The following is a 243,793-nucleotide window of genomic DNA, read 5'->3' as shown; positions in this document are numbered from 1 at the left end:
CAGGAGACAATCATTTGGGTGTGTGCAGCCAGACAAAACCATGAATTTTCTGCTCTGTGACATAAGCTCTGTCAGTGATTGATTGCACCCATAATTCCCCCCGTCCCTATTCTTGCCTGTCTGTAAATACACTGTATAGGATGAGCTTCTGGTCGGGCCTACCTACGCTTTCATTAGCCATCCAAACCTCAGCATGTCAGCTATAATTTCAACTCTTCCCTGTACACATATAGAAATATTCCCCAGTAGAAGGCTAATGCAAACATAAAGCACCCCCCAGGTTATTTAGGCTTTTGATGTCCAGTGGAGGGAAAATATTCATGGAGGCTCTAAAGACTACAGTGTTTTAAAGTATTCAAGCCTAATAACAAGCCTGATGACTCACATGCGTTTAACACCGGAACATAAGGTATGGCGGAGCAATATGTGACTCAGTTGAAATCGGCGCGTCTTGTCGAGATATTTTTACCCTTATTTCTATTCCATGAATTTCTTCCCTGTCTGGCTGTTGGTACTGGCTGCAGATGTGATGAAATAAGATGTAATAGGATTCTGCTGATCACACAGCACAGCTTAGATTGGGCTGGATGTAGGGACATGATGGGAAATAACAACAAAAATAACATCATCATACCATACCAATATCGTACCATATCATATTGCACAGGATGCATTGGTCCCTATGTATTATGGTCCCTATGTATATATACCAACTTGCTCCAACAGCTGGAACTAAAAGCCTACTAACATTTGCTAAATTCATTTGCTAAACACGACTCCTCAGTGGCCAGCTGCTTGAAGCATGGTATTGTAGCTGTATTTGGCTGAAATAAACCATCCAAATATGAAATGTGCTCTTTTCTTAGTATTTTTCATGTATTCACTTGTGTAGTGGCAGGCAAACATCTCCCTTCATATTTATTGCTATATGGTAAAAAATGACTAAATAAAAAGCTAAAAATTATATGACAGATAAAGCAACTAATGAGCATAAGAGCAACATGCTGTATATGCTAGACTTTGGTGAAATAAAACTTTTATTTTCATTGTGAAATAGGTTGTATACTCCAACAGACAGGTGCCACAATTACTGACACGCTTTATTGCTTTATTGTGCTATTCACTGCATCCACAGTTATTGGCACCATTTGTTGCCTGTTCTCTGAGCAATAGCAAATGAGAGATAGGATGTAATTTTCTACATTTTCATGATGGTTTATGACTTCATGTACTCAGCAAGACCCCTTCTGTTGTTTGTCTTTGACTTGGGATATTTTTATATACGCTCCCACTTCATATACACACTCGGGCCATAGGTGATGGCTCCAGGGTCACAGCAATCTGAACCTTAATTTTCACATTGAATGGATGGCGGTCTTAGAATGGGGAAAAGTAATAGAATGGAGGACGAAGAGGTATAGAGTCCCAGTGGATTCAAAGATAGACATGATGGTAATGAAAGTGTGTGTGTGTGTGTGTGTGTGTGTGTGTGTGTGCAAATGAGAGAAAGAAGGGTAAAGTGGTGGAAGTGGAGATGGAGAGAGGGCAGAAGGTTGCAAAATCTGATGCTCCAGTGATGAAGAGAGAAACAGAGACAGAGAGAAGTGGGGTGGGGAGAGAGAGAGGAGAGAGCAGAGAGAGAGAGAGAGAGAGAGAGAGAGGTGGGGTGAAGAGAAAGTCTTTGTGGCTCTCAGCTCTCCAGCGCACAAAGACGGGAAGTCGGAGCAGCTCTCATGCACTCAAGCACTAAAGATCAAGTGGCAGATAAACAAACTACAGGATGGAGGGAAACACGACGGACACAGATCTTCTCACTTCTCCTCTCTCGTTCGTCTTCTGAGGAAGAAGAGGAGAACCTCAAACTGAAGGTGCGTTTTCACTTACAGAGGTGAACTTATCCTAATAACTCTTTTGCATGTCGGATGGATAAATGAACCAGTTTAGGTTTTCAGCATAAACATCACATCACTGCTAATTGTTATAAGTGAGTGCTAAGTAAAGGCTGCCTGGCAACGATGGTCAGAAGAGAGATTTGCATTTATACTGATATGAATAATGTGTGTGAAGTGATCGATGAGTGTATAGTAGGTTGCCACTGGACAAAGGTACAGTATGTCATGTCTATTTTTTTTTTTTTTTGGGGGGATATGTTCTTTGAAAATAGAGTAGGGAAGGCATTAAAAAGTGGGCTGTTTTTACCTCTAGAAATATACAACTAACAGTTGTACAATTCATTTTCTGACTTAGTTAGAAGTCACAGTAGTGAATAGTCATTGCTTTTTCCCCCTTTATGTGAAAACAGCACATTTTAGATCCAACAGACCAGATGATTTGGTGTTTGAAGAAACAGAATTAACAGTGTTGAGAAAAAAGCAAGAGGTGTGCTAAAGTATTGTTGAAGTTTTCGAGGATGAATACTTTCAGCATTCTTTTTTTTCCTTTAAATTAGATTAAAGTGTTTCATTTGATAGCCAACAGCCGCCAATCTGATTGTATTTTAACAGTTATGGCCCCATTACTGAGTCTACCTCTGACTCTCTTTCTCAATCACTTTCTCCAGATCCTCCTATAAACAAGGTAAGCAGCTGCTGTTTGTTCAGTGGGCCACAGCATCATTATTTGTCACTTTCTTATTGTAAAATTCACCTCTCATTCTCCTCTCTGTTCGCCCCATTAGGCTCGGTAGCCCCTGTCCTTCTTGCCGACAGCCACGATGGCTGTGCTGAACTGCTCCTTCGTGGCTCTTTCCGCCTCCCTTGCCACCGCTTTGCAGGATGACCTGGGCTGCCCCGAGGCCGCTGTGGCGTGCGGGATGAATATCTCCTGGGCGTTGGCCGACGCCACGGCACGGGACCTGGATGATATGTGCCTGAGTGAGGAGGAGTACCTGGCCAAGTACCTGGGCCCACTGAGGTCCCCCGCGTTCCTTCCGGTGTGCCTCACCTTCCTCGCCATCTTCCTGGTGGGCGCCGTGGGTAACGCCCTGACCTGCGCCGTCATCGTGCGCTACAGGGTGATGCAGACGCCCACCAACTACTACCTGCTGAGCCTGGCGGCATCCGACCTGCTGGTGCTGCTGCTGGGCATGCCGCTGGAGCTGTACGAGATGTGGCAGAACTACCCCTTCCTGCTGGGCGAGGGCGGCTGCTACTTCAAGACCTTCCTGTTCGAGACCGTCTGCTTCGCCTCCATCCTCAACGTCACGGCGCTCAGCGTGGAGCGCTACGTGGCCGTGGTGCACCCGCTCAAGGTCAGGCGCGTGACCACCCGCGCCCACGCCAAGCGGGTCATCGGCACACTGTGGGTGCTGTCCATGCTGTGCGCCGTGCCCAACACCAGTCTGCACGGGGTCATGGTGCTGCCTCCCAGGTTCGGACGGGAGTTCCCCCAGTCTGCCATGTGTGGTAAGTACAGAGCCAGAGCCGGTTCTCCCTAGAGGCTCAGGGCCTCACGCATCCTTTAATGTATTTTTTATACTTTCAAACAAAAAAATGTGTTACTGTTCTTATTGGAAACATTACATGCCAGTGATCATAAAACCAATCAAAAGGCCTCCTTGAAAGTCTTCATTTTAAGCTCATGTCCCCACAAGTGGAGAGAGCCACATTCACCTTTGATTTTTTTGATGTGCTTTTATTTTGATGTGCTGTATCATATAACAGGTAACAAACATACAATGCTTTAAACACTACATTTTTACTCTTTATTGCTTGATGGTGGGTAGGATTTGTCTTAAATGGGGGCCTCCACAGAAAATTTTGCCCAGGGCCTCCAGAAGTTTAGAGCCGGCCCTGATGGGAACACACATGTATGGAGCTACATAATACCCATGATAGATCTGGGATCAACCATAGCCTATCTACAGCTCTGTTTCAATACAGTCAATAAAAAGCATAAAAATTATGCATAAAACCCACATTGTTACAGTGAATATTATGTTTTGCTGAACAGTAATTACATCCTCCGCTGATCTCCATCCTCAGGTCTGGTCAAGCCCACCTGGATGTACAACCTGATCATCCTCATCACCACGCTGTTCTTCTTCCTGCTGCCCATGCTGATAATCAGCGTTCTGTACCTGCTCATCGGCTTGCGGCTGCACAGGGAGAGGGTAATGAGGGTGGTGGAGGCCAGGTCAAGCTTTGGGCCAGAGTGCCTTTCCGACTCCAACAAGCAGAAGCAGCGGATGCGCCACCGGCAAGTCACCAAAATGCTGTGTAAGGTGTCATTTAAACAAAATTTCACCCCAAGTTGCTAATGAGCAGCGAGGTGAATTTAAATCGACCGTGCATGTAAATGTGTGGATGAGCGTGTGCATGTGCATCTATGTGTGTGTGTGTGTGTGTACGAGCATGTATATACTGTGCCCATATGCCTTGTCTTTGTTCCTTTTTTCATCACACTGCAAAAAAAGTCCATCTTAACAAGTCATTTAGTCTCATATTCAACCTTCAAATCCTTCATATCCTTCATATTTGGTTTCAGTTTTCTAGAAATGAGTGTCAATATCTTGAAACAAGTTGATTTGCATTGGAAACAAATTAAATTACCTAACCCCATTGGCAGATTTTTTTTACTTATGTTAAGGAAAATTATGATTTTAGGACTCAATAATAGACTAAATGACTTGTTAAGATGCAGTGCAACCTATCTGTCCGTTTTCCCATCATTCATCTGTTCTGTGTCCTGGCTGCCAGGTGTGCTGGTGGTTGTGTTCGGCCTGTGCTGGGCTCCCTTCCATGTGGACCGCCTGATGTGGAGCTACATCGACACCTGGTCCGCGCAGCACCTCAAGATCTTCGAGCACGTGCACATCATCTCCGGGGTGTGCTTCTACCTCAGCTCCGCCATCAACCCCATCCTGTACAACCTCATGTCCACCCGCTTCAGAGAGATGTTCAGGCACGTCACGTGTCACTCCGCCACCTGTGGAGCACCGGCCCTCCGGAGGTTGCAGATGACCCCGCGCAGCACCGTGTGTGAGAAAACACACAACGACGGAAGCCCCATCTAACACTGAGATGGGCTGAGGCTAATCCTAGACCCAAAACAAGATGAGACCTCTCAGAAAAAGCCTTGGTGAACAATGAAATTACCACAGAAATAATGTGACAACAACATTTTTATGCATGGGGAATGTAACTCTAAAGGAAACAATTACCATTTTGTGAATTAAGTGAATGTATTCATTGCATGTCTAATATAAAGCTTCATATTTCCAGCCATTCTTATTTACTGCTGTACAGCTCAGAGTGCAAATACCAGCCAGACATGTTTTCACAGCAGAGAATGGATGCACAGAGGCTCCAGCATAAAACCAAGGGCAGGAACATAGCTGACGTCCTCCAGTCTGAAAAGACTGGGAATGAATAGGTTTCATCAGGAGCTGACAATGGCAACGGTCTTGACTGAAGAATCAACATGAGATCATGAATGTCTGGGCCTACAGTCTTTATCACTTGTGAGAAAGTTAAATAATCATGTGCCTTCCAAGTATTTCAAATATGTTCTGAAAATACCTTAGGCATAATGTATTTAAAAGCCAATGCATAATACATGAGTCATAATATAGTCCCTTGCATATCGCTTGGATAATTGTGTTGTGCAATGCTATTATTTATGAATGCGGCAGGCTACAATAATAGGGATGTATCTATAAATAAGAATTCTATGAATTGATTTGAAACCTAATCAACAAAATGTACATAATAACGTCCGGACCACATAAGTAAGTATTTGCCTAAGTTATTGCTCTCCTGACAGGAACAGATTGTACAGGTTGATTATTGTTGTCATTGTGGCTGTTTTATGTAAATGTCTTACATTGTAAATGGTTTTGTAGACAGTTCTATAGAACACACCAGTATTTATCAGCAACACTTTTGCTAATGTACAGGATCTGATGTAGTTATACTTTCTGTTATTTAAAATAAGCATGTATGTGTATCTCAGTGTGTACCCTTGAAAATATTACATATGATTATACGGTTACTGTATTCCATGGCAGTCCTTTTGTGCCATGCAGACCCAATGCTCCTGGTATTATTTTAGCCCTGAAACATACATACCTCTCTGCCGCTGCACTCCTCCAGTGTTCACGCTGCCCAGGCTCATACAGAGCGGCCAGCTGCGGGGCAGAGAGATGCTTCCCTGACGGTGCGTTAGCTGCTGCCTGCAATGCAAGTCATTTATGATTAGTGAGACGAAGAAAGTATTCCATCCCAAAAGCCGAAGCTTTCTAGTGTGCCGTCTGATCACGACTTTGGGTGACAGGAGAAAACAGATTTCTGTATTTGGTGATGATGCTGAGGGGGAGGAGAGGGAGGGAAGAGGGGGAGAAGAAGGAGAAGTCACCAGGTCAAGATGCAATCAGGCTACACTTATGAAACAGAATGTTTTTTTTTTTTATTTGGATAAATGAAGGTAAAGAATGAATGAGGAGAAGAAGCAGGAGGACAGACTGACGGAGAGACAGAGATGAGCAAATTGACTGATACTGACAGACGAGTGTTATCAGTGTGCCACATCAGCGCTAATGAAAAGCAATCTGCTCACAACTTCCATTACCATGACAGAATACAACATTTAGTTTGCGCCCAGCGGATCCACAAATAGAGATTACATTATGATATTACCCACGTAATGGTTTTCAGTCATGAGCATGGTTCTGAGTACCACCCCTGACACAATAGAAAACAATCAGACAGTATCATTAAACTTCAAAGAATTATATGAGCAGGACGTGGGCTCTGCAAAACAAAAATAAAAATCAACCCAAATGAGAAATATGGTTTGTTTTATATCTAACATTCACTCACAAAAATGAGAAGAAGAGAAATTTAGAAGCTGATATTGATTTTCAACATGTTCTGTTTTGGACAAAAATTCACGTTTCAGGATTCACCCAGGATTCACTTTGTCCCCTTCTTTTGGAAACAATACAAAGTAGATGTGAATCTCAATATGAATTATAAGCTTGCCAAGATTTTGGTCACACATCACAGCAAACCCAGCCAACACAGAAGTTCATGTAAATGATTTATATGCACCGCAATGACATGTTTTGACTCAGAAGATACCTTAACTGATGCTCCTGTTCAATTAGTGCAACAGTAAATTAAGCCTCAAATTATAAATTACCAACATTACAAGCAACGCATAGTAAGGAATGTGAAGCTCAGAGCCAAAAATCTCAGAGCCAAAAAATATTGCGACCCAAGAATCATCATGTAAGACAAGTGCTAGGAAAGAAAAGACAGAAATGACAGCAAATGAGCAGTAGACAGGATTTTTTTTTTTACTTCAAGATAAAAGCATATTAGACAGAGTAGAGGAAGATTATATGGGAGAGGGGATGTGAAACAGATGAGTTTCAGCCTACGGTAAGAATGGAGACTGCTGGTCTGACTGGAGTTGGAAAGTTGGTTTACAATTCAATACAAACAGCCAGATACCCAAAACCCTATAATACCCTAACCCAGCAGTGGAGTGGAGCATAAGAAATGCTGAACTTGTGATAATTTACTTCGTCATAACATTTGATTGCATGCGTACCTCCAGATAATCACAAAAACAGTGAAAACACTGATATTTGCAGCCCCAAATACCTATAGTCACCACCAATCTGTAAAAAAACATTCTTCCAACACTATGGTGATATGAGCCCCAGGTACTACTGAGAGCTTTTTGGGCCTAGAATTGTACCTTTCAAAACATATTTTTTTATCTTGAAGAGTCTCTGAAATCGAGGTTGAACACGAAGAAAATGAAAAATGATTCTGAAAAAAGCCTCAACACCAATGGGGACAACAGATTCCAAAGGCGGGCGAAAGCTGGACGTCGAGGAATGAATTTTCTTCTAAGATAACCTTGCCAGTGACTGAAAATGTTTTAAGAGAGTAAAACATTTGTTGAAGCTATTTTCTCCCCTTCAAATACTGGAGTGTCAAGGTTACCAACATCCAGCAGAGCACCAAGTACAGTGAGCTCACATGTAGAGAAATGTACTTAAGACACTGCTGAATGTCAATGCAGGCAATGATTCAGCTAAAACCTAATTCAGAGGGTAAACTCTGGTAGATATGAGGGATTGGCAGAGAGGGATATCAACAGCACAGTGATTGAATTCTGCCACTGCTTCGTCGTTTTCATTTTCTCCCTGTCATATCAGTCTTGGCGGGCGAGATTAGCTGTCTGCCCAATTCATACGCAAGCTATTGCACAAAAGACAGGTAAATCCCAGGACACATGCTTTGTGCTGTGACTGCACTCTCATGTCTATAGTCCTGTGCTCTTGCACTAATATGACTCATACTACTGCACAGGCAGGAGGCAGACTGTCCCCTGGAGAGTGGGGAAGTCATGGGTTTTTTTTTTTGGTTGTTTTTTTTGACATTTACCTGAGGTAGTTCCAGTGCTAGCAGACTGGTAATGTGGGCACCAAACAAAGTTCACTGAGACAGTCTTTATATTCTCTCAGTGAGAAAGGGCTCCAGTCCAAGCTGTATGATCGGTGTGCTGGCTGAAGTGCGGAGACACCATGTTAACATTAGCTGAGCTATTTTCAGCAATGGGTGGCTGAATAGATTAATTCCTAAAACTTAGCGACTGCCCATCAGAGCCAGCCAGTTCCCTCTGGCAGATTCCACATCTCCTCAACTGCAGCTGGTTAAACACTAAGCATGTCAGACGCCCTGCTGGCTCAGTGGGCTGAAGACCCTCAGTATGTCTGAGCAACACTGTGGGTTTGAATGTTCCTGTCACTCTCTGCTGCAAACTAATAAAGCAGAAATGCCACCATCAAAAAGAAAAAAACATTAAAAAAAAACAGCTGAGCTTGAAGATTTCCAGCAACATCTTATTTGAGTGTGTATTCAGTGTTTAGTGAAATACTGAGTGTCTGCACCTGTATGAAATAACTCTTTATATAAAACATGGCACATGTGTTTACAGTTGCACTGGAGGAAGAACATCTATATATGGGCATCCTTTCAGCTCGTACTCCCACGCTGGACTTCATCAGGAAGATAATGAAGCTATTGTTGGACTGGTTTGGTTGGAAGAACCCATTCAAATAAGCCATGCTGTATTGGAGATAGACCAGAGACCACTACCAACTGGACTCATGCTGTTAAGGAATTTTTACTTTTATTCTTTTATGTGACAAGTTTGTAAGAATATAATTGGTTTTCCACTGTGCAATATAGGACCAAGGGAGGCAATTAAAACATGGATGCTTTTATCTTTTACATACAGGGATTTTTGGGTTTAGGCAACAAAATCATAGTAATTGTCTAAGAAACGTAGTTGAAAGTTGTAATTAGATGTTCTATGTTGGCATGAACAGTCAGGTTTGCTGTTTGGTAAAGGCACACATGAGCTTGTCAATGATAAAAAGAGCAAAAGAATAAAAATGTATCTTAATTTAATACTAGAGCAGTGGTGCTCAGTCCTGGTCCTGGGGACAGAGAGCCCTGCTGGTATACAGCCATCTAATAGAGTCTGATTTAGACCTGGGAAGCCAGGCGGATGCAATTAACTACCTGGTGGAAAAGGAAACCAACAGCAGGTCCTGGGAACCAGGAAACCACTGTACTGAAGGGTAATACAGTACATCACACTCTGATAATGCCATCCCCTGTAACTCCACCACAGGACTGCTTTGGCTAATTAGCACCAAAAAAGTACTATCTTGGGAGACATATTATCTCCTTCCTCTGGAATGAACTAACTTAACTAAAAAGCCTGGAACACAAAGTTTCATACTGTAATTTGTGAGATTTTGTAAAGCACATTGTCACCTGAAGGGATTGCTTTCATCCACTTATACCGAGGGTGCAGTTAATTATGTAAGTTAGAAACGGCCCGTGTTTCTCTGTGTAATTACTGCGCTCAATAAAACCACATTTGCAACTGTGACATAATTTTCGCCTTGCAAAATAAGGGCAGAAACATACTAACATACTGTACATACATTGGGTCTCCTTCTTTGGATTAGAGGCTATATGGGTATATGGAAAAAACTAGGATTCATTGCATAGGATCAGTCTAATCCAAATTATATTTTGTCACCCTTTTGTTGATGGCATTATACAGGTATGGTGCAGAAATATGTTTTAAAACCAATACAGTTCAATAGAGTCTGTTCACTGAAGCAAAGGAAACACATTAAATGGTTCTGAATGCCACAGGTCTCACACAGTAGCTTGCACATGTCAAACGTAACTTTAAAAAAAATAATAAATTCTGAATAAAATTAAGTCTAATGAAGTCTAAATGACTGAATGAGTATATTCTTTTGAGAAAATACTGATAACTACTCAAATGGAACAGTCTACTCTGTTAAAAGCAAAATTCTTTTAAGCTATAAATAAAATACAGTGTAGTAGCAACATCTGGCATAAGTAAACAGTGAGAGGTCATTGCTGAGAACAGTTAAGTGGTATGAAAGGAGGACATAGTTTAGGAGTCTGAAAGCACAGCAAGTATTTTAAGACAGGACAAAACTAGAACGGCATGCTATTATTGCTTGTTCGTAAGTCGGATCCGGATCTGCTCCAAAATTGAATGGGCTCTTCCTTGGCCCATGCTACACCCTTCCACGAGGTTTCATGAAAATCGGGCCAGCAGTTTTTCCGTAATCCTGCTACCAGACAAACAAACAAACGGCACCGAAAACATAACCTCCTTGGCGGAGGTGATTACAAAGTCTAGTTATCATACTATAAAGCAAGGAATCTCTGTCTGTATGTGAGTCCTTCGCATATCTCAAGAACCGTTTTTCCGATCTACTTCACACTTGGCGGGTGTATTGCTGGGGACCCAAGGACGTGCAGTGTCGGATTGGACACTTGTCACGTTCAATATTAATAAACTTTGAATAAACAAGCGAACAGCGCTCTGTGCAGCAGCGGGGCTCAAAGCAAGCGACTGATAGCCTACGCCCGTGGTTCCCAAACCTGCTACAAAAAGGAAGTGCCGTAAAACTTCAATTAATAGCCCGGGCTTTTATTTGCTTCAAACGCTGAAATCAACCGGCCTATATTTGGGACAGGCGTCTATATGGGACAGGCCTTTCATTCCTTTCGCACAAAACTCTTGCTCAGCAAAGATGGGAAATACTATCAAATTGTTTATTTAAACCAGTATGAATATTACTTGTCAATGGCAACCAGCTTCTAATTGAGACCGGCCTGTATTTGTCAAAACGTGTAGCCACACCCAGCCAGTAAAAGGGACTCAGCGTTTAATTGGGACTCGGCTTTTAATTGAAGTTTTACGGTATAACAAACATAAAGTAGGCCTATATGAAGACATGACAGTGTTATTAACAATTTTGCTCTTTATTCAGCCTCGTAAAAAGCCCTCTCATATTTGGTTGGTTAGGTTTAGGCATGAGGAGCGAGATGGATCAGGGTCAGAGCCAATCAGAGGCAGAGTAGGGGCAGGTCTTCGCAGAATGCAGGTGGGGAAAAAAAACACTGCTAAAGATCATGCGACTGCCGACTGTTAATTACTGTGACTGAAGTGTTTTTTTTAAAGTGTGGGTTTATTTTTGACACAGAGAGGGTATTACAGATTTTTGTTTTTGGCGTACCCCCGGGGGTACGCGTACCCCACTTTGGGAATAGCCGGGCCTACGCCTGAACGGGTACTGCACTAGTAGTGTTCAATTTAAAAAAACATACAGTAATATAAAACGTATAAAAAGGTCTGTCTATCATCCAAACAATCTCAACAATGTCATGCTTACAACCGAGGCACCATATAGACGACTATTATCATCCAAAAGTTTAGCTGCCATACTACACTGTACAGTAAATTAACAGAAAACAATTTATGGTTTTGATAAACATAAACTTGTCCGAACATTCAGTAACAGCAATTGCCCCGGTCCCCCAGGCATTTATATACTCAATGCTTTTGTGAGAACAAGCAGCAAAAGAAAACAGAAGAAAATCCGCAGCTAGAAAGGCTGTAGAAAACGTTTCCTGTATGACATGCAGGGTGTCAGACTATTTTTTTTTCCATCCTTCAGAACCTCTTCATACTTCAAAGGTTTTTGGGACAGTACTTTCTTTCAAACCCAGCCACATCAAACTTGCGAAGGCAGCCTTTGTAGTTCATGTAGCGGATCTTTCCAAAAACGGGTCTCTCTGCCCAGCCCTGGTCATGGACGCCGCATATAGACCACATACAACCTGGAGGAGGGGAAAGCAGTGGAGAGAGGATGCATTTGTGAGAAAAGTTAAGGTAAATCAGTGCAACCCTTACACGAATGAGATAAGAACAATTCAGCCTGTGACTTACCGACAAAACCATTAGGGTCCTGCCCGTCCAGCTCATAGCGGTCATTCAGGTAGAGGGCGATCGATAGCGCCTCCTCCGGCGAAGACGTCCACTCCAGGATCTTTTTAGCCCAGTACATCCTCAAGAAACCATGCATCTTCCCCTCAGTGACCATCTGGTACTGATGGTGAGATAGTGGTAAGAAAAGCTTGTTAATACTACTTTCAAACAACGCATAACAAAGACTTCAGCTACTATGTGATAAATAACCAGGATGGATACGATGCTTTAAATAGGAAGAATACAGTGAGGTCTGTTGGGTGTTTTGGAGTAAATGTGGTACCTGAGCTGCATTCCAGAGCTTGTCATGAGTCTTAGCTTTCTCCAGCTGTTCCCGTGTGTAGACGTACGGCCTGGGGTCTTTAGCGTGATCTTTCAAGGTCTTCTGTGCCCACTCATAAGCACCTGGACACCACACAGATAAAGCAATGTTTTAAAATGGACTCAATCAAACAACAAAGCTGATTTTATGATGTGCATAATATCAAATGTACCCCAAAACTGTAAACTTGGATAAATTCATTTGGCTGGCAAGTTCATGTGAATGATGCCTTACAGAGGATACTCATCACAAACAGTAACCAATTTCATAAGATCTCAACTGACCCTCTATGCTGTCGTATTTCTTGTTGTAGAAGCAGAAGTTGTCAGTCAGCTCCCTGCGCACCACCAGCTCCTCGATGAAGGAGGAGGCGGACTCGCCTGCGTTCTTCCCACTGTGCCGAACCTGCAGCGTCACACGCTGCGCTGACAAGTGGCCTGATGGGAGACGGAGCCAGGGAGAGACAGTTAGAAGGAAAGACGGTTAAAGAAGGTAGTGAAGGAGGCAGAGAGGTGGACAGGATAAAGGATGGAGATAGAGAGATGGGAGAGAGGAGAAAGTGGAGTGGAAGGAAATAATAGAGCACAGATAGCGGTGGGAAGAGGGAGCAAGAGGTGGTAAAGGAGTAAGTTGAGAAAAATTCGAACAGGGTTCCTACACATTCTGGATGAACAGATGCTACGTTTTTTTTCCATGACTAACCAAGGTATTTCCAATTCATTAGGGATGGGACAATATGCTTATCTCACAATTCAATACAACCACGATATGATGTGATGAATAAAAGTTAAATGACAACAAAGTATGAATGTGCAGAATTGTGTTTATTTCTGAGCCACAAATCTTTCTAGCGATGGCATTGGCCTGCTAGTCATAAGTGCAAATAAGATAATTTCAATGGAAAGCTTGTGAAATTGTTTTGAGCAAGCCATCTCATTTGCAGTATAAAATTTAGCTAATATTGCGATTTTGATATATTGTCCCATCCCTACAATTCATGTATTTTCCTAGTTTTCCATGACTATGGGAATCCTGCTCACAGTAAGAAAACACTACTGACACTAGGGCATTAAGTTCATGCCCATTAAGTTGTTTTTTTTTTCTACTGACCGAAGCGGATCCAGGGGGACAGCTGGCTGAGGGCAGCAGAGTTTGGGTCATTGCGGTGGGTAGCAAAGTGTTTGAGGCGCATATCGATGAAGGACTCCAGCATGGCCATCCCTGACCTGCTCCCAGGCTCAGCCCACTCCACCTCTCCCACCGCTCTGTCCACCTGCAGCGACGTGAGAGCTCTGGCCCAATCCACCGGCTGTGAGGTGAAGACGAGAGAGAAGAGAAGAGAAAATCAGTCGGGGCTACAGTTGACAGTGATGAGCTGAAATACGCTCCGGTGTTACTAAGAAGTGCGTACATCAAAAGAAGTGAAGTGAAAGTCTGGGCTTTTCACCTTCAGCTCGTAGCTCATTAAGAGGCTAGTGACAGCTCAAACCTGTGGACGGCATATCAATCAAACCGCTGCAGTGGAACCTCACGCCCCTGAGGCTCCGATATGTAGTTTTGGGAAGAGAAATTTTACTTTCGAACAGTCAGAAGAGTCTATGGCATATCTTTAGCCATCAATAAATAATGTGCCAAGAGAGGAGAGGAGACCACTGTTTGAAGGTTTGAAGCAGCTGTTTTGTTGTAGGCTCGCTGACAGCTCACTTCTCTAAATGTTTTTTCTTGTGCTGATCTAAGAAAACTAAAAACTAAAAATAGCACAACTTAACCAGCGACTGGTGTTCATAGGAATCTCAGTGAGCCCATCCCGTGTTATTAGAGCACTTACTTTGGCAGTTCTTGATGCTGTGTAAGGGTGTTTGTCCACCAGAGGAAACTCAGTGAGGAACTCTGGCAGAAGCTTGGTAATCTTTCCCCTGATGGTCCTGGCAGCATACTCCAGTTTATTGGATGCTACCCAGCAGGGCACAACATTATGGGCATCCACCTATGGAAGGCAAAGCAGATGTTTCATTAATGGGACAGATAAGGTGGTAATTGATCGCTCACAAATAAAGACAGTGGACATACACAGAGGCATGTATGAGGTCAATGACATCCCCTGTCAGGCTTAAATGTAATTACTTCGGATTCAGAAAACACAAAGATGTGTAGAGATGTGATGAAGACAGCAAAAAAGACAGGGAAATGGGAGGCAGGAAGACTAAAACAAAAACCTCCCGTAGAAATTAATAGGAATGCCCCGCATCCCATCCCTGCCCAAAACAAAATCACCTTGCTGAGTGTGAGTCTTTACCTGTATGAGGGGGATGTCCTCTGGAAGCCCCTTTTTGACATCCTCCAGCCACTGCAGCGGCTCTCTGAGAGGGGAGAAGTCCGTCACCACGGCCCCCAGGCTGCGGTCTGACACAAAGCCGGGCAGCACCTGCCCCGCCGCCCCATGGAGCAAGTGGAACTGGATGTCTAGGGTTTTACACTCCTGTTGGGTCGGGGGAGAAGGGCAAAGCTAAGCCTCACAGACTACGGTTTGGATTCAATTGAGCCCATGTCTAGCTCATACATCAGTGAGATAATGGCAAAGAAAATGGCTGTCATGTAAATATTTTTAGCAATGGCACTGGCTTCCTAGAATGTAAACAACAATTTAAAAATGTCATTACAAAGTGCAAGAAATGGAATTTCGATGGAGAGCTTGTGATGGGCAATCTGTCTCATTTGTGATTACTACAGCAGGAAAAAATGTTGCTAATATCGCAATTCATTTTTGTATTGTGATATATTTATTTTGATATATCGTCCCATCCTTAGGTTTAAAGCCCAGTCATCTCCGATCTGTGAACCAGACTGAGTAAGGGAACATGGAGGAGGTGTGTGTCTCTCTCTCTACAATGGAAACTTTCTGTTCCTGAAAAAGCGTGAGGTCTGTACCTTTGCGACTTCCTCCAGACCCTTCAGCATGAAACTGTAATGTCGAAGAGTGGACAGCTCTGATTTGGGGACAACCAGGCAGACACAGATGTGCAGCGGCAGGTTCTCCGCCAAGGCAAGCTGCTGTGCACGGATCAGCGCCCAGTTATCTACAACACAGAGGAAAAACACACAGACACATGTTGCCAATGGAGAAAATGTAAGCCAAGAAATTTCTCTCTGTGCTGCTGGTCAGATTTTTACCTTGAATTCTATGGTCCCTTAACATCCAGTACAGGACTCCCTCCGAGCCCTGCTTTATCTTTTGGGTGTCTGATATAAAACGAAGGCGCTTTTTGTTGAATTTAATTTCCTTCTTCTCTGTCCTCTGCTGCACCACATGCTCCTGCAGCCAGCCATCTGCTCTCTCCTTCTTCTCCTCCTTCAGTGGAGCAAACTTCGGCTGCTTGGCACTTGGACCTTTGGCAGCAGTTGCCCTGCGTTTTCCTGCTGACATGGTGGTTTGGCTGAGGGATAACTCGGTCAGGGAGGTGAGTAGTAAGCCGGGCCTCTGTTTGTTCTGGGTAACAAGCTTCAATGCGTGCCTTGGTACAGAAGAAAAGATGAGCCTTAAACCATTTCTCCAATTATTGACAAAAACATGCAAACATAAGAAGGAATTGGGGAGAAACACCCTAACCCTAACCCTAACCTGCCCTACCGAGAAACACAAGATAGATACGAGAGAAAAGCAAGTTACAACAGGACGACAAGCTAAGTGAAGAACACGTGAACTCCTCATAGTAACTGGCATTCATCTGGCGGCGTTACATACCTCCTGAAAGTGCAATGCAGCATACAGCGAGAGTAAAAGTCGAGCTGCTTGAATGAGATTAGCAAGGAAACTAGAGAGCAGCGATATATCCAGCACACTGGTGATTTAGCAGTCCATCCAGAAACACAACACCCGCAGACCCTTACAGAACCAGTTACGTGTGCACTTGAGTCTTTGGGTTTTGTAACCCAGTGTTTATGTTGGATAACACCACATTTCCCACAATGCAAATGAACACGCTTTCACTGAGCGTGCGCGGCGCCGTTTGCGCTGCGGAGGGGGGAGGATCCTCTCCCTCTGGGCTGCTAGCGTAGCATGTAAAGAGACGGCTAGCAAGCTTGCTAACAGGTAGAAGCGAAGTGCAGTGTTGCGTCTCAGCTCTCTTTCTAAGCCGTGTTGTTTATTATATTTAAGATATGAGTAAAAGTGGGTTTACAGCAGGTCGGGGGAGAAAGCCAGTGGTGCCTGATAAGGTCGACATGTCACTAGGTAAGGCCCTCGATGCCTAACCAACCGGCTAACGTTACTACCACAGTGTAGCTAGCTACTAGTACTAACGGCATTAGTAAACTGGTTGGGAGATTATTTTAGCACCGATAGCCCACGGACATTCAGCTGCTAACTAGATCTCACTGGGATATTCCACCTGCCTGGTTTATTCTTAATGTTTTGCTCATGTGTCAACTTTAACAGATGACATCATTCGCTTGAACAAAAAAGAGCAACAGTCACGGAGGAGGCAGGACACTGGGAACCGTCCACCAGTAATGAGGAAAGGTCGTTTAGCCCAAGGAAAGGTAGTTAACGTCACATCGAGGACTGGAGGACCTGTCCAAAGAGGTGCGCCCAAAAGCTTCTTTGTCTGTTTGCTTTGTAACTTTTGTTAGACCCACGATAACATTTTATCTGTCAACACTGCCTACACATCTAATATAATGTCATATTTACCAGGGGGTGGTGTTTCCCGAGGAGGGGTAACTAAGCTGAGAAACAGAAGGGTCCCTCCCCCGGTGGGTCGACGACGGGGTCAAGGGGTCATCACGGGTCTGGCAGCCAGGCGGCCAGCTGCCCTGATGAAAGGCATCGGCTCTCTGAACAGAGCAGCAGTCAGCCAGGTACTGCAGGACATCCCACACACCAGGGCCTGTCACACTGATATATTATCAGCTCATATTGGCCAAAATCTTAGTAGTGACCTGTTACGCCCTGCCTAGGGGAGACGTGAAAGGAGTGATCTTCCATCCCCGGCTCTCACATGGCATGTTATTGGTGCTGGGAGAGCACAAGTATTCATTGTGCCGTTAAATGATATAGGAACAAATAGATTTTACCAAGATTTTGCTTCAAAAGTCAAACCTTAGAGTGTCACAAGGAAATGACATGCTATTGGAGATGGTCTATTTGCAAATATATCAGTAATTCTGCTTCATGCATTCTTGTATCTGATACGAGAGTGCTGTATTTGTAAAGACTTACTATTCACATGATTCATTCACTGGGTGTATTCTTTAACCCCTGGGCTTCCAGCAGGACTGGTGGAACTGGGTCAGCACTAGTAGTGTTCAAAGAACAATCATTTGGAGTAAAATATTAAAGCACATACACATATATTTAGTACTTTTTTTTTTTTTTTTACTATGCTCAAAATAATTGATGGAGAAGGAGCTTTTTGCCTCTTTAAAGAAATTGCTGCCCCTGTAAAACCTTGACAAGGAGACATTGCACATTTATATAGCAAAACAACTACCTAACAATACCAAAACAATAAAGGTAAAACAAACTAACTTGCGGGCATTTTCAGTACTTAAGGTGATGCAAACTAAAACGTCTTGTCAAGTCTGATTGACTCCAAAGAGTGGACACCATCACAGGTTTTTTGTTTGGTTTCCACAAGGAGAGACAAGTGAAACTGATATTGTAGTGTACACATGTATAGCTACTCCATTACATAAACATTAACTTGGACAGTCATTGCCTGCCAGCTCCTACGAAATTTGTGAGAGGCAAGCTGTCTCTCATAAAGGGATTATTCTCTATCCATTTCACCACACAGAACCATAAAATAGTCAGCGGATTACAGAGATACCTTGACTTGGAATCACAGTCTTCTCTCTGTTTATCTGTAGAAGCAGACAAGGGGAGAGAGCACACAAGAAATCATGCACAATCTTTCTGCCCTTTCTGCATTAAAGATCTTCCATTAAACATCCCTTTCCAGAAAGCAGGACAGAAAGCCAGGCCCTTCATCCAACGCAGTGAAGCCCAGTACAGGAAGCCAGAGGTGCAGAGGCGGCCGTACAGGCAGGCGGACCTGCAGAGGGGCCAGAACGCAGCGCCAGTCAGGAGACCCTTTCAGCTGCGGCGGCGGTGAGAACTGAAAGTGTGAATTTGGTCTCATTATGATTCTTCACAAATAGGAAAAAAAACAAAACAAGTACAGGTGTTGTTAAGTCCCACGGTGGACCATAGGTGGTCGCGACAACCTATAGTTCTTTCTGAATACACGAAGAGGATTGTGGGAGTGCTGTGAAAATTCATAGCTAAGGTGTGAAGATTCATGGTTACAGTTAAATTTTTGCAGTAATAGAATTGTTACTTCCTGGATATTACCCAATAAAGAACAGAAGTGATATAAATCATGATGAAGTTTGATGGACCTGAATTTGCTGCTTAATGCCTGCATGGTTGAAGTTCATCTTATGGCATTTGCACCCATAGTGCATTTTGATAGCTCTGCATTGATTACAAAGCTATATTCTCAGTACAACTCTACTGATTACAAAGCTATATTCTCAATGCAAATTTTTGTGTCCCATTCCTGCAGACCACTGCCACCTGTCCAACAGGCACAGAGGGAAGCCCGCCAGGCGACATTTCTCTTCCGTAGGGGACTCAAGGTACTTTATATTCATCAGAGGGCCTGTGTGACATCCTGGTGCCTGAGGGGGTTATTATGTGTTTCTAGAATAAGAAATTCTGCTTTGAATACTCCCGTGCACAAGTCTTGTCACCTGTCAGTTCCTCCATGTTCATATAATCTGTTTATCCGGGCTCTTTGTGACTTAACATATTTATAGAGCGAATCCTACTGTCAATATTCCCCTGTGTTTACTCTTCATTCCTCCGTGTTGCAGGTACACACCCAGGTGCAGAAGCCAAATCCGCGCCCCACCACTCCAGTCAGAACTCGCCAGTGAGTTTTCTTAAGACGCTGAACGGTCTGTTTTGCCGTTAGTTGTTAAAACACCTGATGACCTGTATCAGTATTGATATATCTGTATGAGGGAGATAATCATGTTGGGGAGGAGATCTATGTGAATGAGGATGTGATGTGTGTTTATATCCTATAATAATACATGTTATCTATTTATCCACCAGGTGGCGTACCTCAACAAACAGCAGTGGAATCTTGACTGTTTCAATTGACAATCCCACAGCCAGAACACAGCCTGAGTAAAAATTGTCATTTATGAAATAATCATTTGCATAAGCACACTGAGGGATTATTGTTGATTCATACTCTGACAGTATTGATTCATTCTCAGTAATATGTATGAGGAGTTTCACATGCTGTTGACCCTGCCCTTCACATCACACATCACATACAAGCCTCCAGACAAATTCAGATGAAATGATAAGTCTCTGTGTATTCTCCCTAGGCCTCCCACCGCCTGGTCTCTACATCCCCCGGCTGCCAGCTCCGCCCCCGTCAAGATGGAAGTAGTGGAGAAGAAAACACCAAAAGGAGTGCCTCTCCAGTTTGACATCAACAGTGTTGGGAAACCGGTGAGAGCATTGCTACTTTAGATTTCTATACGGGTGACTACATGAGCGTAGGAGCATCATAATTCAAGTACTCGCATCCCCGAATCCTCTCACTAATGGCTCTTTCTCAGATCTTTTTTTATTACCAAACGTCTAAACTTAATGCTCAAAGGTGAGTGAACAAAATGCGTAAACATGTCTCCGTCTTTTCTTTCTCCACAGCAGACGGCGATGACTTTGAATGAGCGATTCCGCATCCTGAAAGATCGGCGCACCGCCACGGCACAGAGCAGTAAAGGCAGCCGATTTGTCACCGTGGGTTAGCCAGTGACAACAGGAGGACAGTGATCGCCAGAAGCCCTTTTGCCCCACTCAGACCCACATACTGAACCCCCACCTTTCTGATGGATGGAGTAGTGCTGACTAGTCTTGCGCTGACCCGCTGATTGACTTTACTTATGGGAGGGAGGCCGGCCGTGGGAGGAGTACGAGTACAAAGTGCACAACTACTCAACTATGAGAACTCCAGGGTGCAAGTGTTAATGGAAGACAGTGTTTGTTTGTTTTTTATTTTAATTCATCATTATTGATATCATTGTACTCAGCTGTTTGTCTTGTATTGTGGAGATCCTGTGCTGGGAAGGAAAGTGCTCTTTATTCCCCCCTCTGGACTTGGAACTGTTGACACTATCATGACGACTGCTTGGATGAAGTTTTTCCTTTCCACAAAGAGGACTGCTGTGTAGTTGCTAGGGTAGCACGTATGTTCTCTCTACCTTTTTTGACATTTTTGAAAGTTGTTTTGTAATGTTTGTTCAAATAAACAAATGCCACACTGTTTTTCTCTTTCAACATGTAGCTTTAAGCCAGTCCGTAGATCATGGCTACTCTGGTGAGCATGCTTCAACATTTCTCTTGTTTTGTAATCACACAGTGCCATCTAGTGGTGAAACATGAGAACTGTGAGTGGGGGGACAGAGAAAGGAGGTGCATGCCCAGAAAATGTCCAAATTCAATCCTATGTCAAGGGCAGTTTGAGGTTCCAGAGGTTGAAGGCTATTAAGGCAGTTTCCCCCTCATGAAATATTCCCACTGAATAGTAAAAGGCTTGAAATATTGCACATGACAGTCCGAAATATCTCACATGATTTTATATTAATGCACTGCTTTCTGGAAATTTGTCACAAAAGAAAGATTCACAAACTTTGGAATCTGAATATTGCTTTTATTTAAATACATTAAAATTTGCAATGTAACAAAACTATTGGCATATGAAATTCAAACACCATTTAAATGAACAAAACATGGCTCACTTCATTTTCTGTGACTAGTGTCTGTAACACTAGGTTATTTTTCTCTCCACCAACTCCAACTCTTTGCTCCATGTCGTTTTTCCCCATTTACATTGTTCACAGACTACTACCTTACAATAAGAGTGCTGAATAAAAATGAGGTAAGAAAGTGGTTTGAAGATTACAGATCATGCAGAACATGCTGAACAGCAACAAAATATTTTGTTGTGAAGGAGGAAGTAACAAAAAAAATACATGAGTGTGCATTTAAAAATAATAATCAATTTACACAGCTTTGCATCTTTGGTTACAAAGTAGGTTGAATGATTTCACAGCTTTTTTCCCCCCGGCCCCCTTAGGAAAAACATTGAAAAAAAGAAACCCATGGAAATAGGGAGGGGGGTATGGCAATAATAATCCATTTTTAGATAAAGAAACTACCAACAGAACTGAAGTCTTCATCAAATGCCTACTGCAGGTTCATGTTAAGATTTGATGTCAGGAGGTGATAGTCACCTTGCAAGGCTCTTAATACTTTACACTATACAAAAAAAATGTACATTCATACTGGATCTTGACTTTAACTATGAATTGGCAATTCCAGAGTAAAATTTCAGTTAGTGTTACACATTTGTCAGAATTTCTTTAACATTGCCTACATTTTTAACTATTCAATGTAATGCATTGCCCCTGGGAAGTATGGCCAATCATTTGAAACACTGTAAAAGAAAAAAAAAGGAAAACAAGGAAAAAAAGGCTATTGTCGATTTTAAAACAGGTTTCATGACATTGTTCATTTATGAAAATAGCAGCCCTGTAATAAATAAAACATTAACAGTAGAAATCAAGACTGATGCAAGGGTTGGACTCGATGTAAAAGTAATGGCAGCGGTGGCGCTCCGAAAATAGACTCTCTCCCACTTCTTACTTTACAACATGAAACAGCAAGGCTAAAAATACACCCTTCACCCACTCAATTATCTCATTTAAAAAAATATCGCTCTCTTTGACAATCACTCCCATTCGTCCCTTATGGGGGGGTGCACCCCTCCCCCTCCGCGCCCGGCTGGGTTCAGGTCGGGTCACGGGCCGGTCTAGCTCAAGCCTCGTCCGAGGAGAGGCGTCCAGTCCATGAGCTCGGACCCAGCAACCGACCAGTCCAGGAGCCCAGCACAGCGGCCATGTCAGAAAAGCCCCAACCTTCCCCGATACACTCTCTCTCTCTCTCTGCTTTCTCTCTCTCCCGCTCACTCTCTCTCTCTTTCTCTCTCTCGATGATTGCATTAACACTGGAAAGGCCCACAGTACACATGCACACACACGTACATTCCAACACCAATTCAGTCACACGCTTGCTTGCTCACTCACCCTCACACAGGCACACACGCATACACACACACACACAAGCACTGTACTTTGTGGTCAAGCTGGTGGCTAAGAAGACAAAGTTTTTTTGTTTTTTTTTAAAATTTCACATATACTAATTGTAATAAGTTGTACAGAAGATGCTCTTCTTTTTTTCTGCCCTCTGGAAGCGGGGCGGATGCACTTCAAGCGGAGGTGACGCTGGGTTGCAGTTGTTGGCCGGGGTCAAGCTGAGGCTGAGTCTGGAGCTGCTGGGGCTTGGGGTGGTGCTGGAGCTGGGGAAGCGACTGAGCCTGGGACTGGACTTGGAGCTGGGGCTGGGTCTGCGTCGGAGCCGGGGTCTGCAGCTGCGACAGCGGCTGGGCCTGGCTGAGTCCTTGCTGGGGAGGCGCGCTGCCGGAGCCGCCGGACGACTGGGCGGAGAGCTGAGACAGCTGATCGCTGTTGGCCAGAGATTTCAACACGGCATTCTCCCTCTCCAACACCGAGTTCCTCTCGAACAGCTCCTTGATCTGCTCCTTTAAGACCTCCACCTCCTCGCGCACCGCGTACATCAGATGGCTTTTCACCAGATCCTGCAGGAGAGGGAGGATAGGGTGACATGAAATGTGCCATTATATCACTAACATGTAGGACATGACCAGAGGCAGCATAGTCATGCAAACATGGGCTGTTTATGATGTTCTAATATGCACCAGACAATGACATCAAGATGTTCCCAAAGAGGACAAAGTGAAGCTAAAGGCTAGTTGCTCATGTATTCATTCTAGCTGTGTACCCAGTAGACCAGTATGTTTACGCTTACAGGCAAAGACTCTGAAGGAAACAAAAAAGCCTTCTGGCTTTAAAAAGTCACAACCAGGCAAGTGGGGCAGGGGGCAGCAGAGTTGGATGTAGAAACTACCAATTCTTCAAAAATTACAAAGAACAAGAAAGGTCAACCCAAAGAACCCAGTTGATGACTTTAATTTGGCAAAATGTATATAAAGGGACCCGGGATCCTTGAGTATCACTGTATTTCCATTTAAACAATTATATAATCATTATCTAATCAAATGACAAGAGACAAAATGTTACAATCAGAGAAGTGTATGATCATTGGTAAATGGATTACTCACCATCGCCTGTTCAATTTTATTATCAATGGCAACAACATTGGTTCCAGAGGCACTGTAAAAAAAAAAATAAAAAAAAAAAGATGGATGAGGTCATGTTACAATAAATGCTATCATAATTTGAGTCTCCCAGGCAAGTTGGTGTTGGACAGAATGTTTACTGTGATTCAACATTCAAAACCTTTGGTAGAGAATCATTTTTTTCTTCCACTTTCCTCAATTATTTTCTGCTTTCCTGTCCTTTCCCGAACAGCAGACAGATGAGCAGAAAACATTGGAGAAAAATGCAACTAACAAGAATCTTCATTAAAAAGGACTTTTACCTTTTCTGAGAAAAAAAAACGAAAATCGTGAAAAAAGAAAAAGAAAAAGAGAAATACACATTATTGCCCAATTAATCAAAGCAGCTGTCACCAGCTCACCACAGGAATCTAGGACAGGGAATATAAAATGACCCCTCCACTCTCGGCGATGCCATGTACAGTAAGACAAATGTAGGTCAGGCCACGGAGTTTACAGGAGAAAGGAGAGGAGCTTGTTGCAGTGCTGGTCAACAATTACTCCAACTAATGCATAGTTGTGTGAAAGTGTAGAGCTGTCTGTCAATATTCAGTGCAGGTCTGCTAATGAATCCGGCGACAAATCCCCATCAATTCAGCGCGGAATGTGTAAAGCCAAAGTAGAAACGCACGCACACAGAATAGAGGCTTATTTGGATAATGGGATAAATAATCACATCAGCTCCATCCATCAAAATCCAAACCGCACTTAGTTAACCTTCCACAACATCTGAGTTTAACCTCATTCCCGGCGCACTTTGCAAACACAGCAACAGGTAGGCCTAGTGCAGGATTTGCATGCAGAGCGGCGCGGATCAACCGGGTCCGTTACCTGCGGCGTATCCGGTAGGAGAGCAGCGGCTCGGAGCCCGCGTGGCCGTGCGGGAGCCCGGGGCAGCACGGGAGTTTGTAGGAAAATGTGCACCTCATGGTTTGGTTTGGCAGGGCGAGCGAGAGAGAGAGAGAGCTGCTCTCCGGGAGGTAGCGGCGGAAAGAGGGACACCGGAGCGCACCGGAGGCGGTAAAGTAGGGCAAGCAGGACCACATTTAGAAAAATGAAACATGAGCCGATGGGTTGTAGAAGTCAGAGGGACTGGGCAGACGTCTCTGTAGTGATTTCTGGCCCCGCCCGCTTCATAACACTGACTATGAAAGGAAAGATGCTTCCTTATATCTCCTATATCAGCAATGTCGGGTGGTAACGAGTAAAGTACTAGCGTAATTGTTATCAAACAATAAAGTCGTTGCGTTAAATATCGAATTAAAGTTGAATTATTCATATATATCACCATGGTTTCTTCGTCATCGTCCTCCCACACTAAACTATCCTACAGTAGAAACGATAGAAAAGTTGACTTTCCCACACTAAAAACTAGGCTACTCAGACTGGTTTTCCGCTGGAAATGATGACAACACTGGACATCAACGCTGTTTGGTTGCGCTGGTCAATAACAGCATCCCACCTGCCAATTGTGGGGGTGTCACGGAAAAGTAACGTAACTGGCAGTGTAACGAATTGTCTTTGGCTTAAAAACATTAATTCACCACGTCGGTGCACGGATAACGTCACAGGACAGTGTTCTCTGCAGCTGCAGGATCACTAAACTTAAACTACTTGCTACAAATACAAAGACAGACATCATTGCGTGTTTGGTTACTTTAGTAAACTAATTAGTAAAGAATTACTTTCATGAGTGATGAGCTCAACAATGATCATCATTGAGTCGCAAATACTGTGTCGCCTTTGTGCGCAAGCAGGCGTCACTCAGCTCAAAAATCACATTGCAATTTTACAGACCTGGTTAATATTTAAGAGCAAACCACTCACCAAGACAAGGGAAGTCGCAAAAATGAAATGGATCCGCAAATTTCACCCATCATGTGACAAACTGTTAATGGTAGGCCTAGAACGGGCTTTAAGCAAACCAAGGCTTTTAGTGACAATTACTGCTCAACAGGCTACCCTCTAACAAAGGACTGAGGGTGAAAAGATCTTTTAACTACCTACACTCAAACCAAAATACCATATACAGTTAAGTATTCTAACAGACTAAAAACCATCACACAATTTCCCAAGAACACATTTGTAGCGACAATGATGCCTTCTGGGATGTGTCAAGTCTCAAGAAAGACTGATTTCATGCGAGGAAAAAAAGTGCATACTGCGACCACAAAACCTCACCAGCATCAAGAACCAAGTGGCTGCCATATACACAAGGTGCCCTATAATGGTGGTTCTCAACCTGAGGGTCAAAACACTTGTGAAATAAACACACGCAGCCTGTATAGGTTTCTTCCAATAATTAAATCACGTAAAAGTGCCTGAAAAGCACCAATAAAAATCATCACTCGGTGACAAAGTTCACCCATGCTGCACGTTTATGCCTGCAGCAGGGGGTCATGAGAAAGCATCACTAAGCCTCAAGGAGTTGGAACATCCATGCCCCCATGTGGCAGGGAGATGTGCGCACGTACACCGATTGACTACAGCCTCCTGAGCACAAGACATTCTGTTCCTCCACACCATCCAATTTATCTGTCTGAGGCCAGCGGAAGCGCTCAGTAGATTGCTATCAGCAGGCTCTGCCGGGGAAGGAATGTTCCCCATACCTCTGCTGCTGCGAAACACTGTCACTCACATCCTCTGCCATACAAATCTCTCCGCCTTTGATCTCCCTGTCGGATGGCGATGTAAAACGTCAGGCTAAATGCAAATATTACATGACGAGCACAAGAAAGCCAGGGTTAAATAAGACACAAAGGTGTCACTCAGTCTATACGGGCAGACACACACCCATCAGTTTAAGAAAGAAAATTTACAAAACACAAACCCATGCATATTTACACAGGCAGTGCCTAATCACTAGTATCTCAATCTCTCTCTCTCTCACACACACACACAGACACCACTTTATGGGCCCCCCGTTAACCTAGTGGTTACATAAGCAAGAAAAATGTTTGAGGGGGTAAAAAAAAAAAAAAAGGAAAAAAAAAAACGTGTGTAAACCTAAACTTCACCCTGTACGAAATGTGTCTTCAATTTAGCCGGGGCGTCACACACAAGCCCTCCTATAGTTTTCCTGCCTACTGGGAGTTTTCAATAGGCCTGTGCCCAGAGGAATCTCTCACTCCATAAAAGTATAGACCTTGAATGGGCTATCTGGGCTACACCCCTGCTCCTCCACCAGTGGCTTCAGACAGAACAAAAGACAAAAACATACGCCACCGTCAACAGAATCACACTGTAGACGCAGTTTTTGTGGGTTTGTTTCCACATTGGGCCCTGTTGTGTTTCCAGTTCTGGGCCCACTGCAAACTGTCGGCGCCTCTTTTACATTAAAGTGAATGGGGAGCTGCCACACGGCATTCTATACTATTAACGGAGTTAATAGTATAGAATAATTTGTAACATTTGAATTGTCTTGTAATAGATATTTCCCCCCCACATTTTCTACCAGTGATAGTTTTCTTGCTGTAGTGGCCCGCCACTGCTGAATAAACATCGAGGAAACATTGCGTGTGCACATTGTAAGTGACTGAATGAGGTAACAGCACATCTAGAATTAAAACCAGGATTTGACAGTGTGCAAGTTGAACAGATCGCCTGAGCACTTGGGCGTGAAGAGAGACAGTCCTCCCAATGTTCTCCATTCAGATGTTGGGGACATACAATGAGGAGTGTCTGTTTACATGATTTAATAAAAGATGGCTGGAAAGACAAACAGGGTGAACCGGGGGAGCGATGGGACCGATGGATTATAGGATAACATAAGAATGAGAACAGTGTAGTGGAGGTAGCTGTTCTGGAGACATCTATTGAATCACAGTCATTTCTGGCCAATGTTGAATGGAGGAAGAAGTAGGTGAATTGTTATCTGCACTGGAACTCAATGTGTTGTCATGGTTCCTTATGTCTTAACAACTCGCTGCATTTCCTCAATACCATTCAAGCAGAAGGTATGCAGGCCTTCCTCTTCAGGCAGGCAACTATGGGAGTGAGGGACTGAGGAGCCACAGAAACACTACTGAGACCCAACCGAGGACTAAAAAGAGAGAAAAACTGAACTGAAAACACCCCTTGTCATTGGGACATGTGATGGGCTAATGGTGGGTTTGTAACTATGGTGACGGGCAAACAGTAAAGCATTAATACTTTTCAAAGTATCTGTGTGAGATTTCCACAGTGCCTGGAGCCAAGACTTGGATGATAAACTGCAGTTTTATTTCTTGGAGTCACAATGGACAAGATGAGCAGAGGCTGATGTTGTTAAATCATGGTGGTTTGGGTGGTTACCCTTTACTTCAGCTGCAAATGTACAAGCTACACTGAAGGGAGAGGGAATAACAACCTAGTCGAAGCCAAGATGGCAGCTTGGAGTAGCCCATAATACAAAACCATCTGGTGCTTCAAGTAGATCTTCCAAGAACAACTGGCAGTGGGGGAAGATTTCGGAAACCACAGCGTGAGTGAGCGGTGTGTTTTGGAGCTCAGGTACAAGTTTGCTTGGTTACAACCCCACTCCTGACACACATGATCTTGTTTAAGCCTCTAGGTCTTGTGTCAAGGCCAAGAACTTGTTGTTTGAACCACTGACTTCAAAACGTGTGTTGAATGCAAGGTAAAGTCACCTCCTGCGTTTTACCGGTGGAAAAGGCAAACAGTGTATAACCACCAGTGCTAGTGCGCCAGAGGGCTAAGGGCTGGGCCGAGATGAAACAGAATGCTGCCGAGGGCTAGAGCTTATCATGCCACTGATTATGCAACAAACTCCTCTGTAAAGTTTACCTTGTGCAATAACAGGACTGACGTTTAGGTAGAGTTTGGTGTTCTCCATACAGTAGAAGCTATAAAAGGAAGAATGTTAGTAAAACGGTCCATTAGAGGCAGATGAGTTTACAGTCACAAAGAGCATGGGCAATCTGGAGCAGTGAGGGCAAAAAACAGAGGTGAACATCGAATAGTTGTCATGCTTTGCCTCTGGCAAAACTATTAGCATACTTAAATAGGTGTCCTTTGAGGTAACTTCTGCCACAGAATAAAAACACAGCAATGTTTCTTTAACTCAGCCTGGGACATGATAAAACAAGCTCAAAGCTCAAAAGGCGCGGCTTGACCACATGCCCAAGGACTGCAGGTGGACAAGGTGATTTTACCTTGACACTTTTGAAACCTTCACACCTGCTTTTCAGCAGTAACTCCGGACATTTACAATCTGGTCCCTATTTTCCCATCACACCTATCAACGCTGACCAAAATCTCCCATTGCTCACCGAGGCAAGAAATACATAAGCAGCTCTTTAGTGAAGCAATTGATGAGATTTTGGGCGGAATCAACTGGCGTGATGGGAAAATTGTTAAGTTAAAAATAGCCTAAGTTATGCTTTAATATGAACACTATTACACAATCAAAATCATGAGACTACAAGGCAAGCAACTTTCTATAATCTTATGTGACTGACTGAGAGTAGATTAATTTCATAACAAGAACGAAGCTCATAGAATGCTTAAAGATATTGACATTCATCTTTAATCAGAATTACACTGAAATTGATTCTGACGTCATTCTGTGCAAGCAGATTGTTCAAAAATGTAGATGGGTGACATTCAGGGTTCAAGCCCCGTGTTGGCAAGCATCCGTCCTGCTGAAGTGTCCTTTGGCAAGACACTGAATCCCAACCAGCTGCAGGGGTGCTATTATGTAGCTGACCATGTGATCTCACCCCTGTGGAGGGGGGTAAACAAAACAGAATTTCATTATGGGGATCAATAAAGTACAATGATACAAATTTTATGGAAATATCTTCTTCGCAGAAACCTTTAAGTCTCTTTTGGTGGAATTCCACTTTCACAACCCCCGCTACGGGATAGAAAATTACTACACTTGCCTGGTTAGTGCACAATCCCAAATAAGGCAGAATAATATAGACTGATAATGGGTCAGTACCAAGAGGGCATCACTGAAATCTACCAATGACTCACAAACAAAGCCCTGCTCATCTTTGCTGCCATGGAAACAAAAGCAGCCCTTGGCGGAACAGTGAACCCACAACAGCACCACTCAAAACAAGAAGTGAAGCATGGGGCTCGTAACAGGGCTGCTTGTGCCATCTTGCCACCCAGCCGCCGTCCGCTGTGGGTGGAAATCACCTCAAATCGGCAAATGAAGGCAGCAAAATGTTCAAAGTGGGTAAAAGCAGCATAGCACAACTTCAACATGTATCATGTGATCTTGGGGTCTCAAAGAAAGAACATCACACACAATGTTTCAGTTAACATCGCACTTTAGTGCAGTGTTGATTTACCTGTTTGCATCTCTTAACTAACGTAGTTAGGGCAGCGAATGGACTGAGGTATGAAATTACTGCATGTGTATGCGCAGTTCCTCAGTGGCTGGTGATGGTGTGTCAGCTGTACATTTCTCTAAAAACAGTTTCATTTCCTGTCACTCAGATATGGTTTCATGTGCTTCCCTTTTCATTTTTCAAAAGGCATCTCAAAAATGTTCCGTCTTTTCGAAGGCACTCTCTCATTCTAGCAACAGGAGGATGGTGAGACTTTGTATGTGTGTGAGCACAAGGGCAATAAATGTGGCCAAAACCCAAGTACTACAGTGTAATGCATTTTTTTTTGTTCATTCACTTAAAATACAACTGTGGCTAAAAGTGATTTGTCCTTTGTAGAGCTGATAGAAAACAGTCACTTGATGCGACATAAACTAGGCCTTACTCAGGTTGTTGTTGAAGCCCTATGTCTAGGAGTTACTGATAGCATGCATATATTTTTCAGCCTCTTTCATCCACTTGGAGTTGAAAGCAACAAGTCGAACGTGTTAAGTCACACACGAGACACTGTGTTGTTACAGAAAGAGAAAGTAGCGAGGAAAGAGAAAAAGAGAGAGCGGGAGAAAGAGGGGCTGCTGAGAAGTCTATTGGCCAATACTTCCCTTGCTGCCAGGCTTTGTTTCCAAATTCCATCCATGCACGTGGAAAAAGCAAAGCTCACTGCTACTGAACACTGCACACGCACACACATTGTTACACTCTCGCAGGCCTGTCCAGTCCAATCCAGTACAGTACTGTACCTATCACTGTGGGCCTTCGAGTCCCTTAATCTGCTGCCAGACTGGAAGGCCTGGTAGAAAGCCTTGGAGGGGTTCCTGTGCCAACCAGATTCAGAGAAAACAGGGAGGAGAAAGAAGAAGAAGAGAGTAAAGGGGAGTGGGTAGAGAAGAGTTGAAATAGTGAAGACAGGCATGTGAAAAGTGTTTCCTTGAACCCGTTCTTTCACTCATCTTGATGACAGTTAACATTGCGTGAAAAACGGCTGCTAGCGTTCAGTTAAAGACTTGGGGCATTCAACCACAGCAAAGCAAGAGAGAAGGGGAAAGGGAGCCTTGACCTAATCACAGGAATGCATGTTCAAAGGTAGGGACAGCTTCATAAACTTAAAGGGCCTGCCTGAGGCCATTCACGTATGTTGGCTATCAGTCATTCTGAGAAAGCAAACATTAATACTATTCGCAAATATTGGTACCCTTCCTGTACATTCAAAAGAACCAAACACACATAGTCTGAAAAAAGAAATCAGAGCATGTACTCATATAACCCCTGGTCTCCTGGAGGCCTACTCAGTTGTATAGTAGCTTGTTGAGGTCTGCCATCTTACAACCGTGTTGATGAAGGCCTGGCTGGCTCAGATGGTTAACATTACCTGCTGTACGCCTGGCTATGGGGCTTTTCAGGGCACAAGTACACTGTGTTCTATGCCAAGGGATGTATGTCGGGAAGGGGAGAGGAAATCCCCACCCCACACACATGCAAGGGCACACACACGCACGCACACACACATCAATTTCATCCGTTCCCAACTCATGTCTATCAAAAATAACTCATTTCTCTCACCAGTTCCCTTTCTCTCCAACAAAACACACACACACAAATACACACGGACATGAGCATATTCACGCATATGGAAGTACGCACACAGAGGAGCAAGCCAACACATGCGGAGTTCTACACACACACACAAATGCACGCACACAAACTGCACAGGGAAATGAGGAGTTGATTTACAGCATGTGTGTGAATATTATAACGGAGCCAAGGCTCTTTTCCTAGAAATCTCTGGCACAAACTCCCTTTGTCACATTACCTCATGACTAAACACTCTCACAAACCTCCTCCTATGCCTCTGCTTAATTTTACTTCATGGGCAACAGTGCAAAAAAGCCTCAACACACGCTCATGTGTGCATGCACACACCCCCATAGACAACCCCTCTCTGTCTCTCTCGTGGCTAAAACCAGAGCTCTGATGGAGGCAGCTTTTGGTTGAAGAAATCATTGAGCTCAGATGACTTGGAATCCGGCAACCTCTTCATGAATGAGGTCAGAACTGGAAGAGTCAACCTCCCCTGTTTTCAAGTAGCAAAGACTTGACTCTCAATGGCCTTCTTTGTAACGCTAAACTGTAACATGTCAATATCCATTTATGAAAGACCCTCTTTGTAAACTCAAACTAACTCAAACTTGTCAATGTGTTAAGCAGTGGAGGAAGTGCTGTCTCCCCCTTAAAACCTGGTATGGAGGGAGAGGAGGAAAGACAGAGAGAATATGAAGGAGTAACCTACCAGATATGTAAGCCAGCATACACACAATCCCTTTTCTTCTCTAACCCTCTCTTTCTACGCACTAACTCAACACAAGAGTGATGGTTGCACATGCTCAGGCCTAACCCCACACTGCCCCAAAGCAAAAGTGTGACCCCGGCAGCAGATGAAAATAACCTTTTGGTGCATTCTTGCTGGTTGATGTCATACATCTATCTGGAGCATGGCACATGGTTTTCCTTCAGCATGCCTGTGGCTGCGTCAGTGCTTTGGTTTCAGGGTGTTGAAACTCTTAATAACCTTGCTAACTCACTGAGCACGTGAAAAGCCAGAGCAGCTTTAATAGGGGAAGAAATGGGGGGGGGGGGGGGGGTCTAGTAGAGACGGTGGGGAGAAAGCAGAGTGTGAAAAATGAGCAGACATAAAAATGGGAGGGAGGGGGGAAGAGGTACAGGAAGGAGGTTGGGGGAAAGGTAACCAAGCGGGAGTGGCAGTGGATAGGTAAGTAGGCTACTTGGGAGGCAGGGGGTGCAGGGGGTGCAGGGGGTGCGGTTAAAGGAGGGTGTTGAAAGCTCTCTCTGCTGGTGCTCAGGAGGCCTCAGGTTCTCGGCCTCATCCATCCATCAGACCCACAGCAGAAGTAGGTCAAAACTATTTAGATTTCAGCTGTCCTGTGGGAGTTTCCTTCAACAGGGTTTTGGGTAGGAGACAGGGGAGATGGAGCACAGCGAGGGACCCAACACCGCTGTAACATTCCAACATGGCCGCTACAGGGGAATGGTAGCTTGTCATGTGCTAGTATGCTCGCTTGCCAGTGGCATAGACCAAATCCAGGGACCCAGAGGTAAAGCCGCATGTCTGAGAAAGTTGGAAGTTCTCAAATGTGGCCAAGAATCTAAATCTTCAAACTCATTTTTAAGTAACTGAATAAGAGAAAAGAGGTGACTAGCAGTGGCCTACCTATCCCCTCAGATCTTCCCAGATAAGAAAGTGGGGCAATGAAAAACAGATGTGGAAATCCCAGCAGTGCAAAATAGCTGCAAATTGAGTTTCGGTGAACCTTCAAGTCACTCAAAAGTCAAGTCACTTCAAGTACCACTTGCTCATGATAAGACGGTGGGAAACAAGCATGGCTAAGCTTATGTACACCATAGTACAGCACATCCCCAGTTAAAAGCACAGCTCAAACAAGCTATTAAAACCAGGGCTGTGCTTGTGACGTTCTTCGCCCCGTCAGAACAATAGAGGGCCTCCATACCTGGGGTGGAGATGATGACAGAGGGAAAACCTAAAGACATACAGACTAGCAGAGTCAGTCCAACCAGAACAATACACCTTTCTTTTAAAATAGCTTTAAAGGCTGAGAGGGGGGAGGGGGGTGACAAACATGCCACACACAAAGTTAGCAGTTAAAGAGTTCACGGCAGGGGCAGAAGATTACTAATTACACTATTGCTAATTACAATTACAGGTAATTGTTTGGCTCCTGCACAGATAGGGGTGGTCCTGTACAGCTCAAAGCGTAAAGCATGGCATTAACAGTGCCAGGTTAAGGGGCTCAATTCCCATTGGGGCCACCCATGCTCAATTAAAAAAACAAAACTATGCACTCATGCATAGCACTGTCAGGCACTTTGGATAAAAAGTCCTTTGCCCACCAAATGTCATATGATATGACTAGAGGGCCCAAGTGGGGAAGCGGGGAGCAAGCTAAAGAATATGAAATGAATAGAAGGTGGAGAGCCATGTGAGGGACTCTGATTGCCTGAGCATGTTTTTCATTTCATATGTCTCTGTCAAAACAGGATACAGCAGTAAACCAGGGGTCACAGAGGAGAGGGAAAGACCCATTCGTACACGCTGTCTCTTTATGTTCCCTCTCTCTTACACACACACACACCTCCACCGTGACATAAGATGATGAAATACATAAGCTGTATAAAAACAATATATCAAACCCTATACAATGTAACTTTCCTCAGCGAGTGGACCCCCACCCCCAACACACACACTCGTGTGCACATATACACAAGCACACACTCCGTAAACCCATCCCTTTTCTAGACACACCCCCTAGTCCACAGTCTCTCAATTCACAGCGTCAGTAACTGCATTCCTACATCGAAGACCCCCACTCCTCTCTCCTTCTCCCCCTCCCCTCCCCTCCCTCCTAAGGAGTCAGATTCACATGAGCTCACATTATGTGAGACAATATACCTCCCCCACATGAGGTGGATTACATACAGACTACAGCAACGATAATTTTATGCAAATGATGCAACAAAAATAAAAGCAACTCCTCTATGTCTGTCAATGCAACATAAAGACATCATGACAATTGTGCAAAATCACAAATTATTTAACATCAGCATTCAGTTCTTTTAGCCATCTGGGACACATTAGGCCGGGCGTATCATATTCTAGGTATGAGAACATCTCCATCTTCAATCTCTAAGTTATATCTCCACCGCTCTGCTTTAATTACTTGCAGGGATAACTAGCAGGTGGGGGCAGATCGGGACAAACATTAGGCCGTACCAAACGGGCCAAGAGTTTTTCCAGGTTGTGCAAGCTGTGGAAAGTGTAGTTCTTAAACCTGTAATCAATACTGTGTGTGTGGGTGCACACATAAACCTTGTTATGTGCTACAGACTATCAACTACTCAAGTAGTCCATCTATGGAGAAAAGTGACACATCTTCTGAAACCAAACATCAAAAGAAGCAGTCACCGGAATTGTATCACTGTTGCCTGTGCACATCCCTTTCACACTGACATATGAAGGAGTGCAAAAAGTGCAATATGTAACAAGTGGGCATCAAATCAGTAATGTATGTAACATGTAAAGAAACAGAGAGACAAACAAAAATAGACAGAAAGACGAGCGAGAGAGAGAGAGAAAGAAAGAGAGAGGGGGGAACAGTATCGAGCATAGCTGACATGCCTGCTCAAGTGAGGCACAACAGGTTTCACTCTGCTCTCCTACACATCTGAGCATAACTCACTCACCACTGCACACATGTCATTCAGCACTTTATCTGTACATGAACAACTGCTGTGCCTTGCCTGTCATTCAATCAGTGGGTACTAGGTACAAAGCACAGACCGCAATGATGCTGCAACAGTGGTGAAGGACTACGAAGCTGCTGCAGCCGCAGCAGCAACAGGTATTGCCAGGTGAGTAAGACTCAGGGTGATTTTGTTTCACATGCCCACAGCTCGATGCCTGATGAGTGTCTACTACATGTTGGGATGTGTGTTTCAACTAGCCTATACTATCAAAAGGCCCTAAAAAGAATATAAAGTAGTTTAATTTAAGCTAGCACGGTGGGAGTAGGGCCACAACGTGACAACAAGCACAGTTGGCTGACACACCCCCTTGACAGGTCCCTTATCTGCAGAATGGGGGCATGGTGGAAAGACTACTGTTCACTCTCTGATAGGGCCGCGCTGTCGTAAGAGAACCCTGCTCTTATCAGCCTAGGAGCTGGATCTTCTAACAACCAATACACAAGTGCTTCCAAAACACTGTCTGCAGTAACAGTGAGTAACATTGTCATCAAACCTTGAACTGCTTACGTGTTCCGCCTCTGTCAGAAATAAAATTAAGATTAAAATAAATAAATCAATAAATAACTGCTTACATTTTGTAATAGCATAATTGGCCTGACTATAACTATGAACCAAGATCACCTGTTGTATTAAAAATCAACTAAGAGGCCAAGTAAGTAAGTGAATGTGACTGGTCAGAAGTGTGGGTGTGTACACTCTGAATTGTGCTTCACGTAGGCAGTGCCTGAGGCAAGCTTGTTAGGTGAGGGGATTACAAGCAACTTACTAGACACAGGTTTGCATTTTTAAGTGTTAAAACTACATTCTTAAGTACTTATTACTTTTTCTGCTGGCCCAAAACCCTCCACCAACCCCTGCCAAAGCCCAGCATTATCAATTCTCCTATTTGGTTAAATGAGGAACACATGCAAAAACCTTGGTCATTACAATAGCTATATTAGATGCAAAAGACACTGAAATAATTCTGCCTTGAATCCATGAAACAAGCTTTAGCCTGCACAAAGCAACAAGAACTGTTCACATTTTTGCTTTGGCCTAGGCTAATATAAAACATTAACATAGGCCAACAAGACTAAAACATAAACATAGGCATCATTGAGAGCAGTTGTCAATTCATACTTCCCTAGTGACTTTTAATTTTCCTAAATCCTACTTGAAGAAAAACTTGAAGGTATATACTAGATATCTACAATATATATCAACTCTGTCAAATGATTGGCCAATCTAGAGGCCATTGATCTAATAATGTAGCATGATAATACATACATACAATTTTGATCATAGGTGGCTGATCAGTTAAAGCATCCCTAAAGTGCAGCACATACTGAATCACTGTTAATAAATGAACATAAAGCTATCCAGCCACATGAGAACAAAAAGCAGAGCTAATGTTCTGCATACTTAGTCTGGTCTACATTCTGGTATATCTATAAAGCCTGTAAGTGGAAACCACCAAGAGATTTGAGGCACTTTATCATTTCCGCTCACGCCTGCCAACCCCTACAAGTCAAGCACAGCGTGCAAACCCAGGAATTGAAAGAAATGTCACTTTTGAGAAGGAAGGAAATGCCATGACACCTATTAACTGAATTAGAAAAGTAGAAGGATAATACTATTTCTTGAGTCATGTGCAAACATACATATAGGCCACTAAGGTGAAGTGCCTGCCATATCTTGCCGTTTACAGACACACTGACAGAACAATCTGGCATATAAGGTAATTAACTGAATGATCCACCAGTCTTTAATTCCTTAAACATCCAATGATGTCGGCTGCTGTGGGTTATTTGACTGCACATTTACAGAATAGTTTGTGCAATCCAATGGATCGTTAAAGAGTAACAAGCAACATAATATCTACAGCATTAGACTAATCAACAGTTAATCCAGCCAATGCTCTAAAATCCCCTGTAAACGCTTTCCTGAGGGGAGCTTGATGGGGCTGTGAGTGGAAACCATGATATCATAAAATGTGGCAACAAACACTCCATCAGACTCCACCATGTTTGTATTAGAAAGTCTTTTCCGGAGCAGGAACTAAGCTAACTTATTAAAAGGTCAGGCACACGTTTACTAAGTGGCGAGGACTAGTGGAATGCTTGTGCACAGTCCATGCACAGTAGCAACTAGCAAAGCTAATAGATATTTGAAGTTTACAGCCAAGGCCATCACTGTAGAGACTGCCCAGGAGTGTGATAGCTTAAGGGAGGAAAAGGAGGAGGTTAGATAAACTCAGACCTGCATCCAGAGCCAAACTGTGTCAAAACAACACACAAATGCTTTCATACACACAGACACACACACAATGCAAATACACCCCCTTACACACAGAGATTCACACAGCATAACAGGAATTAATGTTATGTGTATGCTCAAACCAGTTGTTTCCTAAGCTGGGGAGGCCATGGGTGTTTTCCTGAAGTGGGCTACACTCCACCACTTCTTAAGCCCTAATGAGAAACACCAAACATTAAATTTCCTTCCTGTGTGCCCTGCTTACTCGCCTTCTCTCCCTCCCTCCCAGACCTGGCCAGCAAGGGGAAAGCCCTGTTTATCTGACAAGCAACCAAAACTAAAACACTTATAATGACATTTCATTGAGACCGCCAGGAAAAAGGAAAGCAATTCAATATCTGTCCTCTTTGCCCTGGCCGTCTTCATTTCACACACAAAGACCCACCTCCTTGTGATCACAGCAAATGGCCAAATGTGCCTGCCATAACAAGCTTCTCCACAATTGCAATGCAGCGTTTCCTCTGTATTCATTTAGCAGTGGTGCACCACCACAGCAAGGAAATTACCCCCAATGCTAGAGAAAATGTGAAATTAAAATGTATTATTTATTATGATTAAAATAATTTCTTAGCACTACAAGCTCGACATGAAACATAATGTAGACTCAAACAGCAACAGATATGGGACAAAACTAGAATTATCCCCCCTGAGCACCACAGCTGCATAAAATTACAGAGGAAACACTGCATTGTTTCCTGATCCTGAATAAGATGCCTATTGCATTATGTGACATTGCTGAGAAACTGCATCAAATACTGAAATAGCCATAGTTAACCCATATATGATTCTGTGAAGAATCTGTGTGTTATGGATTGGTATACTGGAAAAGAGCATGATGATGATATAAAACTGACCAGAGCCTAGTGTTTTTCCTAACACCAAGTGATCTGTGAAATCAAATATAACTTTAGCTCTGCACAGGGTGACATTAAGGGCAAAACTATTACCTGTCCTCATCCCCGTCGACAGGTATGGGGATTCCAAACAGGCTGTTGACAGTCGGTGTGGCAAGCTGCAGGCTCTCAGGGATGAGGGGCTTCACCAGGTCCTTCCCAGAGACAACAGGAGGCTGGGTATTGGCTAGACCCTCCAACTTCCTTCCACTGCCAGCCTCCACCTGTCCAAATCCAGCCACTGAGAGGCCCTGCGCCCCCAAGGTCCCTGTATTGCTGCGGGGCAACTGAGACTGCTGTCCTGGAGGCAAACTGGAGGTCGTCAGGTTTGGCATGGCTGCACTAGAGGCACTGGGCACAGCAGTGGGCACGGTGGTGGGCACACTGGAGCTCACTGCGACAGCAGGCACATTTTGTACGCCAGAGGGCGTGGGGTGGAGGCCATGGGGCTGGGGCTGTCCAGAGGCAGCGTACTGACCCACAGTCTGCTGCGGCTGCAAAGTGGACCCTCCAACCAACATAGACCCCCCAACACCTCCCATTCCTCCACCAGTTTGTTGTTGCAGAAGGCCTGGAGCTGTCTGGCCAGCAGGTACAGATCCTCCTCCTGCTCCGGCAAGCTCTCCGACCTGACTCGGCACAGAAGCCCCTCCAGAGGCTGGGGTCATGACTGACGAAGGACCTTGTCCCACAGGCTGTGTCCCTGCAGAGAGGCTGGACACTGGGAGGGACTGGCCAGTGGAAACCCCTGCCTGCATGGAAGCAGACTGTTGCTGTTGATAGTACTCTGTCTGGTTCTGTAGCAAACCAGAAGACTGGCTGGTCAGGTGGTGCCCCAAGGGAAGCTGCTGCAGCATCGGCTGCTGGGGAGGGTAAGCTATCTGCTGGGCTGCAGGGGGCATGATGGGGGACTTCTGTATATGGACACCACCTTGAGGCAGGCCGTTGTGTCCGACAGGCAGCAGGTTCTGGGGAGCAGAGGGTTGGTGACCTCCCACTGTTGGCTGTTGCTGAGCCGGACCAGCTGTGGGCTTGCTGCTGGAGAAAGCATTCTGTGTGGCCGTCCCACTAACACCCTGTTGCCCGGCACTGTAGTTTTGATGGTGGATTTGTTGCTGCTGTTGTTGCGGCAGTGTCTCCACCGAATGCATGCGAGAGGCAGAGAGTGAAGCATCCGCCATGGAGCCCAAGCCCTGACCTGAGTGTGTTGCCGGGGCAACCACAGATCCTCCTGTATGCCCGAGTCCACTGTCCCTGTCTGTGATGGGGTCCACTGTTGCACTGGCATGCCTAATGCTGTCTACAGTCCTACTAACAACAGAGCCCTCGGAGTCTTTCTCATAAAACTCTGTACATGTCCACCTGCCTCTTCGAAAGGGCTCTCCAGTACCATGATCAAGTTTAATGACCCTGAAGCGTGAACTGCAACTCACCGTGGAGGAGGTGGTAGAAGAAGGAGTTGAACAAGTCACTGGGGCTGGTTGGGAGGTGTTCACTGGCACGCTGGTGGGCCCACCACCCACTGCTAGAGCAGGCTGCTGTTGTATTGCCCCAAGCTGAGTGATAAGGGGCAAGCCAGTTGCAGCGCCAGTTCCCGGCGGTTGCTGACTACCTTGAGTTGAGCCTGACACTCCTACGTTTCGAAAGCCCCCGTTGGGATTGCTGGAAAACGACAACTGACCGACTTGAGGTATGTGTGGTGGTGCCATAACACTGGGTGCCTCTGGCTCTCCTACATTGTTTAGGGTTTCTTCAGATGAACTTCTGTCACACACTGGCTCGTAATCAGCCCGTGACACATCGAATATTTCCGACGAAACGTCTTCGGTCCGTGACTCGTCTGGGTCGTCCAGGCTCTCCGTGTCGTCGGTGGCACTGATAGCCGCCACCTGGGCCTGTGTCACACTTGTGATCTGAAAACAGCTCTTTTTCTTGGCCGGCATTTTCGACATATTGATAGCCTGTTTCCAACTCCCGTATGGCAATGGTTATCCTCCGTCAAAAAAAGAACGAGCTGGTTTCAGCTTCCACAAGGATAGATTATATCAAACAGCAGACTTCATCTATTTCACTTCGTCTAGCTAACTGTAATCATGATGAATCTGCGCCATCCTTCTTCCTCTCGGTCTCCTGTTGCATTTTATGAGCTCTTAACGCAATACCACACTTCGATTCGTCTAGTCCAGCAATGCGGCTTTTGACAACAATACCAGTAGCCTCTAAAATAAGTGATCCAAAGCTTTCGGTCAGTCCGGACCGGCCTGCTAATGTCCCGGTTCTGCAGTTGTCAGATGGCCGCTGTCGCAGAGTGTGTTGCCCAGCTGCGGGAGCTACTTTAGGCTGAGGCGGGCCCGCAGCCCTCCACTCACCGAGCTAGCTAGCAAGTCAAGCCAACTGGCTGCAACACTCCCCCTACGTCGGGACAAGTATGTAAGACATCTTTCCGAAAGCAGTCTTTTCTACCGACTCGGTTTACCAGCTCGAAGTTCTTCGGTAGCGACACTTGCTTAGAAGGTAAATGTGTTGAAGTCGAGAGGGGGGAATGGTCAAATTTCACACTTTAAGACAAGTGAGATTCTAAACAGCGCCTAATGTTACCTCCCTCACTCAGCCACTCTTGACAAGATGGCTATGTTGTATGCGACCGCGCTGCATCGTGGGTAGCGTGCGCAACAATATTGACGTACGAGTGGTTTGAGAATCTCCCGTCTCTCATGCTGCCTTTTGGTGCTGTCGGAACAAATACAATTACAGTGCGAGCGCAAATGAACGAGCCAATAAAGTGGTAAATACTACTGAGCAAATGATAATTTTATATGACAATGGGTTTCAATCACGTGCCATCATGATCCAAGAGAATGCAAGTGTTCATTTCAAGAAAACACTACATCATCTGATTTCAGTGATTATTTCCCCCCTCTCTGATTAAAGATGTGAAATCAACTAGCCTAGTGTTTAGCTGAAATGAAAACCTGCATACTCTTGGGTCACCATGGCACATGATGCTCTGCTCAACTGGTGTTCTTTATAACCCGAGATGCGACATCTAGAGGGTGAAAAATCTGATGGTAAAAGTAATAGATTTTATTGATGTATATTAGTCATACATGGCATTCTGTGTAGATGATTGCTATTTTTGGGATGTTTCTATTTTCTCATCCTTGATTTTCTTTTTTGTTTTTTGTTTTTTAATTAAATGTATTTATTTTTAATTAAAACCTCAATTACACACCTGACGTGTAGCCTATTTTTCTTCTTCATTTTGCTGCTGTAGCTAAAAGAAGGTCTGTGCCGCATGATTTCTAAAAGAAAGAAGAAAAAAAACAGCCACCAAAAAACTACACAAGGTACATTTCGTTGTTCTTTCCAAAAGCACTTGAATGCACGACAAGTCGAGTTTGGAATTCGGAATTAGGACTGTTTGAGGAGCATTTGAAGGCATCATCTCTCTTCACTCTCATTTCTCTCTCTCTCGCCCTCTCTATTTGTGTGTGTGTGTGTGTCTATTTAATAATATATATGAATATAATATTATTTCTTTAATATTCCAATGGGGACTTCCTATCGGTGTCTCAGTTTATAGAGACCTTTCGGTATTTTTATATTCTATGTTATCACTGTAACATTCTTATAAAATTCTTATATTATCGTAATATTCTTTTGCTGCGATAGTGGTACAGTATCCTCCTAAAATCTAATTTTAGGATCTTATTAGAGTGCTTTTGTTCTCCCCTCCACCTTGGAGAGGATTGAGGCATAGGCTACAACATTTAGGCCTTGCCTACACTGACAGATGAAAACTGATGAAACACCAAAGCAATGCAATATTAGTTATAGTTAATTTGTTTAGGGTGCAAGTAAACTAAACAGATTTTTAACCCTATTTAAGTCTTCTCACACATGCACAACATTGCAGTTAACAGCAGCCAGTCCATCAAAATATAGAAGTTGGTTGTAGTTCTCCTTGTCTCAGTCCTTTGTTGACAGATTGTCGATATAAAATTTCAATTTACCATAGCATATGCCAGTATAGTCTTATAGAAAATATCACCATTTGCTTGACTTTCAACCAGTGTCTGCCCAATGTTCCAAGCTCAATTTATTTTGATGCATATAGTTGCTCTGTGAAGTTTCTTTGCTCTGGGGCATGCCAGCAGCCGGCATATGCAGTAGTCTTATGACAGACCATGCTGTAGCCCCTCTGATCACCAGACTAGGTCATAGTGTTCACCAATTGGTCATGCTGAATAAAACCATTTTAAGCATGTGGTAAAGTAGAACGTGAACAGTTCTGAGGGACTGGAGTCGAATGATTTGAGCTATGGTTGAAGGAAAATGCATTGAGTCATTGTAGCATTTGAACCAGTGTCTTCTTCATATAATTAGGAGGATAGGGTTTTTGTTACAAAGGGGAAGTCATTGGAATAAAAAAAAAAAGGTTAGATTGTGACACAGCTGACCCAGTATGTGAGTAGGCTAGACCAATATTGTTTGGCTACATATTGACATAATATATAACTAGCAATCATACACTAATTTCAGTATCACCTTTTTATTTTCAATAGGTACTTTACAAACAGCCCCTAAAATCCTCCAAGGATCACATACAGGGGGGTTTAAGACAAGCTCCATACATTGAAGGCAACTATAGACCTGAGTCTATTATGAGTGTTCACAAACCATAGAAAACACTTCCCCTGGTGGCTAAGGTGTGTATTGTTCACATTGCAACCCTGAAACTCTCAAGCATCTAAACCTACACAATTAGAGCCTTTTAAACTGCTGTCTATATGCCTATATGTCAGCAGATTAACAGCAAAGGCAGACGTACAGTAGGTCTAACTATTGTATTGTTTATTTTAGTCACTGTTGAATTGTCGACATCACTATAAATGAAATGCTCAATCTGGCCATGCATGAGGTCTGGTTTGCAAACACCTTCACTGAGAGCCAATGCACAAGGACAGCTCTACTCCAATGGTAGATCCTATGGAATTCTTTGGTTAGGTCCCACAGCTGACAAGAGGAAGTGTGAAGTCTGTGCCAGTTTTGAGCTGGTGATTGGAGGTAGTGTCAGTCAGACACTGTCACATTGCCCTTGAGCAAGGCACTTAACTTCTCCTTCTCTGCCACCAGCAGCACTGCCACAGAGTGTAAGTGGATATGCAATAAAAGACAAATAAAGTTCTACTATACTCAATGCAGATACAATTATGGTCAGTCAGAATGGGTAACATTTTATGATTCTCAATAACTCATCAGTAATTCAATAACAATATGCAGTGTCAGAAAGAAGCCTACTAGTAGGTGCTATGCTGGAGCTATGCTGGAGCTGAACCAGGTTCCTGCCACTTCAAAATTAAATTTAGGCGGTAAAATAGTGGAAGTGAGTGGTGAATTTTGGAATACATCAACCACCAGGGCCGGTGGGCAAAAGTTACGTTTCCTGCACGCCCTGACTGTAATCACTATTCTCATTAGCTATACAATCTAAACTATCTGATCTGACAATCTTTATTATGCTATTTCAAAAGCTTGAAATACACCCTGAATTAATAAATGAACGAATGAATGAATGAATGAATGAATGCTTAACCATCTCTATGTACTTTGGCAAATTGGCATTCCCCCAGACAGACGACTCTTGGCTGTGCTCGACAAGTCCCTTTTTATTCCGCCGCCTCCTTGCCATAAAAGCGGCAGGGAGCTCATTGTGCGGAGTGATCTGATACGGACTACACCCAGGCGCTGCCTGATTGCATTGGCTTTCTTTGCTGCCCGAGCCTTGACGTTGGAGAACGTCGAAGTGTGGGTTAGATTGGAGACACTAAATTCATCTGTAGCCTATTCCAATTCGGCCGTCTCTGGCAACCTTATTTCTGAGGCTGTAGGGAGTTTTATATTTCATCAATTTCTTGAATATGTCTTGGCAAAGCTACGTGGATAACCTGATGGCCGATGGCAGCTGTCAGGATACCGCCATTGTTGGGTTTACGGACGCCAAATATGTTTGGGCAGCACACGCCGGTGGTACTTTTACCAACATAACGGTAAGATACTAAAAATAAGTGATTTTTGTGTGCAACTGTTCCGTTTGATAACTTGTTTGGTTGTATACCACACACGCAAACGCTAACAAGGCTGAATAGCGGTAAAACCATTACCTCGCGGGATCTAACTAACTAGCTAGCGTTAGCTAACTGTAGTGCCGTGCTAGCATAGCCGCCTAGCTAGCTTGTCGTTGGCCCGTCTCGGCTATTTCCTGGAAAGGAAACGTTCTTGGATTAGACCTCGTGCTGATCAGATAAGACGTTAGCTACTATGGCTTGCACACAGGAGCAAGACAAATCTACTGTTAACAAGTATTGGTTAAGAACTCAAAACCCCGCAAAAATTAGTGTCAGACACCCGTTTCAAACCAGCGAGTAGACGGTGTCTGGCTCGAGGGAGCGTGCATGCTTTTGTGTGCGGCGGCTTTGATTAGCTAAGCTGCTCGTGTACTGGCTAGGTACTGTTAAGAAGACTAACGATGGGTGAAGTTTGGTCAGCCAGTGATTAATTCGATTTTTTTTTTTCGCGAGGTATTTATCTTTTGAATGACAGTTTTTTTTTTTCCGAGGTATTTAGCTTTTGAATGACAGTGGTGGTGTGTCCCCCCCCCCTTCATTCAGATAGGTGGTATGAGAGCTAGTCCGCTACTTCCGCTATTCACTACAGGCAATGGTGGCAAGCTAACGGTAATAGTGGCAGTCAGATGCATAGTCTTTCACAAGTTTTATATCCTATGCTAACAATAACAACAATGTTGTTTTGCCGGTTGCTCATTACTATTGACAGTGTAACCTCACCCGAGCGGATTTCTCAATGTCAAGTTAGATTTGTTGCATTGCTGTCTCAAATTAGCAGTTCTCTATAATGGTGCTGGGACAACAGTTTACTTAATGGTTGAACTATGCATATCATGATACACGTGTGTCATACTCACACATTACATTGCACCCTTACATTTGGAGTGATGTTGCTGCTCATGTAAAAAAAAAAAGCTGGCAGCTTGTCCTGCTTATTTGTTATACCTGTCTGCAGATGTTACTACTTTGACTGCAAAAATGCCCTAATCCTGTGTTTTATTTCTGTGTATTTCAGTCTCAAGAAATTGATGTCATTGTTGGAAAAGACAGGGAGTCCTTCTTCACCAACGGTCTCACTCTGGGCTCAAAGAAGTGCTCAGTCATCAGAGACAGCCTCCACGTTGACTCTGACTGGACAATGGACATCAGGACAAAGAGCCAAGGAGGAGAGCCTACGTACAATGTCTCTGTGGGAAAGGCTGGCAAAGGTAATTTTTGTTATTTTTCAGGTATATTATTGCAACTAAGTCTGTCATAGAATGTTGTTGTTTTGTTTTTTTTAGATTGTAACAAACCCATGCTTTTTTCCTTTTTGAGAAAACATCACATGGGTATGAGAAGCTACCTCACATGACTTTTGTGGCTTGCAAAGGAAGCAAAATAAAATTGAGTCACAGCATCATATGATGCTTTCAGGCAAAGCTCATGGATGCAGGTTTCTCAAGTCCAACTATAAAGTAACTTGAGAGCCCCTGAAGGTTTGCATCAAAAACTTCATGTAAGCCAAGGTTTGCCTACTCCAGTCTGTCTGCCTTTGTGGTCCTCAGTGACTGATAATTGCGCTCAAAACCAAAGTCTGTTTTCCTATTCTTTTTTCCTACACTCCTCCCTTTTCTGTTCAGTACTTCCTTTTTGTCACTCTCCTTGCTCCCTAATAAGATGCATGTGAATTTTGAAAAACGATGGTCAAAAGAGCACAACATTGACAGTCCCCTAGGCTATTGCTTAATGCATATACCTCCTATATGCTATAACAAGTGCATTGAGAATGCTACAGTGTATATATAGATAGATGTATACATCTTACTCAGTGGCATGCGTTTCATTTTTTGTCACCTTGATTAAGTAAAGCGAGGCAATCCCTGCTTGAGTGCTGTAGCTTCTAACAACAAATTGTTTCTTTGCAGTATCCTCTGGCTTGTCATTGGCTTTCAGCTAACAGTGACCTACTGTTAAAAGCAGAGATTAGTACAGGGTGTCCTGACCAATCAAGCATGCTCATCTTCCCTGCAGCTTATAATTGTTACAATGACACAAAATTACAGCAGTTTGACTGTATACTTCCTGATGACGGAATTCCTTACTTTGAATGCGTTTCCTATACCTTTCACTCCTCTAAACTTTCCCTTTTCTATCTCTTCTCTTTCAGTTTTGGTTCTTGTAATGGGCAAAGAAGGGGTCCATGGAGGCGGATTGAATAAGAAGGCATACTCAATGGCAAAATACTTGAGGGATTCAGGGTTTTAATGTCGTCAAGCTCGCTTAGTTAAATTTGAGGGACAAAAAGAAGAGAAAAGAAATATTGCTGTTAAGATTTCTCCTGCAAGCAGTCAAAATGTCTTGGAAACCTTTAATAGCAATGAAGAGTGGTGGTGGTAAGATCCTATGTCACCTTTGTTCCCCCTTTCATAGTGTTGGGGGAGACTCTTCAATTTTGTTCATTTCTCTTTTTTTTCCTTGTGTGCTCCAGCATTGGTTGTAGTCATGGGAAAGGAGGGGGTCCATGGCGGACAGCTCAACAAGAAAGCATATACCATGGCTGATTACCTGAGGAAGTCTGGATATTAAGCAACCTCTCCACCCATCCATCTACTTAGCAGCTCACTCCCACTCACCCCATTGTGTTGACAGTACTTCCGGGATTAGATAGCATACAATGTTACTTCCTCCCCACAGTCCACTTTTTATATACAACCTTGTTTTGTTTTATTTTGTCCCCTCCCCCCCCCCCCCTTTTTTTTTTTTTTTTTTTTTTTTTTTGAAACCTTCCCCACTTTAACATTGTACTTAACACTCACTGTTTTTGGCACTACAGTAATGGCATGTTCATTGAAATGGTTTAAATGTATATTTACCAAAAGAGAAAATGTGCAAAAAAAAAATTGATCAAAGGTGTAATAAAAAATGTAAAACAAATTTGGACTCGCCTTGTATAAACAATCACTTAGCAACTGGCAAATGTTCAAAGGGGAAGTAATGGTGGAGGTAATTTTGCAGAGTGATGCTTTTTTTGAGCATTACTAAGAGATGCCGGGTTCACATTGTGTTCCTTTTCATCAGCATGTCGGCGTTAAAAGTTGCATGCATACCTTTTTCGCATACAGAGCTCAACCCTTTCCCTCCCCTGCCCAAGCGTAGATATTCCAGCCAAAATCATCTGTTCATCTGCCTCTGTCTTCAAGTCTTTTACAGCACCATTAAAGAAATGATGATTTCCTCTGACAAAGTCCTATGTGTGTACCACTTGGCCACCACTCTGAGCGCACCTCTTTATGTTGCTTACCTTCCATCACATGCTTTTGCTGTTGTACTTGAATGTGGTCTTAAAAGTTAATGTGGTGTTGGGATATTGTTTGAGTGTAGTGTAAGGTCAGCATTGCAGAGGTCTCAGATATTTCCATGATACTTCACATCCTGGAGTCTCCGTGGACTTTCCACCTCTGCGACAGCTCAGACATTTGTCAGCCAGCTCCTGCTATTTGTAATTTGGCTGCCTATTTTTGGCAGTATATCACTACACATCCATGTTGTGTGAAGTCATTTTTTCCCCCCTCCCCTTTGGACCAATTGTCAATTTAAGAGGATTTTCAGAATTGCTTCAGCTCATTGTGATGGATGATTGTTGGCATCACTTATTTGACTGTAAATCATTAAGACACTACTTCAGATGACTGTAAAACATTAAACTGCTTCTTTAGATAACTTTTCAACAGTAATTGGTTTTCCTGCTAATTCCAGTCCGTTAACTGATGAAACGGCAGCCTCATTTTCCAACATTATGAATGCATTTGACTGTAAACACAAGCTGTTGGGCTCCAACAGCTTGGAATTATTTGCCTTGTGCTTTAGTCATCAAAGGTGTATCAGAAACTGTCATAGCACGGTACTTAGAAGTATATTAAAAAGAAAAAATGATGCTGTGTACACTAAACTTATTGAAAATGGTGTTGGTTGGAATAAGAACATTTGTAAGTTGTCTTGTGAAAACTTTCTGAGAATAACTGTGTATTCTGTGCCATAAAATCGATCTGATCTGTTGCTACTGTGAGTTGGATTTTTAACTGCTGCCCCAGCAAGAAGTAACTTTTAATGGCACTTTCCTAAGGGATATTTTGGCATCAGTAATAATCTACAGGCTTTGTGGAATATGTACAGAATTAAAAGAGACAGAAAAATAATTTTGCACTATTTTGTCCTTTGTTTTGCATTGGAACTCGTTCTACTACAAAATCTGCATTTTCAAAAATGGGGAAAATGCCATGAATTGATGAGACAAAACCTTGTTAACAGACAGATCAAATAAAAGTTATTCCAACCAGAGGTAAAGGCCAGTATGTCCTGTCTGTTGCCTTTGAGTACAATGTTGTATGTGTGTGGACTGTTTATCCAAGAGTTGCAATGTAGGAGTGCAGACTGTGTCAGTTCTACAGTTTTTGGTTTGCTATTCAACCACTCTACTCTGAAGTAAGGTAAAAGTGTTTCCAAGGCCCAAGAGTATTCAAGTCTTTATTCCAACCAAACTCTAGAGTAACTGATTTGACTGATCAGCACACCTTCAGCCAGCAAGAAGGAACTAATCAGTGAAATTGGCTGGTATAGTGTTTGTTTGAAATGAAGACATGCTCTTGGGCCTCGATGGCACAAGGTTGAGAGCCACTGATAGGTCTCATCATTTATGGGCATTATGTGTATGTAGGATACAGGTGCTTTTGAGACAGAGTTAATTGCAATTTGGGGTGGAGGTGTGGGTCACCGCCCCTGTTCATCAGGGTCCTCAAATACTGTGGCTGACTCATAGAAATTAATTCCTCAACTCTTTATTGATTACATATTACTCTTGTGGGAGAAAAATGTCCTTTCCTTTTTACTGTTTAAGTCTAAGAATAATACAAAACGGGTGTAGTGTCACACAGGATAGCCTAGTTGATAAACTGTATGTATAAACCTACTCCTTGGTACTCACACCCTGTTGTAGGCCTAGTTTATGATAGTTTATGCCAAATGCTACAGAGGAAAATCTTCAACCCAACTTTATTTTTTGGGGGTTTTTTTTCATGATATGCCGTCATTGGTGGGAAATTGATTAGTTTGAAGGGGAACACCACTCATATGCTATTCCAGTGGTCTCGGATAGCTCAATCAATAAACTATTTGTGAACATGAACATCTTTCTCTCAAAGCCAGAAAACAGAATTAAGACTCAAACCTCTGTTGAGGTATTAAGTCTGGGGCTCCAAAGGAACGGGACGCTCAACTTCACAAACACACAATGTTCCAGTATTTGAGTGGTGGTCTTGATTTTATACCTATAATGTCAGTTCTGCAAGTCATTTCACAAAATGTTGCCAGGAAATACACCTTGGTGCTCCCCCAGTCACCTGCATCATCTTTCTGATTCCATCCGGTTCAATTCAAAGATGCTGCAAAAGTAGGCCACTGATTCTCAAGGCAAAAACCCCCCAAATATGAACAGATTGGGTTAGCAACCATAGCAATGTAACATTAACAGCAGGTCAAATATATGAAATGAATTTATTTATTAGGCTAATAATTTGCACTTCCAACATTTCTCCCATTGTTTTCTTTATTAATTTTGACATGGTAATACATATTTTGCCTTTTTTTATTCTTTTTTTTTTTTTTAATTAACTGTTTCTTCATTTGTAGTGATGGGCCAGCTACAGACCTGATAACCAGTGGCATCATGAGGGCGTTGTTTTCAAGTTGTTCGTAGGCTATGCCTATTCACAGTTAGGACATAGCCTATACTGATTTTACTGTCCTAGACCAACGAATAAAATCTAGGCATTCATAAATGACTGTTATTCCCTTTAAACAGACAAGAAAAGAAAAGAAAGGGGATTAGGGATTTAAAAAAATTCTGAGACAAGACCCACCCCACAGAAGTAGACAACAGAATTAACTGAAGAATGAAAACGTCAATATCAAGCACCATATTCTACTATCTGTTCGATTCATATAACTTATATCTAGGATTTGCGGATGAAGGTATCTGAGAGGATGCAGTGGCATCATGTCTATTTTTTCTTAGCGAAAAGTTGTGTATGCGTGACATAGACCTAAATGTTAAGGCTAAAGCAGAAATAGAAACATACAATACGAAGAATGCCAAATAATAACATAGAATAATAAACTTTTATCTTTGTTCTCTATCAACTTTTAAATTGTTGATATGTCTTTCATGTTAAATGCCACATCTATAATTGATATAAAGATATTTCCGACAGCCAGACAGGGTAGGTCAACACCTGTATTCATCTTTCTTGCTACATTGTTAGGTGTTTTGGGAATCTGAGTTGAGACAAATTAACGCCCCGCCCTTAATTGTATAGGTAACACCTGCGCCGTAAGTAATCAGGCCAACGCACATCTCCCACCTTTATAGTCATTTAGATAGAGCAGAGTTTAGCTTTTGCGGCACACTGCTGTGGCGATCAGGCGTGTGTGCACTGTTTTGTTTTTTAGGTTATTCCAATGGAGTGTAGAAAGAAAGGGGGCTGTAAGTTTTTGCTATGTTTAGGACTAATTGTGGTTGCTACTTCACTTTGCCATTGCACGGAACCGATAGGGATTCAGACATCGGACACACCCGTTGCTTGGACACTCAAATCAAGAGAAAACTCGACATTAATTCAAGGTAACGGTAAAGGAGGTGGTTCGGGTGATCCGCGCCATGGAAGGCTCTTAATTGGGAGTCAAGGTGCTAAACTCAAAGGAATCAAGTCCCTAAAGAAATTATTGGATGCTGATGCAGATTATCAATCAGACATGGGTATGTGAAATTGTTTGATTATAATCCTCCCCAAAATGCACATTTAAAATATACTGACAAATTTTACTAGACCTGTAGCATTTTGAAGGTATTGAGTCCAACATATATTGTATACCAGTTAATTTTTTATTTGCTGCTTTCCAATCTACTGGCTCCATCAACATTAAATCAATTAAATAAGGACTGTAGCTGTATGAGCATATTTGGCTTATTTGTAAAGGTTGGGAGGAGCCTAAGCACCATAAAGGGCAGGTTGATGGCTCTGTGAGGCAGGACAGTGCAGCAGTGGAGCGGCTACTGCAAATGGAGCCAAAGGTTGAATGTACAGGAGACTCCATGAAGCTGAAGGTCCAAGATGCTGATTCTACTCCCGGATCTCTATTGTTTGTGGACAGGGGCAAGTATTCATCCACCTGTGCATTCATGTATTTAACTGCTTACCATTCATGCATTATATACTTTATGAAGTAGGCTTATGCGGAGATCATAGTTAAGTGAGTTCCTTATTGCCATTGACACCCCTCTGTTATATTGGTTTAATTTCACAGGAAGTCACCTGTCTCCTCTGCCTCTGTCAAAGTTGCCATCAAGCTGTGGTTACACCATGAGGTCATCATGGAGGAATTTGGTCTTGGTTGCACCTTATGATGGTTGTTTTGTCACTCTTGAGGTGGGATACTTTTTAAAAAGTGTATAGGTAGATGGAATGATGGATAAGAGAGCACACTTAACTCATGCCATTCTTGACTCAAAGTAAAGTTTTTGTTGCTGGCCTTCAGGAGGATAGCTACGTTCTCCCATTGCGTTGGTGGGGTTTACCAGTGAGGATGTCATGCCCTGTCATGAGACAGTCTTCACCTAACCCTCCCATGGTCACCTGCCATGCTGAGGGCATGGTGGTGAAAACTGAATGGGCCATCTCTGTAAATAAAATTAAAGTAAATTGTAAGTACTCTCATTTTACACTTCTACCTTTGTTCTTTAAAAAAAAAAAAAAAAAATTCTACTTCATGGTATCTATGGCATTCTGCAGAGGTAAAATGATTTGTTTATCTTAAGGAACATGGGCTTGGCAGTAATGCAGCATTTTTCATCGTCTTGCAGTGACTGGTAATTGGGAGCCACTGATGACGGTTTCATCCAGATGTGGGTTCAGTGTGGTTGTTCATCCTGAAGGTGTGGTCATCTCTGCTCGCTATGCACCCTGTGTGGAAATAAAGGTATAGCAGTTTATGTTCTGTTTAAGTGAGTTTTCCCTCTTTAACTGCTTACTTTATTTAACCCTTTTGGGGCTTGTGTTCCAGGATGGAATGTTCACCATTGACCTGGCTGGAGATGGAGAAATTAAAGTTTCCTGTCCGTCAATGTCACCACTTCATCCTAAACCCACACAAAGCACTACAAAAAGTCCAAACCAGCAAACTACAATGCCAAACAAAGGGGTATACCCCTCTCACCCATGGAGCCCTCATCCTCTTCCTTCAACCCATGCTCCTCACCAAAACCCCAAGATTCCTCCACAGCCTGCCATTCCCCAGGTTCCAGTTTACCCTCAGTACCCTAAGATACCTAACCAGACCCCAACTCAGAGGCCGCGGGATATTGACCAACCTCCCAAACAATCCCAGTGGCCTTATTTCCCTTTTTACCCCAATCCTTTTCACCCTTATCCTATAAAACCAGACACTCCACCCAGGCCTACACCTGCTGTACAGCTGCCTCCTCATGTAACCCAGACAACGCCTCATGTAACCAAGATACCTGATGACCAGCAGTCCCAAAAAACTGTACCTCCTACAAAGTCGGCGAATACCCCTGAGGGACAGTTATATCAGCTATTGCATCCCTTTCCATTTTACCCCTGGCCAGCCCAACCTGAAAAACCTGCTGTACTGCCTCAAGCCACCCAACAACCTAAGGGCCAAGTTGAACAGCCTTTTTACCCATATCCATTTTATGTTTGGCCATCTACCCCTGACACCCATCCTGTTGTTCCTGCTCAGAAGCCTGAAGTACAACCTACACCTACTACACTTCCTCCATTTACTCAACCCCCTAATGGCCAAATGCAGCCTTTCTACCCTCATCCATTTTATCCTCAACCATCTAAGCATGAAACTCTTCCTACACAAAAACCAGCCGAACCACCTGGGACTTCTCAGAAACCTCCAGTAACCCAGTACCCATTTCCTTTCTACCCTCAGCCACCAGCTTCTGAAGTGCCTCAGGGTCAAGTGCAACAACCGCACTACCCACAGTATCCTGAGCCATCTAAACCTGAAAAACCTTCATCTGGCAAACTTCCATCTTCACCAGCCACTGAAGCACCATCTCCACCAGCCACTGAAGCACCATCTCCACCAGCTACCGAAGCACCTCAGGGTCAACTGCACCAGCCATTTTACCCATATCCATTTTACCCATATCCATTTTACCATCTTTCTAAACCTGAAGGTCCTTCTGAGAAGCCTGTGCCACCTACACAGCAAACCCCTAGCCAAATGGCAAAGGGCCAAGTACAACAACCTCTCAACCCACTGTATCCTGAGGCATCTAAACCTGAAGCCCCTGAAAATCCTTCACATGGCATCGTTCCTCCAGCTCCAGGTAGCCAACCTTTCTACCCTCAGCCACCAGCTTCTGAAGTGCCTCAGGGTCAAGTGCCACAGCCATTCTACCCATATCCATTTTACTATCCTTTTAAGCCTGAAGGTCCTTCTGAGAAGCCTGTGCCATCCACACAGCAAATGCCAAAGGGCCAAGAGCAACAACCTCTTGACCCACTGCATCCTGAGGCATCTAAACCTGAAGCCCCTGAAAATCCTTCACCTGGCAAAGTTCCTCTAGCACCAGGTAGCCAACCTTTCTACCCTCAGCCACCAAAGCCGCCAGCTTCTGAAGCACCTCAGGTTCCAGGTAGCCAACCTTTCTACCCATTCCCTGTCTACCCTCAGCCACCAACTTCTGAAGCGCCTCAGGGTCAAGTACTTAAACCTTTTTATCCCCAACAACCCCAGATACCAGGTGCTCAAACAAACCCTAATTCGCCTGCTACCAAAAAGCCAGTGCCAGATGCACAGCCTCCAGCTTCTAAAGGTCATCCTCAGAACCCCCAGCCTGTAACATTACCCCCTGGTCTCGCTCCTCAAAAATCACAACAGGTCACTCCAGCCAATAATGAAAAACCCCATGAGCCTGCCAATCCACAGCCTAGTAATTTTGGTTTACTCCCACATCCTCAGCCAGGCAATCCATACATTCCACTTGTACAATGCCCTCAGATTTGCCCATCTGGATTTTCCAACTGTTGCCCTCAAATCGCTTATCATGAACATCATCACCATATTGTTCCGGCTGGACTTGAGAGTAAGGGTGGCCCTCCAGTGTACCCAGGACTTCCATTCCTTCCTGCATTGGGCTATTCTAATTTTGGTTATGGCTTGGAGTCTGCTCCCCTTCCTCATAAACCAACTGAAGCAACAACAGTTGGCACAACTGTGACTTCTGCCCCAAATGTCCAAGCTGTTGGTGAGTACTGGAGCCAAATTGCACCTCAGTCAATTCCATTTGAAAGCCAGCCTGAACTGCAGCCATTTTTCCAACCACCAGATGGCAACCCTGCTGCACTACCTGGAAGTTATCCTGACAAACTTGCAAAGCCTGAACTACCAATGTACCCTTATGTTGTGCCTTATAATTCACAATATCTTGGAGGCCCCACCGATGTGGGACCTCTAAAATTCCCACAAAGTCTATCACCAACTCACTCTAATATGCCCTCTAAACCTCAGGATGCAGTTAGTGACCCAATGAATCAAATGTTGCAATATTATGAGTTGTATAATTTACAGCCCCCAAAGCAGCAGTACCACAAATTATCTTCTGGTGATATGAAGAATCCCTCAGAACCCGAACATCCCATGAAGCCTTATTTTATGTCCTACAATACACAATATCTACAACAGCCACATATTTCAAAGCAGCAAAATAAACAACTAACAGCCAAGGAACTGCAGCCACCTGGCAAAAGGTCTAGTGAATCTGAACCTCCAAAGCATCCTCAAGACGAAAGCAAATTATTTGATCCTCCACTGATCCCCTACTACATGCTTCAAGACGCTCAAGCACCTCCTTATAACAAGTCAACAAGTGAACCTAACAGCTCCTCAAAACCTCAACCACCTGTGAGTGACTCAAAGAAATCCTCAAAATCTGAACCTCACATGCACTCATATTTTGAACCAAATGGTTATGTATTGCTTCAACAAGGCCCACCAGGTAGGGTGCCCAGCAGTTCCCCTGAATCTCCACTGCCTTCCAGGGATCTGGTTCATGACACACATGAGTTCCTGGCACCCAAACATCAAAGGCATCGCAATGGTAAACCCCAACATCCCCAGAACTTAAAGCAACCACAGAGAACACACCCCAAACAGTTGGCAATGTATGGTCTTTTACCTGGGAATGCTGACTATATGCCAAGCCCCATGGGTGAAGAATCAACAGAAGGTTTGACATTGTATTACTCTGCTCCCAATGGCCCTCACCCTGCATCTTTGCCCCAGGAGCCCTCTTTCAATCCGGCACATTTAAAGCCTGAGTTATTCAAAGACGTCTGGAAGTTTGTCATTCCTATAGGCTCTAGCCATAGGATTCCACCCCATGATCCTGGACAGTCATCTCAAAGACTGGGCTCTGCAGCTAACCACCAACCAAATGGTATGTTATTGTTAATGTGATCAGAAATGTTTCACCGAATCACATGGACTAATGTGCTTGTCTCTTGCAGGATTTCTAAACCAAGCCATCGAGAGAGAAGGTGGTCATCAGAAGCAGAAACAATCTTAACCTTTTTACTGAGAATAAATAATGGAAACGGACTAACTGTTTTGTGCTTGTGCTTTCTGTCAGTTTGGGAGTGGGTTTCATGGTTGGTTAACATGTTTGGCAAAATGAGGGAAAACTTGTCTACAAAAGTTGGAAGGCGAAAAGGGTTGGATTACCATCTAATGTTAGATGCCTCGAAAGGGTTAACTTGCCTCTTGTGGCATGAGCAGACTAATGCCATGTGATTTCCTTTTTGTATAGTTTCAAAGTTAAAACACTGTTTGCTTTGTCAGTATTTTTTGTTGGCATTATATCCACCTTTTTGAATCAAACGTAGGTAAAAGTGCATTGCCCTTGTATTTGCCTTAGTTGCATGAACTTCAGAACTAGTGCTTCCTGAACATTGACCCGTTCATGCAAATAGACATTTGCTAACATTTACCCATTCATCAAAAATTACCAAATGTCAATGCAACCCAAAAATCTGTTTTGGGCTGCTTCCTTTAAAAATTGAATCTGTTCCACATTACTCCTGTAATTGGTAACATAATCCACTGTTGTACATTGTTTATGTTTTGAATATTTGGTCTTGAAGTCCATTAAAATTTTTGAAGTTAAACAATTGAATCCAGCTCATCGGCTGTATATTTAATGGTATTATTGATCATGTAAAATGCTTCTTCATCAAATTGATAATACCCTTTCCTCTTTGAACATGTTTTGAAAAATCAAATGATATCGTTTTGTTTCTTTTTACCAGTGACTAGCAGAATAGTTATGAGATTAACGCATCACATGTAATCTGTTACACTCTGACCTTCCTGGATCTCAGAGAATTCCTACTCTTTGTAAATTGTGAACATGTTTAATTAGATTTGTAATGTTTAAAATGTCTGAACCTTCCACTGAGCCCTTTAAGGTAGACTTTGAGTAGAAATTCTTATTTGTGTGAGTGGCTGCTGTTTTGGTGGCAATGTCTGTGGGTCCACAGGGATGTCATGGGCATGAGTCAACACAATCGGCAAACTGTGGCACTCGTCCAGCTCGGAGCCCTGTGTTTTGCAATCACCCTGGAAGATGTGGCTTAAATGATTTAACGCATTGTGGTACTTGTGTGTTCATTCAAAGTTCTGTGTAGAGAGGTTGTCATTGTAAATGGCCTCATGTAACCTGAAAAAAAACTTTCACCTCCACTGACTGCTGATTTCTTAAATATATTTAACACATCAACTAATTATTTGTAGGAAACAAAATAAGACATTTTCAATAACCTATAAATGCTACTACTTGTTTGCATATTTTACAATGCATGTTAATACCCAAAACACATAAAAGGCTTCAACCTGAGAGATTTTACAGCAGTATTGAACGCAAATCTTTATTATCCATTTTAAAACAGATTTTAAACAGAATTGTGTTATGCAATACACAATATGTTCCATGTATGTGGCCCTTGTTAGTCCAGCAATTATTGGCACATCTCTCCCTATAGTAGACTAAATGTATTGGTGTTTTGTCCACCTATCTACCTACCACATGACACTTTCCTTTATCTAATATGGACCATCATCAAGTTACATCACAACCACTGTTGCTGAAGAATGCAAGCATAGAGAGTCTGTGTGCTGTATGAGGGACTCGAAGACTTAGAAGTGTCTGACCTTCCCTGGGCATAATGGTACACTAGGAAAGGGCAACACTACGGGTTCGAGTTCAGGCGCACCTGGCGTAGGTGCCTCCCTCTTCACCATAACAGCAATGATCTCAACACTGGCTGAGGCTGAGGCTGAGGCCGATGCTGCAGCAGGGTCAGTGGCTACAGCGGGGTCAGTTGCTGGAGCGGGGTCAGTTGCTGGAGCCGGGTCAGCGACTGCAGCGGGGTCAGCGACTGCAGGTACTACTGGAGCCACAGACACCACTTCACCTGACTCTGATGACTCTGCAGACAGAAGGCTGTTGAGGTCAGGGTTATGAAGGGAGGTGAGTCTGTGGTGCCTCAGACCGTGCCTGTGTGTTAGACTGTCTGCATTGACGTGGACCACTTGTGGCAAACCAGGACCTGCAGGTGCAGTGCTGTTGGCATCTACAACAGGAATCTGAAAAAAAAATGTAAGTGTGAACAGATCCTTCAAAAGAAATGATTTATATATATATATATATATATATATATATATACATGTATATATTAAATTAGGGTGATGCTGGTGACAAATTTTTGGAAATCGAAATAATTTACCAGAGTGGCAAACATATTGCAGTCCACTGAGTGTCCAGAGCTCAAACCTTTCGCAGTACAAAAACCACGTTCCTGGTGAAGAAAAGAAAAAGATGATTTTCCTCCTTTTTCATCATACTCAATTGCTATCATAGATTTGATGACCAGCATTATATATTTCCTGTATTCTTAGGGAAGTCTCTTAGCAAGATTAACATAATGTGTGGGTTGTAAATTAAATTGAATCGTATAGCTACCATGTACTTTTTTTTTTTTAATAAACCCACTGCTCCACTCTCTTGAAAAAGTGTTGTTTCTCTGGTAGAAGGCACATGCCTTGTGTACTTACAGCCATAGCATCATTCAGGGGCACACAGGCATCATCAGTGCAATTAGCCTCAACTATGACATATTCTGCTGCATAGGTGAGCCCACCAGACACAACCTGAAACAAAAGGTTGAGAAATATTTGTGTACTGACAGCCCCAAATAATGTACAATTTGCATGACAGATCTCCAATCAGATTATGTTTAGGCCCACCTGCGATGACATCCTTCCAACCTCCGCAAGAATGAATGTTGCATTGGCCGTTAGGTTGTTGAAGGTTACCAGAGATGCATGAACTAAGTCCAGTGCAGTGGTGTCATTCAGGGGAAGGAGGGTAGGGCAGCCGAGGCACATGTCCTCTCTTGATTCTACATATCAGAGAAAAAGAGTAGTTTTTGTGTATACGCGCATGTGGTTGTGTATGTGAGTGTGCGTTGATATGGTAGTCATTGTGATCTGTGTGCTTTACCTTCTGTTTTACACTTGAATGCTGCAACAGTAAGAGCTCCGTCCACCTTCTTCAGCACCACATCACAGTCTCCTTCTATAGCCTGAATGGAAACAGCAAATCAGTACTTCCAATATAAAACAACATAATTGACAATATTCATATTTTTCATATATCTCATTAACTGATACCCTCAAACTGGTGAGAACATGAACCGTAGCATCCGTTTATTTAGCTGCTGCATACCAAGGATATGCAATCTCACCGTCAATATTTTGGGTCTGACAGTGCAGTTGGCAACAGGTGTGGGGTTCATCACATGACAGTTTGTCTCCAGCAGGTCAACTTCCAGGACATATGTCTCCTGTCCATCGGCCTAAGGAGAGGTAGAGTCAATCGTTATATAAAAATATCTCCTTTGGGAGGCAATTTGTTGGACATTTTTTGGATATCAGATGATTGCCATTGAGACAGTCGCCCCTAAACTGAAATTACTAATGAGAATTGGAAATGGAGCACAGTTATAATGTTCATGTTGGTTCCTGGTTCACTCTGACTGACTATGTCTACACAAATGTCAGCAGGTGTTATTTAGGGGGCGGTGTTATTATACCACACAATATTGATACTTTCTTTAGCAAATGTATATGGAAAAGACTCAATTTTAAAACTAGATGAAAAAAGATTAAATAAAGCTTGGAGACACTATAAGGACATATAATGATGGTATAACATATCCACATAAGATTATATTAGTGATTTTACAAGCTATGCTCACCAAATCTACTTTATAATATATCACATTTCTGGATGAATTCATAAATTATTCATTTTCCCTGGCATCCTGCTATATTTTTTTTAGGCTTGGCTTCTTTTCATAGGATGTATTATCATTATACAAAACAGTACAGAAATCAGTTTTTTTATTCAGTGTTGTGTCTACATCATCCTAATGCAAACTCAGTCACACATATTGGTCTGACACAATACTTACTCTATGATCCTACACTCCAGTGGTCTAGCGGTAATAGTTGAGGTGAGTATTTTGCCATGCGTTGTATTCTATGTTTCCACCTCAAATCTGATAGAAAAAGAATCTGTATACATATCTAAACCCCTGACTACACAACTTCACTCGCTCACTTACAGAGGCAAGCATCTTGATGTCCTCAATCCTGTTCAGGGCGTACTTGTAGCCGTGAGAGTGCTGGCCGTTGAGGAAATCCAGAGCCACCAGAGCTGCCTGCTCTGCCTCATTGGAATCGCATGGAAGTGGGGTCTCCTTGTAAAGCACCTGAGCCCATACCCCCACCAGCAGTCCCAGAGCCACAGAAATGCCCAGGGGATTCATTTCTACCAGAGGTACAATGGACAAGATAGAGGATTCAGACCAGCCGGACAGTCAAGGAAGAGACAGAGAGACAGAGCCCATGCAGCCCATGGTGTATATATCTTGCACTTTAAACAGGAGGACAGAGCCAAGGTAAACAGCGCAATCATCCCTCTAACTCCTGCGTCACATGTGGGTGGTTCATTCTTGCCCCCTCAGACCGGTCTCTGTCTTGGGATTACTGCCAAAACAAATGTAAACTGACAAAGTCTGGTGTGGGGTGAACTGGTGTGCGGTAAGCAGACTCCAGGTTGAATCTGTGCTGGTTCGCTGTGTGCTCTACAGTAGATCACACTGTACATCACATGCACTCCATGCCAGCTTTGGCATGAATGTTTCTTAAATTGATATGTCGTGTGTTGGAACTGGATTCCCGTCTCCGGAGAGGTCAGAGGTCAGAGTCAGTTAGAGAGCAGCAGAGCTCGGAGCTGGTAGGGATTCAGTGACTTGCTCAAGGACACTTCGGCAGGGCGGATGTTTGCCAATGCGGGGCTTGAACCTTGGTCACAGCTGAAGGACGCTCTCTTAGAGCACTACGGTGTGCTGCCGCCCCCAATGTCCTCAAACACAAGGTGAATTGGCAACACACCGTCCACTGGGTCTACAGCGCTGCATGAGGGACTCAAACAAAACAGAACAAAACAGCAAGGATCAAGTGCAGCTGGATCATGAGCATCTGCCACACGTGACTGCAGCAAAATGTTGCTGGCCCAGAAAATCACATTCATAGTGCTTTCTTTATTTATTTTTTTGTCTTTTTTTTATGCAAACATACACAATAGTTGTCACTTTTAATATCCTTTTATGAAAAGTTTTAAATTACTCCAACATAAGAAAGAGGAATGTTAATATGTATGTTTTCTTTCTTTCTTCAAAAATACAGCAAATTGGCAATGAAAGTTCATTCTATAACACAAGAGTAGCTGAGTACAGTACAGTGGATGCCAGAGATAAAAATAAATAAATAAATAAATGAATAAACAAAAAAATAAAAAAGTTAAAATAACTTAAAATGTTAAATATAAATGTTACATGTTAAAATAAATAAAAATAAAAATGTTAATATATAGCCTATGTTACAGAAAGCAAGGAGCGATAAATCTGATTGGTCGGGGCACAAATGACGCAGTCTACATGCGACTGTGCAATGGAGACGTCAGTAGATGCGCTGCCGTTCGACATGGTCAAACCTCTGAACATCGTGGTAAATAAATAGTTTCCTAATTCAGTTATATCAGGACATAAAACATGATAGTTCATTGCCAAATGGCGGCTCGTCCCACTCAAAAGTCTCGATGAAGCAAGCAAGTAACGGTAAGCCGAGGTGGTCTGGGCTGGTAGCCTAGCTAGCCATTTGCGACGGACAGTTGTGTTAGTAAACTGAAGTTAGCTGGGACTTTAGTTAGGACAGCACGTGTCAAGGAGAAGTCGTGTCAGCTCGGTCCAAATTACGAGCCATGTTGTGGTTCTGGTGGTTTTCACTGCCTGAAGAGAATATTCAACTAACCTGGCTCAGTGTAGCAGCTCAGTGACTTGTTACCTGACTTCGACTTGTTTGGTAGGACAGAGTCACCTAACAGGGATCCCATGCAGGTCTGGAAAGTGCATTTGGTCATTTCCAGGTCTTGAAAAGCATTTGAATTGCCCCAAAAGTCTGAAAAGTCTTAGTGAGAAACCTGTCGTGCAGCCCCAAGACACATATGACTGTATTTTCTGCAGTTGTAAACCCACGGTCAATTCACATATTGTGGTATTTGTTGTGTGAAGCATGATCTTCAGTGACAGTGATATGACCTAGGTAACCTAATTAACCATATTACCCAACAGCAGACATCATTGAAATTGAAAACCGACCAAAATCTTCTAATCCAGACAAAACAATGAAAAGGGAAAAAGTGTGTATTTTTTAAAAAAGAGAGTGCATAGCCCAGCATGTAGTAACACATCCATTCTTTGTTCCAGCAGCTGGGGGGACAGCGTGTGTGGTTTGCCCATTGAGGAAACCCTCAAAAGCAGAAATGAATACAAGGGCAACAAAGGGGAGTATGAAAACTATGCCAAGGAGTGGGTGGTCATACAAATACACCAACATGCGACGCAAGTGTTCCCCTCTCCACTCAAAGTCTACACTGGAGCAGCTGGTAGCAGCCGACCCAAACTATACAGGCAAAGTTAAACCAGACCTATTTCCAGTCCCTCCTCAGACAGTGGACCATGATCTTGAAACTGGGTGCCTCTCTGTCACAGGGAAGCTGCAAGAAAATGCAGATTCAGGACTGTTTCATATGAGCTGCGTGCCTCAGACCTGCCCTCCTAGCAGCCAAAAGAAGAGCCACAACTCCTTGCACTCACATGACCCCCCATCCTTCGTTCTCATCAATGGTCAGGCTCTCACTCATGTGCAAACCACAGAGCCACTAAAGCAAAGCAAAGGCCTCAACAGAAGGAGGAGATTCATGTCTTCTATTAAGGGAGTCTCCCATCCCTCTAGGCGGGCCAAGAGACGCTTGTGTTGTAAATTACAGCTGTGGATGTGGAGGAAGTGGAGGAGGGCGAAATGCCGTTTCTGGATATTCAAAGCCAAGAAACGAGAAAGAGGAGCTTGTCTGATCAATTCCAGCCCCTGCCCCAGTTTAAAGACACAGTCACAGACACATAAAAGGAAAGTTCAAAAGCACCGCCCACAGAGCCCGGAAAAGTTACAAGAGAGAAAATCACCTCTAGCTGTTGGATGTGATACTCAAGGAGGCTCAGAGGACAGGCTTGACAAAGACAGTTGCCTCCAGAAGCTGTGTGAACCTACTGGTCTGTCAGACATATGTACTACTACCAACCTATTGCAGAACCTGGTCACTGTCACTGATGTTGGTGTGGGCACCACCCATCGAAACATGCCAATGACGACAGTACCGTCTCAAAGACATGGAAAAGGCAGCGATATATGTGTGGGAATCACAGATAAACACATACCAAAGAAAACATTGCCATCTCAAAGGCTTGGTGGCCAGAATCTGTATGAACTTGTTGGCCCATCAGAACAATGTACTGCTGTCACTCCACTTCAGGACCAGGCTACCAACAGAGATACTGTTGAGAGCTTCGCCGGTAAAAAGATGCAAAGCCAGCATCAAACTGACGTCAGCCACAAAGCACTGACAACCCACATCCATGGTATACCTACTGTTTTATTGTTTTTGTCATATTTTGCTTGACTTTGCTGGTTTTCATGGTGATTTGAGTGCAGTGTTTTCAATCTCTCTTAGAATTCCTTAATGACTTCTATAGAATATATGGAAGTTTCATCCCACTACAAAAGAGCGATGTATTGAGACACCTGAAGAGGAAGTTGAACATGGACTTCAGTGACAGGTAACATCTTCATCCATGTGGTCATGTTTTGTAGTCTTGTGTGGTTCTGTGTTGCACTGCCAGGCTTTGAGGTTTGATTCTCCCTGGGAATCCATGTACGCACTCACAATGCTGCTTCGGTTCTAAAAGAGTTCACCAAATGGCAATATGCAAAATATCATATGCTGGTCTGTCATGTAGGAGTGGTAAATAAGGCCTTATTGAAGTCTCAGCACATTTTTGAAGTCTCAGCACAAAAGGAGGCAATGTGTCGAGTTGCTTGTGAGACCACTTGACAGTTGAATTCTGTTTGACTTCATTTTGTGGACTTAATAAATGGATACAAAGTGTCCCTCTGTTCCCACATGAATTTTTGATTGCTACACAGCCAAATTAACAACTGAGGAGATGGCCAGCAAAAGAAGCGACAGATTTAACAACTTAATCCAAGGTATAGATGTAATTTCCTCAAAAGGAAAACCAATAGTGTAGAGACAAATATTGCATCCAAAGACAATTTAAATTCCACTTTTCTTGAATCACTTTGAATCACTTGTTACATTGTTTCAAAGGTTGTAAGTGTGTGCACTGAGCTCAAGCATCCAGAGTAGTGTCAGTAATGTTGAGATGTCACTCTGTGAGCAATCATTTTATATTTTGCCACCCTGTAGGAAAAATGCAGTCTTCTCAGAGGTTACAAAGTACCAAGCTGCGATGGTTCAGAGACCTGTTCCCTCCTTCCGCGTGGTCTACAAGAAACACATGCTGACACTGGACGACTTGTCGACGCTGGCAGATCAGAACTGGCTCAACGACCAGGTTGGCATCTAATATTTCATATAAATCGTTGACACTTTGGAGTGGTAAGATGTATGCCTGGAAGATAAGCCTTAATGTTTAAGTAGAATTTGATTGGTATATTTAAAACTGATGTGGTTTTTGTGTTTGTTATTCTTCAAGGTTATGAACATGTATGGAGAACTGATTACGGAATCTGCCCATCATAAGGTAGTTTTCAGTGCCGTGTAGATTAGTTAGCAGACTTGGCTAAGATAGTACTTGCAAATAGCATTTGGTTTTATCCTGCTTGGAGCACTAGATGGGTTGGGTGTTACTACATCAGGACAATTCAAATATTGTACATCTGAATTGTTACATTGTAGAAGATTATAGTCAATTAAGTTTGCAATATTTGCCTGTAATCTAAACTTGCTAAACTTGCCACTGAATTGCCCTATTTGTCAAGCCACATCCATATTATTTGTATATACTACTTGGCCCAGGTCTGTTTGTTAAGCCTCCCAGTGTCTTTGAGTGTCATAATTTTAACTGGAATGGGATTTTAACAGCACATGGAATTGCACAGGTCTAGATTATATTCATTTCATCATCACAGTTGAATTTTCTTTCCCTCTTTTCTCCACTCTTAGGTCCATTTTCTCAACAGCTTCTTCCACCGACAGCTTGTGACCAAAGGATATGAGGGAGTCAAGAGATGGACAAAGCAGGTCAGGTTTAAGATAGGAGTGGTGTGTTCTGATTTATGATCATTTATCCAGACATTACTCATAATATAGATCACTGTTGTTGTGAAAAGAAAGTCATAACCCCAGTTTTGGTGATTATTTAGTTTTAACTCCAATTAATTACATCCTCCTTTATGGGTGGGGAAAATTATGTGACCCTTGGGTTCATGAAACTCTTCCAGAACCCCATAAGCTTAGCTAATAAATGCATGGTGTTCAATCTGAAAACAAGGCTGTTTTTTGTAGTTCCTGAAAAGTTGACATTTTGGCAAAATAGCCATGCTAATATGCTAAGAAGTCCACATAATAAATCAAAGTCTCTAAGATGGGAATGTTAAATGAGAATCTATAACTATGTGAGTGAGTGAGTGGATTTAACAGCTTCCCTGGGTCTCCTGTTGTGCAGGTGGACTTGTTTTCTAAGAGCCTGCTCTTGGTGCCCATACATTTGGAGGTTCACTGGTGTCTGGTGACTGCTGACACGGTCAAAAAGAGGATCTGCCTCTACGACTCCCAAGGCAACATGCTCCAGAAGGTTGCAAGGGTAACAATAGATTTCATGTGACTGGCAACACTTCCCACGATGACACCCTCCAACCATTTTGCTTTTATTCATTCATCATTCTTCCATGTCTCTTATCACAAAAATGTTTTCTTTATGCTTTGCTTACGATAGAACATCCTGAAATACTTGATGACAGAGGCAAGAGAGAGGCAGCAAACAGCGTTTCAGAACGGGTGGACAGTGTCATGTGATGAGGTTTGTGCTGATTTGTGTGCCTGTGTATTTGAAATGATATGCCTTTTATTCTGAGCACACTAGCTGGTTACACAAAGGAACACAATAGATTTCTCATGGGCCATGTCCAGCCTTACAGCGCCACAGCGCCGCCTGCTGGAGTTTCACTGGACATGCCCTTGATGTGGGTGGAGGATGTGGTGTTGAGTTGATGTGTTGCTGTCTCCCCCTACTGTCCTTTGCAGGGAATTCCACAACAGACCAATGAAAATGACTGTGGAGTTTTTGTCTTGGAGGTACCAGCATGCTTTTCCTACCTAAAATGCATGTGTATATATTACTTCTCTATGATTTCTTTTTTTGTATTTTGTGATCAAATCATTTCTCTCTCTCTCTCTCTCTCTCTCTCTCTCTCTCTCTCTCTCTCTCTCTCTCTCTCTCTCTCTCTCTCTCTCTCTCTCTCTCTCTCTCTCTCTCTCTCTCTCTCTCTCTCTCTCTCTCTCTCTCTCTCTCTCTCTCTCTGTCTCTGTCTCTGTCTCTGTCTCAGTATTGTAGATGCCTTGCCTTGGCGAAACCTTTCCATTTCTCACAGAAGGACATACCAAGGATACGAAAGAGGATCTACAAAGAGCTGTGTGACTGTGAGCTCCATGAGTAGGGCTGGCCAGTATTCTCCAAAGCCCTCACCACTTATTTATATGTAATACCGATAAATGCTGCTTTACGATTGGGTGGGAAACCATCACACCCCCACACTTTTTTTTTCTATGTAGGGCTGCATTACTGCTCTGTAGCTGACCGTCAAGCGGCGCTCATTGGTCCATGCCACTTGTTGAACGCATTACAGTACTGTGAGCACATTTTTAGTATGGCTGACCCTAGTCGGAAAGTGTGATTCCTGTATCAGGTGTGGCGTCTAGAGCTGAGCGGGCAAAATCCTAACCGTAATCATTACATGATTGTTGTATTTATTTAATCTATATTTAACCAAGCATGTGAAAAAAAATCAAATCTTGTTATTGTTCATATATTAGATTGGACTTTTACTGAAGACAGTAAAGCACCACCAGAGCCGTTTGTTTGAATTGACTGACCACACAGAATATGAAGCTTGTGTTTTCTAGATGGATCTAATCCTGCATGGTCCATCTATTTTCTAGATCAGTAGACATTATTTGCACTAGTTTTATTTTATTTTTTAAGAAAGAAGTAGACTTTAATTTTACGTTGTCCTCCTTGTGGTTTACAGTTTGTTTACATCATCGTTAACCAATTGGCAGAGTGAATGAATGGAAGTTATGTATGTGTTTTGTTACCACTGGCACCTTGAAGAGGAAAGTTGTTGAGCTGTTGAATCAATGTCCAGATCATTAGTATTATTTTATTAGTGGTGTTTGTTTGTGGCTATATGTATAAAAGTTTGAAATAAAACCCGTCAGTTTGCAAACATGTTACAAAGTTTATTTTACGTCCTTCATCTTACAGATCAGGTTCTGTATGCACTGCATACAGAACCTGATCTACAGCCTTCATGGGTTTGTTTTGGATACAGTAATACAATATACAGTTTCTAAATATACATGATTTCCTAACTATAGACATTTCTTTTCTCAATCTCCAGTAGAATATAACTGAATGCAAATGTGTCCCCTGACCAGTTATATTATAAAACATACACTGGATTAGAAAACATAGAGCTCCAGGTAAAAGAATAGATTTTAAGGCACAAAGACACCTCTCTAACCTGTGGTTTTCAGTATGAAAACCAGATGAAATGTATTTATGAAGAAATATTGTGCAATATGGGATATTCATTAGATAAATCTGTTCACAACAGACAAAAGGTTAAATGTCTATTACTGACCTTGTCAGTAAACTAGTTATAATGACATACAGTTTAACACGTAAAGTTACATTTATTGCATATAATCACGTTTTCAACGCATTAAGGGTTCCTCCATCTCTGTTGCTGTTTTGGACTTGTGAACTCATTGTATGAGTTTTTTTGTAATAATTCCAGAAATAGTTGTGGTCCTCCGGTTCACTGCACTTCACAGAACTGCGGTTGATGGCCATGTTTTCATAGGTGGAACTTCACCAAAACAAAACACAGAGTTAGCATACGGAGAATTCTGACTTTATTCTCAGAATTCTCCCGATTTATCTTTGAACTCAAATTGTTCAAATGTGGCCCTAATCGTCCTCTGTACTGTAGAGTTCCAAAAAAGAAAGACAATGACCATAAAATTACTCCAAACAGCATAATCCAAGTGCTCTGAAGCCAAAGGATTGCACTATGGGTCCAAAAGTCCAATATTTACCTCATTATCTTCTAGATTCTGTTCTGCACCTTGCCAACAGTCATAACAGTCGCAAGCAGATGCTGCCTTCAAATACACTTGGAAATATTACAGGTAGAGCACACCTGAGTGACCAAATAAAGTGGTAAATACAAATGGGAATCCAATTACTTGAATTTTTTTCACCTGTTCTTGTATTGTGTTCTCTTGAGTAAGGCATTATGCCAAATGTGCCTCATCTGTTTTGAAACGTAATTCTGAGACAAAAGTAACTACACAGCAATGTCTTTGTTGAACGATAAAACAAAGTTAACTCCACTAAAGCTGTATGTAGTCTTTTACCCCTGACAATTTATACAGTAAGAATCAATAGAGGAATCAATAAAGGATCAGATTGATAAGAAGAATCAAAAATGGCTCAGAAAAATGTATTAAATCCTAACAATACCTAACTCTACTTGTCCCTTTGGTATCCTTTGGTATAAAGCCATCGCCGGGTTAGTAAACATGCTGTGTGCAGTTTACTGACCTGATGTTACATGATTTCTGGGTACTGAAGTTGACTTTTCAAACAGTTACCACTCACTGGCATTTGGAGCCGCCAACATGTGAAGTTGCCTAGCGTAGCTTTAAACCGAGTTGGTCCTCTCGCTACGCCAATAGTCCACTCTCATCGTCATAGCCGAGGATGAGCCTAATCATCCAGGTGGAAGCCCCACTCGATTTCTGGGCCATCATCAAGGCGTATGACAAGGTAGGACACCAGCTGGAACAGGTTCTGCCACAGGCCCAAGAAGAGGTACAAGTAGAAGTCGCTGACGTCTATTTGGCAGTGTATGCCTGAGTAATTTAAATCACACATACACTCAAAGCTGTTTACGAGGTTGACACAGAAGCCGCCATTCATACAGGGTTCTGAGGCGCATTCGTCCACATCCCTCTCACACCTGGAAAGCAAATCAAGAGGAACAGAACAATAATAGCGCACAAATTCAATAAAAAGCATAGTTTGAAATTAGGGCTAGTCTTTGGTATTACTTGTACAGTTCCCAACAAATTGAGCAAAGTGTCCATGTGAAAGGCACTGAACCCTTATCTGCCTCAAGGGTGTAGCACTGTGTGTGTGTATGTAAGAGATAGGCAAAAAAGCATTATAAGCATGGTAATTGGATTTACTGATGTGTAAACTTAATTTGTTTACACAGAACTAATACAGCTGTATTGTATTGTAATGTATTCTGGAGAGGAAGGAGCTGAGTCAAAGGATGCTTAACAAGGACAAATCAGCATAGAAAACAAAGACTTTATGGGCTGGATTTGATCCTCAGCTGAGAAAGATGGAGACAAATGTGTCTGTATCACCGCCTCATACCATAACAGCATATTGATGACATTCCTATCTGTCATATTACTATATCCATTCAGAGGATGTTCATTAATGACTCGGCACAGGTGCCTGGATATCAAAAAGACCAACACCCCAAGAGCGCTAATGAGCCTCACATGTAATGCCACATGCTGACAACACTTAGGAAATGTTGCTATATATAAAGCCAAATGGAAAACTTTAGCACGTGCCCTAATGGGAGCAAAGAGGATTAAATAACATAATGCATGGCCTACCACTGTCCTGTGAAACCGGGCAGGCAGTGACAGGTGTTGTTCCCGTTGGAGCAGTTCCCTCCATTGAAGCAGCTGTAGTTCCATCTCGTACCCACGCACACAGACACAGGCAATGCAGGAAATCTAGACAGACAAAAGAACACACATCCATGTGTGATACAATGTTACTGCCCTCCGATCTGGCATTGGGGAATTTCATTCACAGAGGATTCAGCTGGTTCAGTCAAGCAATGGAAATGTACACCTTTCTTTATTTGTGTTGTGGCACTTACGGAATTGTCTCAATGTACCATGGGATTTCAGGAATTTTCTCCCTGTAAGAGAATAGTTTGGACATCAGTACGACTCAGGGGTGGTTAGGCTACATTGGGGGTGTGTTGCTGTAAATTTGCTGTTAATGTAATTGATATAGCTATTGAAAAACCGCGTAGCAACTCACTCGCAGTATTTGCCTGTCAGGTTCTGAGGGCAGAGGCATGCGTAGCTCTGGAAGCCTCTGAGGCATGTGGCGCCCTTGCTGCAATTGCTGCCTTCACACATATCCACTTCCACCTCGCACCGGGCGCCGCTGTACCCCGACTCGCACACACACTCGTATCCCTCAGACAGGATGGTGCAGTTGCCGTTGACGCAGGGGCTGGAGGCACAGGTGTCTGCTGGGTCTTGGCACAGTCGCCCTGCCCACCCGGAGGGACACGCGCAACGATATAGGTCAAACAGGTCCTCACACGCACCCTGGTTCTGGCAAGGGTTGGGCGCGCACACGCTGGCCCCCCAGCAGCTGTACCGCGGGGGAGCGTCGCCGTTTACCCTCACAAACTGCTCCTCCTGAGGCCTGGGCAGGTTCAGCTCTGTGTCCCCGTGGAAAGGAAGAGTGAGTCCTCCGATCTCCACGGGGCCCAGACACCCGGCCAGGTTCCCTCCGGCGTCCAGCCCCAATCCCCCCAGGAGGATGTCCGCTCCCTCCCTAAGAAAGTCCAGGTTCCCAGCGGTGGTGTCGGACACTTGGAGCTCCTCTTTGCCTCCGTCCACAACCACGATCCACCTGGAGCTCTGGAGGTTCTGGTTCTCCATGCTGAGCTCAATAGTGTGCCACTCCCCATCACTGATTGTTCCCGGGGTTTGTACAGTCAGCTTTGGGGAATCCTCGTCGACCTGGAGCTCCATGAGCAGGTGGGAGTCCTGGAGGAAGACGGTGAGGTAGGCAGAGCCCTTCTGCGCATGCAGCAGGGTGGCATCAGACTGTCTGGTACGGAGGCTGAGGAAGACACTGCTGAGGCTGCGCTTGATCTTCCCATTGCCTTGGTAGGACAAAATGCTGCTGTCACTCCCAAGTGTCACATTAGACAAACCTGGAGGAGAGAGGGGGAAGAGACCGCTTAGAGATGCAACTTGTTATTTGAAAAAAATCCAAGAATATGGGAGAGTCATTATTATTATACATTAGTTGTTTCTTATTTACTCCTAAATTTTCTATCTACCCCTCATTTCATTTGGTCCAGAGGTTCAATGCTAAAATAAATCACTCATCCTTCCTATAACTATCCAGTCATTGAACTGCATAATACACAAAGCAGACTATGGACAAATTCAACATTATGTGATCTGCTGGGTCATTGTCGGTGAACATGTGACATCTCCAGGAAGACTCATCATCATAAACTTCCAGAGGCATGTGGTGGAAGACTTAATCTGACCAGGGATTAGCACGATTTAGGGGAATCCTGTGTAGGGTCCCTGCCTCAACTCTGTCCCTGCTGTAATTAACCACACTGTAATTAATCAGTGCCTACACCAATGGGTGCCCAGGGGGATCACACACCGCAGACAGTCCCTTCAGTGGATACACACCAAGTTCAGAAATGGGCTGATATAATTATAGGTATACACAGGATGCTATATTTAACATGGATCCTATTTCTTGGCAATGTTTTTTTTAAGACTGTGAGATAGGAAGAGTAATTATAGCTATACATAGAATACTATTTTTAACATGGATCCTATTCCTTGGTAATTTTTAGGACTGAGATAGGAATAGTAATTATAGCTATACACAGTATACTATGCTTAACATGGATCCTATTCTGTGGCAATGTATTTTTAAGACAATATTCTTTCTAAGACTAACAGCAGTTCTTCAACCAAAAAAACACTCACACTCAAAGCCCTGAGAGCGGGGCTGGCAGACTGCAGTGGAGGGGCAGGGAGACAGCTCACACCATTTCACCTCCTCACAGCGCTGCCCTGCAGTGTTGGGGGGGCAGTTACAGGTGAAGTCATCCCACATGGAGTAACACATTCCCCCGTTGAGGCAGGGGTTGATCTGATGAAGGCAAACAGCTCAAATCAATCATCAATTGTACTACAAAGACCTCCTCAGGCAAGATCAATACAGAGTAGGAATCACAGATATTATATTGATATCATTGCATTGATAGATAACCAATTCTGCCACTCACGGTGCAGGCATTGTCACTGCTGCATCCCTGTGCAATGTTGATGAGCTGCTCCAGGTTGTAGGATCCCACTGAGGTCGTTATGGGAAAGAACTGCAGTCGTTTGCTATTGATCCTAAGGTCCTGCACGCATCCCTTGAAGTAGCCACCTAATGAGACAGAGGCCCTCGGGTCTGGCAGCCCCCCAACGTAGACAAGGTCCCCACGATGGGCCTGGACACGCCTAATGGGGATGGAGCCTTGGCTCTGGGCTGACTGGAACAAGACGGCTACCTCACCTTCCAGCTTGATAGTCACCAGATGGAAATGGCCGTCGCTGACCAAGCCACGACCGACCAGGGTCTCGAAGTTGTTGACCTGAACTTTGACCCTGCCCTCCTCCAGCCACAGGCGGAGGTACTGGCTGGTGCTGTTGGCCAGGACGAGGAGCAGGCCGCTGGACTGTCTCGTGCGGATGAACATGGACACGGCCATGGTGTCCCCTGGATGATCATCTAATGAGAAGACAGCATAACTCTCCAAGTCTTTGTTTCCAAACCTGGCGGTGATGTACTCTGTACGGGCACAGGAAGAGAGAAAAAGACATTAAATAGGGAGAGTCACTTAATGCAAAGTATATCTCAGGCAATGAAATGAAAAATTTGTCAATTCAACAGATGTCAATTCAACAGATAGACCAATCAATCAGCTATTAAATAACTAAATAAAACAGATTAAACTGCGTTAGACAGACATATCTATTCAGCTTTTACTTACTTTTACGTTTTTATTTTTTCAAAGGTGAGATTATTGACTATTTCCAGCCTTGGTTTGATAATGAAGATGCGTTCTATTCTATTCTAATTCAGTCCATTGAATAGAAGAAGCTGATCAAGATGGCAGCCACCCAAAATGCCTCTACATGCCTACTACACATGGCAGGAACACACAGTGGGAGGTTGTGGCACGAGTTCTTAAGACTCCCTGATTCCTCAAAGTGAAGGTGTCCCATGTCAGCTACTAAATCCCACGTTTCTTTAATCCTTGGCCCAGGTGTTGCTGAATGCCTCCTCATTGCATGACTGTGTGACTGAACTCTATGTTCTATTTCTACTGGCTCTTTAAGCTCCTTTAAAGTTTATCTTCCTGTAGGGTGGCTCCCTCTGGAGCTATCCATTGAGATTTTTGCAGTGACGAGACTGAGGCTGAACTTGACTTGACCTACGAGCAGAGCAGGTGTACGCTAGTGTGTGAAATTGCTGCATTCTTTTTTTCAGCATACATCTTCCAGGAATTGAGAGTAATTCTATTTTAAAGAAATCACATTTCTCAAGGTGTAAATGCCACAGTCAATAAAGGAAAATAAACAGCAGGCCCCCACAGTTTTTAGATGGATTAATTTTGAAATATATAATCTCATTTTATTTTGAAATTGTTGGTGCTTGCACTTCCCTTTGTCCTTCTTACCCTCTGCACAGTTGGTTCCCTCATAAGGCCTGCGGCACTCACACATGTAGCTCCTCCAGCCCTGGCTCACACAGCGGCCTCGGTTCTGACACGGGCCGTCATCGCACTTGTCTTTGTCGCTGCATCCCACGGTGACGTTTGCCTGGGCGTCTGAATCCGCTGGCCTCGCACCAGGCACCACCAGATGTGAGTCCACAAACACGTCCCGAAAGCAGCCCAGAAAAGCAGCAGGGAGGTCTGCTTCATCCCTTGCTTTGCCCAAACCCCAGCTCAGCCCCACCGCTCCTATGAAGAGGCTTTGGCGAAGTGATCTAGGCTCGGGGAGATCAGAGGTTCGCTCAAGCAGCTGGGTCCCTGTGCCGGTGCCCCTGCTGCAGCCCCCTTCAGTGCAGAGCAGCCTGATCAGGCTGACCACACCGCCCAGCGACGCTTCCACCGTGTGCCACTTGTTGTTGGACACGTTCTCTGGCAGCTCCTGGACCAGCGTGCTAGACCCTTGACCTCGCAGGCTGCGGAGGCGGAGGTGCCCGTCCATCAGCTCGATGCTGAGGAGCAGGTCGTCCACTCTGCGCTGCAAGAGGGTGCCGACCGGCCACCCTGTCCTGAAGCTAAATGTAACATCCAGAGGCGCCTCCGGGTGCAGAAGCTGAGTCTCTATGTACATGTAGCCACGGCTCTCAAATGAGAAGACGGTGGGGGTCTGGCATCTCAGGCCCGTGAAGCCAGCAAGGCAGATGCATGTGTAAGTGTGCTGACCATTTTCAAGTAGAGGGGAGCATATTCCTCCATTCTCGCATTGGTTCTCATCACAGCCCGAAAGTGCTACTGTGCAGGTCTCCCCACCATACAGGCGCCCATTTTGGCTCTGTTGGGAGCAAAGGCATCTGAAACCTCCATTTTGGCTTTCACATGTGCCACCATTTTGGCATGGCTGCTGTTCACATCCATTGATGTCCTCATCAGAGAAAGTGCCTAGGAGGAGAATTACATACCATTACTGAAAACAATTAGAAATGAAACTACATGCAGGTTTTGAACTAATGTGTCACTGGGGTTGAGTAGGCTGCATTTAAGTGTAGTAGTACAGATTTATTGAGCTATTTGCCACCAAAATAAAGATGAGATAAGAAACCTTTTTTAAAATAATACTCAATTGTTTGGTTGATATAAATTTAGTATTGTGAACTTTTTTTCTCTCACCAAATTTTACCAAACTGGTTCAAATTGTGTTTGAGAAAACAGGCAGCACCCTGCAAACTTAGGCCACTTGCATCCCAATATGCAATAATCCCAATAATATCTTATAAATACTGTATTACATATGAACCTACAGTTATCCACAACATGCCGCACATGAGCCAGATTGTATTTACAAATATTTTTTAGCATTCACTTTAGTCTGCATGGAGCAACAGGTAGGAATGATTTGCCGCATGAGAACAATTTTGATACAGCCAGGTAGGTTGATTATCACAAATAATCAAAATTTTCTCGAACTTATTGTATTGACACCACATCTGACTCCTAAGTAGACTAAAATAAATAACAACAAACATTTGCAAATACTACTTGTCTCACATTTGCAACATACTGGAAATTAAAGAACAGCAAGATTACCTGCATACAGCAACCATAAAATCCAAATACGCACGCTGAATCTCAACATTGTGTCCTCCTCATTAACTGATGTTTGATTCTGTCTTCATTTTAGCTCACAGAAGGCTGGAGAATACTTGTGTGAACAAATCCATCTTCAGCTCTGCTCCTCCATGCATGTGTCCACTGTTTACTGCAGTGCTTGGATCGCTACATGCCAGATAGGACGGATTAAGCTAATGCACTTACAGTGTCTTACAAACTGAGTGTTGGCAATGGGAGGGGTTCAGAAGGCTAATTCGAGCGACTGCAAACATCTTCCCCAGACAGAGTTCCCATGCAGGCTTATGTAAGAGGCAGCAGAGGCCTACCTGATGGGACAATGTGATGGTACAGTGGATGGTCAATAACACACACACACACACACACACACACACACACACACACACACACACTCACACACACACACACACACACACACACACACACACACACACACACACACACACACACACACACAGAGTCAATCTGTCTGCACTACTGGTACAGGTACAAGTCAATCTTTGTGGTGGAAGTGTTTTTAGTATTACCTCTCTCTCAGTTGCGTACTATTCGGCCACAGCAGTTGGCTGGACCGAGGCCCAATCTGCCTAAAAAGGAAACTGTGGCCAATGGTTCTAATCTGGGAAGTTTCTCTGTCGTTTAAACGTCACTGACGTCATCACAAATTATTTCTCCGAAGTCCCTTAAGAGCGTGCAATCTGCATTAGTAATACATTATAACAGTCTTACTTATTTTGCAATTGCTCTAGCTCAGTTTTCACAAAAGAGTGTCAATGAACAAAACTCTGTAGTCCTAAATTTAGGGTCATAATCCAGAACAGTATGCAAAATAAAAACAACTCTATCAAATAAAGTGAAACTTTGTCATTGCTTTAAAGTGTTGGCTATGTTCATCATTAAAATTAAAATTTAGAATACATTAATACATATTACATTTAAAATTATATAAATCAATACACATTATGTACATACACGGATATGCATGTGTACATCTGTGTGAATATATATATACTGTATATATATGTTTGTGTGTGTGTATATATTGTACCTATATCTGTGTGTGTGTCTGTGTGTTTGCGTGTGTGTGTGTGTGTGTGCACATACATCAATATCTAATGCTAAGCCAAACCGATTTTAAAATGTCAATTAACATGAACAAATAAATAGTTAAACAAACAAACTATACTATAGTATACTATATACTCACTGGGTTAACTTCTAGTGAAGGAGATAGCAGAGAAATTAAATGGCCCTGAAATGACCTCCAGGTCCCAGGACCAAATTTTGGCAACCGCTGCGTGGTAGAGCCGGACAACAGTTCTTTTCACACTACATTACCCATAGTACCTTTTGCTCAGTAAAGTGAACCTAACGATAAAGCGCAACACATTCCTCTCCTTTATTTGTTTATGACTAGTCTACCTGGGGCACTGTATTTACACCCAAATGGACGGGAGAAAATGAGAGAAAATATTTTTTATTTCAATTTGCTATTTTTATCGATTTTTTTTTTACTTGTGTTTACGTCTGCACAAGGGCTTTGGAAGACAAAAGCTGCAACAGCCAATGAGCGAAAGGTTTATTACGGTGTCCGACATTTCTGGTGGTAGAATGGGAAGCTGGGGCGTTTATAGGTATTCAGGAAAATATTATTCCTCCGTTTATATCCGAGTATGTATGTCGACGGATTGTAGCTTTGTAAACGCTACTTGTATCCCTTAGGTAAGATGAAAATAACTGACTTACATGTTAGGCTCCCGGGTAGCAATAAGGGTCGTTTGTCAACGCTCTCCTCTGAGGGGGGCCCGTTCAAACTCATAACATAGGGGTCCTTGAGGTGGAGAGCGAATTTGCAAATGCAACGTTCATGGGCGATTGCAGGATTCGGGATAGTAATATGGTTCCTAGCTAACTCGTTTTAGTCATATCGTGTTGAGAGGCAATCTAGCTATGTTTACAATCGCTGCCCAAATTTTTTCAGTCCTGTCTTTGGAGAAATATCCAACAAATTTGAGTAGTATAACGTTACTATACTTCTGGTCGTGCATCCATTCACGTTTTTCACATGTTTTTGATAATCTTTCACTTTTGACCATATATTGTCCCTTCATGACAGCTTTATACTCATTCTTACCAACACTGAAATGTTAAAATCAGGTCTACTTACATCTGGAGCCATTTGTCTTACTAAAACCTCTTGAATTATCAAAATCCTATCAGAACTGAACTCAAAAAAGCCCAATACATGGCAGTGTCACTATGCATGATCATTCTCTGCATTGTTGTTTTTATTCCTCTGTTTTTCAGGACTAGTTCACGGCAGCCCATCAGACCGAGCAATGAAAAGAAAGGCCAGTCTTCCTCAGCCTCCCAAGCGCAGCCGGCGGGTCAGTGCTGCAGAGAAGGGCACAGAGTCGGCCGCCAACACCCCATCGCACTCTGAAACTGTCCCAGAATCAGCCTCTCCAAACCGGCACCTGATGATGTCGCAGCACAGTCACAACCTCCTCAAGTTCTTGAACGAGGACAGGACCCGGCAGAGATTCTGCGATGTGTCAGTGTCTGTGGGCGGGAAGCTCTACAGTGCCCACAAGGTGGTGTTGGCCCACGGGAGCAGCTACTTCCACGCCGAGCTGTCCAAGAACCCCGCCGCGGGACACGTGACGCTGGACCATGTGGAGGACTCTGTCTTCCAACACCTGCTCGGCTTCCTGTACACCTCCGAGTGTGTCGTCGCAGAGAGGGAGCTCCCGGCTCTAACCCAAGCGGCCCGCTTCCTGGACATGATGGATGTGCTGAAGCTGCTGTGCGAAGAGGGGGACGTCCAGCCGGTAACTGTGACCCAGGCCCAGGCTGAGACACGTGGGGCTCCCGAGGTGGAAACGACCTCCAGTGAACCACCAGCAGAGGACACAGACGTCCAAAGCCCAACTGGTATTCAGTGCTCCCTGTGCAGCCGCAGGTTTAGCACTAAAAAGTCCCTGCAGAACCACTTGGCCAAGAGTCACAGTGACATGCAGCAGGCTGACCCAGCTGAAACAGAGAAGATGGCAGGTCAGAGGACTGCTACCACGCGGAGGTCGGCTCGCAGGAGGAGAGCACCCACCAAGTACAAGAGAGATGACATGGAGTACTCTGTCAACAACCCCGAAGAAAAACAAAGGACCTTGTCGCCAAGAGAGCAAGAGGATGAGGAGGAAGAAGAAGAAGAGGGAGAAGCGGTTGTGGAAATCCAAAAGCCCAAGCTGGACGTGAGAGAGACGTCCAGGCCAACTCAGGGGGGAGACGAAGAGGAGGAGGAGGAGGAGGAAAAGGAGAGGGACATGAACGAGGAGGAGTCGGCTGGCCACCAGAAAGCAGAGCTGGTTCGTGCAGCAGACCGGAGCGTATGTCAGAAGGGTTCAGGTGTAGAAACAACGCAGCAGCAGACTGTCCAAGAGGTGGAAGTGCGTGTTCCAGTAGCAGGGAGCTCCAGCCAGGCTCCAGTGTATCCTGAGGGTCTGGCTCCAGTCATCATCCAGACCTCCAGCAAGAAGATTCTCAAGTGCCCCAAATGTGACAAGACCTTTGACCGCGCAGGTGGGAACAACGTAGTCGTGTCTAGATTATTATTATTATTATTTCTTGTAGTAGTAATGGCAATAGTAGAAGTAGCTGTAGTATATTATTATTATTATTACCTATTATTACAAACTTATGTATTATCTTTTAAGATTGTTCATGACCCTGTTATGAACATCATGTGTACCTATACTCTGGGCCCTTGTGATCTGAACTTTTGCTACACTAAGCATCAAAGAGAAATCTGTCCCGGTGGCACCACAATGTAAAACGTAGAGGCTGTCAATCTGATTTCATTTGTTTACAGTAATCATGCTAATGTCTTATAATGAATGTGGTCATGATTTCTTGATGTTAAAGTGGTACACACAGCACCTTTCAAAATGACACCTCCTTGTGTTTTTCAGGGAAGTATGAGAGTCACACCAGGGTGCACACAGGAGAGAAACCATTCCAGTGTGACATCTGCCTTCAGCGCTACTCCACCAAGTCTAACCTGACCGTACACAAGAAGAAGCACGCCAGCGATGCCCCCTTTCAGAAAAAGGAGCACAAGTGCCCCTTCTGTAACAAACTCCATGCCAGCAAGAAAACCCTGGCCAAACATGTCAGGAGGTGAGGCATGGCCACATCACAAGATCCATTCTCTGCACAGTGTTCGTTAGAATAGCAGTCCAACTGTTTATTCAAATTAACTGAGACTCTTCTCAAACTACAGTACATTCAAGTAGACACTGCTACAATAATCTTTTTCAGGTATCTCTCTTTCTCTCGTCTGGTTGTTACATATTCAGACATTATTTGCGCACAGCTAATTCTCCACTGGACATCCATGATGGCGCCAGCCTTGGTTGCTTGGAGATTTGTGACGCAGCTGCGAATTGGACTGCATGCAGCCATGTTGTATCATCATGTATCTTTACTGTTTTTTTCAGGTTCCATCCAGACCACATCCAAGAGTTTCTTACCATGAGGAAGAGGAAGAGTGAAGGCTGGAAATGTGCTGTAAGAATTGGTTTCAATCACAGAATATTATTCAGTGTTTGCCTGTGGAAGATGATGATGCACGCCTATCTTAAGTACCTGTCTGTTAATGTAGAGGTATGATGATGAATAAATCTGTCTCAGTGATCAAGAAATGTTGCACTAGAGTTTTGTTTTGTTTTAATAATCCATAGATCAATCCCCTCCCCTTGCTCCCTCTCCTTTCCTTTCCTTCTGAACCAGATATGTCTGAAGACCTTCACCCGCAGGCCACATCTGGAGGAGCACATGATCCTCCACACCCAGGACCGCCCCTTCAAATGTACCTTCTGTGACGAATACTTCAAATCCCGGTTTGCCAGGCTGAAGCACCAAGAAAAGTTCCATTTAGGTGAGAAATGGACAGAGAAAATGAACACTTGTGCTTTTGGGTTAAAAACAAACCTTTTCAGTAGTTAATGTGGCTTTTCTGTTTATTTAACTTACATTGAATGGCAAAGCTGCCTAAACATAAGACAAAATACCACTGCTGTAAATGTGATTCTTGTTAGTGCATTATGGTAATCAACAACCACGTTAATAATGAATTGAATCTAGAGGTTAGTTTGAAACTTTGACCCTGTATCCTGTCTCATCTTCAGGTCCATTTCCCTGTGAGATCTGTGGCCGACAGTTCAATGACACAGGCAACAGAAAGAGGCATATTGAATGCACACATGGGGGCAAGAGAAAATGGACCTGCTTTGTTTGTGGGAAATCAGTAAGGGAAAGGTAGGCCCCTCTGTCCCTATACTTAGCCCACACACTTATCTGCAGGCCTATAAGCATTCCATGTTGCTTAAACTATATCTTGAGTGAGTTAAGTGAGTTGCAAATTATCATGTTTATTCCTCTGTTGTTTAATGGCAAAATCAAAGCAAAAGTTAAGCAGATTTCTTTGGTTTGTGTTTTTCTATTTGCAGGACAACCTTGCGGGAGCACCTGCGGATCCACAGCGGGGAAAAGCCTCACCTCTGCAGTATCTGTGGCCAGAGCTTTCGCCATGGCAGCTCCTATAGGTGGGTCTTATGGCTGCTGGACATGGTTGCTGATGTTGGTGATTGTAATAACTTTATAAACTCTGCGCATGATGAGAGTTTACAAGTTATCTATAAATTCTAAGCAATCTTTTCCTTGGACAGGCTTCATCTCAGAGTGCACCATGATGACAAGCGCTACGAGTGTGACGAATGCGGAAAAACCTTCATACGCCATGATCACCTGACCAAACATCAGAAAATACACTCCGGTGCAGTATAACAAATATAACAGTGTCTCTCTTTTGCCATCTTGATTTTTCTGCCCCTACACAAGTATTATTATTACAATAGTAACGTAGTGTAGGCTTATGTGCACTGTCTCAGGTCAGTATTTACATCGACTTAGCCCATGTTGTCTCTGCACAGGGGAGAAAGCACACCAATGTGAAGAGTGTGGGAAGTGCTTCAGACGCCATGATCATCTGACTGTCCACTACAAAAGTGTTCACTTGGGAGAGAAAGTTTGGCAGAAGTATGTTTTCATTTGAATCAAGAATTTATTCACTTTTTTCTAATCCATCACCTTGTAACATGCACTGACAAAAAGTTTCATCTGACATACAAAGGCACATTGGTACTGAATATCTCCTAGAGCTAAAAAAAAACAAAAAACAAAACACAAAGCAGTTGCCCCTCCCGCATCACTTAGCTGGACATTTTGGCAAATGTTCCCTGTCTGTGTGTCTGCTAATGAAGGATTGTGTGACAGGTATAAAACTGCTGTGCATCAGTGCGAGGTTTGCAAGAAAGAATTCAAAGGAAAGTCCAGCCTGGAAATGCACTTCAGGACCCACTCTGGTAAGATCATAGTGTATCAAGGAAGTCAGTGGACTTGCATGAAATTGTGTTTTGTTTGAGAATAGTATAGGATAGTATCATATTGTTATTTTCCCCAGCATCAGCTTATAATGGAAGATGGAGTTGAGATGACAATCTAAATTCTACTCATTCATACGTTAAGTGTACAGCATATAACTTGTGCAATAATGATAGGGAAAAAACCCTAACCCTCATGTCTTCCTTTTCATGTGAAAGGTGAGAAACCCTACAGATGCCCCGAGTGCCACCAGACATTCCGCATCAAGAAGACCTTGACGAAGCACATGGTGATTCACTCTGACGCCCGTCCCTTCAACTGCCCCCACTGCAGCGCCACCTTCAAAAGGAAGGACAAGCTCAAGTACCACATAGACCACGTGCACAGCACCAAGTTCTCCGAGCAGCCTCTCGCGCCGCTCAGCGAGGACAAAATAGTCTCTCTTCCGTACGAGGAAACCTCAAAGACGTACCGCGCCGAACCCAAGACGGCCCTCCAGAGCGCCCCCCCTCCTGCGAACGTCTGCGTGCCCGTCACTTTAGTGCCGGTCCAGATGGCGGGAGTGTCAGCGGGGCAGGGCGACTTGAGCGCTCACGGGGCCCCGCCGCTCTCCTCCCAAACCCACAGCGTTCTTACCATGCAGGCCCAGGGACCGCAGCAGACCTCCGGCTACCAGGCGGCGACAGACCTAGCCTTCCTGGAAAAGTACACCCTCACCCCCCAGCCCGCCAACATCGTCCACCCCGTGAGGCCGGATCAGATGCTGGACCCCAGAGAGCAGTCCTACCTGGGGACGCTGCTGGGACTGGATTCAGCCTCTTCTGTGCAGAACATGTCCAACTCCGATCACGCTCACTGATGCCCTTCAGCCAAAAGCTGTGTGTGGGCAAACCAGCTTCAACAGTCATTTTTATATGAACAGAAGTTGTCTTCACAGCCACTGAAACAAATATTCACCCTTTTATGTGGAATTTTAAGACAAAAGAATTCTAGATCTTCATGTAAAAGTATTAAAACAAAGTAAAAGTTCCCCCTCCCCCCACCCTTCCAAGCCATCATCCATCAGCAAAACATGTATTCTTGACTTCACATACATCAGACCTGAGTAAAAGCATTTCGAAATGTAGTGGTTGAAGGAACTTATTGTAAGGTGGATTACAAAAAGCACAAATCTCGTCAGGTCATTGCATTCATATCTATTTTGGAAATGCTGCAGTGTCGACCTGAGATTTGTCACTGTTGGTTGGAGCTTTTGGGAACAAGTCTGCCATTTTCACCTTTAGTTGTAATACTGAGAAGTCTTATATTGTGGCCTTATGTGTCTTTCAGATATTCCTATTCAAGTTAACTTGGGAAAGGTATTTTATACTCATGAACTGTACATATGGGCACTTTGCTAAAGTACATATTGTAGGCAGTTTTAGTTATGTTTGTGTTCCACAACCTAACGTTATTTACACAGTGAAACTTGGAAATGACATAATTAACTTTTTGGTTAACTGAGAAATAATGTCTGTTATTAGTATTTATTTTATGAAGGAGTTGAACTAGAGGATGACCGAGTACAAACATCAACTTTGATGAAGTAGCTCTATTTTTGAACAGACTGTGGAGACGCTTGAGATGATGAATTTTTGTTTTGTGACAGTTTCAACACACCTTTAAACTTGCAGTATCCAGATGCAGAATGAAATAATAAAACTAATAAATATACAAAAACATTTAATTTGCCTTCTTAGCTATCTATCTATCTATCTGTCTGTCTATCTGTCTGTCTGTCTGTCCACATTGATTTTTATTTTCATATTGGAGGACTGTTCCAGTCACAAAAAGCTGAAGATTTTTGTTTTTGTTGTACACAAAATGGTGAAATTCCTATTGAAAATTATATTTAGGCCTGTCCATCAAATGTATAGCATATTTATGTCTTCTCTCTGTTGGCTACTGAGTTTTTGAATGTCACAGATTCTTTTAATTTCACTCAACATGTGTCTGGGCCAACCCATACCCGGGGCCACACATAAGATTTAGTTTTTACCCTTGGTCTGGATATTAACTCCATTGCCCTTGTTGACATGTTTGTATCAGATCATTTGTGCATAACCTTTGACTCAGTACCAGCTGCTCCTAAGTGCCATACATGCTCTCGCTTCTTTAATGATCGCAGTGTTTCAAAATTTTCATCTTTGTTCAATACCAAATTGCCTTGCTTTTCTCAGCTTCTTAACAAACGACTTAATAAACTGTTTCAACACTGTCTGCCAATCCATGCTAGACCACATTGCCCCCTTAAAAAGTAGATCCAAGCCTTCAGTAAAAGCCATCCCTTGGATTAACAATAGTACCCAAGGTCTAAAATGAACGTGTAGGAGAGCAGAAAGACTGTGGAAAAGCTCCAACGTCGAGGTCCACTACCTACTTACAATCAAACTATTAAAAATGCGAGAGCCACATACTTCTCCAACTTAATCTCCACTAACTGCCATAATCCCAGGTTTCTATTCAGCACTATCGACCGCCTTGTGAACCCAACTCCCTCTGTTGTCGCTGCCTCTTCAAACGCAGACTGCAGAAGATTTAAATCATTCTTTATCAGTAAAAAAGATGACATTAGAGCAAAGATCTCCCACTCTACAACCAGTAATTGTCCTATAACTCGCCCTCACCATAACACCTTAAATCAGTTTGCACCGCTTTCTCCACAAGATTTTAGGGACATTATTTCACAGGAGACCCTCTTCTATTGTCATTATACCCACTCATTTCCTCATTGAAATTATGGACATTGTTGGACCTTGCCTACTGTCCATTATCAATAGCTCATTGTCCACTGGCTGCATCCCAGACTATTTCAAAGTGGCATGTGTACAACCTATCCTCAAAAAGCATGGTCTCGATCCAGACAACCTCAGTAACTACAGGCCCATTTCTAAATTGTCCTTTACCTCCAAAGTTCTGGAGAAGGCGGTTTCAAATCAGCTGCTTGCCGTGGTAGAATGTAACAACCTGTACGAGAAATTTCAATCTGGCTTTCGTCAGCAGCACAGTACTGAAACTGCACTTCTTAGGGTCACTAATGACCTCCTGTTGAACGCAGATACCGGTGAATGCTCAGTACTAGTGCTCCTTGACCTATGTGCAGCATTCGATACCATTGACCACAACATTCTTATCGACAGACTAAACAGGTGGTGGGCATATCTGGAACAGCCTTGAAATGGTTTGCGTCTTACTTGGCGGAAAGAACTTTTTTTTTCTTTCCATAGGAGAATATGCGTCCTCATTCTCAATGGCTAAATATGGTGTGCCTCAAGGTTCAATTCTGGGGCTGATCCTCTCAGCCAAATCATTCGTCGGTATGTATGTATGGCATACATTTCCATTGCTGTGCAGACGATACTCAGTTGTATCTGTCTGTCAAGCCCAATAACCTCAGTAAGCTGGCCTCTCTGCTCGAATGTTTAACTGACATCAAGGGATGGATGACTGAAAACGTCCTCTAATTAAATTCAGACAAAACGGAAGTTCTTGTGATTGGCCCTGAGCATATATCCAGACAGATCCGGCCCTCCCTTGGACAACTCACTCATAACATTAAGACTGTATCCAAAAATCTAGTCATTTTTTATCTAGACCTGAGCTTTGATGAGCATGCCAAATCCCTAGTAAAATCAATTTTTTTCCAGCTTAGGAACATCGCAAAAATTAGACCAATTCTGAATTTTAACGACACGGAGAGAATTATTCATGCCTTCATCGCGGCTCGGTTATTGCAACTCATTATTCTCCTGTTTAAACCAAAAAGTTTTGGATCAGCTTCAAACAGTTCAAAATTCTGCAGCCAGGCTTTTAACAGGGACAAGGAGACGGGATCATATCACTCCTGTTTTAGCATCTCTACTTTGGTTACCAGTTTGTTTTAGTGATTTTATTGATAACTTTTAAAACACTTCAGGGCTTGGCACTTCGGACCTCCTAGCTCTCTACAAGCCAGCGCACAGCCTGAGATCCTCAGGCAGGGCCCTTTTGGCTGTTCCTCAGTCCAGGCTCTGCTCTAAAGGTGACCGGCCGGGCCTTTGCTGTTAGGGCCCCTAGACTCTGGAATGCCCTGTCTGAAGAGCTAAGGCTAGCAGACTCCGTGTCATCCTTCAACACTCCTAAAAACATATCTTTATCACAAGGCCTTTTTATAACCTCTCTACTCTCTCATGGTTGAGTTTTTATTCTATTTTACTGATTTTATTATTTTATTTTTATCTTATTGTACTTCATCTTATGTAAATAGCTTTACTTGACAGTTTAACTGAATGAACTTGGTGACTATGGTTTTTGTTTTGTTTTATCTTCATCCTGTTTTTATTACCTTTTTGATTCATCTGTGTGAAGCACTTTGTAACATTTGTTTTGAAATGTGGTATAGTATTATTATTAATATTATTATTATGATTATTGTTAATATTATTATTATTATTATTATTAATATCATATTTTTAGATGACATTGGACAGTGATGACAGTGACATTTCCATCTCTGGGTGTAAATATACAAACTGCATGAAAGAACAAACATTGCATTTTGTTTAACGAACACATCCTTTCTCTCCCTTTTACATTATGTAAAGATCACTCAAATCAAAACAAAAAAGCAATATGATATGTGGTAAATAAAAAGTTATATATTCCACACTGTGACAACATGGTCAGGACTTTTTCAGGTGGCTTTATTTCCAAACTGGTCCAGCTGGTTTTTGTTTTCAGTTGGTGGTGAGTGGACCCAAAGACAGCAGTTTCTAAACCTCCATGCTGCAGCCTTAGCACCTTCCCTGGATACAAGACAGTGGTTTTAGAGACAATTAACAATTATAATAAAATTGTTTTATTTTGAAAATCAAATTGATGCAAGCATTTGATTTTATAGTTATTAAGCTATTGTATCAAGAAAAAAAAATGTAATCCACAAAGCCATGACTTCAAGACTTCATCAAAAACAAAGATGCAACCAAAGGTAAATGATGTCATGGCATTTTATAAAACAGCAGTTGATAAGAGACACTTCAAGAGGGAAGAGAACGTCAGTGTGAATACAGTTCTCTTACTTTGAAAAGTAGATTCAAGATCAACACTTACCCATGTAATGTAATACAGAGAACAACCTAAATGGAATCAGATGACAAAGTACAGCAGTGAATATTTGGAGCAGTTTACTGCACTGAGTTTTGTTACTGAGGCCTGACTCACTGCATTTCTGCACAGCCTGCACTGTTTTTTTAAAAATGTTTTCATGTATTGAACCTAATTGAAGAGGGAAAGTATCCATTTACAAAACAGGAGACAGCATTTTGTATGTTTCGCTTTAATTTAGATGTTTCATCCTCAATTGTTAATAAGTAATTGCCAGTTGCCTACAATTGAAGATCTGTGCTGTTCCTAAATTCCCAACATGTTAGCTGTTCACTAACAGCTTAGGGTTTGGGATTCCTTCTTGTCTGATTTCTTCTCCTTCTTCATCCTGATTAAAAACCATCTACATACATGGTGCAGAAGCTTAGTGAATCAGCTAGTGGATGGTTAGCAGACATGTGACTTGTTAACAGACTGTAAAGAGGCTGCATGGTCCTGATTCCATCCCATTTAGACTTGGTAACACTTTGTGAACCTATTCTGTTTCTGTTGTGTTGTGGTATGTGTTAAGTAAGGAGCTGAGTTATACTTACAGTCCTGAAAAGATATTCTTCTATTCCTGCAGCGAGCCACAGCAAGATAACTGCCATCTTGGTCCTGTTGAAGACACTCCAAATACGCACTCTGTCCTTCCTTTACATACTGAACTTGAGGAAGTGTTTTTAACCAATAATACTGAGCAGTGTCCACAGTACAGAAAGCCTCTGCACCAAAGGAACAGAAAATAAGTTTGTTAAGCTGTTTTTCTTCAGGTAACCTGTTTGATCTTTGGGGTTAAAAAATAAATAGTCGTACTGACTTGCTCGTACCTTTGCAAGTGGGTCGTTCTGACCAAGAGCCATCGCTGTAACACATTACTTCTGCTGCACCCACTAGTTCATAATATTCATTGCATTTGTATTTCAAAAACATTCTTTCAGTTTCCACAGCGCCGTTTATAAGTTTGGGGATTTCTCCACATCTGTCAACTGAAATTAAATGAAAAATGGTTTTGCAATTGAAAGTCAGTTTCTGAAAACAAATACAAACATTTGAACTTGTCATAGTATTTATTTGTATCAATGGGCAATAGCACTAGCAGTTGTGAAGACACAATTTAATAAAATGAATTCCATGCAATCAGCCTGTTATTTTACCCAGCTCTTTATTGAGCCAAGCTGACTGCAGAGCAGATTTTGACCCTGGCTCTCCTCCAAACCACTCACTGAGTCTAAATACTGAATTGTTACAGATTTTTTCCCAAATACGTCTTGTCACACCCTGGAAAACAGTGAAAGATTTTAATTTGCCGTGGTATTGAATTACAGATGTGATGTAAAATGAGAAATACATGTTATGAATTACTTGTTGTGATTAGAGGTCCATTCACACTGGAATCTGAGCCAGAGCCAGTAGAAACTCCTGTAAGATACAGATCAGATGAAGGTAAGTATCGATACCTGAGTTAGTATCAAACTGCAAAGTTCTTCAATTTGCATTTCTTCCTGATAAGAACTGTCGATGTAATGATTTAAAGTTTTCCCCATCATGCTTTTTTAGCTGCGACCAGCAGCTCTATAGCTCGCTCTGTCGGTCGGTCTGTTGGTTGGTCGGTCCACAAAAATTTCCCCACGCGTGTATGCATGCGCGTACGTGGTCGCAGCGTGAATTTGCGCTTGTTTAATTAAAGATGAAACAGACTGTCCTTGCTAAAGGAATGAAGAATTTAACTCGCAGTGACCCTGAAATTCAGAATATTGTCCTTATCTACAACATTGATATCCAGTAAAGGTGAATAACCTGCCTAAACCTCTACCTCCACCTCTTCCACCCGCAGGTTGTGTCCCACTGCCGGCAGATGTACTACGTCCCCCACCAGCATTACCTGTTCCCCCCACTCCAGATTCCATACAGAATCAGAATACATGATTCAATTCACTCATATTGATTAGAAAAGAGATGCTCAGTCTTACCTGAATTGGTCCTATCTGGTGGCTTTGCTTCTGAAAGGAATGTATCACAATAATACAATAATAATCAATACACTTTTAAAGGGTAAGGGTTATTAGAGGCTTTGACATTTAATGTAGAACGTGTGCATTCTGAAGGTATTTCCAGAAAGTTGTGTAGCTCAACCACAAGAGTTTGTTTCAAAAATGTTGTTCAGCCGTTCATCCATCTGAAATTGTATCACTCAAAAGCTCTAAAATATAGAGTATCTGCTCTGTCAAAGTGTTATCAAGTGTTATCTCCTTACCTGCTGTCCTGTAAACAGAACCATTTGTTTAATTTGTAAGAGAAATTGCCCCATTTAAATGGTAGATATCTGATTTTTGAGCAAAACTAGTTCCTCCACCATGAGTGAAACATCTGTGGTGGATTATCTTTCTTTTGCAATCAGTTCTATAACTTTTAATCCTAAAAGTGTTGTTGACATATCTTCACCACATTGTGCACTTACTGCATGGTTGGCCTGCAGTCCAGTTACCAGCTACACAGTAGAGGACTGTTTGTGTGTCTGCTGTTCCTTCTACAGCATACCCATCTTCACATTCATAGGATACTTCCGCATCTTTAGCAAACAGGTCCTGGTATCCTTGGTGAATGATTACTGCATGGGGGATTTTGGGGGGTTCATCACATGCATAACTACTCTCTGTAAATAAGCAAATAAATCATATGTGAGGATAGGTAGAGGTGCCCAGATGGATGGCTACTTGGTAACATTGGTTATTCACTGAGAACTCAAAACTTTGCAGTTGACAGTAAACATTTGTCACACTGCCAGCCAGAGGGCGGGAGTGTGGAACAAACATGGCTGCCACAGAAAAATGTTACAATTCTTTTCATCAATGCTGTTGTCATTCAAACATTGTTATTAATCTGGTTATTTTTCCAGTTTACTAGAGCAACACATCTCACAGACTTACTCTCACAGATTGGAATTGATGTCCATGTTCCATTTTTACATTCAGCTGTGGCATCGTTGTTTTTGACTTCATATTCATTGTCACATGTAATCCTAATTTTCTCTGTTTCCTTATACCAGTCATTAGGGTTTTCTGTGTATTTTGCATTGGGGATACTTAGCGGGAGGCAGGATTTTTCATCTGAGAAACACAGAGAGATTCAAACCACAGTGTGAGAGATTTTCAGAGACATTTTGTGACAACCTTTCATGTCCTTATGAATTCTTTGTGACAATTAATATGTCTACATTATAAACAACCATTCTTTGCATAAATATAAAAAAATGTGTCTGTTGTCAGCAAGAATTGATTACTGCCACAGTTATCTTAAATAACTTGCTCTTTAAAGGTTAAAGGATAAGGCTGTTGTTTTTTAATGCATTGCTTACGGTCAACAAATCTTATGAAAATAACAGAATCAGCAATGATTTGTTTGTGATTTGTTTGTTTTGCCAGCAAATCTCGTCCATGTAGCCAGTGCCCAATGAAGCCATGTCCCAGCAGCCATAGAACTCCATTGTATTAAAAAATGATTAAAAACACGTCACAGAGCCATGCCATTGCTCTAGGCAGCATATTTCATCATCACGATGCACCAGCTGTAACAACCCGGCCTCACAGCAGTTCGTGAAATAGTCACAAAATTTATCTATTGATTCGTGTACATGGACATGATTTTTCCATTTTTTTTGTGACACTCAGCACGACTTTCAAACTAATGTATTTCGATTGGAAGTATCTTTCGTGCCTGCAACACGTTTTGTTTCTGTCAGTCGGGACTCAGGAAGTAGTGTGACATTGAAAACTCCACAAAAACTCACAAACAAACCCACACAGCCAGCAATTAAAGTCCTCAATTTCATCTTCAGTAACATTGAATTATAAATTGAACTCTCTATATTCATGATTCATGAATATCTATGCTACTGAAGAAGAAATAGGGGCCACATCAGAGTCTGCAGGAGATCCTATAGTGCATTAGAGATTTTTCACTTGGATCTTGCTTTTGCATGTGGGCTCAAAACTCAAATGCATGTTTTAAAGAGTAATTGAGCTACAACTGACTATTAATAAGACATACATTAACTTGAAGTGTCAAGGTAGCCCAAATTGCCTTATCAATGCCATAGCTGGCAGATGGTTGGAAAAGTCCAGTTTTGAGAGTCCCAAAATTGAATAAGTCAACCAAAACAACAGATACTGTCCCACTGACCAAAGACAACACTAAGAGCAGCTGTCAATACTGCAGTGAGCCTTTGTGTTATATGGATCTTTGGTTGCTATAAAATATGTGTTGGTCATCCCTAAATAGGGAACTACAGAACAAATCACGGTCGATTTTGACTCATTAAGGAACTCAACAGCTTGCTCTTCATTAGTGATGATTCCATATCACACGAGATGGGTGATATGGTGCTGGGAGCTGACAACAAGTTAATTTAGCAATTAGTAGCCAGCAGCCTAACCAGCCTGTCTCAGTTAGCCTCTGTCTGCTAATGCTGCTTGATAAACTCACCTTTCTTAGAAAAGAATGAGGTGATGAGCTGCGCCCCTGCACTGCTCCTGGCCTCCTCCTCCTCCTTTTCTTTTCTGACTTCCCGATTTATGTTTTTACCTGACATGCTGTCTGACCCACGGTCCCGACCCCGACTTCACTTCTGTCCTCTTTCAGTTCACGAACGCGCAGCAGAGGAGCGAACAAATTTTTTTTTTGAGGGGGAAGGGGACATGGATTGGAAAATTGAAACTACTTTAATTATATATTGCATAATTTGTGGGTTTGTATCAAATGCCTTTGCAGGATCTATAGAATACATAAATTCATGCATCTTTCGGGAATTGTTGTGGGCCCTCTCCAGCTGTGGGCCCCTATAGTCGTCACCACCTTTCACCCCGCTAGCGACTGCCGAGTAGACACATTTAGACTTCCATCCTTGAAAATGGTTGTGCTCTTTAACTCACATGCTGCAACAGCCAAGTTGAGACATTTCACATGAGCTATTTCCCCATGCTTCTCTCATCAAAGACCTCACGGTGCCGGGCAACAGAATGGCGTTATACTCCTCACAGGACCCGACCTCAACAATAGTCTGCTGGTGCGTTAAAGCAATATTCCACTTTGTTTTAACATGGGGGTTATTCAGCACTTGACCGCCATGAAAACCAGAATATAAACTACTCACCCAGATCAGATGTAAAATATGCTCACATTTTTACCAAGATACAATGCATTGTGGGTTTAGACACTTATTAGGGAAAGAGAATATATTTAAGTAATTGATTCCATGTCAGGATCTTTTTCAAGATAAAATTTAATATTTTTTAAATGTAGATCCTGGACATGGGTCTCTATGAGAATGTTGCATCCAAAATGTGTAGGGTCATCATTTAAAAAATAGTTTTGCCATTTTTAAAAATGCCTCTCCTCTTGACCAATCTTTGAAATTTGCCCTCAGCTGTTGATATGATATCCTTTCTCTGAATCTACCTACCTATTTTTTAGTACGTCTTGTGTGTCCTGGAATTATGTTTTATATGCAGTTTCTTTTTCTTCACTTTAATGCTTCATATAGTGAAAGATAAATGACGGAATACAGTAAGTTTGGATCAAGCTGACTTGAAACATTTAAAAAAAAATATGGCCAGTAAGGATTCAAGGTTTTAAAAAGATGAAACTCTTAGAATGCAAAGGACATCTGCTGCCTTTCTTCCTATTCAAATAAACCAGAAGAGTTATTTTTGACTTACCTATACACTGTGGTTTATGTGACCATTTGCCATTTTGACATGTGCTTGTTGCCCACCAGCCCTTCACTGTTGGTTTACGTCCATTATCACAGGCATAAGTGAGGTTTGTTCCATGAGAATAGGTCACTTGCACAGGGACAAAAAAACCACCATCCAGTCTGGGTGCATTACAGGGCTCTGTCTCACTTTGTGCTGAAATAAAATGACAAACAAGAAGAATTTGGAGAAATTACAATGGTTGTATGTAATCACACAACAGAATTCAACGGCATCTGAAGCACATCTTGTCAGGTATTAAATCATCCTACAGCAAAGCAGAGCTCATGGCTTACTTCAGATCAGGACTAGTTAATCATTGTTGAGGGCCTTTCCCAAAAAAGCTGAATGTGAAGTAAACACTCCAGTGTGTTATTGACATGCTGTTGCTCAGTAGGCAACACACAGATAAAATGTAATAGGTAAATAGACACACACACACACAGATAGAGAGAAGGGGAGAGAGATGCACGTACTTTCAAAGTTCCAGCATTTTCTTCTTTCCTCTTCTATGTATACTGAATTAGGTGTTACATGTGAGAAAACCCCTCACTACACATTGGTACTTTGACAACGTGCTCTTATAGAATTTAGTGAAATGAGCACAAAGTCTGAAATGAATATTATGTTTTGCGGGCATGAATTATGTGAAGATTACTTTCCTCTACATTCTGTGACAAAAACACAAATTAGATTCTGACACGCCATTTTCACCTAAAGGTTGGCTAACGGTTAAGTTAGTAAAAACAACTTTGGTTGCGGTTATGGTTAGGTAAATAAAACATCTTTGGTTAAACCTGCAATAAGCGATTTCAGACCCTATAACCAATCCTCAAACTACTACTTTTCTTGAGATGTAATGATATAAACAAATAGCCACACACACAGGCCAGCTGTATTGTTGTTTTCAGCTCTTTTCTGAGGTCAAAACTCAGACCGACTCGTAGCTCCTCCCGACCCATTCAGTAGCTTTTCATTTATTTTAAACTAGCTTGTCTCCTCCCTCTCTGTTTAAAAGCGGCGCTATCCTCCCATTCCTGAAAAAATGCTCGTAATGGCGGAATCGATGAAGCGAGCAAGTAAACTTGTTCAACTAGTAAACTTGCTACCTACATCTGCACTTGTCATTGTGGGACATGTAATCTTCATGGTTAAATAAGAAAATGTTTTGCTAAAAAGTAAAGCTTGACTCATGCTTTAAATCTCCTTGGTAGATGCTGGGAATTGGACCCAGGTTGTCAGTTCTGGGTTACGTGAAGGAGACACGACTATAAACAGGAAGTTTATAGTCGCGTCTCCTTTGTGGTGGGAACACATACTATATGTCTCTCACTTTTTGCATATGAAGATTTTGTGCTACAGATTGTTTGTTTTTAAAGGGTCAGTGGCTTTCAATTCAGGATTGTGCTTGGCTGGCATGTGAGAAAACATCTGAAAAGAAATTTGATTACACCAAAACTACAGTAATATTTTTTCCCCAAATACCCCAATCGCACCCTGGAAAACAGCGAAATATTTTGATTTGCTGTGGTACTAAATGATAGATGTGATGTAAAATGAACAATAAATCTTATGAATTACTTGTTGTGATTAGAGGTCCTTTCACACTGGAACCTGAGCCAGAGCCAGTAGAAACTCCTGTAAGATACAGATCAGGCGAAGGTAAATATACTGTAGATACCTGAGTTTGTATCAGACTGCAAAGTTCTTTGATTTGCATTTCTTCTTGATAAGAACTGTCAATGTAATGACTAAAAGTCTTCACCATAATGGTTTTGTTGTTAATCAAAGATGAAATAGACTGTCCTTGCTAAAGGAATGAAGAATTTAACTCTCAATCATGCATGTTGATGGAAACTAACTCATATTTGCCATATTGATGAGATGCAGTCTTACCTGAATTGGTCCCATCTGTTACAGGTGGCTTTGGTTCTGAAAGTAATGTATAACAGTAATGTTCAAGAAAGAATACCACATACACTGACTGGCCTTAGGTACACCTGCTCGTTAACGCAAATAGCCTGCACCTCCGAACAGCGAATCGTGGCTGCAACTCAATATAGTATAAAGCATGAAGATGGTGAAGAGGTTTAGTTTTTTGTTCAACCAAACATTAGAATGGGCAAGAGCCGTGATCGAAGTGACTTTGACTGTGGTATGATTGTTAGTGCCAGACGTGGTGGTTCAGCATCTCAAAAACAGCTGCCTTCCTGGGATTTTCACACACTACAGTCTCTAGAGTTTACAGAGAATGGTGTGATAAATAAAAAAACAGCCAGTGAGCCTCACTTCTGTGGCTGAACACAAATAAGAGCTCTTCACAACAGTGGGGTGCAGAAGGGCATCTCTGAACACACAACACGTTTAAGCGGATAGGCTACAGCAGCAGAGGACCACGCTGGGTTCCACTCCTGCTAAGAACAGGAAGATGAGGCTACAGTGGGAATGTGATCACCAAAACTGGATGATTAAAGATTGGAAAAACATTGTGTGGTCTGTCGAATCTTGATTTCTGCCGTGACATGCAGATGGTAGGTTCAGAATTTGGCATAAACAGCATGAATCCACGGATCCATCCTGCCTTGTGTCAACGGTGCAGGCTGGTGCTGGTGGTGTAATGGTGTGGGGAATGTTTTCTTGGCACACATTAGGCCACAATCCCTTCCAGCACCTTGTTGAGTCCATGCCGCAAAGAATTCAGGCTGTTCTTGAGGCAAAAGAGGGTTCTAACCTCTAGATAGGTGTACCTAAAGTGGTTGGTGGGTACATAATCAATACACTGTTTAAGGGTAAGGTCTTTTAAGAGGTTTATAACTTTGACAACTCTAGTTAAAAGTGTGCATTCTTAAGGTCTTTCCAGTGTACACTAACAACAACCAAAAACAAAGATGTCTGATTTTTGAATAAAACTCATTCATCCGCCATGGGCAAAAAGTCTATGATGGATTATCTTTCTTTTGCAATCAGTTCTCTAACTCTTATTTCCAAAATGTGTTGATAACATATCTTTACCTCACTGTGCACTTACTACATGGTTGACCTGTGCTCCAGTCACCAGCAAAGCAATAGAGGACTGTTTGTGTGTCTGCTGTTCCTTCTACAGCATACCCATCTTCACATTCATAGGATACTTCCGAATCTTCAGCAAACACTTCCTGATCTTCCAGATTAGTAATTACTGCATGGGGGATTTTGGGGGGTTCATCACATGCATAACTACTCTCTGTAAATAAGCATAAATCATATGTAAGGATAGGTAGAGGTGCCCAGATGGATGGCTACTTGGTAACATTGGTTATTCACTGAGAACTCAAAACTTTGCAGTTGACAGTAAACATTTGTCACACTGCCAGCCAGAGGGCGGAGTGTGGAACAAACATGGCTGCCACAGAAAAATGTTACAATTCTTTTCATCAATGCTGTTGTCATTCAAACGTAAACATGCAAACATTGTTATTAATCTGGTTATTTTTCCAGTTTACTAGAGCAACACATCTCACAGACTTACTCTCACAGATTGGAATTGATGTCCATGTTCCATTTTTACATTCAGCTGTGGCATCGTGGTCTGTAAATATATATCCATTGTCACACGTAATCCTAATTTTTTCTGTTTCCTCATACCAGCCATTAGGGTTTTCTGTGTATTTTGCATTGGAGATACTTGGCGGGAGGCAGGATTTTTCATCTGAGAAAAAAAAGAAAGAGAATAAAACCACATGTAAGGAATATAAATATTTTAATATTCTTTCATTATTCCTTCCAGCCCCAGGAAGATTGGACCTTCTCAGTTGCTCCTTGCGTGCTTTGAGGGATCCTTCTACGTTTTAGGAATCGACTCTAGAGAATTACCAGGGAATCGACTCTCGAAACTTAAAAGTTTGAGAGATGAGACTATAGTGCATAGTCTAGTCATTTTCCAAGAGGACTGTTTCTGTTGTTTAAAGGGTTAAAACTATAGACTGTACAAAATAAAACAGGAGGAAATAAAATAGCAGCTGCTACTTGATCCCATAGACTTCTAGCAATTGAGTTAAGCTAACCGCTCCCATACTTTCAAACTGCACACAGATGTGCGATGTGAACCAAACTTGTGACGTGGAGAAAGGGGTGGGACAAAAGCATAAATTCAGTTAACTTTATGCAAATTAGTGCGGTGTTCACCGTGTGAGAACCGATCCATTTGGCCGAAGAAGATAATGTTGATTACGCAATGCTTCCATTGGCTTTCACCAACTTGAGATTATGGCAATGACACAGGACGTTAGACCCTGTCCAGTTAGCCTTGGACGGGGAGGGGGGTGGAAGACGCTACGGCACACATCTTGCACACAGCCTTTATCCAATTTTAAATTAGATAGCATTGTCTGTTGGCTTGTTGATTTTTTAACAAATAGGCCACAAAGAGTTTGTGTGAACAGCTCACTGTCCAGTGAACTCATGTGTTCCACTGGATCCTCCCAGGGTTGTGTCTTGTCCGCTTATGTTTGTCCTCTACACAAATGACTGTCAGAGTAATCATAACTCTAGGCATGTGCTTAAATTTGCTGATGACTCTGTCATTGTGAGTCTCCTGCATGAGGATGAACTTAACCATGACCCAGTCATAGATGAGTTCATCAGCTGGTGCGATCAGTCCTTCCTACAACTTAAAATGTCCAAGACAAAGGAGATGTTTATTGACATTCGTAGGAATCCCCCATCCCCTCTGCCAACCATCATTAAAGGTGAGCCAGTGGAGGCAGTACAGCAGTACAAGTACTTGGGGACCGTCCTTGATGACAAATTCACTTTTAATGCCAATGTCACCTGTGTATGATATGTATTGTGTATTTTGATATGGACTGAGCCATGTAGGCTTATACATCAGGATTGATGTTTTGCCCAGGAAATGTGTGGGGGTTTTTCTGTTCTTGACATCTCTTGCTCTCTCCATGATGAGTAGATGAGTCACACCTGTGGGCCAACCGGGGAGTGGAGCGATTGGCGGGGAGCAACAGGGTGCAGAACGGTGGAAAGGACGCCAGCGGATCGGGCCGGAGGGAGACGTAGCTCTTGGAGCAGAGATTGGAACAACGCTCTCTAATCCGTCAGGAAAAGGGACGGTCGTTTCCTGGCTCCTTTGCGTGTGAGTAGCTTAATAGCCTGGCCAGCTAGCTCACTCACCGGTCTTTCTGTCTCCCTTCCAGTTTGGTCTGCCGAGCCATCGTCACGGAGTCTGGCGGCCCGGTCTCTTCCGCCGCTGCTCTTCCGCCACGGACCATCGCCACCGTCATCACCATCGCAAGGAACACAGCGTCCGGGAGATTGCCCGAAACTACGCCACCGGCGAAGCACCTACCACTCAGCCGTTGTCCCCAGAGGATTGGACCGGGGAGCGGGACGTGCACGCGATCGGGGCATACAAGGCTGGGACCAGACAGGCGCTGCGACAAAGACTGTCGGTGGTAGAGAGATAGTTTTATTGTTTTATGTCTCGGTCGGGTGGTGACCGACCGAGACTTCACGGACTTATTTTATTGTCTCCTTTTTTGTGTATGGTAGACTGGGGGTGCGGGTTATTGGTGGGGCCTCGCCCACGTGACATTTGGGCTAACGTGCTAAGGGTGGGGGCGGGGGTTTAATCTCATGCAGTGCTTCATATAGCCCGTTAGGCCTTAACTGTGTATTGTAGCTGAAGTTGTAATGAGTGGGGCTTGTTACGTGTGCCCTATGGAAAGGGGTGGAATAATTGAGTACATTGCATGAATTACGTAGCGTACCGGCTGTGTCACCGCCCTTAGGTGTGTGGGTTGTGCACTTCTTCCTCTTGTTTGTAGGCAAACAAGAGGAGCTTCCTCTCCTACCCTGGGCAGATAGGGCTAATGTCTTGCTGGGTCCCCTAAGGTCCCCCCCCCCAGCCTACCTATAATCTTTGGTTGTGTGTGAAAATTATAAATTGAATAAAGAAGACATTTTTGTGAAAGCTACCACTGAGTTGCGCTGTGCTGTGTATCTGGGAGTTGCGAGGTTTGGTGGGGCCTGATTGGTCGTCCCCCCAGTTGACACCAACACTGATTTTTATCTGTAAAAAGGCAAAGGCTGTTCTTCTTAAGGAAGCTGAGAAGTTTTAATGCTGAGTTCTTAAAATGTTTTATTCTTATATCGAATCAGTTTTTACCTTTGCAATGATCTGTTGGTTTGGCAACCTCAGCATGGCGAACAAATGTAGACTGGGGAGAATTTCTTGTCAGAAGATTATTGGCGTCAATCTGACCTTGGTCATCTTTATCAAGTCAGAGCCACTTAGAAGGCTAAGGCTATCTTACTGGACCCCCAGCATCCTCTGTATAGGGAGTTTCAGCTTCTTCCATCAGGGCGATCCAACAGATATACTACATCATTTGTTCCATCAGCCATTAGTTTTTTAAATGCGCTTTAGCTGATTACTTTCTTTTATTGCTTCTCACTTATTTAGATTTGTTTATTTTATTTGTCTATTTATTCTGTCTTGTCATGTCCTAATGGTATGACGACATTATCATTGCTGCTGTGGTGCTGTTTCTTGTGCCACGTGTGACTGTGATTGTATGGCTTTTATGGGACCACTGTTCTGCAAAACGAATTGCCCCTTGGGGACAATAAAGGCTTACTTACTTACCTACTTACTTGCTTGCTTGCTTACAGGGACCAACCAGGGTGCGTGAATCACACTGGGGAAAAATACGTTTTTTTTTCGTCTGTGGATTGGGTCAGGGATTTGCACGATATTTGTCATCACTCGCGGAGCTAATGGTAATATTCGGGAGACTCCCGGGTGCTTTCAGGAGAGGTGGGATGTCTACCTCCCTCCCTACCTATCGGGACGCTGACAGGAGAAATGCTGCCTGGAGGAAGGAGGCGGTGCTCCTGGCGGCTCTACACCTGCTATTTAGACGGGGTACATACACTCACCGGCCACTTCTTTAGGTACACCTTGCTAGTACTGAGTTGGACCCCCTTTTGCCTTCAGAGCTGCCTTAATTCTTTGTGGCATAGATTCAGCAAGGTGCTGGAAACATTCCTCAGAGATTTTTGTCCATATTGACATGATAGCACCACGCAGTTGCTGCAGATTTGTCAGCTGCACAGTTAGTTTGAAGTTTGATATTCACCGGTTGATGCGCCTTTTAACGTCAATAGCTCTGTGTTAGCATATCTTTTCTCAAATTAGGATTTTTTTTTATGGAGAGAAACACGGAGCCAATGTTTCACAGTGTTGATAAAGTCAGAATCACCTGCGGTTGTGATGCAGTGACAGCAGAAAGGCAAGCCCCCACTGTATTTACTGTGGAACCAGGTAACTGAAAGCTCCTTGATGTTTTCTTTAGACAACAGTAGCATGTTACTTAAGGCTGTGTCCCAAACATGATGATTAGGATGATTAGTTATGATTTCTGTACACTAAGAGTGATGACATCAGCAGAAGACACATTTTAAAGGCATGATTTTACATGGGTAACGAGAAAGTACTCTAACGCGTTACTTTTAATAAAGACTAACTTAGTAACATTACTAGTTACTATTTAGGGCAAGTAACGAAGTAAAGTAACTAGTTAGTTTCAAAAGTAACTTTCCCCAACACTGACCACCAGTAAGCGCAAATAAGATCTGAAATGGCTGGACAAGATTGGGATACATGGCTATGCATATATATAGCCTATATATTTTTTAAACCTAGCTTCCGTATTGATGTTCGCGCACCCTCTCTGGCAAAGAGAGTGGTCAATCTTCAATTTAGGGACGATAATCTTAGATGGTAATCGAGCCCAGATGGTACCAACACCTGCTGTCACGATCATAGTTGCCGCGAAATGCTCACAACAACCGTGTCACACTCTACGTCTCTTACATGCCTAGTATGGCAGCAACGTTAAGATTATTAAAAAAATGCGAGTACTTTGATTCCGTGTTGGTATCTTTTTCAAGGTTAAATTTTAATATTCTTTAAATGTAGATCCTGGACTGGTCTTTATGAGAATGTTGAATCCAAAATGTGCAGGGTAATCATTTAGAAAATACTTTTGCCATTTTTAAAAAGTGACCTAGTGACCAATCTTTAAAATTTGCCCTCAGTTGATATGTTTTCCCTATTTTCAGTACTTTCAGCATTTTCAGTGTCCTGGAACAACTTTTTATGTGCAAGTTGTTTTTTTTTTTTCGCTTTAGAGTTTCATGTAGTGAAAGATGGATGACATTGTTCTTTGACAGAATACAACAATTGTCATGATGACACTTGTCACTAAAAAAAAAAAAGGCCAGTCAGGATTCAAGGTTTTCCAGGACAGTAAAAGAAAAACAGATGAATGACAGAACAAATTAAATAAAAAGATGACACTATTAGAATGCAAAGGACATCTGCTGCCTTTCTTCCTATTCAAATAAACCAGAAGAGTTATTTTTGACTTACCTATACACTGTGGTTTATGTGACCATTTGCCATTTTGACATGTGCTTGTTGCCCACCAGCCCTCCACTGTTGGTTTACGTCCATTATCACAGGCATAAGTGAGGTTTGTTCCATGAGAATAGGTCACTTGCACAGGGACAAAAAAACCACCATCCAGTCTGGGTGCATTACAGGGCTCTGTCTCACTTTGTGCTGAAATAAAATGAGCAAGAGAATACTAAACTTGTTATTTTGGGAAATTAAAATAGTTATGTGTAATCACACAACAGAATTCAACGATCTTACCATTTACTGCCCCAGGAAACCAAATCAGAAGAACAAACCCAAGGCATCTGAAGCACATCTTGTCAGGTATTAAATCATCACACAGCAAAGCAGAGCTCATGGCCTACTTCAGATCAGGACCAGTTAATCATTGATGGCCTTTCCCAAAAAAGTTGAATGTGAAGTAAACACTCCAGTGTGTTATTGACATGCTGCTGCTCAGTAGGCAACACACAGATAAAATGCAATATGCAAATAGACACACACACACACACACACACACACACACACACAGAAAGAGAGAAGGGGAGAGAGAAGCACGTACTTTCAAAGTTCCAGCAATTTTCTTCTTTCCTCTTCTATGTATACTGAATTCAGTTTCAGTGGTACACGAGAAAACCCCTCACTACACACTGGTGCTTTGACAACGTGATCTTACAGAATTTAGTGAAACGAGAAAGTCTGAAACAAAGATTATGTGTTGTGGACACAAATTATGTGAAGATTACTTTCCTCTACATTGAGCGACAAAAACACAAATTGGATTCTATGGCAACACCACTAATTGGACACGCCATTTTCACCTTAAGGTTAGCTACCTGTTAAGTTTAGCCAAGTCAACAACTTTGGTTAAAGGAATGGCTCACACAAAAATGAAAATTCAGTCATTATCTACTCACCCCCATGCCAGTAGAAAATCGGGTAAAGTTTGTTAGTCCATACAACAGATCCCTGGAAGAAGTACATTGCAGCTTTCTCCAAAACAACTGAAGTTGCTGGAGACCTGTCTTCAGTCTTCAAAAAATAACGGAAAATAAAATGGCTTCATGCAGTTTTCACAGCCTACTCCAAGTCTCTTGAAGCCAAATGATCCCAAAGTGACTTGAAAAGACCGACATTTACACCATTATTTAGCAGAATTTTTTCTTGTAAATTTAATATCGGGTACAAAGTCCTTAAAGACATGTCACAACAATCAAGTAACAAACAAGCAAAGAAACTAAAAACAAAGCCAGGGGACTAAACATAAATTCACATTCATAGAAATGCATTGAATGACTTGCACATATTCATTGTCTTAATGGCCTTCTTGTTTTCAGAGGAAATAATTGTTTTAATGTATTGCTTGGCTTTATTATCAAAAGCAACAAATGAGGGTTTAGAATGATTAAATTTGGATTTGTGAATATGGTATTTTGCCAAAATAATAATTAGGTTTATATGATAAATTTCTCTGACTTTATTAATATTATATTTATTGATGCAAATTGCCAAACAATACATTTTCTAAGCGTAGAGTGAAATCAGAGTCAATATTATCAATAATAAACCTGCACTGTTTTAAACCAAATTTGTATTTAATCGTCAAATCGTCAAGTCAGCACCCATATTAATGTTTGATGTCATAATAATAATGAAAAATGCCATAAAATGTGCCATTTCAACTATAAACGCTGCATGTATTACACTGTGCAGAATACATAACAGAACAGAGACTAAAGTAGACATCAAACATTATTGTCACTTTAGTGCCGGTCCCAAGCTGTGTGGACAAACCACCTTCAACAGTCATGTTAATATGAACAGAAGTTGTCTTCACAGCTACTAAAACAAGTATTCACGCACCCTTTTATATGAGATTTCAACACAAAGGAGAATTCTAGGTCTTCATGTAAGTAGGCTATCAAAAATATTCTTCTCTCTACTCGAGTATTGTAAAGCAATCCACCATACACCCTAGAATCCCATAAAGGCTATCTGAAGTTCAAGACCCTAAATTGGAATAACAATGGCACTAGCAAACTAGTGGACAGACAGTTTCATAAACTACTGTAGGTTTTACATGCATTTCTACACAATTTTCCTTTTCCCTTGATAGAATACTTCACATACATCAGACTGAATGAATTTATCGTAAAGTGGATTACAAAAAGCACAAATCTCATCAGGTCATTGCATTCATATCTATTTTGGAAATGCTGCAGTGTCGACCTGAGATTTGTCACTGTTGGTTGGAGCTTTTGGGAACAAGTCTGCCATTTTCACCATTAGTTGTAATACTGAGAAGTCTTATATTGTGGCCTTAATGTGTAATGTAGCTCATGTACTATCCGGTACTACATGTGGCTCAGAGATCTTATGGGTTTTGCACCTGAATGTGTCTTTCAGATATTCCTATTCAAGTTAACTTGGGAAAGGCATTTTATACTCATGAACTGGACATATGGGCACTTTGGTCAAGTACATATTGTAGGCAGTTTTAGTTATGTTTGTGTTCCACAACCTAATGCTATTTACACAGTGAACGTTGGAAATGACATAATTAACTTTTTGGTTAACTGAGAAATAATTTGTTATTAGTATTTATTTTATGAAGGAGTTGAACTAGACTCTAGTTCAACTCCTTCATCCTCTAGTTACTAGAGGATGACCGAGTACAAACATCAACTGTGATGAAGTAGCTCTATTTTTGAACACAGACTGTGGAAACGCTTTAGATGATGAATTTTAGTTTTGTGACAGTTTCAACTGTTTCAACACACCTTCAAACTTGCAATATCCTGATGCAGAATGAAATATTAAAAATAATTAATATACAAAAATATTTAATTTGTTTTCTAGTTATCTCCCCTCTATCTATCTATCTATCTATCTATCTATCTATCTATCTATCTATCTATCTATCTATCTATCTGTCTGTCTGTCTGTGTCCACATTGATTTTTATTTTCATATTGGAGGACTGTTCCAGTCACGAGAAGCTGAAGATTTCTGTTTTTGTTGTAGACAAAATGGTGAAATTCCTATTGAAAATTATATTTAGGCCTGTCCATCGAATGTATAGCATATTTATGTCTGCTCTCTGTTGATCATATTTTCAGATCATTAACAGTCATTAACAGAGCCCGCACACCGTGCTTATTGCATAATAAATCACTCTGGTGCTACAAGCAAGATACGGTGTGCAGACTCTTTTCTATTTCTTTAGTTGTTCTCCTAAGCCAAGCACCTGTGACAAAAACCATCGGATGTGCGAGTGCCTCGACCTCTACAGATCATTAACAGTGACATTTCCATCTCTGGGTGTAAATATACAAACTGCATGAAAGAACAAACATTGCATTTTGTTTGTTTTCTCTCCCTTTTACATTATGTAAAGATCATTCAAATCAAAACAAAAAAGCAATATGATATGTGGTAAATAAAAAGATATATATTTCACACTGTGACAACATGGTCAGGACTTTTTCAGGTGGCTTTATTTCCAAACTGGTCCAGCTGGTTTTTGTTTTCAGTTGGTGGTGAGTGGACCCAAAGACAGCAGTTTCTAAACCTCCATGCTGCAGCCTTAGCACCCGCCCTGGATACAAGACAGTGGTTTTAGAGACAATTAACAATTATAATAAAATTGTTTTATTTTGAAAATCAAATTGATGCAAGCATTTGATTTTATAGTTATTAAGCTATTGTATCAAGAAAAAAAAATGTAATCCACAAAGCCATGACTTCAAGACTTCATCAAAAACAAAGATGCAACCAAAGGTAAATGATGGAGTCATGGCATTTTATAAAATAGCAGTTGATAAGAGACACTTCAAGAGGGAAGAGAACGTCAGTGTGAATACAGTTCTCTTACTTTGAAAAGTAGATTCAAGATCAACACTTACCCATGTAATGTAATACCGAGAACAACCTAAATGGAATCAGATGACAAAGTACAGCAGTGAATATTTGGAGCAGTTTACTGCACTGAGTTTTGTTACTGAGGCCTGACTCACTACATTTCTGCACAGCCTGCACTGTTTTTTTAAAAATGTTTTCATGTACTGAACCTAATTGGAGAGGGAAAGTATCCATTTACAAAACAGGAGACAGCATTTTGTATGTTTCGCTTTAATTTAGATGTTTCATCCTCAATTGTTAATAAGTAATTGCCAGTTGCCTACAATTGAAGATCTGTGCTGTTCCTAAATTCCCAACATGTTAGCTGTTCACTAACAGCTTAGGGTTTGGGATTCCTTCTTGTCTGATTTCTTCTCCTTCTTCATCCTGATTAAAAACCATCTACATACATGGTGCAGAAGCTTAGTGAATCAGCTAGTGGATGGTTAGCAGACATATGACTTGTTAACAGACTGTAAAGAGGCTGCATGGTCCTCATTCCATCCCATTTAGACTTGGTAACACTTTGTGAACCTATTCTGTTTCTGTTGTGTTGTGGTATGTGTTAAGTAAGGAGCTGAGTTATACTTACAGCCCTGAAAAGATATTCTTCTATTCCTGCAGTGAGCCACAGCAAAATAATTGCCATATTGGTCCTGTTGAAGACACTCCAAATACGCACTCTGTCCTTCCTTTACATACTGAACTTGAGGAAGTGTTTTTAACCCATAATACTGAGCAGTGTCCACAGTACAGAAAGCCTCTGCACCAAAGGAACAGAAAATAAGTTTGTTAAGCTGTTTTTCTTCAGGTAACCTGTTTGATCTTTGGGGTTAAAAAATAAATAGTCGTACTGACTTGCTCGTACCTTTGCAAGTGGGTCGTTCTGACCAAGAGCCATCGCTGTAACACATTACTTCTGCTGCACCCACTAGTTCATAATATTCATTGCATTTGTATTTCAAAGACATTCTTTCAGTTTCCACAGCGCCGTTTATAAGTTTGGGGATTTCTCCACATCTGTCAACTGAAATTAAATGAAAAATGGTTTTGCAATTGAAAGTCAGTTTCTGAAAACAAATACAAACATTTGAACTTGTCATAGTATTTATTTGTATCAATGGGCAATAGCACTAGCAGTTGTGAAGACACAATTTAATAAAATGAATTCCATGCAATCAGCCTGTTATTTTACCCAGCTCTTTATTGAGCCAAGCTGACTGCAGAGCAGATTTTGACCCTGGCTCTCCTCCAAACCACTCACTGAGTCTAAATACTGAATTGTTACAGATTTTTTCCCAAATACGTCTTGTCACACCCTGGAAAACAGTGAAAGATTCTAATTTGCTGTGGTATTGAATGACAGATGTGATGTAAAATGAGAAATACATGTTATGAATTACTTGTTGTGATTAGAGGTCCATTCACACTGGAATCTGAGCCAGAGCCAGTAGAAACTCCTGTAAGATACAGATCAGATGAAGGTAAGTATCGATACCTGAGTTAGTATCAAACTGCAAAGTTCTTCAATTTGCATTTCTTCCTGATAAGAACTGTCGATGTAATGATTTAAAGTTTTCCCCATGCTTTTTTTAATCAGAGATGAAATGGACTGTCCTTGCTAAAGGAATGAAAAATTTAACTCGCAGAGACCCTGAAATTCAGAATATTGTCCTTATCTACAACATTGATATCCAGTAAAGGTGAATAACCTACCTCCACCTCCACCTCTTCCACCCGCAGGTTGTGTCCCACTGCCGGCAGATGTACTACGTCCCCCACCAGCATTACCTGTTCCCCCCACTCCAGATGTACCAGCACCAGGTCCAGCACCTGGTCTGGTTCCTCCCTCTAGGGAAAAGATAGATAGAAAGACCTTACTATATCTTACCAGGAGTAAGCGATCACTGTGTAACATTACACCAATTTAACATATAGTTTACTAAAGCACAGCACATAAAGGAACTGTAATTATTAGAATCAAGTGTTGAAATCATTAGATTGCATGTTGATGGAAATTGGCTTTTAATTGTTTTTTAAACTCATATTTGCTGTAATGAATGGGTGAATACATGATTCAATTCACTCATATTGATCAGAAAAGAGATGCTCAGTCTTACCTGAGTTGGTCCTATCTGTTACAGGTGGCTTTAGTTCTGAAAGGAATGTATCACAATAATACAATAATCAATAATAATCAATAATAATCAATACACTTTTAAAGGGTAAGGGTTATTAGAGACTTTGACATTTAAGGTAGTAAGTGTGTATTTCCAGAAAGGTGTGTAGCTCAACCACAAGAGTTTCTTTCAAAAATGTTGTTCATCCATTCCTGAAAAAATAGCATGTATACCTAAAGTTTATCACTCAAAAGCTCTAAAATATAGAGTATCTGCTCTGTCAAAGTGTTATCAGGTGTTATCTCCTTACCTGCTGTCCTGTAAACAGAACCATTTGTTTAATTTGTAAGAGAAATTGCCCCATTTAAATGGTAGATATCTGATTTTTGAGCAAAACTAGTTCCTCCACCATGAGTGAAACATCTGTGGTGGATTATCTTTCTTTTGCAATCAGTTCTATAACTTTTAATCCTAAAAGTGTTGTTGACATATCTTCACCACATTGTGCACTTACTGCATGGTTGGCCTGCAGTCCAGTTACCAGCTACACAGTAGAGGACTGTTTGTGTGTCTGCTGTTCCTTCTACAGCATACCCATCTTCACATTCATAGGATACTTCCGCATCTTTAGCAAACAGGTCCTGGTATCCTTGGTGAATGATTACTGCATGGGGGATTTTGGGGGGTTCATCACATGCATAACTACTCTCTGTAAATAAGCATAAATCATATGTAAGGATAGGTAGAGGTGCCCAGATGGATGGCTACTTGGTAACATTGGTTATTCACTGAGAACTCAAAACTTTGCAGTTGACAGTAAACATTTGTCACACTGCCAGCCAGAGGGCGGGAGTGTGGAACAAACATGGCTGCCACAGAAAAATGTTACAATTCTTTTCATCAATGCTGTTGTCATTCAAACATTGTTATTAAGCTGGTTATTTTTCCAGTTTACTAGAGCAACACATCTCACAGACTTACTCTCACAGATTGGAATTGATGTCCATGTTCCATTTTTACATTCAGCTGTGGCATCATTGTTTTTGACTTCATATTCATTGTCACATGTAATCCTAATTTTCTCTGTTTCCTTATACCAGTCATTAGGGTTTTGGGTGTATTTTGCATTGGAGATACTTGGCGGGAGGCAGGATTTTTCATCTGAGAAACACAGAGATTAAAACCACAGTGTGACACATCTTGAACCACAATTTTCACAGACATATCACAACCTTTAATGTCCTTATGAACTCTTAGTTCATTTTATGAACTCTCTTTGACAATTAACATGTCTACAATCTTTGCATATATATTAAAAAATGTGTCTGTTGTCAGCAAGGACTGATTACTGCCACAGTTAAGATGCCACAGTACTGCCATCTTAACTTACTTACTTACTCATAACTTGCTCTTTAAAGGTTAATGAAGCATCTGGGCACCATAGAAGACATATTTGAAAGTTTGTTTTTAAGTTTGAAAGTTAGAGCAACGTTCTTGTTGATCTCTGTCGGCTTTTGGCTGAAAAACAAAGCTCCAAGGGAAATACTATGCAGTAAAATGTTTAAGTTATTTTGCAGCCCCTGCCGGTAGTTTGTGTATAGCAGTTTTAGGTAATTCATCACTTGCTGTCCACTTCCTGATGAAATCCCTCCTCTCAACCCAGAGGCGGACATACGGCGGACATAAAAGTTGGACTTGGGTGGGTCGTTGTCGGTGATGTGTGCCTCGGGGTGCACACAGACCAAGTGGACACGTTTAAGAGTTCCATCCTTGAAAATGGACGTGCAATTTAACTCACATCCTGGCAAGTTGAGACATTTCACATGAGATATTTCCCCATGCTTCTCTCATCAAAGACCTCACGGTGCCGGGCAACAGAATGGCGTTATACTCCTCACAGGACCCGACCTCAACAATAGTCTGCTGGTGCGTTAAAGCAATATTCCACTTTGTTTTAACATGGGGGTTATTCAGCACTTGACCGTCAAGAAAACCAGAATATAAACTACTCACCCAGATCAGATGCAAAATATGCTCACACTCCATTTTTACCAAGATACAATGCATTGTGGGTTTAGACACTTATTAGGGAAAGAGAATATATTTAAGTAATTGATTCCATGTCGGGATCTTTTTCAAGATAAAATTTAATATTTTTTAAATGTAGATCCTGGACATGGGTCTCTATGAGAATGTTGCATCCAAAATGTGTAGGGTCATCATTTAAAAAATAGTTTTGCCATTTTTAAAAATGCCTCTCCTCTTGACCAATCTTTGAAATTTGCCCTCAGCTGTTGATATGATATCCTTTCTCTGAATCTACCTACCTATTTTTTAGTACTTCTTGTGTGTCCTGGAATTACTTTTTATATGCAGTTTTTTTTTCCTCTTCACTTTAATGCTTCATATAGTGAAAGATAAATGATGCTGTTCTTTAGCAGAATACATTAAGTTTGGATCAAGCTTACTTGAAACATTTAAAAAAAAATATATGGCCACTAAGGATTCAAGGTTTTCCAGAACAGTGAAGAAAAATCGACAAAAAAAAAAAAAGATGACTCTTAGAATGGAAAGGACATCTGCTGCCTTTCTTCCTATTCAAATAAACCAAAAGAGATATTTGTGAAACACTTACCTATACACTGTGGTTTAGGTGACCATTTGCCATTTTGACATGTGCTTGTTGCCCACCAGCCCTCCACTGCTGGTTTACGTCCATTATCACAGGCATAAGTGAGGTTTGTTCCATGAGAATAGGTCACTTGCACAGGGACAAAAAAACCACCATCCAGTCTGGGTGCATTACAGGGCTCTGTCTCACTTTGCGCTGAAATAAAATGATAAGCAATAGAATATTAAACATGCTTTTTGGAAAATTAAAAAGGTTCTATTGAATCACATAACAGAATTCAACGATCTTACCATTTACTGCTCCAGGAAACCAAATCAGAAGAACAAACCCAAGGCATCTGAAGCACATCTTGTCAGGTATTAAAACATCACACGACAAAGCAGAGCTCATGGCCTACTTCAGATCAGGACCAGTTAATCATTGTTGAGGGCCTTTCGCAAAAAAGTTGAATGTGGAGTAAACACTCCAGTGTGTTATTGACATGCTGCTGCTCAGCAGGCAACACACAGATAAAATGTAATAGGCAAATAGACACACACACACACACACACACAGAAAGAGAGAAGGGGAGAGAGATTCATGTACTTTCAAAGTTACAGCAATTTTCTTCTTTCCTCTTTTATGTATACTCATAATTCAGTGCTTCATATTAGATAACACCTCACTATACAATGGTGCTTTGAGCACTTGATCAAATGACTTTACAAATTTAAGTAATTATTATCATTGCTAAATGAGGAAGAACAAATCTGAAATAATGTGTTTAAATGAGGTTCTTAGCAATCCGATGATGTTGTATTGCATCACAGGTCAAAGTTGTGTATGATGGTCTCTTCCCTGACCTCAGATGATACTCTACATTAGGTTTATACATTTGGTGCCTCATTAAGTATTTAATGTTTTAGGCTCAACACAGTTTTTGTATGTTTTAGGGTGATTGCCTACTTTGGGACACATTGAACTATAAACCTTGAACACATATGAGAGAGTTACTGATATTCCAGTAAACACTGCAGTGTTCATCCCATGTTTGTTAACTTGTTCGGGAAATGCCCGCGACAATGATTAACTTAATCAATTTGATTGCTTAGAGTCCACATATTTCAAAATGATTTCCTGCACTGATGGGATCAGAGGTCATGATTTTGAAATACCAAACTATGGTCAAGTCAAAGGACAGACTATAGACATTAAGATCAAATTCAATAAAAATATATAATTAAAAAACTAAAAATAAATATTAGCAGTTCCATACTGGTGATTACTTCTTTGATATACTGTAGTCTACGTCTTGAAGGTCAAACTGTCTGTCTCTGATTGCCATCTGCTGGATCCTTATATGCTCAGCATTGTTTTATTCAGTCCTGTTCACAGATTACTGGACATTTCAGTGCAGCACATCTACCAGCTCTCTGGCCTTGCTATCACGAGTACATCTGAAGGAGAGAAGCCACATACAGTAAAGATCTGTCATGAGATTTTACTTCCACAAATTCTCTAAAGTCTTGTCACAGAAGTCACCTCTAAAAGCAGCCTTATCCTCTCAGAATTGTAAATAGTGCACTATCTGAGTGTAAATATGACACTATCTTGGCCTTCCACACTGATGGTTGTTAGGACAGATAGGCTCTATGTTTTGCATGTTTCTCCTCATCTCTCATCCGCAAGGGACGTCCTTTGCTGTACAGATGGGCTGCATATCAATACACACAAGATTTACAACGTTTTATTCTCTCCTACTCATGTGTACTGACATGAATGCAAATGGTCGGGGAGAACAATGTGAAGAAATCTTCTTATCCACCTCTGCACTTGTGTAAGACATGTGCATGAAAGGTATAGCTACAAGTTTTTCAGGACCCAAATCGAATCTAAAAATCACATCTGTTGAGGTTGCTGATGAAAATAATTGTTCTCCTTGTATTCCTCCATGAAATGTCACTGGCAGGAAATGATGCTGGAAAACTAAAGATACTGTATGTAATTATTTTGCATGAGTTTACACTGTATAAAGCACATTATTGTTAGGGTTAGGTGTGGTGAGGACCCAAATGCAGACAGGCAAGCAGGGATTAACGAAAGTAGGGACTTTAATCAAGAACTAAGGCAGAAGTACAAAACCAAAAACCAAAAACACAGCAGGCTGGCAAAAAGGCAAACAGGCAAACAAAGAATACAAAAACCCAACCTGACTGGCAACAAAGCAAGAAGTCCAAAAACTGGTGACAAGCGGGAACAGGAATGGAACAGGTAACAGGACAAGAAGCAAAACAGAACGGGTAGGCAAAACAGGTAGCAAAAACAGAACAGGGAGCAAAACTGACGAACTGACAAAGAGTGGATAGTGAACCGGGGTAGATATACTGTGGGGATGGGTGATTAGTGATGAGGTACAGGTGTGTGGGAGCAGGAGGAGGGAACAGGTGAAGAGAGATAGACCAGGAGGCGGAGACACAAGGCAGACAGGAAACACAGAAACAAGGAAAACACAAAGGCAAGACATGACAGAACCGTGACAATTATACAACAGTTAGTTCTGGTCAAGTAATTTGATTGGACAAGAGGCATTCCATAAGTGCTGATATACAGTGTAACAGCACTGGGACGTTTTACTGTATGTACCACTCCACTTCACAGGTGCGCTCACACGTAGAGTTTTTTTGTGTGGAAAGAGTTTTTTGTGTTTTTTTGTGTTCTTGTGAGGAGAAATAAAAAGTGGATCACAGCAACGTCATCTGACGTTAGCTGTAGCTGGCTAGCTAACCAGCTGGTTAGCACTTCTAGCAGACAATACAGTGTTGTGCAACAAACAAAACTCTAACTTCATTCGCACCTAGTAGAGCCAGCGCAAATGGACACATTTGACCTAACTAAGAACGGTCGGCAGCAGAGGAAGATTGAGAAGAAAGTAAGATGAAATCGTCTGTGCTAAGCTCAAAGTAGCTAACATTAGCTAGCCTGCAGCCGGGAACTGTTTTTGTTGGCGGAGACGAATAAAAGACAAAAATCATCTGTTGTCTCAAATTACCATTACTTGATGAATAGCTTTGTGTTTACAACTGTTTATAAAAGCAATATCACACTCGAGGTCATGCTGTTGTGCTGTATATCAGCACGGCTGTGATTATCTTCGGGACTCGGCCGAATCACAGGCAGCGGAATCACAGCCGTGCTGATATTCAGTACAACAGCACTCCCTCTTGTGTGATATTGCTTAATCATTTCATGTATAACAAGGTATAACAAGATTAGTAGTTTCTGTGTATCAGAAAGCCTAGAATTAAGTTATTTTGATTGCTGCGATATTGTCGTCTTACACACTTAGGCTAACTTATTCTGTCTCATTGCCATGTCCATGTCCTTTGAAGATAAGTGAAGTGTGACAAGCCTAGCAGGTTTTTTTTCTGATTCCTTTGATAAAGAAAAGGTACGGGAAGAGAGAGAACGTGTATGTGTGATATGTGACATTAGTATCTTGTGGGGTCCAAATATTCCTACAAGAGCTGAATAGAAAATCTGGAAAAGTGGTCACTTTTGGCAGATGGTTTTCTAGGCCTCATTAGAAATGTCTAGCTTGGGGTTAGAGTAATGGTAAGCATTACAGTTAGGTTAAGGGGAGGCAAAGGGTTAATTTAGCATGTAATAATGAGGTTTAAGTCTGACTAGGGGTTAGGAAATGATTACCCATTTTGTTACTAAAAAGAACTGTTTAGAAAAATTACATATAATCTTTGTAGTAGTTTTTGGGAGACTGACCTGTTAGTCAACTGAACTTTTCAGTAATATAAAGTTGTTATAGCTGATGTAGCCAAGTTAATTTTTTTCAGGTGAGCAACCATTACATAGATTCATCTGCTGTCTGCTTTTGTAGCTATACTCCCAGCTCTCCCTTCGCCTACAACATTCACTTCTCATGGAAACAGGGAGCGTAGTCCCTGGTAGTTCAAAACAGTGTGTTATTTTTAAGGATTTTGTAAAAATGTTACCATTCTCCTTCACAAGACTGCCAGACTTGGCAGCATATCATTCAAGATTACTTACCATTTAGCTTTAAACCTGCTACAAGTCCTCATTTTCTCACTTCTGAGATAATGCTAGTCGCCTACTATCACTCAACAAAGTGCATGCTAAAGTGTTAGCAAGGAGCGCTGGAGTGAATGATCTACCAGGGAGACTTGGATGATTTTAGTGTCTTTTCTCATCGCTTACTGGGTAAGCTGACAAATGGCCCAATCTCCCCAAAACTTGGTGAACCATACTGTTGTTTTGACAATTGTTTTGATTTGTTGGAATTCAGAGCAATCAACCCACCAGGTGCTACACTACTGTTTTTTGTTTTTTGTTTTTTTAAAGTAGAAGTAACATTTAGAGATTAAAGTGGTTCTTCAAATAGTGATGGTTCAATGAAGACTTTATACAGTGGGTAGTTTCAGCCAAACTGTCAACCTGGCAACCATTGTATCTTTACTGTGATTATGGCTATTGTGATACTGTTGATACTCAGCTGCACCTCACCAGCATACTGATAGTAAAGTAAACTGACTGATAGTAAGCTGACAGTAAAGAACACCTTGTTGGGAATTATTGCTATAGTGTCATTAGTTTGCTGAAACCATACATACTAAATCTACATTCCATATGAAATATACACAGCCATCCAAAATACTTATATGGGTATTGGTCTTTAAGAAAGGCTTTATCATGAGGTTGCACTATTAAATATGAATTGGAATTAACTGGAGAAAATTTGATCCTGCATGTCTGAGTTGTTCCCTTTTGCTCCCAATGCATGCTGGATGAGAGGGAATTCAGAAAGACGTTGCACCCTAAACAGTTTTACTACCCTCACTGATTAATGACCTAGAAAAATATTCCTTCACAATCGTATGTGCTTGGTTGTTCTGAAGTGTTTGCCCTACAAATTAATTGAAAAGGATTTACATAACATACACACACAGACACACACTCAAATATTCTCTTTCTCTCACACAAACATCCTCTCAGTTTTTCCCCTATTTGATAAGTCATTCTCTTTAGGGAGAGCTGTGAAGGGATAAGAGGAAAAGCGTAGCTATGCTCTTTGATGCTCTCTCCCTCACATGCATCGGTGGCTGTTCATTTTAGGGTGAAAAAATGCAAACTACTTAGCAGTTATTCAAAACAGGAACGACTGACAGCAAGTGACGGGAAGTGTTTTTTAAAAACTGCTCTGATATGGCTGTACTTTACACTCTGATCTGCTTGTACCGTTTCCTTGACACCCTTTCATCTTTCACCCCAATGAATGAATGAACTTCCCTGTTAAAGTAACAACACTACAGAAGGATAACTTCCATAGAATGAAGCAACACTGGAATAGCACCATGGAAAAGAGGCAGGGAACACACTGGAGCGGAGGCTCGCATCAAATTAAAAACCTGGTCTCATCTCTCACAAGCTGTCTTACCTCTTCAGATAAAGGTCCCTTGAGTGCAAGTAATCCGTCAACACCCACATATGCACTCACATGTACACCTGTGCTTGTGCAAACAAACACCCACACAACCAATGATACAAATACACACACAGTTGTGTTTCAAACCACCCAAATCCCCCAATTTGACTCTGACTTTTAAATATGCAAATGCATCTGTGGGACTGTTCTGCTAGGAAGCAGGCTGCCTAACAAACATCAAGGGCCACCAGCTCTGGAGGCATCCTGGTGGTTCCATTGGCTAAGCCGCATACCATGTACTTGTGATGTCCTGGGTTTGAATCTGGACTGGGACCTTTGTTGCATGTCATTCCCTCTCTCTCCCAACCTTTCCTGTCTCTCTCTACTGTCGGATTCACCTGGCAGAAAGAGGAGAGACTCCACACACCAGGAGTCTCTCTTTGGAAGACATGCTCCCATTTTGCAAATACAGTATTACTACTGGCTGAGCATGCTGAGCAAGCCAAGCCAAGTCATCTCTAATAATAATCTATATTTCAGGTTGTGATTTTCAGCATCTGCAGTGGATGCAGTTATAGCTGCCTTGTTATTGAGGTGTCCTTGTCATTATTTAGTTGAAGTTTAAATGTACTGAAGGCCGATACAGCGAGTGGCATTGCCAGGATTGCTCAACCTTATGTGGCGATTTGAGCTGCAGGGCAGCAAGCCTCTCTCACTGGACATTATCAACCTCAGACGGAGACCAATACTATCCATGGAGATGAACATTGGACCCACAGGACATACTGAATCACTGCCAAGGATGACTTTAGAAACTGACACAGGGTCACAGGGTCGGGTGTTAAACCAAACTCCTCACAGATATCCTGGCTGATAAGAGACCCTGGAAGTCTGGATGCAATTTGTCCTTCTCTCTGTAAGAGACCCAGAGTCTCCAGAGGCTCACCTCTGTATTGATTTCTCCTTCCACTATCTACTTTACCAAAAGCAATTTGTTGCAATCTCATCCTGCCCTTGTTGATTGATGAGGGAGCTCACTTGCCAATTCCATCTTCCTTCGCCCTTGATTTTCCTCTATCACCTGATGATGCCTTATACAATCTTTCCATTCCCATTCAGTGGATTGAAAATGAGCGAGCTGATGGAGGATATATTGCAGACAATGTGTTGTGCTTGTATGGGGATTGGGGAATGAAGGCCTTGCTCACATAATGATTTAATTTGTCTTGTTTATCAGCAAGTAACACTGAGGAAAACATGCTAGAATCATGATATAAAATATTTTAGTTTGTACCATTGTATAAAATCACTCTGATGTGAAATGGCAATGTATTAATTACAAAACAAATGTATGACATGGCAGCCCACTAGGGCATAAATCACTTCCAGACTCCTCATCTTTGATCTTTCTGCTTTTTCTATTCAGCCATAAGCCCTGGAAGTAACTAGTTACTGTCTCTTCCACAGCATGGGCTTAGCAGTGGTGATAAGGTGGCCATCACTCTTCTACAGCCTGTCACCTAATATTGCTGGAAAATAATTACTGTGGTTTAAACACATACAACCAAGATAAGCCACTGTGCATTTGCTATAAAATTCCTATAGTCAGCCTAAATTTGCAATTTGTCAAAGTCTCTGGGAAGATTGCGTGATACTTATATACTTATATATTTTCTATCACAGCAAAAAGTTTCCACATCAAAAGTCCATCCTGATCTCAGAGCAGATAGCTGTCAACCAAACTTTATTGAAAAGTTGAGATAGTGGATTTTTCTGCCCTTTGAAAAGTTCTATCTACTATTTTTGCCATTAATATCTGGGCTGTGGAATGGGAATATCAAGGTTCCTCTCTCTGAACCACTGCTGTGGGCAGTGAGGTTCCTGAGATTAATATTTATTCTTATAAGACTTATCGTATCATTTCTCAGCCACATTCCCTCCCTTCTCACCCTGGGTTCTGTTAACATGCACAGAAACAAACACACGCATAAAGACAGTCACACACACACACACACACACACACACACAGACAGTCACACAATCTTTCATGCGTGTGTTTATGCTTCTGGCCGTGTGACTCGACTGTTCTAATAAGAGCTGTATCTGACACCACCAGCTATACGTGGCTGCCTGGCAGTGCGGAGCAGCAGATGGAGGGAAGGGGTGGCAGGGTGGAAGGCAGTTGGAGTGAATCCCCATGCCTCTGTTTGGAGCCTGGGAAGCAAGGGGCCATGGGAACAGCCTGCCCCCCTCTGGAGAGCATGGATGCTGATCACAGCCCACAACAAAGGCTTCCCACAGATTTAAGTATATCTGTGAAGTTGCCAACGCTATAGTCTTGTAGTAATAGTCCAGCTATACTACTGTCCATTTGTGGAAGGACAAGTCACTGGGATGGGATGAGCACGATGTCTTGAAATGCAAATATGTGCACAAAAAGTGAGAGAAATATGCTTCCCCACCATGAAAGGATTACATGGAGGAGACAGCTGTAGTTTGACACTGTAATAAAGCGGTGGAACATAAGGGTGATGGATGGGCGTATGCACTAGCTTTCAACTCTAGCGACCTGAGTTAAATCATTCCCAACTCATGCCAAGAAGTTGCCACTACACTGTGAGTGAAGGTTTTAGCTAGTTTTTCTTATGTAACCATGACCAAAGTTTACCCTAACAGCCAAACTGTTTTAGTTGACTAACCTTAACCAGTTGCCTAAAGCTAATCCTAATTTAGGTTACACAAGAAACTGTTTGGTCTTTAGTCAGATTTACTGTAAATACGAGCTGCCAACTGGGCAAAACTGTTCACATCAGCCTCCTATAATAACAAGTAGGATATGTGGGATTTTTTGTAGGCATCAATATCTCCCACTTCGCGTCACAATTTGCTAAAGTGTGTCAGCACAGGCGGCAAACACTGCAGCAAATCCACCGATGTCAGCAGCCCAAGATAATAAATATATTCAGTTATACAATCAACTCTGCTTATGAAAAGTAAGTAATGCCTGCTTCAGTTCGTTTGCAGTTGATTTAAATTCAGAAATGAAAATATTCCATTGAGTTAAACACGCCCCCCACACGTGTGGGGCGTCCTGGTGGCTTAGTTGGCTTTGAATATGATTTGTTTGAATTTATATATTTTCCTATCAGTGCACCAATTTCCATACACACTGCACACAACAGCTCAGTAGCTGCACAGTGTTACATAAAGAGATGGAGCTAAAGAAGCTTGCTTTGACTTTGGGTGTTTCCCATGTGGTGCAGGAACCATTTCAGAGCTGGATGTACATTTTACCTGCTAGACACACAGACAGACTAGGGTGATAACAGTTTTCCAGTTGCAATTTGTTTTGATTTTGATATCAATTTTGTATTCCATTTTAACTTTTCAGTTTCAGTTAGTGTGAGATTCATTGGCTGTAGTTTAGGTTTAGTGGAGAAATGTTTCCTTTTAATTTGATTGGATTCAGCCCCATGGGACTGAAAACCAATCAGCTGCCCTAAGTGTCATTTTATTGCTCTTAGAAAAGGGCAATCCTCTGGTGGCCAATTATGAGGCGGTGCACTAACCTTTTGCGGGTCGCAGCACATAGATTTCCCCATTGCTTCTCTTGATACAGGAATGCAGAGCCGTAACATTCATGCCTTTCCTCCCACCAAGCTTCATTAATTTGAATCATAGAGCAACTCGCCGTCCTTTAAAAAACTGTGTTTAGGAACTTGGAGAGAGCATGAGTATTTCAATCGCTTTATAAAATCACTAGGAACCATTAGAATCAGGCACTAGCGCAAGCCACTGTTTCTTGTTATTTTCCCAGAAGGGCATCTACATCCGCATTTGGTGCTAAGAGACTAATATTTTCAGCAGCAGTTGTTGAACTGTGCATGTCTGAAATGTCTGTGGTAGTAAGATGATTTTTTTCTATGGTGATTTTGAGGTAAATGGGGAAAAAAATCATGCACTATGTTCATATGCAATCTAACTTGTTTTCCTCTAATAAACATATTTATTTAGCCACTGGTTTGCCTTGTGTTCTGTGGATATTAACTAGGCCAGCGCTGGTGAGAGTAAGGGCTGGAATGGGAGAGACTGAGATTGTTTTCATTGAATGGGATGCAGCTAAAGCCAAGTCCTCACATTGTTTCAACTAGCCAAAATGTAGTCTAGTATATTTTCCTTTCAAAGTTGCTGCTGCTGAGTATTGTGTTGTGTTAGTGATCTGTCTGAGGTGTATTGTCTGTCTGTCAGGCTGACAGTCAAGGGGTATCCTTTTTTTTCTCGTTGTAAGAGGGATTAATCATTGATGCAACATTGTAGTAGTGAGCTATTATTGGTGACTTGAGTTCATTTTTCATTTTTATGCTTTCACGTGCCAAGACACGCACAGCTGCCAAGCATGTAACCAGCGCTAAACTAGTTTTCACATGTTTTCAATTCTGTTTGAAGTGTTTGCAGAACAGCAATGCATAAAAAAACAGATTATAAATACTGTAGGCCAGAAGTGGGAAATGTTGCTGCTTAAGACATAATAAAGAAAAATACACTTTGTTGAATTTTAGAAATTCCAAGCTAAACAAAACATTTTAAAGTCTAAATGCCACATTTAGGTGTTCATCAGAAGCAAAAGGAGGCAAAAGAAAGAAGAAAATGATCGGTCCTTTTCCCATGTGAACTTGCTGTGTGGCTTAGTGTGCACCTCCTGCCCCTGCACCAGGCTGACAATGGCTCTTAACTCATAGCCATTGTAGTGTAAGGTTATGCAAATGTTTTTAATACAGCTTATCTAGAGCAGGAACAGGGAAAAAGCAATAAAAGGCAAATTCCTGGTGCACAGTGAGTCAGTGTGTCCACTCCACCCCAGACTAAATCAGTACTTCTCCAGTTTCAGCCTGTTTTATCCAGCCTGTTTTATCCCGCCTGTATTCCAGACAAGCTCATGAGTTGACCACAGTGTGAAACACGTCCGGCCTGCTTGTCCCTTCCAACAATTTCAAGTGGGGGTGTTGTTGCCTTGCATTATGCTAAATAGTTGAACAATACTTGCACTGTGTGTAATGAGGATCCCACTGAGAAATGATGAGGCCTGACAGGGCTGCAGCTTGTAGCTCTTGCTTAGCTTGTATTTTGTATTAAGTCACAAGATAAATGCACTAAAGGACAGTAGCCAAACAAGTTCAATGTGATCTATATAGGCCAGGGTCTATTTTTATGTGTTTCTAGAAATAAGACCAAGTCACCTAGCACCAGCATTTGACTCATCCCTGCATGTTATCCATGTAACCCCCCAAAATGTACAGACGAGCAGAGTACAGACCGCTTGGTAATATAAATAACTTACTGACATAAATGTCTGGATACTGTGTGTTGATGCCGAGGCTGTGTTCCCACCCGGTGACTCCGTCTTGCAAACAAAACGAAGAAACAGCCAGAAACAAAGGGCTGTAGCAGAAGAAAGGCCTTACAGACACTGACACAACTGAGCTGGAGAAGGTCAAACCACTAGATGGGTGGCAGCTCGTAAGGAAGACAGTCTTTTTTTTGCCCAGATTCTGTTGTCTTCACCATAAAAGCCCCTTGCCATTGTGGGAAACTACATTGCTTGACTTGCTTGACTGCACAACCACCCTGCTCTTACCACCTGGCTATGTATGAGCAGTATGAGATATTGGAGATATCGGAGCCCACATCACACTAATAATTATCCTAGGATAAGGATGTGAACGGTTTTCCCAGTCAGCAGTTCATCTTTACGGTAAATCCGACATGACTTGAATGCTGCACGAGTCTTAAAGGATGACAAGGCCTATATCCTGTAAGCACCAGTGGTGACTTGATGGATTAGCATAGAAATGTTAATCTTATATCAAGGCATTGCCAGTAATAGGAAACGTCTATATGATCAATTGAGATAATTATGTTATTCAATACTGATTATCAGCACTGAGAGCTTCATGATAGTGTTGTCTTTCCTTTGAACATGCTCTGTGCAGACAGTGAGCACGGTGCAATGCCAAGCCATGGGATCAGAGAATGGACAGGCTACAAAAAAAAAATTATTAAAAATGTATCTTCTCTACAGCTGGTACGGATTGTATAATGAACTTGAATTATGAAGCTGCTTTCCCTGCTCATAATAATATTATGCTGTTTAGTTTCAGACCATGCCCATTTTTTTCTTAATTGTCCTTTTACCCTTTTCATTATGCTTCCTGTTTCCCTTTTAATGTTTTTTTGTCACTGTGCCAGTGCACTCTGCACCTCTTCCTGTTCCCCTGAAGAAGCTCAACCCCCTCATGTTGTTGTGAGTCTTCATTCTTGAGTGACTGTCCAGGTTAAATAAAGCAGAAATAAAATAAAACAATTTATACAAAAATAAATAAATAAAATGTTGTGAATATATAACATTACACCCATTATAATCGTCACATCAGCATATGCACACATGTACATCAATTACCTGAAACTGGCGATATTACAGGGAATATAACAGAACCTTTTTAGTATTTATAAACAGTTTGCAATAGACAGTACACCGGAATTTGTTTCTCTGAGGCTTTATTGTCTATTTTCATGTGAAGACTTAAAGCAATACTTTCCATCATTTCTGTCCTTTAGCACAACACCAACAAACAACAAAAAAGACTTAACAAGGTCATTGCATGACCAGGAGATGTGCTGATCTGTCAAAAACATTTCAAGGCAAAAACTGAACTAGGAACTGACTGCTTGACTGAGATCACAAGAGCATTTCGTAGAACCAGAGAGTAGTTTTCTAAGGTATTAACAAATCACCTGCATTTCATCCCCCTCCCTGCTCAAAGACCTTTGGCTCTGAGAAGTTTCACCATATTTACATTCGGACCACAAATCTTCAAATGTGGTTTGAACCCTTTTTATATATGTATATAACCCATATATATATGAATCAATCCCTATGCACTAAGTCCAAAAGAAATAAAAGACCAAACGTCATTTGCACAAAGAAACAAAACTGTGACAAGGTAGAAACAAAATGTCTGTTAAGCATGACGGAAGAGACCCTCATGCTTAGTGACCGTTTTGTTTGTACCCAGAGTTATTCTAATGTTTCTCTCCATCTAGCCAGTTCCAAGAGGAATTCACAATAATTCATTTTACATGGGAAAAAAAACACAAAACTTCCTTTGCCTCCCTCACCATTTCAGATGTTTTCCAGCCCATTATGTTGCTTAATATCTCAATTTGTCTCCATAGTAAGTTGCATTTTTATATAAAACATAGTTTTGGTATATTGTTTAACTAAATGAAAACTTTGGAAAAAAAAACCCATGAAACAAAAAAACACCAAAAATCCCCTACGTGTCCTCTCCAGTGTCCAGAGCAACATATCCATGGCATAGCATCAGGAGTCCTTTGATAAGGGTTGGAAGGAGGAGGGGGGGGGGACATGGAGTCCACTGGCTATCCCATCCTTCTTGTCCTCTGTTAAAATGGGAATCATGATGGAAGATGGGGGCTTGGATGATAGGGGCAAGGGTGGAGCAAAGAAAGTTGGAGGGTAGAGGAATTCATCTGTGGGATCGTTGCAGATAGGATGCCATGTCTGGACTCAGAACCTGAGGTGAGATTTGTGTTTGACCATGTATCTGATAAAGAGAAGAAAGAGGGGGAAAAATGAATGAGATTGGCCCATAAAATTGTCATTTATACTTTAAAGAATAATGCTATGTACAAAGTAATGCGTGATGATAAGACTAACACAATCAAATAGATACACACACACACCTGTCAAGGGTTTCCCAAAAGCGCAGGAAGACAGGCCGGTCCAGGTGGCGTCTATGGTGGCTCAGCTCGAGGACGGTCACATCCCACTTCTGCACGTTGGGGTCTGTCTTTGCCTCATCGTACTTCAGATGAAAGGCTCGAACTGCAGGGGGAAAGAGGCATGCACGCATTCGTAATCACAGAGGCGCGCAGGTCGTCACTCTCTATGTTCAACTAAGGTTCACGAGGAAAAAACAAGTACAGATTCTGGACATTCCCACGATGCATTCAAGGTTTTGCTAGCTAGCTACACTAGCAGCTAGTTTCAAAACACATTGTGAAAAAGCACATATAGGACATGACCCATGTCAGACAGAGCTGTGAACTGTGAGCAAAAAGACCTACCTTTTGGCAGATGACCATTTCCAATAGTATAGAAAGGCAATTTTCCTCCAATTTTGACATGATTTGACAGATTGATTCTTTCTGACTGTACAAGTACAAACTGGTACTAACCTGTCTTCCTAAGTTCAAGATGAGTTAAAATGGGTTGGAAATGACACGGGTGGATTTTTGTTCATTTCTTTTTAGCCCTGTGACAGCAGAGGCTCTATGGATCGCATTGTCGGTCGGTCGCTCTGTTCACCACTTTGGGTTACGTGGGTGAAAGTGGGGCACAGGAAGTTAGACTGCAGATTCTCAACAGGGAGACCAGAGTTCGATTCCTGGTGGTGACGCTTCGACAAAATTCAATGTCGCGGGGCTGTTAGACTCTCAGTCTTGTTTTTTGTTTATTCTTATAGACAGAGACTATAAACAACCAAAGAAATTATCGGAATCTGTTTAACCCTGAAGAAAACAGATACTGAAACGTCAGGTTATTTTCTACTACTTTCCAAGGTGAGCAGCACCAGGTCTATACATTGTGAACAGTTAGGTGTGAGTGCATTTTCATGAACTGTACAAGCTGTGTAAAACTTGCAGCTAACCGTGCGCTCACACCAAAAGTGTCATGAGCTACAAAAGCAGCAGGCAGTCAATCATTTTCAATGAGAGCTGGTGACGAGGGGAAGCCGACGCCGTGGCAGCAGTGAGTGGTGCGATGCCAGTGACCAGAGCAACTGGATGAAGTTGAGCTGAGGTTAACTTTATGCAAATTACCAACCTGCTGATAGCACAGTGATAGCACTGAGAGCAGCATTTGAATTTCTCCCCGCTGTAACATCTCGCTATGTACTGAAGTTCATATCAGATATCTGTTCCATATTGACAAGGAGGAGAAACTGACTGTTGCTGTCTCCGGTTTCTCGGAGCTTTATGATCCATCCTTGTTTGTTGTATTGTGTACTGACAGCAAACAACCAGGTCAGAATCCTTATGTGTGGAAACAGACTCCACCAACAAAGTGATTCTGATTCTGATTCTGTTACAATGCGCACAATAGCAGACGGCATTTAAAAAAATGAGTGTTGTTTGGAAATATAGACAAGGTACATTTTGCTTGCTAAATAATAATCAGAGTAAGTTGTTAATTTGACAGTGCGTGTCAGTTAACTACGGACCTGCCAAATAGCTCCTCTACAAACTTGATTGGGCGGGCAAAACCGAACTTGAAAACTGCAGTGCCGCTTGAACGACCCGCCCCCGGGGACTAAACTGCTGTTTTTCCCAGGAAGGTTGATGTGCTGTAGTGCACGTGCACTGCTGTTCTGAGTAACGGCACTCTGTTTTCGCCCTTGTGCCCACAACCTTGGTACAGCAATGACACTATCTCAGATGGCGTAGCGCTCCCTCAGTACCTTACTGTTTACTTAATGACTTACTTTTGGCGAAAATGTCAACTGGAGACCCATCAGGCAGCAGCCAAGGCCAGCCCTTGAACTGCCAGGCAGGACCCTGCACAAAAACAGCCACCACACGATCCCTGCAAGAGACACGCAAAGGTGATGTATACTGAAGACAAGAGGCACTTGAGCTATCTACTGGCCCGCAACACCTCACCATAACATATTAAACATAAGTTATGCTAATGAGGTCATTATTTAAGCTAATTAATGCATAAATCTGCAAACATTTCTATGTCAACATACTCATAACACATGGGTGGCATTAATACGAACTCCATATCTTCAAGCATTGAGGAGTAATAGTAGTTTCAGTTAGTATGCAAATTTAGGCAGCAAGGTTGGCTGGTGGAGTGATTTAAAGTGAAATGTGTATCGAAGTTGCTTTTTATGGTAAACAAAAGTACAATTTATGACTTCTTTCAACCTTTGAAGGAGCAATAAGTGGTGAATGATGGCGAAGAGCCAAGGTAATGTTGGAAGTGTCCAGTAAACATTTGTAACGTTAAGGCAGGGATCTTTGCCACCACTACACCACTGGGAGAAAACACACCGACCAAACTGAAACGCAACACACCATCAGCTTAGCTCTTCAGATGAGCAAGGTTCTGATCTTACACACATCGAGTACAAGGTTTCCTATAAATAACTGAGTCCATTACCTTTATTTACAGTATTTTTCATATGGAAAAAAATAGATTTCAGCAGCTAACTTCAGACAGTTAAGCCACGCAGCCAGCCAGTCACATAAGCACATGAAAGGAAGGCGGGAGCAAAGCCATCAGGGACCAACAGACATCTTTTTTTCATTTTAGACAATTTGGAAAGCGAGCTCTTGTGGAGAGGATGAAACTAGCTGTTCATTATAAGGATATTGAGGAAAGTCACTTGGCACTGCTCAATGTACCTGAGTAAAGTGGGTTGATTTTGTATGTTCCAGTTACACAGCTGACGAATTTGTTCACTTTTTGTATGTTCTAATTAGACATCTTAAGAATTTTCATTATGCATTCATTGTTTCCCAAATGTCAAACGGAAAAAAAAAAAAAAAAAAGTTAAACATTTTGGGAAAATGTGTCTGTTCTGGTCCCCTTAGTCATGGAAATATGAATAAAAATGCATTTAAAAAGCTATAGAATGCCTCAACTAGGACAGTGTTATGTTAGCCTATGCCAAAAACTAGTGTCTATAAAAGCATACAATTGGAACAGAAGGGGTTTTTAGTTGGCTGCAATGAAAAAGCCAGACTGGCTGCGCTGAGGCACCATCTAAGCCTCTTTCTGAGCCAGGAAAAACCCTGTACCGGTGGTGTAAGTATGACGTTTCTATCATGTATTGTTCTGGAGTTATTGTGTTTACAATGTGTCTAGCACATCATGTACCAAAGTGGCGGAGCATAACAAAAATAAAACTGATGGGAAGTGAAACTGAACTGAAACTGAACTGAGTCCCCACCCACCAACCCTCCATCACCAGTGAGTAAAATGAAAAGCTGACCAGTCCTGCGGAGCCAGTTTGAGAGGCTGGTCAATGACGCGGTACGGCACGGTGACGCTGAGTGTCGCCCCGCCAGGCTGGACCTGGTCTTTGCGCCTCTGAAGCAGCACCTCATTGTCCCGCTGGATGCCCTGCTTCTTCTTCTCATCCGAAGTGACAAACCTGGTAGGGAATAACGCAGTCATACGGTCAGAGTAGTTGGAAATATCGGGGCTTGCTTTCCTCCCTTCAGAGGAATCCATTTGCTACTATTCCATTTTTGTACAGTATGAAAAACAAATTCCACAGACTTGAAATTTGCAGAAACTTTTGTCAGAGTTTGTGTATCATCTCATCTCATTGCACCCAAGCAGAGTGTTTTCATATCAGTGCGCATTACATTATGCTTACTGTCAATCACCTGACACCCATGGGAATAAATGGAAGTCTCCACCAAGATATAATCCCTCAAAAACATGTCGCCTTGCAGACTTTATTGTCACATGCATAGCTTATTATGTGGGACATCTGTTAGCTGGGACAGCAGTCAATTTCAAGCTAGGTTTGACACCGTAAAGTCGGTATTTTAGAAACGACGAAAAACAAGTATGTAAAAAACAAACAAAAAAACAAACAAATTACATATGATATGCATTGCAAAATGTTTGGGGAAACGTAAACTCAACGTAGAATGACATCGGTATTCTCCTTTAAATAGCTACACAGCAAATGCTTAATAACTTATGAGGAACAACCAGGCTACTCTTGAGTATCTGCTTTAATAAGGGAAATTGACCCTTAGAGAATATACTGCAAAGATGCAAATTTGGGGCCTTGGTGTGAGATCATAATTTTTTTTATAGTCCATTTCCAGCATAGCTATTCCAGCATAGCTATTCAATGTTGAAGAGTTTCACTTCCAATTTTAATCTTTTCTGGCTCAGTTTGCTTCACTGGGTGACAAATCCACATATAAAATGGGACGTTCTTCCTTTGTCCTCACTCCTTATATCACACAGTATACAATGAATAGTATTGCTGTGAGCAGGTCATGAGATGTCATGCTGTATAATATTGCCATGCAGTAGTCATGTACTGAGTCGCAGCAGCTAACTGCCCAACCGTCACCACCCTGCTAATGACACCACATGATTTATGATTCTAATTATAGAATAAAAAGGCAATTATACCACAGAGTGCATCTGTGAGGGCCTATTGTGTGCGGTTTGTGTGTGCGCATGGTGTTGTCGTCCATGAATACACACCCATTTATTTCACTTTGTGTTTGGGAGGGAATACAAACCTTCTTTTCGCTTTCCAAACCCTTTGTGTAGTGTTGCAGATTTTAATTAAATAAGGCATGCGTCTATCTCTCGTTCTCTCTCACACACATGCACACAAACACACAAAACCAATAACGGGGCACAGAGAGGAAGATAGAGAGAGAAAGATAAACAGCGATAGATACACTTACTTGAGGTCCTGCAGAAGCTCCTTAGCGTTGAGCATGGTGATGAGGGAGGTGGTGCCGGCTGGGATGATGATGATAGGAGTCCGGGACCCTGTAGAGAGAAAATCATAGTAAGAAGGTCATACAAACAGACAGGGGATCGGAGAGACAGTCAAATAAAGGCAGTTAATATGAGAGAGAACAGTAAGACATTGAGTCAGGGACAGTGAGGCACTTTGACAGGAAAGAACAGATCAAGGAAAAAGAGGTCACAGATGCCAGTTAGGATTGACCATTTTCTGCACGTAAATGACAATCGACGAACATATAATGCATTTATACCAATGTAAAACATGCTATCTGAGTGGATGAAAGCAATGTACCTTTCTTCTGATTTGGCGGGGGTCTGGCTTGTGAAACTGGAGGGAAGAGAAAAATGCATTAATGCATACAGACATACATACAGGACATTAACAGTTGATCGAATGACAAAAAAACAGGAAACAAACCCTTTGACGACGAGGTCTCACAAAATTGATTTGCTGTTTTGCCTTTATCGAGTTTTTTGTTTTCAACCATTTTTCCCACCAAGGACATGGAACAGCAATTACTTTTGTATACAGAACATTATCCTGAATTGCCCCAATGATCACTGAATTGCAATGCTATTATCGAAGGTATGAATGATCCCTAAGAATTGACTTATTGGAGATACCTTGTGTGGAAAGCTAAAGTAAAATCCAATCGTGGAAAAAGGAACAAACTCAAACAAAATACAGAATATTCACATGGAAAATACAACTGTGAGGATACAATCATACCAAACACAATTTTCAGCAGAAGGTCATTTTGTGCTGCAGGCTGTTTTCCCCATTTACACTGCGAGCGTTCCATTCATGAGGGGTGAACATCCGCATTCCTTTCTACAGACTATCTTTTATGTAGGCTCGTTTATCAAACTGAGCTCATCTATTAATCCACATCAGTGCTGTGGTGAAAATGTGCCACAGTCTGCCTGTCAGGCCATCACTCACGGCACAGACTGATTGCGCTCTCTCTCTCTCTGGCTGTCTCACACGCACACACAAACACGCACACACTTCTTTACAAAGCTACAGAGGCGGTGCAGCATCTCGGGCCGGTGTATCGCCGAGGAGCGGAGCGGAGCGTGTGATTCATCACGCCGCACAAAGACTGCGATTGACGGCTTGGAGGGAGGACGTGACCTCCTGTTCTCTCCTCTCACAGTCCCTGCGGAGGCCACGGGCGGGAGCTGTGAATGACTGATACTTGCAGACAGCTGCCCAACATTGGCCGACAGGCAGCGCTCAGAGGGAAGCCTCTCGCGGCTCTGACGGACAGGACTCTCTAAGACCCGACGTCTGGGCAAAAATCACATTTTCCAAGCGGCCTCAAGTCAGGTCAAGGTTACAGACGGTAATGACAGAATAAGTGAGAGCAGTATCGCACGGCCAGAAATAGTGTATTGTAGTCTTTTTAGTAGAGCGAACCTTACTGGTTTCTTAAACCAATTCCCTTTAATGAAATGAAAGTACAGCCTTAGGACAGAAGGCAAACATGTGACAGTTTCATCTAATGTAAGTGGCTTAAGAATTTAATAATGAACTGATGAATAATCACTGTATGCTGTGAAACCATGACTTTTTCCAATCAGTGGTTTGAGGAATAAAATAGCACAAGCCTGCCTGTGAAACTGCTCGTCGGAAGAAAAATAGTGGCATATTTAATTTTTAATGTTTATCCAGTGGAGGGATTATCTGTGCTCTGACAACTTGAGAAGGGGGATGTCTTGAATAGACAACGAGATGGGAGTGGAATACGCATGACAGAAAAATTGTATTAGACTATGGTAAAGGAATGCTTCTTCCATTCTAATATGCGTGTGTCTAGGAAACCTGTGCAGTGTGTTTAGTGTGACCGCTCGGGGCTCGGCGGGGTGGCGTGGGTGGTACTGACCTGGCCGAGGGACGGGCTGCAGCGCCGGGGTCTGGGCCTTCCTGGCAGATGCTCCTTCCTGGGAAATGCATAGACACACACACACAGCCCAGGGTCACCTACAGAAACATACTATTCGTCTTTAATCCAGAGAGAGTTGCAGCAACATTAGGTAAAGCTATTTTTAGTATTCCTGGTGGCGTGTGTGGGAATCTAAAGACCTAACCCTATGGATAATAGTGAATAGTTCTCCAACTAGTGGGCAACACTTGGAGGCAGAGACATGTAGCCTATAAAAAGTCGGAAGGCGTTGGTCAAGTAAGAAATGTAGATAAAAAAAAAAAAAGAAGTTCCATTTAAAGGCTGCGACCCTGTTTCCATATTCACTGAATTCTCCTTATGAAAGATTGAGGTTTACAGTCCTTTGCTGATTGCTGCTCATCCTCCCCCATCTCCCTCCAGGGCACTATTGATTTTCAATAGTAACCTGGGGGGTTAAAGGCGGCCACACTGAGGATCACAGTCTAGTAGCAATCCATCATCCAATGACATTCCCACAGGCCGGAGCTCCGGCTCACAGAGGAGCTTCAGAAACATGCAGACCTGGTTGGCCTATGGTCAGGAGGCTTTGCTCGACAGTCGATACAGCCACACAATCAGAAGCAGCAACAAAACTCGACATAGCTGTGTCAGAAACTGAGACCAGACTGACATTCAAGTGATTTCTGGGTTGTTATGGGTTATTTTGTAAAAAAAAATATGTACAGAAATAACAATAATATAAAAGATATACTGAGGTTTCCTGGACGTACCACATACTTTTATGTTCAAATTTTCACCTAAATGTATAACATGTTGTTGCCTCATCTACAGGCTGAGTAAATTTCATTATCAACCCAAAAATATGTGTAAATTCCATTTTCAGTACATTGTATCCATTTTCCAGCACAAACAAAGAAGTGTAAGGAAGTGCTCATACACCCTGAGGAGCCTCCAAGCTCATGGCGTGCTTATGCTTACTTTGAATATTGGTAACCTATCGTTCCCTACAACGCTTGAGAGCACCAATATTTTCTTTGAATTGGTGGCTAAAAACAAGCATCACTGAGTAATAAACATCTTAGTTGTTGTGTCAAAGTTTCAAAGCTCGCCGAAAAGTGTTGAGAGCATTTGGCTAGAGTAAAGATATTGCCAAAATCCCAAAAGGGCAGGTTTAGATTACTATGTGGCCATTTTCTGTTATTGTGCTCAAGAGGTCCCATGCAATAAATTATTCAAACCATGTTTCCTTAGTCAAAATAATGAACTGTGTGTGAATATTTCATAAGATTCATTTAAACTGTCCTCCAGCATCAACAATTAAAATTCTTCTGGAGAAACTAGTAGGCAGAGTCTCCATGCTGTCCACTGATACCAGCACACATCTCTCCTGCCTGGTCCAAGCAACTCAGACAATAAAACCACTGAGACCACAGCAGCTTTGTGCCAACGCAGAGTTTGAGAGGATCAGTTTTGAAGTCACCACTTTTAACAATAAATATTAATGACTTCTTAACAAAAGAACCTTAACTACCAATAGGCCTCTGGTCTCTTCCCTCCTCCCTCCCCACTAGCTGCAGGGAAGAGTGTATCAGCAGCGCTGCAGGATCACTCTCCATTGTAGGCTAACTGCTTATCTGCAGCTCAGCAGCAGCCTGGGAAAAGCCAGCAGCGCCAATATTACACACTCCACCAAGAGATCCTCTGCCTTACAATATAGCTGCATTTATGAGATTGTGAGGTGAAAACAACCACCATCAGGGACATTCCAAGCCAACTGTGAGTCAGACTTTCATGGTGCTGCAATAACACACCCACACAACGCACGTTGTGTGCTTGGGCTACGTTGCTCAATCCACCTGGGCTCATCTGATCCACCGAGCTCAATCCACCTGGGATGCTGAAGGAAATTTAGTTTATCAACTTTCATCATGAATTTGGAACTTGGAAGAAGTAGAGACATAATGAATGAAACAAATATTCAGGTAGCATGGGCTAATTAACAACTAGTTTTCTTCTGAGAATGGTATTTGGCCTTGCCATCTTTAAATCATTTTGACAGCACTAAATGCATTTAGGTATTGACTGGCCATTGGCTTATTTTCCTACAGTAGGTTGTTTCACATTCGACAGTATAAGGTGTATACACAATTGTCAACACTGAATTTTAAAGTTCTCTGTATTAATATAATCTAATTATCTACCTAAACAATCACATTTCTGGTTGGTGACAAAGACACTATGTATGATATATCTTTGACTTGCACAAGCAAAAGTCAAATTCTGGATAGAAAAGTAAATGGAACAGGCAAATCTGAAAGTTATAGTAATCATTCAGTATGTAAGAGACAGGCATCGGCAACAGAGATTATATTATATATCATATATTATATTATCATTATAAGATTTTACCAAAGGCATGTTACACCCCACCCGCCTCGAACAATGGACTATAATAACACGTGGTGCCACTGCTGAAAAAGAGCAAGTAATGTGGTATATTGCAACTAAAGTGTTGTGTAGTATAATCACAGCAACATTAGTTTCACAAAAACATAAAACAGGTTTTTTTTTTAATATGTTTTGCTTTTGCAATGTACTCATTGGGCAATCAGCAGCTCTGCACACAACAGACCTATGCAAGTGCTGAGCTGAAGATTTTTCTCCCTTCCCCTCTTACTTCACTGCACACAAAACCGAGATATCGGTTCTTCTTCCGCTTTCTGGAGGGTGGGTGTGAATACAAATAGGTCAGGAGCCCAACCCCCCTCCCCTTCCAACAGAGCAGGCAGCAACAGCAGCGGCGGCAGAGACAGCATGACGTGTTGGGAGAGCGTACTGCCACCAAGCCTGGAGCTGTCCATCATGAACAAACACACAACACACAGTGCCGCCTCCTGCTCCTCTTCCTCCTCCCCCGCTGTCTTCACCCCTCCAGCCCTTCCTCATAAACGCAGGCGGCACAACGATAGCGCACAGCAGAGTGTAAGCGACTGTTGAGGGGAGGGGAGGGGGAGAGAGACCGAGAGAACAGAAAGGAGAAGAAAAAAAAGCGAGAAAGCACAGGGGGAGGGAGGTTAACGTGAGAGCGTGTGAATCAAAGAGGACGAGCGAGAGGAAACAAGGTTCGACGAGGCAACGGGAAAGAAAAAAGAGGCTAGGAGCAAAACGGAGGAATGAAGAGCTGCTCAGAGGGAGAGATGTAAAGCTGAAGCACACGCAGCCATCCATAGATTAAGCCCATCTAGCCACTGCTGCTTTGATATATGAGAAAACGACCGGAGAGGACAGTGAAAAGACCCAGGGTTGCAGCAGACTGTCAGCCACCGACTCGCTTCTCTCCTTTGCCTGGAGGCAGCAGCGCGGCACCGCTAGCGCCAAGCCTCGGGGGACAATGCGCTGAGGCAGATGGAGAGACTGCAACGCTGGAGCTCTCCAACACATGTTCTGTCCATGCACGCACGCACACGCACGCACGTATGTGTTTCCTGGTAGAGAGCTACGAGTGCCTGGAAGAGGACCAGAATAAATTTCACCATGACTAATAAACCAATCAAGAGCACTCTTTCTCTGACTGACAGAGCCAGATGCAGGTTGGGTAAGCAGGGGAGGATTTCACACCCGTTGTAGAGGAAAAGGATGAGGACCTGAGCCATCGAGACCGAGCTGGATATAAAAGCAGAATGTGATTGGGCCAACAGCACAGTAGGGGGAGAGAAGAGGTTACACTGTATATAACCAAGAGGGCCATCAAGGTGTGAGGATTGTAATGCACATCCAAGGATGGGTGACAGAAAGAGAGAGCAAGTGACTCAAGCCGAAACAGGTGTGTATATGCTGTGAAGGCTCAGAATACCAACTAACATCAAGATAACGCTCGCTTACGTTGCAGTCTGTGGTGCAGACATTATTCATGCTACAGAACGGGCGCAGCATAAGATAATGATTCAATATGAGACCTCAGTTTGTATATGGCATGTGAAGGGTGTGCCTATGCCTTGAAAGGAAATGCTGCTTTTCATTTCTGACGCATCCGCGAGAGCCCAACATAAGTCTTTTCAGTGCTTCTGTGAGCTCTCACAAACAGCTCTTTGTCTTGTGGGGGTCCTTTAAGAGGGTAGTGTGTAATTCAGTAGAAAGTGAGAGAACACACTCCACTCCAGGGGGCTAGCGGCACACAAACAGTACATAGGCTGATCATTCTACAGCCGTTCCTTATCTGGATTCTGCTCTGTTACCAAAGAAAATGCAGAGTTGAGAATATAGGTGCAGATGCTAAATACAGTCTCATGCTAAAAAGGGATAGGAGGCAAGATTCCTTCATTAACCAAATAATTCAAGATTCCTGAGGCTTGAAACAACAAGTTTAGACAGTGGATGGACAGTGTTATGATAGGATAATTCAAGGATAATTTACATTAGTAAATTATCCTTGGATATTTGTAACTTGCAAACTCCAACATGCATTTCTCATTGCAGTCTCAAGAAGGAAAACAAATACACTTTGCATGACTATATTGGGTCACCAGCATCCCAAACAAGTCTAAGTCATTAAAATGTAATAAGAACAACTTTAGCCCACTTGGCTTGCGTTAGCCCACTGATGTATTGAAATGCATCGACTGGTGGCCATTGTTTGTTGTTGCCAGATGGATGATTATGATGTCTTAATTGAAACCTTTATGCAGTAGAAATAATTCATGCTGCCCAGAAGTTTTTCATCATTTTCTTACATTCAAAACTATTAGTGCTCTAGCTATTGGCATGCCACCTGTGGTAATTTGGTTAATGTTATGAGCTCTGAAAATGTTTTGACAGTACATTATTGGCGTTTTGACAATGCAGGGATCTCTCAACCACCTCTCTGCACCACCTTGAAAATTTCAAGCAAAGTTTCCCATCAGTCAATTACAAAATTAATCCATGTGCTAGTTTGATCACAGCATCACAGCACCAACTTGTCTAAAAATCCTGGGGAGAACCGTGCTGTCTTCTCAATTTGGATACCAAATTCTAGTTACTTTGTATATTTTCATCTCAATTTGAAGCAATTCCCATTCATGAAAAAGACAACTTTCTGCACACACCCAGTCGAGGTAGCAAAAGCAGGTTCGTTTTTTGCAGTTCAATGTATCCTTTTGATAATTTGGCCATGGACTACATTTTGCTTTAAATTATCCAGTACAGAACAGTATAGAATACATAAGTGACTACTACATAGATATGGTAATTTCTGAGGCATCCAATCAACCTCAACGCTGATGATGGCTTATTGCTGAAACGCGTCCGTTGTTTGTGCTCTATAGCTGCCCATTTAATTAAACAGACAAAATGACATTATGAGTGCTGGCTTTCCTTTCTTCATCAAATCAACCTCAAACCAACTCCTGCCCCAGTGTGTAAACAGATAGAAGACAGTTATTTCTCCCTACTAATAATCCTAACTGCACAAGAAGCAACTGCTACAATGATACAAGGAGAGATGGCAGAGGGGAAAAGGATCAAGGAATAGCAACACTTCATAAAGTAGTTTTAGCATTGATAAATAGGAACAAATTATCACTACCGATGTAACTTGTGTGATAAGACCATGTGAAAGTCTGTGTTCATCTTATTACTTTAATATGTGCCCTCCCCTCTCTCCTACACATATAGAATTGCTGGAGATTCAACATGAGAGCTGGCTCACACCTCAGAGTGGACTCGTCAGACAACAAGAAAGTGATTTACAGTGACACACATGGAAGTGCAACACCAACACTGGGTATAAACCCTTGGGAGACCCACCACACACATCACATTGTCTCCAGGGATCAAGGATTGGTCAGAAGCTGCTGACGACCGACCTGACAAGTGTGACCACTGTCTGACTGAATTAGTGGTGCCATACCGCCTCCAGACACCATGCAGTGGAGGCGACGCCATTGCTGCACTCATATTGCAGGACTCCTGTATCTCCTCTCACTGCTTGGGGTCCTGGTCTTTCTGGTCCATCAGGAGTGGCTGCCTGGGCTCACAGGCACCCCGTGGCGGAGAGGGCATCCTGTGGTCTACGGGGGTGGGGAACTACACTCCACCAAAGCCAAAGGGAACCTGAGCTCCCGACATTCTCTGTGGAGGTTTGTGATTGTTCCCCAGCCGACTTTCAAGACTGACGCCAACATCAGCTCCCGCCCAGAGGACGACGATGACTCCCCCCAGGGGGAGATGGGTCTTGAGAACTCTCTGGCAGCCAATGCCAGCCAAAGTGAAGAGGGAGGCCTTAGTGGCAAGCTAACGCATGGGCCTCACCCTTATGTCATTAACGAGCCAGACAAATGTCCAGAGGCCCAACCAGCACCATTTCTGGTGTTGCTGATAGCCACTGAGGCTCGGCAAGTGGAGGCAAGGAATGCCATACGGCAGACATGGGGGAATGAGAGCGTTGCTGCAGGCCTAGGGTTCATCCGGCTGTTCCTGCTCGGGACAAATGAAGGGGAGCTGGGACACTTACAGCAAAGAATGCTAGAGGCTGAGAGTCGGAGGCATCATGATATCATTCAGCAGGACTTTCTGGATGCCTACAAAAACCTGACCATAAAGACCTTGATGGGGATGAACTGGGTGGCAATGCACTGCCGACAGGCCAGCTATGTCATGAAGACAGACAGTGATATGTTTGTCAACACAGAGTACCTCATCCACAAGCTGCTCAGACCGGAACTGAAGCCCAAGAAGAACTACTTCACAGGCAACAACATGAGGGGCTTCGCGCCCAACCGAAACAAAAACAGCAAGTGGTACATGTCCCCCGAGCTGTACCCAAGCGAGAAGTACCCCACCTTCTGCTCCGGGACAGGTTACGTGTTTTCTGGAGACTTGGCAGGAAAAATCTACAGAGCTTCTCTAAGCATCCGGCGTCTGCATTTGGAGGATGTGTATGTGGGAATATGTCTTGCCAAGCTACGGATCGAGCCCACACCACCACCCAACGAGTTCCTGTTCAACCACTGGCGGGTGTCTTACTCCAGCTGCAAGTACAGCCATCTGATAACGTCACATGGGTTTCATCCAAGCGAACTACTTAAATATTGGCATCACCTCCAAAGCAACAAGCACAATGCCTGCATCAATTCATTCAAGGACAAGATGGCCAGGCTGCACCCAAACAGAGTGACTGGAGAGAAACCGGTTTGATTAAAGTCAAGTTGAAATAAGGCTTATGACATTACAGTCAACTCAAAATGTAGATGTTTTTTGGATACAACTGAAGATTGACATGTCTACACTTGTTCCTCTGAGCTTGATATCAAGGCCTGATCCACACTTTATCCACATGGAAACCCAAAAGAAACATGAGTTTTGCACAAGTGTTGTGTAAAAACAAACAATTGATAAAGTGCTCCCAAATTCATACCAATTCTGTACAAACAGATCAAATTTGTGTATAAGCCTGAATCAAGTCACTGGAGAGTTTATGTATACAAGATATATTTTAAAAAAACAAAGAGCTGGTGAGTGTTTGACAGCGTAACAATGTAAGGTCTATGTCCTTCATACATCTGTGCGCAGACACAGGCATGCTCAGAAAGAGTGTTCAAGGTACTGTTAGTGCCAATAAAGAGTCATACTTCTGTATCAAATGGTCAATGTAGTCATTTCACAATGTCAGTTTCGACATGAAGTTAGCTGCTAGAGACTAAGGTTGCAATAAGACTTACCATACATGTGGGCATGTATATGTATATACAGTTTATATGTGTATTTATACAGTACATATATCCGACAGTCAACCAGATTTGTAGGCTAGGGATTCAGCACAGCACCGCCATATTTAGAGAGCTATTTGCCTTTTCTTTTAAGAAAAACAGCAGTCTTTTGAGATTCAGAAATTATAGTAGTCAATATTGCAATTGATATTTGATTAGTTCTGCAGTCCTAATAGATCCTTTAGCCAATTCCACTGGACTGTTGAGGACTAATTCTGAGAGACACAGCCAACCTCACTTATTGATAAGCAACCAATCAGTGTTAAGAACTCCTCCCTGACAATCCACTTTGTCTACAGGAGGGGCCAGCTTGGCTTCAGCTAGAGCTACACCCTGAGGGGAGATTGTTCAACCCTTGGACATGAATACAGTAGTGCAATATAATTCATTATAATGAAAAGCTTGTGAGAGAATGGAAGAAGGCAAAGTTTGGTTTTTGCTCTTGTATTTCTTTATCAAATAATACGCATACTTAGATAATCACTTTGTCATATATACATGGCATGCTAATTAATCATTTGTTAGTACCAATTACAACTCATTTATTTTCTGGCAAATTATTTAATTTTGAAACCCTGCATCTGAGCACATTGAAACTGGACCAAATGACAATTTATGAATGAGCCCTGCCAGAAATTCTTTAAGGATATATACAGAGAGGGCTTAGAAAAATCAACTAGCTCAATCTAATCCTGGGCCAAAACAGTGTTCGGAAAGAAGAGAAAGAACAACATTTGGCTTTAACAACGGTAAGTGTCAGCGAACATGTGCTGGCATGCACTGCACAGTCACACCTAATCAACTTGCACCTTAAATTTGTGCTTAGATTATTCACTTTCTTATTTTAAAATGGTATATTTTACTATGTCCTGCCCAAACCTCCCAAACACTATGTTCATGTCTGAATTCTATTTTTAAATATAGATTCCGCATTTCGGTCTACATTTTCCAAAGAGTGGCAGGCATGTGGCCTTACTCAGTGACAACATGAGCAAGTGGAAAATGAGTAATTATCTAGCATAAGAATTATCAATTTAGCCTATACTGACTTTACACTCAAATCTCCCATGACATCAATAAAAACTGCAAAGATGTATGTATGTCCAGATTAAATTCTTATATAAGAGATCGTATCACAATGTAAAGTAAGGGATCATATCACAATGTAAATTAAGAGATCATATCACAATGTAAATCTTGCATTTCTCTTTGCGAGAACATGGAGGCTGAATAGTCAACCATCATTGTGACCTGCAGTGGGAATATGTAGGCACTAACAGCATTCTAGCCGTTTATTCTTGACTGGTAATCAAAACTTACAAACAGGTAATTCTGGTAAACTTTGGACCAGAACACAGAAAAAACACAGTGATTTGGGTTGCAATAGTATGTATAAGCAAACTGTTGGAAGTAATTAGTGTCACTATGGACTCCCAGGGCAGCTGGGTGCGTATGATATGAATTCATATGGGGTATGGGGGAGTAAAAATGTTCTACTACAGTGAAATATAACTACATAATTTGTATATACGTATATCTCCATTTATAGCTCCAAGTATAGACTTAAAATATGTCTGAATTCCTGCGTCCCATGAGGTTGAGGCCATATGGATGTTATAGACTTTACCTGTCAGCAATAACAATTTCACTGCTGAACACTCTTTTTTGATAAATGATTAGCTTCCAAACATTACATCAAACACTCCAATCCTGCAACTTTAATTTCCAATGTGGTGGGGACTGGGGAGGATTGAACAGGCAAATGCAGAATAACAGTGCAGAGCCTCTGATACCTTAAGGCTGCAGAGGGCATGCGGTCAAAATGACAAAATTGTGGCCAAAATGACTGGCTGCGTTGGAGTCATGTGCGAGGTCATGCACCTGAAATTTGGCGGTGAAAACGTGGATGGTGCCACAGCGCCTACGTCCAGCATTGCCTGAATGAAGAGGAACCAAACTACTGGCAGATTCTGGTGGGATTTTTCTTTTCTTGTTGGAGAGCTGAATCTTCCTACAGCGCCACATAAGCACTGGAGTTTTCAGGCACGCGGTCGTCATGAGAAGCGTGAGAAGCATGAACACCAAGGTAAATAAACGGCACGTCTGTGGCTTTCGCACATCTAGGCCGTAGCCCTTAGTCTCCCCATAACACAACCAGCAGAACAGCAGAGCTTTGGTCTTACCGTCACCGACTTCAGCGTCATGCCGTGGTAGGTGCCCATGGTATCAATCTTGAAGCCCTCCGTTTCTAAGAAAACAATGCAATATTTGTGAGTTGCAGGTTACTGGCAAAAAGAAATGGTTTGAGTAGTAAGTGTAATATCTAATAAAAATAATGACACAACATTATGTTACAACAAAGTTGTAGGACCAGTCTTACTTTGTTGAGTGATAGTAGGTGATTAGCATTATCCACAGTGTATACTAAAGAATTTGCATGAAGCACTGGAGTGAATGATCTACTGGGACAATGATGAGGTTGATTCGATGATTTTGGTGTCCATGGGTAAGTTGGTAAACAGGTAAGTTGGTAAAACTTGGTAAAACTTGGTATATTCCTTTAAGGTCACAAGCACTCACAATTCGACTCACCCTCTTTTCCTTTGAATCGCTCCTGATCGTATCTGTTGTAGGCAGCTGGGACGGGCTGTTTGTTCCTTATGGACGGGTCCTGGAGATGACATATGATATAATTTAACACAAACAAGTAACTACTACATGTTTGCAAATGCACTCTAGTCAAAACTTAACAGCCTGTTATACACTCACCACTGCTTCAAGGGGTTAAATCATCATTGACCTTTTCTAGCTAACCCTCCAGTTAATTTCAAGCTCCATTTCTTTGAGAAATGACACGAGCAAAAAGAGGCATTAATAGACTCTATGGTATGACCAATCCAGGTGCTTAATGGGGTTTGTCATGGACATCATTTAAATCTTCAAAACACACCACAGTGAATTCATTTTTGCAGCACCAGTCAAAACTTTAAACAAATTCTGCCTTTAGAATATCTTTGAAAAAATTATCTGTATAACATGATTGTTCTTTACTGGCCTTTTCTTTTCATAATCACAAGTATTCATGAATGTGACAAAAACTGACTCAAAATGTCACTGTATTATTATATTGTTTTATTAATCAAAAGGATATAATCTGAAATGCAACGTGCAGAATATCCATTTGCAGCAATGACCTTGCAGCAATAGCCTACAAACTGCTTGAAGAAACAAAGCAACAGGCCACAAAGAAGCATTAGCCTATTAGCTATTGAACAGATCTTTATCCTTAATAAGAAGTATCTTAAAATCTGCAAGTAATGGATGAGGAAAGGCTTCATAGGGGTGCTGTTTGTTTAGGTCTAGGCAACCAGCCATGAACTGAGGTTGTTGCACTTATTTTGCCTCAGTGCGAGCTAACTCCTCGGCCTCAATCTGGTGATGTGCTGGCAGATGAGTATTTCAGTTAGTTGTCGTTGTGCAGTGGGACACTTACTGCTTACATACTGCCATTTTTTGCTCACAAATTTGCCAGTGACAGCATAAAATCCAGTGTTTGTATGTAGCACTTCTGAGGTGACTCAGCAGTAAAATAATTTTCTCAGACTCAGCACAATCAGGTTTACTCGATTCCTACGTGGGAGCACCTCTATTACAGCCAGTGTGTTTGTTGGTTCATTCAACGCTTTTTGTCATGCGCAACGCTTAGGAGAATTACGGTATGCACCGTTTAGGCCACGCAAAAACCCAATACCCCATTTCCACCTGGTATTAAAATGCGATCTGCATCCAGATATGCTATCCAGATAATAAACAATCCGATCACGCCCTTTGCATTTACATCTGGTATTATATGCGTTTTCATTCTGTCCGCATTGTGACCAGATCATTTTTCATGCGCACTATGCCAAGAAGGCGAGTAGATGGGAGATGGCATTGTCTACAAAAACATTTGTGTCTGGTTTAGGGTCATTAGACGTGGTACTGTACAGTCACAGTGCATGGATTGCATTTATACCTGGCTGACTGTGCCTGAAATCCAATCACAATGGGAGCCAGCCAACCTCCATAGGTGGTCTGGCAGATCTGGTCACATTCTGTTCCCAATGTGTGCCGTGTATGTTTACACCTTGCATTAACATGCATTTCTCCTTATCCAGACAAGTTATCCAGATACATATCCAATTTTAATACCAGATGTAAATGGAGTCTAAGAGCCCTGCATAAGGGAAATACAGTGTGTACTGATACCAATACAACTCACTTGCATATTGAGATTATGACCAAGATTAATGTTTTTCACCATAACATTTCTTTTTTGTGTCTGGTCTCACTTTTAAAAAGTCTGCTGCATTAAGGTGAGCCAGTATGGCTTATATATAATCATTTATTTAATTGTTCACACAAAGCAAAGTTGTGATGGAACAGCTACTAGTACATTTGATGTTTGTTGATTGATTGTTGATTTAATGTATGTGAGATAGGCGAGGTATGCTGTCCTTACCACTTGAGTGGCGTTCTGTGCTGGTCTCTGCTCTGGTGCTCGCCCTTCTTCTCTGGCTTTCACCGACTGAAGAATGGCAAAGATGTTTTTGGAGAAGTTCTGCAAATGAGAAAGATGATGTGACGTGATGAGTTACACATCCCAACAAAAAAATTGGTTATCTCTTTGGTTTCATCACCATTTGGTGCAATACAACAGGTGAAATACAACTATTTTTCTGTCTCTGGCCAAAGATTGCATTGTAAACAGATAGTAAACAAACAGAACTCTCATGCATGGGATAAACCTGGAGTTGTTCATTTGGACATGAATTAAAAAACAAGAACATCTTTTACCAAGCACTTTCAAGTACACAGTATACTACAGCTGAGGACACCTTGATGTAATACTGCCATCTATAGGCACATCAGAGCTCTAACATGACATCCTGAGGTGAAGTTGGCAGGTAAGGGAATCCTTTCTCCAAGGTACAAACAGAAGAGTGAAATACTTTAAAAAAGGATAATTCTGTTTTTTTCCAACCTATTTTCCTAGTTTCTACCATCGTGATGAGTGCTGCTGTCCAACACACATCCACAGGGCAAATACACTCTCTAACAGCTGAACCCAAAAAGCTATTAAAACTAGGGATGGACCGATCTGGATTTTTGGAGCCAATACCGATTGCCGATATTCTGCCAGCCGGGGGGGGGGGGGGGGGGGGGTCATTGGAGTAGAATATAATTTTGCTTTCCCTAATTATTCTATTCCATTTTATTAGGTCGAACATAAACGTTGATAAAGAGCCTGATTGTTGAATATCTTTGCGTTTTCTAAATTACCTGCAGCCTATGCAGTGATTCAGTTGCTTTTTCATCCACTGTATTACATAAGTCAACAAACACTCTATTTTGTAAATTACTGACTGGAGACAATTTTCATCTTTAGCCTAATTGCCAAATAAATAGGCAACAAAATATTTGGACTCAAACTTTGCGGGAGTTGCTATTGCATTTAAAGTTTGCTTCACATCAAGAGCAAATATTCTGCCCAGCCGCACCATTCCCACCCCGCAGGTTTGCCCTCTGTTGATATGACAATCCCCTGATTTAGTCTAAGAGCATATTCTATAACCTACTTTTTTGTCCATGAAGATTGAGACTTTTTAATAATCATGTAGTCCAAAGAAATATGAAGTCTAGAAGCAAAAACGAATGGTGAATTGACAACATCTCTGCTTTTTCACCGACAGTCTGTTTCTCTTTTCATCAAGGATATGCAAGGCATTTCTGAACAGGCACTCGCTATCCACACACAGAACAGTCATATTTAAGCCGACCAATTATTATGGTAGGATAGGCTATTATAGTAATAATTCACCCAAAAATGAAAATTCGGTCATTAGCTAACTCACCCCGATGACAAGTCGAAACAATATGTCCACATAACATAGGCATCTAGTTTAGAGTTCCAACAAGTGCAAAAATGACCACAAAAGTGCAGCTCCTGCAGCATAATCCAAGTCTTCTGAATCCAAACGATTGCACTCTACGTCAAAAACTCCAATATTTACCTTGTTATCTAAGATTTCCCGCACTCACAGAGCTGCAGTCACCCTACAGCGATCTGGTGGTCTTGCTGCCTTCACGTGCTCCAGGTAAGCTTGTACTTCCAACATATGGAGTCGTAAATAGGCTACAACTTGTAGCCAACGTTAGTTCAAGTACTTTTTTTCTGCCTGAAATTATAGTGTTTCCGACAGCATTTGAATGCAGCATCAGCTTGCTGCTGCTGTAGTGATGGTTGCAGAACAAGTGTGCAAATCTAGGTGATAATGAGATGAATATTGGACTTTTGGAACCACTGTGCAATCAATTGGCTTCAGAATGTGTGTATTATGTGGCGGGAGTTGTTTGGAGTATTTATATGGTAATTGAATCCCCTTTTTGGAACTGTAAAGAATAAAGCACCGGCAGAAGGCTGACACGGAGCTGCGTTAGCTAACTGGCTGTTTATTATGTGGATATACATGTGGATATACATGTGGATATACATGTGGATATACATGCTTGTCTGTGTCTCTCTCTCTGCCGACAGAACAGAGGGCTGTCAGGTGGACTGAGCTTGTGCATATGCATCAAAATAAACAGCGATATGATATAATTGTATAGATTCTACTTTAGCTTCAGTTAGCTTCAGTTAGTTTCAGCTTACATGCATGATATTGGTCAGCTTGCTTACTGTGTGGGAGAAACAGGCTCCCGATCTCAGCGGAGAAACAAGATGGCGGAGAAAGCTAAACTTAAATTTCTGGTTCTGTGATCCTTTGATGTGCCACGTGCCACGGCCGACCAATGGTGTAACTTGATCACTCAGTCAGTCAGTGACAGACATTCGCCATTTACAGGAAAAAATATTGGAAGTGGACAACCATCAGCATTTGGCCTTCATAATCATTGCGACGTAGTATGTTGAAACCGTCCTGCAGCCACGTTAATACCCATTTCACTGACTGTATGTTATACATTATACAGTACTGTCAGTATGGACAGTTCTCCCCAACAGGATTTTGTGCAGGACACGGTCATGAATTATGTTTTAGGGTGGAAAACTTGTTGTAGGGAAAGAACACTGTGACTGGATATGATTGGCCTGGAGTTGACTCTGACCTTTCCGGTGCTCTGGAGAATGGTGGTCCTGGTCCTCCAGACCCTCTCTCGGCTAACAATATCCCTGGTGACATCCACCTCTGCGTCCACAAAGCTCCTCTGCTTCAGGGTGATGTCGTCATCCAGATCTGTTTTGATAGTGGAACGCTTCTTGGCCATGATCTTGGCCTTGATGGCAGCGATCTTCTCCACCGACATGGCCTCAGACAGTGATCTGGACACAGGAGGAATGGTTTGATCATGTAGATAGCTCAGTACTACAGGAACCCATCTGTGGGTGCCAGTGTGCAGCAGTTCCACAAATACTGTTCAGTCCGTACTGGAACTGTGTGTGCTGTATGTTGGATGAATACCAAGACTAATCCCAATGGTGAAATGATTTACTTTGAATATCTTGTTATTACTTAATCAGGAAAGCATGTTATAGGCAAATGATACTGGGGAAAATCCATTCTACCTGATCTGGTCAGTTTGCACAATGCCTTCTTTGTGGCCCTCCAGACGTGCAGCCAGACGCTCCTTGTCCAGACGCACTCGTTCCTCATCCTTTAAAAGAAAATGGTAGTGCACATGCTGTTTAACAAACTACACAGATCTTGTCTAGATCAGTCGAAGATATACACACTGCATCTATAGCTAATTTGAATTAGTTATAATCCGATGTGAAATTGTTATAAAGGCCCATAAGAACAAAACAAAAGTGTTAATCATACTTTTGGATTGTTCACTTTACCATCAGTGACTGATTCTATGTGCAATTTCAAGACAATCAGTGAAGCATGGGGGGAATCAAAAATCATTAAATCTGCAATGCTCTGATTATTTCCTTGTCTTTGGGCTGATTGTGCTCTCACTTCTCACTAAATGCTCCAGAGTGTGATGCAGCTGCACCGACAAGGCGGGGGAGAGAATGTGATTAAAAGTTATTGGGTGTTGAGTATTGAGCGATTCTCAGTCAAAGATGTTCACGATCAATTTACCTCAATCCGCGGTTTTTTGGCTTCAGAAGAAACTTCATCAGCTGCTCTTTTGACTGAGGAGCAGAACAAAGCAACAGTATTATTTCACTCTGCAAGTCCAAGATGGTTTAGTCAAAGCTTCCTTGATGAAAGACTACTCCTTTTATAGAAAACACCTTTAACTGTGAAAAAAATAACTCTGCAGTGCATAGCAGTAAAGGCTTTTACAATGCTGTGCATTTTACATGTATTTAGTTGTATTGTTAGTTTCCACTATTAATGATTGATCAATGCTCAAAAAATAATACATGAAGCTAAATTAAGAGGTACAGCTGGTTCTTCAAACCTCCTGTAACAAACAAGGTTCAAACATACCTTGTGTTGGTCGTTGCAACCCGATTTCTATGGGGGCGCTTCTGTCAATACTTGTTGAAGTAGCTGTGAGTGGAAAGGAAGTAGAAATTGCATTAATTAGTCGCCCATCGGCCCAACTACAAGTAGGTTCCTATTGATAAGGCTCCATCAGTGAAACCAGTCACCGTCACAATGTTTTGATGCATCAACAACTATATGAAATGGGGACAACATGCAACAAACTACATTACTGCAAGGACACACATTGGGCAAATACAATTCTAAAGACTCAAAATACTCCAAAATACTACTTACAACTCTCGCCATTGAGATACGACAGCAAGCCCTTTCGATCAGGTCTTCTGACAACCGGGATGTTCTCTGTCTATAGAGAATATAAAATCATGTAAACAAACACACTGTCAATACAATTCCAGATATATTTTGAAAATGTCAGGAATTAGGCCAGTTCAGTCATTAACCAAGGGCCAAAAAAACAGGCAGAGTTTGTGCTCAAATTGATGAGATTTAACAACAGTGACTATATTATGACAGATTTACTGGCAGTGAAAAGGGTACGACAATGTGGATGATAATTCCAAGTCACTTACTGCAGCTCTTCGCACATAGGATGGATGAGGGAGATGCACATTGTTGAGCAAGAACAAGATAGAGTCTAGAGTGTAGTACTCTTTGGGCTGCCCCTCTTTTCCAGTTCTGGGGATAGAAACACACACAAAACGGTTCCCTAAACTTAATCAAAAGTGTAGTTTAACCGGTCGTCCTTGTATATAACTGTATTTGTATATAACTTGTATATAACAGATTGATTGCAGGTTACAACATGTATGTTTATATAAATTCAACACATGTTAATCACTAGAATATGAAGTAACTTTCGTGGTCAACTTAACGCATCATCATGACATTCAGAACATCACGTAAATACGCAACTACTGTCCAGTTAGCTAACGTACTAATCCAAGTACACGAGAAATAGATAACAATGTACTACAAGATTAAAGTTGTTTTTTTGGCGAAACCATTGTAAATAACACTTATCGTTGCCATTATGGCGCAAACACAAGTCTTCCCGAGTCCAGAACCCAAGAGGAAATAACTTGCACCGCTAGCTAGCATCACAACATGACTGTAGCAACTTACGCTACATATCACAAAGAAATACCATCAGCTGGAGTTAAAGGGAGATATGTGATCTTCATAACGACTACCAAAGGAAGCACTGGGCCAACAGCACAATGCCAAAGTACCGTGCAAAAGCAAGCAGAAAGTGCAGAAAGTTTGAAGTACAACGAGAGAAGTAGGATTAGCATTGTAGCAACTGCTAGCTAGCAAGCCGCCCGCCGCCACTAGCAGCACCAGGCAGAGATTAGCTTGAGTTGCGGGCCTACAGAAGCGATCTGTATATCCTCTCAACATTGACATACCCCCAAATTATGTAGTTGGTCTTGACATTTTTTGGCCAGGAGAACTCTCCAAATATAACTTCATCTCCTTTAGCGACTATTTCCTTTTTCTGGATGTTATACTGACGAAGAACACTCAACACGTCCGCCATCTTCACTTGTCTTCATGTAAGTGTGTTTGCAAAGACCCCAATTATCAACATCATGTGGCCTCGCAGGATGCCTGATCTCAGTAAAGTTACATTTTTGACCTGTTTCCCTTGAACGTATACTGTATGTCTATAACGTTAATAGTCCAAGAGTGCATATATTTATTTTATATTCTACTTTGCTCATGATCTCTTTCACTGAATGAAGGCTGATTGGAGAGTTTTCGCCCATATCCAAATGCATATCTATGCCAAATCACATTAAATTCCGACGTGCTGCCTCAGTCATTTTCGACAATTTAATTTTTCAGTGTCTCTTAACCTGCGCAAGTGCTCTATAGACCCATGAGGAACAAGTCGTCTCTTCACCTGAGGGTGGCAGGGCACAGCTGGTAGGGATTCAGTGCCTTGCTCAAGGACACTTCCACAGGGTGGACACTTAGGTCAAAGGGATTGAACTCCTGTCCATGAGGAGATCAACTCTTCATGGGTTCATTTTTATTTAGAGGCTATCGCACACACTAGTGTGTATAAAATATGAGGGGGAAAAATATAACTGCAATATGGCAAAAACATGTTTATTAAGGGTATATGGTGGAAATCAAGTTGAACTATCTCCTACAATATTAGACTTTGGACTACAACATGTAGCATCAAGGATCATATAATTACAAATATTGTCAGCCTTTGTACCATTTGACATTTGTCAAAACACCTGGGGCAAAACATTGCAAATAATAATAGCATATATGGACAAAGTGCAACATGTATTACAAAAGGTAAATTCAGTTGTATCTATTACACTGGGAAGGTAGCAATTACCCATTTTAATTTTTGCATCACTAACATTATTACATTGCTGTAAAAAAAACAAATACAGAAACATTACTGAGCTAGCAGCTTCAGTCTTAGTAAACTGTTGTTAAATAGCTTTGACTTGGCCTTTGTGAACATAATACAGCAATAGAAAAAGCCCATTTATGATGCATAGAAATCAGACTAAATGACGAGAACAAGTTTACTTACAGTGAACTCTGACTTATGGTCCCAATATTGGCATTGCTGTTTTCAAAACCCAAAATAACCTTCATTCATCATCTCACATTTTAAGAGCACCAAGGGTATTATTTTACTAAATAAATTTCCCAAGAGCAGAAGAAACAACTCAATTTGAACAAATTAAAATACAATATTGGTATAGGAAAAATAAATAGATTAGCTAAGTAAATATAAAAATACATACATTAGCTAAATACACCAGCTAAGAATTTTGACTAGGCCATAGGCAAAAGCCACACATCATTGGGATTTTAGACTATTACTCGCCTGTAAGCAATACCTTTCAAAAGAACTTTTCTGACCAATCAAGGGTTTTTACAGAATACCCAGGAAAAACAAACTGAGGTTTTCTGTTGCCTCTTGGTGCTTTACTTTGTTTCTATTCCTCTCTTGTTTATCATTTATAGTAATGCCACTTACAACAGAAGGACAGGCTTCAAAGGTTTAAAGGCAGCGATCCTCTCCACCAACATGGCCTCAGACAGTGATCTGGACACAGAAGAAATTATTTGATCATGTAGATAGCTCAGTGCTACAGGAACCCGTCTGTGGGTGCCAGTGTGCAGCAGCTCCACAAACACTGTTATGTCCATACTGGATCTGTGGCATGTCTAATCCCAATGGTGAAATGATTTGCTTTGGATACCTTGTTATTAAATAAAATGGAAAGCATGCTATAGGCAAATGATGTTGGGGACAAATCCATGATACCTGATCTGGAGTTTCCCGTTAGTGAATGATCTTGAAAACTCACAACATACTTAACGGCCAGTTTCCCAGGAGATATTGTGACGACAAATTTTAAGAACTGCCTCAAGAAATTTGTAGCTCTACGACACTTTTCGGGAAACCCACCACTCATCGGTTGCCACCAAGTCTTCTTTGTGTCCCTCCAGAGGTGCAGCCAGATGCTCCTGGCTCAGACACACTCGCTCCTCATCCTAAAAGAGGAAAATGGTTAGTAGTGTTGAGGTGTAGAAAATTTGGGACATCTTCAATACATTTAATCAGTGATTACATGGGAGTCAGGTCTTCAGGAGAAAGGGAGATTTATAGCTGTGTGTCATCTGCATAATTATGGTAATTTATCTTGAACCCCTGTGGCATGCCAAATGATACTAACTTTTTCAGAAACAACATTTTCAATGGATACAAAGAAATGTCTGCCCTGCAGGTTCGTTCGAAACCAATTAACAACAGGACCGGTAAAACCAATCAATATTTCAAGTCAATCTAACTGTATTTTGTGATCTAGATCTACGGTGTCAAATGCCGCACTGACATCTAAAAGTACAAGGATGGACATCTTATCAAAGTTGTTCATGATCTCTGAATGAACACAGATTGTAATAAGTGCTGTCTCAGTGCTATGATGGGGTCTAAAACCAGATTGGAAAATGTCAAACAGGTCGTTAGAGATTAAATAGTGACTGACACCTATGCAGGGAACACTTGGGGCAGCCTGAGGCCACCTCTCTTCCATAGACCTGGATGCTGTTACCTGGTGAGGATCAAAGATTGATTCTCTCCAAACAAACCAAACTCAGGAGGTAAATGCTCCAGAGTGTGATGCAGTTGCACCAAACAAGACAGAGTGAGAATGTCATTAAATCAAAAGATGTTCACGATCAATTTACCTCAATCCGCGGTTTTTTGGCTTCAGAAGAAACTTCATCAGCTGCTCTTTTGACTGAGGAGCAGAACAAAGCAACAGTATTATTTCACTCTGCAAGTCCAAGATGGTTTAGTCAAAGCTTCCTTGATGAAAGACTACTCCTTTTATAGAAAACACCTTTAACTGTGAAAAAAATAACTCTGCAGTGCATAGCAGTAAAGGCTTTTACAATGCCGTGCATTTTACATGTATTTAGTTGTATTGTTAGTTTCCACTATTAATGATTGATCAATGCTCAAAAAATAATAAATGAAGCTAAATTAAGAGGTACAGCTGGTTCTTCAAACCTCCTGTAACAAACAAGGTTCAAACATACCTTGTGTTGGTCGTTGCAACCCGATTTCTATGGGGGCGCTTCTGTCAATACTTGTTGAAGTAGCTGTGAGTGGAAAGGAAGTAGAAATTGCATTAATTAGTCGCCCATCGGCCCAACTACAAGTAGGTTCCTATTGATAAGGCTCCATCAGTGAAACCAGTCACCGTCACAATGTTTTGATGCATCATCAACTATATGAAATGGGGACAACATGCAACAAACTACATTACTGCAAGGACACACATTGGGCAAATACAATTCTAAAGACTCAAAATACTCCAAAATACTACTTACAACTCTCGCCATTGAGATACGACAGCAAGCCCTTTCGATCAGGTCTTCTGACAAATGGGATGTTTTCTGTCTATGGAGAAGATAAAACCGTGTAAACCAACACACTGTCAATACAATAAGATACATTTTTGAAGATTTCATGGATTAGGCCAGTTCAGTCTTCAACCGAGGAGCAAAAAGACACAGGCAGAAATAGGGGTTTGTGCTTAAATTTCTGAGCTTTAATAAGAGTGAGAATTTAGTAATTTACTGGCAGTGAAAAAGGTTTGACAATACTGATAATTCACTTACTGCAGCTCTTTGAACATAGGATGGATGAAAGAGATGCAGATTGTTGAGGAAGAACAAGATAGTGTCTAGAGTGTAGTACTCTTTGGGTTTCCCCTTTTTCCCAGTTCTGGGGATAGAAACAAACAAAGTGCAGTTTATCTGGCCGTCATTGTATATAACCTTATTCAAAATGCACACAGATCGATTGCATGTTTCAACATGCAAATTCATATAAAATAATTTATATAAATCACTAAAATATGAAGGAACTAACTTGGTCAACTGAACGAATCGTGACATTCAAATTCGTAAAAATGGAACTATTTCCCAGCTAGCTAATGTACTGATCCGTGTCCAACCTCATTTGCTACAATGAGCAAAGTTTTGTTTTTGACGAAACCATTAACGCTTATCATGAGCCACTGCAGTGCAGGTGCTCGCTAGCATCACAACGCTGTTGTAGCAAGTAAAGCTACACGAACAGATACTGCAGCTCAAGGTACCACCAGCACCTGGCACCTGGCAGAGACTAGCTTGGGTTGCCGCCTACAACAGCGACCTGTACCTGCTCTCAACATTGACATACCCGGAAATTATGTAGTTGGTCTTGGCTTTTTTGGGCCAGGATAACTCTCCAAATATAACTTCATCTCCTTCAACGACTATTTCTTTTTTCTGGACGTTATACTGACGAAGAACACTCAACACGTCCGCCATCTTCACCTGTTCACTTCACGTGTTTAAGCCCCCAATTATCAACACCGTGTGGCCCCGCGGGATGCCTCATCTCCGTAAAATTTTTGGCCGGTTTCCCTTAAATTTACAGCAGGTCTGTAATATTGCATAGATTTTTATTTTATATCATCATACTTTGTTCATGAGACACAGTTCGCCCATGTTTGCCAAGTCCAATTAACTTCGACGTGCTGCCTCAGTAATTCAGGCCCAATCCCAATGTCCGCACTCACGGACTGTGACGCGCGTTCCCGACAGGGATATCCCACTGTGAAATCGGTAAGTGCGCGAGGGCTCACTGGCGGACTTTATGAGCCCTTTATGCAGACTTTCAGCAAGTCCGCATTTCTGTAGACTTTGCTTGAGGGAATTACCCACAGTTCATAACGTGTGTGACGTTAATATTCATGTATGTATGTGGAAAATATCAGCCAATACACCCAATACAAAATAAAAAAAAAAACATAATTAAGAATAAATAACCACAAAAAACAATTAACAAGACCTTACAGAGAAACAAAAAGAGAAAACATTGCAACATTAAAACAGAATAAACAGCTCATTTGAGAAAAAAGAAAGTTACGTTTTCCTAAATGTTTAAGAATGATGTTAGACACTGCTAATATAAGCATGTAATATAGCCTTTATGTGCTTATTTGTGCTCATTAAGCTTTATTAAAAGGACCTTTTGCTTTCAACGTACCTCCTACTGTTTCTTTTTTTTTTTTTTTTTACATATTTACATATTGTAATGATTTAGTGCAGAATGAAGAGTATTTTCTATATCCATTAGCACAGTATAAACTTTGCAATGTTGCAAAACATATACCTAGGCCTATTCAACATTATTCATCAATTTCTTTTTAGCTTAATAATGCTGTTTAGACAAAAGCGCAAACAAAGAGTAAATTACAAATTGATTAAATAACGGGAGATAGTAACGTCTGACGTTGTCAAGGCAACACGTGATACCACGTGTCCCATTCCTCCTGTACCATTTCGAGCCTTATGACTTCTCGCACTCAGGCACTACAGCTGCGCACACAGGTGATGTCAATTAAGTCTGTGGGGGCTCAGGGCCCAGTCGGTAGGGGGGACATTGCGATTGGGCCTTAGACTCCAAGTGTCAAAGGGATTGAACTCCTGACCTGCACACGAGGATGTCAACACTCGATAATTTATTCCCAAGCTGCCAGACATACACTTGTATATAAAATATAAGGAACAAATACAACTGCAATATTCCAAGACAAAAGGTGTTTATTAGGGGTTTACATTGCCACTACAGTCAAGTACTGTACATGTCAAGCAAGATTGAATACAAGAGCCAATATGATGGAAATCAAGTTGAACTATCTCTCACAATGTCAGACTTTGGACTACAACATGTAGCATTAAGGATCATATAATTAATTATATTTTCAGCTTTTGTTGCATTTGACCTTTCTCAAAACACCCGAGGCAAAACTTGGGAGCCTGTAGAAACACTTTAAACACTTTATAACATTGCAAATAATAATAGCATGTATGGACAAAGGATCCATCACAGTAACATGGTCTGGATTTATCTTTTCTTTGTAAAGGGTTGATTACACCAGAATGGAGGATGAGCGACAAGTTCAGTAAATGCTCTAAGTAATCAATTACTGTTCAATTAGACATGGAGCACCACTGTAGCTGTTCAGTTGTTTTTCCCCTAAATTGAAATTGAATTGACCCCTAACACTACAAATATTCTGACATTGTGTATTCAGTATTTGAAGAAATATAAAGCATTGCAATTTAAATCTCTGTAGTGTTACACATGTATTACAAAAGATACATTCAGTTGTATCTATTACACTGGGAAGGTAGCAATATCTATGTTAAAATACAGAAACATTACTGTGCTAGCAGCTTCAGTCTTGGTAAACGGTTGTTAAATAGCTTTGATTTGACCTTTCTGAACATAATACAGCAATAGAAAAAGCCCATTTGTGATGCATAGAAATCAGACTAAATGACGAGAGCAAATCCATCTCTCCAACTTACAGTGAACTCCGACTTACGGTCCCAATATTGGCATCACTGTTTCCAAAGGAAAACCCAAAATAACCTTCATTCATCATCGCACATTTTAAGAGCACCAAGGGTATTATTTTACTAAATAAATTTCAAATTTCTCAATTTGAACAAACAAATAGAAACACAATATTGGTATTGGGGGGAAAAAATGTAAATACATTAGCTAAGAATTTTGACGATGCCAAAGGCAAAAGATCATCACACATCATCGGGGATTTCTATTACTCGCCTGTAAGCAATACCTTTCAAAAGAACCTTTCTGACCAAATCAATCAAGGGTTTTTACAGAATACCCAGAAAAAACAAACTGAGGTTTTCTGTTGCCTCTTGGTGCTTTACTTTGTTTCTATTCCTCTCCTGTTTTATCTGTAATCTTTTACAATAATGCTACATACAACAGGACAGGCTTCAAAGGTTCAAAAAGGCCTCTACCTTCACATCAAACCTGCTACATCATACCATAGATACACAACAGAGACTACAGTAAATCCCTTCTAAGTAAACCTACAGCTGTACTAAGCCTCTATCATTATACAAGTCTCCTACACCACTGCTCTTTGATCAAAATGACTTCATCTGCCAGTATCTTACCAGAAATGAGTAGAGTTCAATCTTGAAAGGGTCGTCTACAACGTCTTAGTTCCTCACTTCTCACCAAGAACCACTAAAAAGCACATTATACAGTGTGCTGTTTGCATTAAACCTCTTAACAGTGCGATATCCAATGGCAGATCAGTGTTGTACTCATCACTTCCTTCCCAAATTTCAGGAAAATAAATGCACATAACATTTCCATTGTGTTGTCCAGCCCGCTGGACACTTTGTCAATTGATTTGTAAGTGACACAATATAAAAACAAATCAGAATTGTAAATGTCAACATCTTTTGGATTAGTGCTGTTTTAGGGCACTCTACATGCTAAGTGAGCCAGGTTTGTTCACTTTGTGCCATATTTTGTACTCTATCATGATTCAGAGACTGTCAGTCAGTTTATCAGATCAGATCCTGGGCCAGGCTACGGATGACGCTCACAGCTCCAAGGTCGAAGCCACAGATGCTCAGTAAGCCCCTGTCTTCTGTGTCTGTGATGGCGTGTCCAGTGGAACTCAGCCCACACATCACCAACTTAGAACAGGCTCCTGATTTCTATTGTTAAAATACAAAGAAAAGGGTTGTTTAGGTTTTTTTTTTTATGTATACCCAAGTTTACTGCCAATTACACTGAGATTTCTGGGTATAAATCCACAAAGCAAGAATCCAACAAATGTCTTCGGGGAAGAAAGAAATTGTAAATTGTTTTGTTAAAAAAACAAAACAATTTACACAAGAATAATGACAGAAAAAAATCCAGATATTAGATTTGTGAATACATTTTAGAATATCTCAAGATCAAGGCTTAAAAACATCTACTTTTCAATATATGGACTGGATAAAGAATGTTATTTACACAACAGTAGAAACAACAGTCCATGAGATTTAGCTCAGTAACTCACTTATAACACATACCTTACAATGTCATCAGGGAGGAGAATTCTATATCAAAGTTGTAGTCTAACAGCATATTAGTCAAATGCTAAGTCATTCAGGATATTGAGCCCGGGGACCAGCTTTTATATAAAATAAGTTTGAAAAGTAATTTTGTTCAGCTTGCCTGATTAATTAAATCTGTGCCTGCTGATCTACAAATTAATTTCACCTGGTTTTAGTGTAATCCCATTTTCTAATATGATCAATATCTAAATGGGCTGTATTAAATTAAATCCCCTGCCCAAGGAGACATGAATGAATGAATGAATGAATGAATGAATGAATGAATGAATGAATGAATGAATGTACCTGTCTGTGCTTCTTTAGAGTCTCTACTGGGCTGGCAGTACACGTCCACAGCGGGTTGTTGGTCAATATGATGAACACATCCACAGCTTTCCCATTCTCTGTGGCCCATGTGATGGGGAGAGTGCAGTCTGTGCTCCCACTGGGGATCTGGAACATATGGTGGACATCATAGAAATAGCAGTAATAGAGCAAAAAGTCAATCACAATAGGTGGCCTAACCGCTACCTTTTATGCATCAACCTAAATCTGCTGGGTGTGTAATTGATGCTGGATGGATGGTTCCTGATGGTCTCTGAAAAGATGAGGCTCTGAGTGTCAGGAGCTGTCATTCATTTCTCGTTTTTTGATGCTGTAAGTAACATGTCTCACCTTAACCAGTTCAATTGTTGCTTGAGCGAGAGTCATGTCAGCAGAGATGGTGCATGGGACCAATGCTCCTTCAGAATAGGCCAGAACCTGCGTGTCTGCTTCTGTCCTCGCAATGACCTGTGTCCCACACACACAAAGTCCTACTGCAGTGCATGGCATAACCTTTTTAAAACGTCACCAGTAAATACACAGCTTGCTTCACAACTGAACTACTAGAAATTGTGCAAATATTCCTGCATGCTAGAATGATAATTCTAATGGCATGTCTCACAGCTAAAAATTCCTGGACGGTCTGTGGCCTCAGGATGATGGCACTACGGAAGGAATGTCGCAGGAATCCACAGTATGTGTCAACAGGCTCATTCCTTGACCCTGGCTTCCTCCAGAGATGGGACGGCCCTTCTCATGCTTACAGACACAGCTGTTCTGACTGGAACAGCAATTACCCACACACTGCGCCGTTATCTAGCACTAGTCTTGTCTTACCATGGTAATGGCCGCAGCAGCGACAGCGGTGCTGACCGATGTCCCCGGGACGACGCTGCTCAGCGATGTGCTGACGTCCACCGCCACTGCAAACCGTTTACCCACAGGCTCCACATTCTGAGGCCAAAACCACGACGGGACAAGAGATCATTTGTGTTAGCAAATGCTTTTTGGCTGCGGTCTTCTTTAATCGTCAGTCAGAAGTTCAAGAATCAAAAGAGCTTACCATAAAACACTTGTAAAAGGCAGAGTCCAAGGCTTTGAGGATGCTGCTGTCTGGTTCCCATTTGGTTTTACCTCGATAGCCTTGGCCTCTTTTGTAGTTTTCAGAAGCCAAGAGGATGCTGAAAGGGTGGATCTTTGCCTGGAGATTTTAAAAGAGACACCAAATACTTAAAATTGTGACTAAAATTTGATACAACACACCTTCATTCTGTTAACTGTAAACAATAGCACTTTTGAGTTTTATGAGCAAGACTTGACTTACCTTCTTTAGTGTGGTCTCGTTGTGGATTCTGTCACAAACAGCTGCCATGTCTGAGCTCCCTGGCTCCAGGACTCTGTCCGCTGTCATCTTGCCCAAAATATTTAACATTGATCCGAGAGGCATTTCCTTCAACAAAGTTCTCCATACCTAAAAAAAGAAAAAAAGAAAAAGAAAACACACACATGAAATCCATTCCAATTTGGATAAAGTACCAAGTCAGATTGTGGCAATTTATAATACATTTCTAATTATTATGGAATATCATAACATCATTGGAGTGTGGTGTAATTTTGATACTGGACAAATGCAGCTCAGAAAGAATGATAATATACAGTAATTCATCACTTTAGCCAAGTCTCAACGCTGAATGATTATAAAAGGCACAACCCACTTGTTTGGACTTCAGGTGGTCTGTCAGTAGCTGTTCCCTCTCCAGTCTGTGCTCCTCTATTAGATGGATGACCTCTGTTTCATCACAGCTGTGCTTGACCTTCTCCACCACTTCAAGATACGACAGCACTTTGACGACCTCTTCCGAGTTCTCTTTGTCTGCGTATGCAACCTGGACTTCTTTCCACCCTTTTGTTACATATTTACTGATCAATGCAATTGCTGAAAGCACAAAAAATAAGGACATTGTCATCTTACCCGAGCTGTGTGTCTCTTCAGCTTCCAACAAAATAAAATGAACCAAAATGACCAAGTCCTAAAAGCTAAAAGTAGTTAATATGATTATTGATAAGTGAATTTGCTAGCCTCTTGAACAAGATAACTCTTAACATTTAGCAAAAAAAAAAAATGCATCTCACAGCACATCAGTCAGAACCAGCTGTTTATAAAAGTAAACATCTATGTACACTGTGTGTCTGTGTAAACTCACTTTCACAAGCTGGCTTGGTGTGGGAGAGCCTGAGCAGATCCTGGTGGGACCAGCCCTCTCTCTGTTTGCATTTGGTCACAGCCAGAGCCAGGCTCATGGCGTCCTGCTCATTGTACCAATCAGACACTGCTTTCCTCAGCGCACGTCCCCAAATCCCACACTTCATGCCCTCTTTCAGTTCCTTCTTGTACTGGATGAAGGAAAAGAGGTGGGTGGGGACCCGACAGACATCCTTCAGGGCTTTGAACGCCGCCTGCCTGGTCTTCAGCTCAGAGTGCTGGGAGCACAAGGCCAGGGCAAAAAGAGAGGGGTTGAGTCTGACAGCTCGCCCATCCTGAGCGAACCTCTTTATCTCCTCCACCACCTCACAGCCCCGGCCCTCCTGAAGCAGGGACAGCAGGGCTTCGGCGCTCTCCATGCTGAGACGGCACTCCTCTCTGGCAGTATACACCTCTCCCTCTGAGCCGTAGCAGAGGAAACGGCACAGCCTGGCTTTGTCGCTCATCTCCCACGGACAACCATCACCTGTTGAGTTCAGGGTGTGGTTGCCCGCTGTCGCAGTACTTCCCGAAGGCTCCATTGTAACACTCAAGAAGAACTGGAACAGATATTGTAGATAGGACAAGTAACTACTTCTTTCATCCACTGGCCACTGTGATTGGTCGATCCCACATTAACCAACCCTTTAAACTTCCTCCACCAGGAAAACGCTGAGGACATTTAAAAAGTTTTTTTCCCCGCCAAAGTGGCTATTTCCCCAGAGTTAATTTCCCACCCCATGTTGGTGAAGGTGCGTCATCCTATGTGATTGGATCAGATGCGTGGCAGACTTATGAAAAACGTTACCTTAACCTAACAGTAGCCATGATGAGAGGTAGTTTGAGTGCTTCAGTCAATTGTTGTTGAAGGAAACGACTCACTACGCAGCTCGCTGCTGTCTGCCTCGATAAACATGCAAGATAACGTTGACTTAGCTGACAACGTTACATGTTGGCTAACTCGACTGACAGAAATAGCTTCAAGCCGATTACAGCCCATGATACACATAAGACAGATAATAAAGGAACCAATTACAGCTACATTGAGCTGTTCATAGCAGATGGTCTACAACTTTAGACCACATAATGTTGACGTTAGCTGCAATGACAACCTTAACTAATTGCTAACGTTAACTTAACCTTAGTTAGCTAGCAGTTCGGGTTTGCTAACAAAACGCTAGCTTCAGCAAATCAAAGACAATCTGAGCAATGCAGGAGCGAAGTAACTTAGCCAACTAGCTTAGCTGATTGTAAGATTAATATTAGCTAGATAGTCGTCTAGCAAAAATATCCAGCCTACTCTTAACGTTAGTCAGTAGAGATGTGTAGCTGGATGGTTGCTATCCATAAACCACAAACCAACAAGAGCCACATCCTCGGCTTCCCTAACTGGGAGGCTGATGCGGTCTCTGTCTGGGATGGGCAGCTGGCTAGTTATGTGCCCTAACATTAGCTAAAATGTGTTAGCTTTCTGCCAACGTACATTTAGCGGTATGATCAACACATTTGACTATCATCAATAATATAGTATTCTCATGTCGTATTGTAATCAAACTTACCGCAATGTACGTGCACAGGACTGAAGTTTGTGATGTTGATGTAAAGGCGTCCCCTCTGGAATCCGACGATGAGAGACAGCCAGGCGGGCGAGGTGGATGCTGGGATAGAGTGAGTGCCCCCCTCTTCAATCAGTAACACACTGCCACCACGTCCAACAGGATTTGGTCCACTGGCCAACTGTTTATTATCATGATTCATCTTAATTTGCTTTTACATTTGGCTGATAATATAAAATATTCAGATTTGCTTTTGACCCCTCAATTCACTCATGAACAGGCAGACTAACCCCACATCTCCACCTGGTGCCACCCATAACAGTGTGATGATCTGAGTTCATTCAACTGCTTACTCAGTCTGTTGAGAGATAATTCAGTTTTTATGAATTCTGAAGTTGATGGTTTGATGGTGCTGCTGAGTCATAAGCCAGCACTTTGAGGAGTCCATAAATACTTTTGAATGTAAATTATGTTAATTACTGATGGTGATTATTTGTTGATAAGTAAAAACTCTTATGTAAACTATGTACTAAAATGGGATAGTGACTTATGAATTTGTAATGAGGACTTAGGCTATATGAAGCCAGCGTAGTTGCAAATACGTTATTGTGTTAGGCATGTCACTAAACCTACTGGTACCTGTTCTCATTGTGTCCAGACTGTGTCCTTTTCCTGATCTGTATGAATCCTATACTAGTCCAAGTCCCTTTTCTCTATTTTACACCCAGGCCATGACAATGGAGGGCCTCAGTGTAAATTATTGGGGGAAAATCCATTTGGATCAATCATTGAGTAGTAAAGTACCAATCCAAACAATCTACACAGTTTGCCTTTAAAACAGACTGCCTGAGCAGCAGAAACTCCCCCCGAAGAGTAGGAATAACCCAAATATGTCGCACAGTAAGAACTGAGCAGTTAACTTCATTCATAAAAAAACATAAAACCATAAAAACAACTGAATACACAGAACAAAGAGTGTGTGCTGACTCAGTTCCCCTAATGCCCACAAAGTTTGAAGGCTCACTGTTTCATTTTTGACACCAGGCAATTTCTCAGTTGGTGAGGACTAGCCTAGCCATCCTGTAAATTAATATTTCTTTGGGCTTGGATCCACATGGTAAGTGCAGTAGTAGGTTTTAAAGAGCCTGCCTCCATGGATAAGACTTACGTTAATCATTTGGATCCTGAGCTGAAATTGTTTATGTCAAAATCTACTTATTTTGTAATTTTTGACTTTTTTATGATGTCAAGTAAAAGAGTCAATGTCACTATTACTGTAGGAATAATATTTTTTTTGGTAACACAATTAAAGGACTCATTAATTTGAAATGCCCCCTCAGTTTGAATGGGCATAATGCAAGTGCCTCCAGAGCTGCTTTTCTTATTCTTCTCACCACCAGAGGACATTGCTGTTCAGTCTATTAAATGCAGCAGTGGAGCAGTAGACTTCAGAAGCCCAACCTGAAATTGGAGTATATTACTGGCACCGCAATTGCCTGTCTGCTGGCTTTGCTTGTTTATTTCATTTTAGTTGAAGATATTTTTCACTCTAAAACGGACTGATACTGGGACTGACAGCGCAGTTAGACAGCTGAAATTGTTTGTTTGTGGTTGAGTTTCTGGAGAAAATGGACTCATAGGAGTTAATTTTAGGCATACTGTACCATACTCTACTTCAAAGAGATTATTTTCCATCCTACTCAATAACTGTTATAGCCTACTCATTCTTGATGTTGAAGGATATTTACTACCCTGTTTCATGAGTCAAATGGTTCTTTGAGCCTAATCTAAGAATCCTCATTTAACATAAAACAATGAGTTGTTTTATGGTCCTTTGACCAGGAATTATAGAAGATGTTGCCAATGATTCAAATTCATTCAGCACTACTGGTGATTAAATTTCATTGCTGTTTGCCTGGTGAGCGTCAGCATTGCAGTTTCACCTGTTTCTTAGGCTACTCTCTGGCCAAGAAGCATGTCATCACATGAAAACAAAACTTGAATGAGACTATTTGCTCAAGATTGAATTTTCTCTGTAGGTTTTCCCACACTCCATCAGGTGGCAGTAGCACATCATGTGTAAGGATGCAAGCTGTGTTTTTGACACACGAGAGACACAGATAGCCTTGAATCTTTGTCTATTTTACAACTTGGCAGTTATTGCTTCTCTTGATCTTTAGCAACAATTCAACAGTTAGTATAGAATTGCCTCAAAACCATTATATCACGATGCTCCATGATGAATACATACATACTTTGAATACATTCAAACATATTGTCCACATACAAACTTGAAAAAGAGGTTACAGTCCTGCTGCAATCATGTGCATTTACTCTTGTGGTGGTTCATTAATATTCACATTCAAGATTCACATTCAAGATTAGACACAGACGTTGTCTCACTCCGCCAGTAGTACCACAGGATTAAAGAACATGAATTCTACTCTTGGCGATGCCTAGTGTTCATTGTGCCCCAGCTGCCTAGGTTTGAGCCACTGCAGGGACGGGCACCGCCTTTCAGTCTGATACCACATTGTAGTCACTGCTTTGTGAAGAGGTGTTTGTGGCAGGGGGAAGTGTCTGCACAGCATCTATCAATAGTCTCTGACCCCGTGGCGGTGCAACGCCCTATTCCATCAACACCTGTGGTTTCAGTCCCTGTGTCTGGGATTCAAGCCGTTCAGCAGGCCGACCGGTTTCGAATCGTACTGTATTGGATCTACAGCGCTCTTCATCTTAAAGGCTTTGCGGTGCTTCCCAAGGCTCCTTGGCTTAGGAGCAGCATCAAACAAGTCTTTGTACTGGTCAGACTGAATGAAGCGTGGGAAGCAATCATTCTCCATTAGGCTGTAGATCTTCTTCTGTGCCACAGCAAAACACAACGCACTTGGTTGCTGGAGATTCTGGGCGATGGTATCTCTTGTGTAGAAATCCAAGTTTATCTGAAAAAAGGATGGCAATCAAAATCTATGGACAATCAGTAGAATCATACTCAGAAATTAATAATTAAGATGTTTCTATTTAGATATTATGGTTTATCTAATGTACATCTGTGCAACAACTTGCATAATTACCAGAAAGTAACTTGTTACTGTAGTTCAGTTGATTTATTTTCACGTGTGTGTATTTTTAAAGGACTTTTACTATTTGAGTAATTTTCCAGACAATTACACTTACTCCAACTCTGCTGTGTGCAAACTAAAATATGTTTTGTAACACTGAAATTCTCCCCTGCTGATTAAACGCTCTAATACAGTTTGTTTTTACCTCTTTAGGCGACTCAGGCCTGACGAACTCTTCATAAATACTTGTTGCTCTCCAGGTTAGCTCCTCTGCACCGGTCAGAGTTTTGAACTCTTCACATTCGAGCCAGAAGTCCAGGTTCTCCTCACAGAACTCCGACGTCAGGAAGTCCCGAAACGCCGCTTGTCCACCTTGTACAGAGGAGAGATAACAAAAGAATAACTTAATTTTAAAAAATACAGTCAACAGCCATGATATTATTCCTGTATTGCTTGAAAGCAGATGGAAATTACTTTTGTGGGAAAGGACTGTCTCCAGAGATTCTTCCTGTAGGCTTGTGTCAGTTGTTGACTGCCTGCAGAGGGAGGAGAAGGAAGCTTTTATTTGCTGTATCATTTATGGAGGTTTCAAAGATAATATTTCACACAAGACATGACAAAACACACATGATCAAATTCACTTAATACCTCTTGGCTTTCATCCGTGGCGATGGACTGTGGATGAGGTTATATAAAGATTTCCATGCATTATGTCTATGAGAGGATCACAACAAGAATATTAAGCAATGATAAGGCTCCCAGGTACATGACGCAAGCTGCTAATAGAAATGCATCCTTCAAAATAAGCCTGATTACATTACAGCTACTTACATTCTCTTTGTCTCCTGGAGGTCCAGAGAAGTTGTTTTACAGAACACATTCATTCTTAGATTTCTGCCACTGTGTTATTTATGCGTGATGCTGCTCTGGCGCGTCCTTGGAGCAAGTTTCCTTGTGCTTCCTTGTGCTTCAGGAGACTGCTTCCCTGCTGATAAGGTAGCTGCAAAACCGGCCAACCACATGGCCTCGCCGCCTACATCCCGATTGGCTGTTGTTGCCGATCAGGGTCAAAGCCCCGACGCAGTCTGTCATCCACCAGTGATGACGAGACAAGCTTCACCCTGAGCTACAATTCCACGCATTTCTTAACTCGTGTCTTCTCTATCTTTAACCTGTGTTTACAAGCCTGTTTGTTACATAAATAGAAGGAGCCACATGAATGCTAAGTGCGTCAGACCTTATGCCCTTGCTTATTGTTTAATTATAGCAACAAAACATGACTGTGTGTCACCACCCCACCATCACATTCTCCACAGTTAAATGCATTACATAGGGTTGTGAAAATCAGTCGGTTTGCACGTCATTTGGGTCTGGCTGATTTAACTATCTGCGTTTGTGGTATTATTAGTCGTCTGAGTCTGGAAGTGTCAGGTCTACTGGTCATGACCTTGTCCTTATAGGTTCATTCTGTCTCTATGCATTTTATCGTCTCTTTCTCAATTTCTGGTCCGCCACCCTTCTCAGTTTAAGTGGAGGGTTTTCCTGATGCGCAACAAGTTTTGGTTCTTCAGATATTTTGGCATATTATGATTTTATAAGAACCATAGCTTCATGAAATCAACAGAATATTGATCTACAACGTATTTAAAAAGTTCATTTAAATCAGTGTCACATTGTCAATACATGTTTATGAAGTAAAAAATGATGAGCTCCACTTTCTAAACTCTCCCTGAAGGTATTGCCACTTCACATACAGTCACATACCTTTAAACATTATAATTTGTAATTTAAAGAGGTTTTCCTTGATAATCTTTGAAATTCTCATAAGTCATAATACGACAAACACATGCATGTATGTGTATTTCAAACTGGTAAAGCTTCATTCTGGTAGCAGGAAAGGACACAAACCCTCTTTTCCAGCAGTACCGCACAAACTGAGTGATAGTGAAAGGCGTTTTCTTGATTATAGTTGTCTGGCAGGGAGTTTTATTTAGCATCAGATGAAGAAACTGTGGTTGAAATTCCCATTGTGTTTATTCACAATCCAGCGGTTTAAAAGGAGGAAGTTGCAGAGAAATGCTCAGCATACCTTGGCAACAGTTTAATTCACACACAGATGAGGTTTGGTTTTCTCTCGTGTTTTGGCCACAAGCTCACCTGTTCAATAGGTAAAGAAAATCTCAGAAAATAAATTGGAAAGTTTCAAAATACAATTTTAAGGGTATAGAGCCACCTCATTTAAACTTTTAGGCAATGACACTTGACACTCTGCTCTGTGCATGAAGCTGTAGGGCGACATTTACATCCTTTATTTTTTCTGGCACTTTTCCAAAAACATTCAAAAGCTGCCAGAAAGCGGCCTTTGATAAGACATGTTTAAGAAGGCTTTATCGCACGCCTATCAGGATTGTTCACAGTGATAAAAATAATAAAGCTCAGGGTGGTGGAATTTGAACGGGACTCGTTGAGCAGGAATTCGTCACGGACGGGAGCGCCGACACAATTCACATAACCCAAACACAGATAGATAGTTGAGATAGAGATCGAACTTCAGTGTCGCAAGTGTCATATTCAGGCGAATGATGTCAGACGCATGACCAGCCTCTGTTAAACAGGAGGTAGTTCAGCAGGTGTACTGTAAGACTGTAAGCTTCCTGTAACCTGAACCTGGAGAGCAAGATAGACTTTAACAATACTTGGATGAGGCAAGATATGGGTCAAATTGTTTTACCGATGTTTCAGATATTGCTCTTACATGGCAAACAACATCCATCTTAACAAGGCATTTAAACTAATAGATACAGATTGTCCTTTGTTCCATCTGCTACTGATCTGCTACTGGTTTTTTAAACAAACTATAACCCCGGATGTCATTGCATCTTTCTTTTTGCCATGATTCATGGTGACAGTGTAGGAGATAGGGATCTTGTGCTGTGTTGTGTAAGATGTATGTTTGTATGTATTGTGTTGGACTACTGTCTGCAAAGCAAATTGCCCCTCGGGGACATTAAAGTTTTTTTAATCTTGAATCTTGAATCTAATCAAGTATTGAATGTTGAAATATTATCTTTCACCAAACAAGTGCCAAATGCAGTGAGATAATTTCTCTTGATACCAGTGATTCTCAACCTTTTTCATATCAAGGACCCCTAATTTAGTCCACATTAGGCCCACGGACCCCCATTTGATGAGATATTGTCTCTCAAACCCAAATCTAAGAATATATTTATTGTTAGATATGATTTTGTCCAGAATTCCATGACTATCTGTATTGTAGGTAGAGAGATAACAGAGGAAACTACGATCAAAACAGTCATTCTTCTACATTCTCTATAGTGTTAACTTCTTGTAAATGAAATAATGCTGAAGTTTAACAATTCATGAGTTTGCTGGAGACCCCCTGAAACTCCCTCAAGGACCCCTGGTGGTCCCCGGACCCCACGTTGAGAACCACTGCTCTAGACAATTCCTGAAACAAGTGAATTCGCACTGGAAACAACTGGATTTATCTCAGCCACTTTTATGGAGAAATAAGACTTTAAAGCTGTGAGGCCATATCACCTGTTAACATTGACATTTTGTGTAGTTTACTCACTTCATTATTTAGGACATTGCTGAGGAAGTAGTGTAAACAGACAGAAAAGACAGAACAGTGCAGGAGAACACAAGTCACCTTCCGCATGAGATTTACATCATCAGCTGGATAAAACCAGTATTGCCGCTCAAAATTAGAGCACTGGGTACAGGATATGAGTCTGTTATCGTTGGTGTTAAGAAAATGAAACTTTTAGACTGGGTCACCATCACCCTTTAACATCAGCATCATCTCCACCAACCATCAGAGTAAACCTCTGTTGTATGCTGTGTGACTCCCATGAGGGTTTCAATAAAATTATGTGGTAAATAAAACCGTGCAGCATGTTCTCTGTGTGTGTTCTAAAATAAGAAACTAAACAACCCCTGTATAGACACAGACAGAGCCTGAATTTGCATGATATGCTTTAAACACTGCGTTAATTGGGACATGTGTTTGATCATGTGTTAATTTTGCATAATACTGCTTTGGTGGCCGCGCTGATGGCCAAGTGGAAAAAGTTTACAACTTTTCATTTGCAAGTGGTGAATTCACATGAGGGCAGAAGGGTGGCTCAGTGTTTAGCAGCGTCGCCTCACAGCTGGAAAGCCCTGGGTTTGATTTCCGGCCCTTCCTGCGTGGAGTTTGCATGTCCTCCCCGTGTTTGCGTGGGTTTCCTCCGGCTGCTCTGGTTTTCTACTGTCCAGAGACATGCAAGTCAGGTGGACTGGAGACTCTAAATTGTCCATAGACATCAGTGACTGTGAGTGAGTGACTGACTCTGTGTTAACCCCCTGATGGACTGGCGACCTGTTCAGGGTGTCTCCTACTTTCCACGCAATGCATGCTGGGATAGGCGCCAGCCCCTGTGACCCTGAATAGGAATAGTCGGGTAAAGACAATGAATGACAAATTCACATTACTTTAGAGCAACTCAATTATGGTACACTTTTATATTTACATTTGATGTGCAGATCTTTAAAGTTTTGGGGAAAAAACAACAACAACGATGTTCATTGATGGGGCTAAACAGTGTTTGATTCAATTTCTCATTTGTGAAGCCACCTGATTGTAATCTTTGTTCTTTTGTAAGTCCATCTGGAAAAAATCAGAAAAATTCTTACATGTCAATACAGGCCTTAAAAGTATATCTGATGGTCTCAAAGACTAGAAGTGGTAGTTTAATTTTATGGTGATCTAATTGTCCATGCCGCAGGGGAAAATGTTTTAACCTAATGTTTTACTGAAATAGATTTGTATCTGCTGGGAAATTTCCACACCGTATTGTTCAGCTATGGGACATTTTCATCTGCCTCTGAAACGGCATCGAGAACAAAGCTTCCTTTGTTTAGCTGGTGCAGCAGCAGTGAACAGTAATCCATTGACCTACTGTATAGCCCATGTGGTTCAAAGAGGTTGACTTATGTCTCATGACATGGCATCAACACTCATGAGCGCCAAAATTCATTGGGTTATTAAATAGTATCTGTACTGCGCATGGATTGATAAAACTCTTAGGCCTATGTTTGTGCTTATTCTGTTGTGAAAGCACATTCAGCATTACAGTGGATATTACCAATGTCATTAGCATGCATATTTTACATCAGTGATTTGTAGATATATGTCATACATTGCATGACAAACTCGCACATCCTGTCTCTCTGATGAGGTTTCGATTCTTTTGACTCAACCAGCCAGCTTCACGGTCATATGACCATTTTATCTCAGGAGAATCTGGTTACTAATACAAACAAGGAAATGGTGACTAGTCAGGCTGTGGTCCAACTGTCTCAGTCTGACACCTCAGTAGCATCTCCGTGAAACGACAGCCAACAACCTGCTTTGTGAAAAATAGAAAGGACCTTCTCACCTTGCTGAAAGCACTTTTGGCAGAAAAATTACTGTACTGAATTTATTACAGCATATTGGCTATTATTTAATGGAAGCCCAAATGTGTTTGCAGAAGCATTATTCCTTGTGTGTGCGTCTGTGTATGTGTGTGTGTGTGTCTGTCTGTGTGCGCGAGTGCAAGGATTGGAGGAGGAGGGAGGAGGAGGAGGAGTGAGATAAAAAAAGGGGATGTGGTGAAGCAATTGGGTCTCAATGCTGCTTCCTCGATTTTTGTGACCTTTAACAGTGTGAAACTTGATGGATTTCCCACAGGGAAATTGTCGCCTCGCTTACTTTTTGAGGCCTTTTCAGTAATGTAAAGGCAGTTTCAGGGGCTTTTCCACCCCATCTAGAACAATTTCTGAGGGAAACAGTGGTTGCAGCATTACAGGTACAGGCAAGCCATACTGATAAATGGAAGACAGGGTAGCAGTAAGACAAAGGCTGAATGGTTGACAGAGAGGTGAGATGTGCTTGAAGCAAAGGCCAGTCTAAGGAGAGATGCTGGATAGGTGGTAGCCTTCTGTGAGGGAATTCTCCTAGGAAATTGAATGGTAATGAATAGAATATAAGACTGTCAATAACAACAAAAATTGAAATGAAACAAAAATTCACAAATTCTGACCTTGTGTGTGTGTGTCTGTCTGTCTGTCTGTTTCATGGGAACAGATTTTCATTTCATTGTACATTCCTTCAGTAAAATGAGACAAGTTTTAACCGTACATTTCACTTATTTATTTTTTTTATTTTATTTTTCATGTTTTTTATTAAATATGTACAGATCTATATACTTTTTATATTGACATTCACAAGGTTTTCACACACTTTGTGGAATTCCTCTTTAACATTTAGCTTAATAACAGATATGTTATAATGTATCATGGTTATTTCAATGTTACAGCAATGAACCATCTGAACTAAGCTTTTTAAACACATTACTTTGCACATAAACAAATCCTCAGCTAGATTAGTAACTACTTATCTACTGCCTTAGTGAGATAACCATAACCTCGAGATGTGCAACTGCAGATGCCTGCTCACGCCCTTGCATCTCGCCCTGTGTGGAAGGTGTTGTTTGCACCACACACACTTCCTGGTGACTCTGAACAGAAAGTCCCTAGCAATCACACATTATTATCTTTCCATCTCTGCTAAGTCTTTTGCCCCCCCAAAATTCAGAATGTTCTTTTTCTCACCAGGTAAGTGAGAAACCTAAGAGACAAACCCAGACAGGCATTTACTATCACAGCAGCCCCTGAATGTTGATTGCAGCATAACTCCGGCCATTTATCCATCATTTTCCATCATACCATTCAGACCAAAATCTTGTCAGTTACTTCACTATCTTCACCTCTTGCTTGTTCTGCTCTCTAATACAGTCCTATAGGGCCATAAATCAACCCCAACAGCACCCAAAGCATGTATTGACACTCACTCAGTAATGAGACAGGCATAGGACTATATTTCATTTTCAGTTTGTCTATGATCATTTTGTGCTACTTTACACAGCGGTGCATGCAAACAGGCAGCCGCAGGCAGTCAGCAAAGAGTAAACAAGGTAAGCTAAAGTAATGGCCAAGGTAGCATCAAAACTGTTTGAGAAAAGCATGACTTTAGGTCATTTTCATTTAGATCTTTTTACTGGCTTGTCTCATTACAAAATGGGCAATCAGTGTTTTGAAAAAGACATACTTTGGGTGCTTTTGTGGTTGATTTTTGAAGTGTCTATTATCCCTGTGGGACTGTAAGTAGCTTGGTAGCAATTCATGAGAGTTTGGTCAGAATTGCATGATGGAAAAGAGGGTCCAGGTTGAAAATGACTTGAGTCACGTCTTGAAGAATCACCACCAGCGGTCCCAGGATGAGCAAACACCCTGACGCGTTCCCCTCAGCTGCTCCCAGGTCGCACCGCACAGCAGTCCAGTGCTGCGCTCAGCCTCGCAGTCCAGCCTCTACAAACACAGCGTCTCTGGTGTTTTCTCTCACGCCTTAATTTGTCCCGATGTGGAGTCCAGTAAAGTCCTATAGATGTCGGACCTGAGGAAACGGGGGTAAGAGTCTCTCTCCATGAGGCCGTAGACGATCCTCTGGGCCTCGTCGAAACACACTGTGGCGTGTGCCTTCACGTTCCGCCTGATCAGCTCCCTGGTCTTGTGATCAATGTTAATCTGGAGGCAGAGGAGACGTAATGAGGAGCTATGAATACTTGAAGAAGCGGTGGTGGTTGTGATGGTGGTGGTGTGTGTGTGTATAAATCTGTCTGTAATATTAAACACCGTACATACCTCTCTCTTAGCATCGGCTTGGATGTAGTGTTTGAAGATTTTCTTGGCCCTGGAGGACATCCTGAAGGAAGATTTGATTTTCTTATAGTCCTCACACACCAGCCAAAACTCAATGTTTTCATCACTGAACTCTGACTTCAAGAAGGCCTGGAATGTCATAATGCCATCTACACAGGAACAAATGAGCAACAATTAGTCAGTGTTGAAGAAGAATATTGGCTGTGTTCATCAACTCCAAGGGCAAAGTTACGTAAGAACTTCTGGGACGGCGTATTGATATCTTACATTTTGACGCTAGAAGTCTCTCCAGGGAGTGCGACCATTGGGATATCTCGTCAAACAAAAGCCTGCAAAAAAGGGATACACGGGTTCAGGTGTGAAATTGGATGTTTAGAGTTTCCGTGGAGGGATTTCAGACACTGAAGTGACTTTGTTCACTCACCCTTCAGCCTTCGAGGCCTGAGAGGATTTGCACTGCAGCCGAGACTTTAGGTTTCCTCCCCTGAAACACAGAGGGAGTAGGTGAATCACATGGACACAAACCGATAGAATCCTCTGACTTGTTCTTCTCATACTTGATGGTTGACCTACACTGTGCCATCAGTTAAAATAAAGTACTTACTTGGCCTTTATCCTCTTCTTGTCCTCAGCGTCCATGTTGAGGTGCTGCAGCTCCCTCGGCGGTGATGTGACCAGACTCGGCATGGCGGAGAGGCAGAAGCATGGGTTTCTGTGTACGTCTCTGCGTGTACGTTGGGCTTCTCTCTCAGTGGGCTGTGAGACCTTCGGCTGCCACTGCGCATCTGTGCGTCAAACTGGCTCAGCGTCGACATATATAGTGCAGGAGAAGGCTGCTGTGAGGTGTGTGTGTGGCGTCACCATATCATTCTGAACTAACCGCAGAAATAGAGGAAGTTGCGGATGACGCGAGCTGCCTCGGACCGCCGCTGCGTCTGCCTGTCTGTCTGTATTGTTCTGAAACCTGCACAGGTCATCGCTTGTTTGGTTTAAAGCTTGAGGATGCAAATGGGGCCAGTGGAAAATTCAACAGCAGATAGGCAAATGCCCAGCTTTGCTCTTTGCTCCAGTTTTGGCTTCAAGAACCAGTGCCATTGTTTCAGTTTTTGAAAACATTTTCTTAACTAAAAGTGAAAGTTATTTCTTAGCGGTGGGGAAATTTCAGCACATCCTGTCATAAAACCTAGGTGAATTTATCTACTCAGGCTTTTTGATGAGTAGATCACAGACTTTGATGTAACTATCACAGACCAAACAACCCAGAAAGGAAGAGAATGACACATAAATTTGCCTCTTTGCAGTACATAACATTCAGTGCAGTATCATCCTCATGATAACTGATAAAAGTAGCGTCATGAAAATAGTATGAAAGAAAGGAAGCTGAGAAGTTCCCTGACTTATCAGCAAAGATTTCACTGTTTATGTCCGGGTCTTATTTTTCTTCTGCTGCTGTTTTATTGAAAATTGTTGCTTTTTAATGAAGAAGTGTTGAGTAAGATACCCTCGTATTGCAGTGTGAGGGACCGTTCCTCAATACTCTTTACTGGTTAAAGCTAAGGAGCTTCAGTGTGCCACACCTTGTTTGTAGCTGCAGGTTTCTTCAGTGTAATGGGTTAGAAATGACTAAAGGTATAAGGTGTGAACATTCCTAAACTGGAAATATTGAGCAAAGCAAGTGAAAATACTTAGTTACTCTCAAACCTGAACCAGGTGTTATTTGTCACAATATCTTAAAGTTCATCTCAGTTTACTTCACTGGAAACTTCACTTAGTCTTGGCGCTCAGATGTGCAGCTGTTGACATTGTGGTGACAGAAACCGACAGACTCTTTTTTTATCCGGCACAACACCAGTGTGTGCGTTTCCTCCATTAACTGCTGTCGCCCTGAGCACCATATGACGCAGTTGTAGTCAGCTACTCTTCGCTACACCTCATAACCAGCAGTGTATGAATAAGATTAAACTTGCAGGTTTTCAAACAAGATTTTTCATTTACACTATCTAACGAACATTACCCTCCACCCACAAAGAGGTGAATGTAACCAGAGGAGTTGTCAAAACCAGAGGAAGTTGTGGTTAAGTCTGCAGAAGACAGAACAGCCCCAGCAAAGCGTTAGTGCAGCACATCTGAAAATAAATCTACCGTACATTCAGTGCCATCAAAACAAACAGAACAAAATGTTCACCTAACGCTTGGCAGGGTCACATGTGAGAAACCAAGCTCTTCCTACTTCCACTTTCCATACACCAGAAAAAACAAATTAGACATCAGACAACACATTAGGGCCATATGTGCGAAGGAAAAACAATATCGCTGCTAGGCATAGGCATCATACATATACTGAACGCCTTAACATCATTCAAAAAACAGGATGTCTCTATTTTGGAATTCCAGCTCAGAGCCCTGTCATTTCAGGATGTAGAGTATTTTTAGATGATTATTCATAAATTGTATGATACCGATGAAAAATTAAAGTATTACTTCATATTCTATTAACGCAAGTTCCCACTCGCCCCCAACAATAACTTGCACTACAGTTAACCTCTCTTGTGAATCTGTGTGAGTTTAATATGGTGCTCTCTTTTGGTTGTATTTGCATGCCGTGTATGTTTTACATAGGTTATGTAAGCATGTGAAATAGCACTCATCATGTCCTAACTACAAGTGATAACGTAAAAATTGATTGGCTAATACTGCCCAGGTTCATCTACAAACACTGTACTTTACAAGCTACACTTTCGGAAGGATATTTACATATAGACATTTTCATTAGACAAGATTCAAAATTCAGTTCTGAATCCTTTTCTATGATGAATAAAACCATGAAACCAAATGCCTCCAGAAGCGCGCCCACCCCTGCCCCTGTGTCTGGTATTTCAAGCAGGTCTAATTTGAGGGAGGGTTGATTCATACATTTCCTCTTCCATTGAGCTAGGCGTACAACACCCCCGACTTCTCCCGACTTCTGTTCTGATACTGCAGAGTGAAACCGCACAAAGCCAGAGGAAGTTGCTTCAGAGTTGCTTTTTTTTTTTTTTTTCAGTGTCAGTCGCTTCTTCTCATCTACAGATGTTGCTTGAAGGACTCTGTTGCCATCTGGTGTTTGTTTGACCACTGACCATAGCCTTGTACACAGGCTAGACTTCATGTTTTGCATGACATTCAAAACGACCACACCCAAATATCAAGTACAACTGAGTCTATTTCATCATTTTGAGGGATCATTTAAAACAGGCTATTTGCATTTGACAGAATCCAAACCTGACACAGAAGTTTAACAATAGACTCATATATTTATTTCCATGTGAAAGTTGAATTACTTAGAACATTTTAGAATTTATATTTGAATAACCAAATCTGATTGGAGAAAATGGTGATAATACTATTTACAATAAGGAATTTGTTTTATTATTAAATTCATGGTTGGGGGATAGAAAAGCATGATCAGGGAAGAATTATGTGCACAATCTCTTTCATTTTTTTTTAAATTTTTTTTACCTGAACATAATTACAGAGATAAAGTATAATACAAGCCTCAATCTCTCTTGAGCTGTAACTGACTACTGAATCACACAGGTAGAGAAAAGCTATTTCTGCTACACTACAGATCTGGATGGTATGGCATAAACCCGTTATCCACACTGGAATCAAAGAGCGGTAGATGAGAGTTTGAGAGAAGATCTTGCGCGCCTGTTTGAGAGGCTGCCGGTTTGAAACAGTCACCTTGACTCTGCTCTCCTCAGCAGTCCCTGGTAGATGTCAGATTTTAGGAACCGTGGGTAGCAATCCCTGGCCATCAGGCTGTAGATGAGCTTCTGTGCCGTATCAAACGAAGTCAGGGTCGGCTGGGAGATGTTCTTGGTTATGTTTTCTCTGGTGCCACAATCTATGTTGATCTGAAATCAAACAATATCGCCCGGGGGCATCTTATGTTAACTCGCTCACTTCATTGTGCTGTCTCCATGCTGTCGGCTCTGACTTCACAAATCAGAAGCTACTTGGGTGCAGCTGAGGTGAAAGTCTGTAGATTTAACAACATGAAAGGCACAGATGCACAGCTTTATTTCTATTATTATAGAATCAAAATCAAGCCCTTGAGTGAACCTCTTGAATGTACTTGCAAAGTTGGAACTTTAACTTCCCAGAAGGTCCGTGGCTGTCATGAGAGGTTTAGGTCCTGACTGTTTGGGTTTGAAAAGTCAGTTATCTTTACCTGTCTGGGCGCCTCCGTTTGCACGAACTCTGAGTAGATCCTGTTGGCAGAGGAGATCATCTCTGGGATGGTCTTGATCTTTTTGTACTCCTCACATGCCAGCCAAAACAGTATGTTCTCCTCACTGTACTCCGACCTCAGGAACTCACGGAAAGCTATCTGTCCAGCTGGAAACGACAGAGGAGGATAAGTGGGTAGTGAGCATATATAGAGAGAGGCAATAAGGCTCAATTAAGTATCAATGAAGTAAATATATATGTAGCTCTCACCTTTACACCCAAGGAGTTTGTCCACAGATTCGCCCCATGTCTCAACATCCTCAAGTGGGTCCTTGGGAAAGCAACACAATCTACCCTTGAAAAGAGCATCAAGATCTATCACTAGCCCGGTTATCTGTGAACTACACAACACATGCCTCTCATAAAACACATTTGCATGCAAAATCATAAATCATTTCAATTATGTCATGCATCATGTTTTGAGGCGATTTGTCAAAACTCCACTCCGCCACTACCAACTCAACCTGTTTGAAATAATAATAGATGGTACAATGCAACGGTGAGACTTACAGCGAGTGCAAAACTCCCTGGTATTTTCCACATTGCTGCTGTAAGCTGTAGCCTGCTGAAAATGGTAAAGGCCCTGGAATCAAATATGCAGTAACTCACTTTATCGCCATCTCCACGTCCTCTGAGAAGGGAGAGAGATAAGGTCCTGCCAGAGCGAAGATGGGATTGTGATTGTTTGGAAATGAGGGAGTCAAGTGACTGGACAAATCTAAATGAGGCCCCCCAACATGAATGGAACATATGGAAATCAGTATGCAAAGTGTTGTTGTTGGGAGAGACGGGGCATCTCCTCTGGGGAGAGAGAGCTGTGCTGTGATTTAAGGAGTGTCCCGTCGTTTCACCTCTTGACTGTGGCACCCTGACCAAAACTGTGTTCATCAGTATGAATGTCACCCATCGATATGAGGCATTTAAAAAACAAACAAACATTAAAGCAGGATTTTTCAAGGCATTTCTGATGATCAAACATGGTATTCATTCACCAGTTGAGTATCTAAATAAGAACTATAATAGGAAATTAGGATTTCTTATGAATATCATTAAGAATATGATAATAAAATGACCTGCTGTGGCGCAGCACCAAGTGACATACATAGAAGAACATTTAACTAAATGGTCAGGAAGTCTCCGGGAGAGATCCTGACCATAAACAAATGTGTGACTAATGAAAAAAGACCCTACATCCTGGCATTTGCCAATCTGCTGTGCCCCTTATTCATTAAGGTAACAAAAACGAACACTGTGTTCACACTCTGTCTCATGCTGTGCCTTTAGTTACTGCAGACGATCACTGACCCTTCTACTGAAAGGCTGCGATTCCGCTGTGAAAACGATGATGTAATCTGACGGAAACTTTGCGTGTGTTCATAAATTAGTCAAACTGTGGTGCAAATCAGTACATTGGCTTTGAATTACAGAAAGATCTGTGTGTACACAAGTCTGGCAAACTAAGACTAATATTCTCCTAAAAAAAAAAAAAAAAGATGTGAGATAAAAGATCTGAATTAGCTGAATCTTTCCCCCGACATATTCATAGTGGTGTAATCATTGGTTAAGTTGAGTCAGCAGCTGCTGTCAGGCAAAGTTCTCACATTATGTCTGTTCTGTCCTTTTCATCCTGTCATCCCTATTTGTCCGTTTTTATTCCACCCATTGATGCTCACTTATCACTGTTTTAATCAAGATCACTTGATGATTTAGTCTTTATTTAGATGCTGTTTGAAGTAGTACATTAAACACAACTTACTATTCCATAGTGCATTTTGCTTTATCTCTATAAGAGGATTTACATATGATTACATATTCTTTTGATTTAAAATAGATCACACAAGCAAAAGATTGTGTGGGGATTTAGATTATTTGTGACTTGCCAGAGAACACGCTAAGCCGTTGTCAGCCATGTAAGACGCCATACGATCATGACTAAGCTTTATGTGGAGGAGCGTCCTCTTTGGCTCCTCCAGCGATATAGAGGTCATGTCACATGGAGGGTCACAGTGCGCTCGTGCAGTATAATGAGCACATGTCCAGAGTGAGTACTTGACCTGTCCTGACCTTCCTCATCATTGGTGGGGATGTAATGTGCAAACAAACAAAACAAACCCAGAATGCAAATCAACAGGTGATGGAAAACACCCGGGCCATCCCTTTTGCATGTGTGTAGACACACCAAGTCAAGGAATTTGTTTTTCAAAAAAGGCCGTGGCTGTGTAGGTTGTTTTCATGCAGGCTGCTTTCTCTTGCTGTGATTTAGCCTAGACTCTCATGTTCATGCATCAGATTTTATTCATTCACACCCGAATGGACAAAAGGACTCACTGCAAACCTGAAGAGCTTCACTTGAGTGAAGAGCTTCTATTTGTTTCACACTCACATCTATACATTCATAACATGATGTGAATGGCTAGAGGCAGAGACAATGTCCTCACAGTGATACTTACCTTTTCTTTCTTTCTTTCTTTCTTTCTTTTTCTTTCATTCTTTCTTTCTTTCTTTCTTTCTTTTTAATATCATTTTTATGAGCTGATAATGTCATTTTACCTGACAAATGATGTATTTTTTGTGTTTTATGTGAAGCACATCGAATTTGCCTTGCGTATGAAATGTGCTATATAAATAAAGTTTGCCTTGCCTTGATACCAAATGATGGTTTCACTGGAAGCATTTTCCTGCTCATACACAAGGTGGCACTGTAAGTCCTCTCCAGGGCCCCTGTCGCTATTACACACCTCCCTGATGCTGTCCCCCTGCTCTGCTAATCGCTCTAGACCCCCGACTGAGGGGTGGAGGTTTAAGATCTAACCCAATCCCTAATCTCCCAACTTTAAATCAAATGTTGAACCGCTGAAATGAATTCAATAAGCATGCATTTGGTATAATGAGAAAGACAAATTTCGCATCTGTCATCTCTCTCTCTCTCTCTGTTTCTGGAGACAGATATTATGAAAGCAGTGGGCAGTGGAGGACCTGAAGTGACCCTTTCGCTTTCTTTTACCTATTTTCACCCGTTTCACAGTAATTTCCGTCTAATATCCTGGGGCCCTTAACAATATCACACAACAGAAAGACTCCAGGACGGGCATCCCAGACTCAATCTCACTGAAGAACACAGTGAGAAATCACAATCAAATTGAGCGCCGGGAATCGATTTTTACATTATATCGTAATAGAACAAACTTTATACATGTTCCATACGGCCTGCCATAGACCTAAAAAATGACATCAGTATTTGTGTGTGGCATTTAGTTAAGCAAAATAGTTATTTTTGAAGTAAAAATAATTCATTTCTTGATCGTGTTTCTCCAGGTCCCATGCAGCTGACACAGATCCTGCCTCACAGGCCGAATATGAATGTCTGGGTGGTATTTAGCCTCAGGCCTGCAGAGATTGTTCTCCGAGTTACTCGCTCCCAGTGGGAACCTGCCACCTCTTCTTTGAAGCAGGTTCATCCCTGGAGAGACGTCCTGAGCTGTGGCCACTTCCAGAACGGAGGGAAAGTGTCAGGCGGGAAGATTTGTTCATATATCACATTTGTTCACATAAACAAACAGGAAGGTATTGTGTGTAGGATGAGCGGGGCAAACTCTCTTACCACAAGATATTCAAACATAACTTGGCCTTCAGAGCGAAGTTGCACTGTAATCCATTTAGTTCTGTCAATATTGTGGCAGGCCCTCCGCGTCAAGTGCCAATGGATTTGTAAAGTGGAAATTTCACAACTCAATTTCTGAGCCAAGTCAGCAAATCTATTACTAAATTCGGTTCAGGTAGAGACAGGGAAACAAAAATCTTCTGAGATGGCTTTTTTTGGGGGGACTTGATCTGGGGGTCCATGAAAAGGTTTGGGAACCTGCACCCAAGGGTGTCAGTCTAAGTGTTACACAACCAGGTGTCAATATGGTAGGGACTTTTTGGTTTGGCTTTAAAGCACTTTAATTGATTTTACTGATCATTTTTCACCTTTTTAAGAAGAAATATTATAAACTGTAGTAAATCATCCATCACCAGAGTCCTAACAAGAAGCTGAACATGATCCAAAAGCAATCGACGGCCATTTGACGGGATTGAGGAGTCATTTACTAAAAAATCCATTTGTTTGAGAAATTCTGCGTAAATGTCCACTATTAACCACATTATTACGAGTCCTTTTGCCTTAAACTCGCTGTGGATACTGGTGTTCATCTTTTAATACAACCCTCATATCCCCAGGCAAACTCGGTTTAAGTACTCTTTTGTTTCCCTTCAAAGGGTCTACACAGCTTTGAATTCAGAAGGAATTTTTTATTAATAGCAACATGTTTAACTTCTGGCTGATTTCAGAGGCTTTCAGCACAGACTGAGTCACAAATTGAAATACCAATGGGAAGAAATAAGAAAGAATTCTGGCAACAAATTCTTAGCGGGTAACTAATCTTTAGCTGTGATGAATTTGGCAGGCCAACTGAGCCCCTACCTTTGTTACTACATCATTAAGTTTTTTCCCCACTCTCGGACCATTTGTGCGAGGAGACAGCAGGTATTGCAGCATGCATCCCAGTGCCTTCTACATTGATGCATAATTAATGTGAACTGTAAGGTATTCCATGCAGGTTTTTGTAGAATGACAGTAACTTGGGCTGAGTTGGGCTTCATCACTCCAAAGGCTACTGGAACTCCTGATATGTGTGTTAATGAGCTAAATCAGCCCTGTGTGTGTGTGTGTGTGTGTGTGTGCATTAGCCCACACAGCGTTATGCTTGTACACATGTATGTAAGGTATTGGAACACATCCTTCCCTCTGCATATATATTCAGGAGGTTGGGGGGCAAACTCAGAGGGATCAGTGACAGATTGAAATTATTACATATTTGTCTTTGTAAGAAATATGGGCCGTGCATACATATACCATAACATGAATAATTCTGTCCCAGAGTGGTGGTAGTCAGTTGATAAGGTCTATTAATTTTTCAGTGATTTGGAATAAGGAGTTCCAAATTATCACATTTTTACCCACTGGTGTAATATGCACACATTATGGCTCCATCCATCACATTTAGGTGTGGTCCTGCAAACTAATTAATGACACCAAAGGACTTTCTTGTAAGAAAGTGTTTATTAGAATAATTACTCCACAGATTATGTACATTTTACAACAGCAAAGCCACACTTATATGATCATTATAATACATAAATTATTAGGTTACAATGGTAGCAAAGTGAAAAACAGTAAAAACAGTTATTATGGTAATTAATAAAATGTCATATTAGTATTCAGACAGGATCTATGCATTTTCTGTCTCTGGAAACGGAATATTTTAATTGATATCAGAAATGTAACATCTCCTTAGTACAGCCTTCATTAAAAAGTTGCAGTGCTTTGGAGTCGCCATAGCTACAGCTTTCACTGCACGTGAGTCTGGAGGGGGTTGGACATTGGGGGAGGGGGGGATTTAAGCAAGTCTCTGTATGGTTGTCTGTATGGTTAGTTGGTTACTGTAAGTAGCTATAGAGTCACTTGAGCAGTGATATTGTCATGGATCATGCAAAGTTGGAGAAAATACTTTAAAAGTAAAAGTTGTATCCACAAGATTCAGAGTGCAGTGCCTCAGATGTAGACAGTGGGTAGTTTAACATGCTACTTTTGGAGTTAAAATAGGTTAAAAAAGCAGATTGTTCCACACCTGCTGCAATGCCACTACTACCAGGCTGAAGACTCAGCTGTGGCCTCACCTCTCTCGTTGAACACACAGGAGCGTGACCTCCTGCGGAACATGGTGGCTCCGGGGGCCTTCCGCTTGGCCAGGCGCAGATAAATGTCAGAGGTCAGGAACCTGGGGTAGCAGTCCTTTTTCATCAGGCTGTAGACTTTAACCTGGGCCGCTTCAAAACAGCTCTTGGTGGGCTGCGTTATGCTCTTCTGGATGTCCGTCTTGGTGGCGTAGTCAATGTTGACCTGAGTGAGAGGTAAGATCATGACAAAGTAAGAATAAGACGAGAAAGCATGCAGAATAACAGTCAGTCACATCTGCTAGAACAGTGATTCTCAACCTTTTTCATATCAAGGACCACTAATGTAGTCCACATTAGAGCCACAGACCCCCCATTTGATTTGTATTGTTAGATATGATTTTTGTATTGTAGGTAGAGAGATAACAGTGAAACTATGACCAAAACTGTCATTCTTCTACATTCTCTGGTGAAGTTTAACAATTCATCAGTTTGCTGGGGACCCCCTGGAACCCCTTCAAGGACCCCTGGTGGTCCCCGGACCCCACGTTGAGAACCACTGTGCTAGAATACCTGAGACTCCACACTTAACAGCAGTCACACATGGAATTCCATTACATGATTTTGCACAGTTTAGTCTATATCTGCGATGTATCTATAATGCATTCTTGTGTGTTTTTGTGTCCTCCATGATGCATTTGACACAGTATCTAATGGCCGAAGTGCAATTCAAAAACAAAAGAACACAAGGACAGAGGATGGATAAAGATCCCAGAGGTTTTCTTGCTAACTGAAGATGCATCAAATGGTGACTTGGCTGACGAGAACGAATGGGAAGCCCCTAGATTCATTGCGAGAACAACACATCAGAAGTCTGTAGTACAGAGCCAGTTGAAACAGATGAGAAAATGAACAGCTATGTGCCTTAAAACGTATGCTCAATGTCAAGCACACAGTCCATCTCAAACTTTAAGGATGCTTTTTTCGCTTTTTTAGAAATCTGTTGTCTCTAAGACAGCCTGGGGAAGATCGTTTCCCACAAGGAACCAAGTATAGAGAAGCTGCACCAGAAGCAGCATCAGTGTCACGTTGCAGTGGCGCTCTACCTGCTACACACAGAGGGCACCAACTCCACAGAGTTCTGATTATCCATTGCTCTAATTTCATCAGCTGTTCTGGACTGTTTATGCATCAGTAATATTGTCCTAATGCATTTATGTAAATCATCACAATCTGGGCAACATGTCATTTAACATTTAGCGAGTTAGTTACCGTAAAACTGAAAATACTAGACGCATATTGCACATGTGGATATCTAATTTATTTTATATTAACTAAATCACCAGAAACAGTCTATTTGAATTTAAACATTTCTTAGGATTTACATGTAGCTAAAAGCTGAATAATTTTATAGTATACCACTAGAAACAATGTGTTGTTGTCGCCTTATTTGTTCATTTTTCCCATTTGCAAAATGGAGTGAACGGTATGGCAATTGGATCTAGGTGAATGATGACGTTGGATGCATCGGACGCAACGCAACACAAGCCAAGACTAATCTGTGATGTCATCAAGAGAGCAGCTCCTTTGATTATTAACACAAACAGGAGTGACTTTGCGGACACTGTTACAGCACTCAGATTTATTGATTGATTTGGGTACATTTTGTGTGTCTGAACTGTTAGTGCTACACAATATAAAGCTAGTTTGGGTGTTAAGCCTCAGACAAACAATCAACGACTCAACACAGCCAGCCTCCAAAAAGTGTCTTTGATAACATCACAGATAAAAGAGTTGATTTTCTGGCTGCTAGTTTTGGGAGAGAGTTGTTTGTGCTCACAGATGCTGATTGAGCCAATCACAATCATGGAGTCACACATTGTGAATTCTCTTTCAGTGAATATTCTTCCTTGAAAAGACTTGTGTGCTGCAGCGGTGAAGCTACTTAGATAGCTCACAGCAACAAAAAATAATGACAACCACTCTCAAGATATTCTTGTGCATTAGTAAATACCCCAGCACCATCATGGGCAGCACAGAAGTCTGTATGTGTGCAAGATGTTTCTCCAGAGGTGCATCGATTTACATTTTGATCTCTTTGGAAATCAGTCGAACTGGCATAGGCTTTCATGTTATTGTAGGACGTTCCAAAGACTCTTATCTTTTGCATATTTACACATGTATTCATCTTAGACTGAAAGTGTGTGGGTGACCCTCTCTCCAGCTCTGTAGCGGCAAGCCGAAACCCCAAACCCGACACACGTCTAACGGTCACATCTGTTTTCAGGCCCTGAGAGCATATAATCGCATGGTGGTCGCGTCATCCTCGCAGGGGGCGAGGGAACCTCTGAAACCACAACCGGCTTGCACAGAAATAACCCGGCCTGTTCTGCAGCGGCGCCTGCACTGCACGCATGACCTCAGCAAGCAATGCTCCTGATGACTGTTTTCAACCTGCTGCAGGCTGATGATTACGCAGTGCATCAGTATACGTGGAAACTCATCCATTGTTATTGTGTTTTACACCTTCCACGGCCCTCAGAGACAAATAAGCCTGTGTAAGACAATGGTAGATAACCGGTGTTGTTCCAGCCTCCCAGCTCCACTTTGTAGCCTGTTTTGCAGCATAACATGGCAGCTTTATAGTATAGTTTATGCTCAGTAATCATGCCGTGTCCATACCTCTTTAGGGGCCTCCGATTCAATAAAGACAGCATAAATATATTTGGCTTTGGACAGCAGCTTGGTCTCAGAGTCAATGGTCTTGTATTCTTCACAGGCCAACCAGAACTCGATGTTCTCCTCGCTGAACTCTGTCCGGAGGAACTGAGAGAAGGTTTCCACCCCATCTGGATCAGAGGAAGGCGAGAGACACACTGTTATTGTCAACCACTGTGTGCGTTCACTGGGTTCCACTTTACGCTTCGGGGTGTGTTGGTCAGAACTGCGAGGGTAGTTACTAGGGTGGTGCCAGCAAAGAAAATGGGATTTGCACAACATAGCGCAGGCAGCTGTTATACTACATGGTAAAAACCAAATCTGGAATTTCTCTGAGATCGGAGTGTTGTAGGATGTGTAAATGGAGAATAGGCTTAACGTTCTCATCCCATAGTAACTAAAAATGGGCTTGATGTACAATGTCTACAAACAATCCAAATATATAGAAACCTTTATACAGCTCCAATGTACTTGTAGACTCAGAACTGATATTTTGTTGTCAGAACTTAAATTGTTCAATCTATCAATCATTTTAGACCAAAAAATTATCCAAATCCCCAGGTTTCTATGTTATTATTATTATTATTTTATTAAGCCTTGTTCACAAAGGGTTCAATAAGTATTGTCAGAAGAGCTGTATGCTTAAAATGTTTCAATGTGGCAATGAAAGGCTACTTATGAGCTTATGAGGAAGTTGAGCAGCTTCTGTATTCCTATCTACGCCAACCAACATAAAAAGATGTAGTGAAACCCCCGCTGCTCTTTCCATTAACCATTTATTGCCCCATGGCGCTCCACAAAACAACAGTTTCCTATTCAAATACAGCAAATTGTTTGACAGAGGAAGAAACTTTTTGGACAGCAATTTGCCACAGTGATTTGAGAGATTTTGGGCTATAATCTGACCTGAATGCTTCAGCAGTTCTTCAAAGGAGTCACTCCATTTCAAAGCTGCCTCCGGTGATATACTGCAAAAATCAGAGATTTTGTCAGCTGTTGCCTAATGGTGCAGCAAAAATGTTTTGGATTCTTGTCTAGTGAGAAGTCTAGATCCCATGTCTCCTGTAGTGTGCAATGATTCATGGAACTTCTCAGAAATTGAGGGTAATAAAAAAATAATTTGCAAAATAACATTGCCTACACATGAAAATATTGGATTTTGCCTCACTTGCTGGATGCTGTGTTTGCCCTTTTATCTGGACTGACGTTTTCATGAGAGCCTGACTTGGTGAGAAAGAGGCTTAGTCGGCTCTTCCTGTCCTTGTCTTTCAGTCTGCAAAGAAAAATGTGCATCAAGTCTACATGCTGTCTGTGCAGGTGCAACTCAGACAGAGCGCTGTTTTCCGAATCAACAATTTATCACTGAATTCCTTCTCACACAGACATTTATAAAGTGATTCACATGATGCCCTACAAAATAAGCAATTCTTTTGGCTTCTCTGTCATACTTCTGCAAGATAAAAGCCAACTATGCACACATTTTCACAAAAGGTCAGTAGAGACTCAGCGGGGAGGCTGTTGATGACAGCAGCCTTGAGAAGTCTAGCAGCGCCAGTGGCTTTCAATCACACTCAGACAAGGTACAACAATATACACAAACAGTACACATCTACAGTGATGGGTTTATGCAATATAACTTAGAAATATAGCAAGCAACTGTTGCTGAATCTCTTATTATTGTGATACAAAATTTGCACTACTCAAATTTCTGACATTTCTGAAATTTCTGGCTGAAAAAAAGTGATAAAAAACAAAATGAAAACTTTCCCCTTCTCCAAATGAAGAAGGCATTTGAAAATAAATGAACTTCACACACCAACCTGGTAGTATCGTCTTTCATCCTTGCTGTCTGCAAGTCTTCTGGGCCAAGCATTTTGAAATACGCTTCCTCCTTTGGGGCCAGAAAGTTGAATTGAGGAAATAGAAAAAGAAGCGTCTCCATGCTGCTGTGTGCTCGGCGTACGTAACACCAGGCCACAAGCCGCTCTCTGACAAGTTTTAACCCCTCATTCGTTGAGCCGCCTCATCTTTTATAAACCCTGTTCGCATTTCATTTCCCATACCTTTTGCTCTACTTCCTGCCACGGGGAAACCACTTACTGCTTACAGCGCCATCAGTGACAGAGAAAACCCCCCTGGGCTTCTGTCTTCCTGTCAACTGTTTACTTTGAATTTTGCAAAAGACACGATTGGCTTCACTCATTCACACATAAGTGGTTTGTTTTGTGCTGTCCATTAAAGGGTAATGGGTAATAAAACTTCATTATTTAGGCACATTTTTGACATAGCAGAACAATGTACTGAAGCAACTTTTGACCCCATAACCCAGGCAACATAGTGCTGATAACATCATAAAATTATCTGGAAATCACACATAGCCTTGTTCCTGTGAGTTTTTTTTATACAGATTGTAGGGGTTTAAAGGTTGTTTTAATGTTTATACAGACTCTCATGGATGTAATAGGATTATGTGGGTGAAATTGTCATATATGAATCACATCAGGATTGTTGAGGCAGGGGATTTAATAATTAGGTCATAATTCGACATAAAATGAACAATCGTAATCACCCTCTTCAACAAAATTACCCATGGCTTTAACACAACATTAAACATTTGATCTTAATTTTGGGATTATGACACCGCAGTCTTCTTGAAGTGCGGGGTTCTAGACAGTAGCCTATAAGGCGGCGCAGGGTTAGTCTGTGATTCCACTTGCACCAGCAGCTAGGCCAGACACTGCAGAGATAGAGAGAATGAAATGTAATGAATAATAAAATGTGTCTGCGCAGAGTCTGGGCTCGGCTCTTTCCACAACATCAGAGCCTTAATGGAGAAAGACAAACTCACTGTGACACGGCAGAGAGCAATGGGGAATAGATGCATTCTGGGGCAGATGGAGACAAATGTGATGTCTCTGTTTGAGGGAGAGAGGGAGGGAGAGAGAGAGAGAGAGAGAGCTTCAAAACTGCGTCTTTAACAACACAAAACAGAAGACCGTGACAATATTTCTCTAGTCGCTGACAACAACAAATGAACCTGAGAGCCTTGAAAGAAAGAGTAACGGTTCTACTTCTTCTTCTATGATGCTTAAATCATCGTTGTCGAGTGAAAACCTTGTGGTGATTTTCACGGTTTAAATGAATTTACATGCTCCTCTGTGGGAAAGATCCATGGTCATCAAGCTAAAAATAAGGCTGTTTTTCTTAGTTCCTGAAAAGTTGACATTTGGAAGATACAAGGTTTTTACCCGACAACAGAAAAGCTAGTATGATAGCATATCTAACTTTTTAAAGGTCACATAACACCTGGGCCAAATCAAAACCTATCCATCCTCCCATTAACAACAACACACATTGATTAAAGCCATAACTAGTGATAAATTCATAACTGTAAATGGTTGTATATGCAGCAACAAACTGTAGCTGCAGTGTCCTCTTCCTTCAGGCAAACAGAGGACAGCTGAGTCACTGAAACCAAATTGAATGGTGCCCATATGTATTTGCCTCTTCTAAACATACCAGATAGAATATCAACCGGATCAATACGCCCACAGAGACAAAACAGCCACAACAGATTTGATTTCATTTGGTCATTTTGAAATAATATTCAAAGAACAGTCACAGTTTAATTATTTCATCACCACCAGGTCATGTATTTTATTCCAAAATGAGATCAAGCATTGTTAGCGAAGTGCTGAGGAAGTAGAGAGAGGCAAGACGGTGCTTCTGTGTTCATGGCCAGAGGAGAGGTTCGTCTAAAAGCAATTTAGCCCAGTGTAACTAGTTTGGTTGAAATGCCACTCGGCCGAGCAAGGTTAACCAAATACTCTTTGCACAAAACACAGAGCAGCCAGCCGCATATGAAATCACATGATGTCTGCTCCATGTAAACTGTGAATTTGCAATGTCCACATCAGTTCCTACTTTCTCAACATTATATAGTCGAAGCGCACCAGGCATACCGCACACTTCTTCTTCTTCTTCTTCCTGTATTACTGCAGCACTACCTGAACTGTATCTGTTGATGGTGATTATATGCAAATCGCACTTTATGAGTGCGGCTTGGACGTCGCTCTCTGAAAAAGGGGGAAGTGATGGAGTTGAAACTGCAAAGTGCTGACAGGGGTGAAGGGGGAGGCGGGGTCGCTACTTCCCGTCTGCAGACTGTGTGTGCACATAGGTCAAGTGAAGTCTGCCTTCACACACTGGGAGGCTGAGCGTGTTGTTGCTGGGTGGAAACAAAGAAAAGTCAGCTAAGAAAACACAAACAAAACACTAAAGTCAACTGAAAATTTGTCAGAGGAATTCAACCTCAGAGGAACAGGGAAGATACACGCAGACATTCTCACACGCACACGCACACGCACACACACACACACACACACACATACACACACACACACACACACACACACGCAAGCCCAAAGATAGAGACGGGGTTAATGTCTGAAATTCCTCAAAAAACATACGTCTAATTTGTGATATTCCCTTTGTACCTGTGTTCAAATGTCAAATGAACAATATGCCTGAGTGGGATTGCTTTCATCTTCATCTGTCATCTAAAAATGGGACGCTGCAGGAGTGATGAAGAGAAAGACGTTTGGGTGCTCACTGTAGAGGCTGGGCATCAATGACAGCCTCTTGTCAAAACTCAGAGCCCCAGAGGCCTTGATCTTCCCAAAGAGGGTATATCACACCCGGACGCCCTGCTGAACAACTCCCTCTGTTTCTTTTCATCATCTGGCGTATTAGGCGTTCTATTTAATGACAAGGCAGGAGCTTGGAATCATCACGTTCAATCTGACTTTTTTTTTTTTTTTTTTTTTGTTATCCATACATTCTTAATCGTTGAATGTTACTTTATGCTAAAGAAAATAACCTTTTGGGGTTAAATATTTAAAAAGATAAGTTTTATCTCAGAGACTGCGTTTCAACTTGGTCCTTCAATGGACCAATCGAAATCTGTCAGAGGCTAATGCAGCCTGTAAGGTTGTAATAGTGACGTGCAAGTCAGAAAATAGGAAACTTTTTAAAGTTAATGACGTATCATTTTACTTTTTCCATGACAATAGGTTCAGCAACTAAATCATTAGTTGCCCAATGTACTTGCTAGCACTAGTTAGCTAAGGCTAGCTACATATCCTAGCATCAGATATGGCATATAGCATAATCTTTGAGTGTGTTTACATGCAAATTAGTATATAATAATACAATATCATAACAATATAAACAGAAGGTATATTCCTAGCCTTGTATCCAGCCCTAATGAATCGCAGTTTTCAGCACTCTACTAGTATATTCCAGCATTTAAACACCATATCCTGTGCGCTGTTTCCACGGAGTCACACACGTTTCCATGGAGTCACAAGCACCAAAACAACGCACCACTAAAATGAACACAGCAGGAAAACTATAGAGGTATATGGTATACTATACAGGTATATGTAAAAACTGGTTACTGATCGGTCCATGTAAACAGCATATGACTAAGACCTTAGCCAGGATAAGGTTCATATTCAGAATTTTAATGTTCATGTAAACGAACTCTATCTATCAGGTTATTTCTCTTTATCTAATATATGTGGATGTAACATCATCTAACTCCTGTCCAGTGGCTGCCATCTTAGTTGATGTACTAAAACTGTTGTGACACATTCAGATAGCCAGTTGGGTGCTGAATGAATATCCCATCAGAAACAGTGTTTAGCTCTATAGATGGGCTTAACCAAAATGTGTAGCTTCTATATTGAATTAGGGTTTTTTTTTCTTCACAGAACTGCAAAAAGGAGTGAGAGAGACGAACAGAACAGCAGCCACATCCAGTAAAAAGAAAGATGACAAATGGAGGAACAGGGACAATCAGGGATGCGGATTGAGGGAGAAAAAAGACCAGAAAGTGGGTGTCAATCCTTCCACATGGAATCCTGTAAGATGCAAACAACAGTGGACAAGGAGGACTAGAAGAGTATGTGCAGAAAATTAGATTATCTTACTTTGGGACAAGTAACAGCAGCCAAGCATACAGTGACATGCTGGTCAGTATATCAGTGAATTAATATAGATGGTGTACTATTTAGGGTTGGGAAATTACATGAGAATAACTTGGGATAATGCAATTTTATATAATTGTGTTTTTTTTTTTGGACTCCTTCAAATGAAATTGCCATACCAAAATTGATTACATTTGATGCAGTCTAGTCTAAATATGCGTAAAATCCGCCTTGATAATTAATTTTTACCATTAAATCCTATTCATCCAGTGTCTCATTGAACCTGGAGTTTCCTCAGTCAGATACAGAGCCTGACCTCACCTCTCTGTTAGGGCCAATTTCTTATTATCCCAAGATGTTGACATTTTGCATTCAGAGTACCATGGGGATGCAGGCTTTGTTGAGGGATAAAGATAGATTTCACTACATAACAGTTTTGCCAGCTGGGACACCAAAACCTTGATGCTCGATATCTCAGAACTGCACTCGACCCAGATACGATCCTATAAGTCCAAGTGTCTCCATACTGTATGGATGGATCCCTCCCAAAACTGGGTTAGTTAACACTTCCACTGGGCCAGGGCTAGACCATAAGGCCTGACATTACTAATCAGAGTGTTGTTTTTCTATCTTTATTATGTTACAGTGAATCAACAGTGTGCTAGCTGGAAGACAGAGTATTTCTCCACATTGGGAAAAAACCCCCACTGTAACTCTACATTGGTTTTCTCAGGTTTGGCTGGTTCACCTGTTTTGCGATCAGGCGTGGGATCTCCCTCATTAGGCTTTACAAGAAGGTTGACAACTTCCAGGAACTGAGCACTCTGCTTTCAGCTGAGAAGCAGCCAGCAGATACATGCCAAGATGGCTGCTCACTGGTGACATCATTTCCCATTCAGACAGTCACACAGGGTAACAGCTCTGCTAGTTTAAGCGCACGCCACATTAGGTGCAAAGTGGTCTAAAAGCTGTCTCACGGTAGCAAGTAAACACAGTGGTGTGAATGGGGAATGCACAGGAAAGAAAGAGAAAAAAAAACAATGTTTGCTGTGGTTTTATGTGAAATAGCTATGATAAGGGAAATGACTCATCACCACATATTCAGAATCCATCACCTTTCTTTCTGTGTTGAAGTGACAGTATCAAAGTTGGGTCAAATTTGTAAATAATCCTTAGCATTTGGTTTAATGTACTTTGAGTACCAGATGGGTAGGATTTAAAGCATCAGGACAATTGTGGATAGCTGTCAATCACACTTTATACTTGTCAAAGCAAGTTCAAACAACTGCTAAGAATGATTTGCAAATATTAAACACTAACATAGAGGTCTAACCATAAGTGGTCACCTACTTCTCTGGCCAGCAGTCCTTTGTTTACACAGGAGCCTTAATGCTTAAGATCCCGTCCCAGTCATACAAACACAGACTCAATGCCGCCACCCAATGCTGCATTGAGGAATTAACGGTATCCAATCATAAGACCCACTTATGAGTAATCCAGTATTCATTGGTTTGAGGCGATCAGCTGCAACTGTGGAATTTGAAAAGATGTTTTCCATGGTTGGAAGACTCTTTCAGACTTGGAAGACTATAAACAGGGTAATGTATTTCTAGGTGTGATAGCTGTTATCTTGACACATACGAGATGATGCTGTACTATCTGTACTTGCTCAGTGAGCCAGGAGCTTAGTCAGACTGGGCTTCAGTGCCTACAGTTTCAAAATGCCACCTTCATCCTGATTACCATACCCAACACTGAAAAGATGGGGTTTTCACATTCCATTTTTATTTTTTGCCAGTGAGGTGTTTCAAATAAAACTGGACCACCCCGCCTACTCTGGTAAACAACATTGGCTCTGCTCCTACTGAATCTTACTACCATTGCGAATCAGAATTAAATGCAAGGCAAATCCCACCACTCTGCCTCGCAAGGAACATTACCATCATGCATTTACACTTACATCTGCATGTTTGCTTTCACAATTTCTACAGTTTCACACTCTTCAAGACGTTTATGTTTAAATGTGATTTAAATTGGGCTTTTTATCCAATTCAAGCTGTTTTCTCTCTCTCTCTGAAAATATTCTTTTATATCCTTTTTTTGCAGGAGTTTAATTGTGTTCTCTGGGGCTCCAGGACATAAGGAGCACTGTCTCAGCTGCGATGGAGCTGACTTAAGGTGAGTGTGCCAAGAGGAAGGCTGGAACGTGGGGTATTTTTTTTTTTTTTTTGCAATGTACTGTTCCTTTGTGCAGACACCCTGAGTGATGTGGTTGTAAAGAGGCCTGGACAGAGTTCTTTATCATAGGTCTATGAGACTTTCAGAGTCTCTCCAGTAATCAGGTCCACATGCCAATAGTGATGGATTCTACTCTGCAGCTGCCCCACGCCAGACAACACACACATACAAATCAGGATTTACATGCCCAAGTCCTTCTTGATCAATAAACATTTACTCCTGAGGAGAGGAGAGACTGCGCCTGCAACCCTGCCTCCGTAATCAGATCAAACTTTCCCATGAATATATGATAAAAGGCAGAAATGGAATGACCTCTCCGCTGGTTGGCTGTTGTAATGAATCCTCTGTCTATTTGCATAATGACAGTGCATTTTCTCCCATCAACATCTCTCATTCTCAACTTTCATCCCAACTCTTACAGGAATAGGCTACTAATACTTCTCTACTGGGAAATTAGGAAGAGCACCACACACTGAGCATACAATCACCGAAGCCGCTGAAGTTATAACAAGGGTGTTAATGATTTTGCTGTGAAAGGGAGAGTATTTTAATTGATTATCTTAAAGCATTTGTTTCACTGATTAACTGTGGGAGTAAGGCAAGGAATGCTTGTGCTCTTCAGGTTGGATGAGGAAGTCGGCCTGTTTCATCAGTGTTAGAGATGGTGCAGCATGACTGAACGCTCCTGGACTGCTGAAATTTAGGAGAACAGACTCTTGATATTTCCCATTCGACTTCAGTCAAGATCCTTAGCAAGCGATATAATATACTTTTGACTGCCGGACTACGAGAGAACAGACTCAAGCTGTGACACAAATTGGAGTTACAACATGAATAGCCTTTCTACGGAACCAATTATTTTGTGCAGTTCTCTGCAGTCCTACTTGATAACAAAGCGCATACCATCTGTTCTTTTTCATGTCAAATAAACATATTGATCAACTGACTCTCACGCTTTCAAACTATACATTTTAAAACTGAATCGCCTCTCTGCAGCCATACATTCATGCACTCAGCAAATGGGCTGCACATCTTTATTTTTTATCATGTTGTACTTTTGCATCATTACTTCATTTTTACGTCATCATTTTTGTCTCCCAAAGTAGACAAGGTTTAAACTCTATTATGAATATTGTACCCTTGACATACTCCTTGCATGAATTCTGACAACGAGTCATGCTTTTCACTGAATCTGTTCGACCAACACTAGCACTACAGATCTCACCTGTGTAGTCGAGGAAAAAATAGATACCATGCCTAAAAGTAGTTTTTTATTGGCTCTCTGCTCTCCACAGGCAGGTCAGAGGTCAGGGTCAGCTGCTGGCCAGTAGTCATGGAGCTGGTAGGGATTCAGTTTGTTGCTCAAGGACATTTCAGTACGGTGGATTCTTGCCGACATTTTGGCTTGATCCCGGCTCCTCTCTCCACTCACTGCACCACCCAGCTGCCCAAGGTCACCTCTGAAAACCGTCTCTTAAACAGACAGCAATGAACACCATTTCTACTGGGCAAACATCAAAACAGTATTTTACACCAGTGCCAGTGTCCTGTCATGTCCCATCACCGAGGCTGCTAACTTAAAGGTACTTGAAGCAGGAGACAAAATATGTAGCTCAACTTGTTTTGTACTGTAGAACATACAGTAACACTGCCAATGTGTGTATGTGTGTGTGTTTGTGTGTCTGTGTGTGCTCACAAGTATAGAAAGTACCATTTTTTGCGAGTCCTCACTTCTTTAAGGGTCTTTTATAGGATTAGGACTTGAGTTTAGGGTTAAAGTTGGATCTAGGATTAGGTTTAGGTTAGGGTTAGAGGTTGATGAATGAATTTATCAATGGAGCTCCTCACAAATGTAGTAATATGCGTGTGTGTGTGTGTTCATCCAGGTAAATAAAATTATCTCATGTTGTATATGCTCCCACGGCAGTGTTGTGTCGGTTGTAAATCAATATGAGTCCTAATTGAACAATATTGCGATGCAGAATGTGCTGCAGAGGCTCTTGGCCCGTGTTCTTCACTATGTAGGAGACAGTGAGTCACATTCAGCCCACTGCTCGCTATAGTGGTTCTGATTACAGAGGTTTCATCCTCATATCTTCATTTGGACTATTTATGGAAAATCATGAAGTGCAGATAGTGCCACCTGCTCCCCCTCTCTCTCCCGTATCTCTCTCTCTCCTTTTCTCAGAATTATTATCAAGATTCTCCACTTTGAATGTTTCATGATTCATCATTGATGTCTCTCTCTCTCTCTCTCTCTCTCTCCCTCTCCCTCTCCCTCTCCCTCTCTCTCATCACTGTAGCATAATTTCTGGAAGTTGAGTTGCCTTGCTCTCGGTGTGTGTGAGGGAAGCCTAATTAGAGTGAATTGTTTGGCTGATGGTCTGTGAAACACATTGCGCCGATTATCAGTGTACTATAAACAGACTGTTATCTGTGAAATCCCTCTGCCTGGGAGCGTACGAGGATGGAAGCATGATTAATATGCAAAGAAACCAGGTCACGGATAAAACTATCCATCGGTCAAATTGTAGACTCCTACTGGGTGACAACTTCCATCCTGCTGTTTCTGCCTTTTCTTCTTAAAGTGATATGGCGTTTTGTCCAAACACGTGCTTTCTACAGTGACTTTAGAATCTGTGCGAAAAGTGGAGTAAAAATATCCCCTTAACAACACCATCATGAAATGCAGCTGGGTATTTTAAGAGGTGAAATGACTCAGTGTTAAGAAGTAGAGACGGGAAGTAATTCTTTAACATATTAGTTCCTGATTAAGTCTTGAATAGAAGAAGAAGAATTCATTTCCAAAATGTTATATAAGCATGTTTGAGGACAAAACAATATTGAAATTCATTCATTAGCTCTCGACTGCAGAGGATCCAGTCTATAAAAGTGTCATCATTTTGTCAATAAGGACTAAAGGTAGATATTAGCAGCAGTACCATCATTTGTTTTAATAATGGTGTGCTATCAATCAAACATTTTGTAAGAGCTGTTTTATTTTTTCCTATCTATTTTGAACAAAACTCATCAACTGCATAATAATCACCTTTCAATGGATGAATGTATGAATCAGCAGCAACATGTTCACTGTTAGGTTAAAATAGCCTATACTCTTTACTTGAGATCAACTTTTTGCTCCATGCAATTGGTATGAAATAATGGTATGGTATGAATTTGTATGAAATAATGTTGACAAATGATGTTAAAATGAGTCAAGAGAGTAAAGATTCAAAACATATATTTCATAGATTTAGGAGCTATATTGGTGTGAAGGGAAGTAATGGATGTGTGTCTTGATGTTGAATTTACAATGATAAAGATGGTTATCAATGAGATACTCAATGTAAATTGTTCTAGTTGTCAGCTGTTATATATAATCTATATAGCCACTGGCCTCTGCATTAGTAATGTGGAAACACACGACTCACGTGAATCCTCTGTGAGGAGACCTTGGCTCAGATGATACCAGGAGCCTAATTCCTCTCACAAAAGCCGATAATAACTGCTTGCCTCATTACTGTATGTTGTAGAGTGCTTCATAATGTGTACACTGCAGTTTTCAAGATCAGCCAGCCCACCATACTACATCTTATTAGTTATTCTGAATGATATTAGCTTGTGCTCTAGTTTACATAATTCATTGGGGTCTCATTAAAGTGTTTTTAATGAATAAAGAAACAACTTAATATGCCCCAATAGTGACCTGTGATGATTTGGAACATCGTTAGAATCACCAGTCATCAAAGCTCCTGGCTTGATTACCATGAATGTGGACATAGCAGTTTTGAAAACTAAACAAACTGAAATGTAAAACGTTGCTTGTTTACAGTGTGCTTCTTATCATACTTTTAACCACAGCTGCACATACATAAAGCAAATACCTGCACTGTGTATTGTTCACTGGCTCGACCTCTTCAGCACCAACAGAAAAATTGAACAATTTTGACTTAATCAAAGAGAGGAGTAGGGAGGAGGATCCACATTTCACTCATCATGTTATATTGGTGACCACTCATTCTTATTTTTTTGTGTGAACAACCAATTCTAAAACAAATTTTTTTTTTTCTTCTTTACTCAGGAACTTTCAATAAAATAATTGATAAATGACTCCTGAGGTTACCATGTGTATGTCAGCAGCTTATCAAAAATTAATCCATTATGTGCCCTAGTTGCATTAGGGGAATTAAGCGGTCACTGACCTGACAGTAATGCAATTAGCTGTGATTACATTTAATATATTTACATGAGCAAGGCTCGGGAATACGAGAGGACACCGATTAGGCAATCCTGTCATGTACTGGATGTTAGACACAACAAATCTAAAGATCTGCTCAGTGTTGTTTTGGCGGCTCATGCAGATGACGTGTATTCATGGGATCTGTCATCACTGTTTCCATCTGAAGAAAAAAAACAACTACTAAAAATAGACAATCTAATAAGTTGTGACTGCCCACTGAAAGAAGGTAAAAAAAAAAACTAAAAAAAAACTGTGGGTATACTTATGCCATGACACAGAAAGCAATGTTCCATAATTAAATTTTGATTTTGTAATATCCACAGTCCATAGACTATTATTATTCAAACTGTAATTAACACTATAAGAGAGGCCATATAGTCAAAATTACAGTTTTGCTGTTCACATTCACATATACTAAATACTCGCACATACACATGAAATACACACATACACTCATCTGTATTTGCATGCATGCACAAATATGTGCACAATGAGAAAAGGTGAAGAAATATAAAGTTCTATACATGCATGTATATAAATGAATGTTGTTGCTGTTTTCTAGGCTTCCTCTGCACAGGTGCACCAGGTCTCCCCCACATACCAAAGACAGGCACATCAGGTGGATTGCAGACTAAATTGCCAATAGGTATGAGTGTGAGTGATTGTATGCCTATCCGTGTTCGCCCTGTGGTCGACCGGTGACCTGTTCAGGGCCCTTGCTTTCTGCCCAATGCATGCTAGGATAGGCTCCAACCCCCCGTGACTCTGAATAGGAATAAGCAGGTAAAGAAAATGAGGCACAAAGCTGAGCCACAGCGATGCTTTGTTAGATGGTACAATTCCTTCTTAGTTTTCTGGTGTATCTTTTATATTTAAGTCATCCATACCACCATAATAATACAATATTGTGTTTTTAGCATCTATTTTACATGTACAGATTCACTCCATATATAATCCAATGATTCCATGTAGTGATTGCTAGGATTTTTGTTGTTCTGCATCTCAATTCTACTTTTTTCTTTTCAAATGTGACACTTTTCATGCTTTTATTTTGAAAGTGAAAGCACTGACCTTATGATCTTATTAACAGGCTTTCTGTGGCAGCTTGACTCAACTCTCAGCTGTGATGCGATGTGATGCCTCTTCCCCAGGGTGGTCACACAGGTACGAGGCAGTGAGGCAGCCACAGCAATGTGATATTGAATTTGAGTTGAATGTCACTCTGTGTGTGTCCACTTTTTTATTTTGTAGCTCTGCATCATTTCAACAGCGGATGGGAAACTACATGCTGAAAACAGAGAGGCAGACTGTTGTCGAATCTTCTCATGGCACAACAGGAAGCAGATCAAGGCTCTTATTATCCACAAATTCAATATTTTCCTTTAGCAACATTTCTTGGAAGATACTCTATGGCACTCAAAATATTCTAACTGGCATATCAGTGACAAGCTGAAAGTCTTGTTTAATAATTGAAACATGTGCTGTCCAGGAAGTTGAAGCATACTGGCAGTTTGGAATGGGAGTGATCGTCCACATCTTTCTTTTTTCTTTCTCTTCACACTTCCTGTCCAAGCAAACACTGACAAGTTGTGACCTTGGGTTGACTGGGTGACTTTTATGGCACCGGTGACATTTAAGAGATTGGTGCCAGAGCGCAGAGCCGCTGGTGAACTTTTCCTCCACACTTATTATTCAAATGAAAGCTGGGACTTTAAAAGCATCCGTATAAATCACCCCCATAACCACGCTTTCCAAATCCTGCCCTTGTTGAGATGTATCAACACAACATCTTCCCTGTGGTGGAAGGAGTGGTGTTTTGCCCTAATTAACCCACTTAGATTGTATCCGGGGCCAAGATTAAACGATACCTTTCATTCTGTGCCAGCAGTCAGGCTCATTTGTCTTCAGGACACAATCTTCTGTGTTTTAATTCAAGGGTAAAAGAACAACACACTGGGTGGTTTACCAACAATACAGCTCAGAGTCTAATGAATACAACGCTTCATGTGACATCATGCGGTACTATTGTGATCTGTAGCCTTGAACTCCTACAGGAGCCTACTGTACTGCACTCATGTTTGTCATTAGAAAGAACTCTTGGCAGCTGACAAAGTCCCTTCAGAACATAGACAGTGTGTTTTGTGCAAGTCTGGGCCAACTCTACATATATAGGACACAGAACACGAACAAGTCAAATTTTGCTTATGCCTCAATGGCCACCAGTTTTTGCACTCTGTGATTTACTTTCAATAGAGAAAACTGCTATCACAAAAACCAGGAAATTAGATAGGTGAAGCATTCTTCTCCACTTTAAAAAAGTCCATCTTTGGTATTCATGTGAGCCGGTGAGGGACCTGTCAAGGTACCTCCCTCCTAATATTCTGTGGATTAACTCTGGGTGTGATAGAGGACACACTTCCTTTCCCACATTCTTGTTATAAGAACTAATTAACAGGCAGGCAAAACACAGTTTTTTTTTTCATTCAGCCTAGAATATTCATTCTATTCAATTCAAAAGACTTGCAGGGGCCACTCGTCCTGAAAATGTCTGAGTTTGTGCCCGATAGATTTTTGGCAAAGTGAATCAATCAATACTTGAAGCTGTTGTTCAGAGTGTGGGTCAGTCAGGCACTAGAGTAATGAATGAGTAATTGAGGTGTTTGCTATCTAAAAGAGGACCGGATCAATCGCAGTGATCTTTAATACAGCCGTAGAACGCAGTGACAGAAGAAGAGATGGCAGCCTATAGATCAACAGTTCTGAATCACAACCTGCTGGATGTTTTTTCAGGCAAGACTTTCTGAAACAAAATGTGTGTTTTTCCTGCAATCAGTACTTTGCAAGGTCTACCTTGTGCCCAATGACAATCAAAGCCTTTCTTAGATTGACTGAATCAGACTGAATTAACAATTAACTCTTCACCTCAGACTGAAGGCTATACTTGTCAGCCAAAGGCATGTCAGCCATGCCTGTCAGCCAAAATATTCAGCTCTAAACTGTGATGTGTACGCTCTCACCAAAAACACAACAGAGGCATTTTGCTGTTTTTGAGCTTGCACCTGTTCCATAGTGAAATAAATCCAACCTAGAAAACTATAAAGCTTTTGACAATCAAAAATGTGATAAATCTTTTCTGCTTTGCCCATCTTCAAGGAACCATCACACCAGGAATGAAGACCGACAAATGGGTTTGTTTTAGATATTATTCACAGAATACTGGCAGCAGACAGACTTAACTCAGCCCATAGGTCTAAATAACAATAGATGTGTAGATATATACATAGACATAGATACAGTATGTTTCTGTAGTTCAGGCCCCTCTAAAGTAAGTTTTAGTCAGGTGAAAACTGCAACAACATTATCCCACTTTTTTGTGTTGATATGAAGAGATTAGAAGAGGGAGCTGATGTGGGAAAGGACATACTATAATACGAAAACTGTCATATGCCGGATAAAGACGAGTTTTCTATGTATTATGAGGCTATAAAAATGTAAAATGTTTACATCTATAATGATAGTACACACTGGAGCAGTTGTAAAACAGATCAGTATTTGAATTACAAAGGATTGGAATGGGTTAAGTTTTGAAAAACGTATTTCCCATCTATCTCAAAGTCAAACTCCTCAAGAGCATGTGTCCCTCAAGATGGTCAAATGAAGTCCAGATTGCATCATTATAGCCAGTTTGATCGAGTTTTTTTCTCTGTAAGAAAACTTACAGTACATTTATTAGTTGCAAACTTCCAACACAAACAGCCAAGCACAATAAAATGAAATGATTTAGCAAAATTAGGGAACGTCATGAACCATTGGAAAGCTATCAGTTACAGGGTGAATTGAGAGTGAGAGAGAGAGAGAGAGAGAGAGAGAGGGAGAGAGAGAGAGAGAATAGTGTTTCTCTGTGTGTGTGTGTGTGTGTGTGTGTGTGTGTGTGTGTGTACAGATCTGTGTTAATGGAGAGAGGGTAAAAGGGATTAATGTGGAAGACAGTGAGAGACTAATCCTTCACAATAAAAGCATGCAATTAAAATATTCAAAGTGATGTATTAATTTTTGCCGGTGTGACCATATTTGTGTGTGAGGTTCGCTTACTGAAATTTAGAGATCTCTACTTTGGTCCACTCAGTCGACCTTTAGGTTCACAAATCTAAAAGTGCCACTGGAGTGTGCAGTTTGTTGATGTAGAAGAAATGATGCTGCTCTGCAAACAGGATTTATTTGCCCATGAGAGCTAAAGTTCCTTATTCTTTGATCTCTATACTTGTACACAACTGTATGCAATCTAAAAAAATATAAGTTCTTTTGGGACTTGGTGAATAGCAAGCAGGCAAGCTTTGAATTTGATCATATCCGCGGTGTAGATGGTCTTCGTCTGGAAATCAGAGTTGAAATGTGTGCTGTGTTTTACTGGGAGAAGAAAAGAGCAGGGTCCAAGGTTTAGTCCACTCCGCTTTGGTTCATTTGAGGGTTTGGGATAGAGAAGCATGGCTCTAAACAGACTCTATGCAGACTTAAAAACATGGGGATTGCAATAACTCATGAATAACAATTCATATAAACAAAATCACAGACATAGGCCTACACTACCAGTCAAAAGTTTGGACACAGCACATTTTTCTTTATTTTTATTTTCCACATTTCAGAATAACAGTAAAGACATCAAAACTATGAATTAACACATATGAATTATGCAGTGACCAGAAAAGTGTTAAACAAATCCAAACTATCTTATATTTTAGTTTCTTTAAAGTAGCTGCCCTTTGCCTTGATTTATGAGAAATTCATACATAGGCATCAACTTCACTATTTATATTTGTCTAAGAAACACATTTCAAGCATTTAAGCATAAGCCTTTAGATCAAAATGGCTTTAAGAGAATGAAAAACATAGAACATTCAATCAGGTGTATCGAAGCGTTTGACTGGTAGTGTAAAAAGCATCTTTGCTTTACATCGGGAATCTTAGACCGGCCGTTTCTTTGTGTCCTCTGTGTTTTGAAGGGGAAGTTGAAACAGAGAGTGTTTTCCATGCTGCGAGGGCCAAATGGTTGTTGTAGTCTTTTGATCTAGGGAGGAGCCTGTGTCTTAGAGAGGGTTTCCATCTAATCTGCCTCACGCTGGACTGTGATACCAAGACTACGTGCCGCAGGGTGACGGCAGACCAAAAGGTGCGCGAAGCCGTGCTGAGACACAAAGACTTTCCTGTTCAAACCCTCTTCCCTTCCCTCAACATCTAGCGCTGATCATCAAGAACGCATCCTATCACTGCGAGAAAAAAAAACAACAAAAAAAAAAAACATCCCATTTCGTATTACAGGCTCGTGTCATTGCTGCACTCCGTGGCACGGCGTTCTTGCCATTCAAGTGAGGATGCCTTTGAGCTGTTTTGAGGAAGTAACTGATGCAACCTTCTATCTCATCTGCTGAAATGCGGCAAGCCATGTAGATGAATTGCGCGCATCTCAGATCTTAGGGGGAGGGGATGAGGGTCTCCGCTGACATTACTGTTTCAACAACACGGGATAAAAGGCTGCGAACGCGTCTTAAACACTCGCTGAGGCCCGCCGACCGGCCACGCACGCCGGCAATCTTCGCTCGGCTTTGACGCGCAATAGACAGTCGAGAAAGGAATACATTTGCACTTCGCTCAGACGCTCCTTCAGTCATGAAAAGGGCGAGCTTGCCATTGTGCATCAAAGGAGGGCACAGCATCCGGATGCTGTGAATAGAAGTTCATCAGGAAAAAAAACAGGAGATATTTGAGATTCAGGGCCATTGTTAGAGCCTGTATGCTGAAACGATGAGTGTATATATATATATGTATGTATGCCAGCACTTAGCTTGGTTTATACATCTACACACAGACACAAAGTTAGATTTCAGCCATAATCGTAAAGAATCAGTACCTGCAACACGTACCTGAACTGCGCTACACTTACATTCATGTCACCACTGTGGCAGCTTTCCTTACAAATACACATGCAAGCTCCTCCTGGAAAAACAGCCATATAACCCCAGTCTCTGTAACAGAATTGTCAAATACACTTGAGAACGGTTCACAGAGCGTGCCAAGCCTCTACGGAAGGTTTCCAGTTTAATCTAATTTGATCACAATACCTAAGTAAGTGTAAATTTCCGACAACATTGCTTCGATTCGGGCGCTAATTCGCTTTGAAAGGCTTATTCTGAGCCAGCGGATAATTGTAGAGGATGCTGTGATTGTCCACTGATGGATGCAGAATTACGGCGGCCGGTCTTGGCATAAGAGGGATCATTTCCACAGGCAGGTTAGACTTCGTTTAGGTACATCACAGCCGAGGCAATTAGTAGCCTATGAGACCCTGCACAGTTACCGCATCAGCTAATCAGGTAGGGCTAGAGGCTAACGTTTAGTTTTTTGGTCAGTTGGACTAGGCCTTCAGAGTGTTAGACTGTTGATAGTCTAGCTGAAGGTTACAGCAACAAAGCTTTTGAAGGTCCTTAAAGGAAAAATTCATCCTCAGATACTTTTACACTGTTAGATATCAGTCTGTGATGTGATGTGAGTTAGATGAGTTATTTAGTGATGGAGTGTTGTAATTTACTTCTTTGGTGTATCCACTTTCCCTCAGCCTGCCTGGTCTACTTCTGCTTCCATTCCTACATTTCCCAGAATGCCTTTTGACGATCCCCAGAGAACAGGCGTTGCATTCAGCTGTGGGTTATACTTATTTTCCTTGAAAATAAATATTTTGTTTGTGATACAGTTGTGTTTTAAGGACTAACCTGTCTCATGTAATTGTCTTTTGTTTATTCCTCTTTTTATTACAGAGACAGGTTCCTACTTTCGTTTATTCACTTGCACTTCATGCATTTTAGTGTATTTTAATGCTTTATTTTAGCCTGTAAATGTAAAAGTCCATGCACTTCCATTCACTGCATACAAAAAGAGAAGATTAGGGTGTTTGAAGATAGAGTAGCAAAAACACTGTTCACCTTCATCTTGAACCTTTAAATTTGCTTGTTATTCTCTTTCATGGGGGCAGACAGTAATTTGTATCCTGTGTTCTTTTCGCTGTGTTTCCATTTGTCCAAATCTTGCTTGTGTAATAGTTTCACATTTCTCTCTCCACTCGCTTCTGCTGACTGAAAAAGACCTGACTCTCCTTTAGAAAATGGTACAAATTAACCTCATGACCTAATCTAGAAGCTAATGCTAGGCCTGTCGCTATTTTCACCTTGGTATAAAATGTTCTTTTGTTTACTAATACTTTTTCTGTCAAGTATTCAACCAGCTCAGCGGACCTATGCATCGTTCTCTTCAGCAGTACATGGTTTGATAAAACATTATCTTTTCACATGTTATGAATTCATACACAATATTCTGTTGTGCTCAATATTTAAACCGGAGTGAACAGAACATCCAAAACTGATTTAATGTCACTCTTGCAAAATTACATTGTTTGAATATTTATCACAAAATAACAGTGAGTAGACGGCATCCTGTTTCCTGTCTGTCAAATCTTACAAGAGAGAAATCTTACAAGATGTTTTTTGCCTTTTTTTTATGCTAATCTTATATTTTATGCATTGAGCTCAAACTTCCTCCAAGTTTTAGTTGATAGATAGCCTGATAAGTAAGACTCCGCATAGCTGATGGCAGCTCTGTTGCCACAACCGTTTATGATTCAGAGCACTTTCCGAGTGTAATTGCACAGTAAAACAGATTGTTATGCAGAGTTGATATGATTTGAGGAAGAACAGAATTGGAAATTTGGAAGAGTTATGATTGAAATAATCCTTTCCACGCACAGTAAGGAGATCAAAGATAAAATAAATAAGAGTAGCACATTTTAAACAGCAAATGTTGTAACATGATGTAAAACACATAAATATAATAACGTATGCCATGTTAAGCTCTTTGTGCCACCGTGTGTCATTCATCAAGTGAACATAAAAAAAATACAAATGTCAAACCACAAACCTAGGAATTTAGTGAAAAATAATCATAGCTGTTCACCACCTGCAGTCCAGAGTCTCCATCTATAAAGGTGGTGTACCTAGCACTTATTCAAGCATGATCTTCCTGTGACAGCCATTCAACTTCCAGACTTTCACTGAAAATCAAAAAGCTATTAGGCCTTCAATGTGAAATGCATTGTGGCAGGTGCAGTTTGTCACTGATGGATGAAAAAAACATTCCTTTGACAATTACATGTAATTTCAAAGTGCTTTTTCAAGTCGCCTGTCATTCCCTTCAAATTAATTAACCTTAAGTTACATATCCTGAACAGGGGTTGAAATAAGTCTCAACAATATCAAAGAATAAGCCAGCATCCCAAGTCTGGCAACGTATACCGCAACATGGAACAGCAGATGGCCACAAAAAGCTTCTCTTTCATTGCCTGTGCCTTTTATCTCTGCTCATTAAAAAAAAAAAAAAAAAAACTCTTTTTTTCTCTCACCTTTTCAAGGTGGTAGAGAAAGCGCAGAATACAACCTCAGACCTGAATGGAATACACAAACTCAATCATCTCACTCTGGAGGCCTGTATCAAATTTGGACAATAGAGTTTTCTATCTGATTTAATGAAACTTTTCAGCCAGCCAGGCGGACAGATTATGTGACTGTGTCGTCCAGGCATGAATCATTGACATCAAAAACATGAACAATAATGCCCTTCTGTCCTTAAAGTGATAAGTATTGAGCAGCCTGGAGAGTCAAGTGCCTCTAATGCCCCGGCTGAGAGCGGAGAGAGAGGGAAGGCAAGACCTGGACCTCTCGTGGAATAAAAATGCACCTCTTATCTCTGGTTCTGTGGCCTCAGTCTGATCCACACTGATCTGAAATGACTTTGTAGTTCCAGAACATTATCCTGCCTCTCCGCAGCCATCAGTGGCATCAGCCAACACACAGGCATTAATTATAAATCCATTAAAAGGGCCAGTTCGTCAGCAATGCAGCCATTATCAGATGACATGTCATTATTTTCCCTCCTCATTGCAGCAGTGAGCAGTGGCGGCTCCTTGCGGGTTCATAGGAACAAACATCCCATCTGTTTTGTTTTTTTTTGTGGGGGTGGGGGGTGGGGGGTCTGCTGCTTTGTGGACACACACTGCATGGTGAGCGGGGTGCGGGGTCTCTCGGGGTGATGCGGCGTCTGTGACAGTAATGGCAGTGGGTGGGTTATTAATAAAATAAATACGTTTCTTTATCACATCTAAAATATGATGTCATAGCAAGTAATTCTTTGGTACAAAAGCTCAACTCAGAAATACCACAAGGCAAAACATGCTCAACAATTTTCAGTGTAGGAAATTGCTATTTTTATACGTTCAGATGAAAAAGAGTTTTGATGAGATGCGATATGGAAGTTTTCTTCCCAAAGCACAAAGGCTTATTGTGTTAAAAGTTTCCTGTTGTTAGAAGTGTTCGGATACGAGGCTCAGATGTGCAGTCAGTCAGCTGGGGGAGCGATCATACAGTATGAATGTGCCAAGTCTGTTTGTGTAGCAGGTGGACCTTGTGCAAACAATAAAATCCAGCCCAATGCAATTTGATGTTTTGTTGTGTAGTGCAGGATAGATGGGCTATAATCAAATGGCATAGCGTAGCACCGGAACCTGGGAAATCATGAACAGTAGGCTTATCTGCAGATAGATGTCATTCTTAACAATGTTTTCCTCTGCAAGTTAAACAGTGTTCTGGTGTTCATTCCTCAAGGAGCTAAAGGACATCGATGTTCCAGCTCACTAGCGCAAAAACACACGAAAAAATTATTTTGACCCAAGATGACTCCATTTTGGTGTCTTTATTAAACAAGATAATGAAGGGAAGCACTTGGACTAATTAGCACTGTGCACATGGCCACCTAAAATTAAGTGCTGCCAGATAATAAAAATGAACAACTATTGAGAGGCATTCAAATCCCCCTATCTTCATCACACAATTTGTCTCATTCCATAAAAATCACAGTAAAAAGCACAATGAAACGGCAAAATCTGGATGTACAAAATTAGCCCCGGGCATATCACAATTTGCCCTGATGAAGACTCAAAACATTTGAGCCTCAGGGTTGAGCACTGGTCTGGAGGCTCAGAGAGAGAACCTGCTGGCCTGAGCGCCAACTGAACCTTCACCCTCTCCTACTTAGAACCTTTTGTTCTGTCAGCAGCTTGTCAGAAATTAGTGCAAGAATCAAGCAAGCTTTTTACTTTGTTTTCATTTCCATGGTGTTGCTTCCTGGAAGGGCTAATGAAACCTATTTGTTGGTTTCTACTCAGTTATCCATGCTCCCTCTGTACAAGACCTGCATCCTCATTATCGCTAAGCGTGCTTTCATAGACAGTACATCTGAACTCAGTAACTCCCATCCCTGTCAACTGCTGTAGACCGGAGCCTTTGTGAGCATCTTAGTGTCTCCTTCATTACATGCTGACCATGTTTACTCCAACTGCATGTTTATTTTTAAATGATGCCAGGACTGATGGGGTCATATTAGGCAGACCATATACCATATCTATTAGAGTCTTTCTGTGTTTAAAACTGAATGCTATTGAATGATGTTATTCAATCTATTGGCACTCCACATGTTTACTACGTTATGCAGCCGTGGTTCTGATCCAGGGTGCAGTGACATGGAGAGGGTCCTTGTGTGCCTTGAGATTTTGGTCAAATGTGAAGAAAGTCCCATATCAAACAACAGAAATTCAATATAATTGGCCTGTTGTTTTTATAACCTTACCCAGGGAAGGTCTTGTCTGAGCACAGATGCTCTTTTTTCAGCAATACCTTGCTTCACATTCATGTAGTTACACACACTCACACACACCTGAGAGACATACAGTGCAACCTCCTGCTGTTGGCCACTGAGCAAACACACAAAGGTGCATGCACTTTACTCCAACACACCTTTATATTTTGCTCCATTCCTCTCATGATCAAACTAGTCTTTCTGTGACTTTTTTTTTATTTTTTTTAAAGCAATCGATAATGAGTTGTGCCTCATGTCAGTGTGCCTTGGCGTTAAGGTCAAAAAGCTAACACCGACAAAAGCAAGGCAATTCAAAAAACAGGAGGCCACCTGGAATGGATCACATACTCTAAACTTGTTCTGCTGCATTTTGCACCCCGAGCAGACAGTGTGGCAGGAAAGGTGAAAGTGTGGGCGCATGGGGACCGCGGCGCTGGCAGCTTGGGTTAAGGCTGCTCGTCTACATGAACTCTTAACAGCCGGTCTAGCATCATGCCCCCCACCCCCTACAGTACAATAGAATAGGCTATTTGGCCGCAGATCTAACTCTCATCTCTGCATTCGGTCTGTATTTGACAGTGTCTCCAGATGGCGGAAGACAAGGGGACGTGACCATATGACCGCATCTTCCTCCCCGGTCCCCCTGCGAGGAAGACGGCATTACGCTTCCTGTCAGCCGTGACAGATTGCCAGGGAACAAGCCTGTCAAAATAAAGTACATTTTTCTGCAATGAACCTTATCCCGTCTCAGGAATAAGGAATGCCCTGCTACTGTTTCTGCATGTCAAATGAAGTATCATGAGAAATCTGATGATGATTCTATCTCATACAGTGCTGCTTGTGCAGGTGCAGGTCAAGCCGACTCATGCTCAAATGCTTCAGAGACTTTTTACTCGGTGCACGGTGCATGATCATGGCATATCAATGAGGCATCAACCACTCCGTTCACTCTTGAGATGCATAATTTCAGGAATGAGAGAAACAGATTTCAGACATTTCAACTAAATGTTATGATGCTTGCAGGGGGTCTGAGAGGAAATTGTTTCTTTGCATCTCCCAGTATATAATTTCCACATTTTTTCAGCTCCCGAACTGATGAATTTCAAACTCTTGTGATTTCCTGCTGAGCATCTCTCCACTGTTTTAAGGCTTTCTCCGGCGCTGTCATTATTACAGTGAGGAGCCACACGACGCCGCATGCAAAATGGAAAAGCATTGTGGAGAAATGACAGGGTAAAAGCTTGCCTGAAGGCACAGTAACCACTCTGCCAGGGAAGTGTTTTATAAAGGACATAGTGCTTCCAGGAACTATCCACCAAGTCCGTAAAGACTCAAATGCTAAATATACTCGAACAGTATACAGCACTCGGTGTGAACCTTTTTTCTTTGTCTCTTTGATAACCACCAATCCACTTGTGGACAATCCACAAGCCACTAGGTGTATTGCTTTTTTTTGCAAGAAAATTCTCAAATGGGAAATAACTGCTCTCAAGGGTAATAGCTTACTGTAATGAAAGTGCACCTGTTTGTTTGTTTTTTTACAGTACAAAAGCACAAATAGTGCTTTGACAAAAAAGACTTGAATGGCGGAATATGAAAGGGTTGTGTGCAACATAAAAAAAAAAGCTAATTGAAAATTGTACTCCATCTAATCTTTGTTATTGTAATAGACAGAAAAAGCACTGGCACAGTGATGAGAAAGCTGCTGTTGTAATGCAGAGGGAGCCAACTGGTACAGCATGATCTGGGAAGAGGAGAGGCACTCGAGACCTTGTTCTCAGCTGCTTTATGGACAGCCCCCCCCCCCAGCAGATCAATCCACCAGACTCAAGGTGAGCATTGCACTAGGCACTGAGTGACAAGTCGGAATGAGAACTCAGATACCACAAGAAAACACACGCACACACATACACAGCAGGAGAAGATAGATCGTGTCTTCTCAGCTTTCATCAGAATTTGTCGGCATAGAAAATGTGTCAGTGTTTTGTCACAGCTCTCAAGGATTTATTTGTAAATGTCACACTTGTCAAATTGTGAGCAATTGTGTCTCCAGCGGGTGCCACACTGCTCCTAGAACAGAGAAAACTACAGTATGTAAATCGCTGAATCACCTGCTGGTATTTATTTTGAACATTCTCTACGGTCATCTACAGTCAAAGGAGTCCATATGATGGGGAACTTACCACGGCAGGTTTTATTGTACAATTGCCCAGGATTGTCTCTCCTCTGTCTCTCTCAAACACACACACACACACACACACACACACACAGATGTTTTCTGTACTAGAACCTATGCAACCACATACCGGGAGACAGACAGTATTTAATCGTTTATCAACAACATCTTGTTTTTTCTCTCATTAAAAATGTTTGCCTGGATGACGCTGCTCTGTCTCTGACCAACCGTAACCAAATCAGCTGTTCCAAGAATCTGTGAAGAATCTGTGACAGCCATTTGTTTTCTCTTGCCTCAGATGTCATGTGGGCCTCATGTATACGTTTTGGGGCTGAAACAGAGAAAAGCGTCCCATTCCCCATAATTGAGACGTTGTAGATTCGTCAAATTTTCCCAGATTAGTTTCAGGTGTCGGGTATGATCAGTGGCAGGAAATCTCCATGCACAGGAGGCGACAAGTGGAAGCTTAAGAGCAGCAAGCCAGCTCTCCGTCCAAAGAAAGCTGGACTCCCCAGCAATGGCTGAACCTGCTGCCAAAAGATTCCTTTTTTCACCATCTCAACCCGCACCATCCACTAAGAAGAAAGTACGAGGAGTATATCGTTTACTGATGTCATGTTATATGATTTCTGGGTAATGAAGTCCTTCAAATTTTGCAAAACTCCCTGTGTTGGTTGTACAAATTCAGGTGTGTGTGTGTGGGAGCAGGGAGGTGTGTGTGTGGGGGGGTTCAGCCCCCCTCCCTGTTTTGACCGATGACACTTTTAACAGGCCCATAAGTCGTCTCCACTGGCACCAGAGCACCAGCACCACAACTTTATAAAGCATAAATCAAACAGTTCATTGTGGCTGAGGACATAACTGTTTTTAACACGGATGACTCAGACAGAGAGAGAGAGAGAGAGAGAGAAAGACAGAGAGACAGAGGCAAAAAAGGGCATTTTTTTATTGCTGCTATCCACATTATAACTGGGTTTAAGATTTTATAATGTTTGTATAATTGCTTGAGCTCAGCGACTGTAAATCACCTGTGTTTGTAAATCTCACAGTTACAGAAGGTGACCTAGTGGTTGATTTTTTTTGTTTTAACAATTATCAACTGTAACAAAGAAAGGCCGGACAAAGACAGATCCATAGAAATGTATCAAAACAGATCCATAGAGACAAGACACCTCTTGTCTCTTTGTCCGTTTGTTCATCTGTCCATCATGCATCACACATATCTGACACTGTTGATAAAATTTTTATGAAATGATGGAAATGATGCACTTCACCACTGCATTCTGGCATTTTAAAATTACAGCCCAGTTGGGGTGCTAAATAATTTTTTCGCCCATGTGTCATACGCAACATCTCAGATACCACAGATCAGATTTTGATTAAACTTGGAGAAAATGGTGCATCACACATCTACACTGTAGCATTCTCAAAATTACACTGATTGGTTATAATTACAGGTCAAAACAAGGTGACATATTTGCCACTGATTGGCCCAGAGGGGGGCTGCACCATTTGTGGGGAACGACATGTTCACTGTTGCCTTTTTACCTTGTTTTACTATGTGAAGCTGATTAGTATGTAACATTATAATCAGCTTTGCAGAGCATACTCCATGTGGAACTGATGGATATCAGTGTCACATAATAACATTAACGCAATGTGTTATGACAGTTTTGCCCTTCGACTTCACAGCGTCGTTTGTCATTCATGAGTGGCTTTATCTGCCGCCACGTCAACACGACCACATGGTGTAACGCTCTGGTGTGTCATTGAGAATATGAGACCTCCTTCCTCCTCCACATCCATCCATCTTTGATCCTTCAGCATCAATCACATCAGCAAAGCACCTCGTATGAAAACTGTACACTTGGCTTGCAGAGAGCGAATGACCTTCACCTCGCTTAAACCTGACCAGCAACAACAACTGCTTACTGTAAGTGATGTTGAAACTCAAAGACAAATCAAAACAGTGATTCCCCCACCCACCAATCCCAAGTCCGTATGTCAGTTGGATTCCAATCTCTGCTTGCCATAAAATGGAAACACGAGGCAATTGATGAATGAAGGGCTTATGTGGGCAATGGCCTACTTGAATGTTAGTGTGTGACTGATGGCTGCATCTATCACTTCAATGTCATTATTCAAAAGACATCAAGCAACTATTGGGAAAAGTGGGTCAAAAGAAGGAGAACTTTGTGAGTGGCACTGGACAGATTTGACATATGGGGTGGTTGCATCACAGCATTTGAAGTTTTGGTTTGGCTCTCCACCCTGTGACAAATCTCAGCAGCAGTGGAGTTAATGTTCATGCTAATGTCGGCGCAGCAACTAAATGAACATTAGATGGGCGAACCCACGAGCAGAGACTGCAAAGGTAGGATTCACCTCAGGGTCTGGAAAGTTAACACATAATCCCCCATCGCAGAGGAATAACTGATGAGCGCATGTTTATATGTATGAGGGTTGCTGGCACTTTTTATATCCCCATGAAATGGTGTAGCAGATGGTAATAAAATTCACACGCCTACATGGTAATCTCTCATGTACATGCACGTGAGTGTGTGTGCATGCATTCGTGTGTGTGTGTGTGTGTCCATGCATGTGTGAGAGAACCCAGTATGGTTAAGACAATGAATGGACGCCCTGTCCAGTCATGCTACTCTCCATTGTCTCTTGGGTTGACAACGTCATCCAAAACAGTGATAACATGAAAAATGTTTGTACTTTTTATCATCACAGTTCATTAAAGCAACAATTGGCAACTTTGCACGTTGGCGGCTCCAAATGGCAGTGAGGGATATACAATCATATCACTGCCATTTGAACTTACCTAGCAGTTAGGACCAGGCTTAGTAAAGACCAGTTGGTGCAACCCACCCCAGAAGTCAGGTAATGTGTCATCAGTAAACCACACAGTAAACTCATGTTTATCTGTGACGCTTTATATTAAAGGATATCAAAGGGATGAGAGAGGAAAAAGATTTAATGTTGGTGAGTCCAGCTTTCTCTGGACGGAGCGCTGCTCACTGTTGTTTAGGAGTCAGTTTGTATGTCATGCTTAAAGGTCCCACATAGTGTAAAATCAGATTTCCCTTGCCTCTTTGATTATAAAGGAGTTGGATGTGCTATCTAAATATTGTGAAAGTATCAAAACGCACGGTCGCCAACTAAATCCACACAATCCATATTAGAAAACCGAGCCTCTAAACGAGCTGTTTGGACTTCCGTAACTTTGTGGCGTCACTTTTTTAAAGCGGTTGTCATTGTTTTTTAACCAGAGAGTTTTCCCTACCTGTACCCAGCTGCTGGGTTGTGGTATCTCATGCAGAGCCATTGAGAGAGAGAGTTGCGTCACCTCCATTCACTTCATCAGGCCAATTATTTTACAGCAATGGCGGATCATGGAGACCATCAATAGTTCCAAACAGCCGGAGCTAGCAACTGCATCGCCATAGGGAAGCAGTGTTTCAACTGCTGCTTTTAGTGGTAATAACTCATAACTCAATAAATCATTGGCATCATTGGCATTTCCTGCCCGGCCTCTGCTCTGCCTCCTGGCCCCCTCCACCCGCCCTGCTCGGTGTTCCTGATCAGCTTGGTGGGACGTCTGGAATCCGACCCTTGAGAGGGCAGTCCTGTCACGATCTGCTCCTCAGTCTCCTGGTCAACCACTCCTTCTACTCCCCAGTCCTGTCATCCTTTAGCCATCCACCAGGTGCCCTCCTTTTTCCATCATCTGACTGCCCCACCCATCTTCACACCTGTTCCCACTTCCTTCATCTGCTCTGGAATTGCCTGGCCTTCCCCGCCCACCTCCTCACCTGCGTCTCATTCCCTAATCAGCCACTCTCTGCATATACCAATCCACTTCCTTTGTTCCTCTGTCAGTTTGTCAAAGTTGCTTTGTTGCTCATGTCCTGCTTTCAACCCTGTATCCTGCTATCTGGAATCTGTACCCGAACATGCCTGCAAGCCTATATTCTTCACTTCAGCAATAAATCACTGAACTGTCACTTTCTGCCTTGACTGTCTGCATTTGGGTCCTAGTCTCTGTCCCCTGACAACAATGGATTCAAATGGACCGCTTGGAACTATCGGGAGCTACATGAACCACATGACCATCATGTGACCGTGTAGCATTTTTGACCCTCCGTTGACGCAACTCTTTCGCTCAATGGCTCTGGTCTTATGTTTCACTCTTGAAATGGTTAGCCAATCAGAACAGAGGGGTCGTTAATATTAATGAGCCTTAAAGACACAGCAACAGAAACAGCCTGTTCTTGGTAAGGCTCAGAGAGATGCTGGAAAACAAACAAAAATGTAAAAATGGATTGAGAGTAATTTGACTTGTGTGTGTGTGATTGAGAGAGAAAGTGTAGAATATGGGACCTTAAGTTTCAATCTGTTCCTCTTCTTGTGAGCAGAGAAGTGTCCATACCCGACACCAGAATTTCATTTGGGCAAACAGGACGAATCTACAGGGTTTCAGTTAGGGCAGATGGGGTGCTCTTCTCTATCGCAGCCCCACTTTGTGATTTAGCCAAATAAGATGGCTGTATTTAAAAAAAACAAAAAAAAAAACATAAAAATCTTGCCAAGTGCAGCTTTAAAGTTACTTTGTTGTTGTTACGAACACCAGAGGGACCCAAACGCAGGACACGGACATAGTGGTGTTGGTAAGAAAAAAGGTTTTATTGTAAGGGAGGATCTGGATGAGGGGCTGATGGCAGGGAATGGGAATCCGGTGGCAGCAGGGGTGAGTGATGATGAGGAGGAGCGGGGCTTGGCGTGAGCGTGGGATGAGGGGAAGCGTGGCAGGCAGGGGGAGCTTGGAGGCTAGGAGGTTGCTGGCAGGCAGGCAGGCAGGGAGACAAGCAGGAAGAGAGGCAGGCGGGTGATGATCCTGGGACACAAGAGAGACTGGTTAGTCACAGGAAACATGACGAGATAAAGTTGCTAGAAGTTCTAACTAGATTGGCCTGGAAGCGTAACTACCACTGTGGTTGAAACGACAATCTGGCGAAGAATGATTGAAGAACCAGGGTAGAGATACTGCAGGCAGATGAGCAGATGAGAGGCAGGTGAGCAGACTGGGAGAGGTGATGAGCCGATTGCAGACAGGTGTGCAGAATGAGCAGAGCCAGGAGCCAGGAGAACGAGGAAGGGAGACCACGCCCACGCCCACGCCAATACACACAAACAAAACAGAGAGAGAGACAGACAGGGGAGCACTGGGAACACAGGGAAGGGGAAACACTAGGGAATCTGCTGGGGGTACGGCCACGGCCATAACAGTTGTTGCAGACACATGGGCTGCAGTCGAATAGTCAAAAAAATACATCCTAACTCCTATTCCTAACCACTTTTCCTTGACCTCGTTGGAAAACGTCATGAGGTCAAGGAAAGATGTGAAGAAGAATTCATAAGGGTTAGGAAAAGACAACCGCGGTTCTAAGAGAATCCGACTGCACTTACACTAGGCTACGTAATTATGCGATGGCGGATGTTAATGACGTGGGTCTGCCGTGTGAAACTACAATGTTCCGAAGATGGACTACTAAAAGCGTATCTTAGATACTTCGCCCTGTGCGCTCTTACCGTGTTGTTTCATGCAGGCTATATAAACATGGACAACCCGGTGGAAAAATACTGCTTCATCACCAAGGTTGGAATTGAAATAAAAAGGAATATAGGCTACCAGTCACAAAAGTGAAACGAAATGGTTGTCACATTGAGAATGGTTGCTCACGCTCACCCTCCTGTCCACTCATATTTATCGACATGAATCCCAAATAGTATGATTGTATGAAAATAATTGTTCAATTCATGCAAGATAGGCATAACATGTTAGGCCTACAAATCTACCACTTTACATATCATTATTCTTAAGTTTCAAACATGTTGAATTAAAAACATCATCTAGCTAAAAACGTCTCATATCCCTTTTTCTTGAAAGACAGACTTCTGTGTTATGGTTAATATGCTGATTATGATCTGATTATAAGCCTATGCATATAATAGCTTAAGAACCACCACACAACTCAGTAAACACCTTGAAATGTTGACTTGATTGTGCTTTGAATTTGTTATGGCTGATACAGACCTTTATTAGGGCAATGGTTTCAGCATCTGTGACTTAAGTCAAATTAATGAATGATATTCCTAAAGGCTGGCAATACAACAACGCTCAGAATGAAGAAATAACTAATGCAAACTGAGCTTAGGTTACACTACAACGTTAACTTCACTTTGATAATTTTCCAACAGCAGCGTAACGTTCATAGTTCGCCTACGGATTTAACATGTTGTTGAAAGTTCAAAACATATAAGCATATTAGCAAGTTATGGCATAAGATGGAAAATGCTTAATAAGCAACGGTAACTTGCATGATGGTCTGCGTCCCTTGTCGGTCATGATCGTTTGTCTTCGTGAACGGCTGAATGGTGCGTCGTTTTAAATGTTGCTGCCGCAAGGAATTGTGGGACGGCATTATCTCCTTTCCTTTCATAAAGGATGGTCCAGTGTATCCTATGCTAAAGGAGCTAAGTAAGGAAGCATTGAAGCACCTTTCCTCAGCATTTCGAGAATTCCAACAGCTCTTATCATGGCTGCCACTTAGATACTTCCGGGTCATTTCACTCAGTTAGGAACCTTCCTAAGCAAAAAGACTATTCGACCGCAGCCCATCTGCTTACGTACTTAGTTCCATCAGAAAAGGAGACAGTGGCAGTGCAAGGTGAAACTGATGTGCTGTAGATGCTTACATTCCTTTGGAATTTATTGCTAGCAATTAGCTGTCTCCATGATGATTTGTGCAACAGCAAACAGCTGATGAACATGTAGCCTTGTCCTTGCTGATAAATCCAAGAAATGTCTCCTCAAAATTGAGCCAAATTATTACTTGAGAACATAATGCTTATTCAACATCGGACCACAATGAACTCCTTCAAAAGCACCTTGAGTCTCCATGAAGGACACTCTGGGATTTAAAAGGCATGAGACACAGACGTAAAAGAGAGGTACTGTTGAAATGAGTCATTACAAACTATACTGAACAAAAATATAAATGCAACACCTTTGTTTTTGCTCCCATTTTTCATGACTTGAAATAAAAGATCTAAGACTTTTTTCTATACACACAAAAGGCTTATTTCTCTCAAATTTTGTTCACAAATTTGTTTAAATCTGTGTTAGTGAGCACTTCTCCTTTGCCAAGATAATCCATCCACCTGACAGGTGTGTGGCATATCAAGATGCTGATTAAACAGCATGATTATTGCACAGTTGTGCCTTGGGCTGGTCACAATAAAAGGCCACTCTAAAATGTGCAGTTTTATCACACAACACAATGCCACAGATGTCACAAGTTTTGACTGCAGGAATGTCCACCAGAGCTCATGTTGCAGCGTGATAATGCACGGCCCCATGTTGCAAGGATCTGTACACAATTCCTGGAAGCTGAAAACATCCCAGTTCTTGCATGGCCTGCATACTCACCAGACATGTCACCCATTGAGCATGTTTGAGATGCTCTGGTTCGGTGTGTACGACAGCATGTTCCAATTCCTGCCAATATCCAGCAACTTCGCACAGCCATTGAAGAGGAGTGGACCAACATTCCTCAGGCCACAATCAACAACCTGATCGACTCTATGTGAAGGAGACGTGTCACACTGCATGAGGCAAATGGTGGTCACACCAGATACTGACTGGTTTTCAAAAAATGTATATCTGTAGCCCTAGTCATGTGAGATCCATAGTTCAGTGCCTAATAAATGTCTTTTTTCAAGACAAAACTGCACATTTTATAGTGGCCTCTTATTGTGACCAGCCCAAGGCACACCTGTGCAATAATCATGCTGTTTAATCAGCATCTTGATATGCCACACACCTGTCAGGTGGATGGATTATCTTGGCAAAGGAGAAGTGCTCACTAACACAGATTTAAACAAATTTGTGAACAAAATTTGAGAGAAATAAGCCTATTGTGTGCATAGAAAATGTCTTAGATCTTTTATTTCAACTCATGAAAAATGGGAGCAAAAACAAAAGTGTTGCGTTTATATTTTTGTTCAGTATATTTCCACATAGTTTAAAAAAGTAGTTGGGCTCTGGAGCAGCAGACGAAGGTATACACAATATATTTGTAGCATTATGAATAAGAGTAGGCCTACCTCTGTTTGAAGGTTGGAGACTGCCGACATGTAATGGATTTCAGTTCAATGAAGAGGTCAGTTTTTTATTTTTTAAGATTTATTGTAGGCATTTTATGCTTTATTGATAGAAACAGTGTGAGAGAGAGACAGGAAGGTATGGGAAAGAGAGGGGAGGACATGCAGCAAATGACCGCGGGCCGGATTCGAACCCAAGTCGCTGCGGGAAGGAGACTTATGGTACGCGCTCTACTCGGTGATCCACCGGGGCGCCCGGAAGGGTCAGTTTTTAAGTTTGTGCCAAATGGTCTAGGTTCCCCTGTCTGCACACAGTCAGTGTAGTTGGAAATATCAGGGCTGGTTTTCCTCCCTTCAGAAGAATCCTTTTGCTGCAATTTATTCTTGTACAGTACAAAAAACAACTTCCACAGGCTTGAAAATTGCCAGATCGAGATAATCCATCACAGAAAACAAGAAGCCTTAATTTGTTTTTGTCAGAGTTTCTGTTTTATTGTTATTTCATTGTGCCCAAGTTGAGTGTTTTCATATCAGAGCGCACATTAGTTATGCTCTACTTACTGTCAATCACCTGAGACACACAAGAAGAAATGGAAGTCTCCTCCAGGAAATAATCCCTCAGAAACACGTCGCCTTATAAACCTTATTGTCACGTCCATGTCTTCTTATTTAGGGCGTCTTCGTTTGCCGGGACAGCAGTCGATTTCAAGCTAGGTTTGAAACCATTAAGTTTATATTTTAAAAAACGATAAAAAACAAGCTAATGTTTAAAAATCAAATTACATACTGCACGCATTGCAAGATGATTGGGGGAAATGTAAACTAGACATAGACAGCAGTAAATGGGCTATAACTCTAAATGACACTGGCATATTCCTTTAAATTCATTCGTCTGGTAGAAATCCTTTGCTTCACCCAAATCAGGAGTCTGCTCAAACAGCAGCAAAGCCTTCTATCATGCTGGCAGCAACAGGATTCACAGCCTCAAACTGGGAGCATTCGGTTTAGAAAATGGAAGCTAATGCCAAACTGGCACTGCAACAAGCCTAAACAAATCAACATGGTCCTCAGAGTAACACTAGAAACTTCACTGCAAGCTGATACATCGGTTTGCTCTTTGCTTTAGTAGTGCCCCAGTAGTCTCTGTTTTTTTTATTTCTTGTTGAAGCTAAAAGAAACCCTGCATCCTGACACCTTTGAACCGATGGTTGTCACACAAAGTTTTTCAATTTTAGTCGAGATGACTTTGCGACCTCTCAGTAATCACTCATAGACTGGCAGATCATTCTGTCAGTCAGGAAAAAGCACAAAGTGTATGGAGGTGCTGTTGCTATCACAAACCCAAACCTACTGCAAGTGAGACAGAGCATCATAACATGGAGGGTACACATCCAAGGTACTCCCACCAATAACTACATAATGAGTCGTCATTCCAGGTTATTGCACACTCAGAGCTATAAAGTAATCATGAGACCTCAGTGCTGAACATATGGTGTAATGAACCATTGTGTTGCCAAGCCACCGAAGCTATAAAACCACAACACATTAATGGTGAAACTTTGACATCAATCACATTGAATGTATGCGTTTCCCTCCCAATATAATACCAGTGCCATGGGAGCCGACTTCTGGAGTCATTATAATTGTACGGTAGCTGCTTTTTATGGTCCGTTTTCGCATAACAAATGCAAATCGCAAGACTGAAATATAATTGTATGCTCAGGCATTCTTTATTCTAACAATCACTGTCTAACAAAATGCACTCTGTAACCCCCACACTTGATGACACTGCAAAGTGCATTATCAAAACGACATGGTAAATGATGTCAATGTGAAGGATTTTAATAGTTTTGAGTTCTGCAAATGCCACAGAACACTGTTTGACATTGATCTAAAGAGAGTATTGTGTGTACCTGCAATGATTTTTTGGTCTTTGTTATAGCTGAGCTCTTTCTGCTCCTCTTTTACTGCACATGGAGTATTATCGCTACTATCAGAGTGTTATCTCTAGCTTTGTAGCTGGCAGTGGGCCAGAGCAGAGACGGGATTTTCTTTTAGTTTAAAGTAATTCTCTGTAGCTTTTTATTTCTTATCCCTACAGGTATAGTTTCAAAATGAATTGCAAAGGACACTCTAGGTGTCTATCTGCTTGTTAAATAAACATTCGTAAAATACATAAAAAAGATAAAAGGAAACAAGATGTTTTTCAAAGTGAAAAGAGCTTTTCGGCCTTCAGGGAGCCTAGCGACAAAACATTACTTCAATATGTATTCATCATTTATGCCATTTCACTCTGCTTCACAAATATGGAATTTATGAGATGGATGACATTTATTCATGTTTAAATAGTCAGAATTCCTATGATCAAGGCCAAAATATATTTGTTTGAAAGGGACTAAGAGGTTCCTTCTTTTTCTTTTTTTTTTAAATGAACAGTACTTTTCGGGAAGAAAAAAGCATTTTTCGCGGCATTTATCCATGCTTTTAATATTCATCATTTCATTCAATTTATTTATATTTGATTCATATACCATTGAAATGCAAATCAATTTTCATCCAAGTTTATTTTGTTAATCAAAGTCACCGTAATCAGGATCATTTGTATGCAAGCAATCGGATGAATCTGAACCTAGCTGAATTAACAGGGATCGAAAGACAACATTATCTGAAACGAAGCTTTGTTTGTGCTCTAATAACTAGCTGCTGCAGGCATCACCAGGCACGAAGTCTTCTGTTGGGGAGCAGCTGCACCTTTGGCAGCCGCGCTCCAATTGATGACGGTGAGAGGATCTGTTTTCCCGCTGAATCCATTAGAACACTTGAGCCTTGATGGTGTCGATGCTCAAGTGTTTGTCTGTTGATCTGCAAAGCCAACATGACTCAAAAGACAAGGGGACAATCAGTGCACATGATGCGTGAGTCATGTTTGCATGCAGACCAAGGTCATTCCCATTCATTCACAAGAATAATAATCAAAAATACATCTTTCTGTGTGAAACATTACCTCTATGTCAATGGATGGTGTCAAATCTATTTCTCCCAGGTACAGTATCTTTTGGCCAATTTGCTAAATAATTGATAAGGTGTGAACTCTCAAATGCTGTATGAAGCCCAAATTACTGAGATATACTGCAATATCAGACAGGGTTGCTTTCCATCCCAAAATTGAAGCCATATCAGAACTGATAAAACAAATTCTCTGTCTGACTTGCATTCTTAGCACTTTCTTTATTAGCCTGTATTTTTATGCTCCACCACTTTTGATATTGATTGTGATTCTTCAGTGGCTATAAGAAATATTTTGATGGTTTTCTTTTTAATCTGCAGACAAAATATGAGTGCGTGCGTGCGTGCATGTGTGTGTGTGTGCGTGCATGTGTGTGTGTGTGTATACACAAAATATTTCTTTAATTTAGCTTAGTGAAGCATGGGGACTCACGCCTTGCACCGGTGTTCATTTCATAGTCCCATTTGTATTGCACATTTGGAATGCAGATGAGCTTCGATGCTGATATTATAGCACTTGCTGTTTGGCTTTGTCCTAATGAGGTTGCAGTAAATGGGTTTCTATTATACCAGATATGGTGCTTAGAGGCACCAGAGACAGAAACATATTTACACAGACCACTAGGAGAACTTTAATGAGTTCGGACCGGAGATTTCCCAATTTAGATATGCAGATGGAGAGCTTGTCATTAGGTGTGGTATCTTGCAAAGTCCTGCCATGAGCGAACATATGTTTCATCTTCCTTAAGGGCCACGTTGTTCGGAGGGTAAACCGCTTCACAGATAACAACTTCCGCCTAAAAATGAGAACTGCGCTACAGTGTCACATCCCTCAGGACCAATATTTGTTCCAACGCCCCAGCAGGATTTTCACCCTCTATTTTGAGGCACCGCATGCGAAGCTACACCCACCTGCTCCCTTTAACCATTCATACTCACACACAAACACGCAGGCATGCATAAGTGTGGCTGTACACAAATGCACACACACACGCGCTCACTCTCAGATGTCCCCACTCCAGGCTCCTCGGCATCCTGTAGAGAGGGATCAATGATCCTCCCCGCACCTCCTGACCCGCGCTCCGAGTTTCTCCCGCCTCTCCCGCAGCCTCCAACAGCCAAGAGGCACAGACACCACAAACTCACCATGAAATGAAATACTCGCTCTGAAAAATGTCTGCGGCTTTGTGCACTGGATGCCATAAAAGGTCCTTGAAATGTACTTATATTTCGAGAGTGGCGGCTTAAACAAAAGGTCGCGAGCGAGGTAGAGTTGCGTTTGTTGTGCTTTGTCGCGCTTCGCCCGTGTGGGATGTTCTGTCGCGTCGGCGGAACTGCAAAGCTGAGAAAGTGCTCTCTCAAGGTTGACAAGTTTATTTAAGTTTAGTTTATTTGCACAGGAGAAAAGTGATGAAAAAAATCAACAATAATAAAATACAATGACAAAAACACAGAGGGAGGCAAAAAAAAAGTACAAACTTGTGCAGGTGAGATAAAAAAAAACTAACTCAAGGGGCTTTATGAAAGCATCTCACTTCAAAACAAACAAAAGAAATAAGCAACAAAAAAAAACAATACAAACGCTTCAATCCTCTTCTATTTATATCCTCACTTCAATCCAACTTTTTAATATTAACTTTGTGTTAACCTTAATGATTCGAGGTTTAAAAATTTGAATCCTTTTGATCAGAGAGCTACTGAAAACAGGCCATCCCATGACATTATAGTGTATTATAATGAGAACGAAGCCATTCTTTCATGTGAAATCCTGGGGTTGATCTCTCAAAAACCTGCTGTACTTAGTTCCAATTCAATTGAGATTCCACTATTAGGCTTAAGAGGAGAAATATCACGCTAATATTTCAGTCGAGGTTTTTTAAATAAGTCTCCTAATCCCCGACGATAGGTGATGATGGATTCCCATTTCATTTTCGCAAGCGCCACGTCGGCAGTCTCGCACCTGCGGGCATCTTTGCAGCCCAGACTGTGGGACTCCATGCTGGTCACTATTAAATATACATTAGTGATGATAACTGACAGCCAGTAGTCAAAGAGACCTTTGCTGTGGCTGACTTTAAGCCTGGAAGCTGTAATTTCAAAGCATAAATAAATCAAAATGCTTACACAAAAAAATCAATGATCTGAGGTCAGTGATTATTACTGAGTACTACAAAGGAATAACACAGAGGGAGAAAAAGCCATTAAATAAAAGCCATTCCTCTTTCTTGGTGAATTCTAACTAATAATCTGAATTAAGTGGAGTAACTTTTTAACGCCACTTCATGCTGATATGTGGCCCGCTGCTGCAAACACACTTTTGATTATCTACAGTATGAGTGCCATTGTATATCAACGGGTGCCCGGATCTAGTTGGGTATGTAGAAAAGAGGCTATTTTCTCCTTTTGTGTTTACAGGTTGTGTGATGAGGTTTGCCAAGAGCCGCCCTGCGGTACATGTGTCCATTAAAATGCAGCACAGCTGATGTGGATCCAGACTGCTGCTGCTTGGACCATCGTGACTCATTATCCCAAACTGAGTGTGCAGCTCAGAGACCTGTGGGCGGTAGGGGTCACACACACACTCACACACACACATAGACACACACACACGTTTGTTTTACGATACTTGCTTGTGAATGCTTCCAATTGACTACATTCAATCCCTAACCCCTAACCTTAGCCCTGTCCGCTGCATGCCTAACCTTAACCCTGATCCTAATTCTAATCTTAACCTTAAACTCAAATAAAGTAAAGTAACCTTTACCTTAAATCTAGGTCAGCCTGCTGTCTGCTTGCTGTTGGGAAGCTGTTCACACTGGATGAAGGTTTGCACATTCTGTCATTCAAAATTATTTTCTCATCCGTCCAGAACAGTTCACTGCAAATACGATCACAAAATAGGTCTTCTATCGTGTCTTGTTTAATGGCACAGAAGCTAGTGTTTACATTTACATTACAAATATATTTTGAAGTGACATTGTTACATTGCTGAAGAATTTTGAATGAGACTTCTTTCACTTAATTTGTAATTGCATACTTATGTGGACTGATCCAGGCACGCTGCCATTTTGTACCATTTTATGTGAGATTTATTCCTCCAAATAAAATTGTACAACAACCTATCAAGAGTGGAGCAAGTGGAGTTGTGAATCTCTAATGATGTAACCTATCTACGTGAGTGGGAGTTGTTGTGAAAAGCGATTTCTCTTCCAGTTCACTCAGATCGACGAGTCTTTGACCGTTTCACACTACAGGAGCAGACGGGGCCAGACGGGGCCCAACGAAATCAAACGATCACGCGTTTAAAAAGCCTTCATCCTGTTCACTGCAGGATTATCTGACCGACCATGTGGGATAGTCCAGTTGGGCTTAGAATAGGGGTTAAAAATCATCTAGTGTGACCTAGCCTTAAACCCATACCTAACCTAAATATAATCCTAATCCTAACCTTAAACCCAAATCAAATCCTGATCCTAAACTAGCCCCTGGGTGACGTGAGGACCGGGCAAAATGACCTCATTTGACAAAAATGTCCTCAAATCCGAAGGTCTAAAACACGAAATGGCCCTCAGAAGGACAGCAAAACAAGTTCACACACACTCACTCTCTCTCTCTCTCTCTCTCTCTCTCTCACTCTCTCTTCCATGCAAGGGATTGGATGCACTTGATCCACCGGACAGCATAATCTCACACCCACTGTCTCCAAGACACTAAGAAGTAAGTGCATTAGAACATGGGTGTCACGCATGCCACGCCTGGTGTGGGAGTTGACATGAAAAACACAGCGTTAGCAAAGGTTAATGAGGACCAGCGACTCCTACACAGGTTACAGTGTCAGAGAGGGAGCGATTTCCATCTAATGAGCGGTGCAGAGTAGATAAGAGGAACCACTGAATGGAGAGAGAAAAAAAACACTGCATCTGACTGTGATTCACAAAGTGCACAGATGCTTATATAAATTTAACAAACCCCTGGAGATCTGAAACTGAAATGGCAGTGTTTACAACAATCCTGCTAAAAAAAAAAAGTTTTGAGTAGTTTTCAGCCATCTCACCCAGAGAGCAAGAGGGTGGAGCATATAGATAGACAGATAGAGAGAGAGAGAGGGAGAGAGAGAGAGAGAGAGAGAGAGTGCACACAAAAAACAGCAAAGACTTAAAATTCAAGTAAGAAGCTTAGTTTTAGTCAAAGGACTCTTTTTAGTGTCCTTTGGTTCTTTATGAAAGCTGACAGGGCAGATTATCCTGACAGCGAGGGGGTCAGAAAGAATGTCGTGTCTGTCTTTGAGCGCAAAACTCAACAATTCCACACATCAATAACTCAGTAGACGGTGGCGTAACTCACTGCCAAATATAAAACATTACATGACGTACTGATAAAAATGTGTCCTACTTTTCGTTAGTAATGGTAGAGGACGAGTAGGGTATGCAATGAAGGCAAACACACGCACAGCCTACACATACACACATCCCTACTCTGAATTCATTTCAAAGGTGCTTTATCGGCATGAAAGAACACAGTCACAGGTTCACTGCGGTCCTTCCAGTCTGTTTGGCACAGTTGACAATACGAACAAGACATCACAGCAGACAGTGGGATTACACAAACATGAAGTTATGAAATCATTTGAGGAAAGACAATGCGTTATCTGCCTCTTCTGACCAGAGGCTATATGATAAGTCTGACCTTAGAGCTAGAATGCATCATTATCTATTGTTTTGGTGTAATGAGCCTGTGGGTTTCTCTGCTGCATAGCATTTGTTGGCAACTGAATTTCTCCTCTCGAGGAAATCAGTGAAACAGCCAAACCTAATGAGAGCTGCAGGTAACGCTAAATCTCAAAACTGTGCACCCAGTCAGTCTGCAGAAGTCTGAGTTGCAACAAGTGCTGCACAAATAAGGCTTATTAGGTGTCCGGGAGGAGTTTCTCTATAAGAGCCAGGTTCTGTGTGTGTGTTTCTGTTTGTGTGGAACGTGCAGTACTTAGGGGAGTTACGGTCCGCGCTGTTTAGGTGGCACTAAGAGCCCTGCATGAGGGAAACACAGGGTGCGCTCGTACACCAGGCAGTACGGTAGAAGTCAAGCAAGCATCAACCAACTGAACACTCACATAGGAAGCAGCTTGGCCAATGCATGAATTAAATATGTCGTTCAGCAGCAGTTCTCTTAGTTCCACGAACACTGTGCTGCCATAGCACTTTGGTAAACAGGTGGGGTTTTTAATGTCAATGGAGTTTCACTCACTCCAATCAGGCATAACCCCCTCCACACACACACACACACACACACACACACACACCCCTCCATCCAGGCACCTAGGAAGCACTAGCGCACTTGTTTATTTGAAAATGATGCAACAGGTCTCAGAATGTGTACACAGGTTCGCCCACAGTGAGACGGATAGCAACTGTTTGGTTTAGAGGTGATGTAATGTATTAAAATGGCACGGCCCTGGCACAATGCTCATGATGCTTTCTTTTCACGTGGTCATGCGCCACTGACCGAGGGACGATTACACATGCACTAAAGCCCTTCAGTGCAATGCCTGTGCCGAGGCTCACAAAGACATGCATTATGAGCGATTATGATGCACGAGGAGCATTGCATCCTTGGCAGTTACAGTACTTGCAATATTCATCATATATAATAATCTGATAATGACTGCTTTCTCCCATATGGCCAAGGTGACTTGCATGTATGTGCTCCATCAAAAAGTCCCCAGCGCCTCTCTTTGTCTTCCAGACTGGCTGGCTGGCTGAAACGCTCGCTGTGCTCGGCTCCGATTCTGAGCCCAAGAGTGCCGATCGATGGAGCAGCCCAGCATGGGGAATGCAAGGTTCATTAGTGTTGCACAGTTGCTGCTAAGAAAGTAATGATGTGAAGTGATTCAAAGTAAATCAACACCATTTTATTGACTGTGATGGCATTCTAGCAGTTGGCTAAACAATTACAAGAATATCATTGTTTCACTGTAAATATTAAGGTGTAATAAGCGTGTCTTCAGTGTACATGAAGATGTGACATGGTGAAGGACTGACCTTTGCTTTTAATTGTACAGATACAGACTAAACAGTGTGCAAAAGAAAAATTATCAATCAAATATTCTATTTTGCTTCTCTTCAGTTCGATTTAGCCAAGAGTTCAAGAGACTGTGAAAGTGAAAAGAGCAGAATTTGTGTTAATTGATTAACATCATCAATTGTTGATTCCCTTCAGTGCCTTGGTGTTAAAAGGAATGATCTCTGCCTGGGGAGGGAGTGATGCAAGGTTCTTCCCTCAGCAAGGATTTTTCACCCAAGACTGGAGTTCATAACAGCTGAATTTCTGTTATGATGGAACCAGTAAAACAAACTAATAAGACTCAAAGTTCATGGTGCCTGCTCAACTTTTAATAACAAGAGCTTTCGTTTGTTCTTTGAATGTGGTGCCATTGCAAATTGTGAATTTAGTCAAATGTGCCAATGAGTGGCTGAGATGGAAATGGCTGCTGTGTGTTTTCACTGGACAAAACATGACATTTTCAAAACTCATAATACATTATATGGGTGTGTTATCTGGTACAAAGCAACATGTAGAGTTTCTATAAAATTGAAGCTAATTTGCAAAATACCTTAAACTGATGCTGTTCAAAGCAAGTTTCAAAAGTTTGAATCCTTTATAACAGAACAGCAGGAACTTTAACTGCCTTTCATGTTCTTGTCATTTTCCCATAATGGTATTTTCTTCATACTTGAGTAGGCTAATATTACCAACTAAATTTCCTAATAACACTGTTAGGTAGAATATTAAAAGAGAAATAAGGAACAGAAAAAATGGTGGCTCAAAATCACTAATTTCCTGCCTTGAATTGAAGCGACTGAATGGAAGTTCAAATGAAGAACCTTCATTTACATAATGTCAGTGTACAAAGTTCAGGTTCTATTACTTTACCTGCCAAACCTGCTCCACATACTTCCAACAATAAATCATTTCTTTTTGTGAGCGGTAACTCTAACTATAACTTATATGGTACTTTGTCAGTCATTCAAAGCTGTTACAGCGAAGAGTCTTAAATATAATCTTCACATAAAAGGGTAGTATTGATCCAAATAATGGTAAAACCGAGAAATGAAAAAGTTTAAAAAGGAGAAATTATAATAAAAGATAATAAAGGTAAAATTTAGGGGTTTTTTTTAGGTAGTTTTTGATGACAACACAGGAGAAATATACTGAAAAATAATCCAAAAAGTGACAAATGACGATTTTGCAGGAACAGGATATAAAAAAAAGTAAAATTTATGAAGCGCTATCTCAAGGGTTTATGAAAACTGCTACCATTAAGAGCCCTTATGAGCAATAGGATGAGCTCTTATACTCTAAAAAAAATTACTCAGCAAGGCCATGAAGTGCATTTCATACTACATTTTTTGTCTATGTGTGCAGTATCACAAAGAGGACAAGTCAAAGACATCGATCATCTTAAAGTACATTCATAAGCACTGCTATTATGATAGTATGTAAGACTCTTATGTAACAAGCTGTGTCTCTTTCGTTCTTTCATCGTTTTCAGGCTAGAACTTTGCAACCATTGCATGATTTAGACTTGAGAAAAGAATCAATGAGTTATATGTAATCCCGCATAAGACCATTAACACTGTCAGTGACAAAGTGCATCCAAACAAAGAGAAGGACAAAAATATGCAGCCATATTGTTGCACTGCTACTTTCCTCGACTATTTAGTTACCTTTCCTGCACACAGTTGTTCATGTCCTGTTGTGTGACAGGATTTCAGTATTCTAGGTCAACCCTCCAATGCTCCGCTGTGACTCAAGAATGAAAGGGCATGTACAGGGATGGAGCAAAAATAGCAGCTGGGGCACAGAAGCCAAAGCTTTGACAAAGCCTCGGACATCTGTGCGCCCTGACCTGAATAACCAAGAGAGCTGTGGAGCGGTCGACCAGGTAGACCCTCGACGCGTAGGAAAACAACAATATTTCTTCCACAACTACCTCCACTTCCATCTCTTGTTTATGTTTCCAGTAAAACAGCAATATCGCAGTCAACGCAACGCCTTGCTCGGTCACTCATGTGCTGAAAACAAAGGGGGGCAATCAGTATACTGTTATACATCCAAGAGGAAAGCTAATCAAAACCTAGCCTAATTTATTTCATTAAAATCTCAAGTCCCGTTGAGATTATGCTTAATGTGCTGAAACAATTGGTAATGCTCGACAACCCCCTCACACCCACATTAAGGCATGGGGGGCATTCGCCGTTTCATTTCCAAACATCTTTTCTGCCATGCCTGGCCAATTACTCACACTAGAGAGACTTTGGTACAATCCTCGTCTTCGCTCCGGGGTTAAATGGAATTAGTGGAGCCAAGACCCCATCATCTATTCCATTTTAACCCTCCGCTTCCACATTCACCACCTGCCAAGACGCGGCGCCTTTTCATTTGCAGACACTTTCAAAGAACAATGGGCGTGCAAGCGCAAGTGTCGGCCCCCATGATCTGCTTCACACTGTACTCATCAACTGCAATTCTTTCTTCCACAATAAAGATGCTGAATAAGTAATTACTTAGTAAAACACATTGTAGTTAGAGGAGGGAGGGGGGCTGCAATATGTTATCAGCTGAAACAGAAGAACGGTGCACAAGTCTTCCAGAGATAACAGAGCTGTGGAGCAAAGTTAGTAATAGTCATAACATTTTTCACAAAGACTATGCTGAACACCGCATGCTATACAAACGCACAGTCAGTCACATGGCCGCTCCTGCTTCATGCCAAAGCCTTCATGTCATATCATAAGGTGCAGCTGCAGAACTCCACCACCCCCCTCAAACCTCAGTTCTTAACGCCGGAGAAAAAGCACAATGTCATTCTTGACTTGTGATTACTTTGGCACATTGCATGTTCCTGGGACCAGGAGCATTTGTTTTCAGGCACATTCACACCGCTGCCATGTCAAGCCCTTTCATGTCACCCTCCTGGACAGGAAATTGTGCCTTGGCAATTCTGAATTTCTCCACGCTCTCAGTACTGCTGGCAAGGCTGGAATTCAGGGGATGGTTACTGCACAAATGATCAAAATCAGCTAGATATGTCCTGGAGCTCAGCGGGCGGCCGAGGAGAGAGAAAGGGGGGGGGGGTGACTACAACGAGAGAAGAGGGGGAATTAGAATAAAAAAGAGAAAGCAAAAAAGCTGATAGAGCCGGCTGTGGGGGAGAACAAGAGAGTCAGCGCTGGCGGGGAGGGAGGGGGCAAGGGAAGTAACGAATGTCAGACTAGGAGGCAAGGCGAGGATAGAGAGAGTGAGGGGAAAGCAAAGGAGTGTGGAAGAGAGAGCAGAGGGGCTGGAAGTTTTCAATTACTGCACACAGACAACAAAGACCCAGATTTCAAGAGACTATAACAGTCTGCAGTCCTGGGGGAAAAGCTCATTTAGCCTCCTTCATTTCTTCTATCCTTTCCCCACACAAATTACGGGTGAGTTGGAATATTTAATGTGTTCCTTTTGTTGCACAAGCAATCGCAGGCTTCCCTATCATTAGACATCACAACTGCCAAGATCAGCTACCAGGGGAGGCAGATCCTCCTGACAGAAGATTACAAGAAAAATTGCATCCTACATTTAGAGTTCAAAGTGAGTTGATTGAGACTGTCCAGACGTCTGTCGGCGGCGATGGTGACTATAGCTATTACGGCTTTACAGATATGACCCCTCGTTATTGAATTGACTGTCTCAATTGGAGTTTGAATAAGAAAAAAAAAAGTCCCCTGACATTCTCGGGGGCGCTTGCCAAATAACATTAAAGCAAAGAGAATCAATGGAAGCAGACTATTGATTCAACCCCATCATGGGGAACAGACACTCTCTTTGCAGCCCATTTAACACATTTTGTCAATCGGCTCTTCAGTTTGAATGACAAGCATAATGACAAGATGAGTTGAAAGAGCTAAACAAAAGGCCTCTCCTGGCAATAATACAATAAAATATAATAGAGCCAACATCAAACAACTTCTGCTCGGGAATTTAACTTTCTCATTCTTGTATTCCCTGGAGATTATACACAAGAGTTTAATTAGAGATTCTTCTGCTGTACCTGTCAACCCCCCCTCCCCAAACACACACACACACACACACACACACACACATACACATGCACCCTCACCCCCACCATAATTTGCAGGCTCATGGGAGCTTAACTTTCTTCTAATGCCACTCAGTTTTCACATGCCTGAAAGATACGTAGACGATGTGTCAAGTAGCTGTGATGTTGCTGCAAGGAAGGCAGGGGGAAAATCTAAATCAGCATCTGTTCCTACACCTGTCTCGCCCATCACTGTCTGAAAATGTCATGTTGTGGATCACATTATTAATGAGGATTCACATTAAAAAGGTTTTCGGCACTCACTGTCCGTAATTTGCATATCTTACAGGTCAAACTTTTTTTTTTTTTGCCAGCATAATTTGTGACTTTTGGCCTCCTTTTACAAACAGTGACTGTGCAGCCGAAATTATAATGCTTGGTAGTACACAGCAATTTGAGTCGAGAGCGTGATGCACCAATGAACTTGAATCACCCAAGAAACCTGTTCTCTGTGAAAATGGCCTGTTATTATTGTTACTGGTGAATTTAGAAATGTGCATATCATATATATATATATATATATATAGGAGAGGTTGATGTGAGCCATTTTGTTATACTGCAGGCTTTGAAATCCACTGAAGCTCTGGCATGCACCGATAAAAGGGAAAACATGGGAGATAATTAGCCTATTATTAGGCTTCTTTTAACACTTTTAATGCGCTACATTTACAGAAAGTGGAGCACATGCTGATGGCAAATAATGAGGGTGGATATTAATTGTGATGGTTGGGATGGTGAACGATGGAAGGAGCAGAGATGGAGCCTTCATTATCACCATCATCACCATCATTATCATCATCATCATCATCACAGTAATTATGCTTTCCTCAGAACTTGATCGCACTCATTAGTCCATGGGCCAAAGCCCAAAATTTCACTTGTCGGTACCACTCAAGGTGGCAAAATCTAGTTAAAAATTTTGAAAAGGTACATGTCCATAGATGATATTTTGGTATGATAACCATTGCTGAATGGTAGCTTTGTCACAGTAATCAGCTCATGAAGTTAACCACCCCCTACAATAAATTGGGTTGTAGGCGCTGATACATATCTTAATTTAGGCTCATTTTCAGGACCTTTAGTCAGGTTTTATGAGAATATGTTTGATATCATTTTAAAGGGTAGCTTCTTAGCTCTCATTCAAGCCCACTTGTGAGTCTGTCTGACAAATAAAGAGATCACATGGGCTCTTCAAAGTGTCAATGACATTCATTTTTCCACAATTTTCGCCTAAACTATAGTCTTTATTTGAGCACTGTGACATCTAGGAACATCACAGACACAAACATCAAAAACTGGAATACTCACAGGACTGTAAGGATTCAGAAAAGATATAATCTACCCATACTATCCCATCGTGAGGGGTGATTTTGAGCCTTAAAGTAGAAGAATGACTTCGAGGGAAATCTTATATTCTTGATTGTGAGTAATATTGTGAATTGTGAATGATTGTATTGTGAACTGGCCATAGCACATAGGCCTTCTATTTAATGACACATACTACTCTTCAGACAATTCCCTAAAGAATTTCAATGTTCAATAATTTACTGCCATTTCACCAAGAGGTTGCTAGGAATTTGTCTTAATGTGCTCTGGACTAGTGATTCTCAACCTTTTGTCTCTCGGACCCAAAGCTGAGAATATTTTAATTGCTAGATATTATTTTTTGGAACCCCCTCAAGGACACCTGGTGGTCCCCGGACCCCACTCGGAGAACCACTGCTTTGGACAAGACATACACTAAACAACCCTGTTCTATTTCACACAGGCTTCGCCCTCTAACGGGGCTTTATTTGCTCAACCACTCATCTAGTCACCTCAGCGCACTGAAAATGAGTAATGTGATGGAGTTGTCATTGTATCGTGAACTGGCCATAGCACATGCCTCAGGCCTTCTACTTATAATGCCACAGACTACTCTTCAGACAATTTCCCAAACAATTTTAAGATTCAGAGCTCTATTGGCTTAGGGGACTAAGTCTGATGACTTCAATCCCTTCCCTGCACCAACACGTTAACAACATACTGTATCACCAGCCTGAATTGACTGTAAACACCTTGGTCAGCCAGGGGGGGCGGACCAACACTACACTCCTACGTGTTAGCACTTGAGTCACCTAGCGCCGGACGACTCGGGGATGGTCTCAACAGTGCCCCAGTATGTTAAGACTTCAGCACAACAGGTCTCTCACTCACAGGTCTTGGGTTCCAGTTCCTTGTCCTGAACACTGACCCTGAGAGACCCAGACACATCCAACAGATAAAATCTGATAAATGGACAGGGTGTCAACCACAGCCACACTCCTTATAGAACGTGTGGCTGTGGGAGGCTCCCTCCAACGCATACGCCTGAGAAATGCCGTCGCAGAGCCAATGGGCCAGCCCCTATTTTCACAGGGGCTTGCCAGCCACCCTGTGTGCATAGCACACAAACAACTGTTGTGTGCACCTGCACATTCCACATAACATGCCAATGCATTTACTGGACATAAGCAATGCAACCTCTCCATCCTCTCCCCTTCATGAGAAGTGGGATAAAATGCATCCAGCTGAATCATCCGAGACCTAAATTTACTCCTAATGTTCTTAGGCACAAGGATGGATTCTCTGAGTCTGTGGCACCACTCAGGTATCCAAGTATCAGCATACAGCTGGGGTGGACCAAAAGAGCACACAAATCACACACCCTCTTAGCCGAAGTCAAAGCAAGCAGCAACGTGACCTTGACTGACAACAACTTATCAGAGGTCTGCCCAGTGGGCTTGAAAGGACCTCGAGGACCTCGAGGACCACAGGCAACTCCAACTGGGGGGCAGCGGAATGCATCACCGGGTGTTTCCTCCTAGCCCCCTCCTAACGTTTCAGGAGAGGGTGGCCAAAAACCGACCTCTCTCCAAGCCCCTCATCGCTGACGCATAAACCTTAATGGTAGAAAGCGCCAGTCTCTTCAGTAGGAGCTGGAGGAAAGAGACCAATTGAGCTAGTCAATGGATCAATGTCCCCACACCATTTCCTGCATTTTCTTGCCTTGTAGCCAGTAGTCCAGGTCGATTCTGGCTATTCGGGGTATGGTCACCAGGTGTTGTTTGTGCCATCGTGGGTCCGAACTCAGTCTGGCAAACCACCTCTACAGGCGTCTCATGTGCAGCAGCATTGGAACCAAATGGTGAGCTGCTGAGAAGAGACCAAGAAGGTGCATTACAGTAAGTACTATCATGAACCTGTCATGCTGCACCATTGAACTGACTCCGCAATAGCTGTCTGTCTGAGTTCTGACAGACAAGCTCTCAGGATGGACGAGTCAAGCTGCAGGCCCAAAAACAGTGTCTGCTGGCACGGTTGAGGTACGCTGTTCTTCCAGTTGACCGCAAAGCCTAATGTCCTAGGGTCCTGCACCAATTGGATCATGTGAGACATGGCCCATTCTTTGGACCAGGCCATGAGGATTAGGTCATCTAGATATAAAGAGACCCGTATTCCCGACGGCACAACGATTGAAGTGCTGTATCCACACAAGTGGAAAAGATACAGGGGACTAGGGAATAGCCAATGGTAGTCTGCTGTGCACATTCGGAATTCGGAATGTCCTATGTGTGATGTACACGTTGAGTGAGCGGAGATCCAGAGTACAGACCACTTTCCTGTCCTGCTGAGGAACTACAGGAATAGCGTCTTTCTGTAACAGTTCCTGGACTTCCCTGAACAGGGTGTCCACGTCCTCTGGCAAGGTCATGACAGACTCTCTCATTCCTGTGAACGAGGTGGGATGCTACGAAACTGGAGTGCATAACCCAATCTAAGCATCCTGTCCATCCATTCTGTCAAAACAAAGTGACTCCGCTATTTGTGATAAAACTCTGTCAGGGGTTGGGTGGCAAGCTGTGGAGTGGAGGCTATAAAGCTTTTATATACAACCTCAGCCCTCTTTGCCATCAGTCTGGTGAGGTTGTTCATCTGTCCCAGTAAGCGGGACACCAGATACAACTCTTGTGGTCTTGCTTGTGGGTAGCTGTGACAGGAACACACCCAACAGGTTGTTTGCTGCCGTTGCCGACTAGGCCTGCCAGGTAGAAAATTTTAGCAGGGGGAGCAGGCTTCCTGCTTCCCAACCAGCCAGCAGAACCAGGTGAAAAGTGGGCAGCCAGCATGTCGTCCAGTGGAGGATGCCATGACGCAAAACGTCCTATTTCCTTTTCACTCTGGTGTAGTCGGAGAAGCCGGAGACAGAAGCCACGATGCCTCCACACACTTCCAAGTTTCATCCAGCATGGGGGCGCCAAAAATCGTCCTTGTATCGGCCGCGTCTGTGGGATGGGTTCATCCACCATATCCGGGTGGGGGCAAGCCAATGCTAGTGGATCTGTGACCGGGGCAGAGGGGCAGGGATCGGCAGAGCCGCCACCACATTCTGCCTCACCGTCGGTGCAGCGGAGCTGGATCTCGGGAGAACACTGGTAGCACTGGAAGTGCTTCCATTATTGCTGGCACCGCACAAAAGACAGAGCCCACCAGTCAATGCACTCCGCCAGGTCAGCTACCCCATCTGCAGCTTGTTCAGGCCAAGGCAATCGAAGCATTCCACAGCAGCGACCAGACTGGGGCATGTTGGACAGTATTTTATCAATCAATGGCATCCAAGGCAACGTTGTTCGTCAGAGTACTGATGAAAAGTGGATGCTGAGTAATGAGCTGCTCGCCTTATATAGGGTGAGGCCTTGCAGAGTTGACTAGGCTCATCCTGATTGGCTGAGCGTATGTGTGCATATTTTCAGTGCGCTGAGGTGACTAGATGAGTGGTTGAGCCAATAAAGCCCCGTTAGAGGGCGAAGCCTGTGTGAAATAGAACAGGGTTGTTTAGTGTATGTCTTGTCCAGGGCAGTGGTTCTCTGAGTGGGGTCCGGGGACCACCAGGGGTCCTTGAGGGGGTCCCAGGGGGTCCTCAGCAAATTGATGAATTGTTGTGAATTAAACTTCACCATTATTTAATTTACAAGAAGTTAACACAATTAGAGAATGTAGGAGAATGACTGTTTTGATCATAGTTTCACTGTTATCTCTCTACCTGCATTATAGTCATGGAATTCTGGACAAAAAATCATATCTAGCAATTAAAATCTTCTCAGCTTTGGGTCCAAGAGGCAAAATCTCATCAAATGGGGGTCCATAGCTCTAATGTGGACTAAATTAGGGGTCCTTGATATAAAAAAGGTTGAGAATCACTAGTCCTGGGCACATTAAAACAAATTCCTAGCAACCTCTTGGTGAAATGGCAGTAAATTATTGAACATTGAAATTCTTTAGGGAATTGTCTGAAGAGTAGTATGTGTCATTAAATAGAAGGCCTATGTGCTATGGCCAGTTCACAATACAATCATTCACAATTCACAATACTACTCACAATCAAGAACATAAGATTTCCCTCGAGAAGTCATTCTTCTACTTTAAGACCCAAAATCACCCCTCACGATGGGATAGTATGGGTAGATTATACCTTTTCTGAATCCTTACAGTCCTGTGAGTATTCCAGTTTTTGATGTTTGTGTCTGTGATGTTCCTAGATGTCACAGTGCTCAAATAAAGACTATAGTTTAGGCGAAAATTGTGGAAAAATGAATGTCACTGACACTTTGAAGAGCCCATGTGATCTCTTTATTTGTCAGACAGACTCACAAGTGGGCTTGAATGAAAGCTAAGAAGCTACCCTTTAAAATGATATCAAACATATTCTCATAAAACATGACTAAAGGTCCTGAAAATGAGCCTAAAATAGGATATGCATCAGCGCCTACAATCCAATTTATTGTAGGGGGTGGTTAACTTCATGAGCTGATTACTGTGACAAAGCTACCATTCAGCAATGGTTATCATACCAAAATATCATCTATGGACATGTACCTTTTCAAAATTTTTAACTAGATTTTGCCACCTTGAGTGGTACCGAAATCTGGTCTGGCCCATGGACTACATGTACCTATTCCATGATGCACGCGCTCGCTCGCTCGCTCGCTCTCTCTCTCGCAGGGGGGGGGGCTCCGTCTTGAAACAGCTGCTCATTCATCCACCATCTGAGAGAGGAGAGGAGGAATTTCAGCCACAGCAGCTTCCACGCAACATTTATCAAGAACTAATAGACACTTTTAAGACCATGTTCTGCAAACGGGAGTTCAATGAGAGAGGAGAATACACCTTTGCGGTCAATCTTTGGAAATATCTAAAGCATGAGTTTTTGACCGACACGGACGTCCACACGGACGCCTCTTCTTTCCGTGCTTTTACTGTAACTTCTCACCGTGCATTTTGGAGAGTATAGTCCGCTTTACGATTTGCTGCCTCACGGATGCTGGATTGTCCCCAGAAATAAAGTTGAGTGAGAGTAAAAAAAAATCCCCCCCCAAAAAATCAAAGGACTCTTTCACGAATTTGTGATTTTTGCCACTATCCCGGAGCATTGGACGTGCGAGGTTTCATTTACAGCACCCTACAGGACCAGAGGAGTTCAATCAGTTTTGAAACGCATCGTTTGGTCCCTATTGCAAAATCAGGTAAGTGGCTTTCCCTTCAGTAACATATTTTATATACTAAAACATTTGATTATGTATTATCCAAGTGGGGAAAAAAAATGTTTGACTCAGGTATTCAAAACACGCATACTGGCTTGAATTCATGAATCAAACATGTAGGAATAGCCTACTAAATGAAGTAAATCCCCCCGTTCTTTTGGTTAAAAGTAGGCTAGTTTCCCTCAATCCTGACCGACACGATTCTTTAAGTCCTAAAATGTGTAAAAATGTCTTACTGGTCTGTCACCCTCCTAGTTTGGAGAGAATGAGGTGTCTCTGGGTGAAGCATGAGCCGTCAGGGAATCAGTCTTAGGCGGCTGTCTCTGCTATGGGAGGGGGCGGCTCTCAGCCTCTGGCTCAGCTGCTGCTGCTGGACCGGGCCCCGAGCTGGAGCTGGAGCCGCTGCCGGACCCAGCGAGGGCGCGCCCGGCTCCCTGGGCTGGCTGCTGTCCGATAAAGGGCCTTTCCACCAGTCTCTGGAGTTCACAGAGGCTGCGGAGAGATACCAGCAGGGCTTCAGCACCAGATACAAGATCTACAGGTGAGCCGGGGTGGGGAAGCTGGTCTGTGTGTGTGTGTGTGTGTGTGAGAGAGAGAAAGAGAGAGAGGGTGCGTGCGTGCGTGCGTGTAGATGCACTCTACCCCAAAATTTCGTGGGAATGACGCAATTATCTCCAAAAGTCTGCAAACTGTAAGGCTCGCTCAGTAACAGGCTTGTTTGCCATAATGAAATAAACAAGCTTGTTTCAATGGCAAAATATTAGGCTGATAGTTGCCTATAGTGGTTGAATTTATTGTACGGTATTTAGTATCAAATGGACTATGCAGCTGGTCACATGACATGGTCACATGGTTGATTACCTTCATCGCACCTGCACTATTAGTGACCTGATGAAGCCGGGGAAGCAGCGATGAACGCATCCTTCGCTTCTCTTATGTTTCTACTTATGAATTATGAATAAAAACAGATCAGTCATCTGAATTTGTCTGAGTGTGTGGCAAACACGCAAACAATTATTCCTCGTTGGGTGTGTTTTTTCCCTGCAGTTGACCAGCATCTCACAGATTTGGATCTGTGCAAAGGGCATCATAGTCTTACTTTATGAGGCTTTTTTCAGTGTTTGGCTTTTGTCTTGTGAGTGCAGACAATTCTGTTCGTGCTGATGTTTCAAAATAACCCCTACAAGAGGGCAATATACACTTACCACATTCTTATAATCCTGTGGTAGTGTGCGGCCAGTGTCACATCTTTCCAGGGGTTCAGATTTCCTAGGATTGTGGGACGATTGTGTGCCATCCACCCAGACCTGCCTTGTTGCTGTACTGGATCTATTGGCTCTACATTGATGCTTTGCAGGATCACATTTCAGTTCCTGGTTTCATCAGGGGTTCAGACACTGTACCTACAGTCTTTATAGTACACTTATTGACATTGGCTCACTATTCTCTTCCAACATTTCTGCATAGCTTAATACAGGTGAATGAATGCCTGACAGCGTCTGAGACCTTGAAATGGAAAAAATGATTCACTTGCTTAGGTAGTGTTATGAAATCCTTGCTGAGGCTTTTTTTTCCCCTACAATTTTCTGTTAGTCATGATATTTAGGATTTAGGTTAAATGAACTGTCAAAGCTCCATCCCCAGGATTGTGTGCCTTCTGTGCAGCGGACACTGAAAATGTTTTACCAAAGGGGAATAATGCTTTACAGTATGTGTCTAAGTGTATAAATGGAGGGAGGTCACTATCACAGCTCAGCAATCTTGTTGCATCTCTTTTTCAGGTGGCAGGCTGTAGTGTTTTATCTCAGTTAGTGAAACCAGCATTTTTTTCAATGGACCTGGTGCATAAAGATGATCCCCTGGTTTGAGGTCACTACTTTTTTTAAAGCTCTTGTGAAAAGCATCTAAACATAAATAAGGAGGAGGTGGAGTAAACACTGGCAGCACGTGGCACTTTGGGATGAAGGACTGTCAAGGGAGGCCACCATCTTTATTTGCATGGTGACGTCTCACCACTTGCAGGCCTTTCAGCCTATAGGAAGTCGAACCTGCAACCTTCAACATTTCTAATCTTAAGTCTATTTGGAGAGTTTAATTTCTAAATGAGACACCCACCCTTCGGAAAAAAAAAACTCTAACAAAATCATCCCTGACAGGAAAGTAAAACAAGGTGGAATACTGTTAAAATTAATAGCCGTTTCCAGTGCAGCTGCCTAATTTGGCCTTTTATTTGATCGCTGTCTTGTAGCTGTAGTCTCAGGAGGAAATATGTTGTTTATGTTTTTTCCTAGAAATATGTCACAGCTGTATTTTTACACAGTCCCCACAGTGCTGCGTACAGTAGGCCTACATATTTTGATTACGTGTTCTAAAATAGCTTAAGGGGGCTACATTATCACACAGTACTTCTGACATGTAAATGAAAAAGCAGCAACGCCACCATGCTGAACATCAGGATGCCGACAGTCATGCAGCATCATTTCGCTTTGCTCCCCGCGTCTCTCCCTTTGATAGTTTCTTTCCCCCTCAAGGAGGTAATTTCATCACTGTTGATTGTTTACAGTAGATATGCCTACAGGTTAGACATGTATGCATGCCAGAGCATTTCTCTACAGCAACCAGTTTGCCATATGTGCATGCTAGTGACTTAGCTGGAGGCTGAACCCCGGGCCGGATCTATAATGCCCATCTGTCCACCAGGGAGACACACTCTGCCTGTCCCTCGTTATGATGATTGGCCGTAATGACACACTCAACACTGTCCTGATTCGCCAATTATTTCTCTGCCGATCGTTTTCTCGTGGCAGTGATTTGATTGCCTCCCATGAGGAGAGAGAGGCACACAGCGCAGCAGGCAGCGCTGTGGGAGAGTTAGACATTGACTGATGGTATGGAAGGAGGGAGAGACAGGGAGAGAGAGAGAGAGAGAGGAGAGGGAGAGAGAGAATAGTGTCTTTCTAGCAGTGGCTCCCAGTTGGTTGTGACGTGTCAAAAGGGCACGAGTTTCGACAGCTGATGAACAAACTGATGGCGACTGATGACGTGGGAAATAAAGTTAGACCTTTGGAAACCTTCGGAAGTTTGTTTTGGTTTTCTTCCTTTCCATGGAGTTACAGCATCGCTTTACACCAAGTTGTGTTTTACACATAGTTATGCTTGTACTTTATGTAACTGATAACCTCCCAGTGAAAAGTGCAACTTCTCTTCTCTTCAACCTTCTCTTGTTAACACTTGGATGTTGAAGTTTTGTTCTACATCTGCACTGTATGATTCGATGTCCTCAAGGGATACAACTTCACAGCCTTTTAATGTGTTAACAATGAGTGTGTGTGTGTGTGTGTGTGTGTGTGTGTGTGTGTGTGTGCTATATAGTGTATGTGCGCCTGAATCTATTTATCTGAAATTCTGCATGCTTGTAACTACCCACATTCAACTAATCCACTGCTGTCAACGCAGCTTGTTAAACAGCAGCCCAGGGCGTTATTCACCACTAAAGGTCTCAACCAAGTGAACAAATGTGTGTGTGTGTGTGTGTGCGTGTGTTTCCAGGGAGTTTGGTCGATGGAAGGTCAACAGTTTGGCGGTAGAGAAGCGGGACAGCTTTGGCGGCAGCGGCGGCCTGGCTCTGCCCCTCGACCCCGACTTCATGCACACCATCCGGCAGCTGGGGAGGCGGCCGAGCCTCCAGATGATAACAGAGAGCATAATCAAGAAATATGGAACCCACTTCCTCCTCTCTGCCACTCTGGGAGGTACAGTAGATTACAGTGAGCTTCAAAGCGAGCCTTATTCAAACAGCCATCTCTAATGTGAGTTTTTTTTTCAGCATATGGGACACCAATTTTACCGTCTGTTTCTTTCTAAACAACAAAGCCTATAAAAATGAAATGAGTGTTTTTTTTTCTTTTTTTGGCAGCAAAAAAAAGATCAGATCACTCTGACTTAGACATACGGAAAAGAAATTGGAGGTGGCAATGGAAACAAGGACAATGTTTTTATTCAGCCTACATCAAAACAGCACAGTCCCCTAATGGGAGCTTCCCCAATGTTACCATGCTATCGTCTTAATATAAGCCTTTGGCTTATGTTCTGTTGCTTCAATTAGTCATTATGAGAAAGTAATTTGATGAGCAGATAGTAAAAGTGTTAGTTTGTTAGGTGTATGTAACATTTTTAAAGATACAATCCACCCACAAACACTGTTAAAAAACAGCTATTGGCAATGTAGCTTGGATTTCTGTGTATTTTTCGTATTGCCACAGATAATTGGCTCAAACATCAACAGTAAACATAAGGTTTTGGTGTCGTCAGTTTTCTCAGAATTGAAGAGCAAGGGGCTTTCTAGACTCACCATTTTGCAAAAATCACACAGGAAGAAATCCATCATAGAAGAGGCAGAGAGACCAATTTCTCCACTGACAGTAGCCTCAATAGACCAGAATGCAATGCAGCCACAGGACATGTTGCGTTTTGAGTGAGGGGTGCAACTCTCACTTTTTCTCAGCTGAAAAACTCTCGCTCTCTCGCTCTTACCGTGCGCTCACACTGCGAGCAACTTGGCTGACGGGCCGCTCTATTCTGAGTGATTGTAGGCGATGCCAGAGGCTCGATAGCATCTGTTCAGCGGTCTCATGCAGCTGCGAAGTTTTGAACAGGCATATCATGTATTTTTACTGCTTTGGTATTACCTTTCATAACGTTACATCATGTGAACAGATTAACATAGAAGCCTGGCAAGTGCTAATTAGGTAGCATTAATCGAAAATAAACAGAAATAAAATTACTTGAATGCTTGAAAAATTACTTGATGGTGGTGTTCCTTGCAATCTAAATGCACGGTTACTACGCTAATGCTAACGCTATTGCTCTCTCTATCTAGACGTATAACCCAGTCTGAATGTAACAAGTTCACGCCTGTTCTTTTGGTGTTGTCGAAAGGCATTCTGGGAAATGTAGGAAATCACTAACTGAGGTAGAAGTAGGCGAGGCAGGTTGAGGAAAAGTGGGTACAAGAAAAAATAAATTACAAGGCTTCATCACAATTTAACTACTAGAATGCAGTGAACAGCACACACTGATGATATATATCAGTGTACCAAGGGTGGATTTTTCCTTTAATATTGTATGTAAGAGTCTTAAAACCTCTCAGTGTGGTAGTTTGGTTGCTCCTGACTGCTCTTCATATTGGCCATGTAATAGTTGTAACCTGTTACAAAGAAGAGTGTTTCCAGGACTACTCATTTATTAATGTCTCCCAGAGAAGCAGTGCTGTTCTAATATCAGTTTTGCTATTCATGTAATTATTAGCTAATAAATGCTTATAAAGATAATCAAGGGAACCTCATCAATGATCTTAAAATAGCTCTCTATTCCTGAGGATTTTGACAGATACAGAGCCCTGGTCTATGCATTTGCTCAAGAAAAACCATCAGTCCCCCTTCAGCACTTAATCACTACTGCGTTTTTCCAACCGATGTGAAAAGATGCTAATGAACAGTGATTAGTGCCGCTCTGTCAGGGCTAATGAAGCTCTTCTTCCCTCCGCCTGACTGTCACCAGGGGAGGAGTCTTTGACGATATTTGTGGACAAAAGGAAGCTCAGCCAGGAGTCTTCTTCCTCGGGGGCCGAGGCCAGCAGCAGCAGCTACAGTAACTTAAATAGCACTGGCCCGGTGACCCTGGAGGCCCTCCACCAGCTGGCTGCCTCCTACTTCACTGACAGAGAGACTACCCTGCGCAGGCTCCACCACCTCCAGATCGCATCCACCGCCATACGGGTATGTGCAGGTCAGGGGAGCTGTAAATGCACCGCAGCCTGTTGGGAGATGAAACACTGTGTACTTGCTGCCTCTAGGCAACTGTGTCGTTCCCCCAGCTTCTGGTTTGTTAGCCTCCAGCTCTTACAGTGTGCTGGGGCACTGCCAGCGATGTCGAGTTGGACCGGCTCGGTTTTGGGCCTGGGCCAACTGGGCCAAGTGAAGGTATTGAACCTGCGCAGATGGGTTATTATCATATTCAGTCTAGGCAAGCAAAATGTTTTCAGCTGTACAGGTAGGGAAGAGAGGTTTGGATCAGTGGTGCTAGTTTACAGCCATGCAGATTTTTCGCTTTTTTTTTTTGGCTTTGATTTTCTCTTTGTGTGACTCATACCATGTTTAATACAGTGCATGACCAGCACATACAGCAAACACATCATGTAAAGTTATTTTTGATCAGTTTGTGCAGATAGCATGTACAAGCCAATGTTTGCGTTTCAACACCAGCTCAGGCAACGCTTTTATTTCATCAGGTAGGATTAAGAACAAATACATATTTACAAAACAAGAGAAAATTCACCTCTGGTGGGGCAGCAAGGCTGTTACATCTGTCTCTCATCTTATCTCTTCACTGTGCTGTGTATTATCATGAAAAAGCTAATGTGAACAGTGAAGTGGGAATGAACATTTCATTTGATTTGCATCAGGCTCTACAATGAATTCTTATAACATCAGTAGCGAGAGGGTAAAACAAATGCTATAAAAGCAGAGTTTCTATGTCTGTGAAGTTGCTCTGAAAATGGAATCGACCCTCCTTGTTTTATCAGCAGCAAACTTTAACAGCGTTTTGTAATGAGGAGAGTGAAGAAGCAGAACAGAGCAGCAGTTGCATGTCCTG

At 42.0% G+C, this 243,793-nt stretch overlaps 21 protein-coding genes across 29 annotated transcripts in view; 7 read left to right on the top strand and 14 right to left on the bottom strand.

The window, feature by feature from the left end:
* Nucleotides 1–2,713: 2,713 nt before the first annotated feature.
* LOC139647352 (neuromedin-U receptor 1-like) lies at nucleotides 2,714–5,014 on the top strand. Its single transcript, XM_071523230.1, has 3 exons — nucleotides 2,714–3,404; nucleotides 3,984–4,217; nucleotides 4,698–5,014. Exons 1-3 carry the CDS (start codon nucleotides 2,714–2,716, stop codon nucleotides 5,012–5,014), a joined length of 1,242 nt encoding a protein of 413 aa, XP_071379331.1.
* A 6,253-nt stretch (nucleotides 5,015–11,267) lies between these two features.
* Nucleotides 11,268–16,533, bottom strand: cpdp (CPD photolyase). The gene is made up of 10 exons (XM_071523291.1): nucleotides 16,413–16,533; nucleotides 15,842–16,182; nucleotides 15,599–15,747; nucleotides 14,967–15,149; nucleotides 14,499–14,657; nucleotides 13,781–13,979; nucleotides 12,955–13,107; nucleotides 12,632–12,753; nucleotides 12,310–12,469; nucleotides 11,268–12,200 (listed from the first exon to the last, which is right to left on the bottom strand). The coding sequence occupies exons 1-10, from the start codon at nucleotides 16,433–16,435 to the stop codon at nucleotides 12,052–12,054; spliced, it is 1,638 nt and encodes a 545-aa protein (XP_071379392.1). The 5' UTR covers nucleotides 16,436–16,533; the 3' UTR covers nucleotides 11,268–12,051.
* A 171-nt stretch (nucleotides 16,534–16,704) lies between these two features.
* LOC139647378 (UAP56-interacting factor-like) lies at nucleotides 16,705–21,019 on the top strand. Its single transcript, XM_071523269.1, has 9 exons — nucleotides 16,705–16,901; nucleotides 17,106–17,252; nucleotides 17,364–17,527; nucleotides 18,631–18,779; nucleotides 19,237–19,309; nucleotides 19,547–19,605; nucleotides 19,791–19,865; nucleotides 20,072–20,198; nucleotides 20,400–21,019. Exons 1-9 carry the CDS (start codon nucleotides 16,829–16,831, stop codon nucleotides 20,499–20,501), a joined length of 969 nt encoding a protein of 322 aa, XP_071379370.1. The 5' UTR covers nucleotides 16,705–16,828; the 3' UTR covers nucleotides 20,502–21,019.
* LOC139647377 (TSC22 domain family protein 2-like) lies at nucleotides 20,733–41,484 on the bottom strand. Of its 2 annotated transcripts, XM_071523267.1 has the most exons (3): nucleotides 38,930–41,484; nucleotides 23,953–24,004; nucleotides 20,733–23,409 (listed from the first exon to the last, which is right to left on the bottom strand). In XM_071523267.1, exons 1-3 carry the CDS (start codon nucleotides 40,825–40,827, stop codon nucleotides 23,020–23,022), a joined length of 2,340 nt encoding a protein of 779 aa, XP_071379368.1. In that variant the 5' UTR covers nucleotides 40,828–41,484; the 3' UTR covers nucleotides 20,733–23,019. The 2 variants fall into 2 exon arrangements, with proteins under 2 accessions (XP_071379368.1, XP_071379369.1); XM_071523268.1 differs by lacking the exons at nucleotides 20,733–23,409; nucleotides 23,953–24,004 and adding an exon at nucleotides 38,367–38,496.
* A 3,098-nt stretch (nucleotides 41,485–44,582) lies between these two features.
* On the top strand, nucleotides 44,583–49,323 carry LOC139647395 (profilin-2-like). Of its 2 annotated transcripts, none has more exons than XM_071523290.1 (3): nucleotides 44,583–44,925; nucleotides 46,019–46,211; nucleotides 47,153–47,443. In XM_071523290.1, the coding sequence occupies exons 1-3, from the start codon at nucleotides 44,797–44,799 to the stop codon at nucleotides 47,248–47,250; spliced, it is 420 nt and encodes a 139-aa protein (XP_071379391.1). In that variant the 5' UTR covers nucleotides 44,583–44,796; the 3' UTR covers nucleotides 47,251–47,443. The 2 variants fall into 2 exon arrangements, with proteins under 2 accessions (XP_071379391.1, XP_071379390.1); XM_071523289.1 differs by lacking the exon at nucleotides 47,153–47,443 and adding an exon at nucleotides 47,474–49,323 and having other exon boundaries at nucleotides 44,590–44,925.
* Nucleotides 49,324–58,269: 8,946 nt separating this feature from the next.
* On the bottom strand, nucleotides 58,270–60,965 carry ahsg2 (alpha-2-HS-glycoprotein 2). The gene is made up of 7 exons (XM_071523229.1): nucleotides 60,762–60,965; nucleotides 59,880–59,990; nucleotides 59,636–59,717; nucleotides 59,380–59,534; nucleotides 59,188–59,283; nucleotides 58,860–58,931; nucleotides 58,270–58,719 (listed from the first exon to the last, which is right to left on the bottom strand). Exons 1-7 carry the CDS (start codon nucleotides 60,963–60,965, stop codon nucleotides 58,270–58,272), a joined length of 1,170 nt encoding a protein of 389 aa, XP_071379330.1.
* Nucleotides 60,966–62,183: 1,218 nt separating this feature from the next.
* Nucleotides 62,184–68,049, top strand: LOC139647389 (sentrin-specific protease 5-like). 2 transcript variants are annotated; one of them, XM_071523283.1, is made up of 10 exons: nucleotides 62,184–62,318; nucleotides 62,970–64,175; nucleotides 64,268–64,373; nucleotides 65,024–65,171; nucleotides 65,313–65,360; nucleotides 65,783–65,860; nucleotides 66,285–66,422; nucleotides 66,555–66,638; nucleotides 66,863–66,913; nucleotides 67,165–68,049. In XM_071523283.1, exons 1-10 carry the CDS (start codon nucleotides 62,300–62,302, stop codon nucleotides 67,273–67,275), a joined length of 1,989 nt encoding a protein of 662 aa, XP_071379384.1. In that variant the 5' UTR covers nucleotides 62,184–62,299; the 3' UTR covers nucleotides 67,276–68,049. The 2 variants fall into 2 exon arrangements, with proteins under 2 accessions (XP_071379384.1, XP_071379383.1); XM_071523282.1 differs by having other exon boundaries at nucleotides 62,967–64,175.
* A 1,562-nt stretch (nucleotides 68,050–69,611) lies between these two features.
* LOC139647388 (protein crumbs homolog 1-like) lies at nucleotides 69,612–76,108 on the bottom strand. Its single transcript, XM_071523281.1, has 8 exons — nucleotides 76,060–76,108; nucleotides 74,443–75,414; nucleotides 73,000–73,550; nucleotides 72,698–72,863; nucleotides 70,980–71,892; nucleotides 70,813–70,854; nucleotides 70,541–70,663; nucleotides 69,612–69,864 (listed from the first exon to the last, which is right to left on the bottom strand). The coding sequence occupies exons 1-8, from the start codon at nucleotides 76,106–76,108 to the stop codon at nucleotides 69,612–69,614; spliced, it is 3,069 nt and encodes a 1,022-aa protein (XP_071379382.1).
* A 1,586-nt stretch (nucleotides 76,109–77,694) lies between these two features.
* Nucleotides 77,695–84,763, top strand: zbtb41 (zinc finger and BTB domain containing 41). The gene is made up of 11 exons (XM_071523272.1): nucleotides 77,695–77,823; nucleotides 78,409–79,680; nucleotides 80,070–80,277; nucleotides 80,598–80,667; nucleotides 80,890–81,037; nucleotides 81,288–81,417; nucleotides 81,609–81,704; nucleotides 81,828–81,934; nucleotides 82,092–82,197; nucleotides 82,435–82,523; nucleotides 82,761–84,763. The coding sequence occupies exons 2-11, from the start codon at nucleotides 78,441–78,443 to the stop codon at nucleotides 83,399–83,401; spliced, it is 2,835 nt and encodes a 944-aa protein (XP_071379373.1). The 5' UTR covers nucleotides 77,695–77,823; nucleotides 78,409–78,440; the 3' UTR covers nucleotides 83,402–84,763.
* Nucleotides 84,764–87,353: 2,590 nt separating this feature from the next.
* LOC139647350 (complement factor H-like) lies at nucleotides 87,354–94,593 on the bottom strand. The gene is made up of 8 exons (XM_071523227.1): nucleotides 94,569–94,593; nucleotides 93,420–93,611; nucleotides 90,633–90,812; nucleotides 90,164–90,358; nucleotides 89,676–89,705; nucleotides 89,068–89,124; nucleotides 88,651–88,691; nucleotides 87,354–87,365 (listed from the first exon to the last, which is right to left on the bottom strand). The coding sequence occupies exons 1-8, from the start codon at nucleotides 94,591–94,593 to the stop codon at nucleotides 87,354–87,356; spliced, it is 732 nt and encodes a 243-aa protein (XP_071379328.1).
* Nucleotides 94,594–96,463: 1,870 nt separating this feature from the next.
* On the bottom strand, nucleotides 96,464–102,226 carry LOC139647349 (complement factor H-related protein 1-like). The gene is made up of 4 exons (XM_071523226.1): nucleotides 102,169–102,226; nucleotides 101,884–102,075; nucleotides 96,964–97,143; nucleotides 96,464–96,678 (listed from the first exon to the last, which is right to left on the bottom strand). The coding sequence occupies exons 1-4, from the start codon at nucleotides 102,224–102,226 to the stop codon at nucleotides 96,464–96,466; spliced, it is 645 nt and encodes a 214-aa protein (XP_071379327.1).
* A 3,172-nt stretch (nucleotides 102,227–105,398) lies between these two features.
* LOC139647348 (complement factor H-related protein 1-like) lies at nucleotides 105,399–111,006 on the bottom strand. Its single transcript, XM_071523225.1, has 10 exons — nucleotides 110,852–111,006; nucleotides 110,565–110,756; nucleotides 108,911–109,090; nucleotides 108,444–108,638; nucleotides 107,930–107,965; nucleotides 107,526–107,660; nucleotides 106,678–106,836; nucleotides 106,402–106,572; nucleotides 105,815–105,840; nucleotides 105,399–105,507 (listed from the first exon to the last, which is right to left on the bottom strand). The coding sequence occupies exons 1-10, from the start codon at nucleotides 110,949–110,951 to the stop codon at nucleotides 105,496–105,498; spliced, it is 1,206 nt and encodes a 401-aa protein (XP_071379326.1). The 5' UTR covers nucleotides 110,952–111,006; the 3' UTR covers nucleotides 105,399–105,495.
* Nucleotides 111,007–122,423: 11,417 nt separating this feature from the next.
* Nucleotides 122,424–148,299, bottom strand: cdc73 (cell division cycle 73, Paf1/RNA polymerase II complex component, homolog (S. cerevisiae)). The gene is made up of 17 exons (XM_071523241.1): nucleotides 148,162–148,299; nucleotides 147,325–147,430; nucleotides 147,029–147,098; nucleotides 146,735–146,797; nucleotides 146,381–146,433; nucleotides 145,858–145,946; nucleotides 145,401–145,614; nucleotides 142,753–142,851; nucleotides 140,844–140,922; nucleotides 140,435–140,499; nucleotides 130,486–130,543; nucleotides 128,892–128,927; nucleotides 128,533–128,620; nucleotides 127,080–127,241; nucleotides 125,562–125,662; nucleotides 123,760–123,901; nucleotides 122,424–123,620 (listed from the first exon to the last, which is right to left on the bottom strand). The coding sequence occupies exons 1-17, from the start codon at nucleotides 148,290–148,292 to the stop codon at nucleotides 123,584–123,586; spliced, it is 1,593 nt and encodes a 530-aa protein (XP_071379342.1). The 5' UTR covers nucleotides 148,293–148,299; the 3' UTR covers nucleotides 122,424–123,583.
* On the top strand, nucleotides 133,555–138,108 carry LOC139647361 (beta-1,3-galactosyltransferase 2-like). Its single transcript, XM_071523242.1, has 2 exons — nucleotides 133,555–134,329; nucleotides 136,159–138,108. Exon 2 carries the CDS (start codon nucleotides 136,408–136,410, stop codon nucleotides 137,677–137,679), a length of 1,272 nt encoding a protein of 423 aa, XP_071379343.1. The 5' UTR covers nucleotides 133,555–134,329; nucleotides 136,159–136,407; the 3' UTR covers nucleotides 137,680–138,108.
* A 1,879-nt stretch (nucleotides 148,300–150,178) lies between the features above and the next one.
* On the bottom strand, nucleotides 150,179–152,620 carry LOC139647346 (parafibromin-like). Its single transcript, XM_071523224.1, has 6 exons — nucleotides 152,490–152,620; nucleotides 151,925–152,030; nucleotides 151,634–151,703; nucleotides 151,340–151,402; nucleotides 150,986–151,038; nucleotides 150,179–150,289 (listed from the first exon to the last, which is right to left on the bottom strand). Exons 1-6 carry the CDS (start codon nucleotides 152,618–152,620, stop codon nucleotides 150,179–150,181), a joined length of 534 nt encoding a protein of 177 aa, XP_071379325.1.
* A 1,279-nt stretch (nucleotides 152,621–153,899) lies between these two features.
* On the bottom strand, nucleotides 153,900–160,408 carry ro60 (Ro60, Y RNA binding protein). 2 transcript variants are annotated; one of them, XM_071523270.1, is made up of 9 exons: nucleotides 160,358–160,408; nucleotides 158,761–159,358; nucleotides 158,272–158,492; nucleotides 157,881–158,027; nucleotides 157,620–157,757; nucleotides 157,394–157,510; nucleotides 156,908–157,024; nucleotides 156,539–156,685; nucleotides 153,900–155,848 (listed from the first exon to the last, which is right to left on the bottom strand). In XM_071523270.1, the coding sequence occupies exons 2-9, from the start codon at nucleotides 159,338–159,340 to the stop codon at nucleotides 155,696–155,698; spliced, it is 1,620 nt and encodes a 539-aa protein (XP_071379371.1). In that variant the 5' UTR covers nucleotides 159,341–159,358; nucleotides 160,358–160,408; the 3' UTR covers nucleotides 153,900–155,695. The 2 variants fall into 2 exon arrangements, with proteins under 2 accessions (XP_071379371.1, XP_071379372.1); XM_071523271.1 differs by lacking the exon at nucleotides 156,908–157,024.
* Nucleotides 160,409–162,412: 2,004 nt separating this feature from the next.
* LOC139647391 (regulator of G-protein signaling 21-like) lies at nucleotides 162,413–164,427 on the bottom strand. The gene is made up of 5 exons (XM_071523284.1): nucleotides 164,248–164,427; nucleotides 164,065–164,130; nucleotides 163,891–163,952; nucleotides 163,622–163,788; nucleotides 162,413–163,296 (listed from the first exon to the last, which is right to left on the bottom strand). The coding sequence occupies exons 1-5, from the start codon at nucleotides 164,298–164,300 to the stop codon at nucleotides 163,006–163,008; spliced, it is 639 nt and encodes a 212-aa protein (XP_071379385.1). The 5' UTR covers nucleotides 164,301–164,427; the 3' UTR covers nucleotides 162,413–163,005.
* A 5,177-nt stretch (nucleotides 164,428–169,604) lies between these two features.
* Nucleotides 169,605–171,981, bottom strand: rgs13a (regulator of G protein signaling 13a). The gene is made up of 5 exons (XM_071523237.1): nucleotides 171,788–171,981; nucleotides 171,608–171,667; nucleotides 171,451–171,512; nucleotides 171,166–171,332; nucleotides 169,605–171,048 (listed from the first exon to the last, which is right to left on the bottom strand). The coding sequence occupies exons 1-5, from the start codon at nucleotides 171,868–171,870 to the stop codon at nucleotides 170,863–170,865; spliced, it is 558 nt and encodes a 185-aa protein (XP_071379338.1). The 5' UTR covers nucleotides 171,871–171,981; the 3' UTR covers nucleotides 169,605–170,862.
* Nucleotides 171,982–174,486: 2,505 nt separating this feature from the next.
* Nucleotides 174,487–176,156, bottom strand: rgs1 (regulator of G protein signaling 1). 5 transcript variants are annotated; one of them, XM_071523261.1, is made up of 4 exons: nucleotides 176,065–176,156; nucleotides 175,666–175,745; nucleotides 175,397–175,563; nucleotides 174,487–175,079 (listed from the first exon to the last, which is right to left on the bottom strand). In XM_071523261.1, exons 1-4 carry the CDS (start codon nucleotides 176,073–176,075, stop codon nucleotides 174,903–174,905), a joined length of 435 nt encoding a protein of 144 aa, XP_071379362.1. In that variant the 5' UTR covers nucleotides 176,076–176,156; the 3' UTR covers nucleotides 174,487–174,902. The 5 variants fall into 5 exon arrangements, with proteins under 5 accessions (XP_071379362.1, XP_071379360.1, XP_071379361.1 ...); XM_071523259.1 differs by having other exon boundaries at nucleotides 175,666–175,750; nucleotides 175,966–176,134; XM_071523260.1 differs by having other exon boundaries at nucleotides 175,666–175,726; nucleotides 175,966–176,134.
* A 4,401-nt stretch (nucleotides 176,157–180,557) lies between these two features.
* Nucleotides 180,558–185,900, bottom strand: rgs18 (regulator of G protein signaling 18). Its single transcript, XM_071523240.1, has 5 exons — nucleotides 185,709–185,900; nucleotides 185,057–185,161; nucleotides 184,795–184,856; nucleotides 183,853–184,019; nucleotides 180,558–181,396 (listed from the first exon to the last, which is right to left on the bottom strand). Exons 1-5 carry the CDS (start codon nucleotides 185,828–185,830, stop codon nucleotides 181,142–181,144), a joined length of 711 nt encoding a protein of 236 aa, XP_071379341.1. The 5' UTR covers nucleotides 185,831–185,900; the 3' UTR covers nucleotides 180,558–181,141.
* Nucleotides 185,901–237,426: 51,526 nt separating this feature from the next.
* Nucleotides 237,427–243,793, top strand: part of LOC139647392 (BMP/retinoic acid-inducible neural-specific protein 3-like) — a 13,350-nt gene continuing 6,983 nt past the window's right edge. Inside the window, exons 1-3 of the mRNA XM_071523285.1 lie at nucleotides 237,427–237,680; nucleotides 240,689–240,891; nucleotides 242,699–242,916. Of these exons, the coding sequence (XP_071379386.1) occupies nucleotides 237,427–237,680; nucleotides 240,689–240,891; nucleotides 242,699–242,916 (675 nt within the window). The remainder of the gene's footprint in view (nucleotides 237,681–240,688; nucleotides 240,892–242,698; nucleotides 242,917–243,793) is intronic.

The sequence above is a fragment of the Centroberyx affinis genome, unplaced genomic scaffold, assembly GCF_046629955.1.
Source record: "Centroberyx affinis isolate AG114_WGS23_722 - 3 ecotype Tasmania unplaced genomic scaffold, CSIRO-AGI_Caff_v1 ptg001078l_1, whole genome shotgun sequence".
NCBI lineage: Eukaryota > Metazoa > Chordata > Actinopteri > Beryciformes > Berycidae > Centroberyx > Centroberyx affinis.
The sequence above is the reverse complement of the archived record's forward strand: the minus strand, read 5'-3'. Positions and strand labels throughout refer to the sequence as shown.

Coding starts and splice junctions, on each gene's coding strand:
- zbtb41 (XM_071523272.1), top strand. CDS start 78,441: ATGAAAAGAAAGGCCAGTCTTCCTCAGCCTCCCAAGCGCAGCCGGCGG. Junction 80,668..80,889: donor GTGAAGGCTGGAAATGTGCT/GTAAGAATTGGT, acceptor CTTCTGAACCAG/ATATGTCTGAAGACCTTCAC. Junction 81,418..81,608: donor GGGAAATCAGTAAGGGAAAG/GTAGGCCCCTCT, acceptor TTCTATTTGCAG/GACAACCTTGCGGGAGCACC.
- LOC139647352 (XM_071523230.1), top strand. CDS start 2,714: ATGGCTGTGCTGAACTGCTCCTTCGTGGCTCTTTCCGCCTCCCTTGCC. Junction 3,405..3,983: donor CCCCCAGTCTGCCATGTGTG/GTAAGTACAGAG, acceptor CTCCATCCTCAG/GTCTGGTCAAGCCCACCTGG. Junction 4,218..4,697: donor GCAAGTCACCAAAATGCTGT/GTAAGGTGTCAT, acceptor CCTGGCTGCCAG/GTGTGCTGGTGGTTGTGTTC.
- rgs1 (XM_071523257.1), bottom strand. CDS start 175,843: ATGATTTTGCATGCAAATGTGTTTTATGAGAGGCATGTGTTGTGTAGT. Junction 175,564..175,665: donor CAAACTCCTTGGGTGTAAAG/GTGAGAGCTACA, acceptor TGTCGTTTCCAG/CTGGACAGATAGCTTTCCGT. Junction 175,080..175,396: donor AAACGGAGGCGCCCAGACAG/GTAAAGATAACT, acceptor GTTTGATTTCAG/ATCAACATAGATTGTGGCAC.
- LOC139647361 (XM_071523242.1), top strand. CDS start 136,408: ATGCAGTGGAGGCGACGCCATTGCTGCACTCATATTGCAGGACTCCTG.
- LOC139647391 (XM_071523284.1), bottom strand. CDS start 164,300: ATGAATGTGTTCTGTAAAACAACTTCTCTGGACCTCCAGGAGACAAAG. Junction 164,131..164,247: donor CTCCAGGAGACAAAGAGAAT/GTAAGTAGCTGT, acceptor ATCCTCTCATAG/ACATAATGCATGGAAATCTT. Junction 163,789..163,890: donor GACAGTCCTTTCCCACAAAA/GTAATTTCCATC, acceptor CCTCTGTACAAG/GTGGACAAGCGGCGTTTCGG.
- LOC139647349 (XM_071523226.1), bottom strand. CDS start 102,226: ATGTGCTTCAGATGCCTTGGGTTTGTTCTTCTGATTTGGTTTCCTGGG. Junction 102,076..102,168: donor GTTTCCTGGGGCAGTAAATG/GTAAGATCGTTG, acceptor ATTTTATTTCAG/CACAAAGTGAGACAGAGCCC. Junction 97,144..101,883: donor ACATAAACCACAGTGTATAG/GTAAGTCAAAAA, acceptor TTTTTTTCTCAG/ATGAAAAATCCTGCCTCCCG.
- rgs13a (XM_071523237.1), bottom strand. CDS start 171,870: ATGCCGAGTCTGGTCACATCACCGCCGAGGGAGCTGCAGCACCTCAAC. Junction 171,513..171,607: donor CAGGCCTCGAAGGCTGAAGG/GTGAGTGAACAA, acceptor CCTTTTTTGCAG/GCTTTTGTTTGACGAGATAT. Junction 171,333..171,450: donor GAGACTTCTAGCGTCAAAAT/GTAAGATATCAA, acceptor GTTCCTGTGTAG/ATGGCATTATGACATTCCAG.
- ro60 (XM_071523270.1), bottom strand. CDS start 159,340: ATGGAGCCTTCGGGAAGTACTGCGACAGCGGGCAACCACACCCTGAAC. Junction 158,493..158,760: donor CACCAAGCCAGCTTGTGAAA/GTGAGTTTACAC, acceptor TTGTGCTTTCAG/CAATTGCATTGATCAGTAAA. Junction 157,758..157,880: donor ACGAGACCACACTAAAGAAG/GTAAGTCAAGTC, acceptor TAAAATCTCCAG/GCAAAGATCCACCCTTTCAG.
- LOC139647346 (XM_071523224.1), bottom strand. CDS start 152,620: ATGGCGGACGTGTTGAGTGTTCTTCGTCAGTATAACGTCCAGAAAAAA. Junction 151,704..151,924: donor CCTATGTTCAAAGAGCTGCA/GTAAGTGAATTA, acceptor TCTTCTCCATAG/ACAGAAAACATCCCATTTGT. Junction 151,039..151,339: donor GTTGCAACGACCAACACAAG/GTATGTTTGAAC, acceptor TCTGCTCCTCAG/TCAAAAGAGCAGCTGATGAA.
- LOC139647389 (XM_071523282.1), top strand. Junction 66,423..66,554: donor TGCTCCAGAAGGTTGCAAGG/GTAACAATAGAT, acceptor TGCTTACGATAG/AACATCCTGAAATACTTGAT. Junction 66,914..67,164: donor GTGGAGTTTTTGTCTTGGAG/GTACCAGCATGC, acceptor TCTCTGTCTCAG/TATTGTAGATGCCTTGCCTT.
- LOC139647388 (XM_071523281.1), bottom strand. CDS start 76,108: ATGTTGAGATTCAGCGTGCGTATTTGGATTTTATGGTTGCTGTATGCA. Junction 73,551..74,442: donor GGGAACCAACTGTGCAGAGG/GTAAGAAGGACA, acceptor GTGCCCGTACAG/AGTACATCACCGCCAGGTTT. Junction 70,664..70,812: donor TGGTACATTGAGACAATTCC/GTAAGTGCCACA, acceptor TTGTCTGTCTAG/ATTTCCTGCATTGCCTGTGT.
- LOC139647378 (XM_071523269.1), top strand. CDS start 16,829: ATGAGTAAAAGTGGGTTTACAGCAGGTCGGGGGAGAAAGCCAGTGGTG. Junction 16,902..17,105: donor TAAGGTCGACATGTCACTAG/GTAAGGCCCTCG, acceptor CAACTTTAACAG/ATGACATCATTCGCTTGAAC. Junction 19,606..19,790: donor ACTCCAGTCAGAACTCGCCA/GTGAGTTTTCTT, acceptor TTTATCCACCAG/GTGGCGTACCTCAACAAACA.
- LOC139647350 (XM_071523227.1), bottom strand. CDS start 94,593: ATGTCCCACAATGACAAGTGCAGAT. Junction 93,612..94,568: donor CCACAATGACAAGTGCAGAT/GTAGGTAGCAAG, acceptor ATTTTATTTCAG/CACAAAGTGAGACAGAGCCC. Junction 90,359..90,632: donor ATCAATTCCAATCTGTGAGA/GTAAGTCTGTGA, acceptor GCTTATTTACAG/AGAGTAGTTATGCATGTGAT.
- ahsg2 (XM_071523229.1), bottom strand. CDS start 60,965: ATGAATCCCCTGGGCATTTCTGTGGCTCTGGGACTGCTGGTGGGGGTA. Junction 59,535..59,635: donor ATTCAAGTGTAAAACAGAAG/GTAAAGCACACA, acceptor TCTGATATGTAG/AATCAAGAGAGGACATGTGC. Junction 58,932..59,187: donor CCCTGAATGATGCTATGGCT/GTAAGTACACAA, acceptor TTTCTTCACCAG/GAACGTGGTTTTTGTACTGC.
- rgs18 (XM_071523240.1), bottom strand. CDS start 185,830: ATGGAGACGCTTCTTTTTCTATTTCCTCAATTCAACTTTCTGGCCCCA. Junction 185,162..185,708: donor ATGAAAGACGATACTACCAG/GTTGGTGTGTGA, acceptor TTTTCTTTGCAG/ACTGAAAGACAAGGACAGGA. Junction 184,020..184,794: donor AGAACTGCTGAAGCATTCAG/GTCAGATTATAG, acceptor CCTCTGATCCAG/ATGGGGTGGAAACCTTCTCT.
- cpdp (XM_071523291.1), bottom strand. CDS start 16,435: ATGCTGCATTGCACTTTCAGGAG. Junction 16,183..16,412: donor CTGCATTGCACTTTCAGGAG/GTATGTAACGCC, acceptor TTCTGTACCAAG/GCACGCATTGAAGCTTGTTA. Junction 13,980..14,498: donor CAGCATCAAGAACTGCCAAA/GTAAGTGCTCTA, acceptor TTCACCTCACAG/CCGGTGGATTGGGCCAGAGC.
- LOC139647348 (XM_071523225.1), bottom strand. CDS start 110,951: ATGAGCTCTGCTTTGTCGTGTGATGTTTTAATACCTGACAAGATGTGC. Junction 108,639..108,910: donor ATCAATTCCAATCTGTGAGA/GTAAGTCTGTGA, acceptor GCTTATTTACAG/AGAGTAGTTATGCATGTGAT. Junction 107,966..108,443: donor GACTGCAGGCCAACCATGCA/GTAAGTGCACAA, acceptor CATTCCTTTCAG/AACTAAAGCCACCTGTAACA.
- LOC139647395 (XM_071523289.1), top strand. CDS start 44,797: ATGTCTTGGCAAAGCTACGTGGATAACCTGATGGCCGATGGCAGCTGT. Junction 44,926..46,018: donor GTACTTTTACCAACATAACG/GTAAGATACTAA, acceptor TGTGTATTTCAG/TCTCAAGAAATTGATGTCAT. Junction 46,212..47,473: donor TGTGGGAAAGGCTGGCAAAG/GTAATTTTTGTT, acceptor TGTGTGCTCCAG/CATTGGTTGTAGTCATGGGA.
- cdc73 (XM_071523241.1), bottom strand. CDS start 148,292: ATGGCGGACGTGTTGAGTGTTCTTCGTCAGTATAACATCCAGAAAAAG. Junction 146,434..146,734: donor GTTGCAACGACCAACACAAG/GTATGTTTGAAC, acceptor TCTGCTCCTCAG/TCAAAAGAGCAGCTGATGAA. Junction 128,621..128,891: donor CCCGCCAAATCAGAAGAAAG/GTACATTGCTTT, acceptor TTCTCTCTACAG/GGTCCCGGACTCCTATCATC.
- LOC139647377 (XM_071523267.1), bottom strand. CDS start 40,827: ATGTCGAAAATGCCGGCCAAGAAAAAGAGCTGTTTTCAGATCACAAGT. Junction 24,005..38,929: donor GTCGACGGGGATGAGGACAG/GTAATAGTTTTG, acceptor TTTTTTTTACAG/TGCCTCTGGAACCAATGTTG. Junction 23,410..23,952: donor ATAAAATTGAACAGGCGATG/GTGAGTAATCCA, acceptor CCTCTCCTGCAG/GATCTGGTGAAAAGCCATCT.